Raw genomic sequence first — 288,358 nt, 5'->3', positions numbered from 1 at the left:
GTAGTGGTACGCATCTCTGTTGTAGATGGGCATTACATTATTAAGGCAAGTTGAGGAAAAAGAGAAAAACACCTAGGACAGAATTTTTGGAAAGTCAGTATTCAAAATGATTGACAGAAGAGGAGATGAGACGAAAAGGGCAGACAATAGGAATTGATAGAAAAGAGAATAAAAGTAAAGCCAAGGAAAGAAAAATTTTTTTCTAGACAAACAGAGTAGTAAAAATATCAACAATTGGTAGGAAGAACTCTTCACTGGATCTGACAGGAGGCAATTATGGCCTTTGTAACGGTTTCAGTTCCAGCTCTAAAAGCTCTGACTGCTCTAAGCCATCCATGCTTAAGAGAATTCCTTCCCTCCCTTTTTCCACAGCAACCTGTCACTTGATCCCTCTAAGACTTCTAAAATCAGAACAAGAGGCTATAGGAAAATTAAATCCAAGCGCTAAATAACTATATTTCGATTAAACTTTTAGAATGAAATCCATTCTTCAATTGACTGAGAGCCACCTGATGATACTCACATCGCATCTTCAGATTTAGAGCTAATTTGAATGATGTAAATATGGTGAATACTATTTGGAAATAATAAGGAACAATCAATAACCTTTGTGCAATAAACCTTGTATGCTAGGTAATAGGGAGTTAACAAAGAGTCCTGCTATTGGGAAGCTACAACATAGCTACATGAGACCTGAAAGAAAACATATTTATAAAGAAACTCATACATTGGATAAGTTTGTATAAGGCTTAGATAACATAAAATAATTAAATGAGCATAGGAAAATGTGCTTAATGAGAGACTGGCTTTTACTACTACATAGTGAACTATATTTTGAAGAAAAAAGGACGAGGAATGATGTGTCAGTCAGAGTTAAATCAAGAAAATAGAAACTACTCTAAGTATTTAAAACAGAATTTAATGTAGAGAATTAGTTATGTAGGTGATAGAAGTTGAGAAAGCAAGCCCAAGGAGGGGGCGTCAGGGAGGTAATACAGAGAGTAGCAATAGTAGGAAGCTGCCAAACCCCTCTGTTAGAGAGGCCAAAGAAAGCAGGCAATATTCATAGACTCCTTGAGTCAGGGACCTTCCAGACACCAGAAATGCATTATACCCATCCAGAGACAACTTAAACCATGGAAGAGATGGAGTTGTTGCCAGGACATGACTTGCCCTGAAGCATGGCAGAAGAGAGAGGGGGAAGTACTCTGGCTTCTTCCCTCTTGCTCTTCACTCCAATTCTTACCAGCCCCCAGTCCCCACCCTACTACCTGAACCCAGCCAGAAGCCAGTTGTGTGCAAACCTAAGAATTGCAGCCCACAGGGAACAGCTTTCCTAAGATACAGGAACAGACTGGGAGAAGGGAAGGCAAACAGGTTCAGTATCAACACAGAGCACATGGGAGGAAAAATACAGACATGATGCCTTGTATATCCAGTTCACATTATACGTACTAGAGAAATGGGTCTGAACCCTTTTAGACTCAATGCTTCCTGAATTAGAATAGTCTACTTGCTGTAACAAATAGGCCCCAAATTATGGAATGATTCAAAAACAATGAAAGTGTCACTTTTTCAATGAATAGTCCTGAGCGGGGTGAATAGGTTTACAGTACATTTCTCTTCTGGTCTCCTTACTAAAACTCTGGTCTCCTTACTAAAACTCAGGCTGATGGAAGCTCTACAGTCTTCAACACATGCCTTCCTGTTTGGTTCTGGTGATTGTCTCCAGTCCTGTCAGCCAGAAGGTGTGCACATGGGATAGGAGAGGTCTGGAAACATTGGTCATCAATTTCATCACATCCCATTGTCTAGAATTCTATCACATGGTCACAACTTCCTGCAAGGGAGGCTGGGAAATGTAGTTGATCTGTGTGCATTGGAGGGTAAGGAGGAAACTGGATTTGGGAGAGTAGTGAGCAGCCTCTGCTCACATTTTTTTATAACAAATATTTCATGATGCTCCTGGTAAATAATATAATTCACATGTATAATTTTAAAAATCAATAAAATTCCCTAATTCTATTTACAGAAGTGACATAAAGGGAAGTGAGGATATCTCAATATAGGAATGCTCCCAGAGCCACCCTAGAAGACATGATAAAGTACTCAGACATTTGTGTCTACACATAGTCTGCATGTGCAGGTTCATACAGGGGCATTGTATTAGTGACTCAAATGCAGCAAAGGGCACTGCTACAGGTGCCATAATTTTCTCAAGTAGTGAAAACTGTTGGTCAATCTCCAAACAAAACAAAGCATTGTTTCTTCTATCTATTGAATAGTCACAGTCTGAAAATGTTCATGTTTATTAAAATGGTTCCAAACGTAGTCTGTGTTTATAGGTAAAGTGGTTTGGGTTCTAAGCTTAGATAGATATCAACCTATTTATACAAATGTAATATATAATATAAATATCTTAAATAATTACATCAATTTATATATTTATCTTATTTGAATGTCCAGCGAGACTTTCGAAAGTCATGAGAGCTGAGGGACAATACTTTGTGTAGGACTTTCCTGGCTCCCTCCATTACAAACATCAGCAGCATGTCCCATCTCATCCCTGTGACATAAATATTCCCCCACAAATATTTAAAATTTTCTCTGGTGGGTTGTACTGTCCCCATTGAGATTCACTATGTAGAGGAACTATGTCTAACTTAAATGTCAGCTAATGTTTTCCTGCCTTTTAAGATACACATTAATTAAAGACCCCACAGAAGTCTTTTATACTCCTAAAAGTTGATGAGAAGTTGCAGGGAGCAGGCTTGCTTCCTCAGATTACTGCTTCTGCTGAATTAGTCCAGTTTGCAGATTCTCATTCCATCGATCAGAACCATCTCTGTTCTGTGCCTTATCAACCTGCAAGTGGAATGTTCTTGCCATGTTATTCAATTTCTGGGAGACATCCTCACACCACCCCCCTCCCATCACACATACAGGGAATGCATTTGTTTTTGAGACGGATTTGACTGAAGATTTGGTAAATAACATTGAAAAGACACAAACAACTTTTATTAGGTTGTTGCAAAAGTAATTGCGGTTTTTGCATTTATTTTTAACCTATTAAACCGCAATTACTTTTGCACCAACCTAATATTAGCTATTACAAAAAGAAATAGTCATTTAAAAGTTCAACACCCACCCTGAATTCTTTCTCTTCTTCCTGCTTTCATGACTCCCAAATTACTATTAATTTCCAAAGCAGAATCACATGATGATAGTGTGTGCGTGTGTCTGGGTACTCTTACCTTTACTCCCATGGTGATGACTCATAGGATATTTTCTGGTACTTACTTTTAGGAATAGCTACCTCTCTGATACTCCCATTAACAAAAGAATTATGTTCAATCTATATTTTCATTTGGCTCACTGAACAAAGCTGCCAATTTCTAGAGAAGTTTCCATCAATTGAAATGCTTTAAGGCCAGGTGGGCCAGGCAAGTGTGTTCAGCTGTGTGTCTATGACTCCATAAGGTGTGGCGAACTAAAGTGGAATGCTCTGCATTAACAGCCAGAGATATTAAAGTGAAGTGGATTTAAAAGTCTGTAACTCAACACCAATTGATGTCCCCTCTGCTGTAACTTTTATGTTTTTCCTGCACCCATAAATATAACACTAGAAATGATTCCTGTTAATAGTAAAAGATTATGAAACCGGAGAGAAAGAAGACAATGTTTGACTGAATGATGACCAGAAGAGGAGTCTAGGCCTGACTTAAAATGGTCTTTCAGCTCCGCGTGCACACAGGAAAACCTTTGTGTAGCGATGCGTCCTGGAAGCACTGGGTTAAAGGAATGCGGGCAAAGCCCCTCCAGGCTTACAGAGTCTCAGGGAAATTGACGGAATGTGGGAGTAGCAGTGTGGGAGTAGATCGTGTTATTTTCCAATTCCACTCTAAGGAATAAATTATAATAACAGTTTATATAGAAGCCTATCATCCTAAATGTGTTATAATAATTTTTCAGCTGAAATACCTACTGTGATAATCAGAATTAATTTCAATGAGATACAGGAAGAATGAAGCTGAAAATTTGACCTTCAATTTCTAATTTGGGGATGGTTCCCAAGAGCTCACACCAGGTAATCTTATCATCTCTTGGTAAACGCTAGGTAGCTGTAGCATTTATCATCTAACCAACTACCACAACGAAGATTTCTAGTTGCATTTGGGACCACTCAAAATGTTGTCAACCCAGTTAGCTCATGCTTAGATCCCTCTAATATTTAGCATCAGAATCAAGCCAATAACTCATTTAGGGATATCCTATGTCACCTCTGTTTAGGCCTACGTACTAATAGAAGCCTCAGTAACATCTGCAAGCCATTTACCCTGCGTCCAGGTTTAGACAACCTGAAAGCGCACTGATGTCTAAAGGGTCAGCAGAACACTTTTGCTTTTTGTGGGCATCAGTGCCAGGGGACCCCAGAAACGAACTTTACCTGGACTATACAGGTGGTATGGGGAGATTGTGGTAACTGAGGCTGAAGAACTAGGTCAAGGTCAAAACTTAGAGCACCAAGAATGTCAGATTGAGTCAATGATGAGCTATTGGGAGTCTTTGAACTTGGAGTATTTATGACTTAAGCTGTGTTTTAGGGGGAAAAAAATCATCTAGAATGGATGTTAGTTATAAACTGGTATTTATTTTACATTCATAAAATTCTCAGAATAATTGTTTAGTTTTGCAATCTGATTGTGCAGCTATTATTTAATTGTACTTAATTGTATATACTTGTATTTAACTTTTAAAATTTTTTGAAAATGAGTCAGAGTAAAAATGTGATTGAAAGACTAAGAAAGAATTTTTTCAAATTTTTCTTAAATGAAAATAATCTCACCTATACTCATTGCTCTAGAACATTTAGATATATAAAATTCTTTCATAAACATTGCTGAAGACAATTTTCTTAGCTTGTCTGCTAAAATCTGTGAAATTCTAAACTAACTATTTACCAATTTAAATATACTCTACCTACTACCAAAAATGATGTAAGGTGGCTTCAATTGGAATATGGCTTTAGTAAAACAACAAGTGAAGTATGGTTTGTTCATAAGTATTACTTACATTAAAACTTTCTGAACTATTTGTGAGACACGGGACATATCCACAATGTTCAAATACTAGAATCATAGGGGGGGAAAATCAATCTCTTATTAGCTAGATAAAAAGTAGGTCAAAGAAAATATGCTTCATGTTTTAGTTTCAGCTTAGATTTCAGTTTTTTTTAAAAAAAATAAATAAAAACAGGGAATCAAAACCATGTGTGACATATCTGGGACAATCACATATACACAAACAATGATTTTATTATATTGCATCATTTCCCCAGAAAGAGTCACAGAACATATTACGTATCTTGAAAAGAATGAAGCTATTCAGAATTGATCTCTGTAGACTAATATGGATTGGCATAGTATGTCAGCACAAATGCTATCCTTTTGGGAAATTTCAAGGTGATAAAATAATTTAACTGCTTGCTCTGTAAAATTTAAAATGTCATTTTCCCAATCTTCCAGCATTTCCGTGCCCCTTACAAGTCCTTGTCTCCACCTCTCAATCTTTAGCTCTCACTTTCTCTTACTTTCAATCCATCCCTTTTTTCCTTCCTTCCTTCTTCTTCACATTCGTTTTAGTCTTTTCATCTTTGAAATGAAATTGGAAAGCAGGGGCAGCCAGAAGAAAATACATGGTTCATTTTCTTCTAAATATACTCAAATTTCAATGCAAAATAATAGCTTCCTTCCATAATTGTTTTAGAAGCAGTAAGTTGACTCACAAACCACAGCTAATAACAAAAGCAACTCAATTTAGTCCTTTCTAGTAACTGCCTAAGGCACTGGCTAACGCTGAGAGAAAGCCACAAAGAATGTTCCAAAGGGGGGGAAACAGCTACAAGTAAATAGCTTTTGTTAAACCAATGTTTTAAAAGGCATATACTATAATTATAAGTGGGCCAAAGTTGGCAAGACTTTATAGCTGAAGGAATGGAGAAAGTCATGTGTTTCTTCACACCCTGAACAGAAAGAAATGCTGATTTGAACTGACCAAAACTGAGAAAAATTACTGGGTCATTGCCATTGAGGATAGAGCTTTCAAAGGAGTTAGCTGTCAGCAGTATTTGCTTGTAACTTCATAGACTATCTCTAAGACACACGAGAAACTGGTAACCACACTGAACAGAACTGGGGTTCCTGGGGAGATTTTGATGTACTTTTGAATTTCATAACGTGAATGTATGGCCAATATGGCTTTAAATATAAGCCATACTTACCTCTCCATAAGCGTGGACTAGACTTCATGAGTTGCTTTTATCAATCAAACTATAACAGAAGAATGGGCGGTCACTTGTCATATTTGGTTATAAAAAGCCTGCCGCTCCTGTCCAGCACTCTTTCTTTCTGGAATCACTCACTGTGGAGTAAGCAGGAGTGTGAGCAGGATGATAAGAGGCTCACATGCAGTCACCTGAAGACTCCTTTCTTGACAGCCTCAAAGAGAGCTTGGGAAAAGTTTCTGCGGCCCCTTCAGAAAATAGCAGCCCCAGGTCAATGACTTGACTGCAACTTCAGAAGAAACCCTGAGTGAGGACCATCCAGCTAAGGCCTCTCAGTTCGCTGACCTTGAGAAACCTTGAGAATATCTGAGATAATAAATGTTTGTTGTTTAAGCTGCTAGTCTTGGAGTGATTTGTTATGCAGCAATAGAAGCATAACACAATTACAAGTCTAAAAATATAAACAAATTAGTGAGTGAGTTAATTAATTTAATGGAAAAGGGAAGTCCCAGTGCATGTGTATTCTTTTTGGTCTAATTTGCTTCTCCTGAACTTGAGTGCTAGCAACATGGGAACTATTCCCACAGTATCTGTTTCTTTTTTCTCAGCCCCTTTTTCATTCTCTCCCAACATTTAAAGAAGACGACACTGCTCTGAGTCTGATCTCCCTGGCCTAGGCAACTTATTTATTTATTTGGCTCCCCATGTGTCTTCCATTTGGTTATGCTTACACAAAAGGATGTCTTTCTTGCATCTGAAAAGACCTGATGACACTGTAACGGATTTTTTTCACTCCATAAAATAAACAATATTTTTTTTTTGTTAGTGTTCTTCATCTCTCATCTTTCCCAATGTTTCTCCCTGATATTACACCCAGTTGGAGATGGGACTGGGTTATACGGATCTTTAAGTCAAAGTGGAAGGTATGGCCAACAAAATATGCCACTCATATCTCCTACTGCAGGGGAGCTAATTAATGGATAGCCCCAGCTACTGTGTTCTGAATCTCTCACTGAGAAAGTCTTGTACTCTTACTGAAAAACCAAACGTGGTAGGAAGTTAAGGCAGGACCATTCTAACAAAATAAGGGATCTCGCTGATAGGGGACTCCTCTAACGGATAACCTTGGCTCAAGATCTTGCCATTGACCTGGACAAAATATTCTTTAAACTTGCCAGAGCCTGCCACCTGCCTATCCAACCGTCCTTCCTTCTCTTCCTCCCTCAGAGAGGTAACACATGCAGCTCCCCCTCCTCCTCCAGTATCCTCACCCCTTTTCCCTCACACGTGCTTTTCTCAGCAAATCTCTTTCACATCTAACCTTGGATCTCTTTCTCAGAAGATCCAACTAAGGCATCCTCCTTTCATCCTAAGGCACTCAGGATGACCGAGCCTTAGTAAAGGAGTTCTCCACTGGAATTCTGGATCATGGTTTGGGGGTCAATAACTGAAATAGTGATTGTTTGCCTTACTTTACTCTCTGTACATGTATCTCAATCATGGCTATTGCAGCAAAGATAGTTGACCCAAGATAGGAGGCATGTGGGTGGCTGGGTCCCTACTTACTGTCCAGATCCATTGCTCTGAGTAACAGGCCCATGAAGGCAATGCCATACCCAGACAAAATAAAATTACATTTTTTATGTCTGCCTTGCAGATGTAGTAGTCAATGAGGTACAAGGAGAAATTTATTGGTTAGGGCTTTGAGGAACCCTCTATGGGGCTCCTGAGGCAGCTGAGACACAGCCCTTTCTCCCCTTTCTCTTTCCTGCTGAAATGCGCGAGGCCATCTAGTGAACATAATGTGACTTTGAGAATAGAACTCAACCTTGAAACATGGTGGAGACTTCTCTTGTATGAAAGCAAACAAATTTCTATCTGGCTAAAGATACAATTATTTGAGATCATTCTCATTATCGGTAGAACCCAGTCCTAATTGGTAGACACCCTCCGTGTTTATTATTTTCTGGCCAATTACCGTCTCCGTATGCTAACTCAGTAATTGTATCCCATTGAGCCCAAAGGCTAGTGTAGTCAATAGCACCCCATTTCAAAATGACTTACATTTTACTGCAAAACCAATATTGAAATATCTGACATTGTGAGCACTCTATATGAGAGAGTGGTTAGCCGTCGTAATATAAAAGATTTCATATCCCAAAGGGATTTACTTTAGCATTCTATTAAGTAAAGTCTACTGTATTTCATTTTAGTTCATATATCATTAAATTCATGACAGATACTGTTGTTGGGGAAAAAAGAGGAAGTCTGCCAGAGAAACTTACAACTAAATTTTTTTAAGTTTTTTCCCCACTGAAAGGGAATGTGAAAGGAAGATAAAGCCACCACTAATGATAGGCCTAATACAAGGCTGTTATCACCACAATTTAAGCTCTATCCATTTTTCACACCCATTTGCACTAGTTTGTTAGATATCTGCTGACTATGTTATTCACAGACCTGTGACAGGGTCTTCTAGTTATCTATCAAAACCTGTTTTGTTCTTCTCCCATTTGTCCATAGTAATAGAGTGAAAACACAGAGATGGCAATTCAGATAGAAATTACATTTCCCAGCCTTTCTTGCAGCTGGGGTTGGGCCTGCAATTAATTGATGAGCTTCATTTCCTTAGTAGAAAATAGCTTTTACGAAACTTCAATTCTTTCCTTTTTCTCTAAGCTGAAAGGGGAAGGTGACACCACTCTCAGCATTAACTACGTAGAGAAGGACAAAATGGAGGAGGCTTGGATCTCTAAGTGAGTATCCCGTCTGAGACAAAGGGCACAGTCTAAGCTAAGGGAGCAATGTGCATGAAGAAGAGAAACTGCGAGTTTGAACTTCAAGCAGTTTGTTAGAGGTGAAGCACATTGTGCAAGAGAACATGAGAAGTATGATTACAGAATAATTCTCTTACAAGACATGGTAGGTAGCTCAGGTTACATATGCCCCTCATCATGCTAGCCACTGTACCTACAGTGGTAAGTGCTTACAAAACCCTCCTGAGGTAGATTTATTGTAATTCCTACTTTATGAAAAGGGAAACAGACTCAGAGAGGTCAGGTAACATGTACAAAGAAATGTGGTGGTAAAAATAAAAATAACTACAATTGAAAATTATGTCCTCCTGACTCTAAAATTATAACTCCAAGTAAAGCTGGAGATATGCAGCAGGGGTGCCAAAAAAATGAATACATGCGGACACTTTGGTCAACGTTGCTCAAGCAGTACTTCACCATAATCAGATGTCTGGACGCTGATGATTACCACTTTGAGCACCTCTTGTAATTGCAGAAGTCAAATATGACCTGTATTCATCTTTTGTTATCGGTATATATTGAGTATTACAATTTTAAAAGTTTTCCTTTCTTAAAATGTGTATACATTTTTTTGGCACCCTGTGTATAATATATACGTTTAAGAGTTGGGACTTTTACAAGCAAAGAGAAACCATTCAACAGATGTTGTGAAGGGTAATAGGATCCAATTTGATTTCAAATGGCAGAAGAACAGTGAGACTGGAGACACGGAGGCCAATGAGGATGCTTTGCAGCAATTGGATCAGGAATGCAGACAGCTAGGACTGGAGGGAGAGACCCATGCAACCCATAGGAGTGTGTAACTGATGAGCGTAGGTAATAAAGGAAACAGAGAACAGTCTAGATCAGGGCTGTCCAAACTGTGGCCCCCGGGCCAACTGCGGCCCGCGATCCATTGTTAATTGGCCCGCAGCAAATTCCAAAAATATATTTAGTTTACTTAAATAAACCAGGTGAGGCAATACGTACTTCACCTCAAGTGAGTGGCCCGGTTGTTTGTGTGTTTTACCACGTATGGCCTTTGGTGAAAAGGGTTGACAAAAGTTTGGACACCCCTGCTGTAGATCAATGGCTATCAAAATTTAAGTGAGCACCAGAATCCCCGGGATGGCCCCGATTGCTGTAACTCCCACAGCATCTGGTTCCTGAGGCCTGGGAGGCTGGGGTGCGGCCTGGGAATTTGCTTACTAACAAGTTCCCAGGTGATGCTGATTCGATGAGTGCCAGAACCACATTTAGAGAACACTGCATAGGAAAAAAAAATGTTTTGTATCCGTTAGGAGGCAGAAATAACTAGCAATGAGCTGAATGTATCTCTCTGGGGCTGAGAAGTGTAGCTAGAACTGAAGATGTAGATTTGGGAGTTATCAGAATATAATGAGAGCACAAGGTAAGAATAAAGAAGAATGCCTGGCCTTAAATGGGTGCTCAGTAAACACTTGTTAAGTGAATTAGTAAAAAGGGAGAGGAGAAGAGGGACATGTGAAAGAGGACTTCCATTTGAATGCCTAACGTGGGAGAAGGGCTGGATGATAAAACAGATGAGAAGGAAGAGAGTCAGAGTGTTAGAGGAGACAGAATGTCATATTGTTGAGAAGTCCAAAAAGAAGTGGGTATCAAATGTTTAGAAGAGTTCAGGTAATGTGGAATAAAATATTGTGAATCCGGCAATTAATAGATTACTCATGACTTTTTCAAGTGCAGTGATAGAAGTAAATCGAAGAATTAATTAAAAAGGAGAAAATGAAGAAAATGTTTCTAAACTAAGACTGTCCAATTGAAATATAACGTGATCCACGTATATAATTTAAGATTTTTAGCAGCCACTTTAAAAAAAATTAAAACAAACAGGTGAAATTGATTTTAATAATATATTTTATTTAACCCAATAAACCCCAAAAGTTATTATTTCGATACATATCAATATTAAAAGTTTTTATGAGACCTTTTACATTTTTACGCCAATTATTTGATATCAATGCATAATTTACATGAATAGCAAGTCTCAGTTCTGACTGAAATCTTTCACGAGCTCAGCAGCCACATGTACCCAGTGGTTCCCATATTGCACAGCACAGTAACAGACTATCCTTTGTGGATTTGACCATCAAGAATAAGGAAGAAATCAGACACTAGTTAGGGCAAAACAGAGAGTTAAGGGTCTTTATCTTCCCTCCCTCTCCCCCTCATCTCCTCTTCATTGTCCCCTCTCTTTCCCTCCCTCCCTCCCTCCTTTCCTCCCTCCCTCCTTCCTTCTTTCCCTTCTTTCCTTCCTTGGTCTTCATTCAATTCTGCTATAAATTTATACACATGTAGGTGCCCTAAACACTGTATTTACCACTTCTGGGAATTGTTACATTTTGTTTTCAAAAATTATTCTAAACTGTTGCATACATGAGAAATTATACATAATAAGACTATAACAGCATAACACTAACAACTATGTATCAACCACACAACTTAAGATACAAAATCTTTTGGCATGCTTGTGTATTCCTCTACATGTGCACACCTTCCCTTTCCCCCCAGAGTTAATCATGATCCTAACTTCTGTGTTTACTATTTCTATACTTTTCTCTATACATGACTATACCTTTAGGTATCCCTAAATAAAATATCACTTTAGTGTCATTTTAAACTTTATATATATATATATATATATATATATATATATATATATATATATAATGTATATGTATGTGTATATATATATATATACATATATACATAGTTGAAAAATAATATATATAATCATGCTACATATATTATTTTTCAACTTGCTATCTTTGCTCAACATTATGTTTGTGAAAATGTTGATGCAAGTTACTATTTTAATTTTATAGTATTCCATTTGTAAATATATCACAATATATTTATCAATTTCTGTTTATGAATATCTGAGTTATTAATTATTGCATGCTCTTATAAAAGAATCTTGTCATCAAATGTTTTACACTTATCACTTAGTTAGTGAAGGAAGAAGGAGAGAGAGAAAGAGAGAGAGAGAGAGAGAGAGGTTGATTTCTCTAGGAAATATAACTAAGAGTGAAATCATACATTCTTATCTTTATTAAATCATGTCAAATTATTTCTAAAGTAATTGTATTTATATTTTGTACTCATAATTACTATTGAGCCATATCCCCATCAACACTTGCTATTGTCAGACCATATAATTTTTGCCAGTCTGGTAGATGTGGAATGGCACCTCACTGTTATTTTCATCTTTTCTTTAATTACCAGTAAAGACTTTCATATATTTAATGGTATTTTCTGTTTCCTTCTGTGTGAAATACATGTACTCCTACTATCTTTTGGGTCTGGTAGATGTGGAATGGCACCTCACTGTTATTTTCATCTTTTCTTTAATTACCAGTAAAGACTTTCATATATTTAATGGTATTTTCTGTTTCCTTCTATGTGAAATACATGTACTCCTACTATCTTTTGGGTCTGGTAGATGTGGAATGGCACCTCACTGTTATTTTCATCTTTTCTTTAATTACCAGTAAAGACTTTCATATATTTAATGGTATTTTCTGTTTCCTTCTATGTGAAATACATGTACTCCTATTATCTTTTGGGTTGGATTCTTTTCTCTCTTTTTTGTGTTGTTTTGTTTGTTTGTTTGTTTTGATTTTTGCTTTTTAATTTGTAAAAGTTATCTACATAACCTGAGTATTAATCATTTGTCAGTTTTATGTATTGGCAAATACTTTTTCTCAGGAGCCTTTTATTTTTTTTTGGTGAACTATTTTTAATTACAGAAGAGAATGCCTATAAAAAAGGTAAAGAAATCATAATGCCCACCTTGATGAATGATGATTTTTAAAATTAATATTTCAGTATAGCACCACCCAAATATTATCACACCCCAAACCCTCCCAACTGGCCTAAGTAATTTTTCGATAAAAAAAGGTAACCAATACTTTGATTTCTCTAACAGTAATTGAGTTTTGCCTGGCTACTTTTACATACATGAATGACATAATATGAACTATTTGTATCTGGGTTCTTTAAAAACAAAACAGTGCTTGAATTTATTCATGATGTTGCACGTTTTATTAAGAGTGTTATTTTTCAGTACTGGACAATATTTTATTGTATAATATACTACGGTTTATTTAGCCATTTATCAAAGAGCAATTGAGTTATTTTCTGTTTGGGCCTATTGGAAATACTGCTATGCATGTTCTTATGCATGTTTTTTGATACACACAGTATATATTGCTGTTGAGCATATACTTAGGGAGAAGAATAACTGAATTATTGAGAGTATGTATACCTACAATTTTAGTAGTTATTGCTAAACGTATTTTAAAGTTGTTTAAATTCATTTCTACTCCCACCAGTAACGTATGATAGTTCTTGTTCAATATTCTCAAAAGATAGTGCTATTGAGAGTCTTTAACTTCAGTCATTTTAGTGGATTTATGCTAGTATCACATATTGGTATAATCAGCATTTTCTTGATGACTGCCTGTGGTTGAACACTTTCTCATATTCCGCCATTTCAATATTGACTTTTGTGAAATGATTATTCAATTTTTTTCTATTTTATTTATTAGAGTGTTAGTTATTTCTTATCAATTTGTAGGGGTTTCTTCTGGATAGGAGACCTTTGGTGTACATATGAATTCCAAACATATTTCTCACTCTGTGGTTTGCATTTTCAGTTCCCTAATAGTGTTCTTTTGATAAACAAAAGCTCTTAATTTAATTTTATTCTTCTTTATATTTTTTTAAGTTTATTGGGGTGACAATTGTTAGTAAAATTACATAGATGCCAGTGTACAATTCTGTATTACATCATCTATAAATCCCGTTGTGTGTTCACCACCCAGAGTCAGTTCTCCTTCCATCACCATATATTTGATCCCCCTTACCCTGGTGTCCCATTCCCCTCCCCCTTACCCTCTGGTAACCACTAAACTATTGTCTGTTTTTGTTTCTCATTTGTTTGTCTTGTTCTTTTGTTGTTTTTGGTTTATATACCACATATCAATGAAATCATATGGTTCTCTGCTTTTTCTGTCTGACTTATTTCGCTTAGCATTATACTCTCAAGACATGGAAACAACCAAAATGTCCTTCGATAGATGAATGGATAAAGAAGTTGTGGTATATGTACACAATGGAATACTATTCAGTGGGAAGAAAAGATGAAATAGGACAATTTGTGACAACATGGATGGATCTTGAGAATTCTTAATTTTATTGAAGTAGAATTTTTCAATCTTTTTTTTTTTTATGGGCAAGTGTGTTTTTGTTTAATTCAAGAAAATTTGCGCACCCATGTCATAAACATATATTTTTTGACTTTTATAAGTGTTTATTTGAGCCAAACTGACTACATCTGCTGGGGAGCAGATCTCAAATGCTCCAGAGAATAATAGTTTTGCAACTTCTTTTATGCATTTGAAATTAAGGAGGGAACATAAAGAAGATTATATGCAGGTGGGGAAAAGCAAGGCAGGGATTGGATTACAGGATAATTGATGAAATTATGTGCTTTCTTGAGCGTAGTCATGGCTTATTTCAAAGGTGTGTTCACCTAGATGCACAGAAACAATGGAAAGGGCTTGCTCAAGGCAAAGAGAGCCTTTTAGTAAAGAAGTTATAAGCCGGGGGCATGACTACCCACCCTGACCTGCCCAGTTTAGAATTTATGATGAGATCACCCTGTGATGTTACTTTCCATAGAACCCCCTTTTTTTCAGCTACAGTTCCCGTTTTTAGTCATAATTCAATCCAAAGGATGTATTGATGAGAACCCTTTTTCAATAGTGTGGTTTCAGAACTAGGAAGGTTCGATCCTAGGAAGTCTCAGTATCAATGTGATCATCTTGTTGATCACTGAGGATGGGGCCATACTATAACGATGGGATCTGAGTTGAAACTGATTTTTTCCCAAGAAGGGAAGGGCATTTAAATGGAAAGCAGTCAGGTTCTATGGCCTTCATCGTGGAAAATGGATTATTTCTACTTTATGAACTATCATGATCCAAGTTTTGCCTTCTGTCTCATTTTTCTGTATTTGGTATCTACTATAACATTTACATAAGCCATGAAAAGAGTATTAACATTTTATACATGTTCAGTAATCATACACAGTTGGACTATATAGAAAAAATCCAAGGAACAAGTATAACTATTATTATGACTAATATCACTAGCAGACAGGTAAAGACAATCAAACAAAGTGGATTCTGAGTTCAATATCAATCCATACGTATACAGACTCTATCGATATCTACCTCTGCTGTCAGCAGCTTATCATCTACAGACTTTGATGTGTCTGTAAACAGGAGTAGATGTTCAAGGTGTTTATCAAATTACATTTATTTTTTTTAAATAACTGAGTTGTGATGTGGTTAATTTTCTCCATTTATTACTTTTCTATTTCACATTGATTTCTGTATTGTCTTTACTTCCCTCTTTGGTTTCTTTAGTGTTATTTTTCTATCTTTTTTAGACAATATTTCAATGATTGAATTTTCATCCTGCCTACTCTTCAAACATAGTGCATTTAAAACCACAAATTTCATTCTAATTGCCAGTTCAGTTGCATATTACAAATATGCCATAGCTACTACTATTATTATACAAAAAAAAATTCTGTTATCCACTGAGAATTCTTCTTTGATACTTTGGTCAATTGCTATGTTTAATTTCCCTAATCTCCAACAGTTGGATATTTTTAGGTTAATTTTTTTTTAATTACTTTTAAGATTGATTCTTCTGTAATCAGAAAATGTATTCTCAATGATTTTCATCCTTTGAAAATTTCTGGGAATGGTTATATGTCATCAGTATGCGGTCAATTTTAGTAAAAGGTTCATATGCACATTTATATCTCCCCATCAGCACACTTTTTTATTGTTATCATGCCTTTCTATGTATTTAAGTCTCAAAATACTAATCCTATATATTTTTAGTCAATATTCATTTAGTTTTACCCCCCTATTTACCTTTCCCTTGTTTTTCATTACTTCCTACAGTTTTGTGTTTCTGTCTAGAATAATATTTCTTCTGCATGAAAAGTTCCTTAAATTTTTCCCTTTAATTCAGACTTACTGGCAATCAATTAAATTATGTCAGTGTTTGTCTGAGAATGTCTATATTTTACAGGCACTATTGGAGAATAATTTTCGAGGGTATAAAATTTTAGGTTGTCGTCTAGTTTTCCTGCTTTCTAAAATTGTCATTTTGTTGCCAACTGGCATCTACTGTTTCTATAATAAATTATCTCTGTTTCTTATGTTGCCTTTCTGAGGTAATGTGCTTTGTTCCTCTTTGCCTTCTTTTAACTTTTAAATTTGTCTTTCTTTTTCAGAAATTTTGTTATGATCTTTCCAGGAATATTTTGTGTTTTACCTACTTAGGGTTCATTTTTCTACTTGAATTTCTGAATTGATGTGTTTTGCTCAGTTTGGGAAATATATATATACATACCAGGGGTGCCAAAAAAAATGTATGCAAGTGGACACTTTGGTCAACGTTTCTCAAGCGGTAGTTTGTTGAAATCAGGAGTCTCTGGATGTTGATGGTAGTAACTTTGAGCACCTCTTATAATTGCAGAAGTCAAATGTGACTTGTATTCATCTTCTATTATTGGTATATATTGAGTATTACAATTTTAATATAGTTTTCCTTTCTAAAAATGTGTATACATTTTTTGACACCCTCTGTAGATACAGCCACTATCTTTTCAAATATGGCTTCTGTCATATTTTCTCTTTGCTGATTTTCTGAGATTTCAGTTACGTATATATTAGAATTTTTCACATTTTCAAACAATTTCCAATATGTTTTTATTCGCTTTTACAAACTGTTTATTCTTTTTGATCTTCATATTTGAGTCTGTATATTATCTAATATCCTGTCTTTAAGTTTATAAAACCATTCTTCTTCTGTGTCAAGTGTGTAGTCAAACCCATTTACTGATTTTTAATTTTCATTATTGTGTTTTGTGATTCTATAATATCTATTTGATTATTTTTATGGATTTCAGTTTTCCAGTGAAATATTTCAATCTATCATATATTTTTTTGAACATGATAATTACAGTTATTTTATTAAATGAGAGTTTTTTGTTTGATTGTTTTATGTTTTTTTAAGGAAGTTGCATCTCGCAGTGGCCCATGTGGGGATCGAACCGGCAACCTTGGTGTTATTAGCTCTAACCAACTGAGTTAACCGGCCACCCTTACAGTTATTTTAGTTTGCATTTGATAATTCTAATTATTGGACCATGTGAAAATTTATATCACTCTTTATTTTTCTCTTGACCCTTTCTTCTGCCTATAATTTTGTTTAACTTAATGACATATATTGTTTTTTTCAAAAAAAATAGAGAAGGCTCTGGAAGATAAATGCCTTTTCTGATATGGAGCCTGAGCTGAGTCAGATCACCTTAATCTAATCAAGGAATGAATCAACTGAACTAAAATTTTATGAGTCTCTTTCCACTTTAGGTTCTCCCCTTTTACCAAGATTGACACTTCTGGGTCCTAACTGATTGTCTAGAATCCTTCCTTTTTGGTAAGGTCTGAACTCTAGTTTATATATTATCCACACTATAAAACTACTGAAAATTCAAATCCTTTGCAGTGACTTTTGCTTGGTTTTTTTGCCTGTTATCTGGCACAAGATTAGAATTTGTCAAATATTTCTAGGCAGAAATGAAAGTATCTTGGACTCTTTTCTGCATGTATTGTTTCTCTCCAGGATCTTCCCTTTGTATTGCAGAACCACCATTAAAAAATCAATTGTCAAATATTGATAATGTTTAGGAATGTAGACTATAGTTTAGAAAATAAGGAGACAGCTTTTAATTGCTTAATGTACCAGAAAAATTTGAAAGAGCTTTAGTTTAATTTTTGTTTCTACTATATAGGAGTCTATTTAAATTTTGTCACAAAAAATATTTATAGTTCTCTTTATCAACAGGTATCCATAGTTTAAGTAATAACTAACACTATACTTAATTACACCTAGGATATACATAATAACCATAATTCTTACTCTGACATAAATAGAAACTAAACGATAGGCAATAGCAGAACTCAAAATGAAGAAAAAAACACACTAAGAAAGCATCACTATACTCTGGCATACACAATAGCAAACTGAGATTTTCAAAATGGCTGGTTTTGACTCACTGACAGATAGCATTTTTTAAGTTGGTTGTTTTTATTAGCTGAAGAGTAAAGTTGGCATCCTGTTGAGATGAGTTTCAGTGAGGTTTATGGTTGTTCTTTCCATTTCTGGGCTCTTGTCCTATGAGATATTATCCATTTCAAAAAGTTGTGCTATTTCAGCAATTTCTTGTTCAACATTGACAGTTGCCATTTCACAAATATTAGAGAGATTGAAAAGGCCTATAAGATCATTAAATCCATCCCCCTGGCACTGTAGGCGAAGCAAGTGAAGCAAAACTATTTTTGTGTGTGTGTGTGAGTTATATTTGGTATGGTCGTTTCTAGTAAAAATAATATTGAGTGAAATGGATGAGGGTGCCTAGATAAGTGAAAAGTTTCTGCCGGGAATTTTCATAGTTTCTTTTCTGTCTTATCAGTGTGAATATCATTAATCATTGGGTACTTATATCCCAAATGCATATTGTAAAATAATGTTTGAGGTTTAATTTATACTTTTCATTTAAAGCCCAGGTTTTGGTTAATTTCAGCACTGACCAGATAATCTGGAACTGAGTGAATCCCACAACTAATAGTCTTGGAAATCTATTACCTCATTGTTAAGGTGATGAAAAATATATGGACTGCATTACCTTTAATTTAATGAATAACAATTTCATAGATGTTTGTAGTTTTCTAACTTTTAAAGGTGGCAAAGTGTTCTGGTTAATGCTAAATAACTGAATATTGTTGAATTTAGTCAAATTTACTCTTTCATATTAACATTCCACATGTTAATATACTAAGAAAGCATTCGTGGATAGTTATTCAAATATCAGTGGTGTGTATTCATATCATTTAGTTAAAATTAAAATTGATCAGATTTTATCATTTTACAAATATATCTACTTTATCATATGAATGGACCTATCTCTTGAATACAAAAATATAGCTAAAATATTAAATATCATGATTAAACACAAGAAGGATTCCTTTTTAGTCATATAATCACCAAAATACTTTCTGATCCTGCTCGTTATTAAATGATATTTAATTAAATCACCAAAATTATTGTATAACATTAGTTTTGTAATATGAATCTGGCTACATATAAATGAATAACAATCTCCCTTAGGCAATATCAAACCATCACCTCTTATTAATAGATTATAAGAAGAAATAACAAGAAAACAAAGGAGATGATATGGAAACTATTACACCATTATTAATAGCAGGTAGTTCTTAAAGTTTTGGCTTCTAAACTCTTGAACAAGGAAATAAAACAAAGGTTTTATTTTAGGGGATTATTACATAATGTATTTAATTTTTGGTTACTTTGTTTGGAAAGCACAAAGAATCAAACATTTTATAAAAATCCTTTGGCATTTCCCAAAATGTTACAGAATAAATTATGGATCCCACCATCACCTGCCTGGTGGTAGACATACTCCAAAATGTCAATGAGTTACTGGTACAAAATAATTCAATATTACAGCACCATATACTCAGATTACACTCAGAAAACAGGTATTGTAGACAATCTCAGCTCCCAAGGAGGACTTAAGATAACAGTGTGAAGTTCAAAGTCAGGCATAGATTGTGACTGCTCACATCCCTGTACTAAATAATGAAATGCCACTTAAAAGATTCCACTTCTCTCACCCTGCTTTGAACATATAACCCAGTATGTTATTTGAATAATTGAACAGATCTTCATTAGTAAAAGCAAAGTTCTCCTGCCTAGCATTGAAAGAATATGCGTGAAAAGATTTCCATAGGTACAGAGTACTTCTGTTGTAAGAGTAATTATGTAAATCTGCATGTGATATCATGTTATGTTGATATTAATACTTTGTCTCTAGAAATTTTAATAAGATAAAGATGTTTTAGCAGGAGACAAGGACAGATTAGTAGGTGAGCAAGTCTTAAGGTAAACCACTTGGGTCAAAGGAAGGTACACTTGAAGGATAAATAAAGAAAACCTTTCCTAATTAGGAGTTATACAAACATTCCACCCTTTGTAAGGTACATTGGATTCCACACTTCTTCCTACATCCTGGAAAGCAGGAGATGAGATTAGTCTCAGGAGCATGGATTTTTCTCATCATCTTACTACAGTGCATCTTACTACATCTTAGTAAGCATCTTACTGATGCTTACTGATGCTTACTGAGCATCTTACTACAGTGAGTGTGATTGTACTTTAAATGCCTTAGTACATATTTTCCACGTTATCGTCCCTAACTGCAAGACATCTCTTTTAAGTAATGCTCACCATCCCTTACCCCGTAAAATGTAGCCTGCTTCAGAAGGAGAAACCAGCAATGCTGGATTTCCCAAGAAACTACATGTTGATTTCCAACTTGGTGCTCTCCAAAGAACGTCCAAGTGTATCTTTGATCACACACTGATGTCACCCTCACTTCTACAATTCACTACATCTTTCACCTCCTCACCCTTTGCTTCAGAACCAATCTTACTGTAATTATGTTAGAATCTGAAATCTTTAGGGACTTTGTAGATCATTTAATTCTATTGTCTCATTTAAGGAGAAACAAGACCTAAGAACACTTGATTTGCTCAAGTTGTCTTGGGTTACAGTAAAGCTGTCATGACATACAAAGTAGTTTGACTCGCAAGTCAATGTTGCACCCTATGGCATCTTATGCTTCACTAAGGCCTATGCCTTCTCGAGGACTGGTACATCCCCTCCCAGCATAATAGTCAGGGGTCCCTCTTATCCTAGAGATGACATGCACCGCTTGACCTTCGTGTTGCTATCCAATTGGTTTCTGTACTGTAATGCTTCAAGAAATTCTAGATTCCCTACTTTGAAAGAACATAAAAAATAAGACATAAATTAAACATAGTTTGCAGAAATTCAGGATAATATTGTTTGGTTTATAAATTTGGAGACATTCTGAATGTCAGACTGCTGGATTAAAAATCAAGAATTTAGTTTTGGGCTTGCTTCTAAGTACCTTTGAGGGTTTGGGTAAATTTCTTAATCCCTCTGGTTCTCATTTGCCTTATCTGGAATTTAAGAGGATTGTACCAAATGATTCTTGAGGTTCCTTCCAGCTAGAAATTTCTGTAATTCTTTATCATGCAAAGTGGAGCACTGAGATAACCACATAGTTGTATGAAAGGGTAAACAAGGCTCAATGCTTTGCTTCACTTGTCTGCATATTTCCGATGAAAATTATTTTTGAATCTTAAATCACAAATAAAATTGCTTCTGCTTTTACTTTATTCTATGTGCTGATACGGCCAGAACTCCATGCTTCACTCATACATAATGAGCCTAGAAGATCATGTTAAACAGAACACGAGATTGAGCTATGTGAAATTGACATACACTGTACTTACATTGAAATAGATGTACATTCCCTATGGCAGAATCACAAAGCAATTCACACCAATATAAACAAATGGAAAACTTCATTTTGTTTACATAACTACATTCTAGTAAGCCTATATAAAGATGTTGCAATTAGGAAAACTTTGCTTGTCAAAACTGGACATTTAAAATTTGTTCTCACTTTCATTTCCCTGTGATTTTTTTTTTAGCAGTGATTTTTAATCACCTCCTTCACCAAAAATAAGTTTAAGTGTCTCTTCAATTCATTTGCACTTTTACTTTCCCAGCTTTTCCTGACAGCTTTTTCTTACATGTGGCATTAAATAGTTCTGCTCTGGTTCCCCTGTATTAACCCTGGGGCTGAATTTTGCCTTTATATGCACGTACCAACACATCAGTGGTACAGTAAACTTTTAGTTAGATCCTTTGAAGGAGATTTGAGCCTATAATTAGAATGGTGCATGCTTCTAAACAATCATTTGTCCACTATTTTCTGTATTTAAAAAATTTTCCTACAAAAAGCCAACTTTTAAAACCTCCACTATTAAATCCCTTATTTCCCAATGAGACTAAAATGGAAATAGGTTCCCAATTAAAGGTTTCCCTTAACTGCAACCCCTACCCCTAAGCCTAGTCTCTTTTATTTTCTGTTCAATAGCGGACACTGTATTCAAAGTGGGAATCCAGTGAATGCCTTTCAAAGGTGCAGTATCACTCTGTCTTCTCATCTCCTTCCCCTTTAATGATATAACCTAGTAAACCCGGGTTGCTTTTTGTAATGCAGTGTGCTCTGTGCTGATGGTTTTGCAGATTTTCCCACAATATCCTCCAAATCCCTTTCTGGGTGTATGTTCTGCATAATTGGCTCCTTGATCCTGTACTTATTAGTTTGTATCTTCATACCTGAACTGCATTTGGCACCCTCTGCCTTAATCACCCACAATTCAAATCCTCTTCGATCTGATAATATTGCACCTTATTATTTGCTAAGACTTCAATTTTAGTATCACCAGCAAATTCAACGATCTTCTCTCCTCTGCACACGTCCCCAGATATGTATGCCTTATTCCCAGAGCTCTGGAAAGCATGCTATTTCTAGCCCCCTTCGATGCTGAGCTCACCATCTATGACTGCCTTCTGTCTACTACTCTTAAATTATTTTTTTTTTGCTACAATAGACTATTTTACCTCCCATTCCCTGGGTCTGCTTTAGATATAAATCTTCAATGTGAAACCTTGTCAGATGCTTTTGAAAACATTTTGTTTTTCTAATCTATTGAGACAATTGTGCCGGCCAAGAGCTCTGGACAATTAGAGAAATACAACCTCCCATGGATGAGTCCATCTTGACTATCTCAAAGCAATCTTGTTAGGATTCTCTACTTACATTCAGAGAAATCCAAGCAGTCTCTTGAAATAGACAGACAGATAAAGTAAGCAAAACTATTTCCTATTTTGCTATTTGTTTAGGGACAGAGGACTAGAGCCCAATTTTTTTTCCCCATGCCTTTTCACTATATGTCGGTAATATGTTGTCACATTGGGCTCAGAGTTGGGGCAGAGTACACGCATGTACAGTGTAAGCATTCATGTACCTGCTGGGTCTGGTGTGGCAAGGCAGTCTGGGCAGATTGAAGCTACAATGATGTTGGCAATGACTGTCTAGAATTTATTTAGCATTTACTATATGCCAGCCACTGTTCTAAGCCACTTGCATTCTTTTTACCTAAGTAAATTATTTTGAAATAAACATTGACTTACAGAAAAGTTGTTAAAGTAGTACAGAAATTCCTATATACCTTTCACCCAGCTTCGCCTAGTGTTAGCATTTTGCATAATCATGGGATGGTGATCAAGACTTAGAAATTAACACGGGTATACTGCTGTTAACTAAACTACAGACTGCTAACATTTTTACCGATTTTCCTCTGATCTTTTTCTGCACTAAATTGTTGTGTCTTCTTAGTCTTCAACCTATGGCAGTTTCTTATCTCTCCTTGTCTGGTCTATGATGGTCTTTTCTTATTTCTCATGACTTGACGTATTTGAAGAGTACCGGTCACGTATTTTGTAGAATGTTCTCCAATTAGTTTTATTTTCCTGATATTGTCTAATGATTGCCTTAAGAGTATGCATTTTTTGACAATAATGCCACAGAAATTATGTGCCCTTCTCAGTGAATCAGATCAGGGGATGGTGCTAATCTTGATTATTTAATAAGATGGTGCCTGCCAGGTTTCTTCATAGCGAAGATACTATTTTTCCGTTTGTATTTAATAAACATTTTAGAAGGAATACTTTGAAACTATGCAGATACCATGTTTCTCCTCAAACTTCTGCCCACTAATTTTAGCATCCATCGCTGTAACTTACCTATAACAACTATTAATCTGTTGGTGATTTTCAACTTCCCTCACTTCTCCCACCTTTATGAATTGGAATTCTTCTGGAAGAAAGGGCATTCTTTGCTCCCTAGTTATTTATTTATTCAATTATGTATCTATGTCAGTATCAACTCATGGATATGTATTTCATTTTCAGGATGATGTGTAAAAGGGCCTCCAAAGAATTCATCAATATAAAAATATATTGCTAATGTTGAGTGAAAGCATTGGCAGTGTCCACGCAGTAAAAATAAGTCTAGAAAAATATGCCTAGAGAGGTATGCAGCGTAAATAGTCTTGTCGGATGGATAAAATGGCTCATGAGGACTGCCCCCAGCAACTACCAGATTTGCCTCATTGGATTTAAAATAAAAGAGATCGTTACTCCTGTATCTTACCTCATGAAATGTAAGGTTAGTGAGAGCTAAAACAGAGGCATATAGACTCAGTATTGGAAATGATTAAGTAGTTTCTAATTCTAATAATTCAGAAACAGAGCAGGTAGCAGGGTGTGATAATAGAAAGAAAGAAAGAAAAAAAATTGCCTACAAGCTGTCTATGGAAGAATTCAAGTCTGGGAAGTGGGATGTACTGGCATATAGCAGAGGAAATTGAAACTGATAGGAGGGATGATGAAATAACCCTGCCAAATGCGCCTTGCTCACCCAAGGCTGTTATTAATAAGTTGCTGACACAGTCCCAGAACTTATTCCTGATGCACCAGACCTTGGTAATCAACAAAACTGACTCACAGGAGTGTAGAACGGAGGGTGCTGATATAATTCCTGTCTATGCCAGACCTAGCTCAGAACTGGCATTCCTGGACCTATAGATATGGCTGCCAACGTACCCAGTTGCAGGGATGAGAAGGAGACAGAGGCAGGAGAAATGAAGCGGATAAATAGATGGCCGTGGTGCCTCTGTCAAACAGAAAATCAAAGTTTTATAGCAATAGACAGCATCGATTCAGCCATTATTCTATATATCCCTTTATGTCTTCAATAAATATGTATGGCGTGCATACTGTATTCCAGGCATTGTGCTAAGCTCTGGGAGCTCAAAGGTAAACAGGAGGTCATCCCTGCTCTAAAGAGGTATTTATATTCTTCAATTTTCCTCTAAGCCCCTGTTTGAGAATTGCTGCCTTGAATTTATTCATTCATCAATTTAAAAATATACAAGGAAGCTCTACAGTGATTTCTGCAACATGCGACGTTATGGAGATATACAGATAAAAGTCTCTGTGCTTGTTCTAAAGGAGCTTATAAGTAGACCTGATCAACACAATCACAATATGGCGTGATAAGTGGTGCAAGGGAGATGTGCACAAGGTCTGTTATAACAGGTAGAAGAGGCTCCTAACTTAGACCAGAAGCATCAAAACTTTCTTAACAGCCAAGGCACTGGCCTGAGTCATGAAGGGAACATGACGTTTTTTGAGATAAGTAGGTGTAGAGAGGATGGCAATTCTGGATGCAAGAGGCAGCAAAGGTCGTTCATTATAGAAATGCAAGTCATAGAGTGAGGCTGGGTGATAGAGTTCAAAAAGGAAAGAAGTGAAAGATGAGAATAGAGAAGCAGGCTGGAACTAGATAATGAAGCACCTTGGAAAATATTCTACAGAGTTTAAATTCTATCCTGAAGGCCATAAGAAGCTATTTAAGCAAAAAAGTTAACTCAATCAGTTGAGATTTTGAACGATCAATTTGGAGGCAGTGTAAAGAATAGTTATGAGGGATATAAAACAATAGACAAGATGGCAATTACAAGATGCTATTAAAATAAATCAGGCAAGACTTCTGGGTATATAGCCAAAGAAACTGAAAACAGGATCTCAAAGAGATATCTGCATTCCCATACTCATTGCAGCCTTATTCATCTTAACCAAGATATGGAAATAACATAAGTGTTTGTCAATGGTTGACTAGATTAATAATATTCCCTTATGCACACAATGGAATATTATCAAGCCTTGAGAAGGAAGGAAATCCTACCATTGCTGACAACGTGGATGAACCTTGAGAGCATTATGCTAAGTGAAATAAGACAGAGAGAAAGACAAATACTGAATGGTTTCACTTTTTTGTGGAATCTAAATGAACAGTAAAACTAATAGAAACAGAGAGTAGCAAAGTGGTAGCCAAGGTCTGAGAAATGAGGGCAAATAGGGGGAGGTTATTAAAAGTGTACAAATATTCAGCTATAAGTTGAATAAGGTCTGAGGACCTACTGTATAGCATGGTGACTATAGTTGATAACACCGTAGCATGAAATTGAAATTTGCTAAGAAAGCAAAGAAAGAAATTTGCAGAAAATGCTCAGATAGATGCATGATTCTAGAACACAGGAAAAATAGGAGCCTGCTGTAGAGAGTTTGGAATCATTTATTAAAGTAGCCGTTTGTCTTTTACTACATGTCAAACTAAGTGCTAGAAATGCTGCTGAAAGATACTGACTGTGTCCCTACCCTCGGAAACTTACAGCCATGAAATTTTGAAGATCGCAAAGCCAGAAAAATGTGAAAGACCACTGAAGGGTAGTGAAAGATGTTTTTTCTCAACTTCTTATTTTTTACATACGTCTTTCTAATGCTTCAATGTGCATTCAAAATCACCTGGGGATTTTGTTAAGATGAAGTCTCTGAATCCATACCAGGTCTGGGGTGGGGCCTGAAGTTCTGCATTTCTGATGCTTTCACATAATGAGGAAAAGGCTGCTGGTCTGTGGACCACCCTGTGAAGAGGACAGTGGCTCCTGCAGGTCACAGAAGCTAAGAGTCGTCATCAGAGTGAAATGTGTTGGAGAAGTCAAATAAGAGAGGGTCTGACTGCTGGGAAAGGAAGGAGAATACAGGTGGTGGAGGGGGAAACAATTCTTCCCTGAAGATGGCCTGTGGGTACCGGCCACCCTCACTCAAAAGATGCTTCTCACTAAACTCCCATGAACCTGCTCTCATTCAAGCATGTTGCATAATGACTGTTAATGAATTGAGTGAATTGCAATAATACACTTTTTTGACTGAATTGTTCAAATTGAATATGAGTAGCCTAAGAAAGGTATCCGTGAGAGGCTGCCCTCTATGGTAAAAAATACTGGAAATGGAGTCAGAGCTTCAGTTTGAAACTCTGGTCTCAGTTAAGCCATGTTACTTGGATGGTATTTATTTTCCCTCTCTGGGACCCGGTTTCATGTTCTATCAAAATCTGGACAGTGCTTTCTTCCTTCACAGAATGGAGCTGCAAAGACCACACAGACTAAAGAATGCTAAAATGCCCTGTGTAAGGCCATGGGGGAAGGTGTTTGCTACTTCCCTTGATTTTGTTCTTTCTTTTCTTTCCTGGAGGAAAAGGGTTTTTCCTTGTGAGAAAAATGATTCCCTGACGTCTGGGCAGATGGAAGTCACGTGCTCACCCTCCCTGAAACAGGGAGCTTCTCAGTGTGATTCTTGGACCAGCAACCCTGGTGTCCCTGTGAATGGGCTGGAAATTCGACTTCTGGGGCCCTATGCTGACCGGCTGGATCAGAATCTCTGGGAATAGGGCTCAAAAACATGTGTCACAGCCAGTTCTCCAGGTGATACTCAGACACATTCTGCTCTGTTCTGCACCATCCTGGCTGCATGGCTTCCCTTCCTCCAGGATTTATGGATTACAGGGGCCTTCTCCTCAGCCTCAGGAGGAGGTCGGAGAACCAAAACAGGCCTGTGAAACAGACCTCACAAAGTCCTTTTCAGATCTCATGTCCTGTGACCAAAGGCTGAGATACCAGAACTTCCCTAGATTCTGCGGCCACCCAGGTAAATGTTACTAAATGAAACTTTATTTTCAGGGGATTCGTCAATCACAGTTCACACATTCTTATATAAACAAAGATTCCACTTCCTACTGGTGAGGTTTAATCAATGAGGTCTTGGATAGGAAAAGCAACTCTGCTAAGTTTTCCTGCTACTTAGAAAAAATTTTGACAATAGTTTCCTTCTTTTTTCTGAAAAACATCTCATAAAAAAAAACCATTGCACTTTGTGAACCAGATTACATCTGGTGTTTGTTTTGAGAGCCTACACAATTTGGGCCGTCTTTAGAAAAATCTTTTAGCTTTATAGAAATTATCCTGTACACATTGCCTTTTTCTTCTCAATTAGCAAAGACCTGACATAGCTCAGTCACCAAAAAACAATAGCGGTATAGGTCAGAAAAATGAAAAACTATTGTTCTCCCTTTGCCATTGAAGTACTGTGTAACAAACACAGTGAGAATTCTGCAGAAAGTCCCTCAGAATTCCAGCATAGAGATCAAAACCGTTAGATAGTATTAAAACTATGATACCAGACTTCCTTTAAAATATATATTTGCCCCCACCGTTACGAGTTTTAATGACCAAATCTCTCTCTCTGTTCCTCTCTCTCTCTCTCTTCTCTCTCTCTCTCACACACACACACACACACACACACACACACACATACACACACACACTTTCTCACACACAGACATCACTAAAAGGAAAAACTATCAATTACTTTCTCCTCACAAGACTAAATTTAATTCTAAACAGTTTTAAGGCAATGGAAATGGTGGGAAAACTTCCTCAGAGATTGTGAAAGCTTGCAAGATACCTTGTGATCAATTGAGACACTGATTGCTTTGAGGGCAGACGAATTCTCAATTCTGCAAGTTCATGGGAAGAGGAAACACCTGAGTCTGTTTGGATATCTGGTAAAACTTGCTTTTTTTATGAAAACATGGCATTGATATCTTTCAAGACTTTCTATCAGCCTCAATATCTATCAGTACTCTAGATATTGAGTACTACATGCATGAAATCATATTTACATGGTTATTGGTTTCTAGCAGATACGTGACAATATTTACATGACAAAATGAGAAGTATAACGCTTCCAATTACAAATTTTAACCATGTTTTATTAATCAATTTATGTACAAGCTTGACAATTAAAGAAGCTAACATTTATATAATGTTTCTACTTTAAAAGAATTTTTATATACATATTTCATTTTGAACCTCACAAGTAAGTTACTTTTATTACCACTTTACATATCAGTAAAGTAAAAAGGGATTAGGTGAATTTTCCAAGTTTAGAAAAGAAGCTAGCGCCAGAACCAGGACTATAACCTGGGTTCCCTGGCTCCCATTTTCAACGTCATTATCCAAGCAAACTAGCCAATTAAATAAAGACTTTTAGTACTTATACTGCTCTGATTGTAACTTCGATAGTTCCAGACAATCTTTAATTCCTGCAGTCAATTACATCCTATATGACTAAATCAAAAATAAAATTCAGAAATTCAGACAAGTAAAATACACATGTGTACAAGAAGGGGGAGGAGGAGGGGAGAGGAAGAGGAAGAAAAGGAAGGAGGAGAAGGATCATAAGGACATCCTCCTGAATATGACAGGAGGGTAAGAACTACGACTAAGAAATCACCATCCCAAGTGCCATGTATTCATTTAATTTATCTCAGACTACAAATATATCAGCCTCTGCTAGATACAGACAATAAAATAGTTCCAGACTGCAAAGAGCTCCTAATATGAAATGAATATTAATAGAAATGAAAGTATGCACATACATATTTTAAACAAGCTACAATCAATATTACATAATAAAGATTTGTTTTTTGTGGTACTTATCAGTTCATACTGATAGTTATTAGATTATTAAGTGTTTCTAATACATTGTTAATGATTTTTTTAAAGTTTCAGTTGAAATAGACAAGGTATTGATATAGACACTGCCAAAGAGAAAATTTCGTAGATAAATAAAATAGGTGAATTTAATATAAAAGATGTGAGTCATATAGGAAGTACATGTAAACATCTTCATTCTTTTGGGAATCAAAAGATTAAACAGCCGTGCACCTCATCATGTTTCAGTCAATGATGGACCACATATACAGAGGTGGTCCCATGAGATTACACTGGAGCTGAATTTCCTATAAGGAATGGAGGGATATGTGGCTCAGGAAGAATTTATCTTTCTCTGACGGGAGCAGTGTTGTAGGGCTTGGCGATAGATTCCTCTCACTCAGAGCGCCTCAATTCTGAACTCACAGATTCATCCTAATGAGTCAGCCATAGACCTGTTTCAGCAGAGGAGACTGTCCCCTTAGTGCTACATATTCAGAGGGTGCTACAGCCCTCCCAGAGCTAGCCTGATGGTCTTCAGAGAACAGTGCTGTAAACTCTTTGTTGAGGACCCTTGATCCTATACAAGGTCCACAGGATAGGGGACCCCAACAATTAAAAAATCTCACTGTCACCTTATAAAAGCTTTCTGTGTGATGTGGACCCAGACTGCCCTTTTACTTTGAGAATATTTTCAGGTTGTAATGATGTAAAGCATAGATAAGTTTCTTTTCTCCATCAGTCCAGTGCCAGAGAGAGCCCTTTGTGCCAGATAGGGTCAGCAGAACCAAAAAACAAATTTCCAAAATCAGAGTATTAAGTCCTCAGTTCTACACCCTCTTCATGTTAAACACCCTCTTTTTTTTTGTTGTTAATGAATACCACAAAGTTCCTTAATCTGACCACTGCTCCAACATGCAATAGCCAAAACCACATTGCCATGACAATCCCATGTTCCTTTATCTCTCCATCTTGGTTTCTCATTCCTACTGATGCTCAGGCCACCTTTCCCTTCCTCCTGACAGTCGCTATATTAGTGAGGATGCCTTACTCAGCCGGTTTCTCCTTGATAGTTTCCATCAGTCCAGCCCACATCCCTATTCATGGAGCAGCGTTGACAGCTTTGATGTTTTATTTGTGACCCTCAGAATGAAGCTGGGGGAGGTCTGGTAGGACCGTGTTTATGAAGTCTACAGTAGGGTACATCAGATCCTAGGCTTTGACATTCATTCAGCACTCATTCAACTGACTCACACAGAGCATCTTTCAGTCCTACAAGCTCCATTCATGGTAAGTACCCTATACAGATGTCCCGTTTTTCATCTTTTACACCATATTTTTACTGTATTTTTTGTGTGTTTAGACATACAAATACTTATCATTTCACTGTTAAGTACCTGCAATATTCAGTCCAGTAACATGTTGTACAGGTTTGTGGCCTAGCAGCACTAGGCCACACCACGTAGCCTAGGAGTAAGTGTACTGTATAATGTACACACAATGATGAAACTGCCTAATGCTGCATTTCTCAGAACTTATCCCATCAGCATGTGACACATGACTGTAACTAAAAACCTCAGAAAAAAATAATATGCTTCGCGTGGCATTCTCTCATGCTCAATACTCTGCTGCGCTTTTTATGGGAAATTACAGTGTCAGAGTTAATTTAATTTAACATAATTTAATTGTTGAATTTGTATTTTGTACACATCATTGGAGGCCCGAAACCAATGGTGTGTTTTTCTCTAAATAAATAATTTCTCTCACAGTTTAAAGAAATGATTGGCTTAGAAGACATCCACAGATTGCAGAGAACTACCAAAATATGCAAAGTACTATACAGAAAGATTCCTCTGACACCAATCTACCAGGGAAAGCACTGAAGGAATTAAGTCTACTTCATTCCTTTTACAACAATGCAATTTAGTCCGAAATTCTCACCAAACACAAGTGTTGTGGTTACAGAATTTAGAATAGATGTTTTGTCTCCCTCACAACGACCCTTCCCTCACCCCGCTTTCCCCAGCGTGGACTTCACGCTCCACCATCTCGCTTTAAGGCTATGAATGTAGGTGCACTGGCACTTGTGCAGAAGCACATGTCTCCCATCGAATTTGTTCATTCTATGAATTGTCATTAATGTCAAAAGCATAATGGTCCCTAATTCCCAACAAACAGTTTAATGGACTTACTTAAGGACACTGAAATTTAATGAAAAGCAGAATGAAAAATAAAGAAAAATTACCTTACATCTGACTTGAGTTATGAGCAGTTGGGCGTTTGACTTTTCTAGGTGTCTTTTATTTTCAAGTCACATCTTCTCTCCTCCTGCCTCCCCAGAAGTCCACATTCTAACAAAGCTTCTAGTCTCAGTCTCTAGGGATCCATAGAAAAAAGGGTATGCCTGCCCTTCAACATCCTCAGTCCTCTTCCTTTTTGAAACCAGAAGGATATACTTAAAAGCAAATGGTTCAGTAATAAGATGAAGTTACAGGATATGCTTGTCTCTTTTTAAAATGTATTCAACTTACATACCTTTTAAAATTCTTGCTGTGTTTTAGGAACTATATACTTATTTAATCATCATTACACACTAGTGGAGACAGACAACATCATTATCTGCATTTTACTAATGGAGGAACTAAGACAAGTAAGGGTAATAACTTGCCCAAAGTCACACAGCAAGTAAAGACAGAATTTCTTCCTTGCTTATGATCAGCCCTGAGCTAGTTTATAATGAGCTCTTCAATTGCTGTGTATTCTTTGTGCTTCTCGACCTCTACTTTGGCACTCACTGACACATCCATGACCATTTTTGATTGTCATATAAAAAATCCCTGCTGAATTCTGCCATCATGACTAAAATTGCTTTGGTCTCCTGGTTCTAACAGTCAACCAAATACTTTGCCCTCCTCAGAAACGGAAGGGAAGTGTAGCTTCTGTCCTCCATCTGTGTAGGAGACTTGGTGAAAGTTCCTGAGGCCTGTCTGACACTAATCTACCCACTCATTTTTACCTCTCCCATGTCATTATAGTTATGGGATCAAGTTCTCAGAAACAAGTTTGATTATCCAAGAGTAAAACAGACTTGGTCTATTTTACTTCTAGATATTCAAATTTAGTGGGTGTTCTACTGACAATTTCCTCTTGAAGCTAAATAGTGGAATGAGAGGGTACTGCAGACCTGTTCTCAAAGAACTTCCTCAGTCACTACCACTTGCAATGGTGTCGGGAGCTGGCACATAATTTGTGAGGGCCAATTGTTTGCAAACCATTTATATAATAAAAGGCTAGTATCTAGAATATATGAAGAACTCTCAGAACTCAACAGTAAAAGTAATCCACTTAGAAAATGAAGAAAAGATTTGAAGAGACATCTCACTGAAAACAAGTCCATGAAAACATGATCAACATCATTAGCCAGTAGGGAAATGCAAATTGGAACTACAATGAGATATCACCACACACCTACCAGAATGGTTAAAAATAAAAAATAAAATAAAAAATAAAAAAGTGAAAAAGTAGTGAGAGGGCGGCCGGATGGCTCAGTTGGTTGGAACGTGGGCTCTGGACAGCAGGGTTGCCGGTTTGGTTCCCACAGGGGCTGGTGGCCTGCGCCCTCCACAACTGGACTGATGGCTCAGTTGGTTGGAGCTTGGGCTCTTGACAACAAGGTTGCCAGTTCAAATCCTGCATGGGATGGTGGGCTGTATGTACCTCCTGCAACTAAAGATTGAAAACGACGATTGGACTTGGGGCTGGACTGCACACTTCACAGACAGACTGAAGGACGACCGCTTGGAGCTGATGGGCCCTGGAGAGACACACTGTTCCCCAATATTCCCCAATAAAATTTTTTTTAAAAGATAGTGATAACACCACAAGTGGATGAGGCTGCAAGAAAACTGGATTACTCATTCATCATTGATGGGAAGGTATGATACAGCTCTTCTGGAAAACAGTATGGCTGTTTCTTTATAAATTGAACATGCAACTACTATACAACCTAACAATTGCACCCCTGGGCATTTATCCTACAGAAACCATGACTCAGCTTCACCCAAATACCTGTACGTGAACATTTATAGAAGCTTAATTCATAATAGCTAAAAACTGTAAACAAGTGAGATATCTTTCAATGAGTGAATGATTAAAGAGTCCACGGTCATTTCCTGCCATAGATAAGATTTAGCAATACACAGGAACAAGCTATACGTACAAGGATCTCGACGCAACTCCAGAGAATTATGCTGAGATAAAAGAGCCAACCTCCAAAGGGTACATACTGTAGGAGTCCATTATATAACATAATTAAGATGACAAAATTATAGAAACAGAGAACAGTTTAGTGGTTACTGGGAATAAGGAAAGAGTGGGATCTGGAGGAAATAGGTGTGGCTATAAAATGGCAACCTGAAGACTCTCATGATGATGGAAATATTCTGTGTCTTAACTGGATCAGTGCTGATATTTTGGTTGTGATATTGTGCTATTGGTTTGCAAGCTATCACTAGGGTGACCTAGAGAAAGGATAGGTGAACTCTTTCAGTATTCTTCCATAAAACAGGGTAGATCTACAGTTACCTCAAAATTTCAAAGTTTCAGGTAAAAGAGTCAGACATAATTAAATTATGAGAGCACCTTATGCGACCTGAAGTGCTGCTCTCTGCCCAGGTGTCACCCAGCAAACAGCCATCTACTGCAGCTCTGACACCCTCATAGCACTTGTGGCCGTTAGGCTCACACATTTGGTCATAATGCCTCTCACCCTATATACCCGAGACTTGTCTGGCATCTAGTTTTATGATTTGTCTACCTGTTTATAATTTCAAATCATTTCTTTATATCTGCACTTACCACCTCCCCCTCGTCTCTAACTCCAGTCAGTCACAGATTTCCTTGACAAGTTCTTTCTCCTACTCCCTACATGTGGCTGTTTCTGTCCCTCTCGCTGTGGGGAGAGAAAGGGTCTCCAGTGCTCCATCTAATAGATAGGGCTGGATGTCCTAGGAGACGAGGCATACGACTGAAGCTGAGGTGAATTAGGTGTAAGTCACTAAGACTTAGTAACTGAAAGGGTGACTGAGATATTTTCTCCCTGTTTTCTGTTCATAAATCTACCCAGTTCTGTGGTCACGAGAAGGGTTTTTGAAAAAGACAATGGCTAAGCTCTGTACCAGATCCGGGCTCCTGAACATTTCTTTTTCCTCAAATCATCCATGACCTTTTCCATTTAAAACCAAAGCCAAACAAACAAATAATAAACATAGGGAGAGAACTTTGGAGTCTTTCCGATTTTATCTATTACATGTCCTATTGTAAAGAAGTTAGTTTCTCCTTTTAAAAAATCAACGAAAACCTTTACATTCTCCCTTTCATTAACCTTGAATGCAACATCCAGATACTCACCAAACTGACTCCCTGATCTCCTGCCTCATTGGCTATGGTGCAGAGAGGAGGCGCAAATATCCTCTTTCATTGGCCTTATATAAAACAATAACACAGAGAACAATAGCACGTGTGCTATGATATCAGCTGGTAACAACAAAGATTCTCACTGGAGAGAACTGAACGAATGTTCTTGGCTTCCAGAAGTTTACTTGATGGCCTGTGTTTTCAGAGGGAAGAGCTGAGGAAACTGACGCCTGCCTTTGTTTACCTCCGAAGTAGATAAATAGTTCAACCACACACCTTGGCCCTACCCTGCCCCAGGCACACATTCAGGCTGAGAAAAAATTGAAAATGAGAAGAAAGAGGGTGTGTGTGTTTTAGTTCAATAGTGAAAACAGGGCAGGGGAAGACTAGTGATGCAGCAAACTGGTTCTTTGTCTTTAGACTTTGCATTGTAAAATCTAGGAAGGACAAGACTGCACGTCCTTTGCCTGCTCCCATTTCAGTCACAGGGGAGGACCTCCCTCCCTCAGGCCCTGGGAGCCCTCGAATGGCCCTGGAACAAGACTTCAGGGAGGAGAACGGCTCACAGAGCCCTGAATTGCTAACTAGCCAATCCCAGAGGAAAAGGTGGCTTCGTCTGCTCAGCCCTGCTCCGGCTCCTGCCTCTGTGTCTGGGGCCGCCGGCCATCTCTTGCTGGCATTCACTTCTCCAGCCTATTCTGGAGGTGGATGCTGTTCTGACCTGCTGTCTGGGCATGCTCTATGTCCTAATGTGTTAATAGCAAATGCATCACTGAATTTACTCTTTGGTAGAAAATAATTGTAAACCAGCTCCTGTGGTACCAAGAAAGCATGGGAGAAATGGTGGTCCTTTCGACAGCATGTCTCTGGGCAGAAGAGAACAAGGAGAGAAGAAGAAACACACACCCCAGGGTCAGTGTCCTACGTGGCTGGATTTCTGCTGAAATCAGAGACACATTTAAAAATAAGTCCAATAACTGTCCCGAGCTTCCTTCCACCCCCTCTCCAGGCTTTGTCTCCCTCTGGAATTGCATAGAATTCCATTTTCTAATTTTTTGTGTAAATTGTATAAAAATCTCAAACCATCTTCAGGAATGTTTATATCCTCCCTTTTGAAGTTTCAGAATCTTTGTCTCAAGAGATCATAAAATATTAAACCTTTTCCCCCAATCCAAAAAGGACATGAGATTACACAACATTTCAGAGTTCCAGTTTACCTCTGACCACGTTCCACAGTAGATTACCATGCAGAAATGGATGAAGAAGAATGGTTGCTTTTCAAAAATGTCAGCTAAGCCACAATTTCTATGTTCATTAAAATTAACATAGAGTGCTCTTTTGGAAAAAAAAAATGTTTTTCAAAACATTCACGATCTCCCTGGTTGTTTTGCATCTATGTTTGGAGGCAGCCAAACTTTCAGATACTTCTCACTCCTCTCTCTTACCGTTCCCCCTTATGCCTGCATTGTGTTCTCATTTTATTCCCAGCTCTCTCTTCATACCCAAGAGATGACTCATTTCGGTGGTAAATGAAAAAGAAAATGCCCAAGGTTTGAAAATTTTCAAATCAGAGTGTTAAGTGAATGCAAAAGATTATACTTAAAATACCTGTCACAACTCAGGTGACATCTGTTTCAGGAGCACAAATAATCCAATATTTTGTCGTCTCATCATTCACGGCTCTTTGAGAGAAAACAGAAAGCAGAACTAGCTACAAGTGAAACCAAATAAACAAATTTTGGTTTAGACAACGAGGAGAAACCAGCCTATTTTAAACCCTGAAAATGTAATCACCTTACTTGCTTGTGTGAAGTGCACATATTTTGACAAACTTTTAAAGCCTGCATTTTCTGAATTAAGATGGTTGTCCAAATACCAGTTGACTTAAAGTAAGAATGAAGATGGGATAGCTGTTCTGCTATACATGAGCTCTATGTAAAAAATTACACATTTGTGCATACATCTATACATAAACTTAATAAGTGATCTGGCAGGACTTCTTACTTAGTATGATTAAAACAACCACAGGCTTTGTTTTACAGACCAGTTAATGCCTTTGGAAAATTTTAAATAGATAACAAACCCTAACGAGTACATTTTGTCTCTTTGTATTTCATTTTCTATTTGTACAAACAAAACTAAATAGAAATGTGCATCTTAAAAGTTGCCGTGCTAGTTGCTGAGATGCATGATTCTATATCATTCTATCACTCCCATACTCATATCAATATTTAGAAATTTGCTCTAGAGAGAGATTGATTTACCATATGTGGTGATAACAGCCATTACAAACTCCCAATATTTCACAAACCATGATATAAATTGACTTTACTGCACACTCCTGGATGCCATTAGGCTCCTCCCCTACCAGAGAAATTGTTTCCATGGTAACAGAAAGGGGAAAAAGCACATGGAGGAAAAAAAAGACTCAAAAAGCTAACGCAACGAGGTATCTATGGAATAAACAAAATACGGGCAAGTGTTGGATGTCATAACACTTTTATTGCTTCTAGACACACATACTTCTAGAGCCGCTAAGGCCATACTGTCTCACAGATCAGATGCGAAGGAAAGACCGTGCCTGAGACTGGACTTGTTAAAATGGCTGACAGCCTGCAGGGCTGCCTGCTGTTTCCCAGCGTAGACAACATCTTGTAAATGGAGCCTGCTGAATCTTTCTTTTGCCACCACGTCTGCAGAACCCATGTAGGCATTGCTGGACTAATTCAGCGTACAGCAAATAGATTGGAAGCAGAGCCGTGCACAGGAACACCAAATCCCCCTTCCTAAGGTAGCTACAGTCCTTCCTTCGGCCACACACAGAATTCTCCAGCAGGCGTCCAGCACTAAAATCCATTCAGACCAGATGGGGCACTCCGGAAGTTCTAGAAGGAAACATTAGGGAGCACCCGCTTTTATCTTTTTCTTCATGTTGCTAAAAAAAAAATATGCAGCTAATGTAATTTCATTTTTATTAGATTCTGCATATATGTGGCTTTTAGAAGGAACTCAGGGGAACACACATTACTTATAAACATATACTTTTTAATTAATTTCTTTGTAATTCAAAGTAGATGTCTAATGCATTCATGGAACGATGTGCGCTCCCTTTGGGGGGCAATTTTAATACCTGCAATTCCCTAGCTTGTTAATCAAAGACTTTCTAGCCTTCTAGATAATTTATATCTGCTTAATGTTCAGAAGGTTGAAATTGCAGCTACGTATATAGAAAAAAAGTCTTTACCTCTGACAAAATCAGAAAAGATAAAACCTCATGGAAATTCTACAGAAATGGGAAATGATGGAAATATCCCTTTTTTCCGAACTGCTTTCTGTGAAAATATTTTGTGGCTTTAGGAACAAAACAACAACAAAAAAAGCAGCTTCCCCCCCCCCCCAGAAGACACAATGAAATAGCTTGACTTAAAAATACAGCAATGGTCGGAATTTCCATCTCTGAACATGCTTATTTCTAGCTGTTTTGTATTTTGAGAGAAAATCTTTTCTACTTCCTATGAAAATATTATTGGCAAAAAAGTGACATGAGAGAAATATAGATTTTTGTGGGGGTCCGCTTAGGTTTCAGTCCAGGTTTGCTAGTTCTCAGGCTCCCTTTGTTTCTCTCCTGTTACAGTCACGTGTCACCCTGTCATTAAGCTCAGTTTTCTCCCATAGTCAGACAAGGTGAGAAGAATGATTCCAACTACACCCAGGCCAGTGGCTTTAGACACAGAATGGTGGACAGGAGGTGCCATAAGTCAGAGAGAAAACTGGGATGCAAACACCGTGTTCTCTCTGTTTGTGACCCTTCTCCATGGTGTGGCCCTGCTGCTACATTTGTGTGAGCATTTGCACATACACAAACATATTCACACTTGGACATACACACACTTTTTCTTGTAGATGAATAACTGCATTTTAGCTGAAAGTGGCAGCTCTACAATGAGGGCAAGAAATCATGGACTCATGGAGATGGAAGAAGGTTTGAGAACTCCCCGTGAAATCTCTCTCACCGTGTGGAATCCCCTTATAGCAGTGCTGTGTGGGGATAACTCCACAGAGGCTTAAATGCTCTAGGAAGGCAAACTCTCTATGATGTGAGCCAACCCAGAGCTATTGTGGGATAGCATAAGTTATTACAAAGGTGTCCTTTATACCAATCTTGTATCTGCTTTTTAAAAAAAATTCTGGTATTGTACTCTGGCACCAAATAAAGTAAGATGATATTTTTTTTTTCCTTAGGCTGACAGTCCTCAAATACGTTTAACATAATTGGTTCCCTCCCCTTTTTTCTTGAGCTAATTGGTTCCCTCGCCCTTTTTCCTTTGCCTTGCTTGTTTCTCCCAAGATATGGCTCTGGGAACCCTATTCTCGGTTGACATACTTAAGCCAATTTGGTACCCAAACTGGATACAGTACTCCAGATATGAGTGTCATTTACATAGTTGAGAGTGCCAAGACTCTGTTTTCATTTATTAGCAAGTGTGCTTTCATTGGTTCAGTGGAAGACCAGAGGTGGCCTTATTTTCACAGCCAGGCCACGCTGCCAGCTCTCAGTGAACTTGTAGTTACCTTAACACTCCTAGATCTTTTTACTGCTTGAAGTCTGGCAGCCGACTTTCTGGAGCAAACTTCAGATCATTATGTTTATCACTGTTGCAATTCATCCCACAGGTTTAAGCCTTTCTTTTAGCCTGTCCACATCATTTTCTATGTTAGTTCTATGATTTTAGTACTTGCTGTTCATCTTGGGTTTTGAGTCAGTCACTAAGTTGGACAGGATGTGATCCACGACTCAATCTAAGTCATCAGTAACATTTTACACAGGCCCAAATGAAGACAGGGTGTGTGGGCTGCTATTAGCGACTTCTCGGAGTAACAAGAACATACTTTATCTGATGTTTATTCAACTGAATACACCTAGCTATGCTATCAGATCACATTTCTCAATTTGATCTAGTAGGGGAAACTGTGAAAGAGTTGTATGATTGTTTCTTCAAATTAAGGAGTACTCTGTTTTTCATGCACTGTTTTATGTGTATATGGAAAGAAAGGAAAGATGAGACGGCTGTACCTGTGTTGCTTCCAATATTGTTTCTTTCCATTTACTCCTTAGCTTTACTGGGCATTTCTTCTTACCAGCACTTTTCTGACCCCACTATCTTCCTCCATAGGAATTATGTTAATAATCTTATCTGGGCATTTTTCTACCTCAATTTAGAAGCTTCCTGCTAATGTAAGGCCATCTCTTGCCAGATGCATTCTTCCTGATCATCATACTTCCAGTCTCTCATCAAGAACCCAGGTTTCAGTATCACAACCTATAATCCAGGAAGCCAAGTTCTATCATTTAACACCTCCTCTTTGGCCTGCTTAAAAGTCACAACATTCAATACAAATGAAGTATTGAATGACATCATCTACAACCTCAAGTCCTTCGAAAACTGGTTTTTGTTTTAAATATCTGTATCATTGCTTTACATGCATTTGCAGAAATGGGAAGGGGCTAATGGATTTGCTGACTCTGGATAAGGCCTCTGTCCCTGAGGATGTCTTTTCCAGGAGGTCTCCTGCTTCCAACATGTCAGCATGTCGGCTGCTTGGCTGACTCTTCTCTTTGCAGTAGGAATTCTGCTCTAGTTTGGCAGCAGCTCAAATGGCTGAAGAGAAAAGAGTAGAAGACAAAGCAGGTTGAGATATAAAAAAGGCAGAAGATGATTCTGGGTCCTGACTGAGCTAAGAGCTCACCAACTGCTCCGCAGCCATGCACCAAGGCCATGGGTGATAAACAAAAGACCTCCTGACTCTGCCCCAGAGGCTGTGACAACCCCTTCTGGGTCCATATTGCCCTACCACCTTCTCTTCATTCAGAACCCTTGTTTCTGTTCTGGTATTCCCAATTTTCAACCGAATACCCTATGACTAGTCTTGACCCATTTAACTCACCCCCTCATATGAAGCTTTCCTTGAACTGCTAAGCTTTTCTTGAACTCCTTCAAGCTTTCCTTGAAGTTTAATGTCAGCTTCATGCTAGAAGTTGTTTCTTGGACCTTTGAGATGATATTTTGAGAGGCTATTTTGATGCTGTGGATATTTTGTGGCTCTGGCCATGGGAGATGCAGTAAAGATTAGGTATGGGGCAATTATTACTTGGTAATGATTTGTTTCCATGAGCATTTTCTTTTTAGAATCAGAAAAACACCCAAGGCATTAAAAGTCTATTTCAAAATGGTTATTTCAAAATCTTTCTCCTGAAGCTCTGGTCAGCTTCTGACCTCAGCTCTGCTAAAGTAGGCACCACACTGAATCACTCCACACACCTCACCTCCAGGCCAAGCCCTAGGAACTTGGCCTTGTGTCCTGACTACTACTGTCTACGGAAAGGAGTTTAGGTAATTGTGGGAATCAATATAACTAGCTTGACACAAATCTGACTGTTCCTAATTTCCTTGTTTGTATTACACAGAAGGAAGAAAACCAAATCCTTCCTTATGCTGCTCACCATTCCTTCACCAACTCACACAAGAACAGAATCTGGGACAAGCCGCACACAGTGAAAAAATCTGAGGGGGCAGCAGAGTTCAAATATGGAGTCAGGTGGTACCAATACAGTAGTGGCTGGAGTTTGGAGCATGAGACTATTTCACAGATTTGTACAGTTATTTTTGTATAAAAGCACAATAAGCTTTCAGATGAGTAAAAAAAGATGTAGAACCATCAAAAATTAGCAATGCATCACTGCAAGGGAAAGGATTTTTCCTATGAAGTGTGTTACTGTGAGTTTGGAAGGAAAAGGAAATGGGACAATAAAAGGATATGTGATTCAGTTCTTGGAGGATGTTATAATTTTCTGGTGTCCTGGCCTTTCAGAGTCTTAAAGTTGGGGTTCTCCCAAATTGCACAAGGCAACAAGGTGACTATATTGTCAGGACCCTCAATGACCCACAAACATGACAAACATACATGTCCAGCCCTGGCTTCTCCTCTGAGCCATAAGGTGATAAATCCAACTCCCAAAGTTATTTCAAAGGCATCTACAATTTAACAGGCCCAAACTAAGATGTCTGATTTACCTTCTTTCCCGAGCCTGCTCCCTATATCAGTAAATGGGTATTTCTTATATTTTATATTTCAGTAAATAGCCCCATCATCCACTTACAGAGGAAGTCAAAAACATAGGAATCCTCCTTAATTCCTTTACCACTCACACCCACTTCAACAAGAGGTCCTCATAAATACATCTCAAAGTAGCCCACTTCTATGTCTAAGCCATTGTCATTCTTTAATTGGGCAACTTCAATAGCTTCCTAACAAGTCTCTTTAAATCAGTTTACATTTTCCCCACGTTCAAAACACTTTGATGGCTTTCCATTGTAGTGAAACAAAATAATATGCAATTTCTTTGCCAGGCCTATTCAGTATCACGTGATTTGGTTCCTGTCAACCTCTCCGTCTTCATTTCCTCCTACCTTCCCCCACCCTCCCTGTGTTGTACCTTCCATTGTTCACTCCCACCAAAACTTTTTCCACCTCCGTGGCCTTTGCACTGACCCCTTCTGCTCTTTCCCTTCAGATCTTCACATGGTAAGTTCTTTATTATTCAGGTCTCAGCTTAAATGTTCTTCTTCAAAGGGAGCTTCCAACACCTTATATAACATTTCTGAAAGTCAGCTTTGATCTCATCGCTCTGTGGTATTTTCTTCATTGTACTTACCACCTAAAGTTGTCTGCCTTATTGATCTACTTACTTCTCTACTCATTTTTTATCCATCTCTCCTGTAAGTTCTATGAGAACAGAAACCCAATATGTTTATCTCACCACCACATCTCTTGTGGCTGAAACATAGCTGATGAACGATGTAACATAATGAATATCCAACTGTTCTTTAATTTCTAATTTCTCCTTATTTAAACAAGGGTAGCTATACTTTGTAAACATTCGCAAAAAGCATTAAAAACTTAGCTCACAAGGACAGTATAGAACATTATTGATTCAAATACAAATTATTTAGTGACTGAAACGAATGAGTTAATGATTATTGATTATAACAGGAAAATGTTTCTAACGAACATTTTCACTAGAAACCATTAATATTTTTAATCTTCTATAAGAAATTACAGTGAGGTTGCCACCTGATACGAAGTAAAGTGAGTGACAAGATAGTAGAATTTTTCCTTGGTAGACTTATCTTATTACGAGATATCCCTTGAACAACATAAAAATTTATATAAAAATCGATAAGAAACATTTCTGGGTCATGATTTATAACCTGAGAGACATGATTTAACTGGAAATAATCCCCAAATCCATATCTGAACAGTAGTGTGCACAAGATCAAATTTCTAAAAACTGTTCGTATATCTATTAATATGTAGCTGAGAAAAACTCGGTTTGAAGATATACACCAAATTGGTACATAGGCATATCAGTCAGAAGAAGCTCATTCAGGTAGAATAAACAGTAGAATAAAAAGCCAGAAGGCCTGAATGCTGGCAAGGTAACCGTCAACCAACTTGTCCGGCCTATATGAAGTAATACAATTAAAGCTATAATAGATAGCATTTATTGAACAATTACTATCTGCTACAAATTCTGCTGAACCAGGCATGATTGGCCAAGCCTGTCCGATGCCACTGAACCCTGAAAATTTGTGTTAATTGTCAAAAAGTGTTCCAATTTTGTGGCTATTACATGTTTTTGTGGCAATAAAAAAACTGATACAAATGTTTTGTTCACTGATATATTTCAAGTGGCAGAACAATGCCTGGAATGTTGTAGGTGATCAATAAATATCTCTTAAATGAATAAAAAGTCTAGAATTAAACACATATAAACAAGTGCTTTCCTACAGAGGGTCTCTCAAGATCATTACCCATCTTTCACGAGGATGACCTTCTCAGGCTTAATATGCTTGAATTTCTAAGTGGTTTCCTGAGCTAGCTAGCATCTAACATATGATTCGTTATGGTCTAACGGGTTTACTATTCTTTGAGTTCACATTTCTTCAGAAATATTGCCTGAAACAGAAGAGAAAGAGTGCTAAGCCAGTAAAGGAAATGTGGCAGAGGGGGGGATATTTTTAAGGCCTTCCTGCAGCATCTCAAATTTCATTAGGTACAGGTGACCACTAACCCACCCATACGAGTGGTTGGTCCTATGCTGTCCTCATGACTCTAGCTTAAGGCTGTAAACGGAAGAAAACTGGAGGTGATGAGGGTGTATTTAGAAAAAGAAGACTGAGAATAATATCAGTAAAAATACAGGAAAATAAATAAAAATACAGGAAAAACTACTCTTTGGAGCCTATGTGATGCCAAACATCACTTTCCATTCTGTCCCCTTTGTCTGAACAAATATCCATTCTCCCACTCTGCCTTTATCTAGTTCAGCTTTATTTTTATTTCTAATACAAACATCAGCTCCATTGAATGGTGGATGGGAGGAGGAGGACAACCTTTCCATGCCCCTCCCAGCCTTACCCTCCAGGGCTTCCTATGCTCTCTCATACTACCTTCTGTTTTTCTTTACAATATAACCCACAATGCGTGATTAGAAATGTGTGTGATTAATGTTTAGTCTCCTGAATCAGATTCTGACTCCATGAGAGTAACATGTCTATTTAGCTCAGTATTATATTCTTAGAATCAAGGATAATATACAACACAGATTAGAACACAATAAATAATTGTTGGAAATCATGGCAGTGGCCAAATAGTATCGATTGTGTGTCTTCCCCATTTATTAATAGATGTCATTGAGAGAAAGAAATCTCAGATGAAATAAAATACTGCTGAAATAAAATATCTAAAAAATTGTCTGATGAGTACCAAAGAAGTTTTAAACTTCCTTACTTAAGGAAAGTTTTCAATAAATACAGAGGGTGCCAAAAAAATGTATACACATTTTAAGAAAGGAAAAAACTGTATTGAAATTGTAATACTCAATATACACCGATAACAAAAAATGAATATAAGTCATGTGTATAGAATTTTTGGGGACCCCCGGTATTTTTTCAATTAAATTGACAAATTGCTTCCAAGAAAACATTTAGAAAATTATATTTCTGTTCTGAAACCACAAGTTCTAGATTAATATACTATTAAGATTTTGCAGGATTTTTCTATTGAATAGAATTCCAGTAACAAGTGATTCCCATCATTGATCATTCTTTGCCAATCCTGTCATGCCATCCATAGCACCAAACCACAAAACCAAATCTAGAATAAAAGAATCTGGAAGCAGACTGTATCCACAGATGTTGAAATCATGCTTAGATTCTGAGCTATTTGGGAATAAATACAGGACAAATTATGAAAATGCTGTTTGGTGAACTTCAGGAAGTCTTGTACACAAATTTGGAAGGTTTGCTTCTGCTGGGGAATTCAATGTAGAGAGAGCATTCAGGACAGTCCTGCCACATAAGAGTAACTGAGAGAAAGCGAGTGAAGCTGGACCGCATGGAGCCTGAGATGAGGCGATAGTGGTCCACAGGGGCCAGGTCATGCCTAACTCAGAAGGTCATATTAAAGGTGTTTGTGCTCATCCTAGATACAATGGGAAGCTACTGCATGTTTTCTGAGCAATAATCACTCTGTCATGTGGAAGATGCACAGCAAAGCAGAGAGGGTGAGGCTACTGCAATGATTCAGCAATGCTTGACAGGGCTTGTGGGACGGAGCCTGGCCACAGCTATCTGCTCTTTCTTTTTCACAGGAATAAATAGGAATACGTTCTGAAATTAGCAAAAGCTGATTTTAAAGAGAATAACAGATGACACTTGAGACTTTGGGTTGGGGCTCTAAATATCTGGCAACGAAGCCTTATCGATGAATTGTAATCCCCATTAAGAGAGCTCGTGAACATAAGCAAAACTCTAGTGCCTGCCATGACACCTGGCAATAGCAGTTAATAGATACTTGCTGAATGCATGACTCAGTGAATCAGTAGTTACAAAAAATGAGCAACTCTAAGAAACACATTGGAAGTAGCAAAGAAAACCACTTTCTTTTCTAAACCTCTAGTTTCCAGAACTATTTGTACATAAGAATCCAGTAATATTTATACAGATGCCCAATCTATACGCTGAGCTATCAGTTAAAATAAACTGTACAAAACGCCCACTCTGCAAAGTGGGCCTGCCTCTGGCACATGTTGCATTTCAGTACTGGCATAACCAAAACAGCTAATGTGGTTGTTCAACACCAGGGATAGCAACTTGTTCTCCCTCGATTTCTATATCCCAAAGCAAACAGCTTTGAGATGCTAGAATGAAAATAGCTAAAAAGAAATTGCCATTCTTTTGTTGCCTAATTAAGTCTGGAATATTCTATTTACTCATAGCTTCCTCTAGGAGAAATCAACTATTTGCAGAAAAACACATTCCTGGTATCTGAACGCTGCCTTTCAATGAGGAGCAAAGATCAAAGAGGATGCATTTTGTAATCTTTGAACATTAACAATGTCTCTTGTACCGCAAAATGGAATTACTTAGGGCTGTTGTGGAGGCCCCTGTCGTTTCGAGCATATAAACGGAATCTCTTAATACAGCATATGAAATTAATTGTAACATGTTTAATATCCTTCAAATAAATTGGAAAGAGCAAGGTATTTGGCAGGTGGATATTTATTTTAAACATTTCACCAAGTGCATGAAGCTCTGTAATATGTCTGAAATATTTAACACAGATAAGGTATCTTACCCAAGCTCAGCATTTTTACCCCAATGTTTGTAAATTTTGTTATAAGAAAATTGGACAGTTTTATTGCCAGGTAATATTTCTTAACCCGTTGTCTGGGAAGGGGAAAAAGATAGAAGATTGCCGGATCAGCATGTGGCCGGCCAGCACAATAAAATGACACTCACAGTAAATGATTTTAATCTGTTGTTGGTCAGTGTCCTTTTCAGGATATCAATTTTTTTTTTTTATGAAAATGCAAAGGAAAAGGTTCATCACACACAGGAGTGAGGTATATAACTTCTGTATCATGATTTGTAAAGAGCAGACAGCTCATTGACTGGAGAATTTATTCTCTGTGTTTGACAGACAGCACTTGGTTGCCCAAAGAGAACCTTCTCATTGTTGTAATTGCTCTATCATTCCGAGGGGATTCTGGTGCAGGGCTCATCTTTCCCCTCTTGCTAATGTCCCCCATACTCTGCCTCTTAATCACAGGACACTTTGCTCAACAATGCATTTACAGAAAATTGAGATATACATCCTGTATGAACAAAGGCAACTGTGTCATCTACATTTTCCACAATTCAGCCATGCCCTTTGTTCTTGGACATGATAGGAAATCTGGTTTCACTCTCAATTGGAAAATCAGCATGAGTTGGGCCAGATGGCTGTTGACCTCAGGCAACAGAGAATGAGAGAGATTCCCAACTGTTCTCATTCCTCTGGGCTATGACCTCCTTTGGAGCAACAGCCCTCAAGAAGCTGATACCTAGAAGACTTACTTTCTCCTTGAACATGGATGGGACACTTCACTGATTGTGTGTTGAGAAGTTCTAGATTACCTAATTGTCATGGTGTTGATGCCTTGTGCCAGTGTTTATATATATTACTCTTTATCCATTGAAGTCAAGCTGCTGGTGTCGTAAAGGTCTTGATAAGTAAGATGTTAGAAAAAAATGTCCTATTTTCATATCCCTGTGCATAACACAGGAAATAGATCATAGTAGATACTCAATTTATGTATGTGTGTGTGTTTGATTGAACGATTGAATATAAATGAGTCTTAGTCACCATACCTTACATTATCCATAGGCTATTTTCAGAAAATGTATACATACGGAAACATAATACATTGCAAGCATGATCTTAATTGGTTTCCCAATAGTGCCAGAGAGATCGGTTTTATCATCCTCTTTTGCTAGATGAGGAACTTGATATTATGTCACTATGAAGTATAAGAAATGGGGCTGGATCACGTCTATCTGTCCAACTCAGATGCTCAAATGTTTAACTGTGATGTTCAACTGCTTTCCTTTTGTTACCGTGGGGAAGTGACTAACTAGAATTAAAATTATATCCCCAAAACCTGGGGTAATTTACCTGTAAATTTCCTTTTAGTGCCCACGCCTGCTCATTCTTCATTTATTTATATACTTGAAAGCAATAAATGCTATATGTGAGATATAATATATCAGTATTCTTGCTCCAAAATTGAGAGATGTGATGAATGCTTGACAGAGATTGGGATAAGTGTATTTTTCTCTTCTATTTCTATGAGGTTGCCTTTTACATCGGATCTGATCTGACATCTCCCCCCAGGACACCTGAGTGTGCAGAGTTATCAGTTCTCTGTCTGTTTCCTATTGACTAGCCAAGGAAAAACTGGCATCTTGCTGGGATGGCTCTCTAGCTCTCTGTACTGCATATATTAAATGAATAAAACCAAAAGAATTAGGTCATTGGAGCAAGTGTATCCATTTATTGGGCCACAGATGAAAGGACATCTAAAATGTGCCCTTCATTATGGAATGTATCTGAATCCAGTGTTAGGTCACATACTGGCTGAAATCACAGACAGAACAGTCCTTTTCACCCCACGGTCATACACATACAGCTTCTGATCAAAACTGCTTTCACACTCAAGGTAGCAGTAAGTAAGATTTTTGTCTCTATGTTGATCTGAAAGCAATCCTTTTCTTTATATCTTAGTGCCATAATTCTGTCACCTGGCTCAACACAAGTGACTATCCCTCAGGAGGTACAGCAGAGTGGGAAGAACTTCCATTATGAAGACAGAGAAAATCCATGAGGCCAGGTCTTAGTGGGACTGAGGGACTGAGGGAGTGACCTATGGCTGTCATTCCCCATCACTCAATACTCTTAATGCTGCGCTTTGCTCACTGGGCACATTTGTGCTGGTCTTACAGGAAGGTTGGCCCCCAGTCAGAATGAACAAAAATGTCCACTTTACTCTCTGCCTCATCTTTATCCCTTTCATAGCAGAACTTTGCATAAAGCTAAGAACTCTCCTTCTCATGCTGTGTCTCCTTGGCCCTGGTGTACCTCTATCCATTCAAAGTGGGTTGGTTATCAAGTATACGTACCAGTTGAAAGCAAGGGTTTTATATATACTTACATATATATATATATATATATATATATATATATATATATATATATATATATATATATCTGTCCAACTCCGATGCTCAAATATTTAACTGTGATTTCAACTGCTTTCCTTTTGTTACTGTGGGGAAGTGACTAACATATACATATGTACATATATGTATATATATATATATATTTATATATACATATATAAATATATATATACATATATATTTATACATACATATATAATGTATATGTGTACATTATACACATATGTGTACATATGTGTGTGTATATATATATATACACACACACACACATTATATATCTTTAAGACCTTAGTTTTTTAATTTTAAAGAAAAGTATAATTGGGCAGAAGGTTACTTACTAGGTACTTTTGAAAAGACTAAATAGCTTTTCAGGATATTCTACATGAAGAAACAGCAAAATGTGCATGAAAATGGTATATGACAATGACTTGGAACCTGTGTGTATATATGGTTATAGGACTTGAACACATTTGCCTGTATTCTAGACCCCATTCACAAAATTGTTCTGATCTACTTAGGGATATTTTTACTTGAATTTACATTTATTATTTGGCACAAACCTAGTCATTTCATAATCATCACTTTAAACTAACACAATTGATATGAAACCATGTTAGATTTGAAGGAAATTAAGCAATCAATAATCTGAGATTCCAAAAATATTTGTCTGATCTATTCCTCCTGTTGCATTAAGAATCACTTTACAATTCATCCATCTCACATTCTTATTCCTAAAAAAAGGTTAAAGACAGAGATTTTCCTCTCTGAATTAAAATAGTTGTTTGCAGTGAGGGCTTGCAGGGAAGAAAAATGCCGTCTGCCTTCTTCTGGCTTTAATCCAATCAAAAATAATAGATTTCAAGGGTCAACTGTTAATATTGGTTTTAGCTACTTGGGGTATTGAGAACAATCTTGAGGCTCCATCTAGGCTCAGTGGAAAAAAGTGTCATCAATTAGTGGTGTCTGCCTCGGGAGCACAAGTGAAGAATGAGATCCAATATGCCATATATTTGTCATCTGTGCTTTAAGGCTTTTCTTAAACATAATCAATTTATTGAGTTGAAATATGTATATACATAGATAGATAGATAGATAGATAGATAGATAGATAGATAGATAGATAGATGCACACAATAAGATTAAATTATTTGTGCATATTGAATATTGCATCTTAAAGATATTTAAATTTTGTTGTTGCTATATGGTATACCACACAAGGCATGGTAGAAATCTCATCAGCTTAAAAATGAACACTTTTGTATTGCACTTCCCAGGTTGCAAAGCACTTTTTGTAGACATGATCTCATGTGTGGTCCAACAGGCCTGTGGAGTAGGTATTACATGTTCCTTATTTATATATGTGTGGACTAAGACACAAAGTTTCAATAATTTTTCCAAAAATTATACCTAGGATGAAAACGCCTGGGTCATGAAAGTAGTGAGGTTGTTGAGAATATCCCAAGAATTCTGACAGGGGTATGTATATTCTCTGATCCTGGGGCTTTGGAAATCAGTCTGAGAGGATGCTCTCTAGATCACACAGGGCATTGTCAACACATGACTGTTCTACTAGATGGTCCAGCCAAATCAGACCGCTTACAGTTCCATAGAAAAATACCTGATAATCGTGTACATTTGTTCTTTGGCTCTGAAATGTCTCCTGCCCATTTTTTATCATCTGGCTAGCTCCTACCTGTCTTTCAAGACAACTCAAGCGTTAGCTCCGTTTGAATGCCTTACCTGTCTCTTCCTGGAACTGGAATACGGTACCATTTCCATACGTCACTTAACTAGGGAATATCCTATCACAACCCCACACCAGGAAGCTTTACCTCTGAGTGTTCTTCTGGGAGAAAAATAAGGAGTTAATTATTCTGATTTCCAAGATATTCATTGGACCATATGGGGTTACCATGCTTTAAAACACAGAAAAATGCACTTGATGTGCTTTTTGTCTACCTCCGTGTGGTAACTGGAACCTAGAAGGACTTAGTTCCTGGGGGCCATCCAGGAAACTCTCTCTCCCTCTACATGGAGTGGGATGGGTTTTTAAACACAAAGTCTTTTCTCTTTTTCTCCCTCACTCCTTCTCTGCTTCCAGAGATTGGCTCCAAAAGTCAGAGTAAAGCGATAAGAAATCTTTTTACTAACAATCCCCACTTAGGATCAAGAAATACCCTCTAAGTCAATTTTAATGGAAACTCTTTGTTAAATTATTAGATATATATATATATATATATATATATATATATATATATATATATATATATGAAGCCATGAAAAGCTACTTTGATACTTATTCTGCTGCTGCTTCTTGTGGGGATATTTTCTCTAGAAAGGACTATTGACATGGAAGGAAGTACACATTCTGGATTCCCTGGATATAATGGTATGTAATAGCAGTAAATCTCCACCAATCAATTATTTGATTCAACAATTTCCTACATGTCACCCCTATCAATACAATGCAAAACCATATCAAAGACTTTGAACCCATTCACTGAAATGTATAAACATATTGCTCCTCTCCTGTAGTTTTGAGGCAATAAGATAATAAGCACATGTTTATTGGGAGGGTCATTATAAGAATGATGAACAACTACTATTAGCTACTGTCATACATTTTTTATAGCTGTTATCATGATATGTAGTAAATACATATGTAGATATGTAGTAAAACAGTGATACTCATGTCAGACCAAAGGGCCAAGATATCAAATTAGTCTCATCATTATTTCCTTTCCTTCTATTAAATTTCTTCTGAGTTCCTTTGTCTTTGGTAGATATAGATATAGATATATTAGATATAGATATAAAATTATACACCAGACCAGTTAGGATTCACTATGTTTTTATAATCTGTTTGTTTTCAGGTTATTTTTAAATGACCAGAAAAACAAGGAAGAATAATATTGTGAGGGGTACATCAAGACTGAGAACATTTAAGTGTCTGCTAATACATGGCAAATGTAGTTCACTATAGGTAAATGCAAAATAATAAGCTTTGGAGTAAAGAATATGGAATTGGAAATATCTGCTTAATGGAAAGGTGCTGCAGCATACTGATTAGAAACATGTTTGAGAAGTTGCTGCAAAATTGTATCCATTTAGCCTTTAGCCCAACGTTGAATTACAGAGACACCCAGTTAAATTACTAAAAAAATAAAAAGTATTGCAAATCAAAGATAGAATTACTATAATAAATATTTACTCATAGAAAATACAGAGCACTAGTCACCTTGTTTTTAAATCAAGATATCAAAATAGTTGATATTTTGCACCTGCTAGGTCCAAAATAACTCTGAAGTTCAAAACATGTTCTATGAAACTGAAAGATAAAATTATCTCTAGGAATGGTAAAATAATTACACTAGAAACAAACTAAAAAGTAAAGAGATAGTGTTTCAACATTGGAAAAAGGGAAAAGAATTGTAAAATTTATTTTACACAATTATATAAATGTGGATGTGTTTTAAAATATCTTGAATCAAGATAACTGGTGAAACAAAGATACAATTAAATACTTTCCAAGCGAGGACTACAGAATCCTGAATGAAACAAATCACACCACAGTAGGAAAATCAATGGAAACAAATTAACTATTAGTTTTTCAGTTTTTGAAACGACACTGATACATTTTAAGTTTATAGATGATAGGTCAGCTGGTAAAGGAACTGCATGGTCAGGCAAGTTAAGAAAGTTTTTATTATAAGAGAGAAAAGTATGCAGGACCGAGCAAAGACTGCTACAGTCCGGGCTGCGTGCCTCAAGGAAACTTGCAGCCCCGAAGGAGGGGGTGAGGAGGGTTTTATAAGGGCCTGTGCTGACAGGGTAGCATTGTTTGAACAGAAAATGTTGACTGTCTGCAAACCAGTAGTTGTTTCCGAGAGTTTTCTGTTATTGCAAGTTTGGCTCTGTCTGCAGGTGCAGGCCAGCAGACATTCTGCTGTTTTCTTGCAGTCATGACTCTGTAAGTCAAAGTCTCTGAGACCCAACATTCAGAGACTTAACATTAAGTCAAGGGTCTCTAACATTCAGAGACCTACCATTCCAGCCTTGTTTGTTAATAAAAAAGGAGAGGGGCCATCGTATCTCTCTTCTGTAGCTTCTTCAGGCTGAAGTGGGGCAGTGAGAGGAAGGGGACATTGTGGAAGGGGCTGGTAATGTTGTAGGAGAAGCATTTTACGGACAGCTCCATTTGCGAACACCTGGAATTGGCTCTGCAGGAATTGACTGAAAAGGCGGAGGAGGCAGGGAACGAAGGCTAGGACCAAAAAGGTAATGATTAGAGGCCCTACGAGGGGGAGAAGCCAAGGGTCCCAGCTACCTATAAACTAGGAGCTCTACTGGTTCTTGTGGCGGTCTCTGTTTTTCTGGGCCTGGACGAGGTCCTGTGATAGGGCCTGAAAGTGGTGTAAGGAGACTCCTAGCCCTATTGTCCCTGTTGCTACCCCCGCAGAGATGTTCAGTGACACTAGGAGTAGAATAAGGGAGATGGCCCTTTTTTAACACATGAAAGTGTATGTGGGGACAGGTAGAGATTGATTATTGGGGGTGATCTGAATATCTGGAGAAAGTAAAATGAGGGTGCAGGTGTCTGTCCAGTTGGTGGAGAGGCAGGCGTATGTGGAAAATGATGAATTAGGTTGAGGGTCTGGAGGTGATAAGGGGTAAGTGTTACCATGGGGGTCTTATGTCTCCTTTGAGGTTGAGAAGACAGGTGATAGAATCATCGGAAAAGAGCTCTAAAATGGACCTGTGGAGGTTAAGGGGAAAGGTGGGGATAACCGAGAGGATTTAGAGGGGGAGTGAAGGAGCCAGGAGTGAGTGAGGTTGGGGGTGTTTGGTTCATGCAGCGAGGACAAGGGCAGGGGTAGGGGTCACCTTTCATGAGTCTCCCGGTTTTTCCTCAGGGATCTTGTGAAGTTGAAGCCAGGTGGGGCTCAGGACTGAGCAGCGATATCGTGGAGCTTGGGTGGTCCTGTGCAGTGGCAGAACAGGTGGTTTAGCTGTTTTTTCAGCCTAGAGAAGTGAAACCAGGAGGGGTGACCCAGCAGCTTGGCTGCAGTGGGGATGGTGCGAAGGAGCTGGAAGGGCCCTTTCCCCTATTGTTGTATGTCTGAGGGGTGAGGTCTTTGAGAAGGACCCAGTCTCCTGGGGTTAGGGAATGAGAGAGAAAGAGAAGAAGTGTCTTGGGGTTGGGGAAGAATGCGGTCTGCATGTTCCCTAAGGATCTGCTGAACGAGGCTAAGAGCTGGGAAGCAGTCTCTCATTGGTGAGCTATTAGGAGGGAGGTTGTCTAGTAAGAAGGGTCTGCTAGACATGAACTCAAAAGGACTAAGGAAGGTGGGGGTCTAAAGGGTGGAACGGATTGGGTAGAGGACGAGGGGTAGGACAGTTCATCCAAGGTTGTTGGACCTCTAGAGAGAGTTTGGTGAGGTGAGATTTAATGATGGAGTTGGCTCTTTTATTTTACTCGAGGATTGGGGTCTGTAGGGGATATGGAGTTTCCAGTATATATCGAGGGCTTGTGAGACCTGTTGTGTGATCCAGGAGATGAAGGCTGGCTGTTAGGAGATTGGATGAACATAAGGGGGCCAAATCAAAGACTGATTTGTGTGAGGAGGATGTTAAGGCCCCGGTGAGCACAATGAGTTCTGCATTTTGTAAGTTCGTCCCCAATGAAAGGGGATGTGTCTTGATGGTAATGGCGGGGTGACAATGGCATAGCCAGATATACGGGAACCACCATAAGGGTGGAGCTGTCATCGACAAACCAGGTATGTTACAGATTGGGGAGAGGGTAGGCCTGAAAAGACCGCTAGCCAGGAGTTGCAGGCCCTTTAGGTGAGTGAGAGAGATGGGGTATTGGGGTTGGTTTGGAAATGCAGCTTGATCTTGACAGTGGGGTAGATGTGTCCCAAACAATAGGATCGATGAAGGACAGAGGGGAGAGCATCCGTACTGGAGTGTCGGAGGGGGAGAGCATAAGGAGAAGGATGGGTTCAGGGTAGGGTGGACAAAATTGAAAGGAGACTCTGAATTTGGAGAGTGGGACACTGGAGGAGTGCTACAAATGAGTGGTAAAAACCGAGTTATGAAGGGAGCAAGTGAGGGCTGTGGTAGTTAGAGATTGTGTGATAAGGCCGTCAATCCCAACAATGGAGATATGGGAGGGATGAGTAGGCCCTGAAAATTCAGGGAAGACAGAGTAATGGCCCCCATGTCTATTAAGAAGGAGATTGGCTTACTTGTCACATGAAGAGATACCTTGGGCTCCGCTGTTGTGATGCAGGAGGGAGCCGGGGGCCCTGGGCTCCATCAGTCCTCCGTGGCTAAGCCAAGAAGGCAAGGAAGGTTGAGGTCAGATCCTCCTGAGGAATGGGAGATGGTGGAATGACTAGGCCCCCAAAATTGGGGCAGCCTCGTCTATGGAATGACCTAAGTTAGGGGCGTTAGCTGGAAGTTAAAGTTCTGATCCAAGGGGCTGAATGTGGTTACAGAGTCACTCACAGGTATGGGCCGGAAGCCTTGCACAAGAATCATCTATAGCTTAATAGACTTGATTCTGGAAGAGATAAACTTGACAAGAAGGTTGAAAAAGGCAAAGGAGTATACTTAAATAGGAGTAGCCCAAGGATAAAGAGAAGAGGAACACGTAAAGGGGAGAGAAGGGACTATAACTAGGGTCCCTCAGAGTGAGAAGGGCATCCCAGGGGGGTGTAAGTAAAGAGGAAAACTGGAGCTCATAAGATAAAGGAATTAAGAGCAGCTCCAGGAGTCTGGGGTTAGTTATTAGTGGTTATCAGGCCTGGGAGAGTGACTTGTCTCTCTGTTCCAAGAGGAGCTTAAGGTCTTCAGCTGGCTCACAGGAACAGAAGCAATAGTCTTTTTTCTGGGGTAGTCCTGTGGAGACTTTAATAAATCAGGTTTGATTTGAAGGGAAAGGGGACGCAGCTGCTGTCTCTCTGCAGCCTGATAGTCGTTGGGGCGGTTGGGGGAACCATTAAGAGTCTCTTCCACTTAGGAGTTAACTGGGCTATTAGAGATCCTTCCCCCTCTAGGCTTTTGACAGTACTTGGTTCCCACTGTACAACTTTACGACTTTAAGGGGCTGTAATGTGTAGAGGAGTCAACATGGGGGAGGTGCCAGTCCTTACATTTTGAGTGCCTGCTGTCCTTTTCCCAAGTTAATAATATAGAAAATAACAGAATTGAGGTCAGAATCCAAAGCCATGGGCAGCAGTTAGAGCTAGGGCTTAGCGGTCTCCTGACAAAACTTTTCCTAGAGTCCTTTTAAAGTCTGATTTGTTTATTTTATATTTTTCCTGAGACATAGGCCAATGGTAAGGAATAGGCTGAGTAAAATGAGCCCAAATTTAGGGCTTTTATCTTTACAACCGAGTAGGTTTTAGAGGAAATAAATAGGTCCAGAGTGAGCGGTCAAGAAAGAATAAATGGCTTCTATATTAATCAGGAAATTAACAGGCTTACCTGTCACGTCAAGGCTCACCCACAGTTCCATTTTCCATTCCTGTGATGAGAACAGCTTGGGAGCCGCTGGGAACTTCAGGCCCAACAGTGATCACAGCCATTTGTGGTGAGGGAGTTGGTCCCTGTTCCCTTCAGAACAGGGGGCAAACTCTCCTCCAGTGCCCTTTTAGTTTGTGCAGGGGGCACAGCTGGTTTGGAGGATTAGGACATTCCTTACTCCAGTGGACTGTCGTTTCCTCTTCTGGGGTTTCTGGGGTGCCCTGAGGTGGCTTCAGCCTTAGGTTGTCTGTAACTGCGGCCAAAAATCTGGCCTGTCTCTGGCCTTGGCTCTGGTCTCACTGTTTCTTTATTACTTGTTTTTCCTGCCTTGGTTGTTAAAGATATTGTGGGGACAAAGCCCCAAAAAACAGTTTCCAGGCTCTCGGCCTCACAATAGAAAGGTGCTGGCTCGGGTAGTAAATGGCCATCAACTGTGATCAGATGGCCATCAGCTGTGGCTAGTTGGCCGTCAGCTGTAACCCGTAAGCCATTGGCCACTAATATAACGGCTGTGGCTACGCTAGAAGAAGATTGGGGGCTAGCAAGAGCGGATTGTAGAGAGGCGGATGCCGCCGGTGAGAATATAGTGATATGACTCCCCTACCTATGGCTCCGTGGGTGTTCCTTTTTGGTCTCACCGTGTCCTGCGTTCTTATGTGGGGAGCAGGAGCGGAGACCCTGCACGACAAATGGCGCAGCGAGCAGGGTCCCCTGTGCGACAGATATTTAAACAAATTTCCTGGCCTTTTCTAAATTCTGTGGCTTTTTATTAAGATGTAACAATGGATCAGAATTACTATAATTTGGTGTCAGGTGAAGGAAAATATTCGGCCAAGCTTAATGAATTTACCCTAACTTATCTAGGTTTTTGGTAAAAGCAGTTAAATTATTTTTTTATAGTTGTTTATATCTGACATAAAAAGGGCACATGAACACCAGTAGTTCTAGAATATAGAAATTATGGTGATAACATATATAATCTTGTTTATTAGGTAGAAAACTTTTTTATATTCTAGACCAGTAGTCTAGTAAACTTTGTCTTAATTGTCAGAGAGGTAAAATGAACTTGAATTTTGTATTAGCTTTGCAACCTTAAATTTTAGTGATAACCAAAAGCAAGTAATGAGCACTTTTCCCGGTAAATAGAGGAATATATTTTGTAACCTTCAAAAGCATAGGCTTTTGTAATGCAATATATGATATATTCATTAACAGCTCTTAATTTATCTCTTAATTTTCCTGTGACAAGAAGCCAGAAATAGATAAACTCAGCCCTATCTAATAATTGATATTTCAGGATTTTGTTATTTTGAAATACCTAGATAGTTAATAGCTTTTATCATTTAACACAACTTAGTAAAACCAAGAAACCAGCCTTAGTATCAAATATTTCCTTAGATCACATGATCCTGAGAAGTAGTTGAATTAGTTTTTATTATCTTAATTAATATAACCACCTAATCTCTTATTTTTAGCCAATTAAATATTATAAACTGGCAATACCATCCAGAGGCAAAACTATTATAATTTATATAAAACATAGACAAGTATAGGCCTTAGAGACTACATATATAAACAGAACCACCCACAATTGTAGAGAGGACCTAAGATCTTATAGTTGCCCTTATAACTCCAGAAGACTGTAATAAGGAGTGGGGGGGAGGGGGCGGCTTGTCGCCTGGGTTTAAAAGTGCCTCTTTTTTTGCTCTTCAGTTACCTCAGCCTCAAGCAGAGGCAGCCGCAGCCCTTTGTTCACATTTGAGGTTATCTGTGAGACCTTGAAAGTTACTGAGAGTTAGACAAATCTTTTAAGACTTACTTTTTGTCAAGTTCCTGAATATAGAGTTGGTGTAGCAAACAATTTTAAATATACGACTTAGGGAGCTCACAGAAGATATAGATTCAGAGCTCCCAATTAGCTTGGTGTCTAAGACAAAAATATAAAAGGAAAAGAAATAAACACAGGCCAGAGGCAAATAAAACAAATAACTTACATAAACCAGAACCAAATCCTCCTGAAATGAGGAGCTGGAGTTCAGGGGAGAAGGTTTAGGCTGAGGGGATAGTAGGACGTGGGGTGGAGGAAAAGGGACCCGATCATCAGCTGGGTCAAAGGGAGTTTTATCTGGAAAAGGAGAAGGTTGAGAGTGGGCTAGGAGAATTTGGAAAGTGCTGTAGGTTTGGAAGAGGGAGGGTCGAGCTCGAAGAGTAAAGAAGGCCTTGACATAGGGAATTTCTGACCACTTTCCATTGTGGTCACAGAAGTTATATTGGGGTCAGGCAGTGTTGGGGTCAGGCAGTAAAAGATAAGTTATGTGGGTTGGATCTCCTGTAAGTTGAGCCTGAGGGCTTGTAAGTTGTGGAGGAGACAACCAAGAGGGGTGGATTCGGCAGGGACCGAATATGAGGTCCCCATAGTTCGAATAGATGGAGTGAGAAGGGTGAGGAGAGAGCCTCCTATTAAAGGGAGAAAAAGGGATGAGGCGTCCCAAATCCCGGTGTTCAACTCCCATGAGTACGAGAGATCACTCGCCAACTGGGCACCCCAAGACTGGGAGGATCTGGGCCTCCGAGAGGAACCATCTGGCCGAGTGTGAGGACTTTCGTGGAACCATAGAACAGTGAGAGAGAGTCAGAAGGTCCGAGAGGAGAATAGGAGGTTTCACTCTCCCCGCAAGAATTTGGTCTGATGTTGCCTGGGATGTCAGCAACGGAAGGGAGAAAGGCCCGAGGTGTGTCCTTATGGCAGGTCCGGGAGGGTAGCCAGAGAGCACATCAAGCCAGGGGGAAGACAAAGAGAAGGGGCGATCCTGCATTCTCTGGCCTACACCATCCCAGGTTTCTGCACCAAATGATAGGTCGGCTGGTAAAGGAGCGCGCATGGTCAGGCAATTTAAGAAAGTTTTTATTGTAAGAGATAAAAGTGTATCGGATTGAGCAAAGACTGCAACAGTCCGGGGTGCATGTCTAAAGGAGACTTGCAGTCCCAAAGGAGGGGGTGAGGAGGGTTTTATAAGGGCTGTCCTGACAGGGTAGCATTGTTTGAACAGAAAATGTTTACTGCTTGCAAACCAGTAGCTGTTTTGTGGCGTTTTCTGTTATTGCAAGTTTGGCTCTGTCTGCAGGGGCAGGCCAGCAGACATTCTGCTGTTTTCTTGCAGACATGGCTCTGTCTGTAAGTCAAGGTTTCTGAGACCTAACATTCAGAGACCTAACATTAATTCAAGGTCTCTAACATTCAGACACCTAACAATAGATGAAAAGAGCTGTCTTGCTAACCCCAATCTACCACTTGTATGAATGAGAATTTATTGAGAAAATCCTTAGCCAAAGAGAAAACGCATTGCCTCAAGTATAGAGCCTAAAATATTGTTAATTTTCCTTCATTTGCATCCAAATCATGAAAATAGGGGAGTTCTGTAAGACTTGTGTCTCAAAGAGGCTAGCGGTCCTATAATATGATCAGAAGTATTACTTTTTGATTCGCAAAAAGAGAAGGGAAAGTATAGGTCATAAGAGTCCCATTGTTGTATCCAGATAGTTACTACAGCTTTTATGTACAGAAAAAGGAACAGTGACTAAATCTATTCCAATGTAAAAAAAAAAAAATCAACAACAAAAAAAATCAACAAAAATCAATAATTTTCTAAATTATTTAAAAAAAGAAAAGAAACCTATAAAGCGCTGTGTATGGTGTTATGATTACTAACAATAGCAATAGAAACAACAGTACCACAGCCTTCGTTGGTTTATTTTGTATCCTATGGACTTTGCTCTTCATTTCCTTTTAGCCAAGAGAAGAAACAGATCGTTTTGTATCTTGCCGAGGCACAAAGAATGTTGAGTAATGCTGATTCCAATAAGTGTATGTCATTCTCTGCTGATAATATATTTGAAAGCACCTTTTCTGCACCTGCAAATGCAGATTGGTTTCTGTTTACTGTTGCAAGAGACACCTTTTATTAAGATATAAAAAAAAAAAAATCAACAAATTAGGAACTTATTTATTTTCTAAATTATTTTTGTAATTTCTTGAGATCTCATCAGAATTCTCATTTTACCCATCAGCCTTTATACCTAGATAAAACTATTTCACACATATTGTATCTATGGAAACTTGTCTAACTACTGAGCTGACTGTTACACTTTAGCTTCCCCAAAACACTCTCCAAAACTAATATAGATTTTCTATGTTGTTGGTGCTGTTCTTTAGGTAAATGTGCATTGTTTGCTCTCATTGATTACCACAGTACAACGGTGTGGATATTAACAAGCAGCCTGGAAACACGCCTCTACATGCAGTGTGAGAAAGATCACTGAAAATGTCTGGCTATTTGAGGAAAAACACAGTACTTCAGTTTTATTTAAACGGATTCAGTGGTTATTTTCCAGTGTCTATTTAGTGCAAGATACTTTGATTTTTTTTTTTTTTAATGTGGCCCTAAAAGGCCACAAACTGGATAATCCTAACTCAGATTACCAAAAGTGGGGCAGCTTCGTGTCCTTTGCTGCGGGAGTTATCATGGAATCCGTGGTCCAACAAATGTTTTTTTTTAGAGGAGCGTCTGGGCTTCTTATCTGGCTTATACATCTGTGGGGCCTAGTGAAGTCGGGGCTCAGGAAATGTCATTGGCTGCAATAATCTACAAAAATTGACCATCACAGTATAGATTAGGTCTGAAAATAAAGTCTCTGAGCTTGCCCCCCATTTCTTCCATCTGCCCTTTAGAGTCTGGGCATTCAGAACATGGTCTGTAGATGAAGGATGAGTAAATGGGAAGGAACATTTACAGGACATCTCCCTCTGCTTCTCAGACTGAATCCTGAAGCAGCTGCTCAATGCTCTTTTTTGTTGATTATCTCTCTGAGCTCCTAATCCTCCCAATAGCTCTGTGAGGCAGGCTATACTATTATCCCGTGTACAAATGGCTGAAGTTGGAGAAAATCATCTATCCCTGAAAAGCTGTGCTTATCTCCTCATGGGCTACATCACGGCCACCTGGTATTTGGTTTAATCTCAGGGGTGGCCAGCCAATGCCTTGGGGAGAAAGAAGAAATAAGAAAACTAAATTCATGTTTTGCTGAAAGGAAAGACTGGCAGGAACTTCACTCCAGAGTTAGCTCTGTCCCCAAGTATATGACCTTGATTAACTCTCAAGCCACTCTCCAACCTTAGACAGAGTGTTTCAGTGAGAACTCCCACCGATTTTCCTACTGATACTTTTCTAAATCCTCTCTACAAAGGAAAATTTGTATTCCCTTTCTAAATCTCCAAATAATTAAGTAGGGACTTGATAAACTCAGCGTTGTCAGTATCAACCTCTCCAAAGAAACTTCCTCAATGTCTCTGCTTGGGTAATGCCCATTGCCTTTACTCATTTATTTGGGAAAAGTTTACCCAGAACCTACTGTGTTTTCTATGCTGTGTTTGACATCAGGGATCTACACAGGGGATAAGCTTTCTTCACCTAAGACATTTATTTTCTATTACATGAAATATCTAATAAATATGACACGATAAGCTAAACTGCATGATCAAGATAAGCACATGATTCATGGGAATGTAAGGGAATGAAAGTTACTCGAACAGCAAAAGGTCAGGGAAGGACTTTCAGAAGTTTTGAAGGGTGAGGCAAGGTTGGTAGAGGAGAAGCGGGTGTAAAGGAACAAAGCTGTGGGGAAGATGCGGTATGCTATTACGACTGCAGGAACATTAATAGAACCCAGAGAGAAGATCAAAGTAGAGAGGAAGACAGGAGCCCTGATATGAAATATTAATTTTATCTGGAGAGTAGTGGAGAACCATTGAAGGATTTAAGAGGGGGATATATTTGATAAAGATCACTCTGACAGCAATGTGGAGAATGGGTTGGAAGAAGGGAGACTTCACGTATTAAGGAGTAACTGACACAACTACGATAGAATTAGAAAATTGCAGTCTCTACCATTGCACGTGAAAATTTTTTGTAAGGTGGACAAGAAGTGATTTCTCTCTACATTTGAGGACCATGCGAAACAGCCTTGATAACTGAGTTATGTATTTTAGTCATATCTAATTATATTTCGTGTTGCATCTTTTCTTCAGGTAAAATACTGGTTTAAAGTTAGAATGTGTTCTGGCTTCTGAACCTCCTTGTATCCAATTCTAATAGTATTTATATGTATACCTAGAAAAAAATACATGTTTTCTTTTAAAAAAAAAAAACACATGTAATTAGAGACAAAACCCACCAACTTATACAGACAGAAATCCGAAAAGATCATTACATACTTTGTTCATATTCAACCAGATATTGCACATGTTTATATTATTATTGCACATTTAAAAAATAGCTACTGGTTATAGCATTGCAACACAATTTGATATAAAATAAAATGTGTTTTCATCTGTGAAAAAAAAAAAAAAAAGCCTGGGCACTGTGAAAGGTATCTTGTTCCTTGTTCTCTAGGTTAAATTTAGCATTTATAAATAGAAATAGTCTAGCTATTTCTTCTTATTAAGATGTTAAATCTTATTAAAAGGAGAATGCCAAAAAAAAGCAGTTCAAAGACTTCATAGGTTGTGTCGTGTCTATGACATTGATTCCACACGGGGTCTGATTTTTGAACCCAAGTTTATTAGGGCAATGCCTGACGTCATGTGTTACCTACACTTTGCAAATGAGCAGTTAAGATCCAGAGAGATTAAGTAACTTGCTAAGGGTAGCACAGTAAGGAAATCTGTGTTAAAACAGATTTGACTCTATAGTCCAGGTGCTTTCTGTGACATCAAACACATTATTTACAAAGTGCTTCATATTTTACAAAATGCTTTTATTTACATTTTCTTATTTGATCCTTTTTATATGTGAAAACTGAGTACAGCAACTATGAAGTTGCTGCATCATTTCTAGGTATAAAGTTCAGAAGTGCTAGGCGCACCACTGACACTCCATCTTCAGAATAGAAATTTTACATCCTTCCCCCTATATCTGTTGCTCTGAGATATATTCCATAGAAAATAAAGCTGGGAAATTCCATGATCGTGCACCGAGAGGAAGGAGACAACAGAGAGCTCAAGCATTTTGACTTTTCTCCCCGTGATTCATTCCTGAAATTTGCACTGATACAGAAAATCTTCCTCCTAGATGTGCCCATGATGAGCCTTCTTGTATTAAATGCCACAGAAAAATCAGGGTTGCAATATCAAGTACAGATAGAACATTTTAGAAGTGGCTCTTGGTACTTGTGTTTTATCTAAACAGAATTCTATGTATTTATAAGAACTCACGCACAGACACACAAGTATGTATTGTTATTCCTACCAAAATTCTAAAAGATGAAAAGAACCAAGATTTCTATAAATTCTGTCAGTTAACTATTTATATCCTGTCAAGATAAGCTGTGCAACACTAAGAAATAAGCCTTAGTCTTCTTGTTTTTGTTTTTGTTTTCCCCTAATGACTAAATACATTTAAATATCTATTTGATGGTTTTTAACAACTAAATATTCCAGTGGGCATTAATGGGAAATGCATGCGAAGTTGAAATGATATTGTAAAAGAAAAAAAAAACAAAACGTGGCAACGTTACATGCATTCCCAATAACTTCATCAATTTACAAAGCATCTAAAACATTAGAAATAAAATAGAGCTACATGGGTTCTCGTGCTGCTTGTGTCACTTATTAATTTGTTACCTTAGGCTACTTTTCTCATGTTCCTTATTATTAAAAGTAGATGATAATTTTTTCCCCGTCTACCTCATGAGTTATTTTAGCAAGTGATATGATTTATGTAAAAGGGTTTTGAAAATTATGCAATGCCACAGTATGATACGTTGTTATTATAGCTATCATTTATTTATTTATTTAGACTGGGCTACTCTGCACAATGTGATCTTTTGAAGGGATAAAAGTTTGATTTTTTTAAAAAAGGTAAAAAAAAGCAAACTACTTTTATCAAGTTGATAATGACCGTGAGTCAGTGTAGGTGTATTAATGCAATAGCAGAGATAAGCCAATTTTTTAAAAAAGGAGAAACAACCTCTTGTTTCTGATATTTATATATGGGAATATGTTTCAGTCACACACATAGGGTTCCATGCTTTACAGTTCCTTAATCTTCTCAATTCTAAAGACCTTCAACACTACTCCATTTCAGCAACCTGTCAGTAACAATATTATTGTTACAAATAGATTGGTTTCTGAGATGTTAATTTCCAAACGCTCCTTCATTTACCATAACTTCCCTTCATCAAGTTCTCATTTTCTCTCATCCCTACCCACCTGCTTTCCTAATGTCACTAAGTCCATCAGTTCCTTGACCCTTTTATTTCTAGTCAATCATCTTTTTGCTTCACTCTTATATAATGAGCCCGTGGTCTATATCTAAAATAATTCCCTATTACTCTTATTTTGCTCCTTTTTCTTTCTACATGAATGATCCAGCAAATTCCCAGTGTTGGATGAAAACAGTGATCCAGCCCCATCATTACAGGTAAACAGCACTACACCTATCTAGCTGCTAAGCAACGTATTTATACAGATTGATATCACGAACAAATCATGTCGACCTAATCGTCATGATTTCACAAATCATGTCGACCTAATCATGTCGAGTTGATTGAACCTCATCTTACGCACACTTGAAGCTCATCTTACTCTGGTATACCATTTGTCACACTATGACCCACACCGAGACAGCACTTTTCATACTCCTGCTCTGCTAATACCAAAAGCTTTATTTCAAAGGCAGATACCTCCATGTACCTCAGAGAGCTGCCAGAAGCCCTGCTTCTCAGCATCTTCTTCCAGAACTTCCACCGTCGTCTGGCTTCCCCGTTTTTTTCCCTTTGGCTTGGTACCTCTCTCTCTCTCTCTGCTTGCTCTATTGATTAACCATAGAGAAGCTTCCCCGTTTAAAGACAGTGCCTTGACCCAGTCTCCAAAAGGTGGATATCCCACACCTGACTCAGACTTTCGCAGAGATGGGGACTTCAAGTCTCAGCTTGCCTGGGAGGGATGATTAGGCATTTTATTGTGATTATTTGTTTATGCACCTGTCTCATCTCGTGGACAGTGAGGCACTTAAGACCAAGAGATGCAGCTGAAAGCGCTTAACGTACAGAGTTAAAGGAATTCCCTAAAATAGTGTCTTCCCTGGATAACTTGCAAAAATCACCTGGAACTTTTAAAAAATATCCTTTCCTGGACCCCACCCAATACCCATCATATTGCTCTCCTGGGGATGGGGCAGAAACAATTGTATAATTGTCCCAGGTGATTCTTTCGCACCATTTGAGAAGCACTGCTCTAAAGAGACTTGTGTAACAGGGGTGAGAAATTTAAGTGCTCTAGCAGCTTCATGCGGCTGTAAAAAGTAGAGGTAAGTGTGGGCTCTGTTTCAGGTTTTTAAAAAAACCCTCCTATTATTCGATTCTGGAAGATTGTTGTCCCCTCAACAAGGTGAATCTAGGATTACCAAACTTCTTAATTTTCTGATGCCAGACACCTGGATTTTTATGGGAAATCTACTGATTTTTATACAATGCACATAATTCACAATTTGTTAAAAATTCTTTGTACTACAGAAAACATGTCTACAGCCGGTTTGTAATTTTCATTTTAGAGCAACCAGAATGAGTATAAGTAGAAAACACTTATTTGAGGACCGAGAAACTAGAAAACAAGTCTTTGAGGGTCAAGTGAGGGAAGAGGGACACAATTGAAATAGTTCACAAGGAAAAAGAAGAATGAGGAAGAGGTCAAGAGAAGAGAGGATTACAAATGAGGGCTGGTCAGCAGTGTCATATGGCGTGGACAGGTCAGGTAGGACAAGACTGAGAATAGACAATGGGCAATTAGGAGGTCACTGGTGACTTTGGTGAAAGCATTTTCAGAGTGTTAGGGCAGAAGCCAGATCATCGTGTGCTGAGAGTGAGTAGGATTAAGGGAGAAAGAGAGGGAGGAAGAGACAGAGGCCCGGTTGTGGTGGTGGGGGGGGAGAGAGAGAGAGAGAAGAGAGAGAGAGAGAGAGAGAGAGAGAGAGAGAGAGAGAGAGAGTCAGAGAGAGAGATCAAGAATAGATTACTTTTTGCAGATATTTAGCAGTGAAGTTAAGGAAGGAGATAACATAGTCCATCAAGAGAGAGAGACAATACAAAACGAGCGCTTTTATAACATTTTTACTGAAATATAATACTTACAGAAACATGCACAAAGCATCAGTACATAGCTCAGTGAATTCTCCCAAAGCAGACACCCCTATGACCACCACCAATGCTTAGAGATAGAAAATGAGAACTCACCAGCACCGTAGAATCCTTCCTCCCACACTTGAGCCAGGCCCTGTTCATCGCTATCCTGTCCTCCAACATCACAGATTAGTCTTGTCTTTTGTGAACTCTGTATAAATAGAATCATAGAGTATGTAATCCTAAGTGTTCACTTATTCCCTCAAAAATCATGTTAATAAAATTCATCCATGTTACTGGCTATATCTAGTGTTCATTTATTTTTATTGCTGTATAGTATGGATAAATTACACTGTATTTGGGACAGATGTCCAGTTTGGGACAATTGTGAATAATGCTACTATAAATATTTTGCATATGTTTTTATGCATATATGCAAGTAGATTATATGCTTATGAGTGGAATTACTTCCCTTGGTTCTGATCTCACAGGAAAGACTTTCAACATTTCACCATTAATTATGTTTAGATTATTGATTTTTAATCTCTTTTTTAGAAATTTAAGCCGCATGCCATATATTTTGATATGAAATAATTCAAAATATTTTTAAAACTGCCATTCTCTTTTCTCTTTTAATCCATTAATAATTCAAAATGGATCAAAGACTTAAGCATAAGACCTGACACAATAAACTGCATAGAAGAAAACATAGGTACTAAACTTATGGACCTTGGGTTCAAAGAGCATTTTATGAATTTGACTCCAAAGGCAATGGAAGTAAAAGCTAAAATAAACGAATGGGACTATATGAAACTTAAAAGTTTCTGCACAGCAAAAGAAACCATCGACAAAATAAAGAGGCAACCGACTGAATGGGAGATTTTTGCAAACAGTGCCTCCGATAAGGGGCTAATATCCAAAATATAGAAGGAACTCATGAAGCTCAACAACAAAAAAACAAACAACCCAATAGAAAAATGGGCAGAGGACCTGAAGAGACATTTCTCCAAAGAGGACATACAAATGGCAAATAGACATATGAAAAAATGCTCAACATCACTAATCATCAGAGAATTGCAAATAAAAACCACAATGACATATCACCTCACCCCAGTCAGAATGGCTATCATCAACAAGACAAATAGTAACAAGTGTTGGAGAGGCTGTGGAGAAAAAGGAACCTTCATACACTGTTGGTGGGAATGCAGACTGGTGCAGCCTCTATGGAAGGCAGTGTGGAGGTTCCTCAAAAAATTACAAATAGAATTACCATATGACCCAGCAATCCGTCTCCTGGATATCTACCCCCAAAAGTCTGAAAACATTTATACATAAAGACACATGTGCTCCAATGTTCATTGCAGCTTTGTTTATGGTGGCCAAGGTATGGAAACAACCAAAATGTCCTTCGATAGATGAATGGATAAAGAAGTTGTGGTATATATACACAATGGAATACTATTCGGCGGTAAGAAAAGATGATATAGGAGCATTTGTGACAACATGGATGGATCTTGAGAGTATAATGCTAAGTGAAATAAGTCAGACAGAAAAAGCAGAGAACCCTATGATTACACTGATATGTGGTATATAAACCAAAAACAACAAAAGAACAAGACAAACAAATGAGAAACAAGAACTCATAGACACAGACAATAGTTTAGTGGTTACCAGAGGGTAAGAGGGGGTGATGGCTGGGAGATGAGGGTAAGGGGAATCAAATATATGGTGATGGAAGGAGAACTGACTGGGTGGTGAACACACAATGGGATTTATAGATGATGTAATACAGAATTGTACACCTGAAATCTATGTAATTTCACTAACAATTGTCACCCCAATAAATTTAAAAAATAATCTATAAGGGTTTAAAACTTCCAAAATATAGGGATTTTCTAGTTATTTATTTTTTAATTTCACTGTAATCTGAGAGTATGTTAAGTATCACATCAACTCTGAAATATGTTAAGATTTACATTATGGTGCAGCATATGGTTGATTTTTGTAAAAGCTTTATTATGTACATTGGAAAAAATATGAAATCTTCAGTTGTGGGATACAATATTCTATACATGTCACTTATATCAACTTTGTTTATCGTGTTATTTAAATCTACATACATATTAATATTTTGTCTGATTTTTCTATCAGTTACATAAAGAAGTGTATTAAAATCTCTTGTGATTATAAATATGTCTGTCTATTTCTTTTGGTAATTCTGTTCACTTTTGGTTTATATAACTTGAAACCACATGATTAGTTACATGTTAAGTTTTTGTTGTATATTTCCAATGAATCAAATCTTTTTTTACTACAATAGTTCATAAGACATTATCATTTATACTATTAACATTCATTTATATAACCCAAATAATTATTATTTTTGTCTTTCATTCCATCCTGAAACTCCAAATAGTCATCTTAGATTATTTTCCTTTTGCCTGAAAGATTTTCTTTAGCTTGTATATTCTGGTGAAAAATTATCCTAGTTTTCTTCATCTGAAAAGGTTTTTCTGTCACCTTCATTTCTTTTAAGGACATATGCATTGTGTATAGAATTTGATGCTGACAATCATTGTCTTTCAGTACAATTAGAGTAGCATTACTTTGTCTTTTCTTATTATTTATTTTGAGAAATTGTCTGTCTGATTGTGGCTCCTTTGAAAGTAGTGCATCTTTTTATCTCTGGATTTTTTTTTTTAGCATACTTGTCATTGTATTGGGTTATCAGCAATTGTTCTTATTCTGTACCTAGTTGTGATTTTCTTTGTGTTGATCCAGTTTGAATCAGCAGGGTTCACAGTGCTTCTTCAAATTGTAGCTTGTTTCCTCAGCTTTAGGAAATTCTGTCATTATCTTTTAAATATTGCCTCTATTTTTGAGACTTCAATTATATGAATGTAAGTCATTTTCACTCTACATTTAAGTTTTTTATGTTTTCTTTTCATTTTGTATTTCTTATTCTTTCTCTCTCTGTGTTCTATTGTAGCTATTTTCTTCTGTCCTGACTTCTGATTCACTAATTTCCTTTTCAGCTATATATCTTCTGCTGTTATTCTTAACTATTGAGTCCTTAAGGAATGTTTCAGTTTGAGAATTTCAATGTGTTTTCTATATAATATTTTCAGTTCCATGTAAAATTCTCAACTTGTTTTTGAGAATTTTACATGGTCACATTAGGCATGACTATCTTAAAGTCATTGTCTAATAATTTCATCATTATAATCACCTGTGATTTTTCTGTTATCTGTTTGGTCCATCCGTGTGGTCTTTTTCTGTTATCTTTTTGTTTTTCCTTTTATTTTTCATCAGCTTTTTTTGTTTCTTCACTTGCCTGGTTATTTTGGTTTGAGTGCTGACAGTCATATATTAAAAATAATAGAGACAATTTAAAGCCTAAACTATTTTAGCATCAACCAGAGCAGAGTTACCTTTATTTGTAAGAGGTGGCCAGGGACATTAGCAATCTCAGAGCATCTTAAGAGAGTCAGGTGTGAGATAACTCAAAGCTGGTTTTTGGTCTCTGTAAGAGCTGATCTATTTCTAGCTTAACCTTACTCCTAAGATAATGACCTTGGGTTTTCACATAAAACCTGGATAGTACTGCAAGGGTCCAAGTAAAAAATAATGGTAGTTTGTACATGGATGGTACAGCAAAATTAGTTAATAGTGGTCAGATTTTAAATATATTTTGTAGATTGAGACAAGAGTATTTTCTGGTGGTTTAGATATGGGAAGACGTAAAAAATTGCTCCTAAGTTTGTGACGTGAGCAATTAAATACCACACACTAAGATAAATAAGAATGTTGGAAGAATATTTTGTGGGGATAAATATTAGGTTGGTGCAAAAATAATTGTGGTTTAAAAAGTTAAAAATAATTGTAAAATCCACAATTACATTTGCACCAACCTAATATCAAGAATTTTATTCCACATGGAAGACATAGTTTTTCTTCTTCAAACTACCTCTGGAGCACAAGTCTGGAGCACCACTCAGATGGTGGCTACAGGATTGGCTACTGCCCATAGTCGACAAAAGTTTTAAAGTTTGAAAACTTCCCTGGAAGTCATAGTATTGTCTTCTCCACTTAAAATGTCTGCTAATTCAATTATGTTAACAAATAGAAGAGACATGCCATCATGTGTACCTAGTATGTACCAGATCACAACTCTAAGAAGTTAGCCATGTATTATTTCACTATTATTTGCCATGTATTATTCTCATGATAATATACAATCATCCCATTTTAGAGGATGGACGAACAACTAAGGCACAGAGAGGTAAAATAACTTGTCCAAAGTCACACAGCAAATCAGCGGAGGAGGCAAATTTGCAGCCAAGTCTGTGAGGCTCCAAAACTCATGCTCATTTCCACAATATTCTACATTCTCTAATATTCTACAAACCAAGGAAAATATAAGCTAACGAGCCTGAAAAATTGATGAGGAAGGAATATGGAAAATAGTTTGTATTCAGAAAAATCTAAGACAGCCTACTAAAATACTTCATATTTCTTTCTGTGTTTTTTGGTTAGAGCCATCTTGGAGATATTGGTTAGCTGATCCTAAATTAATGTGTTTCTGTTAACTGGCAGAGGCCCAGGACTCAATGGCCTTTATCTCCTCTGGCTACTTAAAGACCACACTTAGATTTGCTTTAGAACCAAGTAAAGTTCTAGGCACAGGGTGGCACTAAGAGAATATTTGTGGATAAACATTAAAACAAAACAAAAAACCAACAGTCTAATGTGGCTTTGAAGGCCTTCCTCCAGTTTAAATCCATCTTCTTGACCTTCTCAGCCACTTTGCCCCAACCCTTCTCTTACAGAGAAAGATTTAAAAAAATAAAAAAAGATTTTTATTTTGAACATGTCATTTACCATGCAAATACACTGGGACAACAATATGTCTTTATCATCATATTTAGTACAGAGTATATCTCTTCACAATCTAATCATGAGCGAAACATCTTTATCTTGGACTTTTAAGGGTCCTTCTTGCTCTAATAATCACTAAGACCTGTATCATGACACTGCTGGCATGACCTGATATATATATTCCTCTCTGAGAGGACTATTCACTTGTGTCTTCTCAAAGTAACTTCCACTGGATTAGTTAACACTATGGATACTAGAGAAAGGAGAGAAATACCTTCAAGACTGGCAATAAGAAAGAGAAAGATAAGGACATAGACTTTAACGTATAGGTGCCCAAAACATACAATAAGAGGGTGAAGATATGCCAAGCTCGACATCCAAGCACCATCTGCCATGGATTCATTAAGCCCTGGAAATGAATCTGATCTAAAGACACCATCTCAACGAATGTCAAAGGGTAATGAATGGCTGCAAATTGGAATTGACAGAAGTGTGACGTCATTGTGTGTTATTATTATGACAAACACAAATCCACAGGGTCTTGTGTAACATTTCCACTTACAGTAACCTTTAAAATGGTTACATTATCCCATCGTGGAGAATTATCTGAATAGACTTTTACCTGCCTTTTGGGACTGGGAAATACTTTGTCCAAGTTAAATCAAGAGTTCAAGTGTGTATATTACATCTTGAGATACATTTCTCACTTGCAACTAGTTCAGACAACAGAGGGTTCAAAATACAAAGAGTTTACTTTTCCTAAACTTTTGGAATTATTTCAACATTGCCAAGGAAAAAATCCTGCTGAAGTCTCACTTTTAGTACTGATTCAAAATTTAGAGGAAATGTATTTCTTAGCATTTCAATTTATATAGACACCTTTAAGAAAAGAAATGGTTAGAAAGACTCCAGAAAAATAGTACGGAAACTCCTCATTACTATTATGCTCCTGTTTTCAAAAAGTGTGGAGTAGTTTTAAGAGGGTAACTGAGAACGCTAGAAGAATATAGTAACATTGAGACCTAAAAAGGAATAATAAAAAAATACCACAATCTTGACTATGAGTAAACTTGCTTGCAACTTCATTCAAATTATAAAATGGGTCTCTTATAATATATTACTACGTTATGTGTTTTCCATATTGTAATGGGAACCATTAAAATTACATTGGGTAAAAATGTTATAAATTAGAGTATCATGATCTTTGTGACAACATATAACAAACCCACAGAGCTGAAGTTTCTAGTGTAGCCTCTCCCCTGCTCCCTTTTCAGAATAGCAGAACTGAGCTCAGTATTCACTACACAAATGATATGTTTTCTACTTTTTTTTTTTTTTGCTGCATTCTGCTTACTAGTTGTTACTGTTTTGCTTTAAAATTTTGAAGTTATGTATTTTTTGGGTGACTGTATTAAATGCAATTCAATAGGATCATGAAGGAATTGGGTCTTTAGGGGCTGCATAACAAACAAAAATAAATAAATAAATTAGGCCACTGTTCAAATTTGATCAAGGTCGGGAAAATATAAAATCATTAATATTTGATTGCTTATGGGTGACATGAGTTAGATGAGTTAGGATTCTTAATTTAGCATCAGTGGGCATTCATCTATGTCAGAGAATAATCATATTTTTTTCATAAATATTTTATTTCTTCTTGCAAAACAAACTAAACTTTCTACTTTACCAATCTCTCTAATTTAGGGAAGAGTGCAGCAAAGGGTGGAATAGAGATGATAAATATTTTCATAACCAAATTCTATCTGTTCAAATTAAGAAATAAACAAAAACAATAGATGATGGCTCCCTGGGAAATAAATACATTGGAGCAGAAAGCAAATAAATATTTGTACTTGTCACAATAATCTATAATGTTAGGTATAAATGTATAACTAATATTTAAAAGAGATAACTACATTAGGAGTTAAGCTTGGAAACCCTTAACTAACATGACCAATTCAATATAAAATCCGGTAAGGCAAGGACTTTAATGAATGTGGTTTGGGTTATGTTTTATTTAAATCCACTACAATCAAATCTATTATTGAAAATGTTAAGTCTTGGTGGAACATCTCCTGCTAGTTGTATATTTTACAATTGTGCTGTTTCTTATCAACAATACAGAAAATTTACATGTTACACAAAAAGAAAGAAGTATTAACAATTATTTTTTTTTTGTTTTTAAATAAATCAATTGTGAAGATTATACTTACTCCTGTCCTGAAGATCATGTTATAGGAAAATTATAAGGTAGCTTTTAGTTCCTTCTTTCATGAGATTCTATGTGCTAGTGAGAACATATTAAAACAAGAGACAATTTGACATAAGGCAATATTGGCAGTAGAATAAAGTAATGGCTTTTGCCAACGACACCTGGAATGAAACACTAAAGAAATTATATGAGATTAAATGAATTTTACCAATGCTGTAACATTCAATCTGAATCTTTGGATGTTTTGATGAGAAAAGGTAAAAATATAAGATTATTTTAGTATAAAAATTTAATTTAAAGGAGAGAATAAGGACAAGACTAAGCAACAATCATAACTGTATTGTTTGCTCTAGATGTTATATTAATAAATAAAACAACGCTCAGATTTTTAAATGAACAATTTTCTACCTGCAATATGCAATATACTTAGAACAATTAACTCCCTCATTCCACTGATGGAAAGATAGAAGAAAATTTTGTTTCAATAACTTGGGTTTTTTTTCTTCGAAATTATTTTTCTTAGAGATAATTCATGCAAACTTGGGGGACCAAAAACAGTATTTTTCATATAAAGTATTACAAAAAAAGATAGTAGAGTTCATATCTATATACACACACACACACATATGCACACACGCACACACATATTCACACATCCTTTGCTTGATGCAAATATGGCACAGAGCCCTGGTGTTTTCACAGTGGGAACTTCTGGGGCAGCACAGAACTCAAACTTCCATCACAGAAACACAAAACACTCAACTGTTACTCTGTAAAGTTAATTTTATGTTGTGTTTTTACAGTTATTCAGTGCACTTTTAGGATTTTCTTTTAACAATACCTAGAATACCTAAAATAAGTAATAAAGAAAAAATCAAATACAAAAAAAATCAGAACCATTACTTTTCCTGTCAATGTATTAGCCTAGCACTTTTCAATAGAAATATAATGCAAACCACAGATGTAATTTTAAATTTTCCAGTAGTTACATTAAAATAAACTAAAATGGAAAGGAAACAGGTAAAATATAATATATTTTATTCAACCTAAGATAACCAAAGTATTTCTTATTTCAAAACATAGTCAATACAAAAAATCATTAATAACATATTTTACAGGGCTTTTTTTCTTATGAAATCTTCAAAATCCAGTGTGTATATTACCCTTATAGGTAATACAGGTAATTAGCCACTTTGGACCCTCTCCATTTCAAATGCTCAGTAGCCACATGAGATGCAGTTGTATAAAGACTTGATCATTCCCAATTTTTCTCCTAAACTCCTATTTCCAGTTGCAACCTTTCACTTCCAACTATATGTAATATACAATGACTGATAGTAATATTTTTGTTCTCCTCTAATCTTATGGCATCACTGCTTAGATTCCTATTTTGGTCAATAGCTTTACTATCCTCATTCTTATCATTGTTCAAATTAGAAATCTGAAGGGTATGATCTACTTTCCTACTCCTTCATTTATCAATTGAATAGTTCCAAAACATCCTGAGTTTGCACCTTTTTTTGTTTCCACACTGTCTCAGCTTTATTCATAACCTTCAACATCGTGAGCCTGGGTCATCAAGGACTCCTAATTCATCTCTCTACCATCCATCAATCCTATGACTTCAAACCACCCTCAGTACTGAAGGGAAACTGGTCTCTTGAGCACATGTGCTATTAATTAATTTTTTTAAAAAATTAAAATTGAATTACATTACTCTTCTAAATAAAGAAGTCGTACAGATTCTTTCAGTTATATTTTTATCTTTAAAAAAAGTTGTTGCATTGTCTCCTCTATGTACTAATTGTTAGAGATGACGGTGTGGCCAACCAGACAAATTGTCTTCCTTTTTTCAAGGAACTTAGCATGTAGTGCCTATGAGATGCCTACTAGGACAAAAAGAAAGTTTTTAAAAATATGACCCCACATTACATGTCCAGTTTTCCCTGAACAAGTAAACACATGACTTCGGTGAACCATAACCACTAAGTCATCTTTAGTTATCTAAGGCTTTTAAAAATTAGTTTCATAAGAATCATTGGAAGGCTAATCAAGCTTTTTTCCCCTTATGTAACTAATGATCACTCTAGTCTATCACTATATAAAGCTAACATTCCATATATAAACCTTTAAAAGGAAGAGAATGATTCACTTTAAACAAGAATGTTAATACCATTTTCTGATTATATTTTACCAATGAATTATAATAGTTTTGATCTGTAGTCTCTTTTACTTTGTTTATTTTTTTCAATTCCCTCATTTCTGTCTAGTTCCAATCCTCATTCATTGTATTGTTTCTGGCCTGTTTGTATTCCTATAGAAACCTACCAAAAATTACTGTTGGGTGATGAGAAATAAGACATATTTTAGGGGACATATTCCATTCTATAAAATCCACATAACTCATACTACAAACTGGGAATATTGTTAAGACACAGAGCTATGGAGCTTTGAGTTCCTGCATTGGATCCTTTGGATCTGGCTAGAGCACAAGGAAATAAAAGAGTATGGAGCATTGTGCAGAAAGTTTTATGGGCCCGGCCTCGAAAATGGGAGCTTCACTTCTGCCAAGTATAGTGCTCCTGGACTCTGTCCTCCTGTGGGGATAGAGTCTCAGAGAGCAGTTTCTAGGCTCTCAGCCTCACGTGGAAAGGTGCTGGCTCTGGTGGTAGATGGCCATTAGCTGTGACTAGTCGGCCATCGCTGTTACCAGTTAGCCATTGGCCACTGATACAACTGCGTGGTTGAGTTAACAAGCATGGATTGTATTTAACCCGGTGGATTGCAGTTAGCAAGTGCGGTTGGTTGGTTGACAGAGAAGCAGACTGCAGGTTGCGGACCCGTGTGGCTCCTGCTTCCTGTGTCTCCAAGCCAGGTTCCAGCGAGAATATAATGGTATGACTCCCCTAGCTATGGCTCCGTGGGTGTTCCTTTTTTGGCCTCACCATATCCTGCGTTCTTGTGCAGAGAGAGGTAGCTGAGACACCACATGACATCCCACATGACAGATGCCGAGGGAAAAAGAAAAGGTTTTCGCATGTAAAGCACATGACTTCCGTGTGAGGAAGTGAAATTTTTATCCCTAATTTATAAATGAAGATCGGAAGTACTAAGTAGTTTGCCCAAGATCACATAGCCCACCAGAGGGAGAAAGAGAATTCCAACCTACCTAGTCTATCTCTAAAACCATTTATCTTTCTACACATTGTTTTAGGCTGATTATTTCTTTCTTGGATCTTTCCAAAATAATGGGGACACTGTGGTTGCCCTATTTTCACTTCATTGCTTTTGTCATAATTTATTTGATTGATATATTTGAAAGAAGCATCCAAGTATGTTTGACTCAATCCTCCTGATTTATTTAGAGCAGGCTGTCTTCAGAATGTTCTTCATCTTCCTGCTGTATGGGAAGTGCCTTCCTAGTCAGGGACACTTTAGGCAAAAAGTTTGTGCCAAAAGAGGATTGAGGACAAAGGCCTCCTGGGACTTGGTCCAGTTTCATTCTTTAATTTTTGAGAGCAAATATGTTCTTTATTATGAGCAACGTAATACACTCGTAGTGAAGGAAAGTGTCCCAACATACATATATACTAAATAGCAGAGGGTTAATGTTTCACTTCAGTTAATCTATAAAATGAACATAAATCCTTTAATGAGGATCTTAGATTATATTTTCTAATGGAGTTATTTTTTAATGGATATCTTTTTTTCCACTGTGAAAAGCAAATATGTAGGAAGCTCAAGGGACATGATTCACGTCATACTGTAAGTGCAAAGCCAAGCTAAAAAATAAACTAACAGTCTCTCTCTACTACTTATAAGTACAACGTAATAAAATTTATTATAATAGCATTCTAGTTTTGTCATAAAACTATAACAAACCATAGTTACTGCATGAAAAATACAGTAACTAATATTTTGCTTAGTAAAACTATAGTAAATTGGTTCTAGTAACAGCAGCACCATAATAATCATACTGAAAAATAGCTGCAAGTTATGAACTGAATATTTACTGTGCTATGAAAATAATTACAGTCCTACCATAGATTTCTTTTCTAAAAAGCTAAATTTACTCTAGTAATTGCATTCTTTTTTCCTTTTCTGTATAATTAGACAAATTTAAAGGTGTAACTTTTGAAAGTATGAAAGCTTCATTTTTTTTTAGCCTCTATTAAATGATTGGGAATTAGGAAAGATTATTTAAAGAAGAAAAACACAGTTAAAAAAAAAAGTATATCTACCTGTGTAAAATGAGTAAATAGTTGGTAAAATGTAAAAGTCAAAAGGTAAGCTATTATCAAAATTTAAGCATAAAAGAAGTTTTCTTAATATGTAGAACACAGAATAACCCCCAAATAACTGAACTTAACTGAAAAGAAGCTCTTTGACATATTTTATGGCATCCCCAAGAAAACTCCCTCCATCTTTTTCTTGAGTGGTGATGACACGGTCCACTGCACCTGGACTCTGTCTGCTGATCCAGCCCTCAGACAAGGGTAAGGGGTCATCAGGACTTTCTAAGGAAAAATGACCTAATGCCACTCATTGACGTGCATCAGGGAACGCAATACACTGTTGAATGGCTACGAGTCTAGAAAGAAGTCAAAGCAGATTCTAAGCCAGGGCTAATATAAATGATTTGACATGGATATTTATTATGGGTATTCAGGTCAAAAGAAATTCAATAAAAGAAACTCCGTCTTCTATAGAAAGTAAAGTTTCTCCTCCTGTGTCATTTGCTTCTACGAATCCTTAAACTGGAGTGACAAAGACCGGCTAGCTGGTCACCAAATCTGTTTCCATTTCCCGAACACATAGTTAAATTGCATTTCCCAGCCTGTTTTTAATTAGATGGGGTCCATATGACTCTGCTCTGGCCAGGGGAACATTTGCCCCTTCTAGGATCAAGCTTATGAGATCCTCATTGTGTTTCCTTTCCCCTCTTACAATTAGGAAAGATGGTAGAACCACAAGATGAAAAGAACATGAGTTCTGAGTCTCCTGCTTGCAGGAGTGGGCAAGCTGTTCATCTTTATTGTTTTCAATCATTGAGAGTTTGGGATCTTTGTTCTTGTTACAGCACTTATCCTATCCTGACACAAGAAGCTCACGTCCCAGCAGCCTCTCTACCTTCTGCTTTAACACTAGTTGCAGAAGTAGTCACAGAAAACAACTTCATGATAGTTCTATTCTTTATTTCTTAAGGAACCTCCATACTGCTGTCCATAGTGGGTACACCAATTACAATCCCACCAACAGCATACAAATGTCTTCTTCTCCACATCCTCACCAACACTTGTTATGTCTTGTCTTTTTGATGATAGCCATGCTAACAGGTGCGAGATGATATTTCATTGTGGTTTTGATTTGCATTTCCCGATGATTAGTGATGTTGAGCATCTTTTCATGTGCCTGTTGGCCATCTGTAATGTCTTCTTTAGAAAAACATTGTTTCAGATCCTCTGCCCATTTTTTAATTGAATTGCTGATTTTTGTTGTTGTTGAGCTGTATGAGTTCTTTATATACTTTGGATATTAACTCCTTATCAGATATATGTTTTGCAGATATCTTTTTCCATTTGGTAGGTTTCTTTTGCATTTTGTTGATGATTTTTTTTGCTGTGTAGAAACTTTTTCATTTAAGGTGGTCCCATTTTTTTATTTTTTTATTTCCCTTTGTTGGAGTCAAATCCACAAAAACATCGCTAACATAGATGTTAGCAACCTAACACCTATGTTTTCTTCAATGTATTTTATGGTTTCAAATCTTACATTCAAGTCTTTAATCTCTTTTGAATTACTTTTTTTTAAAGATTTTATTGGGGAAGGGGAACAGGACTTTATTGGGGAACAGTGTGTACTTCCAGTCCTTTTTTCCAAGTCAAGTTGTTGTCCTTTCAATCTTAGTTGTGGAGGGTGCCATTCAGCTTCAAGTTGTTGTCCTTTCAGTCTTAGTTGTGGAAGGTGCAGCTCAGTTATTGCCATTTCTAGTTGCAGGGAGCACAGCTCACCATCCCTTGTGAGAGTCGAACCGGCAACCTTGTGGTTGAGAGGACGCACTCCAACCAACTGAGCCATCCGGGAGCAAGAACCCACTAGCCCATGTGGGAATCCAACCTTCATGGGAATCGAACCGTCAGCTTTCGGAGTTAGGAGCATGGAGCTCTAACCTCCTGAGCGACCGGGCTGTCCCTTGAATTACTTTTTGTGTGTGGTGTAAGATAGTACCGTGTTTCCCCGAAAATAAGACCTAACCGGAAAATAAGCCCTAGCATAATTTTTCAGGATAACATCCCCTGACTGAAGCGTCTTTTGGAGCAAAAATTAATATAAGACCCAGTCTTATTTTCAGGGAAACGTGGTAAGTAGTCTGGTTTCATTCTTTTGCATGTGGCTGCCCAATTTTCCCAAAAGCATTTATTGAAGAGACTGTCTTTTCTCCATTGTATGTATGTTCTTGACTCCTTCATCATAAAGTAGTTGTCTATATATGTGTGGGTTTATTTCTTGGTTCTGATTTCTTTCCCATTGGTCTGTATGTCTGTCTTTCTACTAATACTTTCTGTTTTAGTTATTGTAGCTTTGCAATCAGGGAATGTGATACCTCCAGCTTTGAACTCTTTTCTGAGGATTGTTTTGGCTATTCAGGGCCTTTTGTGGTTCCAAATAAATTTTAGGATTTTTTTGTTCAATTTCTATGAAGAATGTGATTGGAATTTTGATGCAGCTATTCCACTTCTGGATATTTATCTGAAGAACACTAAAACACTAATTTGAAAAAATATTTGTTCCCGTATGTTCATAGCAGCATTATTTACAGTAGCCAAGATATGGAAACAACCTTAGAATCCATCCACAGATGAATGGATAAAGAAAATATGATATATACACTACTCAGCCATAGAAAAAGATGAACTCTTGCCATTTGAGACATCACGGATAGACTTTGAAAGTATTATGGTAAGTGACATAAGTCAGATGGAGAAAGACAGCTACTGTATGATTTCATTTGTATGTAAAATATAAAAGCAAACAAACACAAGCTCAGCAAGGTAGACAATAGATTGGTGGTTATCAGAGTGAAAGGGGGTGGGGGAGGGCAAAATGGGTAAAGGGTGTGGTCAATGGTATGATGATTGATGGAAACGAGACTTTTGGTGATAAGCACACACTAGTATATACAGATGTCAAATTATAATGTTGTATATCTGAAACTTATGTAATGTTATAATCCAATGTAACCTCAACTAAAAAAATTAAATGTGAATAAAGTATGAACTTAACAATGAAAAAAAGAAAGAAACTTTAACTACATAATTTTTCCTTTATCTTTCCTCTCTCCCTTCCTCCCTTCCTTTTTTCCTTCCTCCATTTCTTCTTTCCTTCTGTCCTTCCTTCCTTCTTTTCCTTTTTTTTCCCCTCCCCTGCTAATGGAGTAGGATAGGTGGAGGCAGATAGAGTACTATAATTCTCCTTTACCCATTATTTCCTGGTTTTCTTTTTTTTTCACCTCTTAGTGGCATCTCTTTGCTTGTGTTTTGAATTATATTTAGAGTAATATTGTAAACTTAAATGTGTAATGTTTTGACTGTAACCTTCTAAGAACCTCTGCCGAATATCTATACAAATCTAACAACTGAGATTTAAGCAGTAAAAGGTTTATGTAGAAACTGTCTAAATAGCTTAAGGATGTATTGCAACAGTGAATTTCCTGTTATTTATCGTCACTTAAAGTAAGAAAAAAATACCAATGATTTTAATTTTGAGGTCTACAATTCCTAAGGCAAGAAAAGAATTATGTTTCATTGTGTTTACAGTTCTCTTTCATGATCTCCTGCCTACTGTTTGTTTTCAGAACTTGCATTGTATTGTCTCCTTCAACCCAACTGCTGTGCAGTTCTAGATGATGTTTCTCACTTCTTGTAAGAGATTCCACACATCCAGCTGCCCAACCCCAAAATAACTGCCATATTTTATATGAATTATTTCACAATATTCCCCAAGTTGTAATGGATCACCTCACTTTCTTCTCACTGCCTTTATTGTCTTGAATAGATTTCATCTTGCCATATCTCTTGCAGCCTATTACAAGGTATTATGCAGAACACACAAATATCTATCAGGGTTTTTCTGCCTTTAGTAAGTTACTCTCTCAACAGAAAATTTGAGAGAAGAAAAATCAGTAAAGACTCAAGTGCAGTGTATGAGGTCGAACAATTATGTTCACGAACTTGTTGCAATGATGTTGCTAACTTTTTTTGATAGCAGAGGGGTTATTCATTATGAATTTGTACCAAATGGACAAACATTTAACCAAGTTTACTATTTAGAAGTGCTGAAAAGGTTGCATGAAAAAGTTAAACGACCTGAACTTTTCACCAATAATTCATGGCTCTGCATCACAACGCACCAGCTCACACGGCACTGTCTGTGAGGGAGTTTTTAGCCAGTAAACAAATAACTGTACTGGAATACCCTTCCTACTTACCTGATCTGGCCCCAATGACTTCTTTCTTTACCCAAAGATAAAGGAAATATTGAAAGGAAGGCATTTTGATGACATTCAGGACATCAAGGGTAATATGACAGCTCTGATGGCCATTCCAGAAAAAGAGTTCCAAAATTGCTTTGAATGGTAGACTAGGCACTGTCATCAGTGCATAGCTTCCCAAGGGGCGTACTTTGAAGGTGACTGTAGTGATATTCAGCAATGAGTTATGTAGCCCTTTTCTAGCATGAGTTCTCGAACTTAGTTGCCAGATATCATATACAGAGGGTGCCGAAAACGTATACACATTTTAAGAAAGGAAAACTATATTAAAATTGTAATACTCAACATATACTAATAACAAAAAATGAATACAAGTCACATTTGATGACTGCAATTACAAGAGGTGCTCAAAGTGGTTACCATCAGCATCCAAATACTTCTGATTACGACAAACTACTGCTTCAGCAACGTTGACCAAAGTGTCTACTTGTGTACATTAAACTGGGCTTTCTTTTTTTTTTTTAAATTGCCTAAGATAAGAACACTTTTTTTACAGAAATTGTCAAAAGCAAGTTTTGCTCCAAAGGAAATTTTTATACATTGCTAACATGAGATAATCTGGTTGATTTGTTTGTAAGGCAACAAGCTTGGGAGAACTTTGCTGCTGCTGTTCTGTTGGTTTGGGTCAGAGAGGCTGGAATAGTATTGCTGAGATGAAGATGTCTGACTTGAGAACTTCAGTTCTCTCCTCCGCAGCCGATGGCAAGCACGCAGGGTGATCCCAGAAGTGGCTCCAAATAGTGATACCAGAATCTTTAACACATTGTTAAATGCAGTTGGTATCAATTGATTAGAATTAAAACTTAAGTCAAATCCTACTTGCTATCTCTTTATTACAGTATTACTGACCACAGGTTTTAAGATCAGAAAGATACATATTCAAATCTCTGCCACTAATTTGTGAAACAAGAGGACATTTTGGGCACTGGACTTACTGGTGCCAGGGTAACAATTGTCCTCTAGAAGTGAGCCCAGAAAATGGCATGAGACTGGCACCTACTTTTCTCATTGTTTTGCCCAGGCCTTTTTCAGGTAGGAATGTGGCCTCAGAGGGTAGGATCCTGGCTGGATCAGGATCCCGCTATCTCATGGACCCAGGACCCTGATCGTTTCCCTTATCCAAATCTGCCTGGATTTGCTGGCTTCTTTTAAAAACCTGTGATGAAAAAGGGCTTTTGCACTGAAATGCTGACTTTTCCCCACCCTTAGTGGGACTGCCAGCACATCAGTTAAAGAGTGATTACACTTATGCCCGTCCAGGGCACTTATACTAGCCCGTCTTACAATGTCTCTTGCTGTAGCAAAAGCACATACACATGTGTTCCCAACTGCTTGCACGTTCACAACTTCAGCTCCAGGCAGAAGTTGTGCATGTCAATTACCTAAAACAATGTCCTGCATGTGATTCAGTATGACAAACCTGGTAGCTCACTTGTCTTTCTAGGTGTCTCTATTGCTTATTGCTCATTGCTCTCTCTGGGTAATTCTATTCTTTATTGCTCTTCCAACTATTTCATACTTTATCAAAGAACTGAGGGTGGTGGGGCATCCTCCAAACAGAATTCAAATGAACTTCATCTAAGGTGGGGGGTGGAGATGTTAGGTACTCTTCGAGTTAGTAATGGAGATCTCTGACCACTAAGTACAGGCTTATTAGGGAGTTTCTTTTCAATATTTTTTCTTAATTATGTAAATGTAAGAGGTAAAGAGATACCCCTGGTGTCGTGCGAGGTGGCCTGCGGGGTCTCAGCTCCCGCTCCCCACATAAGAACGCAGGACATGGTGAGGCCAAACAGGAACACCCACGGAGCCATAGATAGGGGAGTCTTACCACTATCTTCTCGCTGGTGGCTGGGTTGGAGACACAGGAGGCAGGAGCCACACTATCCACAACTACTTCTCTCTGACAACCAACCTCACTTGCTAGCTGCAATCCACCGTGCTGACTGCAATCCACTCTTGCTAGCTCAGCACTATCTTCTTGCTAGCCCCTATTTTTCTGCTAGCATAGCCACAGCAGTTATAATGGCTCACTGGTTACAGCTGACGGCCAACTAGCCACAGCTGATGGCCATCTAATCACAGTTGATGGCCATTTACTACCTAAGCCAGCACCTTTCCACATGAGGCCGAGAGCATGGAAACTGTACTCCTGGCTCTGTCCCAAACCTGGTATTAAAAGAAAATGAAATAAGAATGTTCAAGAATTTGCTTTTAGAAATACATACAAAAAAAACTTCCTCCCTCCCTTCCCTCCTCCCACCCCCGGTATAGACAGCCAGGGTCTGTGACCAATTTACAAAAGATACTCAGGAGTCTTCAGATATAAGGAGATCCATTGGGGTGAATGCAGATGCTCCACTTAAAGTCCAATGGCAAGAAAGAGCAAGTGTGGGGACAAAGCCCCAGAAAGAAGTTTCCAGGCTCTCGGCCTCACATAGAAAGGTGCTGGCTCGGGTAGTAAATGACGATCAACTGTGATCAGATGGCCATCAGCTGTGGCTAGTTGGCCATCAGCTGTCACCTGTAAACCATTGGCCACTAATATAACTGCCATGGCTACGCTAGCAGAAAGAATGGGGGCTAGCAAGAAGATGGTGGCTGGCAAGCGCAGATTGCAGTTAGGAAGGTGGGTTGCAGATTATGTAGATCCTGCTTCCTGTGTCTCCAGCCCAGCCGCCAGCGAGAATATATTGGTTTGACTCCCCTACCTATGGCACCGTGGGTGTTCCTGTTTGGCCTCACCATGTCCTGCGTTCTTATGTGGGGAGTGGGAGCTGAGACCCAGCCTGCCGCCCCGCAGGACAAATGGCGCAACGAGCAGTGTCCCCTGCATGGCAGCAAGAATGCTCCTAAAACTATCTGGAGAAAAGAAAGAGTCTAAGCTAGTATCCCGCTTTTTCTACGAGGAATTAAATGTTAATTAGAGAGTTTTTGAATGTGTGTCACTGTGTATGCCAGATTCTGGAAACTTCTATTCATCCAGTTGGAGCTTGGGGAAGGATGGCCAAGGTTGTGAGTGTGAAGTAGAAAGAGGTGGAATGTGGCACTCCCGCAGCACTGGCATATCATTTGAGCATCACGGGTAACTTGGCAGAGTAGGCCAGGGTCTCTCAGACACTAATCTACAAAAGTGACCCGTGTGGCTACAATAGGCAATTGTGGTGCTGCAATTCCAGGTTCTCTTGAGCCGAGGTGTTCAGACAAGACTGGTTCTGCTTCAGAAGGAGTGAGCCCACAGGGGTTCCTGAGCCTTTGGTGTGAGGGGATTTCAAGAATTACATCTAGGATTTCATTGCTCACATGTTGATTTCCTTGTTCAAGTGATTCATTTTAAAAACTTAACATAGATGTTTATACACCGAACTGGTGGAGCAAGACATACATTTCCATATACAATGTCATCTATTTTGCTCCTGTTTCCTGCTTTATAACATAGAAAACAAAAGGAGCCATTCTATGCTCCTATAAATAGCATCTTATTTACTATAGTCAGTAACCAACCTGAAGAAACCACTCCAAACTCAAATGTGTAAATGAGAACTCGGAACTATGCACATAGGGACGTCCATAATGCATCACTACAGGTAGTAAGGACTCTATATACACAGTAATGTGGATAATTAGATCCAATCCACAGTTGTTAAGCACTAGTTCCATACAAGGCACTACATTTGAGATTTTAACCTTGAGAGGTGGTACAGAATTTTGAAAAGTGTTGATTCAAGAGCCTGGCTGCTTGGTTTCTATTACTATTCTATTAGCTGTGCGTTTTGCTAGCTTTGTGCCTTAACTTCTCTGGTCCTCGGAGTCCTCAGTAGGAAGTTGGGGTAATAACAGGACCTATCTTATAGATATGATGTAAGAATTGAATGACTATATAATTTAAAGCTCTTAAAACAGTGCCTGGCACGACATAATAATTATCATTATCATCGTCATAGTTATTATTACTAGTAATAATGGCGGTAGTATTGTGTTACTTGACTTGAGCAAGGATAACACTAGACCCTTCCTTCACAGATAAAAGGAATGGTAGACTGAAAGGAATATGAAGAAAGGAAAGTGGAAAAAAATCAAAATGGGACAATAATTAAAAGTACAAAAATACAAATTCAGGGCAATTGGGAGAAGAAAAATTTTCGAGTAGTTTTACACACTTAGTCAGTTTGCAAAACAAATTCTTGGATTAATACATCAGGAAATAACCTTGTAAAGTAGAAATCTAGGATTCATTATGTTTCTCTTAGAGTCCCCTCCCAGTGTAATACTGCCTTTCTTGATGTTCAGATATGAAATAATCACCAAATGAAACACTCTCCATTCTTCTGTAGCCACAGGGTTGGGAGATGCAGGAAGTTAGCTTACAGCCACCAGTTGTTAATTACTGAGCAAGATGATAATTAGCAATAATTACCACACTTCAAAGAAATTAAATATAGTACAGTTTGCTATCCTGATTGTATTAAGTAGGCATGGCCTCTGGTCTGAACACAGGCAAGTATAGTCACAAAAATCAGTTGAAAAGCTGAACGGATAGACACTGTTCTGTGGTATGAAGCAGTAACTTCTTTGGACTTATTCTTCTTTATACAATGACTTCAATCAAAAGTTTCAGTGAAAAAAGGGAATGCAAAAACACGATTTTTGTCATGTCATGTCGTGTAAGGGAACAACAAAGAAGAAAATTACTTTTTTAAATAAGATAAACACATGTTTTTGACGAGAAAGATTATTTTGAAATTTGTGTCTGCATTAGCAATCTACAAGGGTGTTAATTTAGGTTTTGGGTTTTTTTTTTGTAACTATTATCAAGCAACAAATTTGGCAGTTCTTTTTTCTACAGTGCTCTATTTATTCATTTGTCGCTATTATTGTTTATGAGAAAAGGGACTCAAGTGTCAAAAGAATTCCTGGTTCAAAAAAAGGATTCCTCACCTGATTTTCATTTTATTTTTATTTTTTGATACCATATCAAAAAATAGAGTTGCTATGTCTCAATTCAGGAGCAATCAAAAAGTGACTAATGATCTTACCACATTCAGAATACTGGGATTAGTTCGTGAGTCATTCTTCTCTGGCCTGCTCAGATTCTTTAAAATTGGGCCTACTTTTCCTCCTTCATTTTTCATTGGTTCTGTCAGCTAATTTAAAAATTTTACTTTGCGTGTGTTGGCTGGTGGGAGGGGGCAGTTATTGGTTTTTAAATAACCTTTCAATGACAGGAAAGAGAAACTGGAGTTTGCAGTTTGGAAAAGCTAGTCCTTCAAATTAGTAACTGCCTCTAACCTCAGCAGCTGTGATTACAAACTCCTGCCACGATGACCAAGGGGGAAAGGGAAGCAAAAGCACATGCGAAGAAAGCCAATGCCTTCTGCGACAGGAAAGGGGAGTCCTGACGGGGTTGAAAAAAGTGAACTTACTATATCATGACTTTTAAAAATGAGGAATAATATTTATTCATACAAATGCAACTGTGGAAAATTGCTTTATGACCTAATGGTAATAACACATGATTCAATACATGACTGTCACAGGGCCTTCTACTGAGATCTCTTGGGGTAGTGGGTCGCCATATTCTGGGACATATATTGGGACAAACGTCTTCTACTTACTGTTAGAAAATATGCTTTTTTCTTCCTTTTGCTTTTCTGAACAATGTTTTTACCCTGATTATAAAAGTCATGCGTTGGGAAAATCCAGAGTTTACAGAAAAGAATAAAGAAACCAAACACAATCTCACAATGCAGAGATTAACCTTTGTTAATATAATATATTACTTTTTTTCTTGCATGTGTTTGTGTATGCATACCTGATAATATAATGTAGAAAAACATTTTGATTGTTTTAAAAACTGTATTTTAATATAGAAGTAATAGATGCTTATTGTAGGAAATTCAGAAATGTGGGGGAATTTTTTAAAAATTACTCAAAATTCTACTATCCATATATTTGGGGATCTAGGTCCACATTATTATTTTTTTTTAATTTATTGGGTGAAAATTGTTATTAAAATTACATAGATTTCAGGTGTACAATTCTGTATTACATCATCTATAAATCCCATTGCAAGTTCACCACCCAGAGTCAGTTCTCCTTCCATCACCATCACCATATATTTGATCCCCCTTACCCTCATCTCCCTCCCCCCACCCCCCTTACCCTCCCATAACGACTAAACCATTGTCTGTGTCAATAAGTTTTTGTTTCTCATTTGTTTGTCTTGTTCTTTTGCTGTTTTTGGTTTATATACCACATATCAGTGAAATCATATGGTTCTCTGCTTTTTCTGTCTGACTTATTTCACTTAGCATCATTCTCTCAAGATCCATCCATGTTGTCACAAATGTTCCTATATCATCTTTTCTTACAGCCGAATAGCATTCAATTGTGTATATATACCACAACTTCTTTATCCATTCATCTATCGAAGGACATTTTGGTTGTTTCCATGTCTTGACCACCGTAAACAAAGCTGCAATGAACATTGGAGCACATGTGTCTTTATCGATAAATGTTTTCAGATTTTTTTTGTAGATACCCAGGAGAGGGATTGCTGGGTCATATGGTAATTCTATTCATAATTTTTTGAGGAACCTCCACACTACCTTCCATAACGGCTGCACCAGTCTGCATTCCCACCAACAGTGTATGAGGGTTCCTTTTTCTCCACAGAATCTCCAACACTTGTTACTATTTGTCTTGTTGACGATAGCCATTCTGACTGGGGTGAAGTGATATCTCATTGTGGTTTTTATTTGCATTTCTCTGATGATTAGTGATGTTGAGCATTTTTTCATTTGTCTACTTGCCATTTGTATGTCCTCTTTAGAGAAATGTCTCTTCAGGTCCTCTGTCCATTTTTCAATTGGGTTGTTTGTTTTTGTTGTTGTTGAGTTTCATGAGTTCCTTCTATATTTTGGATATTAGCCCCTTATCAGAGGCACTGTTTGCAAAAATCTTCTCCCATGCAGTTGGTTGCCTCTTTATTTTGTTGATGGTTTCTTTTGCTGTGCAGAAGCTTTTAAGTTTTAAATAGTCCCATTCATTTATTTTAGCTTTTATTTCCATTGCCTTTGGAGTCAAATTCATAAAATGCTCTTTGAACCCAAGGTCCTTAAGTTTAGTGCCTATGTGTTCTTCTATACAGTTTATTGTGTCAGGTCTTATGCTTAAGTGTTTGATCCATTTTGAATTAATTTTGGTACATGGTAACAGATAGCAGTCCAGTTTCATTCTTTTGCACGTGGCTATACAATTCTCCCAGCACCATTCATTAAAGAGGCTGTCTTTCCTCCATTGTATGTTTTTAGCTTCTTTGTCAAAAATTATCTGTCCATATTTATGTGGTTTTATTTCTGGGTTCTCAATTCTATTCCATTGGTCTATGTGTCTGTTTTTCTGCCAATACCATGCTGTTTTGATTATTGTAGCCCTGTAGTACAAGCTAAAGTCAGGGAGTGTAATACCTCCAGTACTGTTCTTTTTTCTTAAGATTGCTTTGGCTATTCGGGGTCTTTTGTGGTTCCAAACAAATCTGATGATTTTTTTGTTCTATTTCTTTAAAAAATGCCATTGGGATTTTGATGGGGATTGCATTAAATCTGTATATTGCTTTGGGTAAAATGGCCATCTTAACTATGTTGATTCTTCCAATCCATGAGCACGGAATGTCTTTCCATTTCTTTGTGTTTTCTTCAATTTCTTTCAAAAATGTCTTATAGTTTTCAGCATATAAATCCTTCACATGCTTCGTTAAGTTTATTCCTAGGTATTTTATTCTTTTTGCTGCAATTGCAAAAGGAATTGTTTTTTCTATTTCTTTTTCTGAGATTTCATTGTTAGTATATAGGAATGCAATGGACTTTTATACGTTGATTTGGTAGCCAGCAACTTTACTGTATTCATTGATTGTTTCTAATAGCTTTTTGGTGGAGTCTTTAGGGTTTTCTATATATAGCATCATGTCATCTGCAAAGAGTGATAATTTAACTTCTTCATTCCCAATTTGGATGTCTTATATTTCTTTCTCTTGCCTGATTGCTCTGGCAGGGACTTCCAACACTATGTTGAAAAGCAGAGGTGATAGGGGACAACCCTGTCGTGTTCCTGAACATAGAGCAAAGGTTTTTCATTTTTTCACCATTCACTTTTTCACCATTAATTATGAGATTAGCTGAGGGCTTGTCATATATGGCCTTTATTATATTAAGGTATTTTCCTTCTACACCTATTTTATTAAGTGTTTTAATCATAAATGGATGTTGTATCTTGTCAAATGCCTTTTCGGCATCAATTGATATAATCGTATGATTTTGTCCTTTATTTTGTTTATGTGATGTATCACATTGATAGATTTGCGGATGTTGAACCAGCCTTGTGCCCCGGGATGAACCCCACTTGGTTGTGATGAATAATCTTTTTAATGCCTTGTTGTATTCAATTTGCTAGAATTTTTTTCAGGATTTTTGCATCTGTATTCATCAGAGATATTGGACTGTAGTTTTCTTTTTTGTGTTGTCCTTACCAGGTTTTGGTATCAGGGTAATGTTGGTCTCATAAAATGAGTTAGGGAGTACTGTCTCTTCTTCAGTTTTTTGGAAGTGTTTGAGCAGGATTGGTATTAGATCCTGTTTGAAGGTTTGGTAGAATTCACTAGTGAAGCCATCTGGTCTCGTACTTTTGCTTTTGGGAAGGTTTTGGATGACTGATTCAATTTCGTAACTGGTGATGGGTCTGTTTAGATTTTCCAGTTCTTCATGGTGCAGGTGTGGAAGGCTATATATTTCTAAGAACTTGTCCATTTCTTCTAGGTTATTGAATTTGGTGGCATATAGTCCTTCATAGTATTGTTGCATGATCCTTTGTATTTCCGTGGTGTCCATGATAACTTCCCCTTTTTCATTCTGATTTTGTTAATTAGTGCCTTCTCCCTTCTTATCTTAGTGAGTCTAGCCAAGGGTTTGTCAATTTTGTTAATCTTTTCAAAGACCCAGCTGTTTGTCACATTAATTTTTTCTATTGTCTTTTTGTTCTCTATTTCATTTAGTTCTGCTCTGATTTTTGTTATTTCCTTTCTTCTGGTGACCTTGGTTTCACTTGTTGTTCTTTTTCTAGTTATTTATGGTGTAACATGAGATTATTTATTTGGGATTTTCTTTGTTTCTTGAGATAGGCCTGTAATGATATAAATTTCCCTCTCAAAACTGCTTTCGCTGCATCCCAAAAATTTTGGTAGGATGTATTTTCATTGTCATTTGTTTCTATGTATCTTTTGATCTCTCCTCTAATTTCTTCTTTGACCCGGTCATTCTTTAAAAGTATGTTGTTTAATACATGTATTTGTGTTTTTTTTCTGCTTCCTTTTTGCAGTTGATATCCAATTTCAAAGCCTTGTGATTAGAGAATAAGCTTGGTATGATTTCAATCTTGTTAAGTTTGCTGAGGCTGATTTTATGTCCCAATATATGGTCTATCCTTGAGAATGTTCCGTGTACACTAGAAAAGAATGTATAGTCTGATGTTTTAGGATGAAGTGTTCTATATATGTCAATTATGTCCATTTCATGTAATGTGTCATTTATGCCTGCTATTTCTTATTTATTTTTTATTTGGATAAACTATCCATAGTGTGAATGATGTATTTAAGTCCGCCAGTGTAATTGTGTTTTGGTCAATTTCTCCCTTTAGTTCTGTTAGTAGTTGCTTGGTATATTTCGGTGCTCCCTGATTGGGGGCATAAATATTGATGACTGTTATGTCTTCTTGTTGTATAGTCCCCTTTACCATTATGAAATGTCCATCTTTGTCTCTTGTTATCTTTTTCACCCTGAAGTCTGTTTCATCTGATATTATTATGGCTACACCTGATTTTCTCTGGGCACCATTTGCTTGGAGTGTTAATTTCTACCCTTTCACTTTGAGTCTATGCTTGTCTATGTAGCTGAGATGTGTCTCTTGGAGACAGCATATGGCTGGGTTTAGTGTTTTGATCCGTTCTGCTACTCTGTGCCTTTTTATTGGTGAGTCAGTCCACTTACATTTAGGGTGATTATTGATATATGAGGATTTTCTGTCATTCTATCTGTGGTTTTCTGATAAGGCTGTGTCTCCATTGTTTCTTTGCCATTTTGTTGTTGTCTATTATTTCTGTATGGTTGTATTCTGTGATGTTTCTCTCTGTTTCTTCTTTTATTACAGTATATATTTCAGTTCTGGATGTTTTTTGAGTGATTACCATTAAGTTTATGTAAAAGAAAGTTTGATATTTAGAGTATTCCATTTTCTTCAGCACGCTTATTTCCTCCATTCCCATATTATGTTTCAGGCCTTTACTCTCCACCTTTTCATGTTTTGGTTGCCACAAATTGTCCCTGTTGATGGTGGTCGAATAGCCTCCTTTAGTATTTCTTGCAGTGCAGGTCGTGTATTAGAAAATTCCCTCAGCTTCTGGATGTCTGGAAAGGTCTTTATTCCTCCTTCATATCTAAAGGATATCTTTGCTGGGAATATTATTCTTGGCTCATAATTTCTCTCTTTCAATAGTTTGAATATTTGGTTCCACTTTCTTTTGTCTTGTAGAGTTTCTGCTGAAAAATCTGATAATAATCTAATGGGCTTTCCTTTGTAGGTTTCTATCTTCTTTTCCCTGGCTGCCTTGAGGATTCTTTCTTTGTCGTTGATTTTAGACAGCTCAATACAGTGTGCCTTGGAGAAGGCCTGTTTGGGATTGAAGTAATTAGGTGTTCTATTTGCTTCTTGGATTCAAATTTTTTTCTTTATAAATATATATGCTTTTACTCTAATTCTATTTTAATCTACATTTTTATGTTCTGTCTACAAGTTTGGGAAATTCTCATCAACAATTTTTTTGAATATATTCTCTGTTCCCTTCTCTCTTTCTTCTCCTTCTGGTATGCCCATTATTCTTATATTGCTCTTTCTGATGGAGTCAGAAAGTGCTTGTAGAGTTCTTTCATTTCTCTTAAGTCTCAAGTCTCTTTCTTCTTCCATCTGTGTAATTTCCAGGTTTCTATCTTCGATGTCACTGATTCTTTTCTCCATCTGGTCAGCTCTATTACCCAAGCTGGTTATTTCATTTTTAATTTCTTCTGTTGTGTTCTTCATCTCCAGAAATTCTATTTGGTTCTTTTTTTAAATTTCAATCTCTTTCGTAAAATGCTCATGTTGTTCTCTGATTGTGTTTCTGGGTTCATTAAACTGCCTTTTTTTTTTTTTTTTTTGCATCTCATTGAGTTTTTTCAGAACTGTAATCTGAATTCTCTGTCATTTAAGTCACATATTTTCATATCTTTAAGTTCTTTTTCTGGAGACTTTTCACTTTCTTTCTGAGCTGTCTTGTTGCCTTGGTTATTCATGGCAATTATTGATTTGTTATTTCTCTTCCTAGACATCTACAGGAGTGGCTTCTGCAACAGGTTGATAGGAAGAGGTCTTTCTTTTGTTTTCCAGTACTTGTTTGTAGAATGTTTTATTTTCTCTCCGACTGCAGCCTTTTATTCTCTCTCTCACACAGTAGTGCTATGTTTTCTCTGCACTATTCCAGCTTCTCACACAATGGGGGGATTCCCTGGGAGACAGGCTTCTCCTCTCTTAACAGTTTGCTTGGGTCACAGGCTGCAGTGTCCGTGTGGGTATGAGGAGAGCTTTTGAAGTTCCAAAGCTCTTCCTGCACCAGATTCAGAGCCTGTGTGTTTCAGCAGTTCTGTTTACACCTGCAGAGATCCGCCCAGAATGGTGGGGCCAGGGGTGGGGTAAGTTGTGAGAGGTGGCCCAGAGCAATGGCGGCGACCACCACCACCACCACCACAGCCAGTCCTGATTCCACAGCTCCCTCCCATTTGCCGGAACTAGTTGGGCTGCGAATCTGTGTCTGTGTTCCACAGTTTTCAGAAGAGCAAATATTCTGTTCTTTTGATCTGACACTGCCACTGTTCCCCTTCTAGCACTGGGCAGGTGGGGGCAGGGCGAGCTCTGGGATGGTAGGGAGGGGCGGCTCGTCTCAGTGCCTAAGGCTTCCGTTCTCTGCTCAGCAGTGAGGGCTTAAACCACCGTTTCAGCCTTCTTTCCTCAGTCTTTTCTCTGAGGTCTCTGCCATGAGCGTTGAGTTCAGCCATGTTATATGCTGTCCCCTCAGTCCTGTGGGCCATAAGCGGAGCCCTAGCAGTCCGAGTTCTTACCTCTCCCACAGCTGCGGTAGTTCCAGGATGCAGTGAGCTCAGAGCATGAGCTAGGTCTGCGTCCTGCGCCCGCGCGGCTCCGTCTCCGCACTTCTCCCTTCCCTCCTCCCTTGCTCACGTGATTCTCCACCTTTAGGTGAATTCAGTAGTGGGCTTGTTCGTCTTGCCTGTCTGCTGTGCAGAGAGTCCTTTGTGGAGTTATTGTTGTTCGATTAGTTGTAAATTCCAGGGGAGCTTTACAGAGGCTCACCTCACACCGCCATTTTTATGACGTCCTCCACATTACTTTTTTTTTATAAATATATATGCTCTTACTCTAATTCTATTTTAATCTACATTTTTATGCAACAACACATCATGTACATCTTACCAAGCCATAAACTGCATTTGTATAACATGTCTCTTAATGGCTGAAAAACATCCCACTGAATGGCTGTACCATTGTCTACCCAACACATTATAGGATAGTTGGCCATTTACTACCACTTTTTCAATAATAGTTTTCGCTTTTTTTAAATTGAAGGCTGTGTGTGTGTGAGTGTGTGTGTGTGTGTGTGTGTGTGTGTGTGTGTGTGTGAGATTTGGTGTAGTGTGTGATAGGATAACTAACTAGTCTGCAACTAAAGAACCAAAACATCTATTATGGTGCTCGCATCTGACTTAGCATCAATGATACTAAAGCTGCCTAGCTGCGATTGACTGAATTGTTAACCAAACAATTTTAACCAAAGAAGCCTGATGAAATAGCAGCAGTCTTCAGCCAGAGTAGCCAATCTTGGCCCAAAGAGAAAGGCTTGTATTAGATTCTCTCTCCTATAAAACAATGCTTTTATTTAACAAATTACCAAATAGAATAAGAGAGATACTTGGCATGTTATCATCAAACATCATTTTACAAATGTCCATGTACAGACTCACACTAATCACTAGAATTAATTGCTACTTATAGCAACTGCACAAAATAGCCTTCTGTTTCCAAGTGCTGTAAATGGAAAAAGTAAATAGATATAAGACAGTGTGGCTTTCATAAGAAAACAGGAAATAATAAGCAAAGCAAAGCAGAAATCCTTACTTTCCCCCTTGCTTCCCCATTTAGAGAAGAATTAAAACTAAAAGCAGAAAACTCATACTAAGAATGTTTTCTTGAATAAGACCTCTTCTATTCCTCATGTACAGCTGAAGCTACCCTCTCTTATAGAGGAGTTTAGACTTTTCTAAAGCATCAGATGGTCAGAGCATCAAACTGAACCATCTACTTAATCAAGTCTATCAAAACATTAATTTTAACTGCATCACCAAAGTGGTCATTAGTGATGATTAGATAAACCCAAAAGAAAGAGAATGTGTGCATATTACATTTTATTGCATGTTTTCATTAAACCATTAACTATTTTCAATCAAGTAAACCAAAATTATTACTTAAATCCAGCAGCATTATCACATAGTCATAGTTTGTTGACTCAATGAAGTCCCATTGCTAAGGATTACTTTGTGCAATGTGGACATGTGCTGTACATGTGTAGTATACTTACTTTTTCCATTTTAAAGACACAGATATCTTCATGTTTGGGGGAAAAAATGCTGATCTACCTATAATGTTGCTGCAAACTATCACCTCTTTTTTCCAAAACCTGATGAAGAAATCCCAGGCTCTTCTCCATAGAGAGCTGCTGAACAATGTCGTTAAGACTCTCCCTTCAATGAAACCAACCAGTAACTAAGTTTACAAAAAATCCAAACTCCTCTTCTTTGATCAACATTATTGGTAAATTCAATAATAATAAAAAAATTGAACTAGGATCCTCAAATAGACAGCACTCCAAATGTCTTCATAGGTTTTACAGGACAGAGACAATTTCATTTTAAAGGCAGTGATAGATAAAAAGTGTAAAATAAATATGCAGTGTAAGATAAAAAGTAAAAGTATCCTTGCAAAGTTCTCAGCTACAAGTAAGCAACAGAGAGTTAGTCATGTGAAAGTGTTTCTACCTTCCAAATCCCTAAGGATTTGAGTAAGAAAGCTTAGAATACTACCGTGTTTCCCCTAAAATAAGATCTACCCCCAAAATAAGCCCCAGTTAAGGTCATCAGCCAGATGGATGCATTTAGTACATTATGATGATGTTCCAGAAGAAGATGACATGACTGTATTTGAACAAATGTAGATTGATGTACATGAAAAAATAAGACATCCCCTGAAAATATGCCCTAATGTGTCTTTTGGAGCAAAAATTAATATAAGACCCAGTCTTGTTTTGGGGGAAATACGGTATAAGATCCAATCTTATTTTCAGGGAAATACGGTAGGTGTGTGTGGTACAGTGGGAAAGAGCACTCCTTCAGTAAAACAATGTGTGCTGGGTTAGAATGTGTCCAGTCCAGTTATTATTCCCTTTCTCTCTCAGGAAAACAGAATTCTTGAGCTATAAAAAGAATAAAGAAAACTAGATATAGTTCTGGGTGGTGCTGAAATTGCAAATTATTCTTTGCTTTAATATGTGGAGGCACGGTGCTGCTAACAGAGCATGAGCTTTGAAATGACATGAACTGGGTTTAAATTCCAGCATATCAGCTGTGTGACCTTGGGTTATCAACTGAATGTCACCTTCCTTCCTTATAAAATAGAGATAATAATACCTGCCTACCTCTCAGGGCAGATATAAGCAGTAAACAACTCACTGAGGAGGAAAAAAACAGCCTAAATAGTACCAGCACCTGCTAGATAGTCAACAAATGTTAGTTTTGCTTCTTCCTTTTTAATATAGTCTGCTATAAATATTAACACTTGGGTGTCTGTGTACAATATACTATAGGATTTTGGCATTTCTCAATTTTTAGTTTTATCAGACAAGTTCAAAGTGTTCCCTTTGCTTATCTGTGTTTTCCCTGTTTTATTTTACTTCTTAGCATTCACCATCACTTGATATATATTTTCTTGTTTTCAACTTTCTGCCATTAGAATACCAGCTACAAGAAGGCAGGGATTTTGTTCAAGACAGAATTTCCACCAGCAAGAAATTTTTCTATCACATAGTGGGCACTCTCTCTATATATGTTGAAGTAAAAAATAAATGGCTTATAAATGTGTTTTATTTAAAGCTGCTTCCAGCATTTTTAACTGAAATAGTTAGCAATAACACACCCAAGTCTTTATAAATAAATATGTGCATGAATAGATAGCATCATAATATGTACTTTTACTACTCCATATAAGATTAAGAGTGCCATGAATATAATCAACATGTAATCAATATTTGTTAAATATGTTGATATGAGCTTCTTATTCAACCAATATATATGCATGAGTCTTCCAATGGCAGAAAAACATTGTTTCTTGTTTTTGTACAGAGAAATTAGTACTTTTCGTGGAGATAAAATGCCATATATGGCCTAGTAACATTTATTCATAATTTACTATAACAAGTACCGTAGGTGTCTTGTAAAAACAATAATCTGAGATTGAGTTGTCATGCTAACATGTACAAACCCACAAATATGTCATAAATGTTTAAGTGTGTTATATGTGCACATGTGTATGTGTTTCTTAAGTAGATCCTGTCTATTTGTTGAATAATTCATTAATACATTCACATATGTTTATATAAAACAAACTGTAAAAATGTTCAGACATTGTGGAATGATAACATAAATGCTGGAATAAATTGTATATGCCAAATGTCACTGGATTGAATTGTGAAGGAAGAAGAATGTTGAAGATAAAAGATCAACCACGTGAAATGAACTTAAAAGATAAAAGGCTGTATATGCTGTTTTTGTTCACCATATGTATATATATTACATATATATATATATATATATATGTAATATATATATATATATAGTGAATATATATATATATATATATAGTCATCGATGAGAGTGAGAAATGAGAAAGTTTTCCATGGATTTTAGGAAGACAAAGAATACTAGAAATATAAGTGAACAATTAAGCTTATAGAGAGAACATGGCCGCCCTCCCTCCTCAGCCCTCAACACTTCAACTCCTGCCAGGCAGGAACTAGAATCTTTTGTAGAACACCATTACAGTATTAGAAAGTAACACAATCACAAAGGAGAGCAGAAAGGCTTGATCTACACTGCACGACTCTGAAAGGTCCCCCCGGGAGGAATACTGTGGCAGCACTAGTCAGAAGAAAAAAGCTACCCAGCTAAACTGTCACGTCTAAGAGAAGCTCTGAAGCTGGCTGGGAAAAACATTTCTCCCCCAAAAGGCTTTCATTTATTTTATTTTTTTTTAAAGTTAGGACAAAAGATAATGCAGCACATTTGTGTAATTTCATCCTGAAGCGCGACTCCTGACTAAGGGCTCTCAGATCTCACGCGTACTATTCTCCATTTTCATCCCACTGGCTTCAGGGAAAACTCAGGTTTCTCTTATGAAATGCTCTCAAGAGGTTCTCAGGAGCATTGACAGAGGACAATATTGATAGATAATCTATACCAATGTGTGTGTGAGTGCACACACACACAAACAGAGGGAGGGGAGACTTGGAAGCTTCCCTATTTGCTCCACAATTTAGAATATTTTCATTTAGCTCCGCTCCTACATCACCTTCTCCAGCCCCTTCATCCCCCCAAAAAGAGTCTGGGATCTTGCAAATGTGTGTTATTTTCTCAGTAAGGAAACAGGAAAAAAAAATCCCTAAAATGATATTTACCATCCTGTAACACTGCCTCTCCCATGCCCCCCCCCCACACATACACAATGCATACGCAATTATTTGTCCCATCTTACAACGGAATTCTGGTTGTGCCATGGGCCTTGCTGGTGCTAAGCCCAGTACATTTGAAATCTAGAAGCTGAAAGTAAAATAAAAGCCAGGTATTCAAAAGAGCCAGAAGGAACTGTTGTCTTTTCCTGGATAAGAATTAAGGAGAACATTCACTTATGCGATTTGCTCTTCCCATAACAGGGCTGTGAGAAGTATCCCTAGAATGGGGAGATAGATGAGGGGAAGGAAAAGGTTAAAACGATGGACAACCATAAAAAGAGTTATAATTTACTTTGGAAATAAATCAGCAAAGGGAGGGCCCCATCCGCCATTTGTGCTGAGAGCTCTGGGATCCCTCATTGAAAAACGTGCCACCTCCCATTTTGATCTGCACCAAAATTAACAATCAGTCAGCCACTTTATGAAATATTATCTTTGTTAGCTTCACCACTAACAAAAATACACTTCCAATTTTTCACATCCACACACTACATCTATTAAAGCAATCTGGGAAATTAGTTTGAGATAAACTGTACAGCAATTTTATTCATAGCTTCCCTGTATCTCACACTGTTAATCTGAATCACAGCTCACTAAATAGTGCCTAATGTTTATTGCATTTAACTGAATGTATACGATTCTGAGGGTACGCCAGGGACCGATTATCATAATTATACATGTTTCTATGGAAACCCACAAGTCTATCAGTTTTGATTCATTATATTGTTATACCTTCTAGCACTTTCTAATTATTAGGTGCCCATAAAAAGTCTCAGTCTTGCTGTTACTATAGAAATGAGCTATAGACAGGCCTCAATTGTTAACCCTTAAAGGGCCAAAATATATAGACTCAGGCAGCTGGTAGCTATTCATGTAACTGAAATAGCTAATAATTGCCTCTATTACTTAAATTTATAATTAAATTGTGGTTATTAATTTCTGAAAGTATTTTACTTGGACAACTCCTGAATGATTTCTTAGATTTTGTAAAATTGCCCTGACTTTGAGGTTCCCTACCCCTGACGCGTCCCCTCAGGTGTGATAAAAGATACGCAAACACTAACACAACACTGATTCGAGAGCACAAAGTACAAAATCAAAAGTCTTTCAGGACCGATTTCTTATTTCATAGATAAAGACATATTTGCTGGTGTAAACATAAAATTATATATTAAGTGATAAAATAGATAAATCAGAATATAATAGCGAAAACTCAAATGCACTGAGAGTCTTTAAATCAAGTATCTAGAATTGCTTCTCAGCAATATGGCCATTTAGGTATAATTTAATATTGCTACTTAAATTGCAATTTGTAATTTAATATTTTCATTTTGCTTTTTCTCCTATATTCACTAACAGAACCCTGTGAAAATTGAAAAGGACTGAGCAGTTTCATTGTCTCTCTAACCCTCCTGCTATTATAGTTTTCAATTAGAAGTACCTTTTAATTTAGATCAGGAAAGCTCTCCTAAAGTGACAGCTCGCCCTTCACACTGCATATCTATTTATTTCGAAAGTCAACACACCATTCAATAACCTGAGAACAGCCCTGATTGCTATGCTAATCGTATTCAGAAATATGTCTACACCGATGGAAACAAGTAAACTAAGGCTAATTCATAAAGTGAATAATAAAAGGCAGAGGGAAGCCTTTCATACCTTCTACTACTTCAGCTGGAATCTTAAGCTTACAAATTTAATTTTTTCCCTCCCTTAGGGAAATGAACACTATATGATAACCAAACTGAAATTAGATTTTACCTAATATTACAGCCTTGCCTATTTGACGCAGCTTGTTTTATTATATAAAGCTGCAGTGGGAAGCAGCGGAGACAATGACCGTGTATGTTAATGCCTGTGTGATCCTGGAGATGTTTGCTTCAGCCTCAGCTTCCTTCAGCTCAAAGCTAAGTGCATTTTGCTTTTCCAGGTGGGGGGAGGAGAGGGAAAACCATAAGAATTTTAAATATCTGCCCACATTAAAACACAACAACACATGTTAGGTAACCGTGTTCTTCACAGTACAAGCCCAAACCACCAATGTCCACAGTGGTTCCTGCCAATTAGGACTAAATCAGATTGTATAAGCAGTAAAAGATAGGAACATTTACATGTTGAAGTTCGAACTCTTAAAAAACAGAGAATCGACAAAAGCCTTTTGTTTCCAACTCTTACATTAGCATTAGCATCAGCAAAAAAAAAGTAGATTTACCACTAAATAAAAAATTAAAAGTAGATTAGGAATAAATTAAATCAGATAGTTTAAAAACTCCATCACTTCATGTATATATTCCTGCATATGCGTATGTAGTCTGAAATTGATTATATTTAATTTACATTAAAATTAGCCTTCTCTCTATATCCAAGTATGGGTTATCCAGAATAATTGAACTATGTCTGCATATTTTACTTACTCATAAAATGACAATAACCTTTAATAATAAACATCACATTTTGCATCTTGTTTATACTTTCATTCATATAATTATCAATTAGTTACTCCACCCAATTCACTAGCTCCCTCCAAAAATCTATAGAGCATTTTCATACATTGTAAACTAAGCAAATACATATATGTTGATAAAATTTTACAAAACAGATAACTGAAGATAACATGTTAATATTTCTAAATAAGTCAAAGAACTATAGAAATCAAGCTATACTGAAGTCAAGATTTCATACGCTTGATTAATAACCCTTAAAAGCGACCATAAAAGCTTCTGAAAGCAAGCATAACCTAATGTGTGCTTTTTGAGAATACCTAAAGATCGCTGTTAAGTAAGTGAATCTTGGGGAGGGTGGGTGGGGCGGCGAGATGGGGTCAGACACCGAGGTCACCAGGGTGATTAGGCAAAGAAAGCAGAGAAAGTAAGTCGTTCAAGTAGCAAGCATATTACCACCTGGGATGTCATTTATTTCCTAGAGATAGAGTCTTAGTTAGGTCCCTGCATTGTAAAACCATGAATTAATTATATCCCTCCCCGCCACTCCCAGTGAGCATAAAGTGCTCAAATTTTCTTTTTGGGTGATAAGGGGAAAGATGACTTATCATTCACGGTTGGATGTTAAAATCCCAGAGGAGAAAGCCAATAAAAGCAGCTTCTAGTGACAAAAATCCAGGAGCTGTACCATCACTATCCATCAAACTGAAATGTTTTAGGATTCATATTTATTTGCACCACTTTGCCACTGAGGAAAATGTCTAGTCAACTAGAGAATGTATAAATTCATAGGTTTTGATGCTTAAAAGAAAGGTGAAAAGACATTAGTGCGTTGGGATTTCCTTCAGTGCAGACCGGGTTCCTTTTGAGGAGGCTGGCCAGTGGGACAGACAGGCTTACACCCACACAGGGGGCGTCAGGCATAGTTCCCAGCCCCCTGTGTCAGTTCTTCAGGACAGCACCCACCACACCCTTGACAGAAGGGGCCAGCCGGGCTCCCCTCCTTAGAGGGTCAAGGGTGAAGTAAGAAGATAATGTTGTTTCTCTGGGCTTTTATTCAGTGACCCTTGGGCAGTGGATCTTTTTCCAGTTTAATTACGAGAAATCAGAAAAAGAAATAGATGACTTGCTCCCAGATTAGGAAATAGCAAGTAAGTGTAACAGAGTGGGGCCAGATAAGAGAAAATGGATTCTGATCCAACTGAAAAAAAGATGTTCCAGGGAGAAAAGTGTAGGAAGAGAAAGAAGACAAGGAGAAATTCAGCTAAGTAGCTGCCACAAATGAAAAGTATTCACCTACTCTACTCCTTCTAATACCTTCTTTGCTAATTTTTTTTCCATGTACAATTAACACAGACAAATGTGTGCCTTTTAACTGTCAGTTGCCAGGACTCGATAAGCACTAAGTTTCTGGGCAGGACTGACTACAAAAATAAAGGAACAAAGGAGTCATTCCTGCATTAGATAAAACGTGATCACTACACAAGAGGAGATCAAAGTATTTTAATGTGTTTATTTTTTCTCAAGCTCTATGTGTTATTTCAGTAAAATACTATATCGCTTATGTTTGAGAAACACAAATAATTCAAATACTTCAGTTTATCCAATATAAGCATATAAAAATAGAATATAATTCTTTCTCTTTCTCTCTCTCACTCTCTTTCTTTCTGTAGCTCTCTTTCATACTTTCTTTTACTTTATCAGTGCATCAGCAAAACACTCATTCACTCTGGAAAACAGTCATTTCAAGAGGCTAATCAGCAATGCTTATAATTTGTTTAGTTTCTAACGCTACTTGAAGTTTAAAAATGAAATATCACCAGTACCAACAAATGTTTGTTTGAATCTCACTGTCTGGCTGATAGAAAGAAGTCTTTGGAGACTCCACCTATTGCAAATATGGACACACGTGTTCCCCACTAGCAAGTGGCTTACATTCTTTTCCAGAGACAATGCACTTTTTGTTTTGTTTTTACCTGCTGTGGTCACTGAAGCTCAGGAGGAGCTGTCCAGGCTAGCACTGTGCCAAGATCTATGCTCCCTCACGCGAGCAGTGAGCCAGCATGGTGAGCCAGGCCCAGAGCGCCTTCAGCCAGGCCTTGGGCCAAGCCTTCCACCACAGAGGAAGGGTGGGAAGCTCAGAGGGAACATACAAAGCCATTAAACATACAAGGTGCTTACTGCAAAGCAATGTGTCCACCAGTAAATGCTCCCAGACTCAGGTAAGGCTGGGGGGCTTAGTGAGGGCTGGAATTACCAGGGAGTTGAACTTGGACTACAGGAAGGGTACATTTCACTCATGGAAGAAAGATGCAGAAATATATTTAACAAATCTGAAAATTATGATCGCCTGGATTAGATAGTTTATATAGATGGGGAAAAAAGCAGGGAGACTAGAGGGTGTTGACTGATTGATTGAGTTGGAGTATTATTGTATTGTAATACGTATTAAAAAATACTTCTAAATATAAGATATGGCTTGTGTTTTAAGGAAAAAATAAGCTGAAAATCATGCCTAGAAGACTAATATGAGGAGACTGGCAAAAAAGCCAGTTAGAGACTCTTATACTGCTACACACAGGAGTTTTATACTAGAGTGTTCATAGAGAGAGGAAAAAGAAATGAGCATATGAAAGAGAAATAAGAGGAACACAGTATGTGAGGAGAGGAGAAGAAAAAGGGTGAATCCAAGCAACCAAGTTAAAGTCACAAAGTCACCAATGATGATGCCTCGGTATAGTTTCTTTGGGGGGACAGAGAGTGAGAGAAAAAGCTTGATTGTTGACTTATTGTTGGAGGCTGCAATGAAGACCAGCATGCAGTAGGACTAAAGATCAGCAAATTATCTTAAGATAATTTTAAGGTCATTAATTTTTTCTCATGGTCATGAACATGGTTATTACTTTGTATTTCAAAAGAGCAAGTAGGTGAATAAGCATGAACGAATAAGAAGAATTGAGCTGTACACGTGATATTTGACATATAAGAGTGAATAAAACCTACAAGAAGATGTAGAAAGAGAAAAGTAAATAAACAAGAATTGAATCTTATGATTGTCATCCATCTATAGACAAAGAAGGAAGCAAAATAAGAAAGAAAGGAAATAGGAGTCACAAAAGTGAAAAGAGAACAAGAACAATAGCATGTCAAGAAGAGAGAAAAACAGAGGAATAGCCTAAGGTGAGTATTAAGGCTGAAAGTTTAGTGATGTTGAGTGTGTGTGTGTGTGTGTGTGTGTGTATGTGTGTGTGTGTGTGTGTATAAAATAAGAGAAAACTGAGCACCTCTGAAGTCACAAGAGAAGGCACCAATGAGAAAAAGACAGATTAAATGTTCTACTGTGAGGAGCATTAGTTGATGCTCCCAGAAGTGAAGGTAGAGGAGGGAAAGTTGGGATAATGTCAGGAAAACTTCAGACTTAGAAATGGAGGGCCCTCTTTCTTCTTCTAAAAAGGAAAGGAGAGAAAATAGGTGATAATCCCAGAGCTATTTTGAGGTTTGGACACAATATACCGGGGGTACCCAAAAATGTACATATTTAAAGAGATGTTATCTATGTACTACTTTTTGAAGTTTAATTGAATTACAGTAGCAATGTGTAGTATGACCGTGGGCTCAAAAGATGGCATTCATGAAATGAACGCTAGCATCATTCATTGTATTACAATTTTAGTACAGTTTTTTTTTTCCTTTCTTAAAATGTGTATACATGTTTTGGGCACCCTCTGTGTATACAAAGATATAAGTAGGAAAGAAGGAATACATGCCAGATCGCTTTAAACCAGAAACAAAATCAGTGAGTAAACCAGGCTTTAAAGAACCAACTCAATGAGGCCAAAAAGTAAAATTAATGTTGAAGAGCAAAGGGTCAGGGACCTAGTATTGCTTCTGTGAAAAAAAGTGACCTGGATTTTTACTGCCAAGTAAAGCATTCATCTTGGAGGACTTCAATCTTGGAAGAATACCATGTAGAAACAGTCAGGCAAACAAAACTGTCAGAAAAAAAGAACGTGGGGGCGGGGGGACCATCTTAAAACTGAATTTAATTAAAAATATATTTCTCGAGCATTGATTACATGCCAGGCACTATAGTAGCTATTAGCAGGAAAATTTAATTGAATTCCAGGACATGGAAGCTTGCAAAAAATGGAAATAAAATTTGTGCTAGTTTCTTAAAACTGAAAATGAGCGTCTTCTAATCAGGATGATTCAGATGACGTGCAACTGGCCGCATATTATCCCTCCATTCTTTTCCATGTTAGCTTATTGGAAGAACTCTGTATTTCCAGCACAGGAAAAGAAAAAAAAAATGGAAAATCGAGGATTAGACAAACAAAGATTCTACTGCTAATAATGTTAGTGTGCCACCAAAAACCAGGGAGCAACACTCTGGGCCCCTCATTGGATGTCCTCCCTCTCTCATCAATCCCAATGGCTGTAGGTTTCCTCATGTCCTGTCACAAAGCGTCAACAGGGAGCACAATGAATGTCCTACAATAGTTGACTCATTAAATGGCCACTGGTTTTGGAATGGTATCTACGTCATCTCATTTAATCTTCACATATTTATGAAGCAGGTATCATCCCCACTTTACAGGTGAGGAAACTGAAGTTAAGAAACAGTAAGTAACTGTCCTTGGTGACTAAGTCAGGAAGCAAACAATCACAGATCGAATTTAGTTGCATCTTTTCCCAGTTCTATAATTTTTCCCTATGTTAGTGACACTCAGTCCTGGTTGCATATCAGTATAACGTGGAGGTGTTTCAATGCCTGAGCCTTACACACACCACTTCACTCAGGATGTCTGTGAGTGTGGGACCGGCATCTGTGTGCTGAACTATTCCTGAGTGATTTTAACATGCATTCACCATAGACAACCACTCTTCCACATCAGGCTGCCATAATTCAGTCCCCTTTCAGCCCTGTTTTTTTCCTGACTTCCTCAGAGTCTGTCTACTTTGTATATTAGTGTTTACACTGGCCAATAAGAGCAAAAACTATGCCTCAGTGAGCTTATATTTTCAAATTCCTGGTTTTCTTTTAAGTTGTCCTTTCTAGATGAGAGTTTATGATTCTGTAATTGGTATATATAACATGTCTTTTCTTTTAAATCTAAATTGAGTTACATATATATTATAGACATTCATTATTCTTAGAAAATCATTTATCAAATGTCTATTATTTTTCAAGCAATTTTCTATGGCAAGAAAAAGGTAACACAGGTGAATAAGAGGAGTCAGGATTTGAATCCAACCTTTTAACTCTAGCTTCAGTCCTCTTTTTACTCCCTTATACTCATATAAAATATATTTATGTAGCTGAAATTATTAGGGCAAAAGCTATTGTAATTCTAGGGTTGCCTAGAATTATACTTTATGCAAACACAATGTATGTTACATTATGTATTCTGTATATGACTCCATCTACCCCAAAACATTGTTCTACTATTCTAGCTCTTCAAGTTCTCCTTCCAACATAAAACCTGAAATTCCCACTACTCTTTTGAAATAGACATCAAATATAAAAAAGATGACTCTTCACTAAGGATTATTATTACCTGCCAGTTAATAGGAGCTGCTTACGAGGAGCTTAAGCAAATCAGTTCTTTCCTACCAAGAAATCTGAAGACAGGTGGCTATTAACTTTGGTTCAGTGGTTCACAGACGTCAGAGCCAGTATCTCTGTAATTCTCGTGAGCAGAGTGACAAGATGGCTGCAAGAAGGGTGCTGCAGTGCCGTCGCTCACATCTACATTCAAGGGAGGATAAAAGAAAAAGGGCTGTCCATTCCAGCTGTGTGTGCCCCTTTGATCAAGAAAGCAAAAACATACCCTGTATCCCCTGCTCACATCAGCCTACACCTCCCATAAACCGTGTTACACAGTCATTCTTAGCTGCAAGGGAGAATTGAGAAGTGTGTTCTTAGCTTCTCTTGTCCCTTTAGAGACAACCTCTAGGCTTGTCACACAGTCTTTGGAAGCCATATTTAAAATGTACTGCATGTGGGAGTTGATGTGAACCATAAGGAGTTCTAGCCTTTTCTTGTCTTTCATCCAGATTAGTTTATTAAATAAACTGCATGTTTTCTTTGAAAACACAGCGCTTCACACCAAGGAAACCAGGAGTTTTAAGATAAGAAGAGGTCAAATGCCAATGATAGTTCTATGCATGTGAAAACATCAAAAGGGACTAAGTAGTAGGAGAGGCAACTGCTCCTAAAAGGAGCTCCAAAGAAGTCTGGAAAGGTCCTGGAAACAAGAAGATACAGTTTGGATGAGGCTGGCCCTCTCTCCATGTAAACTGATTCTAATATTGTAAAAATAATTTCATTTTTAACAACTTTATTTTGATGTAATTTAAATACCATATAATTCACACACTTAAAATGTACATTTCAATGGTTTTTAGCATATTCATGGATATGTGTACAGACAATTTTAGAACATTTTTATCATCTCAAAAGAAACTGCATAATATCACCTGTCTATCCTCTATCCCCTCCAGCCCTAAGCAACCAGTAATCTTCTTTGTCTCTCCATAGAATTGCTTATTCTGGACATTTCATTTAAGTGGAAGCATTAAATATATAGCCTTTTATGATTGACTTCTTTCACTTAGCCGTATGTTTTCAAGGTTCATTTATGCTGTAGAATGTATCAGTAACCTATTCCTTTTCATGACTGAATAATATTCCATTGTGTAGATATACTACATTTTGTTTATCCAGTCATTAGTTGATGGACATTTGGATTATTTCTACTTTTTGTTATTCTGAATATGTTGCCATAAATATTTGTGTACATGTTTTGTGTGAACATGTGTTTTTATCTCTCTTAGGAATATATGTGGGAATGGAATTTCTGGGTCACAGGGTAACTCTGTATTAATCATTTAAGGAATCACCACAGTGTTTTCCAAAATGACTGCATCAGTTTTCATTTCCACAAGTATTGTATGAGGGTTCTGATTTTTACACAACCTCTCCAACACTTATCTGACTCCTTTTCATTCTCGTCATACTAGTCAGTGTGAGGTGATATCTCATTGTGATGCTGATTTGCATTTCCCTGGTTTTAAATGCCATTGAGTATCTTTTCATGAGCTTATTGGCCATTTTTATGTCTTCATTGGAGAAATATCTATTCAGGTTTTTTTGCCCAGATTGATTGGGTTATTTGCTTTTTTATTATTGCGTTGTAAGGGTTCTTTACATATTATTGTACATGTCTAATGTTACACATATGATTTATAAATATTTTCTCCTATGTTTTGGGTTGTCTTTTCGTTTTGTTGATAGGGTCCTTTGATGTACTAATGTTTTTAATTTGGATCTTACCCAATTTATCTGTTTTTCTTTTGTTGCTCATGCTTTTTTAGTGTCATATCTAAGAGTTTACTGCCAAATCTGAGATCATGAATATTACTCCTATGTTTTATTCTAAGAGTTTTATAGTTTTAGCTCTTACATTTGAGTGCTTGATCCATTATGAGTTGATTTTTATATATGGTGTGAGGTAAGGGTCCAACTTTATTCTTTTTTATGTGGCTATCCATTTGTTCAAAAAACAATTTTTTTGCGCAGTCAATGGTTTTGGCACCCTTGTTGAAAATCAGTTGATCGTGAGTTGATTTCTGGGCTTTGAATTCTAGTCCATCAATCTACATGGCTATCCTTGTGCCGGTACCAGACGGTCTTGATTACTATTGCTTTGTTGTTAAGTTTTGAAATCTGGAAGTGTGAGTCCTCCAATTTGTTCTTTTTCAAGTTTGTTTTGGTTATTTTGAATCCTTTGCAATTCTACATGAGTTTTATATATAATGAATTTTAAAATCAGTTTGTTGACTTCTGCAAAGATGCCAGATGGAATTCGTATAGGGATTGCACTGTATCTGTAGAACAATATTAAGCTTTCTGATCCATTAACTGTTTCTATTATGGTAAAAAAAAAAATTCTTACCATCCTTTTTTGCCTTTGTTCAGTCCATTTTCATGTTGTTGGTCAAGTGTAATAAAGAAATACATGGGGAAATAGAGAATTAAAATACAGTGGTATGGACATACCATAATTAAGGAACAGAACATGGTTCCTGTTAAGATATCCAGGTAGAACAGTTCCCTGCAAGATCAATCTTTTGTGTTAGAGGGGAAATCCTAAAGGCATTCTGTTCCAGCGCTTCATTTTGGGTGATATCTTTCATCCACAAGCTGCAGCCCCCAGGTTCCCTTCCTTTTTATTGCTGTGGCTGCCATGGCAACAGTTCATATGGGCCTGAAGAGAAAAGATGAGGCCTCTCTGGAGCCATCATTAGTGCTACTCTGGCCATCAGAGAGCCAAGGGGAGCAGCCACTCCCACCTCCTGTTTGTCACTATTCTCTGGCCATCAGAGAGCCAAGGGGAGCAGCCACTCCCACCTCCTGTTTGTCACTATTCACACCCACCCCCACGAAAGCCCAGGATGGGGAACTAACTGAGAGGTGCTGTGCAAACTACTACAAAAGGAGATCATGGACTCTCCAGAGTCCAGAGACCATGGACTCTCCAGAGAGGTTTGGAAGAATCTGTGAGCATTCCGCTAAGAATTCATGTCAGAATACAATTTATGAGTGATTAACTGGATTGGAAAATTGAAACATTTAAATTCTAACTATAAAATATGATCTTTCCAGAAATCAAAGATTATCCTGTTATTTTTATTTACTTATTTTTGCTACACAGATTTAATTTTCACGTTTTCTGCCCTCAGAAGATTCACACGTTAGCCTCTCTTCTCTTGTGCACAGTGCATTGAACTTCCTGGGGAATTAATAAATGTTTATTAAGCTGAATTCAAATGCCCAGTCTCTAGATGCCAAAGCAAATTCTGATTCCATTCAGTGTATAGCAGTGGATCACACACCAATAATTTCCTCTCACCATAGTATGAATTTTAAGAGGACACAAAGTTCTTATTTTACAATTCTATTTCATGTATGCATCAGAATATTTTACTTCACACATATGAGCAGGTACGCACCTAGTAAATTAAAATGTGATGCCAAATACACTTTAAAAGAACTATGGAGAAAAGGTAATGGCGTCCTATCAGCCTCCCAGCATTGTGTAGATACTCATGGATTTGTACTTCTGGATTTATATTACGTGGAATAATTTACACCTCTCTGGCTTGTTAGCTTGAAATCTCCAGATCTTTGATGCCTATGACTGGCAGTTTTTACCTTTGCAATTGTTTTGGTATGCGACCGATGCTACATGATACACATAGTTGACTAAATATTTATCAAATATTCGTACAGTTACTCAGTGGATTAATTATTGAACAAGCTTCCACTAAACTATTCTTCTTTTTGCTACAGCTAATTCTCTGTTGCTTTGTTGACTTATGTTCTGGGGAGTCAGGGAAATAGCCAACTCAGCAAATTTTATTGCTTTCAAGTTTATGCATTTAAGTATGAGAAAGCAAGACACTCGTGAAAGCCCCTATCACTGATTTGGCTTGCTTAAAAGATTATTTAAAGATATAGATGAATCGCCTCATGCTTTGGGTTTATCGTTTGTTTGTTAGTTTTGCTTTTTGAATAAACTTAATTTTTAAAGTGTATCTTTAATAATCTATTAACTGGAAAAAAAGATACCTTCTAATAGCTAAAAATTATTTCCATAGTGACTTATTATACAATATTCTCCTGTGCATTATTTCATTTGATTTTTTTTTTAAGATTGTGTCTGTTCCCATTTAACAGAGCAGGTAAATGAGCTTCTAGGCTACCCATCGATTTCCCCATATTCACACAATTGATAAGTGGCCAAATTGGCATTAGAATTTCTGTTCTGTTTCATCTTATATAGAATAGTTATGAAAGAAAAAAATGGAAATATTTGTTATTTAGATAGTTTTTTTTTTTTAATTTAGCAATGTTTTCATCTTTCTATGTGTTCAGAATTGGAATTACACTATACACAATTTTTCCCTTTTTTTTCATAGGCTATTCCAAAAAGAGTTACTGTCTCCATACACCAGGTAAGAGGAAATGGGGGCTGGGAAGGGAGGTCTTTGGCCTTTCATAGAGCAGCTGTGCTATGGCATTGGGATAGTCAAAAGCAGGATGAGCTGGTCTCCAGTGATCAAGTGATCACATCGTCACCACCAATCAGTCATCAGAACTTGATAACTTTAGTGAGGATGATAGAAATAAAAAGGGGAGTGGGAAAGGAAACCAATGTTTGTCACTATCCAACTGTGGCATAGTTTTAAATAATAGGACCTTTGGCTCTTTATATGGGACTTTTACTCCTCAGAAGAATATCAGTTCCTTTACGGAGTTTGATTTTTTGCTTTCAGTTAGATCTAGGTAATTTATATCTTCTTCATAGACGAACAGATTCCAAGCTACTGTATATCATGCATCTCAGAATTTCTGTTCTTAAATCTAATGCCGGGTTCTTATTTCTACTCTTTTTAATTGGGCCATCAAGTGTTTTGTTTTGTTTTGTTCTGTTTTTCCATTAAACATTCTCAACAAAACATCATAGTTTACGTCTAAATGCTACATCTCTTAATTTTTCCCTAAAAACATTATCATAATCTGCCCATTTGGCAGTCTCCTTAAAATCTTAAAAATAGGAATTTAAACAATATTCTTGGTATCATAGTAAATCAATATATTGAAACAAATCAACTTTTACATGCTTCCAAATTATCCTTTTGTGAAGAAATGTTTAAAAGTAAACCCTGTTTAAAAGTAAACTATGTTTAAAAGTATACATGTGATAAGTAATATTTATTATTCATAGGTCAGGGTTTCAAGGTTGCTGACCAGCCATTAATTGCTAATGTATTGTTTCAAATAAAGAGAAATACAGGTTACACTATTATCAGCAGATGTGTTCATGTTGTGAAACACGGATGTTATATTTAATTAATTGTAAGTAGTACAAATGCTTGGCATAAACTCTTGAGACTTAAGATGTGGTGATGTTTTGTGAAAAGCTTTGAAATCCACTGGCACACGCCATTCTTTCATTCAAGACAAATATGTGGGAGAATCAGCAGGAGTCCATTCTGGCTTCCAGAGAGTGCCCTGGAGCAGTCCACAGGAAGGTGCTGGAAAAGGCAGTCACAGATGGTCCAGGTACACAATGATTTCAGCCTGAAATGCAGCAGAATAATCAGACTCGTGTTAGAGTATTGCTACTGTGTACATGACCCGGAAACTGCTTCATGATGGTTGCAAGGCCACCTTCAAAGTCCTTTGATAATTATAAAGATGTTTTCTCTACGAAATACAGAGAAGATTCAAATAAGACTATGAACCATTTATTTAGTCTCAGAGATATAAATGACATCCCTAAAAGGCACTAGGCTGAACTGCTAAATAAGTGGCATTTTATCCCAGCGTATTTAAGTTCTTTATCAAAGAACGTAAGTTCCGACTTTGTGGATTTTCCTAGTATTTCCAACTCCATATTGGAAAAGCAAACATCATTTTAAAAATCAGCTATTTATCCCCAATAGAACCACCCTCCTAGTCAAACTGGAAGGAAAGAGGACAAAAGGATTTGTAGGTTTAGCAATATACAAGAACTGACGTTCAGATCCATGGTAAAGGTCAGGTGTAATATTCAAAAACAAATTAAAAGACAGACACTCTATTGGACTCAGAAGATTTCAGCAAGCATTGGGTACCCATGGGCATTGGCTCAAAATGTGTTTATTGTGATCACACCCCAGATGAGGCTGCAAGCACTATTAAGGACCCTATTCACTACCATCCTTCTTGCATTATGTATGCAGTTATTGTTTTGCATTATGCACTATCTAAAATGATACAAAAACATTTTGCTGAAAAATAAACCACTGGTTTTATGCTTAACACCAGGATTACAAAATGTGATGTCATGAATTATTCATATGATTCGATTTAATGTAATCATTTTCTCCCCAGCGCTAAGCCTCTGTGAATGGTTGTCCTATGCAGCCACTGTTTTGAAGAACTTAATACTAGGGGGAGAAACACCTGGCATTAACTGACAGTGAATTAGACTCATTGTCACTTTGGAAAAAAATTGCAATTTAATCTTTGATCTTCTGTACATCCTAATTCCAAGGAGCATTTGTCAGCACCACAAAATGAACCAACCTTAGAAATTTATAGAAATATTGACCTCGACATTTAGACAGAGACATATATACAAGTAAACACAAATACATTTGAAATTTGAACTATAGAATGGAATTCATCTTTGTTTCTTTCAAAGCAATAATGGGATATATTTTAAATGTGTTCACGCTAATAGCAAATAGATTTTGATACACATTTATAATTTATTTAGATCAAATCTTTCAAAGAAGTACTGACCTTAAGACAAAGCATGTTGAGAAAGATAAATACATCAATGCAACTTAGCCTACAGATTAAAGTAATTTATCTTCGAGGCAGTCCAAAAAAAAGAAAGAAAGAAAAATCAAAACCAAGAGAAAAGAGTGCTTCTTCTGAATGTTTGAAACTCTATAGAGAAAAGACAAGCATTGGCTTAAGACTCATAGAAACGACTTTTAAAAATCAGAATCCCCTTCTGGTGGCCTATTTTTAACTTTCAATCCATGTTTTAATATGATAAAATTATATCAAAGTGTTCCCGTTACCCTTAAATTAAAGGAGGCTTCATTCTGGGATTGGATATATGATCGTGTTAGTGAGAAAAACAGCAGAGATCCAGTAAACCTGATTTCTACTCTCAGCGCTTTCAATGCCCAGCTCCAGAGCTTCTAAAAGTGAGGATATCATCTACCAACCACCCTCAGGATTGGTGTAGGGAGACCCAAATGGCGTAAAGTGAGGTACAACATCAAAAACTCCACAAATATGAGGAGTTATTATTTAAAACCCAAAATGTCTGTGATCGATACAACTGTAATCTACAGAAGCCTTAGAATGGATAAGTAAAGAGACTTATAGGTCAGACAGGTTAAAAAAGAAAAAGAAGGAATTCACTTCATGTGAAAAAAGAACAGCATAGCAATTTAAGAATTAAATGGTGCCCAAATCTATATGGAAAACTCACCCGTATAATTAGCGAAAGGAAGAAAATGTGGACATAGTGTCGGGAAAGATCACAATTACATTCCAGAACAATTTTTCTCTCTCACAGCACCTAACACAGCGTCTTGCACTCAGTTGGGTCTCAGCCACTGTGCCTGACTGATAAAGAAAACAGTTACATGGTCAACCCGACAATGTTGAACGTTCCTTTTTTTATAAGGTCAATGTAAAATCTGTCAACTGCTCCTCTGTGATAACCAGTGTCTGGAAAACTTGAAACTCTGTCTTTCCCAAATAATAACAAAATGACAATGCTCACCACTTTCCCAAGCAGCAATGGGATATTTTAAGTGGTGGTGATGGTGGGGTAGTAAGGGAAGCAAATTGGTGAATGGAAGCCATTCCTTAAGCTAATGACTTATTCAATTTACTTCTATACCAAACTGTTTTTTCCACTTAATAGCCTAGGTGAAGGAACATTTCTCTTTCCCCTACATAAAAATTATTAGGCAGTCTGTCTATTAATCTTAAAAGCAGACTTCAACTAGTCTCATTAACATTGTGAACTGGGCCAGAAGAAACAGAGTTATGTGATAAGATCTGCCTTCCTTTCATTTCAAGAGCACCTTGACCTTCTCCAACAGTCGCCATGTACTCTTATCATGGTTCTCACTGCTTCCCAGGGTGGCCACCTGATCTCCCAAAAGCCTGTAGGTGCAGGGTGGTCCCCAGAGACAATGGGCTCAGCTCTTCATTTGCTCCCTCACACTCACTCAGTTTCAAAAAATGATCATGTATTCAAATCCAAAAAATGTTGGTGCTTTAAAAATAAATTCTGGAGAACCAAGAACACCAGAGCCGGTGCTTTAAGCCTCTCGGTGAAGCTACAGTCTAATTACTGCCTGCTGCGTGGCGCAGTTAAACACAATCAGTCAGAAAGCCTTAAAGATACAATATCCCTTTTCACAAACTGTCTGCTTGTCAATTCCAAGTCACCCCCCCGCTTTAAATCAACCAACCACAGAGCTGTTATGAACAGCAACTGATTTTCCATGCAGTGCTGCAAAACAAAATCACACCGTATCCTATTTTTAATGGCCACAGTTTTTCAACTGCATAACAAGAGTTAGCTGGCACTGCTGAGCTGAACGGTATCAAAAAAATGGGTTCAAGTGGAAATAGCATGGAACCCTTGAAGTGAACAAGTACAGACCCAATTACAAGTGCATTGTGATGCTCAGTACCAATTACATCCAAATAACAGTGGAACAAATTTCCCCTTAATAGTTGTATTGTAGACATCAACTTCTTTTATTTTTATTCCTCCAGGATACAACTTAATATTTAAAGGGGGAAAAAAGGCTGACTCATAAATATTACTTTATTAACACATAGTCTATTTACGCACAAAGTCTTTTCTATGATGTCAGCTTAGGGACATGATACCTGGGGTCACCACAGAGAGAAGACTTCTGCTTCTTTCCATAGTGTTCATGGGTTGTCAGGCATTTCACTCAGGAAAATCAGATTTTCTTCCTCATATATTAATCATTAGAAACTACATTTCCTCAAACAATAGGCTTTTTAATTATTTGAGCCTTAAGGATATAAACAGGCAGTACCAGGATTTTTTTTTTCTTTCTTAAGGAAACCTGGCCTCATCTCCAAATTAGTGGGTAAGTTAGACATTCCATGACTTCAGAAAGCTGCCACTTGGGCCTGTGAGGGTTGACATATGACAGGTGCCTTAATGGCTAGAAGGAAAAAAAAGATAAAAATGGGAAAATAAATGAGGCAAATAACTGGAAAAGAAAGTGTATATAAAAAATTGATCCCTGAAACCTAGGATCAAAATATGAGAAAAGAAGAGGCGAGGAAGACCAAATTAAACACAGCAAAAATGTAGTTATAGAATATGTGTTGTGTTTTGTTGACTCTCGGAGAATCAGAGAAACAATGGCCCTTCAATGGCATCCTAGCTAACCCTGGACCACTCTCTACCCCAGTGGTCACTCTGCTGAGACATTCTGTCAGACAGCCAGCTTCCATTTGTCCCTTGGTATTAGCTTCACTTTCAATTTCTTCCAGGCCAGTGTGGGCACTATGAGAGTAGGACAGTGCCATATCTTTTCAAGGCTGACCGCTCAAGGCTTGAGGAATATAGCAAGAGGAATTAATGATGTCTCCAGGGCTTTATCACACACTTCAGAGGATGGGACCACAATGTGAGCCAATACATCTTAATCTGCCCCTTTGCTCTGCCTGTTCCTCCTTATCTGGACCCTGAGATGGTGCCTATGGTCCAATAGTTCTAGCCAGCTTCATATCGTTTGCTCTTTCCTCTTCTCCAATGTTGCATGTGCTTCATCGGGAAACAGAATAAAATATCTTATTTGAGGTGCAAGATAAAATTTAAGTTGTTGAAAAGTGTTCATTTGGACTAAAAGATCAAAAGGTCTTTTGCCATTGACTGCAAATAAATGTGAGAAAACCATGAACCCGTGCAAGCCTTTGATTTTAGAGGTGAAGAAACCGAGGCCTCAGGTGAACTTGAATTCTCCGCCAGGTTTCTCGCCAGCAGGCGGCGGCATTACCACCCGCCACAACTGGCCCTGATTCCAAGACTCGTGGTAGCAGTGGGAATGCTATTTATTGTACACAGTGACTCACAAATCTAGGTTATGTGAACTATAAAAAGCCTGACTCAGAACTCTGGAGAGTAAGGAGCTAATACTACTTGAAATATAGGCCATAGATTGCAGTATGAGGATGTTTGTAGATTCTTTTTCAAGGCAGAATCATCCAAGCAGAATTAGATATGGTCGTGCATCCACTAATCAATATCTGTCTGGAACTTTATAACATTAACCAAGATAACCTTTAATGACAATAGCATATATGGTGGTGGTGGGAGGAAGGGAGACTCAGAGGAATGGTTGAGGTGGCTGGAGGGGTGTGAGGTAGAGAGACAGAGTCCTGTAAGGAAAGGAAGATCAACCCTGAAAAGAGTATGGACCTAGGGGAGGCCAGTGAAGGTCGTGGGAGCCCAGCTCCCAGAGCCACCAGCAACCCAGGACCAAGTCTCTGACAATCTCTGCTGACTGTCTCTTTGTCCTTCTGGAAGGTCAGAGAGGTTCTGAACCCTTTCACTGCCCAATTTCACTGACACAACCCCCAAATATTAAATGAAGTCCATCTTCAGGATGTATGGATGATCTCAGTCCATCCTGCCTTGCCTCAGATTTCCCCAACCTTTGTCAACAGCTGACATTCCATTAGACACTGCGAGCTAAAATGACCTAAAATGCAAATGTGTGGATGAGGTAATGGTTAATCAGTGAAATAAAAAATAGAACCAATCCATCAGATGAAAAAGACTGATGTGCAATCTTTTCCAATTTGGACCCAGGAGAGTGTTTGAAAACAGGAGGAGGAATGTACTGCATACCTCAGGAGAAAGAAGTTTTAAAAAAGAGGGAGCTGAAGACACAGAGAAAACTTACAGGACATCACAACTCAGCAGGGGTGTGGAATGAGCCTTAGTATCAAGTGTGTTTTAATCTGCAGCTAGGAAAATGGAGTTTTATCCTCAGATGATTTAGGGAGATGTTTTTTGTGGGTGGGGGAGTGTTTCTAAATGTTATGGGGAGTTTTTGTTTTGTTTTTGTTTGCCGCTTCTGTTGTTTTTAACATCCCCTGCTTCCTGTAAAGAAATCCCCCCCCCCCAGGGAATTCTATCCCTGTAACTATATTGACTTAGTTCTAAAGAACCAGTGCAATTAAGACTGTCCTAATGAATAAGCAACAGAATGGTTGTATGTAAAAGATTTCAGCAGTTTATGCTTGGTGCATGAAACAAATCTGAACAGAGTCACAAAAGGCATCAGGACTCCATTAGAATTTGTCAGCTGAGATGCTGGGAATATTTTCCACACCGTGTAGTCACAATGCTCCCTACATTTAGGATTGGACTGAGAGAGAAAGAAGCTCAGCATATTTTTCTGTACTGGCGGCGGTAAAATGGCTTTTCATTTCAGCTGAGAAATGCCAACCACCAGAGCAAAAAAAAAAAAAAAGAAAAGAAAAAGCATGTTTACTGCATGAATGGTATCCCTGACCCACCATAGAGACACCTGGGAGAATCAGTGTGTTTGATGTTGTAACAGGCAGCTGAGCTGAGTGGGTCAGACTGCCAGGCTTCTAACTTGGGTCTGGCCACGTACAAGACGTGGAACCCTGGGTGGGTAACTTATTCTCTCTGCTTCAATGTCCTCATATGCAGAACAGGACAAAAACAGCCTTTCTTCTAGGACTGTTGTGAAGATTACATAAGTTAATTCACAGAAAACACTTGGGATGTTTTCTTACAGTGCAGTGAGCAGTCAGTGAATTTTGTATTATGATGATTATCTAGGTCCATCATTTCCAATCCATGATGGTGTAAAAAAGCTGCATGACTAAGCATATCCCATATTCTATATGATTATATGCTGTCCCATGGATCTGATCATGCATGGTCAGGGGTGCAGGGTGAGAAAACCTGAACTGACATCTCCCAAAGAAATGAAGCTCCGCCGTGAAATGCTGTACAAACGGTGACAATTCCACATTCTCTTCTGTTAATGCCAATGATTTCTGAGCACTTGAACAAAAAAGATGACCTCTGGTTAGCCACAGAGGTTAAACACAGTTAAGTTTTAAATAAAGGTGTTGTCATTATCTCTTACTTTTAAAAACAACATTCCTGATATTCTGACTCCTGCATGCCACTTGTATGTAATACTAAGAAAAAGGATTGTTTAAAAACTAAAATATTTAACTCCCCACCTACCACAAGCCATCTTAGAAAACTAACAGATGTAGTGGGAGTTTGGCTCTTCGCATGAGTCTAACAGTGAGAAGTTATGAAGGAAGGAAGGAAGGGGGCACCGACGGTCATTTTGTTAGTCTTGTTGGCTGCCCAGCTTCCAAACCCTCTGCCTAGAGAATCCTCCCCTTATTCAGCACTACGTGCCACTCTCACAGCTGTGGCATGGACACGAGACCTAGCACTGCACCACGCTTCAAAGGGAAGGACTGGACAGCTTCTCGGCAGCATCCAGGTAGCGTTGGTGGCTGTGATTCTAGGGGCAGCTCCAGGCTTCAAGTTCTATGGTGTAGGAAGGGAACTTCTGGGTTACAGTGCCCGGTGGCAGTGGTTTCCTTGACCAGGAACATAACTTTGGGATCCATTCCTGATTGCAAAACTTCTCAGCCTGTTCTCTGAGCATTAGTTCTTTGGCCCTGGTGGAAATTTTGTAAGCTACCCAATGTCTTTTAAATAAATTTCTTTTCTTCATACATCAATCACAGATAAGTTTCTGTTGCTCACAGCTAAGAACTCTGATTGACTGATAGAGTGACCACTGTGGGATTTTTAGAACTAGGTAGTCTCATAAATTTTAAAAAGTATGCATTGAAGTAAAATGACCTAAGCAGCATTCCCTGGACTCTTCTGATGGGGGCACACCTGCAAATTGCATTCATTTCTGGCTTTGAAAAAGATATTGTCAAACTAGAATTTGATCCCAGTGGGGCAAAGCTAGGACAACAGTACTGGAAAACCTATGATATAAGGAAGGTACTGGGGTTACCTCTTCAGACTGCTGCTTCCAGGCTGGAATGACCGAGTAACTGCAAGCCTCTTTTTCCTTCAAGAATCCAATATGACCCTGTAAGTGTTATGTTTCCTGGAGTGAAGGTCTTTGGGATTTCAGCATGGAGTAGCATGTTAGATTACATTACATCTAAGATCTCTTCCCTCTATATGATCTATTCATGCTTTGGAAGACACTGCCGAGGCATGTTTAGAGAATCCTCTAGCAATGTCCACTAGCAATGACTGCATCATCAGTGCCACTATCTAATATAAAGGAGAGAGACTATTTGACATTACAGGTGAAATATCATGGGTGTTCCCCATTTTTTCTTTCTTATGTTTTCAAAATTATGGGTGGACTACATTCAACACCTAGCAGAAAATCAATCAATACTGTACTGAATACAATTGAATTACGTCCAGGGCTTGATTCAGCCAAGGACATCTTTTCCAATTTCTCAGCTAATTACCCTCAGTGGTTCCCTGACTACATTCACCTTCTTCCTGACCCTAAGTTCATTGGCATTGCTTTAATCACTCCGTTTTCTTGTTCAATCCCCTGTAGACAAGCTCCTCTCAGCTTCATCCTGACCCTGGATCGCCAGCTTTCTTTGCCAACTTTGTTTTCTTTCCTTCCAATCCATCTAGTCCAACAACCCAGTCATCTCAAACAGATGCCCGAGTACCTTTCTCAGGGTAGAGGCTCAAGAAATATTTGTTGAATAAATGAATAATTCACTATCTCCTAATGACTTTTTAAAAACACTCGTTAGCAAAAAAAAAAAAAAAAGTTTATCATTTTTCTGATGTTTCCTGTATGTTAATGAGCACATATTTTAAACTCTTCCTATAAAAGAAGATTATTAGATTTCAGGGCTTTCAAACATCACTTACATTTGTACTTAATTTTACTCTGGGTCAAAGAACATGCTTAGAGATAAGGCTTAAAAGGCTGTCTGTGGTAAACATTCTATAAACTTTGAAAACGATAACTCATTTTCAACATTATTGCTCACGGCTTATCATATTCCTAAAATTATGTGATATAATAATGATAATTAGCATTGCTGTAAGCAAAGCTCACAAATAAATGCCTCTTTTCAGAACACTAAATAAATGTAGAGGACTGTGCCCTTTATTTAATGAGCCAGGACCACTTTGACCTTATATAAAAAGGTACTGATATTAAGTGATTAAGTATGAGACTCTCCCAATTTGGAGAGTCTTTCACTTTAAACATTTCATCAGAACATTTGGGGAAATAATGCTACTTCCACTTTCCTTCCGACTGCCCAGTTGTTTGTTAAGATACAAAGAGTTGGATTCATCAAAGGAAAGACAATAAGTAGCGCTTAAAAATTTTAACCACTAAAAAAGCATTTCTATTAATTTTTATCTTCCTTCAAATATTAATGAATAGTTCCAGTGATAATTAGCAATTTTCCCTAATTACAGAAAATTGGCACTTCACAAATAACAAACTCTGATATTATCTTTTATTGTGCCAGTTTTCCTATTAATTTGGAAATTCAGCAATTATCACCAGAACTATGTAGGTTAAAGTGTGTCAGATTCTAGATAAACAACTTAAAATACCCAGCAATATGAGGTTCAGTGTCAAGGAAAGTTCAATATCAGCATTCAAAGAAAAAAAATATTAGTGACCACCCATAATGCTACTACAGTAGCAAGTTTGTCATATTTCATTCCAGCCCCTGCAGATGACATCAGATGCAGAATCTGGACAGTTTGCCTCATTGTGAGTTTGAAGTAAACAACAACAAAAACGGAAATTCTCAAATTGGAAAATAGCATATATATAAAGTGGTGTTATAGAGTCTTAAGTGGACGTTAATATTAATTTTCTTCTAAACCCAGCAAAATTGAGGAAGAGAGAATTCTCCAGTATCCTTGTTGGGAGAGAAATCAACAACACATTTATGTACTTATCAATTGCTGTCATGCAAATATTTTTACTGAATGCAAACCAATCTAGATATGAACTGTGTTCTTGAGGTTCACCTTGATGTTAAGAAATCAGGAATTGGAAAAATGCCTTATATCTTCATTCACTTTGGCATAGCTTGTTTAATGCTCATCAATCACAAGCCCATAATTAACTCTGGTTAACACCAGAAATCACAAAATCAACTATTATCTTTGTTTTTAATCTTAATATCAGGATTACTCTCAACACAATGTCACGTAGTTTTATTTGGAACAGATCCTCAGAAGTTCAACAGCTAAAAGCAAATGCTTGACTAGGCCGCCCAGTTTTCAGAAATCTTTCCTGATCTCAGCAATTCTGAGACCAAAATTCAGGCTACATTTGCATGTCACCAAAATAGCTGGTTTTCTGAAATGTATAAAATTCAGTCAACTGAATCAATCCACAGGAAGCCAAGTCAGTTTGACAGCTTTTTTTTTTTTCATTAAATTGATATGTGGTATGTGTGTTACTCAACCCTCCCTCAAAAAGGAAAAATGAGGTCAGGTGACAAGGGCAATCCAATTTCTATTACCATGATAAATAAAACTACAGTTTCTAATAATGCCATTTAGAAATTAAGAACAGATTAAAAACCAAACTCTGACTATATTGAGAAATATTGCAATTGATTTTCCACCTTCATGGAGGAAAGACAAGAGAGGAAATGGCCTTAAATGCCAATAAAAGATACTTAAGTTAAACCAAAACAAAATATTCTAGTCTTTGGAGATTAGGAAACAATGAAATGTATTAGAGAGTGGTAAATAGTAGAAAATGTTTTTTCCTATGATATTGTTTCCAATCCACCAACATTTAGAAGTGAGGGAGATTATTTTCTGTGTCATTTCCCTATGAAGAAAAGAAAATCACAATGGTTCTCCATTTTCCCCTCAGGCCAAGTTCAAATCAAGACCTTCACACCATGTAACCCATTCAAATATGCTTCCCAAAGTTCTCAGCACTCCATCCACTCTTCTTTCCCCTCCATATACTCCACAGCTATTTCTATTCATTGCACCTTCAACCAAGATGACCTCTCTCTACTAAATCCTGCCACATTTTCAGTCTACCTGCTAAAGTTATATAAAATATATAACCCAATTCTTCATTCAGTTGGACAGCCCAGCTGAACATATCTGAATACTATCAGCATTTATTGTTCCATTTCAAATCCCACCTTTCTTGAAATTTTTTATAATAACTGCAAGTAATAATGACCTCTCCTCTCTGACAATTTCATATCGCATACATTGTACCATAAGTTTCACACATGAATTTTGTGTTAGACTTTTATTATTTCACTAACTAGTACCATTTTCTAATCATTTTAGCACATGAGACATGAATTCCTAATATGATTACAATGTCACTGAGAACAAGAATGAATCTCACACTTCATCTGTGTCAACCACAGAGACTAGCAAGCACTTGACAAAAGAGGGTAATGATTTAGAGCAAGGTCCTGAAATTGGACCAGAGGTGATTCTAGTACTTTATCCCTGACCATCTAGGTTAGGTTGTACATGTTGCGAAGTATATACTAAGTATCATCAGTAAAAGGGACATAATTTCTACCTCAGTTATTTGTTAAGACAATTGAATAAAACAATCTCTAGAAATTCCTAAATGTAATAGAATATAGTGTATAATAGAAAGCTATTATTATTTCATCATGTTCTATGTCTTACATTATAATTTGTATTTCTACTATAAATATTTGTGGTCTTACCTAAAAGCAGAGGACTCAACCTGAAGTGTATTTTTTTAAATAAAAACCTAGAAACTCTATTTTATTGTATTTTTTTAAATAAACACTTATCTCTGGTTTTTCCCTGTAAACCACTTTGTTCTTCCATTCAACCTCTGTTTTCCCTTCACTTAGTATGTGTAATTACCCTGGTTTGTCTGGAGTAGTGGAAAATGCCAACATAATTAATCAACTTTATCTAACTGTACTCAACAATAGAGAATTCACATTTTTTTCAAGGAAACCTAACAAATTTACAAAAATTCATTATCATTAAGTTTATAAAGTAATAGTCAAAAACTTCAAAGAATTAATACTCCAATCATATATCCTGATCACAATTCTATTAAGTCAATAACAAAAAATAAATAAATTTTGAAACAACATATATTTGGAAATTTCAAAGCAATCCTGAGAAAAAAAGAACAAAGCCAGAGGTATTACACTTCTGACTTCAAATTATACTATAAATTGACAATAATCAAAACAGCATGGTATTGGCAGAAAAACAGACACACAGACCAATGGAACCGAACTGAGAGCCTAGAAATAAACCCACATATATATGGGCAAATAATTTTTGACAAAGGAGCTAAAAACACACAACAGAGAAAAGAAAGCCTTTAAATACATAGTCCTAGGAAAATTGGAAAGCCACATGCAAATGAATGAAACTAGACTGCTAGTTGTTACCATCCACAAAAGTTAACTCAAAATATAAGACCCGAAACAATAAAATACATGTAAGAAAACATAGGTACTAAACTTATGGACCTCGGTCTTAGAGAGAATTTTATGAATTTGACTCAAAGGCAAGGGAAATAAAAGCAAAACTAAATGAATGGGACTATATCAAACCAAAGAGTTTCTGCACAGCAAAAGAAACCATCAACAAAACAAAGAGGCAACCGACTGAATGGAAGAAGATATTTGCAAACAACACCTAAAGGGGCTAATGTACAAAATATAGAAAGAACCCATACAACTCAAAAATAAACAAACAAAAACCAAATAATCCAATTTAAAAAAATGGGCAGAGGACCTGAACAGACACTTCTCCCAAGCAGACATACAAACAGCCAATAGATGCATGAAAAGATGCTCAATTCACTATCTTTTAGGAAAATGAAAATCAAAAGCACAATGAGATACCTCTTCAAAACTGTTAGCATGGCTATTGTCAACAAGACAAGGAATAACAAGCGTGGAGAGGTTGTGGAGATAAAAGTACCCAAATACACTGCTGGAGGGAAAACAGTATGGAGTTTCCTCAAAAAATTAAGAATAGACTTACCATATGACCCAGCAATCCCTCTTCTGGGTATCTACCAGAAAATTTTGAAAACATTTATTCGTAAAGATATATAACCCCTATGTTCATTGGAATGTTATTCACAGTGGCCAAGATGTGGAAACAACCGAAATGACTTTGATAGATGATTGGATAAAGTAGATGTGTCACATATATACAATGGAACACTATTTGGCCATAAGAAAAGATGAAATACTATTTGCAACAATATAGATGGGTATGGGATATAAAACTGAAAGCAACAAACAAATAAATGAGACAAACAAACAAACAAAAACTCATAGACACAGACAATAATATGGTGGCTACCGGAGGGAAAGGGGGTGGAGGAGAGCTAGAAAAGAGTAAACAGGGTCAAATATATGATGATGGAAGGAGATTTGGCTTTAGGTGGTGAACACAAAATGCAATATACAGATGATGTATTATTATAGAATTGTACACTTGAAATCTATATAATTTTATTAACCAATGTCACCCCAATAATTTTTTAAAATGTTTAAATATAAAAAAACTATTAAATAACTCATGAGTCAAAGAAGAAATGATGATGGAAATACATGAAATTATCATAATTAAACTGTAATTAGATTTTACAACTGAAAGATAATAATGTATATAGTAAGAACAGTGTCTACAGGAAAATTTAGAGTTTTTAAATTAGCATATTACAAAAGAGAAAATAATGAAAACTAATAAGCATGCAATTTTTAAATCTTTAAAGTATAACAAAATATAAGATAATTTTTTAAAAAAGAAAAATAAAGTTAAAAGTATGAATCAGTGAATATAAGAAAAGGAAGATTCAATAGAGATCAACCAAATCACATTTTTAATAAATACCAATAAAGTAGAAAAATCTTGATCTAGGTTGTTCAAGGGAAAAAGAGAAAAAAATAATGGTAAACTGAATTAGAGTTGAAATCGTATAGATATAACACAAATTACAAAGATACTAATGCTTAGGAGAAAATTATGAGGTTTTTTTGCCAGTAAATTTGAAACTATTGGTGAAATGAAAAAAGTCCAAAACACATATAATGTACAACTGATTTAGGAAGAATGAGAAAGCCTGAAGAGTCCTGTAACTATTAAAGAAGTTGACATATATATTTAAAATCTTCATGCAAAAAAGTACAGTTATATAAATTAATTCCACCAAAGTTTAAAGATGAATGAATACCTTTTATGTCATGTTTGCTCTCTGAGAATATAAAAAAAGGGGGAATGCTTCCCAACCCATTTGTGAGGTTAGTGTAACCTTAATATCAGTATAAAAATGCAAATTACCTGCCAATATCATTTACTGTGTAGATAATCTGTGTGAGTTAAATTTTCATCTTGCATAGTGCAATATCATAGGATAGTGTAGTACTTAAAAATCAAGAGTAAGAGTATAACAATATTATCTAAGATTATGGACATACAACCAATAAAGCTAACAGACACGAAAAGGTCACCTATGGGGAGTAAGAGTTAAGTTGGTGGGTGGGAGAACTTCTTCATAAGCACTTTTGAAATACTTGACCTATAACCAAAAGATAAATTAAAATGTGTATTTTACCAAAAATAAAAGAATAAAATCTGTGGTTAAGAAGCAAAGATAGCAAATGGAATATAACATTTTCAAGAAGAGGAATGGGTATACCAGGCTGCTTTCTTCACCGTTGGCTGTGACAGGGGTGACCATGGAACCGGGGCCGGACAATTAAGTTTGCAAGTTAATCCTAGAAAAAGTGCTACACACCTTATTGCTGAATATCACTACAATCACCTTCAAAGTACTCCCCTTGGGAAGCTATGCACTGATGCCAGCACCTAGTCTACCATTCAAAGCATTTTGGAACTCTTTTTCTGGAATGGCCATCAGAGCTGTCGTCATATTACCCTTGAGGTCCTGAATGTCACCAAAATGTCTTCCTTTCAATATGGCCTTTATCTTCAGGTAAAGAAAGAAGTCATTGGGGGCCAGATCAGGTGAGTAGGGAGGGTGTTCCCATACAGTTAGTTGTTTACTGGCTAAAAACTCCCTCACAGACAGTGCCGTGTGAGCTGGTGCATTGTCGTGATGCAAGAGCCGTGAACTGTTGGCGAAAAGTTAAGGATGTCTAACTTTTTTAAGGATGTCTAGCCTTTTCAGCATTTCCAAATGGTAAACTTGGTTAACTGTTCACTTGGCACAAATTCATAATGAATAACCCCTCTGATATCAATAAAAGGTTAGCAACATTGTTGCAACAAGTTCACGAACTTAATTGTCACACTTCGTATGGTCAGAGTTCATATCTGTCATTTTTTTCAAAATAGCTTTCAAGGTTTTGTCACAAATTATCTCCTTTCCCCATTTTGTTTTATGGTTTTTGAATTACTGGGATTAATTCATACAGTTCCCTCATTTGCATGTAAGTGATAAATATGAATAACCTGATATATGTAAAGTACCTAGAACATGGTAGCTTGGGCTTCCGAACCCACTCACTACTTCTCACTGGAAGATTTCAAGAATAAAATATAACCAAATTGAATTTTGTAGACTGTAATGAAGAACTGCCATTTAAAAAAATAAACAAACAAACAAATTTGCTGGAGCCCATAACTGATATTTGCTATTCCAGAATTTTTATTAATACATAATAAGTATTCCATTTTGTTTGCATATCCTCAGAGCACTAGCATGTTAGAATTATTTTAGTATATAAGATTCTGGAAAGCACATTGAGTTTCTGAGGAGTATTTAAGTGAATATCAAATTTGAGAAGCAACCAAATAATTACCATCTATTAAGTATTGAAGACACCATCATTATATTAGGACATTTGAGAAAACAAGGGGTAGGAATTCAGAGTTCTTAATACCTTTGTTGAGATGCTAATCTTACAGTATGCAGTGAAAAAGAAATTTTATTATTCGAACATTAATAAAACATTCTAAATAGCTCTCAGTGTCTTCAATTATGTGTATTTCTGAAAATATTGTTATTGTAGCTATTTTCTGAGCTATAGAGAGCTTTCTTTTTCTTTTTTTCTTTTTAGCTACCAAAGCTTTTTTGCAGGGGATTAGGTGAATCCAATGGGTTCTGGGCAGAAATGATCCCTGCAAATATTTTCTAACATAAAAAAGATACCACTCTTGCCCATTTATCCTTGTGGTAACAAAGTGATCTTAGTTTCCTTTAGTTTGTTTGAAAAATATTTTAAAAACACCCAAGTTGAGGCTCAGTAGAGGAATAAACAACATTATATCCTCAAATGTAATACTACAGTTGAAAATAAAACAGCAAATTTTGAAGCCAATACCCATTAGGTCAGATGAATAAAGGCAGAAGATCAAAACTGATGGTCTCCTTTCTTGCTAAAATTTGGCTATTGCAGAAGGTTTGGAGGTAAGATATTAAATTCTTTGTTGTAGTTTATGACTGCTGCATAGCGTTTCAGAGACTCATGTGAAGAAAGCTCATGATAATAAAATATGCACACAATGTAATATACAGATGATGTATTATAGAATTGTACACATGAAACATACAATTTTATTAATGAATGACACCCCAATAAATTTACTAAATAATAAAATAAAATAAAATAAAAAGGAGACAAATGTGGAAATGTTGAAACAATTCATCTGTGTTTGTTTAAACTACTGGCCAGAGAAGAGATCACACATCTAGAGTTTATTGCAACCTTACAATTCAATGAATAAAGACATTAATGCATATGCCTTTGGTTACGAAAGTACTAATAACAGGTGAACAAGACACCAGGATACTTGGCTGAATTTTTCTCATTTCTTCAGGATTCCTGGAATCATGCAGATGTTGAAATAACCCCTTTGAATCAAGTTTATTCTACTCTCTGATAAGTGATGAGTTAGCATCTCCTTAAGAAGTTTACTTGAAAGAAATTTGATGAAAGATGTGACGTCTTGATCATCTCCTATATCTTTCAGACTATACACATTTGGCAATGGATGGTAAAGCACGGTCTTCACAGAGCATGAATCAAGCATCTGTACTATTTTTCACACCCACCTAAAATCGGAGCCCTTTGAAACATATTAAACTAATTTGATAAAAGAGCTGATCTCAGTGGATCATAATCTAAAATATATTGTGCTGTAGGGAAATAATAATAACTCTGAGAAATAAAAAGAAAGAAAACACACTCCCCAAGGCATTAGCATTATACTTGGTTTCCTTCAGTGTCATAGTTTATAAAGTGGGATATCTCTGCTTACACAGAGGTATTTCAATAAAGTTGTTGAAATTCAGATTGTGACCCTCGCTAGTCACTACCTTATGGAATTTTTTATTTATGTGTTCTGCTACAAAGGAGCTTTATTTGTGGAAAAGTGAGTGTGGGGACAGAACCAGGAGTGCAGTTTCCAGGCTCTCGGCCTCACGTGGAAAGGTGCTGGCTCAGGTGGTAAATGGCCATCAATTGTGATTGGATGGCCATCAGCTGTGGCTAGTTGGCCGTCAGCTGTAACCAGTGAGCTATTGGCCACTAATATAATTGCTGTGGCTCCGCTTGCAGCAAAATGGGGGCTAGCAAGAAGATGGCTGACCTAGCAAGAGCGGTTGCAGCTAGCAAGTGAGGTCGGTTGTAGGGAGAAAAGCAGACATCAGGTCACACGACGTGTGAATCCAGCCTCCAGTGAGACTATAGTGGTATGACTTCCCTATCTATGGCTCCGTGGGTGTTCCTTTTTGGCCTAGCCACGTCCTGCGTTCTTATGTGGGGAATGGGAGCTGAGACCCCGCAGGCCGCCCCACGCAACAGTGACTGCTGCCTATTTGTAAGTTCCCAAGTGGATTTTCTTGTGCCAAAGTCTATTATGCTACCATTACAATTCCATGTCTCTGAGTCCTGAAAACTTTCTGTATTCAGAAGTTCCCTATTATACTTGTATGCACAGCTCCTCAAGCTTGTGTTTCTAAAATTGCGGTAGATGTACCACCTGGCACAAGCAGAACTGTGTCAAGGGAATGAGAATACATAATAAATATGACAACTCCTCCTGGAAAATAAATTTTACTTGAAAAGTTTGAAGAAGACAGTTAATTTAAATGAAAATTTAAACATGTTTTACATATATATGTATGTAAAACGTTTAAATTTTCATTTAAATTAACTGTTTTCTTCAAACTTTTCAAATAAAATATATATTGTATATATATTTTATATATATAGAATGCTAAGTGTGAATTTTTATGCTAAATCCAAAAATTTCAGATAATTTCAAGGATGTAGAATTTGTGTTAGTGAATCAGTGAGGATTTTTGTTTGTTTCAAATGGCAGAAAGTACCCAAATGGCTTAAACACAAAAGGAATGTATTTGCTTGTACCTGTATAAGTGAAAAAAGTCCACGGATGGGACTGGCCCTGGGTGTAGCTTGTCCAGAGGCTCAAAAGATATTTCCGGTACATTGTTTTTCTTCATCCCATCTCACAATCTTCTCTCCACCATATTGACTTCATTATTATAACCAAAAGATGAGTGCCAAGCTTCAGGTTTTATATCTTCTCTGTTTTAAATCACAGCGGAAAAAGCAAGAGCCTCTTTTGTAGAAATCCCAAGGGTCAAAAAAAAAAAAGTCTTCATAGGCTTTAGTTGTGTCGCTGAACAAATCACTGTGGCCAATAATAGAACATTCTGATTGGCCGAACTTCACACCCACCTGGAACTTCAAGAGAAATCAGTACATTGAGAATGGGAACATCCCCTCCCCACTAGGTAAATCATGTTAATAGTATGTTAGGTAAATTGTAGTATGTTAATTCCAGAATAAAAATGAATAAGGCCAGGTGACATGCTTCACACACACACACACACACACACAACTACCCTATGCACACACAACACTTCCTAGGTTTAGTTCCATGTATCAGGGATACACTGATGGAAAAAATCTGAGAAAAATTCCAGTACAACTTTATTCAGGATTGTAAGTTTGTAGCACCTAGCACCGCTCACTGGTAACAAGGCTAGAAGTACCCAGGTGAAAGGCTTTAGGGTTGGGCAGCAGGCATACTAGAGGTTCCTGATTTCAATAAGTACCTGCCTCACCTAATGAGTTACTGACTGGAGGTAAACCTAGCTGACTTAGCGTAGGCAGAGCTGGACAAGTGTTCGCAGTATGAGAGGCTGTTTTTGAACCTGTTCAATGTTGGCCAAGATAGTTGCAAACAGTATAATGAACCATAATAATGACACTGCAGAAACCTACAAAATGCAAGATGATCAGTGCTGAGATCAGAAAGCATCTGATCCTCTGGGCAAACCACACAGCTGGGAAATTCCTTGCCAATGAACTTTGTTTCTCTTACAACTTCAGTAGTAGCAGGATTTATCACATGGTATAGATGTATCATAGTCTCCCACACCCCCTTTTCCCACAGAGCAGAAATCCTGCTCTGCCTCAAGAACTTATATTGAGAATATATGTATGTAATTCATTGGCTGCTATCTCCTTGTTACGTGTAAGCCAGGTAGTGGATATTGCTAGTTGTCTATCTGTTATCCATTCTCCTCTTTTCCTTTCAGGAAAGAATCCAGATTTTGTTTAGGGTACTAGTATGCCCAGAAAAATAAGCCCTCAATAGTCCAACCTCAATCATATATAAGGGTGGCCTTGGGGCACACTTCTGGCCAGTGAGATGTAAGCAGAAGGTGTCTGTGGATTTCTGAAAATATTTTGATAATGCGACCCTTTCATTTTTCCCATTTCTATGACTGCCTGACACACAGATATGAAGGTTGAGCAGAAGCAGCCGTCTGTGACCATGCAGTGACAAGCGTGAGGGTGAACACACACTAAGAATGGTACAGGGGAGGAAAGAGCCTGGAACAATAAAAGAATATGCTGGACCCCTCTGGGTCCCGGCTTAATTGTTATATGAAAACAGTAACATATACAGAGGATGCCAAGAAAATGAATACACATTTTAAGAAAGGAAAAAAATGTATTAATATATATCATTAACAAAAGATGAATACAAGTCCCATTTGACTTCCGCATTTATAAGAGGTGCTCAAAGTTGTTACCATCAACATCAGATACTTCTTATTACGGCAAACAACTGCTTGAGCAATGTTGACCAAAGTGTTAACATCTCTTAAAATGTGTATACAATTTTTGGCACCCCCGGTATTGTGGTAAGCTACTGTTAATACATTTGAGTTCCCTTCTATTGCAAGCAGCCAAACATGTTCCTAACTAATAAAGACCACTTTTCAAAATTCTGCAAAGTCTATTGATTTCTCATAACAATAGCAGAATATTTGCCCCAAATAATTCCACTGGAAGTTCACCCTGTGAAAATTCTACCTACTTCTTCAAGGCCAGGTTAATAGTGGCATCTTGGACAAGTTTTTAACCTTTCTAAAACTCACTTTCTCCACCTCTAAAGTGGGATGAAAATATCACCTACTTCATAAGGTTGCTATGAGGATTAACTGAGATAATTTGTAAACATTTCTTGGCAAAAAATAGGCACTAAAACAATGAATCCATTGTTTTTTGAACTGTATAATCTTGACTGGAAAGGAACATATCAAAAGGCACATTGTAAAGTACTAATAGACATTAAATAATGAATAGCTAACAGTGATTCTTTAGTTGCTGGGATTAAGTTTTCCTCTTCTGAATTTTATAAATTTTTTTGAATAAACACATTGATTATTTTATAATGAAAAATCAATTTTATAAAAAAAAGAAACCTAAATGAGAGCTAGTGCTATATATTAAATATAAGAAAACTGTTTTTTTCATTTTATTTTTAATTAAATTTATTAGAATGACATTTGTTAGTAAAATTATACAGGTCTCAAGTGTATATTTCTATAATACATCATCTATATATTGTATTGTGAAAACCCTTATCATTAAAACCCAAACCTTATAATGTACATCTTCCTAGGTACCTCCTGACAATTGTATATTGCTTACTTGTTTACAAGTACTATTATAAGCACTTCACATATTAACTTATTTAACTCACCCAATGCCCTTAGGACATGGGTACTATTAAAACCTCTTTTTGTATAGTTAACGATACTGAGGCACTATGAAGTAAGACAACCTGTCATGGCTTCAGTTGCTGGCCTGGGATCCAACCCTGACAATCTCCTCCGGGTTCCAGAATTTTAGCCCTTATTCTCTACTACCATATGAGGACTCATATATGACTATGGTCCAAGATGGTTCATAATAAGCAAACTTTTTTCGAACAAATTATCTACAACAAATGTTGATCTGTTCCTTTCCCTTATAACAATTCTACAATAAAAGCACCTATGTATTTTTTGACACTGCAAGTAGGATTAGTGGCATGGAGCTTCTTTTCATATATCTATTAGCCATTTGTATGTCTTTTTTTGAAAAATTTCTATTCAGGTATAAAATCAAAATGGATAAAAGACTTAAGTAAGACCAAAAACCATAAAACTCCTAGAGGAAAACATAGGCAGTAAACTTTCTGACATTGCTGTTAGTAATATATTTTTCTGAAGTTATCTCCTTGGGCAAGGAAAACAAAAAATAAGCATTCATTTTAAAAGTTAGTTGAACTGTGATTTTAAAAATTTATTGTAGTTCAGCTTACTTATTCAAACAAGTTTAGATTTTGTAAAAGAAAAAAAAATCAAAGTCAGTAATAATTTGGATTATGATGTTCACTCCTCCTTTCAACCCCAAATCCCTATTAATCAATATATTTATATTATATTATATTGTATTATATTATAATATACTTATTGTATTTACTGTATTATAACATATAATACAATAAACATATTACATAATAACATACTTTTAAAGTATAAATTTATAAATGATCTGGGGCTCTATTTAAAAGACTGAGAATGTTAGAATGAGTGGGAAAATGTAATGATGCCCACGTGAATACAAACACATGCATATATACATACACACAAACAAATTTTAACAATAAGCTATTTGAAAAAGGCATACCTAAGCCACAGCCAAAAGTTTAAAAATAAACATGTACTCTACAAATAAAGTAAGTGTAAAAATAATATTATCTGACATAAAATTCAAGGTGACAAGTATTACACAGGACAAAGATGAATATCTCATATTGCCAACATTGTATCATCCATTATAAAGAAATGACAGTTTTGAACTTTTATGAACCTCACAGCATAGCTTTGAAATATATGAATATAATGGAAAATATTGTATAAAAAAGTAATGGAAAAATATACATAAAGATTTATTACACCTTTTTCAGAAATCAAGTAATCAAGGAGAAATCAAAAGATATCTCAAGACAAATGAAAATGAAAACATGACAACCCAAAATCTATGGGATGCTGCGAAAGCAGTCCTAAGAGGGAAATTCATAGCATTGCAGGCCTACCTAAAGAAACAAGAAAAATCACTAATCAACAGTTTATCTTCACACTTAAGGGATCTGGAAAAAGAACAGCAAAATAAGCCCAAAGGGAGTACAAAGAAGGAGATAATAAAAATCAGAGAAGAAGTAAATGAAATAGAAACCAGAAAAACAATACAAAAGATCAATGAATCTAAGTGTTGGTTTTTAGAGAAGATAAACAAAATCGACAAACCTTTAGCCAGACTCATTTAAAAAAAGAAAGAGAGGACGCAAATTAATAAAATCAGAAATGAAAGAGAAGTGATAACAGATACCACAGAAATACAAAAAAAATTAAGTAATTACTATGAGTAACTATATGCAAACAAATTTGACAATCTGGAAGAAATGGACAATTTTCTAGAGGCGCACAACCTTCCAAGGCTAACTCAAGAAGAAACAGAAAACCTGAATACACTGATTACCACCAGGGAAATTGAATCAGTAATCAACAATCTCCCAACAAACAAAAGCCCTGGACCAGATGGCTTTACAGGTGAATTTTACAAAACATTCATAAAAGAATTATCATCTATTCTCCTCAAGGTCTTCCAAAAAATCCAGAAGGAGGGAAGGCTCCCAAACACTTTTTACAAGGCCACTATCACCGTGATCCCAAAATCAGACAAAGACACCACAAAAAAAGAAAATTACAGGCCTAAATCTCTAGTGAACGTAGATGCAAAAATCCTCAACAAAATATTAGTGAACAGATTCAACAATATATTAAAAAGATCATACACCATGATCAAGTGGGATTCATCCCTGATATGCAAGGGTGATTCAACATCCTCAAATTAATTAATGTGATACACACACATTAATGAAATGAAAAACAAAAATCACATGATCATATCAATAGATGCAGACACGCATTTGACAAAATCCAGCAGCCATTTCTGAGAGAAACCCTTAAGAAAGTGGGAATAGAGGGATCACATCTCAAAATAATAAAGGCCACATATGATAAACCCACAACTAACATCATACTCAATGGGGAAAAGCTAAAACCATTCCCCTTAAGATCAGTAACAAGGCAAGGTTGCCCACTTTCTCCACTTCTATTCAGCATAGTGCTGGAAGTTCTAGCCACAGCAATCAGACAAAAAAAAGAAATAAAAGGCATCCAAATTGGTAAGGAGGAGGTAAATTGGCATTATATGCAGATGACATGATACTATATGTATAGAACCATGAAGACTCCACCAAGAAACTATTAGAGCTGATAGATGACTTTAGTAAAGTAGCAGGATACAAAATTAATATTCAGAAATTAGTTGCATGTGTACATATTAATAACAAAACATCAGAAGGAGAAATTAAAAAAACAATCCCATTTACAATTGCTTCAAAGACTATAAAATACCTGGGAATAAATTTAACCAAAGAAGTAAAAGATCTGTACTCAGAAAATTATAAGACACTAAAGAGAGAAATGAAAGAAGATACAAATAGATGGAAATACATACCAGGTACATGGATAGGAAGAATTAATATAGTTAAAATGTCCATACTGCCTAAGACAATATACATATTCAATGCAATTCCTATCAAACTACCAATGACGTTTTTCACAGAAATAGAACATATAATCCTAAAATTCATATGGAACCATAAAAGACCCCGGATAGCCTCAGCAATCTTGAGAAATAAGAACAAAGTGGGAGATATAATGATACCTGACATCAAATTATACTACAAGGCTACAGTCAAAATAGCATAATACTGGCATAAAAACAGACACATAGATCAATGGGACAGAATAGAGAGTCCAGAAATAAATTCATGCCTGTATGGCCATTTAATCTATGACAATGGAAGCAAGAATTTATGGTGGGGTAAAGATAGTCTAGTCAATAAGTGGTGCTGGGAAACCTGGAGAGACACATGCAAAAAATGAAGCTGGACCACCTCCTTACATATACAAAAATAAATTCAAAATGGCTTAAAGACCTAAATGTAAGATCTGAAACCATAAAAATTTCTAGAAGAAAATATAGGGAGAAACTTTACAGACATTACCTGGAGTAAGATTTTTCTCATATATCCCCTCGTGCAAGGGAAGTAAGAGAAAAAATAAACATGTGGGATTACATCAAACTAAAAAGTTTTTTCAACAGCAAAGGAAACCATCAATAAAACAAAAAGGGATCCTACTGAATGGGAAAAGATATTTGCCAATGATATATCTGATAAGGGGTTAATATCACAAATTTTTAAAAAACTCATTCAACTCAACTCCAAAAAAAACAAACAATCCAATTAAAAAATGGGCAGAGGACATGAAGAAACATTTTTCTAAAGAGGACATACAGATGGCAAACAGACATATGAAGAAATGCTCAACCTCGCTAACCATCAGAGAAATGCAAATAAAAACTACAATGAGATACCACCTCACCCTAGTCAAAATGGCTATCATTAATAAATCAACAAACAACAAGTGCTGGCGCGGATGTGGAGAAAAGGGAACGCTTGTGCACTGTTGGAGGGATTGCAGATTGGTGCAGCCACTATGGAAAACAGTATGGAGGTATCTCAAAAATCTGAAAATGGAACTACCTTGTGATCCAGCAATTCCACTCCTAGGTATCTATCCAGAGAAATCCAAAACTCCAATTCGAAAAAATGTATGCACTCCTATGTTTATTGCAGCACTATACACAATAGCCAAGACATGGAAACAACCGAAATGCCCATCGGTAGATGACTTGATTAAGAAACTGTGGTAAAATTTATACAATGGAGTATTATGCAGCCATAAAGAAGAATGAAATCTTACCATTTGCAACAACATGGATGGACCTAGAGAACATTATGTTAAGTGACATAAGTCAAACAGAGAAAGACAAATACCATATGATCTCACTTATATGTGGAATCTAAAAAAACGTGTAAGTGGATGAACTAATCAGAAACAGTTTTAGAGACAAAGAGGAAAAACTGAAGGTTGCTAGATGGGTGGGGGGGTGGAGATAAGGGGGAAGGTGAGGGGATTAGAAAACAGTCAGTAACCACAAGATGGCCACGGGGTTACAAAATTTAATTTGAGGAATGTAATCAATAATATTGTAAAGATTTTGTACGGTATCCGATAGACAATTGTCTCATTAGGGAGACCTCCTCAGGGATGATGTAGATGCCTGACCACTGCACTGTACACCTGAAGCTGAAGCTAAACAACAATGAATGTCAACTACAAGTTGACATATATAAATTTACAAGAAGCAGAGCACAGCATTAGGAATAGAGACAGTGGAAATGTAATGGCTCTGTGCGATGTCAGAGGGATAGTGGATGGGGGATGGGGTGGACACAGTGTGAGGGATATAAATTATAAACCTCTAAGTATTACTTTGTTTTGTGCACCTGAAACTAATAAAAAAAAAAAAAACCAGGAGAAATATTCTAATAAAAAAAATCAACTAATCAATTAAGGAGCCAAAGAACTTTAATTACATAATAATAACATGGTCCATTTTTATATAGTAAAATATAGCAAGTGTGTAATTATGTTGCTGTGTTAGGAATTAAAAATTTTAATGTATGAAAAGAACGTATAAAAATGATATGAAACAGCAAAGCTTATAACATTAAATTTAAATTGGGAACAGTACTATATCATGAACCCTTTTAAAAAAAAAAGGATGTATTTCCTAGTTCTGTCCACCAAAAGGATCTAAAAGAAATGACTACCCAGTACAGTAGCACTAGTGCTCCTATACACAGGTTGTGCTCCATAAATACCCAGCTTCTTTGGAGATGTGGCTGATTACAAGTCTGAAACATAAAATACAGATATTTCTAGATACCTTTTCCAGAACTCAAAGGTGTCTTTCCAGACACCTTTTCCACAAACTAATGGAGTTATGAGCAAATGATATAAGAATCAACATGAAGGAAGAAGGGACACATGTCTAGTGAAGAGAACAAAATCGACATCTTATTCAAATCCATTGAATAGAAAAACCCATGAGTATAAAAAAAGAAGAAAAAAAAAACAACAGAAATTTATAATGATATTTAATAGACAGCTAAAATAAAACAAATTCAAATCTTGAACATCACTGCAAATAACTGTTACAACAAAAGACATATAGCTAATAAATGTGGAAGAGAAAATAGAATTTACAAAAAATAAGTGGACTTCCAGTTTCTGCTTCTATAGGTAAGGAGCTTGGAAGTCACCACACCATCTGGACAAGTGAAAAGCTGAACAGACTGGAAAAGCAACAATTCTTCATGGATCCATCAGAAAGGTGAGGACACAGGACAAACCCCAGCCCAGATATTGGTGAGACAGACAGGCGAATCCTGGGAGTCACAGCTACTGGAACAGAGTCAAGAGCAGAAACTGCCACAGGAACAAGTGCCAGGGTAGGAAAACCTAAACTATAACAAATTGCTGGAAGTTCAGTGTAGACAAACATGAGAGTTAAAAATTCCAGGTGGGTCTAATCACAGAGGGATTCCCCCGCCACACACACACACACACACACACACACACACACACACACCCAGGAGGTCAACCATATTCTCACAGTAAATATCAGAGAAAAATCCCCCTATGCTTCCAGCTTGGGACAGGGAAAAAGAACCAGCTGGAAATAAACCATGGCACTCTGTTCTACTTAACAAAGCCTGCCCTAAAGAGAAACTACTTAACCAGAGCTAATCCTACTGAGGTCTTCCCAGAGCCTAACTGACTTGAGAGAGGAAAATAATCAACTCCAGTCAGTTACAGACTTTCACATGGAAGAAGGGAAATATCCATCTCTAGCCCATTCTAGTCATCATGTTCCATCTAAGGGAAGAGAAAAAACTGAGAAACTCTTGTGAAGTGCACAGTCCGGAGGCAAGGGCTCACTTAAAGACTGAGACCTAATCATTGCATTGTAGAATAATTCCCTTTCCCCCACCCTTACCACCACTTTCCTAAACATCTATTTACAGAAGTTCCTTTTACCAGTTCATTATGACTGGCTATCAAGAAAAAATTACAAGGCATACTAGAAGGAAAAAAAAAAGAAAAGAAAAAAAAGAAAGAAAATGTACAGAAAGAGCCTACACTGCCATATATAGAGGGTGCCAAAAATAAAAATGTATACACATTTTAAGAAAGGAAAACTGTATTAAAATTGTAATACTCAATATATACCAATAGCAAAAGGTGAATACAAGTCACATTTGACTTCGGCAATGACAAGAGGTGCTCAAAGTGGTTACCATCAGCATCCAGACACTTCTGATTGCGGCGCACTAGTGCTTGAGCAACGTTGACCAAAGAGTCCACTTGTATACATTGTTTGGCACCCCCGGTGTGCTAATGTCCTTAACAAAGTTATTTTAAAATTACAACCAGCAATATAAATATATAAAGGATAAATATTCTGATCTATTTGGATTTAGCCAAGGAATGCAAAGATGGTTTTACATCCAAAAATCAATCAACATAACTCACTATATTAATATACAAAACCAAAACAAACCATATAATCATCTCAGTATATGTTTAAAAAGCATTAGACAAAATGCAGCAGCTGTTCATGGTAAAAGCCAGGAATAGAAGAGAAATTCCTAAAACTGACAAAGGGTATTTATGAAAAACCTACTACCAACAATTAATTTGATGGAGAAAAATTGAAATCTTTCTCTCTAAAATTGGGAGCAAGACTGTTCGTTCTCACTATCTGTATATTAATTTGGGACTGGAGGTTCTAGGCAGTGTAATAAAGCCAAACAAGTATATGAAAGGCATAGAGATTAAATGAAAGAAGTATAATGTCTTTATTTGCATATGACATGGCCATCTGTGCAGGAAATCCTAAGGAATCTACAAAAAAAGTTAATAGAACAAATAGTTGAGTTTAGAAAGTGAATAAAGGTCAATATACAAAAAACGTTTCTATTTCTATGTGCTAGCACAAACAGCTAAAAATTGAAATAAAAACACCATTTATTATAGCACTCAAAGACATGAAATACTTAGGGGCAAATTTAACAAAGAATGTCAAAGACTGATACTAAAAACTACGAATTGTTGCTGAGAAAAATTGAAGGCCAAATAAATGGGGAGAAGTGGCATAAACATGCATTGAAAAATTCAATGTTGTTAAAACTCCCATATTTATAATGTGATTCAAGAAAACTTCAATAGAAATGACAGAAGATTCTTGGAATAGAAACTGATAACGTGATTCCAAAATTTATGGAATGGCACAGGACCCAGACTATTAAGGAGAATTTTGAAGAAGAACAAGGTTGAATAACTTATATTACCTGACTTCAAAATTTAGAATAAAGCTAGTGTAATTAAGATAGGGTGATATTGGCAAAAAGATAGACATATGGATCAATAAAATAGAATAGAGAATTTAGAATTGAACCCACACATAATCAATTGATTTTTTTTTGCAATGCACCAAGGTTACTCAAGGTAATCCAATGGGGCTAAAATAACCATTTAAATAAATGACGTTAAAACAATTTTATATACACATGGGAAAAATTTAACCTTGACTATTACTTACCATCAAATCCAGAAATTAACTCAAATATGTTATAAACCAAAATATAAAAAGACATAGAAGAAATCTTGTGAGTTTGGGGCACAAAGCACAAAAAGCAGAAACCATTAAAAATTGATGAATTTTATCAAAATTTAAAAATGTTTGCTCTTCAAAATAAATGTTAAAAAATTAAAAGGCAAGCCACAGACTGCAAAACAAAAAAATATTTCAGAAACATATATCTGAAAAAGAAATTACAAACCAGAATACATAAAAATATATGAAAATACATAATTAATATTTAAGGAGACAAATCAATTGTAAAAAATGAGCAAAATAGTCAAACAGATTCTTCACTAAATAGCATATATGAATCGCTAATAAGGACATGACAAAGATGTTTAACCTTATTAGTAATTAGTAATTAGGGAATTGAGAACTAAAGCCATAACAAGATTCTATTGCACACTTGCTACAATAGCTAAAATGTAAAAGTGATGGAAAGGATGAGGAATGTGTTAGAGGTCTCCTGAGAAACAGAACCAATAGGAAGGGATATATCATGAGGGATTGGCTCTCGAGATTTTGGAGGATAAATCCCACAGTCTTTCACCTGTAAACTGGAGGCTCAGGAAAGTTGGTGGTGTAATTCTAGTCCAAGTCTAAAGGCCTAAAAACCAGGGACACCAATGTCCTCGGACAGGAGAAGATGGGTGTCTCACCTCAAACATAGAGCAAATTTGCCCTGCCTCTGCCTTTTTGTTCTATTTAGTCCCTGAATGAATTAGATAATGCTCACTTTCCTTGGTGGGAGTAATCTTCTTTACTCAGCCTATTGATTCAAATGTTACAGAAACACCCTCACAAACATATCCAGAAATACCAGCTACATATCTGGGAATCCCTTAACTTAGTCAAGTTGGCACATCAAATTAACTGTCACATGGAACAACTAGAATTCTCATACATTGCTGGTGGTAATGAAAAATGCTATAGCCACTTTAGAAATATGTTTGGGAATTTTTTTATAGTTAAAAGTACACTTAGCATTCAACCCAGAAACTCCACTGCTAGATATTTAAAGACAAAAAATGAAAACATACATCCACCTAAAGACTTGCCAAATGTCCATCAACTAGTGAACGTATATACAATTTTGCTATATCTATGCAATGAAATAGTCCCCAGCTATAAAAAGAAAAGAACTAGTAATACATAAAATATTATGGATGAATGTCTGTCGCGTCCCGCGAGACAAGGGTTGTGGGTAACAAGGAGGGCGGCGCAGGGTTAAGAAAGACAGTAGACGAGAATAGTGTGCAAGCCGGGCCAAGGGATTCCAGCCTCAAGGACTGAGCCCTGGATCAGGCCTACGCATAGCTTTTATTAGTTAGGTGGGAAGGTAAAGGAGATAAAGCTTGTCAATCTCAAGATCTGTGAATCCCATACTTCATAATAGGAAACTGATTCAAGCCAATCACCCTTGCCTGCAGGCAGCAGAAGTCTCAGAATGTATGTACTTCCCTAAGAGACAAAACCTTTGTGCATATGAATAGATGGAGAGCACATCATTGAGTCACTTCCCCTGAGGAAGGTGGGGGGCTGTGCCCACCTCTATCAACCCCATGGATTTTCTTGTTGGTCCCCACTCGGCTATGCCTGGCTTGAGTTGTCCACCCCCCCCACCCCGCCCCGCGTGGGGAGTCTTACTCATCATTGGCTGACCAGCCATCTTTCTGGGCCTAACAGGGAGATATAAGGTGCAAGCACAAAGGTGAAGCAATGTCCCTGAAAGGATCCGTCTCACAGACTCTCTTTGCTTTAGGGGCAGGTAGGAGGAGACAGACGGGTAGGCTGCTGCGTGACAAAAAATGTCAAAAGCATTATTCTAAGTGAAAATTCAGACACAGAAGAATACACATTTTATGATACCCTTTATGTGACATTCGAAAAGTCACATTTGTTCCCCAAACATGTTTCCATGTCTCTATATGAAATACACTTTTCCACTTCACCTGGAAAATTCTACTTATTATTCATTGTACAACCATCCACCAAAATACATCAATCATTTGTTTCTCCTGCAACTTTTTGGAAGCTTCAGTTACAGAAATTACTTTGTTTTAGACGTGTTTGTTCCCTGCTGTTCTCCCTGGTAAATGTGAATTCCTCAAGAATAAGGACCCTGTCTGCGTTGTATCTCTAGTGTGTGACATCACTTATACATGATAGGACCTACATACATATTGAACAACAGTTTAGTTTTCTGTGTTCCAAATCCCCTTCTAGCCAGCATTTCTATAATTCAAAACAATTCAACTACAGTGACTAGGTTGTTTCCATTTTAATTTATTGGTATTGCCTAATTATATACAGTATTCAAAGAACTAGAGATTATCTTATTTTAAGGACATACACTAGAGTTTTATTATAACCAAATGTTATTTTTCACATGAAAATATAGCTTTTAGTAGATTTTCTCTTCGTCATTTGATAGCAAAAACTAACAGACTTTTCTCCATCCTTCCTTGCTTCCTTCCTCCCTTTCTTCCTTCCTTTCCTTTCTTGTCAGTATTTCCAGCTAAGGAAATATAAAAATGAGGTCATATTTAAATAGAGACAAGAGAGGTATAAAAATCTATTTAGCGGAGACTGAGGAGGTTCTGAGAGTTACTGTATGATAAGCCTGGTGATAATTACATTTTCACAGATACCACTGATATTTAAGCAAACTACATTGACAGGAAATGCTTATAAAAACACGGCATTTCATTTTCATTTTCAAGTAAATGACAAATTCCAAAAACTTCTTCAGAAAGGACCAACATGAATTCTCATTCATTTGTTAGGTTTGATTGCTCCTGAGAAAATGGTTAAAAGTTTTCTGTTTTTTAAGGTATAAACATGTGCCTATCTATATAGACATAATTAAGAAAAGAGTGCATAGTTAAGTGACTTTGATAGCTTAATAAAAGATACTTTTATTTAAGAGCCTTAAGGTAGAATTACTATAAAATACAGAGCTAATGACAACATTTCAAATAACCAGGAGCAACAAAAAGAACATAAAAAACTAAGATCAAACAAATATGAAAGCAATAATATACACACACACGTTTTTTGGGGAAATCTATTTTAAAGGAGAATTTTAATACTGCATAGCACACATATAACGAAACAAAATTTTCACTGTGGAAATAAGAAAGGACATCCTAAAATATGGACTTCCACAAAGTTTGCTTTCTTAAAACTGGGCTTCACACAATTCGTGTGCAACCAGCCTTGGATTACAGTCTCATGGTAAGAGAGGTGAGGCCATTGTGGGGAGGAGAAGGAGACCGAGTAAGACCTAACACACATGGTCCACAGCAACCAGCAATCCCTTTCCCTTCTGCCACCTGCCCACAATTATCATGTAAAACCCTCTCATGGGCTCGTTCTGCCTGCCTCCCATGACATCTGGGAACCTTTCCTGGCAGTGCCTCCAGAATTCACCAACTCCACCTTTTTGAGTTAACAATGCCATCCCTTTTCCTGGGCTCTCCCTGCTTTCAGGAACCTATAGCTTCAGACTGTTCCTTTCTTCCTGCCCCATGCACACCTAAAATACCATTGCATTTGTGCTCTATGCTCTATAAGGATCCGGTTTAACCCATTTCCTACAACTCAGCTCACATTCCTGGAATCCCAGAGTGGGACAACGCTGAAAGGCAGGAAAGTCAGACATAAAAAGCCTGAGTTACTTCACTTAAGCAAGAATAAGACTTTACACTCCTCCAAGAAATAGGAAGGGCCTGTCACTGGTTTTATTCTCCCTCAGTGAAAACTCCTAGGAAACATCAAGAACCCACACTATGTGAATGCTAAGGATGGTAAAACAAATGCCAAACATAACTGACGGAAAAAATCCAAAGGCTGTAGAAATACTGGCAAAGACAGTCACAGATATCCCTGTACCTCTTAGAACATTCTCTTTCTCCACCCTACCTTCCTGCAAAATAAAATATCTGTAGATATGAACAAATTTCAAAGTAGCCTGGAGGGGCCCTTGAAATGTTAGGTCCTTGAGAGATTTGAACTCCAAGGGCTGTGGAAGGAATTCCAACATCTGAGGTCCCTGGGTTTCCTGAGACCATTGGTTAGGGGAGATGGGGTGGGGGTAGGTAAAGGTTTTTCTATGTCACGAGTTTCAAGGAACATAGTACATCCCAGAAAAAGGACAAGCTTGGGTTAACTGCTTCAGATTTAGGATTTACTCTACTAAAGGCATAGGAGATGTTTGAGTTCCTTTTTATGCTGCTTCTGCTTATCGGGAGGCAGAATTTCAAGGCAAAAGTCCCGTCTGTAAATTAAGAAGATGCTTTTGGGGGCAGCATTTACCACGTTGCATCTCTTGGGGTCTAACCCTGTGAAAGAGACACTGTTCAGGTGCAGTAGGCACTTTAATAGTTTCCATGAAAATTCTTGAGAGAAAGTTTCTAGGGGGAAATTACCTCCACCACAAATAATGAAAATGCATCCTTTCAAGGCCCAGGGAAGACACAGAGTGTGACAAACTTACAATTCATCAAGTCCCCTCAAAATATCATGAAAGGTGGATATAAATAAGTTTATAGTATAAACAAAGTCACCTCAATAAAAATATAATACAGAATATTAATTAGTGGCCATTAATCTGGTAATTCTTTCAACTCTCAAACAAACCACCTTCCCAAATGTATTGCTCTGTCTGGAAAATATAACACTTGGAGTTAGAATCCTCATCAAGAGGATGGTGAAGACCTGCAAATGTCCTTCTAAATTTTAAATGAGATAATGCAGTGACTGGATAAAGAAAATGTTAAATAGATGATTTTTGTTTTTCTATAAATATCTATTCCCCCTCACCTTGACTTTTCCTTTTTGCCCATGCTGCCTCAAAGGCCTCCAAATTCCGGATCCCATCACAAACCCATGTCAGATAGACCTATCACTGGATCATTAGAGAATAGTGACTTCTATGCTGCCCTTAACATGGTGGATGTGAGCTATGGATCAGCTGTAGTTACACTTGAATAGAAATGGAGATTTAGAGCACAGATTTAGCAAGTCAAGGAATATCTACCAGAGCAGCTTGTTCATTACATGTACAAAGCACTATAATAACATAGCATCTATCCATCCAGGAAACGTTCCTTTACTTGCTGTTTGAAAGCAATGATTTTCATAGTTGCCTTGTGTACAATTATTTCTTCAGTGACTGAATGTCTGCTTAAAGTAGTTCAAGAGCTCAGAAAATTCCCTCTGGTGTGACTATAAGGCAGGCATAGTATTTAGGATATTATAAAATTACCTTTAGAATTCAGATTAACAAACATTTAACAAGTGTCCCATAAAGTGTCACACACTAGTGGGTGCCAGGAAAATAAAGACGAATAAGATAGGGTAGAGTATGCCTTTAAGGAGCTCAGAGAGATAAAGAAGCAGCTGATTTCAACATCATGTGAAACCAAGTGTTATGATAGAGAACGGGTCCCAGATCTAGCCATCATGGGAGAGAGAGGCTGGAGAGGTGACGGCTTGGAAGAGGTGATGTAAGAGTGTCTTGGACAGTGAATGACACAAGCCAAGAAAAACAGTTTGGAACAGAATAAAGTGTCTGAGGTGGGAGCTGGGCAGAGAGTGGAAATCAGGGTGGGTCAGAGGTTGCAAGTATCAGAGCGTGGAGAATCTTGCTGATATACTATATGAAAGAACTTAGAACTCAAACTAGGATGAACAGGGAGCTGCTCAGAAGCTTATTCAGAGGAATGTCATGGTTAAAACTGTCCTCTAGAGAGATGACTCTAGTAATCTGTCTAAACAGATTGGGTGCTGCAGTTCAGAGGTTATTGCCGTGGCCCAAACAAAGGATAGTAAGGCCAAATGTCAGATAGGAGATGAAGGTGTGGATGAGAGAAGAAAGGGTGAAAACACATATGCAGTACAAAACATGATACTGGATCATTCACCATACCTATATGGAAGGTAAGGTAGAGAATGAGTCCCCGTTTCTTCACTTGAGTGAGCAGTCATACAAACAACATGGCAGGAATACAAGATAATTCTCTTAACCGATAAGCTGCCACATAAGGCCATGAGCACAGCAGCACATGAACTTTTGAGCCAGAGCTCTTGGGTTCAAACTCCATCCCCCGTGTTCAGAAGCTAGGTTAACAGAAGAGCATGTCAATCTTTGTATGGACATTTCATCACCCATAGAAAGGAGATGATAATGGTAGTACTTATTTCACAGGGTTATTACGAGGAATATATAAGTAAATATATTTAATATTCTTAGAATAGTTTCTGGGACACAGCAAGCAATAAACAACCATATATGTGTGTGTATATATATATATATATATATATATATGTATATATATATATATATATACACACACACACACACACACACACACACACATACACATATATATGTGTATGTATATATGTATATATATATGAAAAACACTCAGGTGAGAAGATGAATGGTACAAAACCCAAACTGCAGGAAACCCAAAGTTCAAAAACAGAGAGAGTAAGTGAAACATGAGGTAGATAAAGAAGGAGAGAAGGAGTACAGCTTCAAAGAAGAGTAGTGAGAAATTGTCAGATGCAGCAGAGAAATCCAGCAAAATAAAGATAATAAAGGATTTTAAAGGTAGCAGGTGAGTATACAATGAAATATAACTTCTCATATCTTTCAGATGGAGCTCTAGTGTGTTTTTCTTTTCTGTTGTGTTTTGAAAGCAAAAAGAGAGACTACTTCTCTCTCAGATGTTTTCAGTTCTATTTCACCAAACCAATAAAAGATATAAGAACAAATGTGATTTGAGACAACTGGCTAACTATTTAGGAAAAATAAAACACAACCAAACTGGATCTGTACATCATTCCTTACATCAAAATAAACCGTAAGTGTGTCAAAGATGATAAGTAAATTATGAGATCAAAATATATGAGAATAAAATCATGAATATTTTGTAATTTAGGGGCAAAAGAATACTATTTTTAAACATGAAAAAAATATGCAGACACACTAAAGAAAGTGATTTACAACTTCTTTGTAGAAAAAAAATACCAGAAAGAAACTAAAAACCTACAAAATATAAGTATCTAAAAAACTTATTTGAGCAATCATATGGTCAAGATCTCCATATGATTGCTCAATAAGTTGAAAAACTGTAAAAAGTTCATAAGAAAAGTGCAATACTCCAGTAAAAAAGTGGTCAAAGGACATGAGTCATTCACAAGAAATAAAAAAACAAATGAATAACAAATCTTTGAAAATATTCTTAATGTAAATGTAAATCAAATCCATAAAGCAATTTTATTTATAACCATTCAGACAGGCAAAGATTAACAACAGATATATATTTTTTTTAACATCAAGATTATTAGAAAAAAACAGTCACTAATGTTCACTAGTATTTGGAGTTTAGATTATTAAAATATTTTGGAGGTCATTTGGCAATAACTATTAAATTTTAAGTGCAAATGTCAGTCAATTCATCCTACAAAATACCTGTCCAGTATACTTTAGAACCATCAAGGTGATGGGAAGCAATCAAGATATAGTCACAGACCAGAAGAAACAGGAAAATGATGACTAAGTGCAATTCGTATCCTGGATTGGATTCTGGAACACCAAAATACATTGGTGGAAACATCCTACTGAAATCTGGAGTTTAGTAAGTAGCAGTAATGTACCAATGTTGGCTTCTTACTTTTGACAACTAAACAGTTATTACATTACTGTGGTAACATAAGATGTTAATTTGAGAGGAAACTTGGTAAGGGGTATATTATCTTAGCAGCTTTTCTGTAAATCTAAAATAATTTCAAGATTAAAAGTTTGTTATAAATTCATTTAACCAGCAATTCCATGTCTAAGAATTGTATCCTATAAAAATATAGCAACAAGTATGAAAAAATTTGTATATAAGGATATTCATTGCACATTAATTATAATTAAAAAAAACAACTGTTGTAGAAAAAGAGATCAAATAATTGGATGAGGCTATAACCATAAAATGTACTATGTATCCATTGGAAAGGATATGTTTTAGACTTATAACTACTGGCAAAAAGTTGTCTATGTTATATTGTATAAAAAAATAAAATTGCTATATACAGATAATAAAGAGGTAGAGTGATAGAAATAAATATTTATGGTTAAAACATACATGTGTGTATATAATATACCTAGAAGAAATCTGGAAAAAATGCATATAATTGGTTTCTGAGAGATAGGAAAGTAGATTTTCACTTTCCAACTTTTTTTGAATTTTTTCCCCTTGAACACTGTTATTTTAGTTATTGGAATTGTACAATTGACATGCTTCTTTTCAAATATTGTATTGTAACAGAAAGAATGACAGACAGTTAAGAATCAGAAAATTTAGAGAAAAGTTGTAGCTTTGCCATTGGCTATATGATCTTGTGCGTGTGACTTAATTTAATTGGCCCCAACTTTTTTCCGGATAACTGGAGAAAGTGGGATTTGATTCCCGCTAAACATCTTTCTCAGACCGAAAATTCTATTAGTCTATTGTCTTGAAGACCGGGTAATCGTTCCACTCTAACATCTGTAGAAATTTATGTATTTGATCTCACAATGTCTCTGTTAAGAGGTAATAAATATTATCTTTTAGCTGATGGAGGAGGAGGTGTGGGGTAAAAATGAGATATTAACTCATTCACTAAAGGAGGGTTATGAAGCCAATTTGGGACTCTTGTGTCTGATTCATAATGAACACAGCTGGCTTGTTGGAAACATATTCAGTTACTTGACACATTCATCTTTTAGAAAATGCTTTTGACCCAATAGCTGGACAACATCACCCAGAGAGACAATATACTCTCAGAGGTGAGCTGACATTTCTAAGTCACCAGGGTTCACACTGTCTCTAACCACTTTGTGTACTTTAATGAGTTGCTCCTAGTCAACCTTGGGCACACACATTACTAAGAAGAATTCAAACACATTCTTTCCATTCCTAACAATTACATATTTTTCTAAAATCTATTCAGTTATTGTAGACAGTGTAGGTTTATCAATTACCTCTCCAAGCTGTCCATTATCTATTTTGAGAGTATAATTTGTTTCCCGCATAGAGTATGTGTTAACAGCATGATACATTTTACATTTGTAATTAATTTTGAACTGACAAAGAAGGTAGGAAAACTTCTCCCATAAATAAAAGTAATGAATGCAAGTATTTAAACAAAAGGTCCTAGTAATTTCCAGCAACTTAAAAAAAGAAAAAACTCAATCTGCTCTCTCTTTTAAAGTAGAAACACCAAGATATCTTTTGTTCCTTCTCCATGACACTGTAGAGATTTTGAAATTCTGATACAAGAAAGGATAATAAATGACTGGTAGGCATACTACATTGAATCTGCAAATGAGAAATTGTTTATTTCTCGATAAAATTAATAATACCAGTTTTGCTGTACATGACTAATTGGCTAGCTCACACAAAGTTTTATCAAAAAGTCATTTTTTGTAGACATAAATTCCAAACCATGATGAAACTAAATATTTTGCTACTCGTAGCACTTTTAAAATGATAGAGAGCTTGAAATTGAATTACGCTAAATGCCTTTATATTTATTTGGCATTAAACCTTATTTTCCTTACTGTCATTCTGCCAGCGTGATATCATCGGTGTTCAAGAGAGATGCTAATGCTATTTATATTACACTGCACTGTCCTCTAATTGACCTTGTTTGTGCAATGGAATGGCTGCTTTTCTCAAGCTGCCAGCCCTTTATTGCAGCGTTTTGACCATGCACTAGTGGCTCTTTGTGCTGCTGCTGAGTTCAAGAATCAATACTGCATTCCCCACAGCCAATAAAGGCAGCTGACAGCATGAATTAACTGAGTGTGGCCAGTTGCATGGAGGGCCATTGTCTTTAAGGAAAATCTGGACGTGATTACCAACTTCCATCTCTGAGTGAAGGTTTTAATGCAAAGTGCGAGGTTGCTGTAATTTAATTTTGGCCTGCTGCTCTGACACACTCCCCTTTGCCACTGCTTCATGGAATCCAAGCTATTAATGGCTGCAAACCAAAACACACACGGAGACAAAGGCAAATACTCACAGTCATACAATAGCAATGACTTGGCCATTCTTTTCCAATACTATTCCTATAACAGTTTCTATTTCTTTAAGCCAATCTTCCTGCCATAGTAATATGTCAAAAATTAAAATTGTTATGACCTCTATTCCTAAATAAAGTTTTCATATATGGTAGGGCTGAAAATATCTGCATGTATAACGCATGGCTTTCTATTAGATTGTCAAAATCATGGGGGAGGAAAAATTAGTCTGTACTTCCTCATCTCCCACCCCCAGCAGGATAATTTTCATCCACTCTGTTCCACTGAACTTATTTTTCCTTGAAACAAAATCAAATTGATTCTTTGCTATCCTTATCTTCTCAGCAGTATTTCATACTGAACTCTTCCTCCCTCGTAAAACAGTCTCATCTCTTGGATTCTGGTTCCTTATCCTGTGTCCTCAGTGTTGGAGTTCCTTTCTTCTTATCCTAGGTCACTTGTCTTCTCACTTTAATATGGCCCTTCCATGTAGGACCTCATCCTTTTTCATACCTGTAATTACTTTTGTCTTCCAGATATTGACTTCCAAATCTTTATCTCCACCCGCCCAACCCCAGGCCTCTTAATAAATTTGGTTGTCCCAGCAATATTTTGAACTCCATATAACTCACATTTAAATGCATCATCTCCTGTTGGATTTTCCAGTTCTGTAAATGATCCCACATCTGTTACACATGCAAGAACCAGGATCTTATCTTTTGATCTTTTCTTTCCTTCACCTTCCACACCCAATCAGTTATGGAGTTCTTCTAATCTACTTCTTAATCTTTCAATCCATCCGTCCCCTTGGATCTCTACTGGATCTTTCCAAACCACTCTCCCTGACTCCAAGCTTGTTCCTGCCCCCACAATTGAAAATCTATTCTACAACAAATCTTATCTCTCTGTTCACATCACTTTTGTTTAAAACATTTCAAAGTCTTCACACTCAGACATTATTTACCTCTTTAGCTTCGAGTTTTACAGGGTTTTGTTTCTTGGCCTTCCCCAATGGCATACATGTTGCTCCACAGCTACTAACTCAAGGATTTAAGTATTAAAACGACTCCCCCAAAGGATGATGGGTTCCGCCCCCTGCAACTAACAACAGCAACTGGACCTGGAGCTGAGCTGCGCCCTCCACAACTAAGATTGAAAGGACAACAAATTGACTTGGAAAAGTCCTGGAAGTACACACTGTTCCCCAACAAAGTCCTGTTCCCCGTCCCCAATAAAATCTTTAAAAAAAAAAAAAAAAAAAAAGGAAAGTAGACCATGACAGAGACTCGTAGTTTGTAACCAGAACAGAGGAAGATACCTATTAGACACTTGACTGCAATCATTAGCCTCCATGCCTGCAGTTATTGCCTACGCTTCTGCAAGTATGTTAGACACAGAGAAAATCCACAGAATAACAAAGTGGGATTTATATAAGCCTTTAAAAGAGGAAATGACATGTCATTTCTTGCTTTATCAAAAGACCTATATTTCTCAGAGAATTGGGGGATTGAAAACATCAGTTCTGTTTATAATAAGCAATGCTTTTGGTTGAAATTAATTCAAGCAGAGTTATTCAAGGGACAGTGTATTATATACAAACCATTTAACTTGAGCTTTAAAATGATTTTTCATGTCTGAGATTTATCAAGAAGATACCAGTCTTGATCAACACTTTCCATAAACTGGAATAAAACCTGTGGCTTTAAAGGCTTTTATTTTAAATGCAAACATTTGTAAGATTAAAGGCACAGTATCTGATCTAGTCCTACTTAAAAATTTTGTTATTACTCGTTTTCAGGAGAGTTTTATTTTACCTCTATTGTCCCCAAATATCCTACCCTTTAAAAAAGAAAACTAATGTGCATAATTCTTACATTCCTACTTCCAGAAAAGCTGAAATGAAGATGATAATGCTATAGCTATCTCAGCTGCCTCATTCTCCCCAGAATAAATAGCCATAAGCTAAGAAATAGGTGTATTCAACTGAAGTCAGCAGGTGATGCTCCTCCCAGGGTATCTGAAGAAAAGATGTTTGTTGTTCCCCTACTTTTCCTCCCACCAGCTCTTCCGTCTTCCAGGTGATGCACTTCCCTGGTCTGAGAAACATCAGGGCTTTATGGCTTGGCAACTCAACTCCATCTGAGTGTTCTGCAGAGAGTACAAGAGGCAGATAAAAGGAAAGCATGCACAACTCTCCATCCTTCTCCCTATCTCTCAAGGTTATAGCATGGAAGGAGACTCAGGCTACCTCCAAAGAGACTAGTTTGCTGGTCTTTTAATATGTGGTGAGATATGGAGCAGGATGGGAGGGGCATTTCGCAATACATAGATACATTCACTCTCATTAGGAGAAGCGGAAACTTAGTTCAAGGAGCCCGAGGAAGAATCAGCGAGTGCATATCTCTAGCTCACACTCCCTTCTTCTATCAGGAGCCTCCTGGCATGGAAGCATGGCTATTAGCTTTCTTGAAAACAAAGTGGACATGAAGAAGGAAAGAATGTCTCACTCCCACTATTCTTGGGAAAGTAGAGGTGTGTACTTGCTCCCAAGACTTCAAAGTGACTAATTAAACCCATTAAATATCTTTGCTCTTGATTTATTTTATCTAAAATGATTCTTCGGAGTAACAGGTGATTTTTACCAAGTTCCTTTAATCAATTCTCCAGATTCAGCCTGTCTTAAAGTATATTTCACAGGGTTTAGTGTACTTTACACCTTCCTGAAATACCCCTAAGTTTTTAATGACAGTTGTGGTTCTCTGGCCTCTTGACCTGACTGAAGAACGCTAGCGGTCCAGCTCCCTGACACGGTGCAAGTCTGGATGGGAGGTGGGAGGTGACGAGCCACTCATCAAAGTCCTCACTATGGACATATCCACAAGAATCACTGGACGTCAAAGCCTAAAAATATATAGGCTTTTTCTCTCTCTTTGGTAATGTGCAAAACCATGCTTATTTCTTCATCTGTTCTCCAGCCTCCATCCAAAAAGTGATGTCTCTACAAATAAGAAAATTTGGCTGCTTTTTGTTTTTCATGCCAAGCCATAGGGTGAATTATCTGGCCAAAGCAAAAGGCCAGGGAGCCTTCTGGATGCTTGTGATGATATACGAGAAAGCTGGATGGCATCAGCTGGGAGAACTGCAGCCAACATTGGAATAATCAAAAGTGACCTACATGCAATAATAGCCTGTGTGACAGTGAAGGGGGGACACCAGGAAGCAGGTGGTCTAGATGACAGGGGATCAATACTCCCGGAGAGGGGATAAAATAGATTCCAAATGGAAAATAAACTCGTAGAGAATACATACAAGAAGGCAAGGGAAGGGGAGGGGAGGTAGGGCAAACCTGCAGGAAACAGCACAACAAAGAGAATGTGAGGGTGTGTGTGGGACCCACAGCTGACGTGATGATGAAAATTGACTGTTCAAGAGTGTGGGAGAACACAGTGAATATGAAATTGCCTCCACCGCAAAGAAAGGGGGCAACACAAGCACGCAGAAGCTTGAGCTACCCACATCGGCCAGAATCGTCTCTATTCTAATTTAACATGCTTTTAAAAATGTCATCATTTGTAAGAAGTGTTGACAGCCTCAAAACCTTGGTTTTGTTTAGTGAGGCCTCGTTTTTAGTCAGAAAACAAGGACAACACATATTTCATTGCTTTTGAAAATATATTTCAATGAAAAGGGAGATGGAGAGAGGTAAACCTAATTTGCATGATTTAGTTCAAAAGAAATGTTGCTTTGACGCAACCGTGTATATCTGCCGTGCTTCCTGGCTCTCTTGGGAGTTGGTGCGTGTTAACATTCCATTCCTCTTTTTCATTACTGCTATCACATATATTAAAACAGGCGCGCACGCACGTACACACACCATAACAGCCACCTCCAATATGAGAACTTGCCCCAGAATTCAATGCCAAACAGAAATAAAACTAAATTTTCGGACAAAATGTTAATAAGATTTCATTACATTAAAGACAAAACAAACAAACAACGAAAAAAGACAGCTTTGGAATCTCATGACTCTGCATTCCTTTCGTGGGCTGTGGGAATCTGCAGTCAGGGAGTCACACCCTTCTGTAGTCAGGCCCGGAGAATATTTCATATCTCACCCAAGCATTGGAACATTGCATTATCTACAGCATCATCTCGATTTCTTCCTTTGATTGTTTATAATGGAAACTTGCAATGGGTTGTTGCTCCTAAGCCAGGGGAGTTGCAGGGCATCTTATGTCCCCCTGCTTGCTCAGGCACAAGGAGAATTTTCTCCCAACCACTGAAAGCCTATGTGGAAATCAAAAGTCCAGGACTGTGCTTTTCCTAAAGAAACAGCTTTGAAAATCTCTAGCTATTCCTGCAATGCAGCAGATGTGAGGATTGCTGCCAAGCTCCGGCTAGCTCTCAAAAATGCTGACACAAAGGCTGAGACTCCGTGAGGAACCAAAGTCGTGTTTGCACAGAGCTGTCGGGTCCATGACATGCTCTCCTAGGCATGCCCTTCAGGCACACCTTTTCATTCCGGCAACTCGGTGCTGCTGAGAAAGGTCTTGCTTTCCATGTCTGTCTGCTTACTCCACCTCAAGATGTTTGTACCATGAGGGCAAGTCTGTGTAGCCCTTTCACAGCGAGCACAGAGCCTGGCACATGGTAGGAATTCTACAATTCCTTGCTGGATGGATAAATGGAATGAATGTCTCGAAGAAGGTCCGCTAAAAACCGAATCACTTCCTGAATCCGGCAGGTAACCCTTTGTACCTAAAGGAAGATATGTAATTAATTGAGAATCGCACACTTCCCTTCTGCCTAGAACAGAAGAAAAGCCAAATGGGCCCTTGCGGCTGAGGGCGTGCTCCTTTCCTGTTCTGTGATCTGCTTGGGGCACTCGGCCTGTGTTTCTCAGAACAGCCCTCACTGACATGCTGCCCTGTGCTGCTCTTCCTTTTCTGACTGGAATTCTTTTGTCCTAAAGATGGATTTCAGCGGGGGTCTGAGCCGCTGATGTGTCTCTAACTCAGCCAGGAATGTGATACTGTTTACCACATTAAAATCAGGCCACTTTGTCCACTTGGCCCTATTATTTGAATTTGGGGAGAGTAATAAAAAGCAGACGTGATACCTGGATTATTAGAGCTCCCCCTCAACTCCAGCTCTAGCTCCAAGTTTAGTGCAGGGCTAACCTCCATGCGTGACACAGAAGGCCTGGAGAGACCGTGGCTTCTCCTGCTACTGCCTGCTTCCTGCTTGTCCAGCCCTGCTGGCCAAGCTGCCCTGCGGAAAGGTGGCAAGGCGTGATTCATGGCTGTGTGTGTTTGAGCGAGCAGGGCTTGCGCTGTAGTCTGTACATTTGCTATATCCTTAGAAAAGCCCACGTTTTATCACGTCTTTTCCTTAGGAAGATCACAAACCACTTTATGCACAATCATCTCTTCATCTGGCCCCATCTCTTGGGAAGCGAAGACTACAGGGAGCCTGAGATAAAGAGGCTGTAATAACTCTAACTAAAATTTGGCTGGTATGTTGAGGGTTACTCCATCCTCCCACAGAACGTGCCATATGTTCTCCTGGAAGCACAAGTGACTGAATCCTTGAATTTATTCTTTATCTGAAAGATAGTTAAAATGAGTTGTCAAACACTTTCAGTTCAGTACCATATTCAAGGCTCTATTTTTTTTTCTCAAATGGCTCTTTTGGTAATTAGGCCATTCTTAAATATACAAAAAAGACCTTTAGTCTGTTCACCTATTCAATAATTTTCAAATTTAACTGTCAGAGCCGATCAAGGTAGATATGTAATATAGAAATGCCTTCTATATTATGAAACAATGTGTTTAATCTCAAGCAAATAAATCTGGGGCAGGTGTACAATGATAGCATCCCTCCCACAATGCACAAACATACACACACACACACACACACACACATGTACACATATGCATGCACACACACACTTTTATCTTTCTGAGAATTGCTACAATCTATTTTTATGCTACAGCCTACAGGATATATAAAAGTGAGAATTAAAGTCCTTTGTGGTTTAATAATGAGTTAAAGGAAAGAGTCAGAGTTTCCCTACTTGCTCAAACCCCCGCCTCCATTTGTTCATCCTCTCTGGGCTTTAAACGACCTCACTTCGCAAAGACTTAATTATGTAACGTCATGCTCTGTGAACCACCTGTGAGGACCTCGCTGTGGCGACGCGAAGACTTTGTGAGAAGTGTCAAATGTGTTTTAAAGGAAAACTAGTTTTTACCTTTTGAGGCCATCAGAGATAGAAAGGAGCACTTTTCTGTGTCATTCTAAGATATGAAACTCGGGATAATCCAATCAGCCAAATAGGGGAGTTCGTCCGACTTGATTTCTGTGCATGCTTATGCTCACTTGAACCCATCCCCCTGCTGCCATATACAAATGGTAACTTGGGAAATGTTTTTCTGTTCATTAGTTTGTCAAATCCCAACTTGATTCCTGAAAAAATAAATATTCTAAGGAAAATTTTTGGAAAATGTCTGTGTATTTCTCCTTTTTGAATAGAGAACAACAAAAGACTTACCATGAACAAGGGACTTGTACAATGAAATTGTGGTTTAATAAGGAGTTATTCACAATTGAATAACAAAATTCATCTCCGGTGAAATCTATCCTTTAGAAAGGTGGATGATTTCATTGATTCTCCAAACTCAAATGATGTGAAGATAGTCAGGTCTAGCCTTTGTCTATCCTTAGCTTTTGGATTCTGTTAAATTTATTTTTCTTCACTCCTAAAATATCATTTCTTTTTCTCATTTATATCTTTAAATGAAAAAAGAAACAAACAAAAATAAAAATTACTAAAGAGGGAACATGTCATTCCCTAAACAGTACCAGTGTGGAAAGCAGCCTTTCCCATCTACTAACTTTTTTCCTCTGAATGAAAAACAAAACAAGTTGAAAATATTTTCCCTTCCCTTGATAGCTGCAAAACAATTTGTATTCTCAGAATTACCAAAATGATTTTGTGTTCTCAAAAGTATCAAACAATTCATAGGAAAAAGTAGAACTATTAGCTTATTATTAATGACATATTAAAAAGTGAAGTAAAGGAAACTGAGGAGAGACGTTTTCTAAAAATGTCAGGGCAAGAGAAGCAGAAGACTCAAAATGATCTGTCAATCTTAGAGTGAAATTTTTGAAATAATAATTTAGCAACCCTGATCTCTAGAGTTTTGCCTTCTTATGTTAAATGTATTGTCTCTATTTTCATTTAATCTTCCTTTTTCATAAGATTTAAAATAAATTTTCTGATGTAACTATTGAATTAGACAAATGACATTTGTTTGATTAATGTCTCTCAAAAGCAAGGACTCTATGACCTCTGCCATGTTTCTGTCATGTGTCATTTAGGCTACATTCAAATTTGGGCTATAAGCAAGGAGAGATTGGATAAAGGCCTGATTTCACTGTGGTGACTTTCCTAGTTGCAGATAATTAGCGTGAAATAATTTTTCATATATGTGGGATGCCACAATAAAAAGAAGGGAGAAGGAACAGTATCAACTCAGAGTATATTTTATTTCAAAAATAAAATAAGTTTGAAATAAGACTTGCAAACAGCTTTCACTCACCTATTTTGCATCTATTTACTTGCATTTAATTACCATATTTTTATTACTATGTGACCCGTAGTAAACCAATTTAGATTGTTGTTGGGGAGGTTTGAGCTGATAATATAGATGGCCACAAACATTATTTCCCTAATGCAATATGGTTGACCTCTGGTATCCCTGGATTTTGTATCCACAGATTCAACTAACCACAGATTAAAAACAGTATTTTCTCTCTGTGGTTGGGACTCTGCAGATGTGGAGGACTGACTGTATGTGTTGTTCTACACCATTTTATACAAGGGATTTGTGTATCACAGATTTCAGTATCCACTAGAGGTCCTGGAACCAATACCCCGCAAAGACTGAGGAGGTGACTGCAGTTTATGGGGAGTCAAAAATTCTACGTGGATTTTCAACTGTGTAGGGTGTTAGTGTCCCTAACCCCCCCACATGGTTCAGGGGTCAACTGTATTTTTTTAATAGTAGCTAATTTAAATCATTATAGTTAAGGTTGTAGTTATAACCTCTCCTTTACCTATTAGGAATGCATTTATATAACTACAAGTAACGAAGAACTAAACTATAATATCTTAACAAAATAGGTGTTAGCTACCCCCTCACTCCCCCCAACTCCACCCCGTCTACACTACACACACACACAAGTCAGAAGGCAGCCTGTCTCTGGTGTGTGTTCAACAGCTCTTTGATGTCAGGCCAGGCATTTCTGGCTTTTCTCTTATATTCACAAGATGGCTGCACAACTCCAGGTACTACATCTGCATTCAAAACAGGAAAGAGGTGACAAGTGGTGCAAACCATGTCTGTTCTTTTTCACAAGAAGGGAAAATCTAGAAACAATCTTAACAAAATTATCCTTAGATTCCTTTGGCAGAACTGAGTCTCCTGACCACCCCTTGTGCTTTGGAGACTGGGAAAGCACGGAAAATGAGTGTTGTGATTGGCTTTGACTAATTACAATCTGTATCAGATCCAGGGTGGTGAAATACCTTGCCATTCAGAACAAATACATTGCCATTCTGTTAGAAAGGAAGAAAGGAGAATGCATGGCATTCTCATTATCTGTCCTACATCCAGAAATATAGATCAAGGGTGCTCTTACTGATTTGCCAAAATATGCAACCTGGTATGTGGGCTTCCAGCTTCAAATCCAGAGTGCTTGTCACACTAACAAGAGTCAAGCACATCATCTTGGTATGGAAAGAAGCATACTTCCTACTGATTTCCCCTGGGTTCTTAGCACCTATCATCAGAACTGATGTTACGTGAGAGCAGAACTTAACTGAAGTACAAATATAATGTTTTTATTTTTCCCTTGAAAAAGTTCTCATCTGGGTCTATCTATGTTTTCAGGTTCCAGCTTCTTCACATTTGCTCTCAAAGACAATACAGAGCAGGTTGTTTGGTTTGATGCAAGTATCCCCCAATGGTTATTAATTGACTTGACAGAGCTTAATGGAAAGTTCGCATTTTGGCATAAAACAGACCTGGGTTTTCATCCAAGTTTCTTCTCTTACTTGCTGCCTGATCTCTGGTAAGTTTACCTTTTGTCTATGACTTTCTCCTCATCTGCACATGAGCATTAAATGACCATCCCTAATTCACAAGCAGCCATGAAGGTGGAATAAGTTATGCAGACAAACCTTCAGGGCACATGTCGCTCTCTCCCCCCTAAAAGTGTAGCCTATCATGGCATGCAACCCAGTATGAAGGAGAGCCACTCTCCCACTTAGGATTTCAGTGTTGGTTTTAAATCTGTGCTTAAGTGTGCAGACAAAACCTTTCATTTCCTATGTACATTACAAAAGCTCTTTTATTTTACTGAGAAAAAGAATTGATTCACATCCTTCCAAGTTCATATCCACAGTCCTAGAAAGTAGAAAATAGACTTGACAGTTCATGGAATTTAGAGTTTGGAGACCTATGGAAACAGATCTCCAAGTTGCTGGGATGAGGGAGAGGAACTGAGTTATTCTAAGGGAGAAGGCGAGCAGGTTCTGAAGTGGGAGTCGTCTTTCAAGACTTGCTTAAGAACTCTTTCCTGATGTCTTCAGCCCCCATTAAAATAGTTGAGCTTTCTTTTTTATAACCTCTTTCTTCCTCTAAGTTTATTTCATATTGAATCTAACTTATCTGTTGTATAATTACTTCTTATATGTTGTCTGCTTTCTCAACTGTAAATATAGAAAAATAATAATATTTTTCAGTGAAATTATGTGGGGATTAAATGAGATAATGTAAGTGAAAGCCCCTTGCGGAATACTTGACTCATTTTCTTTCCTTCAAATATATACATCCTGTGTGTGTGAATGTGTGTGTGTGTGTGTGTGTGTATTTTCTGACTACCTACTCATCAGAACTTTACAAAGTAATTTTCATCATTGTTTGAATAATTTGACAATTTTTATAAATTTCCATCTTCCTCCATCTTATTCATGATAGTCTTTCAGAAATCTTCCCAAGGGATATAAGGTACTAACATATGCTCTGCCTACACTGAATAAACATTTCCAAACCATTACATTTATATTAAAAATCTTTTTTCATCTATCACTAAAATTTTTCTACAGCAAAGACTGCTAGAGATGAAATCAATGGGGAATAGACTTGATGTGACTTTTGTCTAGAAATGTTCCCTAAAAATAGCAAAAGTCACTTTCGTAAAAGTAAGTTTTGGTGAAAAGACTTACAGGGTGGAACTAATGCTCATATTAAAATACTAACACCCTGCATGTATAATACCATAAGTCCTTCCCAAACATTCATTTTATGATGGGTAAACACAGTCTTAATGGCAGGTTAAAACTGTATTTCAGAGATTGTTTTTGAAAATTGGAGACCCATTAGGTATGAATCTCATTTACGTAGAACTAGACAGAGCAGTTATGCTACTGACATAGCATTAGAACAAAATCCTTATCAGAAACAAAATAAAAAGTCAGACATAGTGTTTTAGAGCTAAATTGATTATACTGATTTGGGTACCTTTTCTTCCCTCTTCCAAAAACTATTTAAGTAATAAAGTTTTAATTGCTCTATGTACCAATTAAGAGTCCTTGGCATAATGTTGGCAAGGAAATAATACATGATTCAAACCCATAAATAAAATGAAAACATGCTAAAGTAGGAATGATGGACTGCACATACAAATGAGCACACTGGGACCCTCCCAGCAGAAGAAAGGAAAAACCTACTCCTTTTAGTATTGTCATTTTTTTTCTGTAGCAAGGGAAAAGGCAGCGTTAGCAAACAAAAATTGCTTTTCACTTTGCCAACAAGATAAATGGAATGAAATTTCAGTGAAAATGACTGGAAGATGTACATGATTGATGCTAAATTTACAAAAATTTCAAAGATATGGGTACAGTTTGTCATAAAAATGATGTCAAAACCTTTTTGTTTTGTCAGAAAAATTATGCAAAGAAAAAATTGCCAATGTTCCTCCTCCAGCTCTTGTCCTTGCCTGTTCTAGAATCTGTTTGCTTTTTGAATAAAAGAGACAGGAATATTCTTACTTTTAAATATTTTATTTTGTTATCACTAAGAGTATGTGGCAGCCATGTTTTTCTGGGAGCTTTCAGGATGACAATGGGGCTACATTTATCCTTTACAGCATCAGAGGTGGACCAAAGGGGGAGCCATACATGAAAGCCCTTTGTAAACTTCAAAATGCCCCCCAAACATTTATTTTCCTTATTAGCTAAATGCTAAGTTAGATACATTTAAACACTGTGGGGAATCCAATGAGATTCTAAACTCTGACTCAAAGGGCAATTAGATATCCTTAAAAGTGGGGATGGGAGATAAGAAAAACAAAATGTGCTATTACGAAGATTTATAGACCAGGCCTCCACAGTCCTTATCTTTTATAAGTAACATTGTTTTCCACAGATCAGAAGAGCACAGACTGCTTTCTGTCTGAATCTTCTCCAAATGCCCAGCCCTTAAAACGTAGAAGATATAAACACACAGCCAACGAATGAATGAATATTCACTAATGAACCAAGTACGGGGCTGAAATTTTTGTTTGTTTGTTTCTTATTTGCAAAGAAAAAATTGCCAATGTTCTTGCAATAGCTTATTTAACCCTTGCATTAAACATATGAGATAGGCTTGATATTCAATTTTGATAAGAAAACTAAAACCTGGAAATGTACTTGCTATGTGCTAGGTACTGTCATGAGCATCTCACATAATCATATAATTTAATCGTCACTGCAATCCTATTGACTGAGCTCTATTATCCCCATTTAAAGATAAGAAAACTGACACAGAACGAAGTAAAATTATTTGCCCAACAAAGGGTCCCTCTATGCAGGATCCTAACCCTGCCAGTCTGACCCCAGAGAACTTGCTCCTAATATTAACATTATTCTGCTTTCCATGCTGAGAGAACATAGTAAGAATGTGGTACAGACAAGATGTTGTATCCAACTTTGCTTGGCCCCAAAGCATGATCTCTTTCCATTGCTTTTCCAGAAAAGTGTTTCAAAAAGTTGCCAAAACAGAAGGGTGAAGCATAAAAGAGTTGTAGGATTGAGACAGTCTTGGAAAAACTGAAATTGATAAACCCTGCTTTGGGATCAATTCTGCCAAATGTAATAAAGAGCCAAAGAAGACTCATTGACTTGAAGGAAGTTTACCAGACCCAGGAGGCAGTCTAAAGTTTATCACTCATGAGTGGATGACATTGAACTCTAACACAATTGATCTAGGACTCAGTTCCTTAAATGAGAGAATCAAGTTAAAGAGTGAAACAAATGCTATCCAACTCAAGTTTTATACCAATGTAAGCTAGATGTATGAAGTTAGACAATACTATTAGAAAGGGGCAGTATGGTTTGATTCTTTCATAGGAATTCTTGGCAGTATTTGGAAAGTAAATAGATCATGTTTGGTTTGGTGGGAAGGATCATTTGATGTTTAATCCCATTTTATTTAAAGGTTGTTCTGCAAATCAACTATAATCTTCAACTGGGCCATAGTGTCAGCTTCTTTTATTTTTTACATAAATACAGACTGCTCGAAAGATCATTAAAAATTCAATCATTTCATCTTCAAATCAGATATAAGATCCTTGTTAAAGAACCAAAGAATCATGACAATGAAAGAGACTTCAGAAACACATTAAATCCAAACCTGTGTCTTTAAGCCCTGTTTCCTCTCAATGTCTTTGAACTGGTTCAAGCATGAACCCCTTCAACCAACTACAGCCTACTGAATCCTCATTGTGTAAAAATAACGTTTATTAAACAATGCTGTGTGTCACGTGCAGTGCTAAGCTTAACTTGGATTATCACATTTAATCCACAAAATAACCCTTAGGAAGGATGCTCTTATTATTATCATTTTACAGATGAACTCACTGGAGCATAAAGAGGTTAAGGGACTATCAAAGAGTGCAGAGATCATAAGTAGTCAGGCCAAGATTGGAACTCAGTGTGTGTAACTCCAGAGCTCACAAGGCGAATCCCCAAGCCACAGAGAAACTGTACCTGGTGCTATGTTAATTTGTAAGATTTTGTTATTTGGAAACAATATTAAATTTATAAAAGAGTTAAAAGAATAAAAATAGTAAAAGTAAGAATAGTACAAAGAACACCCTTATATCCTTTACATGATTAACCTATTAGAATTTTACCCAATTGCTTTGTCACAGAATAAACAGGTAAGTGGGTAAGTAAAGAGAGGTAAGTAAGTAAATGGATAGATGGGGGAGGAAGAATGGATGGATATAAATTTATAGATGTAGATACAGATATATATTATTTTTTTAATAAATCCCTAGAGAGTGACCAGCATATGTTAGCACCCATTATCCATATGTACTTTACTGTCTTCTAATTCTTAAGAATAGGGCATTTTCTAACATAAACTACAGTGCAGTTATCAAGCTCAGTAAAACATTGATATGTGATATGATACTTTCTTCTAATCACTGCCTGCTCTATGATTTTGTCAACTGCCCCACTAATGTCCTTCATGGCATTGGTTTTCCCTCCAGTACAAGATCCAGTCTAGAGTCAGATAATGCATTTTATCATTTGATCTCTTTAGCTTACTTTAATCTAAAATAATTCCAAAAGTTTTTCTTTGTCTTTTATGACATTGACAGGTTTGAAGAAAACAGTCCTTTTTGGTTTTTTCTCATTGGGATATTCTTCTTTTGGGATTTGTCTGATATTTCCTCCTGATTAAACTCAGCTTATGAATTTCAGACAGGGATAATACATAAGTGATGTCACAATTCCTCAAGTTATGACATCTGGAGGCATACCTCGTCAAGGTTTGTCTGGTTTCACCACTATATGGTTAATACTTATAGTTACTATTATATAGAAACAAAATTATATATAAATATATATATACATATATATCATATTTAATATAGCTATAATATCGTTGCTGTTACACTGGTATTGCTTTTTCCTTTACGACTATAAACAATGTGTGGGGAAAGACATTAACACAATGCAAACATCTTACTCTTCATCAAAATTTCCCTCTGAATCAATGATTTTTGGCTGATCCAATCTTTAGCATGATGGTTGCAAATGCTGATTTTCTGACTTCACCACTTCCTTTATATTTACCCACTTGGGATTTTACTGTAAGTAAGAGCCCTCGGTTTTACCCCCATTTATTGTTTTCTCAGTATTTTTGACATGAATTTATATTTTTAAGAGTTTATTACTGTACTTATTTTGGTGCTCAGACTGTCTTAGATGTGGCCAGTAGAGGTTTCTTAGAGTTGTTTCTGTGTCCATTATTATAACCCATCATTTTTTCTTTTCTTTTCTCTTTTTCTTTTTTTTTTTTTTGAGCATTTTCTAACTTTGTGGAATAATAAAATAGTCACAATTCATCTTGTATTTCCTCTGCCTCAACACTGAAATCAGCCACTTCTTCAAGGAATTCTAATTCTTTTTTCATAGGAAATAGAATTAGAGACCAAGATGATAGTATGTTAGCTTTCTTTTTCATCTTTGATTATTCCTTAATGTAAAATTTCTAAAAAACCTTTAGAGCCATCAGGAGTCTTATTAAACCATATATTCTTTTTCATGTGTATGTGATTTTGCTGGGGTCTTGAAGGAGTCATGGGGGGATAAGGGAAGGGGAAGTATGGAAATGAGAAAGTAATGAAGAGTTTTCTGGATCCCGTTCACTTACATTTTATTTTAGTTCAGAACTTGTTCTTCCCTCACCTCTATCCTTATTCAGTGAATTGTTTTTAAATTAATTTTATCCTGGAACCACAATAATTACTCCCCTTCATCCTTAAAGAATAGTGCCCAGCAGAAAAAGAAAGCAAAACATAACCAGTGAGTGTTGAAAGTTCATTTAACCACTGGGAGCAATGGAGTTTGAAGTGATGGGGGTGGCCTCCACCTCCATCTAGTCCATAGACTAAGCTGAATACAGTATGCAGAGCAATTTGTTCTTCGCTTCATAGTCGTGTCATATACTCTTCTAGGTGCTAGTTTCAGCAGTGAATACGACAGCAAGATCCCTTCTCCCATGCAGCTAATACTCTAGTGCATGAAGACAAATGCAAAAGAAGTGAGACAATAAATAAAAAAGAAAATTCCCCAGAGCCCTAAGCATTTGAAGAAAACAAAACAATATAATCAGATAGAACGTTAAGCAAGCGAGGCTCAGACTTCAAGGATGAGAAGCAGCCAAACTAATGACAATTTGGGGGCTGAGAAGCTGAGAAAGAACCAGCAAAGTCCAAGGCCTTGAGGCAGAAAGCAGCTCGGAGGGCTGAACACCAGAAGTGGCTGGTGACAACAAGCAGAGACATCATATGACATTCTATTGCTGCAGAATGAAACTATTCTCGGCCACATCTTGTGAGGGAGGAGTGGGAGGAAAGAGTAAATGATAAAGAAAGGTCTGAGAGCTGGAACAGTAATAAATAAAGGAGGCAAGTTTTTAAAGTTAAACGATTGATGATAATATACAGAATCTGAGTGAGCAACACGGTGAGAAAATTGTGTCATTACCTTGGCAGCTTATAACTTAAGTCTCCTTGCTTCCTCTTGTTTTGTTTCTTTGTCTTCTGCTATCACTGTCTTATCTTCTGTTTGCCCCTGCCCCCCAGCCTGAGATAAGGAGGGGTCAGTGCCTCCAAGAAAAATCAATAACTGCCAGCAGGAGACAGAAAACTAGTGAACCAGAATATGGAACAAACCAGCCAGAATCGGCCAAAACCAAGATGGTGGTGAGATTCACTTCCAAGTAAACTCCAGCCTTATTAAAGGGTTTTTGTAGTACATTTCCATGTTAAACGACAAGTCCATCCCCCACCCCCTCTACCTCTCACCCCAGCAGCCCCTCCCCACCCACCATGACACTTCGGAGAACGACAAGTCCATCCCCCACCCCCTCTACCTCTCACCCCAGCACCCCCTCCCCACCCACCATGACACTTCCGAGAAAGACCATATAAAGACAAAACGGGGGTGTATCCCAAATTATCTCCTCCCCCTTATTTCCATATTAAAAAGCTTGACTAATAAAAACCACTGCTGTAAAGCAGGATCAGGGTTGACTCTAGTCCTAGGGCAGCCTCCACTCTGGCTGTGGTGTAGACTACCTCTCAATAAACTGCCTTGGCTTTATTGATTGGCTCATGCTTGAATTCTTTCCTGCATGAAGCCACAAACCGTCCTCCTGCAACAAGTCCACCAACTCTCTCTCTTCTTTTCTATGTTTGCTCTCTATCTTCTACATTCACCTTTGCTTATTCTTCCTGTGTCATAGCTTCCCCTTCAGCTTATTTTTCTCACTCATATTCGTTTATTTGATAAAACCTCACCAAATCACATCTATAGACAATCACTCTTCTGAGTACCTGAAGATTATACTAAGATGAATTGGCTTTAGTGCTCCCTTCCCTCAAGGAACTTGTGGAAGACAAATGAACACATTATTACAATGCAGCCTGTGCTGTATAAAGGTATATATACATAGATGGTCCTTCATGGCCATACCCTTTCCTCTCTCTGCCTTAAGCAATTTCAATATAGCAAGAGTCTCCTGACATTCTGCTTTTAGCTCTCTGCCCTAAAAATCTATTTCACATGCTGCCTTAAAATTAATCTCCCTGAAACACTGTTCTGGTGTATTTTAGAGTAAGACAGAAATGGGTTCAAAGTATGTCACCCAAAATAAAAACTAAATGCAATGTAGGACCCTGGATAAGTTCCTGGAACAGAAAATGGACATCAGTGAAGAAACTGATGAAAGTCAAAGAAGTCCACAGATTAGTTAATAATATTGTACCAGTGTTAACTTCCTACTTGATGGTTGCACTGAGTAATGTAAGATGTCAACATTAGAAGAAGCAAAATAAGAGGTCTACAGAAACTGTCTGTATGATTTTTGCAACTTCCTGTGAGTCTAATATTCATTTAAAATATTAGTTAATATCAGTTACTACTAGTTAATATTAGTTGTTTTTTTATTTAAGAAAGAATACACATCATTGAAAATGTTCAGGGACAGGAAAAAAATACAGTATTTCTAGTGGTATTGTTCTTAATAGCAAAAAAGCATAAAACAACCCAAGTGGCGAACAAAAAAATGTCAACCAAAAAAATATTCATACAATAGAATTCAGTATGGCAGTGAAAACTAATGGACTAGAATGATACTCATCAGATAGATGGATCTTCTAGACATATATCGAGCAAAAGAAGCAAACCACAGTGGAAAGCATGTGGTATGAGTCCATTTATCTCAAGTCTGAGAGCCCACGAAATTAAGTAAAATACATGCATGGGTGGCAGGGAGATGCCAATCACAAAAGTCAGAGTGGGTTACCTCTGGTGAAGAAACAAGGAAACAAGATCAGGGAGGAGTCATGCCTTTCTCCTGGTGGTGCACAACCATGTATTTGTTTCCATTAGAATTCTTAAATTGTACACATGCACTCTGTTATCCTTCTGAATGAGTATTGTGCCTAACGAGGTCAAGGAAATGCATAAATTATGTATTATTCAAAAATAAATGTATACTCCTACACTAGCAAGCTGTGTGACTCTGGGCAAGTTACTTTTCTTGCTTCTTTGTTGCTTGATTGGTTGTCATGAAAATTAAATGAAATTATGTGTAAAACACTAAACATGAGTTTGGCCAATAGCAAACTCTCTCTCTCTCTCTCTCTCTCTCTCTCTCTCTATATATATATATATATATATATATATATATACACATATATATACACACATATATATACATATATATATGTATATATGTGTGTATACACACATATACATATATACATACATGTACATATATGTATGTATATATACACATACATATATGTATATATATATGCATACATATATATAAAACACAAAATAGTAAGAAAAAATAATAATAAAGAGGAGAATGGTCTTCTCAAAACAGAAGTAAACCACTTTATTATCATTATTATTACTACTATTGTTATTATGATTTTAAAGTAATAATAACTAACATTTATTGACCTAATACTATGTTTCAGAAGCTGTGCTAATTCTGAAGAGGCCCAGAAATCTGGATGTTTAATTTTTTTAGGTGATTCCATCACAGGTGATCGCTGGACTACATTTGGAGAAATAGAGTTTCTAGCAGCCCTGTCCCATAGAAATATGGTACAAGTGTTTTAAAATGTAGGTTTTGTTATTATGCAAGTATGGCAAAGCCAACAGATTAGGGAATGACTGCTATTGAAAAGATAGTTTGTTATATATACAGATCCCAAGAGGAGAGAACACACCATTCCATGGGGTGGGGGAACACATGGGGATGTACCAAGATCAGTTAGGAGGCGGGAGGGAGATGTGGTGGTGGGGACAAGTGGGCAAGAGCCTTTATTGTGGTTTCCATAGGAAGTAATGGGCGAGGCAGCGTAAGTAGGCTTAAAATTGGCTAGCATAAATAAGTTCAGCAGACTCTGGGGAATAGGGTTTGTCCCTAGTTGTCTGGTACCTGGCCTTGGGATGATTAGGGCAGGTGGATAGTGGCCAGGACTACAAGAACCCTCTAAGGGAGGTAGTTGGGGATATGGGCTCTGGATTGGTTTTTGGATATGGAAGTGTCTCTCATATGCAAGTCCTTTGCTGTCTCTAGAAATTGGTTAGCCCTGGGAGAGGTAGTCCCTTCAAGGTCAGCAAGGTTCCAAGATATCACAGCATCAAATATAGAAACTAGAAAATGTGGTTATTAAAACAAACCACAGGTGTAATTTTACATTTTCTAGTGGCCATCTTTTAAAGAGTAAACAAGAAATATATAAAATGAATTCTAATGAAATAAATATTATTAATTTCAACATGTAATTGATATAAACATGATTGAGATGTTTTATGTTTCCTAATCCCTTTTATTACTAAATCTTTAAAAATTGAGCATGTATTTTACACTTAAAGTGTGTGTCCATTTCAACTAGCCACGTTTCAAGTGCTCAGTAGCCACACGTGGCTCTTGACAACTTTGTGGGACAGTGCAGAACCAGAGAGCCATAGAAAAATTCACTGGGGTTGATGAAGATTTAAGAGAAATCTCTGAGCCGCCATGTGGCTCATTAGAGTAATCTCTATCCTCTCACCCCCACCCAGTCTCAGCGTATTATCAGCACTGCTCTTGTCTTTTGCTAGCCCAGGCCTCCTGGTTGCTCCCTCATTACCTTGTGCCCATCATTGCTGTCATCTTCTCCTTCCCTGTCTCTCCCTATTAGTGGTCTCTCCTGGGTTACGCAAAGGAAAGATGCTGCTACTGTGGCTTTTCTCGGCTTACTCTCATAGAAATCACTGCTCCTGGAAGAGGCTGGGAGTGATCTTGGTAGAGGGAAAGATGCCAGAAGAACTTCGTCCACAGGATTAGGACCCCAAAAAATGAAAATAAGAAAGATAATTATGGGCCCCATATTAACTGCTATGAGCACAAACAACAGCTACCTAACAGTAAAATTTCTTTCTTGGTGGTTTGGATATAAAGAAATAAAACATATTTTTTGGTGTTTTTGTTATTGCAATCTATGTGTCAGCTAAAGGATCACAACAGAAAAACTGGAAAAAAATTGTATTATATTATAAAGGGTAAACATTTTTTAAAACAAGCAAACAAGTAGCTTGCTAGTCTAAAAATAACTTCAAATATGTCTGCTTTTTATTTTGATGAGATACTTTTGCCTCTGATCATTTTGAAGTATTACCAGTTTTCTTGGTGAAATTTAATATAATTCCAGCAGTTTTAATGCCCAAATCAGCAAGGTCCATGTAGCACTTTCCAACCTAGACACCACTTGACAAGCTAAGTTCCCCCAGAGAGTTTTCCCTTGGTTCCAAGCTCACTCATCCTTGATCTCTATTTTTAAGGTGTTAATCTGGCACCCAGGAAAGTGAGAAATATGTAGCTTTGACCTGAGCCAGGAATCCTGTGAATATATCTCAGGCAAGATAAATCCACAGAGCTCAGCACACACCCTGTGACCTGATAGAGGCTCCTGTCGCTGTGTTTCCTATAAATAGTGGTTGACTGCTGAACTACACAGAAAATGTCAGCTCCAGCGACATTTGCCGGGGCTAAAAAGTTAGGTATTCCGTAATATCTTCTTGAAGTTTCAAAAACGATTAATACAAAACATCGCTATGTATGGTAAGGAACAGTATAATGTTGGCGAGCATATTGAAACAAATTCTTATTTACATTGTTATTTTCAATTAAGTTACTCCTCAGAACACCTCTGGTAAAAATGCCGTAAGTACATGGAATGATCTTGAACTTTAAATGGTCCTGGAAAATATGCATTGCTTTTTTTCTTATAAAGTATTACTTCAAACACACACTGGTTATACGACAATGCAAAGCGACAATTACGGCTTAGTTCTCACAATTACTCAAGTGATACAGAACAGGATACTTGAGAAGATTTCTCAGAAGTGTGCCACATCCATGATTTCAAGTGAAGTCACTAGTTTGTCTTCAAAACACTAGTTTGCACTGGTGGAATATCTGTCTGATAAAAGGCCATGACCCAGCGCAAGGTAATCATTAGAGAGACATTATTATTATTTTGTTAATTAGTCAAAAATCATTGGATTTCCTGTGGCTTCTTCCTGCTGAGCAATCATTTGATCTTGCTTATGTTGACAAACACACACGTCACTAACTCTGCCTCATTTATCATTTGACAGGGACAGTGTTTGCTTCTTCATGTGTGAAGAAAGGAAAACTAGTTATAAGCAAACAGGCAAGAGGAACCAGGCAAGTACTCACACTCATGTTCTTGCTTAAAAACAAACAAACAAATACATAAAATCATGCAATGCCTTGTTTTCTAAAAAATTGGCTTTTGTGTGCTCTGGCAAGTGCTAACGGAGATTGCACATCCCTTAAGAATAAACCAAATCAGAAAGTGAGGAAAACGGGTGTTAATATTGAGAGAAGGAGCAACCGATAACCTAACAAAAGACTGAGGAGAAAAAGATCTTAAATAGTCAAAGATGTGAGATGTTCTTTTTCTCTGTTTGATTTAATAATAGAGAGCATACGTTTGGGTAGAAAAAAATAAGGACCTTCTCCTTGCCTCTACTTAGTTAAAACATAAGAAAAATGTTATATTCTGTGTAAGACAGACTTTCAAATTCAGTTTGACAATCATTTGAAATTTCAATCAGCCTGCTTAGATTTTATTGCTAAAAAACAGGTAAATAAATAAAGTTTCTAATAACTACTACTTTGGGAAGAATGCAGTTGCTTCTATAGGAGAATGCATCAGATACAGTTTAGCAAAATTCCGTGGTTTGGGCAGCCCTGGATAGTTAATAGGATCAAATGGTTGGTTGACTCATTATTTATGCAGAAATCATCATGATGATAAGAAAAAAGAAGTCGATTCAAGGATTTCAAGAAAGAGGGCATCTGTATGTGGCTAAAAGGGCAGGCAAGACAAGAGTGAGAAGAAAAGGGAGCTCTATTGATTCCAGGTTAGAATAAAATGGGGAGATTATCCAAATTTTTGAAGTGAAGACCTGGGTTGGGAGCCTAATGTGCCTAAACAGTGCTTCAGTTCTATGTTGCCTGTAATCTCAGGTGGATTAAACATTCCTTTCTTCATCAGCAAAATCAAATAGAATTGCCATTTCACCCAGATATTGAGATTTAGCTTTAGGCTGACCCCAAAATTCTTTAAAATGCCAATGCAGTAGCCCCTGTAAAAATCTTCTATAAAAGATTAAGAAGGTTCTGAGATGTGAAAAACACAAGCCAAGGAAAATTCCCTTTATTTTCCTGTATTTGTTTTTAAAGTATATGTTCAGTAATATGGATGCACTAAATCTCTTAAAGTCCCTGATATCTTTATTAGCCATTAAAACTTCACTTATGTTAATTCTTTCTATTTTTTTCTAAATTTTGCTCATGATTTTCGTTTGTGATATAATTTATATTAGGGAAACAGTACCAAATTGCATTTTAAAACACCTTCTCTACTATTTAAAATTAACATTTTACAGCTTATCCTATATTCATTAACAGGCTTTCAGAAGTCAATAGCGTAACCCCTTTCTTGACTGGCATCCCAATCAATATTAAATTTTTCATCAAATAAGAAAAAAATTATAGAAGAAAAAATATTAGTTCACAGATAATTTGCTTAGCAACTTCCAAGAGGTTAAATACACTACTGCCTTTTTTATGTAGGAATTTTAAAAGGTGAGATAATTTTCTAATTCATGTGATATTGACATCAACTGATTCAAGGTGGTCTGGACAGCCTGCTTTAAGTTAGAGAACAGTTATTAGCTTAAAAGAAAAAAAAAGTTAAATGTGGCACTGTATAAATTTCATTTAAAGTGCTTTTCTAAGCCATTTTAATAAACCAAAGAAAATTTACCACAATAAAAGATTAAGCAAAAACAAAAACATCTTTCTTTTATTCAGACAGTGATTACTCCAGAAGACACTAAATATAAATTGTTCAGTGCTATCTCAAATGGTTTTTTATTTTTAGTAAATGATGGAAGTTTACTTATCACACAATTTGTGTATGTATTTACTGCCACCCAAAAATTTTGCAAGAAAAACAAAGTGCCAGGACCCTCACCTCCCTAGATGATTCTCTGGGAAATATATATGTATTTTTTAATCCATATTTTTAGGGTTAAGATTAACCCATTAAGAATAAGACGCTGTCTTCAGAATGTTTGACAACTTTACAAAAATAGAAAAATCTGTATTTTATTCACTATTTGCAAATACAATATTATAATAAAATGCTTGTTCTCATTTTAAATGGATGCAGGATATTAGCAAACAGAATATGCAAGGCTTAACTCAAATGATTAAAAACTGTAGCTGTCTCATTAATATAGGATTTTAAGGTAATGGCACAACGGCTCATTGGTTCTTTGTGTGAATAATATGATCAAATGAAGGGGGGAGGGGAGAGAGGCTAAAACACTATGAAATCGTAAGAGCTTATTTCCATTGCCCATGAGGCAAACATATAGAATAGTATACCCAACCCCTTTTCTCTCCTGACAATGATTTTGAAATGTCGAAGTACCCCTTTTTGGCTATTGTTTGTCAACACTGATGACTGAAATGTACCTGAAGGGAAAAAATGAACAGTGTGCTTATTAAGTTGGATTGTTAACAATTGGCTGCCTAAATTTGTTTTCCACTTGAAATTGTAAGGGTTACATTTTGATTATAAGTGTTGTATGAGTCTCCAGGTAAAATGACAAAAGGACACACACACACACACACACACACACAATACACACGTGACCTAGTGCCTTTAGTTTATCTGTTATCAACATATCTCACGTTTGCCCATTTTGAATAGCATCTTTGTTCCAGACCTATGAAATTATTTCATAAACTATATCAATTAAATCCCATCACAATTGTTCTTTTATTAGAAAATATCCTATTTTCCAGATCGACAAGTGAAAAATGAGTAATTCAAACAAGAACTGAAAGTGATTTTAAAAATCTAACTCCTTACTCATTATTTTTTCTCAAGTTTTGAGACCATTTCTTATCTCTTTCAAGAATGCTGAAAATCTACACATATGCAATAGAGCCTTTAAACTATGTTATATGAACACTGAATCTACTATGTAAAAAAATACCCCATTCATTTATAGTAATAACTTCACACTTTGTCGGCATGCCATCTATTATCAAAATTGAGGACAAATATCCAGATTAATTTGTTCAGCAATATGGTATTACTGCATTATAATACAAAGCTTTTCTTTTCTTTTCTTTGTATTCCAAATCCTATAAAATGGAGCAAAAATAGACCCCCAAAATGCACATGATATGTATACACAGTGTACAATCTATGTATTTAAAGAGGCAGAGTTTGTCACATAAAGGTAGCCAGTGGTTTACTAGAAAAACTGACTCAAAGAAAACCCATATCAATTTTCAGGAGACAATGGAACGATGAAAACGAGTCATGAATGTGTCCCTCGCATTGCAGCTTGGGATGTCTTTTTAGGGTTAAGTGGGAAGCAGTGGAGCCTCCTGGAATCTGTGCGTTCTGGAAAGCAGTTGGCTCCAGGGCTCTTCTTCGCCAGGCTTGGGCTCTGCCACTGCTTTGCCCTGCCTCCCTGTGTCCAATGTCAAAATCACACACAGGCAATAAATAGAAAGAGAGCCCTCTGCTTCAGCAGTCATTGTGAGTTATGGCTGCACACCAGGACGATGGCGAAAGTGCCGGAGAGCGGGCTACCTCCAGTCACTGGCAATTATCCGAGAGGCCCCTGCATTCCGCCCTCAGTCCCAGGCCCTGGGAGGGAGCTGCTGTGGGGGAACAGAAGCATTCTCAGGAAACCATTTCATCTGAAGATTTCTATACCATGCATTTTTAGCCTCTATTTCCTGAGGACTAGAAAAATACCATCTCACATTTGTTCCCTGTGAATGTCACAAATCTGTTCTCAGACTAAAGGATATCCTTTTCAAGAAAGGATGCTAAAATCCCAAAGCCGACAGTTAATATTTTTGTTCCATTTTAATTAAATGCCTAAGACCCTAAAGGCATCCACCGTGTTCATTCTAAGAGTTATTTGTCTAGATAAACTGTGTATTAGTGTAGGTGAGAGATGATCATTTTATCACATTTTATAAATTACACATGGCTACATGCCTACATACTACAGTCTCCGCTTCCAGCAGATACCAAATTTGTTCAAAAATCGAAGATGGCGTTTTATTTTTTCATACCGTGGCTCTCAGAAATATGCACTATCGCATATTATTTACAATCTATGTAGCTTATGTACTTAATTCTGCCGTGTAGAGGTATTGTTGGATAACAGTGTGCTATCTAATCCATCCAAAAAGGCTTAAAATTGCAAAAAGATGGACTTGTGCTTAAAATTCTTGAAAACGACCTAAATTACATTTTTGCAGCCTGCACACATTCCTAAAAGCAGAGAGTGCTGTGGCCTCCTCTGTCTGCAATGCAGCAGGTGTTGTGGGATCTGCATTGGACGCCGCAGTATGCCGAAGTGCTTGAATCATTTCCAGAAGTAGGGAGCATTCGTGATTGGTCCAATTGATCATTGCAGTCACTTGATATTACATAAAAGGTTGGTGTTGAAGCATATGGATTGGATAATAATCAGAGTTGTTCTGACATGGTCTATTTAATAATTCAAAAAGGAAAATTTGAAAATGAGTCTGCACAAAGCTGCAGCACCCGGTTGACACTTTATTTATATCACATGCTCTTTGTGTCGTGTGTGAGCTGTGCGGATTGCCTGTTCGATGTAGTTCTTTTTCTAAAGCATCAATATTCCAAATCACCATCAGCAAACAATCAGGCACATCACATGTCACTATGGAAGGGTTGAAACATTCAGCTTCTCTATACATTGATGTAGGGAAAAGCAATCCATAGAAAAATCACCATTTAGGAGTATATCCAAAATGCAACATAGGGCAGTGTTAGAGGCTCTGGGGATGTGGTTTACCAACCTGGAAAAAAAATACTTATTGATAACATTCAGATGTGGTCAGAGTGTTTCTATTTAATATACCCTTTATGTTGATGCACTCGACAAAGACAGGTGGGAAATAGGGCTGAATTAGTGATGCTCACCTCCTCTCAGGTAAGCATAGAGTGGAGCTGTTTTATAGCTTGGAAATAAGAGCCAGATGTTCATGATTTCATAGGCTAAGCCCAACCTTATAAAATCTCTGAGCACGATGGGAGAGGGGCAGGCAGATTTCCACACTCCCAACTGGTAGCTCTTCCCGCTATGTTTGAGACGCCACCCCATTGGTGGGTGCCCTCACTGGTCACCTTTTTGGCCCCCATAGCACGTCTGCTCTCTCACCATCTGTGCACCACATTTCCCACACCTGTGATATGAAAATAGCACTGCCATATATCACAGGCTTTCTTTCTGACTAACCAAAGAGGTAATTCAGATGGCCCTGTGAAATTTTTTAAATACATTTTGTAAATACTAAATGGTAACAATTTAAGTTATCAAAAGCAAAGCCAATCCTTACTGCGACATAGGAAATATATTCTTGTCTTACATCATACTTGTATACTTATATTTTTAGTCTCTAAAATTAATTGCAACATATAACCCCTTCACATATATGCAAATTCACAATACATAAGAGCAACCCTGGCAAATAAGGTTTTGACACCATAAACAAGTGCAGGTCACATGTTGCAATAGTCATATGCTGTTTTAAATGCTTAATTTGCCTCCTAATGTTTTTCTCATTAAAAAAAAATCTCGAAGATTTTAATCTTAGAGAAAAGCTGCAATCCTTAGTATGTCTTCCAATCTTTTGTATTTCATCCTAATAAGTATTGATGCATGAAATGCTGACATATATCCAGCCTCAGAATGAATTAATTTAAATAGACATGGCCCATACTTCTTAGCAGCAACATCAAAATGTACTCATCGGACACCTGGTTGTCAAAGGTCATGTTTCTTAAGGTACAAAATAATTTAGGAACATTTCCTCTTTCCTGTAAATGAATCTGAAAAAGACAGATGACAGTCAACATGCAAGGGACTTCTAACCTGAAAATAAGACAAATTAGCTAATACCAAAAAAGACAGTAAATTAAGATCAGAAACACTCAAAAAGATCCATCTGTCTTGGCCTAAATGTCCTTGATTCTAATCACTTAACCAGCACTATTGTTATCTGCTACGATCAATATTTGAGATGAGGCCATCTGAGGTGGGAAACTATTTAACATTTCCCAATGTTATTGTCATTGGAAATGAGGAATACATATATCTGGTTTACATATAACATGAGTAGCTTCAAAGCATCCCAGAGAGCTCCCAGGGAGAGGAGGTGAAATCTGCTTCTGAATAAAAACATCCACAATTTTCTTGTAAGTATTTCCTACCATGATGAAGCAGTTCCATGACTCCCCATCACCTCACATACAAAGTTGCACTCACGGACTTTGATTTTCTGAAGTACATTCACGGCGAATTTAATGAACAAGAAGGGTAGGGACACATGGCATTAAAATAAGTTAAGAAAACCTGGGGCCTGAAATCATTGATTCTACCTTTCATTTCTGATCAAAACGTTTAACTTCTGCAAAAGGAGGTGTAATCAAGTGGCAACAGGATAGTACGCAGACGAGGAAAAAGCCATGGCATCTGTGTGCAGGTGATTTTCATCCTAGAATCTGAGTCTAAATATCTAGATGCTAATAAGAGAAGATGATAATATTCTTTCTGGGTCCACCCGATGCATACTGTTCCCTGGCCATGGACAGCACCCCTAATTTGGTCTGTTTATCTCACAGATGAATAAAAGAAAGAGACAAAAAGCTCTGCATTAGTTTATTTCATATTTGAAATTTAATTTCATCCTAAAAAGTATTTTGTAAGTTAGGTATCAGTAACCCCATTTTATTGATGATGAGCCTAAAGCCTAGAAAGGTTAAATAACTTACCTGCGATCAGACCTCAGAGAAAGTCGTGAAGCTGGGCTTTAAACCTTGAGCTTGAGAATCCAAGTTCAGTGACTTCTTCCCTAACTAAACTACAGATAATAAACAATAATAAATGAGCAATGAAGGTGTGGAAACCTTGGCTAACCATCATATTCTACTTATACAAAGGACAGTCCACTCGATTATCTGTTATCTAATAATTGATTTAAATAATGATGAGTAAGTACAATCATGCTGTTGATGTGAGTCATAGAACTGAGCTTGTACTGTGAAATATTAAACCCAGGAATATTATGGAAAAGACGGGATTAGTCAAAGGCTTTCTAAATCACATTCCCCCAAGACAAAAGTCAACACCATGAAGATTACGAAGGACACCATCTATTTCTCTGTAGGAGCTTATCTCAGGGACAGGGCTGTTATCACTGGCCTTCGCCTCCCAGTGTTGCTGCTATTTTTAGCCTGGCTTCTAAATGTAGGAATCTAGAGGACCTCCAACTCCCAATAAAGATCCCATCCTATCTCTTGCTGCTTCCAGGCCAATGAAAAGTATATGGGGCAGCCCATTTGAAAACCCTTTTAATCCTCTACAGGACACAAGTACAGAGTCTCTAGAAGTAAATTTGAATGTATTCAGTACATACAGTTCTAGAAATTTAAATGAAACATGCTTTTTAAAAAAAATTGAGCACTCTTTTATATTTATTGAAGCAGATGACTATTTAAAGAAAAACCACTGCTGAATGCTTTTACAACTTCAAATACCGTGTTACAAAGTGAATGGAAAGAGCAGTGTTTATAAGGAGAAGATGTCAATTCAAGTTCTGCTTTGCCACTTAGTACCGACTAGCTGTTATCAAGTCACTGAATGTCAATCGTCTTGTCCTTAGTTTTTCATAGGATTACTTTAAAGGTTTATTAAAATAACTTTTATTAAACTATAATATAAACTTTAAATTTATTATACAATCTAAATTATGATCAATATTTCCTAATTTAAAATTTTTGTAAGCTCAAATAGTTTTGCAATTATTTTCTCATTGAGAAAATAAGAGCTCCAACTCTTCTTTTAAAGCGAAATCAAGTGTCCTCTAGATCTGAAAAACCAAGAGGTCGCAACCCCAATCTACACTAGAACCCTTAATACTCTCTGCAATTTATCTTCACAGCACTTATTGAAGATTCTTTTTCAAACAAAAAAAAAGAAAAAAGAAAGGAAATTATGAACTATTGGCTTGAACCTCCAAGTTCCTAGACTGTAGGAATCCAGAGTATTGCAATACTTTCTGCTAAACCCAGAGCATTTAACAAACCATAGCCCCTCTGTCTCCCTGTGCCACCTTGATTTAATCTCTCATCGAACTGTGCATATGGGACCGCTCTTTTACAGTTTTTCCATAGATGATCCACTATCAAGGTTTTCATGAGTCTGAAGGATTGCAAAACACCTCATAGCTTTCTTCCTCTGTTTTGGTTCTAACTCCAGTAAATCTCTTCTCCCTCCCCCTACATAGGACAACTGGTACCCCCCCCACCTCCACTTGGTATCCAAACAATGGTCCCACCTCCCACCCCCCATCAAGCCATTTTCAGTATTTTTCCAAATAACTACACTTTCATTCACAGAATAATTTCTACTATCTGCTGCTAACATAAACTTTTTCCTCCTTTTTATATTTATTTGTAGAATCATTTGTTTGTTGTCTCCCGATTTGGATTGTCAGTTCCATGAGGGACCATATCTGTTTTCTTCATCACTGACTTCCCAGAACCTATACATATAGTCTCAATAAATATTTATTGATTGAAATTAATAAATGAGAATGATTAGGATCTAAAGGTAAAATAGGAAAGCAGAATACAATGCAGGTAACCATAGATTTACATTGATTTATGGTGAAGTGCTCTTTGGGTGTCTATGTTTCAGAAGGGGTTTCCTCCCCATTTTCCACCCTGATTAAAGGAGGAGGGAGGAGAGGAGCAGAAAGAGGAGGGAGAGGGAAAGAAAAACAAAATAATGTAATGGTCAATATTTAGATTGCTTTGGATTTTTTAATGAAAGAGCTACTATTTTCCTCAGAGAATTCTTAAGTGGTATTTCTATTTAGTATATGTAGGTAGATAAGCAATGAATAGGCTCCAATGGGTGTACATTGGTAAGAAATGTACACTGGGGGGAAAAAAAACTAAAATAATTTTTTAAAGTGCTATAATTTCTGAAAATATATTCAGATACTTTTATCATTTTGTGTTAAGCTTTAACAAATAGAAATGCTCTTTACTGGCCAGAATGTGGAAATCCATAAAATCCTTTTTGATCCCTGTTATGTTTTGAAGAATTTCCCAATTTCTGGTTGAAACGAAATCAAAATCTGGATAGGATGGTGTATGCTCTTTTTCTATATATGATAAGGAAACCTACCGAATGGCACAATAGATTTTAATATTATGGGGAAACGCATCTGCCATTTGGTCTACTTTCATTCTGATGAAATGGCTGGGGGTCAGCGCACAGTTGCAGCTCTTCAATGCAAATCACTGCGTGATCCTAGCGCCTGGAATTACATCAGCGCTTTTGATGAGAAGACAGAATCAATACAGAGGTCAAAAGTGCACAACTGGGAGGAGAGCCGCAATCAGGCCCAGGGATTCCCCAAGATTACAATTCCCCTAACAAGGCAGTGCAGTGGCGAGAGCATTCTTAATGCAGGGGGCTACCTACGGACCATGCAAAGGACTGGCTCGTGAGGATTTATCTGCACGTCCACTCATCTCTGAAATGACTTGATTGGATTATGTGGCCAAGTTTGCCAACAAAATGCTGACATGTAAGACCAAACTTTCAGAAAATCAATACCAAATAATTGCCCCGGCCACGCTGGAAGATAAACTGATCCTGTACATTATGTACCTTCAGTTCTAGAGTGTGGGAAGCTACAGGGCCGAGGGAACTAAACTGTTCTTATTGTGCATAATATACCTTTATATATCAGCAGGCAGCACAAATCATTTCCTTTCCCGCTGCTCAATACCTGGTGATTCCATCTCCTCTATATTCATTTTTTTGTAGCAGACTGGTGCCCTTAAACGCTATGCTGCTGTCATTTCTTGAATATCCCTTACCTGGCAGCCAAAGGGAGTGCTTAGGAATGAATCTCTTGTCCCCACAGCAAATGTCTCCCGGTGGTGATATAGTTTGATAAGTTTAAGAAATAGACCACAAAATCAACGGCACTGTGTTTTCCATAAAATTCTGCCCTTACAGAATGCTCTTCTCAATTTATTTTTATACTGGCTGGGTAAGTGATGAGCTGAAACAGATACCAAAGGCCCTTTGTTATTGCCATCTTTCAGTAAAATGATTTTGGTACCAAACAGTAATGAAAGTCAAGATATCAAACCAATTATAAATAGAGCATATATGTTTGTTTATACTTCAGTGGCCAGAGCTGTTCCGTTACAGAAATTAGAGCAAGAACCATATAATCCTTCACAGTTCTATACTTAATTTCCCCTCCCCCATTAAAAAAAAAAAAGATTTATCTCTTGGGTCATAGCTGTGTGTCTCCTATATTATTGGCTCCAAAATGTGATTTCAAGCTTAGACAACAAAGCAATGACCTAGGAAAAAGCAGTTTAGTTGCCAAATGCATGAATTCGTAATTCCTACTCCATACACTGTCTTTTAAATTATAGTGTTAAGAAAAATAGATAGCTGAAAATATTTCAATAAAAATAACAGACATGTCTGTTCAAAACTTTTCATATGCTATGGATACTAAATTCCTGCCAACCTTGTTCATCTCAAAGATATCATATTCCCATTTATAGAAAAATATACCACATAATATAATTTGGAGATGCAGGCATAGAACAGAGGGGCAAGCCAGGAATAAAAAGAAACTATGTCAAGGTATTTTAGCATGAAATTGGCTTGAACGAGAGAAAAAAAGAAGAGGGAGTTCATAATAACTGACGCTGGAATGCATATTCATCTTTTTAGAAATATATTAATTTTACATGATTGTTCCTTTGCACTTTATGACAGAAAGAAAGACCCTGTTAACATTAGTCGAGCTTCATCTTTAATCATATTAATTCAGTAACATGTTGTAATTGGAAGATGAAAGACTCGTGCTCTATTTACATAAATATAAACGATAAATGAGCAATTCCTGAATTGAACCAAATCAATACACACTGCATTGTCATGTTGACCTCACTAGTATTGGGGTCAATAAATGTGCGAATCCTGAGAATAATATCCCATCAAAACCAGAGGCAAATCTCTGAATCTCCAGGGATGTTTCCATCACTCCTTTATCCACTAGTTTGAGGCTAGCTGATGAATATGTGACAATGTTAGATAGATGGAATGCAATATTTGGAAGGAAGAAAAAAGACCAGCCTTGGTGATGCACTGGCTGACACGTGGCATGTATTGTTGGCTGCAGCTAGTAAGGATTAGTTAGCATGCTCTTACTCACCAAATTAGTGAACCACTGAGGGAGCGCTTACACCGACGTTTCAGTTTGGCATTCTGACCTGAAGAACAAGAATGTAATTTATTAACAATTGGAAATCTGGCAGAAAGATGCCACGCTTACGGAAACCCACTACAATTTTCTGTTTTTCCACTAAATTGTGCCTTTCTGCCAGGATATTACAAACTTGTGATGATTATGTTTCTTATCCTTATTAACAAGTCATGATGAAATCAATTACTTAACATTATCTAGGACTGCCTTAAGAAATTGGACCAGCCCAAGGTGAGAGAGGGAGAGAGAGAGAAAGAGAGAAAGAGAGAGACCAAAACTACAGCTTATTGAAAAATAGGCAAGATTACTCTTATGTAACTAAATCAAGATTATTCCTATACAACAACTCAAATTACTATCAAACTCCCTAATATCCAAACACCAGAATAAAATAAAATTAACAAATACTTATTGACTATCTACAAATTCAGACAATTCATTAGACAGAGTTTCAGGATTATGCACTCTTTGAAAGCAATTTATCATCTGATGGCAGATTAACAAAATGAGAAGACTGAGAGGGATAAAAAAAAATCATGGGAAAACACACCAAAAAAAAAAAAAATGCTGTATAACAATGTTTGGCAATTTTATCCCTGAGACAACTTAAAAAGGAGTTCACTTTTGAAAGCTAAAAAATTTTCCAAGTTAAGAAAAAAAAATAGCCACTATTTCTAACTACATGGAACTTAAGAATTAAAAGTTCATTTAAAAAAAGATGGGATGTGGAAAAGTATTTTAGATTTTAAAAAATTTAAATACACATTTTTAAAACACTATGTGTTTAAATATTAAGGAATTATTAATATTAAGTGTTATTATGGTTGGTTTTATGTTTTCAGAGTATGCATTCAAATTACAAGAAATAATATATCTGGAATTTGCTTTACAACAATCCAAACAAAGAGAGAAGTGAGGGATTCTGTTCATGAAACAAGATTAACCATGAATTGATAACTGTTAAAGGTGGTTGATAGACCCATGAGGGAGAGTAATTATACTCTTCTGTCTACTTTTGTATATGCTTGATATTTTCTATAGTACTTATATGTGTATAAATAAATATATCTATACATGTTTTAAATATGTATAAATGATAAATAGATATGTGTATACATATATGTTTGCATGTATATCTATAAATTTATGTATATAATACACATTCACATTAGTAAGACCGTGAAGTAAGTTTATCTATACCCTACACTGAACATTGATTCTCCAGCTGTTTTTTGATGAAAGTCTTGATGTCTGTCATTCTTGCTGAAATGTTCACAAGTTCATTCTATTGAGGGTGCCAAAGAATGTATACACGTGACTTGTATTCATCTTTTGTTATCGGTGTATATTGAGTATTAAATTTTAATACAATCTTTTTCCTTTCTTAAAATACACGTACTTTTTTTGTGGGGGGGGAGCACCCTCTGTATAGTCACTATATGTCCGTCCGGCCTGTGGTACTTTTTGAAGATACAGTGATCACTTTCAAGGTTTCTGCTTTCATGAAGCTTACATTGTCGAGGAGGAGACAGGCATTTACCAAGTACACAAATGAAAAAGCAAGAAAACTATGAAATTGGGCAGGAAGAGAGTGTGCCATCCATTCCCAAGGTTTGTTCTAGATTCTTCTCCGGGACATGCCCAGAGAAACTTGCCTTTGTTCACCATGGATGAAGCAGTCCTACTAAACACTTAAAAGCAGGGTACACACTGATTTTTAAAACAAAATGTAGCATTTTGTGAGGACCAAACCGACTTAATGTTTGTCATTTGACACAAAGTTAATTGAACTCCTCACGCATGGACTAAGGATTTAATTATGTATTTACACCGCCAGCACTCTCAATAGACTGTGAGTTCCTCAATGCCGGGGCTGTATTTTATTGATTCTTCTTTCCCCAGCACTCTGAAAGGGTCTGGCACAATGGGTTACTAGAAATATTTGTTGAATAGGTGATTAAAAAATAAATGGATGAGTAAATTTCATGGTACAAATTATTTATAGTATTTATAGGATATAAAGATTATTATTCAAATTTGCAACTTTAGATTAAACTAATATATGTAAAAACTGACTGACTACTTCTGTCGCCGTGAGCACGTGATTCATTGACATAGAGAGGCTCCCCAATTGTCTTTACTTTAAACCATTTAAATGCACAAACCTATGCTTACCTTTTTTGTGACTCTAAATTTCTCTGTAAAAATATAAATCATTGTACAAAACTACCAACTTTACTATCTCTGCCTTATTACTTCAATAATTTACTTTGAAATCCAAAAACATTTCCTCAAATATCATTTGCCATAAACCATTTGACCTTTTGAACATTAAATAATTCTGATTTCTTATTTTTAAGTTAAAGTTTTTTTTTTTAAATAAATTAGGTAGGAGCATTTCTCGATTACTATTTTTGTCTCAAAACTTCAGGTCATATGCAAAATGAGAATGAAAAAAAATAATCCCACTTTGCTTTTGGAATTATTTGTATATACGAACATTCTAATATTCCATCTTTTCTTAGGTAAAATTTTCTGTTTTGTTCAAAGGGATGACTTCTGCACTGCAGAAAGGTTTTGTTTGGTTTGGTAGGTCCCTGATTTTTCTTTTATATGCAGGAACTTAATCTCTTATAAATTTACAGCAAGATATTAATCTCCTCCGCTACCCAATAAGTGACCCCCACTCCCACCACATAAGTCACTGCTTAGAGTAGAGTGTGATATTTCCTTCTCCCAGGAATGTTTGTTCTCAACCCAGATCTGTATTTCCCACTGTGAAAGTTGCCTTGGTTTGCTATTCAAAGTCAGAGCATTTCTCAGCAACCCCCCTTTAAAAATCACCAGTGCAATATGGGCCATCTCATTTTTAATTCACGTTTCCAAAATTTCATAGCCCAAAGAGGAAGAATGCGTAGACTCTTTGTAGTTGCAGGAGCAAATTTATTACGTTTGTAAATGTGGCTAACATTTGAAGTTTGGCCTTCTATCTTTTCCATATTTAGCACAAGATAATAGGTTTACAGTTCAGTTATACCCCCATCACCGGGAATGTTCACAACTCTAAATGCTGCTGTATGGTCTGAGTCAAATCCTATCAGCCTCGATGGTCCAGCTCACCATGAAGGCTTCTTTGACTCTGAAGGAGAGGTCAGTCACTGGTCCCCTATGCTGTGGAGGTGCACATGTGTCAGTTTGGCCATCTTGCTATCCCTGCTTCTTTCTCATGATGACTGCATCCTGGGTGAACATTCTCCTCCTACTTTCTAGTCCAGGTGCTTCTTCTGGAACCCCTCATATCCCTGCAGCAGTTCATGACACAGGGCGACGTCCTCAGTGTATTCCATTCCCAGGGCCTCAGTGATTGGTTCAGAAAGGGGCGCAAAATCTACACCAGGCCAACAGGTATCATTTCAGGAACTTTTATTGGAACTAGCGGGAAAGATGTGCATTTTCAATGGAATTGCTGAATTGAAGAGGATAACATCCTCACGCTGCTGGGGGTTTTGTTACAAAGAATGCCAGCTGGATAAAGAAGCCAAGATAAAGGAGAGAGAGAGAGAAAGAGAGAGAGAGAGAGAGAGAGAGAGAGAGAGAGAGAGAGAGAGAGAGAGAGGCTGACTTGCTTAGTAGCCCTGATACTGTTACACTTATCTGCTGTGTTAGTGTTATTTGTTAGCAGGACATCTATATACTGCACTGTGTGCTCCTTCAGAGGAAGTCAGGATTTTAAATTTGGTTTTCTTTTCATACTTTTCTCAACCAGGGTTACTTATATAAACCACAAAACACACATAAAAAAAAATGATTTCATGACTATTTTTTCAATTCACCAAAGGATGCTGTGATGGTTAACTTTATAGCTTAACTTGACTAGATCATGGGATGCCCAGATATTTGGCTAAATATTATTTCTGGATGTATCTGTAAGGAGGTTTCTGAATAAAATTAGCATTTGAATTGGTGGACTCAGTAGAGCAGTTTTCCCTCCCCATGTGATGGGCATCACCCAATCCCCTGAGAACCTGAGTAGAACAAAAAGGCAGAAGAAAGAAGAGTTTATCCTTTCCTGCCTGATTGCTTCAGTTGGGACATCCATCTTCTCCTGCCCTTGACACTCCTGGTGCTCAGGTCTTCGGACTCAGACTAAATTACACCGCTGACTTTCCTGGGTCTCCAGCTTGCAGACGGCAGATGGTGGGACTTCTCTGCCTCCATAGTCATGTGGGTCAATTCCCTATAATAAATCTCTTCGTGTGTGTGTGTGTGTGTGTGTGTGTGTGTGTGTGTGTGTGTGTACTATTGGTTCTGCTTCTCTGGAGAACCCTGACTAATACAGGTTTTATATAACTAATACCATTCTAGATGCAGAGGAATGAACTTAATTCAATACATGCAATGGATACTTGAGGGCATTCAGAATTAATTTCCTCATAGACCCTCTCCCCTTGAAAAGGTCTGAGTTTTTTTACTGTGGTTTCCAATGATTTCTATATTTTCAAAGATAAAAACTTTTCATTTCTCTCTATAACATCCAGATCTTGTTTCTATACTCCAGACCCTAGTAAACACACCTAATTGTTCTTTCAAACACCATATGTGCAGATGGGGAGTCATCATAGATCTCCCCAAAAGTGCTCCTCTCCCTGGATTACCCTTCCGTCAATGTCACCAGAAAATGGCAGTCATTCTAGACTATTTCCTCATCCCTTAAAACTTAACAGTATTTATTTCTATAGATTCTAACTGTCAAACATTTCTTAAATCTATAGTCCCAAGTCAATCTTGATTGTCATTGCTTGAGTCAGATTAATTATTTCATATCGACTGTTTCAAAATCTCCTAAAAATGTTCCTTTCTTCCAGCCTCATTCCTTCACACCCATCCCTCATAGCCTCCAAGAGCATATTTCTAAAATACAACTCTCAATATGTGTTTTGATCTCCCCACACTCTGTCAGAGCTAGAGTTAAAACTCAAACCAGGTTTGTCTGTTCCAAAGCCTATCTTCCTCTATATGTCATACTACACTTTCTGAGTTCATCTAGAAAAATATTTTTCAAATATTTTTTAAGCTGTGGAGCACTTGATTAAAAAAAATAAATCATGGGCAAGTCAAAAATAGAAAACAAAAATTGGAGGTATTCTGGTTAAAGCAGGAAAAAAATACCATACTTCTCCGCCTTTTCATGGCAACTTCCCATCTCCACACAACTTAATTTTGCAAATCACTGATCCATTTTACAGATGAACAAACTAAGGCCTCTCAAGTTTCAATATCCTACTCTGTTACCATCTTTCCTACCTGTGATTCAGCTCTCTTCCTATTTTATCAATCTGCTTTCTTGAAAGATAATGTATAAACTATTATTTTGAAGAACTCGTGTCTTATGTTTATGAATAAGGGGAACTCATTTTTTTAAATTGAAACTACTGATGACCTTTTCATAAGGCATAGAATTCTTTGGTAATGCCAAATATTCACCTTTTGATTCATCTGTTTTGGAAGTTCGGTTGGCAATTATCAAATTTTCTCATGGCCTAGATTCCATTGCCACTTAATCTACATAGAGTTTGCCCCTACATTACACCCCTATGTGACAGCCTGCTTACTTGCTGTTTTGTTTTGTTTTGTTTTTATTAAAGTTTATTAGGGTGACAGTGGTTAGTAAAGTTACATAGGTTTCAATTCTGTATTACATCATCCATATATCACATTGTGTATTCACTACCCAGAGTCAGTTCTCCTTCCATCACCATGTATTTGATCCCATTTACCCTCATCTACCATCTCCCTCTCTCCTTACCTTCTGGTAACCACTAAATTATTGTCTATGTCTATGAGTTTTTGTTTCTTTATTTGTAACAGCCTGCTGTTTGTGATGAGCTTATTTGGCCTCTGTCTGTATTATTTATTATGCATAAGTATCCTGGAAAAAGCAGAATTTGTTCATGGCCTTTACCTCTAAATCTCCTTTGGATAACTGTGATTTGTTTTTATTGAGGTGCAATTGACATATAACATTATATTAGTTTTAGGTGTATAACATAAAGAATATATATATATATTCTTTTATATATATAAATAAAGAATATTTATATATAAAGATTATATATATATAAAGATTATATATATATATAAAGATTATATATATATATATATATATATATATATATATATAAATGATCACCACACTAAGTATATAATTGCAATTGTTTTCATGGCTTTCCAGTCCGTTTTCTAAATTCAACTAATTCTGCCTAACAGGTTGTATTCCACTGCATGAATCTTTAAGAAGTCTGAATCAACTATAGTTGCCCATAAGGACTGTGTGTTTATAGAGAGATAGATAGTTCCCCCACCTTGTCTCTTCCACTCCCCAAATCCAGTTCATAAGCAGAGATTTTCTGTATTTAAAATGACCCTTGTGTAGTTAAGGATGATGATGTACCTTGAGATATAAAACATAAATGCCAGACAGTTGTGGTTTGTGTGGAGAACTGAGGAACAGAAGACAAGCTCCCAGAAACACAGGACCCAAGGACAAGAAAAGGGAAATGAGGACTGTAGATAAGGACAATTAGGGACACACTGTTCAGGAGGCAAGGGATGGTGCAAAGGAATCACCAATCCAAGATGAGAGAGCAAATGAGAAAGAATCCCCAGTGCGGAGCTTGTAGATTAGGTTAAAGCAGAGAAAGACCTTGGCAATGATGATGTCATTGAGACCTGTCTCTGATGTGTATGTAGCACTCCATGTATTGCCAGTTTGGGCCAGTATAAATGGCTATGCTTTTGTGTCCTCTCCTTCCTTACTCCTCCAGCTCCATCCTACTAAAACTGTGGGCTGGGTCACATAGGACCACTCACTCAGACTGGGATACAACTTCAAAGTCACAACATTCTTAGGTGAAATGATTACATTTCTAGATGTGACTCTAAAGCAATCTTTCATTAAAATGATGTTTCATTCCAATCTTGGGTTCTGAAGAAATTTTGCAGAGTTCTTTTGCTCACAAAAAGAAAAATTTGGCAACTATTTTTCTGTTCCCACTTAAAAAGCTACATATTGCAGTATCATTTTTTTTTTCAAAATTGACTATCGTAAAGATATCTATCTTGTTATACAATGACGTAGAAAACCGCTGTAACACATTTTCCACATCACCAACATTAGTCATGATACCCCTGGAGTTAAACATATAGGAAGGAGGTGTTGCAACAAACAATTCCAACACTTTCTTTAGTTCTGTGCCTTTGATGTCAAGTAAGTACCAAGCCACAATCACTGAGAAATAGCCTGTCATGGCACCTGTTTCAAACTTCACGGGGGTGGGGAGGATTGATATAGGATGGGGATTTATAATAACTCTTGATAATATACTGTCCTAAATTTTCTATACAATGCCTTTATACCCAGAATTTAACTAAAAACCCGTTGAAGGAAAGACAACCCTTCAATGTGTGCATAGCATAGGAAATCAATACATATTTCTTGATACAAAATTTAAATTAATTCACATTTTTTTCAAGACCTACTAAAATCAAATGAGAGAGAAATCCAAGCAACAATTTAATCCCAGAGTAAATCTTCAACTTTTTTTAAACCAACAAAAAGAGCATTTGAGAAGAGGCTTGTTACTAATTATATTTTGCTGACATATGCCAATTATATTCAGCAATATTGTTCTCCCAGCCTGTTGGGTCACGTAACAGCCTGAGAGAACAATGATGCTGAATTAACAATTGCAATGAAAGCTTTCAAGAATCTCTTACTCAATTAGATGCTGACAAATTTACCTGTAAGTCATAAAAATTTTATGAAATTGAAATAGTTTCATAAAGTGCATGTACTTCACACAGCGCAATTGCTCTGAGATATGGAGTCCATTTTTATATATTTATAATGTCCCTTTCTTATATTTAAGTGACTTAGTAATTGTGCATTTTTTTAGCCATTTTATCGCATAATGTATGTATTAAGTTGTCACTGCCAGTCATTTGAAAGTAATATAGAAAATGTAATTCAACGATTCAATAGCCTTCCAGTGATGTCCAGTTGTTTTATGATGCTGGACAAATCATTTAACCTTCAGAGGTCCAGTGGTGGTAGGTGCTGAGGAAAGACTAACCACAAATATCAAAATTAAGCCCTAAAAGAATGTTTTTAAGCACTCATGATTCCTAGAAACATAAACAGTCCTATTGAGGTACGGCGATTGAGCACCACCATATGCATTGCTGTCTCATAAGGAATGCAGTGTTTAAATTTATAAAACAATTGCTTTTTATTAAATTATTATTTTAGAAACTTGGAAAATGTTTCTGTAGCCATTGTATAGACAGAAAAGTAGAGGTATAGAGCTAGGATTGCCTGACCCAAGTATCATATAAACGGTCATGCCCAGACTGAAATGAGCTCCAAGAGTTTCTCTGGACTCCATATTGATCTCCCTGCTTCTGTGGGGACATCAAAGATTATTCAAACCTTGAGAATGTGCAGTGACAAAACTCTTCAGGAATACAAGATCACAATCTTATATATCTATTTCTTATTCCTTTGATTGGTTGATTGATTGATTGATCGACTTAATAATCTATCTGTAAGTAGTTCTATACATATAGATATATAAATGACAAACTCCTTGAAAACAAGAATGATGCAGCCCCTCACTGAAAGTCCTCAGTAAAAGTCATTGATATGTTCTTGGAAACTGCAACTTTAAGCAAAACAGCATATAACGAAACCAATTTTACCACAGGCTAATTGATATAAACAAGAGTTAAATTTCTATGGCATATTTATGGTCACAAAAACATCACCATAAAGACCCAAAACACTTCTAATATTAAACATTGAAATAAATGTGAGCTCTACATGCATTTAAGAAAGATGAATAAAAACAAGTAAGGTAATTTTTGTCCAACCCACTTATTTCAGTTCAGAGTCATGGGTGGCTGGAGCCTCTCCTGGGAGCTCAGGGCCCAAGACAGGACCCACCCTGGACAGGACGCCCTTCTGTCGCAGGTCACACACACATACTCACTCAGACAGGCGTGCTGTAGACAAGCCTGTCACCTCACGTGCACATCTTTGGGATGTGAGAGAAAACCAGAGCACCCAGAGAAATCCTACACAGATACAGGCAGGATGTGCAGACTCCACACAGATATGGCCCTGCCTAGGAATCTATTTTTTTTCTTATCAACATTATAATGAAATGACGTGGAACAAAATATCATTAATTGAGGATCTGCTGTATTTACTTGCTTATATTACAGACAGCTTATATTACAAAAAAAATATTCTTTTTACCTGAAGCAAACGTGACGAATTCCATGTGAAAATGATGATGGCGGACTTTTGGTACCTCACCTATAAGCTAACTTGATTTAGCATAAACACCATGTTGAGCAAGACAGATTTTTGACCGTCCTTAATATTTTATCTTTTCATTATTTTTAATGTTATCAGAATTAGCCACCTTTCAAATAACTTTCATGTATTATAAGACGTGTGTTTCAAACAAGAATTATTAGGGCAACATTATATATAAAGTGTTCAGAATAGTATGGAATTCCTTCCTAAAGCACTCCTGGGCTGTGCCAGGAGAAACTGAATAATTTAACAGGAAGTTAAAAAAAAAAAGGGAAATCCAAGATAATGATGTTGTTTCCCTTTAAAATAAGCATATTAAAATATTCCCCAGTCTTATAAGCCCTTGTAAGTTTGTAAGTTTCCCTTGATACTTTCTATTTAGAAAAAAATATGTCAAAATCAACTGAGATTTCCTTTCTATAACCATTTCTCAAAACATGGATTCTGGCTACTGGTTCAGAAGTCAATTAGAACATTTATGTGGGTTGTGGGTACCCTACACTTAGTCTCATTTACATGATCTCTTTACACTCTGGTAGCTAGAAATAGCTTATGGAGCCTTTACTTGGTTTTGTATCTTGACCTTGACCACTGGGATTTTTCTAAATGCTTCTTGCTTGTGCAAGGCAGCCATTGTTCTAGCAGTTCTTCCTTTCGGCTCGGGAAGACTTAAGGTCATGAGATATGGCCCCTTCTCTGACCCAGTTATCTTTGTTTGGCTTTTTCTCTTGAAATTATCTTGTGCTGACTTCCATATTTGCACTATCATTCATTCTTTCCCCTCTCTCATCCCCTCCCTCTTCCCCTTACTTGCACATACACACACATGCATGCATACGCACACAGAGGAAAATCTATATGTGTCAGACATTCAGCAAGGGAAAGACAAAGGCACTGAGTTAATTACCCATCATTTACTGCTGCTGAGAAGAGCAGATGGCAGCAGACGATATGTAAATGGCAAGGGGCAGTGAATTATTCGATTTTTTTAGATTAATTGTCGATGACAAAGGAAGTGATTACAGGGTGTGACATTTATACAAATGTATACAGTACATCACACTAAAAAATAGAGCTTAATATTATTATGAGGATGTCAGGCATATGAACACTATTGTCACAATACAAAGCAACAAATTTTACAATAACCCAAGAAGAATATGATCTCCCTTTACCTTAAAACTTTAGGGACTCCAGACTCTGAAACATAAGATGAACTCTAGTCTGAATTAGCCCTCCCAAACCTAAGCAAATTAAATAAGATGCAAAATACAGAGAATGCACGATGCAGTAAAGTAGTGTTTACTGGAACGTGAAACAAAACCGTATTATTTGCTCACAACAGATCTGATGCCATATCGGTGAGTAGACTGTAAAACAGAAAAGGTGCTAATAAAATACAGGCTAGAAATAGAAATTAAAATTAAAGGTGCTGTTTGGCTGTGAGGCCTCTTTAGGTGGTGTAGAGGAAGAACAAATTAAAAGAGAAAAGAAAAAGGACTGTTTCTATTACATCGACATACTACCCTAACAGAAACACACACAGAAAATCTCCCAGTAATTTTCAAGGTCAAAATGAAGAAATTCCTGGCCAAGTTTTCCTTGTAGGTGATATACACATATGTATAAACATGAGCCCAAGAGTACAGACAACGGGCCACACAACACACACACACACACACACACACACACACACACACACACACTCACACTGCTGCTTCTTTGCAGGAGGGAAGCACAGTAGCCTGTATTTTCTGTTGCTTCAATAATTAATTGGTACATGAACAAATCAGATGCTTTCCTTTGCAGATCAGAGAAACTGCCTCATCACTGAAATGTTTTCAATCACCCCCTTATTAAATCTATATGGTGTAATATTATTGAAAAAAGAGGGAGCCATTGAGCCATATTTGTTACCTTAAAGCATTCCAGTCACTGTGATTTTGCCCCTGTGGATGAGAGTTTAGCTCCAAATATCAGCATATAGAAAGAGGGGAGCATTTAGGGCACATTTATTTATACTCTTCGGGAATACTTTCAAAACATGCAAGGCAAAACATCTCCAAAATTACTGCTGAGTACTTCAGCATTATGCATTCTTTGTTGACAATAGGATCACTGGTGCCTGTGAGTGTGAGTGTGTGTGTGTGTGTGTGTGTGTGTGTGTGAGAGAGAGAGAGAGAGAGAGAGAGAGAGAGAGAGAGAGAGAGAGAGAGAGAGAGATCCTGAGTATGAAGAGGGTGGGAGCTGAGTGGGGGAGGGGCATTATTAGTCAGCAGCGCTAGATAGAGCCTTTAAGTCTGCCAATCCATTTTGAATGAACGTGGGTTCAGGAATAAAGTGCAGGCAGAACCAATCTGCCCTGAAGAAAAGAAAGCATAAAATGTTGCACAAAGAATGGAGAATTTCGAGGGTGGCTTTAATAGGAACCCAAACTGGCAGGTGCACAAAGCAGACCATTAGCTTTCTGTGCTAGTTTTAGAAAATATTATTGGTTTTTGTTATTTTTTTCGTGTATCCATACAAAGCAATACTCACAGATGCAAATAATGCTGATCTCCTCCTTGTTGTAAACATGACGCGGAACACTGTTCCATGACTTCCTTTTGAAATTTTACCTAGCTATACATGTTGCTGACATTATATAAAAGTATGCTTAGATAGAGGTGGTTGTTACCTTTAGTCAAAATGGAGCCTAAAATGTAGCCACATTATCCTTACTCAGCATTATCATATGTTTTTCAATGTCATCATCTTTTAAATAAAAAGATTGAAATATTAGTGAAGGTTAACCAGTACCTGGAAAAGTTATGTAAATACCTGGATCCCATGACAAAAATGGGACACTTACTTTAGCAAAGATTACTGTGGAGATGTACTCCCTGTGTACTGTGTCCTGCACTTCAGAGTATAGTGCCTATGACTTTCAGTTCATAGTTGACAAGTAAAACAAAGCCAAACAAAGTCATTTTTCGTGTATGTGAAAGGGGAGGTATTCTAGAAGAATTTACACGTAAAAAAAGAATTCTGGGAATACAGGTAAAATCCTAAAATAGTAAAATAGCAGCCTATAAGTAATTTGGATTTTATTAGAAGTCTCTCTTCCCTAATTTATAGGAAAAAAAAACAAAAGACAAGGGGAAATATAACTGTTAATCAAACTCTACATGAACACCCAAATTGTAATTGTGTTTAAAGTGCTCTGTTCTAGCAAAACGTTTTGTAAATTAAAAAAAATTGAAAATGCTTTTATAGATAATCACACCTAATTTTATTTACTTGGTAACAAATTATGGTAAGAACCTATGTTATACACATACTATTCAAAATAAACAACCATTTGTTTATTAATGTTGTCAGATCAAAGTATCATACATAGAAAAATGTTAGCATGTCAAAGCCGTTATAGTAAAAATAACTACATGCCTTTTGAAGAAATATAGATTATAAATATAGAATATATTAATATATATTACACAAAAACACATACATAAAATGAATTCATTTTGCATAGTTTATATACTAATGGTTTACCCAGAATGTTAAATTATAATCTGTATTTGTATTCAAGAAGATCTGGAAGGAAACATTTTTTCTTAGTGAATATAGGTGTTTATGAAGATGCCAATATTTCTCAACAACATTTAGAGAATATGTTAAAAGGATAATTTTGGAATTTTAGGTAAATATATCTTAGAAAATATATCCAAACTTCAAAATTATTTATTTAAATTGAATATGTTATGCCATCAAAGCACCTCTACATCAAATGAAATAAACATTTTCAACTAGACATAATAAAGGGGGGGGTTAAAATTTTTAAAAGCTCTGTGCTCATAGATATAATGAGTCCATGCATTTCAAAGAACACTGAAAGAGATCAGATAAATCATTCCTTAACATCAGAAGACTAAGATCTATAGTCCAAAAATAACTTATTCTTTTAGTTTATTTTTTGCTTATTTTAATGCATATGTTATAAGCTTCTCTGATCTGAAAATAGAATAAATGACTAGGCCTAACATGAAAAAGTATGCTGCATAGCATGCATAGGTACAAAAATAAATTTTTACTGGAGCTTATTCTTATGCTTTTGTATAATACTTCACCTTTTTAAACAGTAGCACTTATTTTTGTAAAATATTTTAGTAACATTTTGCATTATGCATGCATACAAACATATATTTTGTGTATTAAATATTCACAATGCATTTTATGTACATAATACATCTCTTTACACCAACACTAAGTTATTTGCCAACAACAAAGATAAAATATCTCTAAAGAGAGAATGAATGCAGTAGCTCCTTTTTTAGGTCCCTTTTTTCTTATAAAATGTAACCGAATGAGGTAATATTAATAGCACTTCAATGCATGGAATATCTCTAATTTGCCTACTTTCTTATTTTGAGATGGTGAGATGTATTTTGTCTTTTGAAAAGAACATTAATTCAAAGAATTATGAAATTCTGTCTTGTAAGAGTAGACCTTCCATTTAATCTTTGGATGATTCTCCCAGTTCAATTCAACTGACTCCATTTTTATCAGTTCTATTTTTAAGGATAATACAGAATTTACTATAGCAACCTAAACCCAAGTAGTTTTCTCTCATTTTGTTTCTTGCTCTAACTCAAACCCATAGAGCCCTCTATTGGAAGGATTTCACATTGCATTGCATTGCAACTATTTGGAGCACCGAAAATGTTTGGAATGCTAAGCTTTTTTAAATTTTCTGCTAACAATTTTTATTTTAGAAGGCATCGGTCTCCAGGTCACATGTAGCTTCCCAAGACAACAGAAAACCTTTGGTGCCAAAATAATTAAATACATAAGCACATGATACCTTTGTTCCAGAAACTCCAATCTATGCTGCATTAGTTCAGGGAAGGATGTTAAACTAGCAGATTCTACTGCACTACATTCTTCAGTCAGTAAAACACTTGGATGCTATTTTCACAGAAGGGAATTAATACAGGCATCCTTTGGTTTAGCCCATAAGAGTGATCTAGAGACAAGCGGTACACTCATCCGACAGTAATCATTTAAATTGGTTCTAGGAGCTTTTAAAGTTAAAATATTTATAGATTCATTTGCAACAACAATATTTTCCTACATTTAAAAAGATGTAATCCTAAAGAAAGATTCCTGAACTCTTAAGGGTTATTCAATATATATATATATATATATATATATATATATATATATATATATATATGAGGCTTTTTGTTTAGCACATTTTTAATATCAAATTGAGGAGAAAGACTGTTGACATACCAGGGTGCCAACGCTCTTGGACAGCTTGGGGCTCCCATATGCCGCAAACAACCCTCTGGGTCTCCTGTAGGTTTCCTCAACTTATCCAGACTCCTATCTGGTTTTAACAGTGGCAGGTTTCTTATCACTTCCCACCATCCTTATGGCTGCTACCCTGAGCTTCAGCCCCATCTTCTCACAGAACCATCCTCGCGGATCCAACACAACCCTGCTTCCTCTCACATGAACATGACACATTTAACTTCATCTTTTATAAAAAGCATTGTCGCTCTGCATGCTAACTGAATGACTTTTATAGATAATGTGGCTGACTTCTTGGCTGGATGAAGAAGCACCTTAGTTGGCATTGAATACATAATTTTTAATGCATTGTCTTCATGGAAGTTCCCTCTCAGCGCATGTGGCAGACTGTTAGATCTGGAAAACCGTAAAAGGTTACCCAACAACTTAGAGAATTCTCAATCATATGAAAATGCCTATTTCAATCACATTTTTGGCAAATATTGATGGGTCGTCTACCCGTCCCCCCCCAAAAAAAAAAATAGCATGTACATATCAGCTTGTCTTCTCCCAAGGACCCTTAACTTATATGATATAATTTTTTTAAAAAAGTCAAACTAATTCACCTCAAAAAAGGCACATGTGCGTGCATTAGCCCCAGGCAAAGGGCACTAGGTCTATTTTTTAAAAGATTCAATTATCCCACATTATTTAAGAAGTTGTCAGAAATTAGGCCTCAGAAACCTTCTCTACATGAAAGGAAATGCTGATCTTCTTACCCCCAAGCCAAACTACAGCTTTTCTTTTTCTCTTTTTGACACAAAGAATCTCTTTTATCCAGAATCACCAATGTTTTACATTTTGGCACATTTGTTGTCTCTCTGATTCTTCTGAACCATTTGAGGGTAGGCTTCATATATCATACCCTTTTATCCTTAATACTTTAGTGTATGTTTTCCAAGAACAAGGCTATTAAAGCTTTTATTTAGAACTTCTCTGAGCACAATCTCCAATAAAACTAGTTGAAAGTTTATATAACACATTATCTATCTATCTATCTATCTATCTATCTATCTATCTATCTATCTATCTATCTATCTATAGATAGATATCTATCACATTGTCTATCATCTATCTATCTATCTATCTATCTATCTATCTATCTATCTATCTATCTATCTATCTATATTTTCCTGAGGGAATGAAAGAATAAACATAAGACAGGGGAACAAAACTAAGGTAGTCATGAAAATAAGCAATGGCCCGTAAATCAAAATTTGGGAAGGAAATTTGGGAATAAGCTCGCAAATAATCAAGAGGACTGCTCTGCTTCACCTTCTTGCTTTAGCTTTCAGGGGAATCTGTACTGGAATCACTCTCAAGTTCACTTGCTACAGGCATTTATGTCTATTATCTCATTCAGTAAAGAGAAGGAGAGAAGGTAGTGGAAATGACTGGTGCTGGAAGATTTGACATTGGTAAATATAGGCAAAACCAATCCAAGGCGTTGAGACAATGAAATTGGAGTGAAAAGGTCAAAAGAGTGAATGGCATTTAAAAAGTAATTCCAAGACTAATCTATAGAATTACAAATGAGATTTGAAGGGAAGGCAGCTTTCTTAACCTTGAATTCATTTGCATAATCCTCAAGAATTTTCTCCAGTAACTGTAAGGTAAGGAAGGATTTCAGTTATACAGAGAATGGTACTCAAAATTCCAACCGAAGGACAGAGCAAAAGCTTCAACCAAAATTAAATTCAAGGGTTTGGTATATATCTACCAACTGATCCTGGCCACTTGGTCTCAAGTTCCTGAGCTCAAACCACAGAAACTGAGAAAGGTATATCTCCCTGGTGAGGGGATTCACCCCTGCTGTCTCGCAGGTGATGAGAGAGTCAGGTCTCTGGCCAGCATTCAGCACAGGAAAAGTCACTACAGCAAGTGACTTACATCAGCATTTTGACAGACTTGGATGCCCTCTGGTATTTGGATCTCACGTTCTGAATTGGTGGACCTTCTGGATTCGTCCTCTAGCATGAGTCTCTGCATGTCCTGCATGGAATTTTTTACTTGTTAGCTTTCCTGGGTTGATGTCTTTCTATCATTCGCATTTTTGCACCTGAATGTCCTTATTTCAAGAAACAACATCACCTTTGGAAGATAAACTAGTTAAAGAATAATGACTCTTTCGGGACAACACACTAAGTATTTACATGTGAGAAAGCATGGCATGCTAAAAATAATTTGCTTAGCACCTCCCCAAAGTTCTGATACTGGAAAGCAAAGACTGCTGTCAATGATTAAAATAAGAGTCGCCAGTGTTTCTAAAGAAAGTGGTTGCCAGGTGTATATGCACCTAGTGTCTTCATTAAAATGTTTGGAGATAAGATCTCAACTGACCATAGTATCAGAGTATCTGATATTATTAGGTTGGTGCAAAAGTAATTGCAGTTTTTACAATTATTTTTAAGCTTTTAAACCACAATTACTTTTGCACGAACCTAATAATTTCTACCTGTCCTTGTACCAGGTGACAAAAGTGAGCACTTGGGTTGTCTATATTGTTAATAGGATTTTACAAATACATATTTTAAGTTATTATTTAATTAATGAAAAAAGAAAAAATATTTTCATACACATACATATATTCAGCACATTCTGAAATCAATTTCAGGATTGGAAGAGTTGCCTGGGCCTTTTCTTTCAGTGAAGATATTTAGTAAAATCACTTGAGGAAATAATCAAACCCTCAACAAGACGTATAATACTATTAGTTTTCAACAGGCTGAATTTCAGCACATTAGATCAAATTTGATAAATTTGATAAAATTAGATAAAGAGAAATATTCATTTTGAAAATTGTCTTAAAATCATAACCTTAAATTTTCTTTATCCAGAAAAAAACAAAAAGAAAACCTAAAGATTTGTTTTCTTCTACCAAGAAGATAAATAGTCATTCAACATGGAACCCTGATTTTAAATGGCAACCAGATAAATCTCTAAAAGTGAATTAAAGATATATCCTAGTGTTTTCTAAGTTTTTCTAAAGAAATATACAAGGAGAACATTCCTATTTAAACTTCTTCCTTGCCTTTGTAGACTCTAAATCAAAGAAAGTAATAGTGTTCCAGGAAACATGTTCATCACTAAGATTCACTTACAGTATTCTGGAAACAGCTGGGGGTGGTCCCCCTCCACTGATGATATATGGTATGATACAGTCTTTGGAGCTTAGATTAATGTTAATTAGAAACACCTTCCTGTTAGTCACTACGCTTTCATCCAGCATCCTCATATTCCATAATTTTCTAAATTGTGGAAAAAGCAAATGTATCTTTGGCTCTAAGCTGTTAGGAGACATATATATATATATATATATATATATATATATATATATATATATATATATATATATATATGCATACACACACACACACACACACACACACACACACACACACGGGAACAAGTTTTTAAACTGGGAAAGAACATGCAAGGGCCAATCATCCTCTAAGTTCGTTCTCTCTCTTTCTCTCTCTCTCCCCAAACCATTCTGGAATTTCAAGTTGATCTCTGTTAAAATGCTTTATTCATCAATTCACTCCTCTTTTTAAAACCCTCCTTGGTGATATGAAGTAAAGGGCAGAATCTCTGGCTTGGCGATTAAGGTCAGATTGCCAGACAAAATGCAAGATGCCTAGCTAGACAAAGCTGAATTTTTTTTAGTATAAGTATGCAGTACTCGGAACATACTTAGATTGAAAAATTACCCGTTGCTTATCTAAAATTCACATTTGACGGGACATCCTAAATTTTTACTTGCTAAATCGTGCAAAGAGCCAGTGTCCCAACACATTTTATCAGGTAATTTTCCCATCGTTGCAGAACCTGTCAAAATAGGGCTGCCATGTTCCTCACACACCTGCCCCTTCCGAACTTCATACATTTGTTGAGTGATGCTTCTGTCTACCACGCCCACTTTTATCTACTCTCTGTCTATTAAAATGCAACTCATCTGAAACATGCAGTTCAAATTGCATCGTTTCCATAAAATCTTTCCTGATTATTCCAGAATGAAATTCTGTAACACATTGTTTCCCATTAATTCATCAATTATCCCTGACCTGTGGTTTATCGCCCATTGTTCATTTTTCGAATTTTGTTTAAAACCAAGATGAGGTCTTAACTTTTCTTCCACTTGGGCTCACACCCTCAAATACTTTGCAAGCCCCATGAGGTCAGATTGCTGTTTCTCTTGTACATGTGTATACTAACCCCAGAACTTTACCTTGACCACAGAGTACTTTCTGGAAGGGAAGCACAGGTGAAAACTGATGTGAGAGAGGCCTACTGTGTACTGGAAGTTTTACATGTTATTTTATTTCATCCTTACAAAAGACTGACGTTATCTTCTCTTTACAATTGAAAAAACAGGTACTCGGAAGGGTTAATCCCCTTGCCTACGATAAAAGCAACAAAAGCTGTATGTGAGCCCAGGTCCGGCTCCTCAGCCAACGCCATGCCACCGCCTCCATTAGTGCTGTTGTCACTTGCTGCTGCTGCTGCTGCTACCACTCGATTTTCAGCGTGAGTTGGGAAGGCTCAGGAAATGAAAAGTCTAAGCAGTGCAGCTGAGGTCAAGTAGGCAACAGGAACTTGGTAGGAAGCACAGATTGCAGCTGGGGCGGACTCTGCCATCCTGGGAAAAGCAAGAACAGCTGGGGCAGCAGAAGAGAAAGCCCCACTGCATGGGGTGAAGAAAATTAAGTGGAACAGGAGCAGAGCTGACTCCACATTTCCTGGTAACTGAATGTTTGCAAGCAAACAGCAGTATGGAGCCAGCCGGGGCCCAGAGGCGAGCCTCACGCTTTCCCTATGGGCTGAAGCAGTTGGGGTCTTGCTGCTGAACATGGTTGCTTGGAGAAAGGAAGAAGGAGAGAGGCAGCAGGCAAAAGCCCAAAGTTGAATTCCCAGCAGAAGCTAGGCATTTATGTGCAGTAATTGCCTGTAGGTCAGTAGATTCTTAAGCAGCATGAAAGCTCCCGAAAGGTCAGTGAACATTTTTTTAAAATTTCAGTGCACATTTGTGCACCACTGCATGCTTTTTTTTTTTTTTTTTCCCAGCTCCAGGCTCAGCAAGGGAGAAATGTGGTGATTCTAGGGTCTGGGAGCCTCCCCCTGCCCTATGGAAAATACCATTTACCAGAAAAGACGCTTTCTTTCACCAGCCTAGTCTTTTGGAAGGCTTATCTAGTGATAAATTTCACTTATGCCTCCCTACTGTTCAGAGACCTCTGCAGTCAGCATGAGTGAGATAAGAACAGAGGAGTTGGATTTCATCCCTCTTGCTTTTGTGGGTTTGTGATGCGGAGGCCTATCATCTTACCATATTTTGTGTAATGAAATAGGAAACATTTGGAAGAACATTCCAGAGAACTTTCACCTGCCCATTTAGTAGCCTCCGTAGCAAAGACTAAAAGGTTGTCAGGATAAGCAATGAATCCCCCACAATGCCAAAGACATTATTATAAACTCAGATCAATAGGCATTACAAAGCAGTGTTGCTTTTATTTTCAGTTTTAACCTTTGAGAGAATCAGGGCTTCGGACTATCGAATGGGATCAGTGCATCAGCAACTGCAGACACAGCTACAATTAGGGCATCTGGGTGCAGCCAGACAACTATCACTCTTCTTGGTGAAGTGCTTTAATGTCCTATGCTGTGTGGATAGCCATACCAATAAAGCATCTCCCTGCACAGAGCTGCTTTTGTCTTGCCATACATCCAAGCGCATTTCCAGTTCACAACTATGGAATAGTCCAGTTTACATATGGAAAAAACCAAAGTCAAATAGTTCATAAACCCTAAATGTTGATTAACTTGTCAATGGTGTAGCCAAGATGAGAAACAAAAACTGAATTAAACGCATGAGGCATTATTAATGCCAAAAGGTGTGTAGACTGTAAAAATCTCAACCAGCTAAATCATCCTCTGTAATTGACAAAAGCCTGGTGAGCCAGATCCTGTTCAGGCCACTCCATTTCTGAGCCCCCCAAGATCTGGGATACTTCCCCACTAATGCTGATTTTCTGCCCATTTGTCATGATTCCCAATGACCCAAAGGTTCAGACTTGGGGCATGGACATGGGATATTTTGGAAGTAGGACAGAAATGAATAGCAGTGATAAGAAGCTGAGCTCCTTGCATAAAGCTCCAGCTTGCTATCTATTTTGGAAACAAATCCTTCAGACATTGCCAGGGCACACAGATAGCCTGAAATATGGAAACTTGCTAATAAATGGCAGCAGCCGGCTAACCATACTTGCTGGCAAACAGCCACCAGAGGTGAAGGGATTCTCTTGGAGCTGAACTGTGAGTCAAGCATGCCCTCTCTCTGTCTCCCTCTCTTCGATTGTACACACACATACACACGCACACACTCACACACACTTTTAGTGTGCATATACCACTGAGGTCAGGTCTATGACAGAATCTAAGATCCAGAGAAATTCATTCTTTGCCTTTTCTAAGTAAAGATATACTCGTGGATTATAAATATAAAAATATCATGTCTGCAGGGTGCAAGAGGCTTAGAGAAGACCTTCTTTACTTCGTATGCCATCTTCATATACATGAAGAAGGTAAAAGAAGGACCTTTAAGAGAAGATGAAAGGCAGCAGTATTGTTTATCCTAAAGAGGAGCAGGTTAGAAGGTGATCTGATTACTAGTCTCAAGTACACAAAGGGCATTTGATGAAGATGATGGTGATTGATTGCTCTCCATATTGGCAGAGGACCTGACAAGAAGAAATGGGCCCAAAGACACAGTTCAGTTAAATGTAAAGAAAAATGAATTCAACTTCAGGCGGATCAAACACAGAAATGGCTGGCAGGGAATGTAGAGAGTTCATTTCTGGAACTCTTCAGAATAAAATAAGTGATTATCTTCTGGCTATCTAAAATTATGCCTGCCTGAAAGAATTTGCCTAATGACCACTTATTACTTATTCTAGGTTAACGGGTAGGAAATAAGAATGAAATGTGGAAACTCAATATTATGGGGAAATTATATTACAATGCCTACAGTATTTACAATATATTTGGTATTCATTTAACACCAAAACACATCCTGTGAGTTACCATTGAGCTCCATGATGTCATTTGCCCAATCAGCTGCATTTGACACAGCCTTTCACTCCCTCCTTCTTGAAATTTAGCCTTCATTTGGCCACTGGAGCACCATTTTGGCGGTTCTCCACCTTACTGGTTCCTCCTTATCACCCCAGCTTCCAAATGTGGACTTACAAAGGCTCAGTCCTCAGATTGAGCAGTCCTCTTGTCTTCTCTGATTATACTCATCTCATGGATGATCTCATCCAGTCTTGTGGTTTTAAAATACCATTTACGTTTTGAACACTCCTAAATTTATATCTCCAACCTGGACTTCTCCTGAACTCCAAACTCATATATTCAATTGCCTACCCTACACCTCCCCTTGGATCTCTAATAGAGATCTAATAAAATCAAGCTCTCAATGTCCCTCCTCCTTTGTCATCAAATATGTCCCTTCTACCATCTTCACCATCTGTCTAAATGGCAACTGTATTCTTCTGTTTCCTCAGGCCCAAGATTGTGGAGTCATTCTTATGTCCCGCCTTTCTCTCTACCTCACATCCAATCCATAGCAAATTCTGTCAGTTAAGCTCTCAAAACCTCTGCATAATTTAACCCTGTCTACTACTACCACCCTTCTCCCAGCCACCATCATCGCTTCCCTCAATTCTTGCAACAGTGTCTTAATTCATCTGTCTGCTTCCACCTGCCATCTTACGTAGTACAGGGTGATCCCTTAAAAATTTGTTATTTCATATCACTCCTCTGCTCAAATTTTTCACTGGCTTCCAGTTCATTCAGAGTAAAGCCAAAATGCTTATTGACCATATTTACTGTGGCACAGGACACAGGTGATGGGACTTCTCTGACCTCATTTCCTATTGTTCTTTATCTCATTCACTCACCTCCAGCCATGCCAACCTCCTTACCAGTTTTTGATCATGCCAAGCATGCTGTCACTCAGGTCTCTGCACTTGCCTGGGAATTTCTTTTCTCAGACATACACCTGCCTCCCTTCCTCCCTTCAGATCCCCGCTCAAAGGACACTTGAATGGTGACATCTTTCCTGACTAACCATTATAAATTGGTAATCCCTACCCCAGACCTGTACCAGCATTCCTTCTCCCCCTTGCTCGATTATTCTCTGTATCTGTGTAACCAGAAAATTTACCAGCCAAAGAGACATTTATGCAACTGACAGGAGGCACTATTAGCGACTGCTACAGTGACACACAAACCAGGGCTCTTCCAAGCAAACGGCATATGCTTCATAGTTCCTATCGTCACCAACATACTATTTACTCATTTGCTTGTTCGTTGTTTGACTTTCTCCAGTGGGATGCAGCTTCCAAGAAGTTAGAAACTTATGTTCATGATTATATCCCAACGCCTAGAAGGTCACTGGCCAAAGTGGGTGCTGAATAATTTAATTGAATAGATGGCTGGATGAGTATGCATTTCCCGTACTAAATTTAATCCATCCCAACCTATAGATACACCAAGAATAACAAAACTACTAGCTAAAATTTTGGAATGCTTACTACATATGTGCCAGACATGATGATGACTCCTTTATATACATTGTCATTTAAAACTCACACCCATTCTTAAGTCCCATGTTCCAGGCTGAAGAATGACACCAAAACGTCAGTGATCTGCCCACACTAGTAATTTCTAGAGCTGCAGTTTCAACTCAAGTCTCTCAGACTCTCAAATGTTTTCAAAGGTCACCCCCATGACCTATTGACCTGTCACTCTGCCTATAATTTATGTCAAATCCACACGTCCCTGTCCTCAGAGATCTCTTCCTAACACACACCCTCCTACTGAAGTTTCCATACCTTTCTTCCCACTGCATCCCAAACAAAACTCCAACTCTTCCACCAGGCATTCAAGGCCCCTTGAGGAAGAATGTGCCTATCCTGCCTTTCACACCTCACCTGACACTATTCTCTAGCATCTCCCCCCACCCCACCTGAGACTCTCAAGTCCCTATAGAAGCTGCTGCTCTTGTTTCTCTCCCTGTTCCTCAGACAGAGCTAGTTTTTCAGCCTCCTTTTTATGCTAAAGTTCCCCCACCCATTTTCCTCCCTCTCTTCACCAAATCTGTCAAAGTCTGACCCTCGCCCATCCTTCTTTTCCAGTGATAATTCTCACCCATCCCCCAGAATAAAACTCAAGTTCTCTCTCTCCCAAATGCAAGAATGCTTAGTTGAACTCCTTCATTGTTTATTATAATATGCCTTATTAAACTATTGATCTGTGATTATTAGAGATTCGTGAAGACAGGAGCCATGCCCAATTCCTCATTGTAACCTAACCGGGCCCGGCAAAGGGCTTGGCTCATAGGAGGAGCTAAAATGGTATTGATTTTGCTGGATGCGTTATGCATGGAACATTTCAGAAGCAATTGGAGAGGCAGAGTTGAAGCCGAGATAGAAATTGTAAAACATTCACATAAAAGTGAAAAATACATGTGTAAGTGAACATGAGAATTTTAAGAAAACAAGTGACGAGTGAAAAAGCCTTAAGAAATGCTACATTTAAGGTGGAAGTATAAGAAGTGCGAGTAATTTTTAAGAACAATTTGCTATTCATAATGTAACCTGTAAACATAATGTAACATCCTATGTAACATGTAAATATATGCAATATTCCATGGAATTGAATGAATAAATTGCATAATGATAAAAATACCTTCTCTTTTCCTGGCATACCTGGGACTTATATCTTCATCTTGATCATTTAGTCTCCCCATAGAATCAGATTTCAGAGCAGACGCACTCAGAATCCACATGTAAGAAATATGTGTGCTATGATATGTACCTCTGTACCAGCAATTTTAGGGGGGGAAATTAGACACTTGATAAGTGAAATCATTCTTTTAAGCTACTATACAAATTTATTTGTTCCACAGACCTATTTTGGGGGGTGGAGGGGAAGGCTGGGCCTAAAAAAAATTAAAAATAAAAGTTTAAATAAAATGTTAAATTGCAGCCCCACACAAAATAAATTAATTTCTTTGGTATTATAGTGGTCATTGACACAACATGTAACCATAGATATAGATTTGAGATAAATTGTAAAAATCTTGCAAGTGCATATATTTGATTTGCAGCTTATTTGCACATCAAACATGAGAAAAATTTCAAACTTTTGAAAACAGACCACACAAATCTCCATTATGCCAGGACACTAGGCAAACTTTCCAAGGACGACGAACCACTTTAGCCTGACTTGCACCAATGCCTAAGCTATAAATTACTTCACAGGCAATTATATCACGGAGTTAGCCTGTCCTTTCGCAAGGTGACTGCTAAAGCATTGTCCCACTGAGCAAGCAAAGGTGTACAGTGGGAAATGTGTGTGTTAGACCAGGTTGTTAAAAGGCATGTTCAGGTATGAGCAGCCTTCTCAGTATTATCATCACAAGCACAGCCAGTGCTTCTCTGGTGTTTCTGTGCAGACCCCGACTCCTGCCTTTTGTTCTATGCTCCGCTTTCATTAGGGAGCCAATGGCAGCATTTCCCAGGTGTGTTAATGTACAAAGGGCATTCATTCTACTGGTGCCCAGGCATTAAAGATAAAGGACCCAAATTACAGTCGGAGCTGTGTTTGTGGATAAATGAGGCAGGGAGAAGATGGTTTTACTGTGCTTCCTGGGTAATCCTTCCATTCATTCCTGAAATATAGAAGTTTTGGCCGAGAGAGAAATAAATCGTTTGTTTCTTTGCCTTGAGAGACAATGGGCAGCTCCATGAATGTTCTGCTTTCTTCTGTAGGTAGGCAAGCCCTTTAAAATGCTGACGACCCAAGCCAACACAGCAGTGATGCTATTTAGAAACATACCTATGTGGTAGATGTTATGGATCAGAATCACTTATACTTTCCCACCCTGGATTATTACAATAGTCTCCCACCAGAGTCTTGGGAGTGAGTAAGAGGTAAACTAATACAAAAAGCCAGCCTGGGATAAAGGCTTATGATGGTCCGTGAACCATCCCAAACCCTCTGTATTTATTAACTCATTTAACCATAATTCAGCTATTATCTCCAATTTTATAGATGAGGAAACTGACACACATCAAGATGTAAGTGACTCAATGTAAGTGACTCAGGATTATATAGAGAATGATGGAGCTGAGAGTTAAAATGGGGGTAGTGGAATTCTAGAACCAATCTCCTAGAAAATATACTCTGAAGATATGGTTTCTCCCTACTAAATCAACAAAGTTTCAGTTAAAACCCAGTATGTGTTTTTTTTCTGACGATTAGTTTTTATTTTATTTTTTTATTATTTTCAGGTGTACAAAACACAAAATAATTAGACATTTACACCTCTCACAAAGTGATAACCCCCCCAAGTCTACTACCAGTCTGACATTGTATATACTATTTTTCCCCAAAAATAAGACCTAGCGGACCATCAGTTCTAATCTGTCTTTTGGAGCAAAAATTAATATAAGACCCGGTATTACATTATTATATTATATTACATTACATTACATTATATTATATGACCCAGTCTTATGTTACATTAAAATAAGACCGGGTCTTATATTAATTTTTGCTCCAAAAGATGCATTAGAGCTGATGGCCTGGCTAGGTCTTATTTTTAGGGAAACATGGTAGCTATTACAATACTATTGATTATATTCCCTATGCTGTATTTCACAACCCATGACTAAATAAATATATATTTAATTATAGTTGACATTCAATATTATTTTATATTAGTTTCAGGTGTACAGCGCAGTGGTTTGGTATTTATATAATCTATGAAGTGATCCCCTCAATAAGTCCAGTACCCATCTGACACCCTACATAATCTCTACAACATTATTGACTATATTCCCCATACTGTATTTCATATTCTCATGACTATTTTGTGACTAATTTGTACTTTCTAATCCCTTCATCTTCTCACTCATTCTCCCAACACCTTCCCATCTAGCAACCATCAGTTTTTTTTCTCTGAGTTTATGTCTGTTTAGTTTGCTGGTTTATTCTGTTTTTTAGATTCCACATGTAAGTGAGATCATATGATATTTGTCCTTCTCAAAAACAACCCAGTATGTTGATCTATAATAATAGTTGTTATTTCCTCCTTTAATAAACCATTTTACTCCTCTTACTTTATGGGTTATTTGAATTCTCATCTGACTGTCCTGAGGCAGCCTGACTCCATTAAAACATTTTTTACTTTTAAAGAGGGCTGAAGGACACAAAACTTGTTAGCAGCTGCCCAGACTGCAACACAATGGGTGAAAGAGGTGAGGGAAGAACAGGAGAATTTAAAAGGTGCTAATATTTATTGAGTGACTGTACAAATTTAAGTAAAATGTCCAAAGACAGGTTAATTTCCTAGGACTGCCATAACAGAGTACCACAAACTGGGTGGCTTAAACAATGAAAATGTATGGTCTCAAAGTTCAGGAGGTGAAAAACCCAAAATCAAGGTGTTGGTTGCATTGACTTCTTCTGAGGGCTGAGAAAGAATCTGTTCCTAGACTCTCCCCTTGCCTTGGAGATGGTTGTTTTCTCCTGTGTCTCTTCACATCATCTCTCCTCTATGTGTGAATGCTCTGTTCAAATTTCTCCTTTGTATCGGAACACCAGTCATATTATGTTAGCCCCCACCCCCAGGACCTCGTTTTAACTTTCTTATCTCTATAAAGACCCCGTCTCCAAATAAGTTCACATTCTGAGGCACTGGGGGTTAGACTTCAACATGTGAATTTGGAGGGACACAATTCAACCCATAACAAAGGTCACAGAGCTACTAAGAGGTATGGCGGAGATTCTAATTCAGATTCTCCTGATGCCAGGAGTTGTTCTGTCTATTATCATGCTGCTTTGCACTGAAAGATCCATCAGTAACTTCCAACACCAATTTCTGGTTCCCCCAATAATCAACATGAGGCTCTAAACTGGTAAAAATAGCCAAAAGATTTTTTTTCTGAAAGCAGACATCTTTAATCTTTGTCTCTCTAGTATGCCTTTCCTCTCACGGGAAATAGCACCCCATAGTCCCTTCCACTGGGGAACTGACCCCTTCACACACTAGGTGTTCTAGTTAGCTGCAAATCTCAGCATCTCCTCCCACACCCATAAACTCTCAGCCAGCACCTCTTTCCTTTGGGTCTGAGGGTTGTAAAGATGTGATCCAAGATTCTCCGAAGGTAATGTCCCCACCACATGGAGAAGCCTGAAATCTGAGTCTCTGGGAAAAGCACTGTATAGAAAAGCCAAGTGAAGAGGTTGACATGAAAAAACAGATAGAATAAACCAACAGATAGAGACGACGAGGTCAGAGGTGACTTCAGGGACTGGTTTTATCTACCCTGAGCCTAGATCTACCCTAGCCTTTGCATGTGTTGGTTATATGAGTCAATAAATGATCCTTTTCTTTTTTTCTCAAAATAGTTTAAAGGATATTTTACTCACTTGCCACCAATGGTGGCTGAAAGTAAATAAATCCTGAATCTCGTTTTTATATGTGTAATTACACCTCAGAATTTATAATGTATGAAGTACCATGTTACAAAGAAACATTTCAGAAGTAGAATTCATATAGTTCTATTTCAGAAACTAGTTTAAGTATTTGGAAAGGCCATAACTCTATGTTTTCCATTTACACCATAACCATTTTGACTCATAAAATCACACAGTAACCCCTAGAGCAAACTATCAAGATGGTTAATCCATTTTAAGATGAAAAAGTGAAAATTAATAAAAGTAAATATGTGGCCTATTATCAAACTTCTGTTACTAATGGGTATATTTTTTTAGCTCATTATAAATCATTTTTTAGACCAGAGACTCAAACTACTCTATGTAACATTTTAAATAAAACTATATTGCATTCTCTGGAATAAAAAAAAAATTCAGAACATGTTGCCAAAGACAATAAAACAACTGTTCATTACATAAGCACCTTTATTACCTGGTCATATTTTTCTACATTAATCTTAAGCTTATTTCCCAGACTCATGCTTTAAAAATTAGTTTTATAATCTGTATGTTAGCAAATAAAATCAACAATAATGTCTACAGGAATAGCATCTTTCTCAACAATGAAAACCAATGTCTAGAAGCACCAACTTTAAAAAACTGAAAAGTTAAGATTTCTGGTAACAAATTTTATATCTCCAATATAAGAACACTTTATATTATGTAAAGTGTCACATATCTTCTCCCAGGAGTAGTCTTCCTGCCAATGTCATAAAAGAAAAAAATTAGAGGAGAAAAAAAAAAGTTAAATAATATGTGCATACTATATGTGAAATGTTATAGAAATATTTCACCTGCTTTGAAGTAGCATGTATTCTGATGGTTGAAAAAAGAGTAAGATGTACATAGGAGAAGGACTGTTTGAATTTGGTTTTTTATAGTTCTAGAACTGGGTATACTGTTAGTATTCCATATTTATCTACTGGCTACATTTACACAGAGGGTGCCAAAAAAATGTATGCACATTTTAAGAAAAGAAAACTGTATTAAAATGATAATACTCAATATATACCGATAACAAAAGATGAATGCAAGTCACATTTGACTTCTGCAATGACAAGAGGTGCTCAAAGTGGTTCCCATCCGCGTCCAGACACTTCTGATGACGGCGAACTACTGCTTGAGCCACGTTGACCATCGTGTCTGCTTGTATACATTTTTTGGGCATCCCTGGTATAATTGATCATCTTTAACAGAAATATGTTCCCAAGTGCTATCGAACAAACAACTGTTATACACACCTAGATGAAGATACAGATATAGACACAGACAAAAGCTTAGAGACAGACATGAACACTGGGATACATACATGTGCAGACGCAGACATCGGTACAGGCATAGATACAGACCTCCTTACAGGTATGTGGATCCACTTCTAAGTTAGACTTAAAGATAAGGACATAGACATATAATATACAAGGGATTTCTAGTTTTCTGCCTGGAGTAGACATCTGTTAATTCTATCTCTCCATCATCCTTTTCCTCCCACTGGAAATTGCACCTCTTTATCTTCCATTGGGGAAATGACCCTCTTGACACTGCATTTCTAGTCAACTTCATATCACAGCACCTCCTCCCACAGCCAGAAACAGGGTGGACTCATGAACTCTCACCCAGCACCTCTTTCCCTTGGGTTTAAGCAGAGTAAATCTGTGATCCCAGATTTCCCACAGGTAATGTCTCCTTCACAAACAGAAGCCTAAAGCTTCAGATTTTGAGCACCACATACAAAAGCCACATGACAAGACTGAGTGATGGACGGAGAGACTGACAGACAGACGATGTGATCGAGCTCAATGCATTCATCTGTTACACTTCCCACATTGTAGCAAAAGATAGGAAAAGCAAGGGAAAGGTGATGTCTGCTATTGCCAAAAGGGAGTGTGAGTCTTGTGAGAGGAAAGATGTTTTTCCTAAAGTTTGGATTCAAGAGTTTTCTGCAAAGCACAAGGGGTATTACACATTGAAATGGGAGACCATGGAATTTTTTACCAGGAAGTCTTTAAATAAAAATACACTCTCTTTTGTCCAAGTGATTTACATCTCAATTTTCTCAAAATGTATCTATCTCAATCAGATTTTAGATTAAATAAGGAACAAGTTTGGAAAAGAGAACTTAGAACCATAAAGATGAGATGGTTGGGCCAAGGCGAGGATATACAGACGTGCCATCCTTCACTATCCTCTCTAGAGGATTCCACATCCATACCTGTCACTCATTTATGCTATCTCCCAAAGAACATTAAGATACATATACAATTAATTTTAAAGTAAGATGAATGAACATGTGGATATCAACCTTGCAAACACAGGAAGCAGAACTGGTTTTCAAAACAAAGAATCTTTAGCATTCGATGTTGGTTTGCTAGATAGAAATAAGGAATTAGAAAGAGACCTTGATAATTCATATAAACTCCCTGGAATAACCCATTCAGGAAAAAACTTTCTTCTGGGAAAATCCTCCCAGATGCTCTCTGGGCCTCTCAAAATAGCACTCTAATCGAGGCTATGAGCCTTCATTTTGAGATTTAAAGGGAATTCAATAATATGCGTGTGTGTGCCTTTTCTGTCAAATGGAGCAACTTGAAAAAAATTGTTCAGATTTAAATCATTTAACACAAGCTCATTCTCACCCCCAACTCTCTTATGCTAAGTAAATTGTCCATATGGATAATCAGCATCATATATATCAATAATGCTGTGGTTTGCTATTGCCTAAATGAGTTAGACGTATTAAAGAAACCTTGAAATATGTATATATTATATATATATATATATATATATATATAATATATACATATACCGTGATTCCCTGAAAGTAAGACATAGCTAGACAATCAGCTCTAATGCATCTTTTGGAGCACAAATTAATATAAGACCTGGTCTTATTTTACTATAATATAAGACCGGGTCTTATATAATATAGTTAATATAATATAATATAATATAATATAATATAATATAATATAATATAATAATAGATTATAATATAACATAATACCAGATCTTATATTAATTTTTGCTCCAAAAGACGCATTAGAGCTGGTTGTTCGGCTAGGTCTTATTTTCGGGAAAACATGTTATACACAAACACACACACACACACACACACACACACACAGAGGGTGTCAAAAAATGTATACACATTTTAAGAAAGGAAAAAACTACATTAAAATTGTAATACTCAATGTATACTGATAACAAAAGATGAACACAAGTCACGTTTGACTTCTGCAATTACAACACGTGCTCAAAGTGGTTACCATCAGCATAATTTTAATACAGTTTTTTTTCCTTTCTTAAAATGTGTGTACATTTTTTGGCAACCTCTGTATATATGCATGTTTGTGTACATATATATTATATATTATATATATATATATGATGTTTAATTATAATGAGTTATAATTATCATTGCTTAATAATTAGTATTTTAAAGAATAATGTGTGTGTTTGCTACATGATTGTGAAAGGGAGCCATTAACTAAGTCCCTCTTCTGCCACATCAATTGATTTATTTCCAGTTCAGTAGAGAAGAGATCTTTAAACTGATTCAGATGACTTCGAGGGGCAACGACCCCTTAACACACTCCCCACTCTTCCTTCCAATCACAAAACAAAAATTATCGGAAAGAATAGATTTATTTTGAGGGAGACACAAAAAATATACACAGTCCTGACTTATGATGGCTAGACTTAGGATTTTTCAGTTTTATGATAGTGCAAAAGCAATATGCTTTCAGTAGAAACCATACTTCAAATTTCAAATTTTGATTTTTTTCCTGGCCTAGCGACATGCGACATTATGTTCTCTCACGATGCTGGGCAGTGGCCACAGATCACAGCTCCCAGTCAGCCATGTGATCACAAGGATAAACAACCGATACCCTACAGTCTGTTCATTGTTAGATGATTGTGCACAGCTGTAGGCTAATGGAAGTGTTCCGAGCACTTTTACGTTAGTCTCATCAAGCGATGACGTTCAGTAAGTTAGGTGTATTAAATGCATTTTCGACAGGATATTTTCAACTTACAATGGGGTTATCATGGCATAACCCCATCGTGAATCAAGGAGCATTTGTATTAGTGTTTATAAAATATTCATTTATACCAGAAATCAATAACACTATTTTCACATGATAAAAAGTTACACTATCAAAAATTGAAACATTCTCAGTGACCAAGAAGATTACTTAGGTTAGAATTTCAAGAATCTTATGTTTATATGAGAAACACACACATAAATTCAGAATAAATCGTTACCCTTCAAATTATAGAGGCCATGTAAGTATCATTTTTAACATTACATATATTTTATAGGTTGATAAAACACAGCACAGTCCTATTCCCACTATTATTTTTCAGACATTTTTTGATTACTTCCCTCACTATGTTCTTCAAGATAAAAATACATAGAAAGATAAAGCAAAACAAAACTAATCTATTAGATTTAAAGAGGTAGTACAAAATATTCCCATCAAAGAAAGAACTAAAGTGCCTTAAGTAATTGTCATAAAATTGTTCTACCATTTTAATAAGCTTTCTTTCTAAACAATTTTGAAGTCTTCTAAAATGAATGCCATCTAAATCACTTTCAAATCCCCACCAAATTTTAATAATGTTCTTAAATGTTTAAAAACACTTGAATGTGTTCAGGTAATTACCATATTTTGCTGTGTATAATACACTACTGTGTATAATGCACACCCATGTTTTTGACCCAAACTTTCAGCGGAGAAAATCTTTCATTTCAATTTTTTAATTCAAATTTTTGTTCACAATTAGGTACCTGTTTTTTGTATTATAAAGAAATTTTAGCATTTATTTTTTAACATATTATGGTACAAGAAATTTTATGTACCAGTAATCAGTAACAAATTTATGCTAGTTACACACCATAGAAGGCCAAGAACTCTTCATCATTGCAAGTTAGTCATAAATTCAACAAAACTGATTATCGTATTCCAGTGTATTATTTTGAATACAGATATCATTATTGATTTCTAAAGTTACACTTTTAACTTATAAGCATAAATAAAAAAATTAAAAACATTTATATAGATATGGAATTAGTACTATGCATGTATAATGCACCTCCTTATTTTTCCCTCCCAAATCTGAGCAAAAATGTGTGCATTATAAACGGCAAAATATGGTATTAGGATATGAGGAAAGGTTCATCTTTGCTCAAACAAAGACATATGTAAGCTCAAAATTTGTATATCAAGTGTTGATGGCTAGAGATCTGTAAGTAATTTCTCTTTTAAAACAACCTCATTGTTCCTGCTAGAGATGTCAGAAGTGACGCTACCATTAATGGAAGCTGACATACCTGGTCTGCCAGTACACAATATACCCTAGGAGAGCAATTGATAACACCTACCACTTCTGAAACCACACACTGAAACTCCAGGCATCATACAAGGGTAGGAGTCCCAACCACCCATAATCATCCCCAAAACTTCTACAGGGACAAATCACTTCATACCACAGCTCTGAACATCCACCTATGAAAGTCTAATTAAATCCAGTCTAGCTTATATAATATTAGAAAATATAGCTTAACAAGGCTTAAACAAGACAAAAGCCTATTACTTTCTTAGGCAAACAAAGTCCAGGGGCGGGCAGTTTAAGGCTGGTAGGTGGGTTTCTCTGCTATCTTCAATGTCTGCTATTTATTTTCAGTATATGACTTCACCTTGCCACCCGAAAGAGCTGCTCAAGAGCCAGCCCTCCTATCTTCTAACCAGGAAGAAGGAAGAGAGTTAAAAATGAAGTTTGACTCTTACCCCAAGGATACTTTACAGATGTTATATATGACACTTCTGCTTACGTTTTATGGGCCCAAACATAGTCTTTTGGCCACACCTATCAAGGAAGCCTTGGAAATGTAGTCTTTATCTAAGGTAGCCAACCAAGACTCAGGGGATTCTGTTGCTAAATAAAAATAAAAGAACTACTATTGAGGGATTAACAGTCTTTCTTTCCTCTCTTTTAAAACCCTTTAGAATTAGAACAGTTAAAGTGTGCTATTACACAAGCAGATATCAATAGCCAACTTAGAAAAGATAAGGATGGAGAAAGATCATAACTACAGTAATATCTCATTTGGTCATCACTCCCCACTGTAAAATCACCTTTAAATACACAAAATGTAAAAATATGTCATGGCAGATACTTTAAAAAACAAAGAATTACTCATGAATAAAATGCTACTGGGTCTATGTGAGTAGGATAGATTTCTAAAAATTATGTATCTAGAAAATTATAAATTATATCCCATTAGAAAAGACTCAGCCACAACTAATCCTATAACTGCAAACAAGGAATATTTCCAAGTTCTTTCTTGAACTATTGCTTAATTTTATATATTGCATTTCTGTGAAAATAAGTATATTTGAATTTTATTTGTTTGGAGATCAACTTAAGATCTGAGGCAGAGAGCAACACTATGTTTAAAGAGTGACCAAAAACTGCAATTTTTCCAGCCTTACAGTTTGGCTTTCATTAAGAAAAAAAAAAAGTGTCTTCAGAAGTGAACCACTTGAGCATATTATGATGTACAGGAAATGGAACACAATGTTGATGGTTTACGAGAAAATTAATTTTGCCAATCTATGTATGTTCTAAAATTCAGAGTTTAAGAGACAAAGATCAAAAGACACATGACCCAAAGCAAATAAATATTATAATATTACTATGGCTGAAATGGTAATACCATCTAAACTTAGGATCTCTCAAGATAAAAATTTCCACTGATTTACTAACTTGATTTACTTCTGGTAGATGTCCCACAGATATGGTAGATATGTCCTCTCCTACCCTCCCTTCTGCATCCCTAAACTTTAATCCAACAAACAAATGTACTTAGAAATAAAAATAAGTCATGGAGGAATTAATCTGGAAATTTTAATCAAAAAGAAATATCGTGTGTGTGTGTGTGTGTGTGTGCGGTGACTTTTAATTTCTACACATCAGGAAGAAAAAACAAAATCCACGGAACCATGGTAGATCAGAATCAGAGCAGGTCAAGTTCCTAAAAAACAAAAAACAAAAAAACCTCGAAATAGGAGCTAGCAATAAGAATCAGGAGTCACAATAACCAATCTTTGAGCCATTATAAACGAAAGAAGAAAATGCGTAGGGATTCTGTTACTGATATCAGCTCTTCAACAGCTAAAAGAATTGTGTTGTAGAGACTTGAATAACTGACTTCCCAGCAAAGGCAATATGTTTTGTGTATACGTTCCTATTAGTCAAGAAACACTTCTGGCTGACTGCTGCTCAAGCTGATTCACTCACACATTTATTCCTCTAACAAATACTTACAATTTGAACATTTATAATTCTAGTGTCCAGGGAAAGAACATGAATGAAACACACCATTTTGCCTCTATGGAAATCACAGTGTGTGTGTGTGTGTGTGTGTGTGTGTGTCCACACGTGTGTGTATGTGTGCACACGCACCACAGAATCTTAGAGAGGAAATTGACGTATTAGAAATAATACCATATAAAGGAAAAACATGGAAGCTATCTACTCCCCCAAGGGGCACTTACATCTTCTTGGTGGTGGTAGTGGGAGAGGACAGGGGGATAGGAAAGACTTCTTAAAGTAAGTGACATATAAACCAAGACCAGAAAGGTGACTAGGAATAACTAAAGGAAAAGAGAAGATTGTTTCTTTCAACCTGAGTACAGAGAAGGAGTTTGAAATGGATTTATGGTCTGATGCTCCAAGTGGTCAATAAGATTATTTTCCCCAGTTACAGATAATTAAACATTGGAGGCATTATTTTTATTTGCTCAGCAGATAGTTTCCTGAACTCTCATTTGTACCGGGCAGTGTCCTGGACAGTGGGTGTGCATAGAAGGGACAGGAGGAGATGGGATCTGAGAAGTAGTGGATTCTGTCTCTAAAACATTTTTGTTGATTTTGAAAGGCTTAAATTAAAAACATTAAATATTTATATAAGGATGAAAGCATTCCATTACTATTCATTAAAGTCACTGCCTCACATCAGCACCATATCCCCCAAGAGACAATCTACTATGTTGGTTATGAATTTGGACTTGGGAGCCAGATTGCCTCAGTTCAAATCTTCACTCTGTCATGCATCAGTTATATGAGCAGAACCAGTATAATTAACCTCTTTGGAATTCAGTTTTCCCATCTGAAAATAAGGGTAACAATAATCGTTCCTACTTCACGCAGTGGTTTGAGGATTAAATGAGTTAATACATGTAAAGCACTTAGAACAGTGTCTGTTCCATTGTAAGCAGTCAGTAAGGGTTGCATATTATTAGAGCGACAATTCCAGTATAATCATCCTGGCGTTCAATTCACTCTATGTTACTCTGAATAAATAGCATTCTGTCAGTCTTGGTGCTTTCATATAACCTTAGACAAGTCACTTAAACATCATTAGCCTGAGTTTCTCCTCTGCAAAGTGGGGGCAATAGTACCAGCCTCACAAGATTGTCTTGAGGGTTAAATGAAATGGCAGCTTGAAGGGCCTGTAGGCTGCAAATTGCTATGCAATTGTTGCTTGTTGTTATTATCTTGCTCTTTTTAACCCTCATCCCCAAATTGGTAAGTGCTTCTCTCCTTAGGAGGAAGACAAAAATGAACACACACACATGATTTTGACATAATGTTTCCTGCTCTCCAGATAGTATAAAGTGGATAAATTGAGACTGGAAATGAACTTGACATCAATTTGCAAATTCAAAAGCTGATATAGCTTTAATGATGAAACACACCGGAAGCAATACCTTTTGTTTCTGCTATTGGCAAATGCTGTATTCTGTCTTATATGAACTGACTTATGCATTGTTCTTTCTTCAAGCAGCATTTAGACAACTGAGAAATCAATGCATTAGCAGCCCCTTACCTCCAGGCTTCGTGTGCCTCTCACCTTGAACCCTATCTGAGTTCCTTCCCTGTGTTGGTATTCTGCAGGGCAGCCACATCTGCCTTTCCTTTGGCAACTCATTCCAGAGAGAGATGCTTGTAGGAGAGGAGAGGTTGGCCTGATGGGCCCAGAAATTGATTTGGATTCATTTCATTGAACACTATGTGTCTGGCAACATATTAGTCTCTATGGAGTTTGCAAAAATGCAGTTGATAAAACTGCAAGCCTCAAGGGAATCACAGATTCTAATGGGAGAGATGGACAAACAAACTACACAAGTCAGAATGTGGAAACAGTGCTAAAAATAAAAGTGTAAATGAGGAAATATAGAGGCTCAGACATAGTGGCAATATAATCCACCTGGATCAGTGAAAATGAGGCATTCAAACATGCTTCTGGCTTCCCAGAAGAGACGATATCTCGGTAGAAACGTGAAGACTGAGTAGGTTTCTCAGGTGGAGAAAGGGATAGGGAAGAATGCCAGGTTAAGGACCAAGACATGTGGAAAAGCAGCTCATGTCCCTAAAACAGGGAGCAGAACAATGGGACTGAGACATGGGATCTGTGATGGGTGCAAGAACAAAAAAGGAAATTAAGGTGAGGAAAGGTTGGGCCCAAAATAGAGAGTCATAGAGAGAGCCATATGAAGATATTGTTACATGGGTTTCTGGAGAGTTGAATAAATAACACACACATGGGTCTGCATTTTAAAAGCTAAATTCCTCTATTCTGGACATGAAGCACCAGGCATTCATTCCGTATAGAGCAGAACCACCAACAGAAAACAGGACACTGTAAGTTTACTAGCTTGTCCAATACCTGCACACAGGGTGTGCCCAAAAGCTGCAGTAAAGACACTGCAGAACTGATTGTTATGAATCATCCAAGATGGCAGAGTAGTAAATACTGTGATTGCCTCATCACATGAACACATCAAAAATACAACTAAATTATACAATAATCAACCTGGAGAACCACCCAAAGTCTAGCTGAACATAAGTCTTATACCGAAAGATAATAAAGAAGTCACGTTGAGACTGGTAGGAGGGGCAGAGACTCAAAATGGGCTGGACCCAAATCTCCATGTGGTGCATGAAAATTGCAAAAAAAATCTCAGCCACAGAGGACCCCAGCTCCACACCAGGTGCTCCAGTCCAGAGTACTGGTGCCAGGAAGATGAGCCCCCATAATATCTGGCTGTGAATAACAGTGGGGATTCAGACCATTTGGGTGGGCCAGAAGGCTGTGGGAAAGTCAGGCATCCTCCTAAATGGCCCGTGCACAGACTCACTCGCTCACAGGCACTCACGTTGGGCTCTGGTGGAGGGATAGTAACGTAGAAGGCATCTAAGGCATACAGGGTGACAAACTAATTTGTGTGTGGTTTCAGGTGAGAGCTGAAAGTCAGTTGCCATTTTCCCTAAGTGGGAATCATCCTCCCTTACAGACAGCAGGCAAGCACCATCTTTCCCGTTTTAATCCCTCCCCCTATGCTTATGACTAAATCTGAATCAGATTGGTCTAGTGAGCTCCACTTGCTCCACCCTGGTTATTCACTGGTACCCTGCGACACCCAACTCCATATCACACAAGGCTTTATCAGTGGCAGAACCTTATCAGAGCTGGCAATTGGCAGCAGGTCTCCGTGTGCCCTGGCTTTTTGCAGAGCTACCCCAGATCTGGTACTGTTGGCAGACATCCTCAGTTCACAACATGGCCTCTCCCACGTACTTCCAGGTCCAGCACAAGCAGTGCAGTGACTAACCATGGATCGCTTTGTAGCTTTACCAGGTAGTCCCCAGATGGTCACACACAGTAGGTGACATGGACCTGCACCAGATCCCCTCCCAAGAGGCCCCAGAACCAACATACTTGGAGTTTGGCTTCAGACCACAGCATAGCACCACCCAATTAGCTTCACAAGTGGCACACCCTTTGGGTGGTCTCAACAGGCACCAGAGCCCCCTGGGGTGAATCCTGCTCCATATAGTAAGGCCCCTGTACAGCAATCCATAAACTGTGGATGTGGATAACCCTACAGCTCATCAGCCTGAGGTTCAATCCCACCTATTGATGTGCCAATAGCAATCAAAGCTCAAATATAACAGGAGGGCACACACAACCCACACCAACAACACTCCTGGAGCACCCAGTGCAGGTGACCAGAGAGACTGTGCCACTGGGTCCCACAGGGCACCTAACTACATAAGGCCACCTGGCAAGACTGGGAGACATAGCAGATCTACCTAATATATAGAAACAAACACAGAGTGGCAGCCAAAATGAGTAAACAAAGAAATATATCCCAAGTGAAAGAACAGCAGAAAACTCTAGAAAAAGAACTAAATGAAATGGAGGCAAGCAACCTACCAGAGACAGAGTTTAAAACACTGCTTAAAAGGATGCTTAAAGAACTTAATGCGAACGTCAACAAAGAGATAGCAAACATAAAAAAAAGGCATAGAAACCATAAAAAAGAACCAATCATAAGTAAAGAATACAATAACTGAAATGAAGAATGCACTAGAAAGAATCACCAGCAGACTACATGAAGCAGGGATCATATAAGCAACTTGGAAGACAAGGTAGCTTAAAACACCCAGTCAACAACAAAAGAAAAAAAGAACTAAAAAAAAAAAAAAAAAAGAAATTGAGGATAGTTTAAGAGACCTCCTGGACAACATCAACCATAACAACATTCATATCATAGGAGTACCAGAGGGAGAAGAGAGAAAGCAAGGGATTGAGAACCTATTTGAAGAAATAATGACTGAAAGCTTTCCTAACCTGGTGAAGGAAAAAGACATACAAGCCCAGGTAGCATAGAGAGTCCCAAACAAGATGAACACAAACAGGCCCACACCAAGACATAATATATTAAAATGTCAAAGGTTAAAGACAAACAGAGAATCCTAAAACCCACAAGAGAAAAGGCAACTAGTACCTTATAAAGGAGCTCCCATAAGATTGTCAGCTGATGTCTCAACAGAAACTTTGCAGGCCAGAAAGGATTGGCAGGAAATATTCAAAGCAAGGATCTACAGCCAAGATTACTCAGCAAACCTATTATTTAAAATCAAAGGACAGATAAAGAGCTTTCCAGAGACAACAAAAGCTAAAGGAGTTCATCACCACCAAACCAGTATTTCCAGAAATTTTTGAGGGACTTCTTTAAGGCAAAAAGAAAAAAGGATCAAAAATATGAATAATAAAATGACAATAACTGCATATCTATCAACAATTACTTTCAATATAAATGAATTAAATGCTCCAATCAAAAACATAGGGTGGCTGAATGGATAAGAAAACAAAACCTTTATATATACTGCCTATAAAAGACTCATTTTAGATTGAAAACACACCCAGACAGAAAATAAAGGGATGAAAATGGAAATGGAAAAAAGAAAAGCAGGGGTATCAATACTTATGCCAGACAAAATAGACTTTAAAATAGAGGCTATAACAAGAGATGAAGAAGATCCCAGTAATCCCACTTCTGGGTATTTATCTGAAGAAACCCAAAATGCCACTTCAAGGGAAGGTGCGCATCCGTATGTTCATTGCAGCATTGTTTACAGTGGCCAAGATGTGAAGGCAGCCTGGGTATCCATCGATGGATAAAGAGGTGGTACATATATTCAATGGAATACTGCTTGGCCATTGTAGAGAATGGGTTCTCGCCATCTGCAGCAGCACCGATGGACCTGGAGGGTGTTGTGCTGAGTGAGGTATGTCAGACACAGAAAGACAGATGCAATGGGATTCCACTTATATGAGGAAACTAAAGTACAAAATTAACAAAGAAAACAGAAACACATTTATAGATACGAAGAACATTTTGATGGTTGCCAGATGGAAAGGAGGCTGAAGGGGTGGGTAAAAACTGGGAAAGGATTAAGAAGTATAAATTGAATTGGCTGTTACAAAGTAGTCATGGGAATGTTAGGTATAACACAAGGAATATATTCAACAATATTGTAATAACTATGTATAGTGTTAGATGGTTACTAGACTTATTAGGATGATAGATAAGAAGGTGATTGGGGGACAGGGAGAAAAAGGTGAAGGGATTAAGAAGTATAAATTGGTAGTTACAAAATAGTCAATGGGATATAAAATAAAGCCTAGGGAATATAGTCAATGATATGGTAATAACTATGTATAGTACCATGTGGGTACTAGACTAGTCGGGGGATCACATCTTAAATTATATAAATGTGTAACCATATGCTATACACACAAAATTAATATAAAATAATATTGAATGTTAACTGTAATTGAAAAAATTTTTAAAGGGGGTAAAGGGCAGAGGTTCCAATTTCCAGGTACAAAGCAAAGAAATCATGAGTTGTAACGTACAACATAGGGAATATAGTCAATAATTTTGTGATAGGGTGGTACATTCTCAGATGGTTGCTGGATTTATCATGGTGAGCACTTCTTTAGTTGAGCAATGATGGTGTACATCTGAAATTGATATAATGCTGTATGTTAGCTATATTTTTTAATAAAAATCTTTGGGGAAAAAAACACTGCAGGACTTGGGAGTTGGGGCAAACACAAAATTCCTACTGCTTGCTCACAAGGGACAGTGCTATGAAAAAACTGCTGGCATGACGACACCTGACCATTTGATTAAGTACTACCTACCACTGCTTGATTTCTCTCAGTGCGTGTGTGTGTGTATGTGTGTGTGTGTGTGTGTGTGTGTGTCCATGTTCATATTTATAAGGAGGCCTGTGGTTGCATTAGAGCATTTGATTCCTTTCATTTCAGGTGAGGTATTTGTATAAAATGGAAACAATTTATTTCAAATGCCTCAGTCCTGAGGAGGAAGGCCAGCTTCCTCTCATCAGCCCGACGGGACTAGCTATCCCCACTGTCGCCTTTTATAGTTTATATTGTGCTTTCCCTGCCTGTCCCCACCCCCAAGAAGTTCTAGAATTGGCCTGTGATTTCCTGCCATCTATTTCCCAGATTCCTTTGAGGAACACACAGATAGTGGGGCAGGACGATAGACAAGAAACAGATTGCTGAACTGGCTCATTCCACAGCTGTCCTATTTTTTTTTTTAAGTAGTTTATACAAGGGGTGGGGAAAGGCAGTTACAAACTAAACCACCACGCAGCTTTTTATAATCCTCTGTCACACTCTCTTCAAAAGCAGGAAAAATTAAGATCCCAGTGATTTGAGTTGAGCCCATTACATTGGCAGATGTTGCCTAATCAATGGTGTTTTGAGGATTCTGCTTTGAATTTAGAGCCTCAGAACAAGGGTGGCCTCTCCCAATAATCGATGTTCTTTTCAAGTTTATCTTATTCCTTTTTGAAATTTGGAATGTAGGAATTAATTTCAAGCCTGTTTTACAGACCAAAACATCGTGGTCCTGGAAGATGCAGCCAGTCAGTGGAATAACAGTGATTGACAGTTGGTCTTCCTCACACTCTTTCTATTTTGTCTAAGAAATTGGCACAAACCCAGAGAAGTGAGAACATCTGCCTGGTCAAGATCCACTAAACGATCAGTCAGTATGTATTGAGCAGCTACTATTAGGGATTCAGAAAGACACAAACCACTGTTTGAAAAAGGCCACTGTATCTCAAGGACTTTTTATTCTAGATTAAGAAATAAAACATAAATTTATGAAAACTTCAGAGCTAAATAACAACGTGTAACAACAATAACAAAAAAATGTCTTTAGGGCCTTCGTTTTGGTTTTGCTAATCCCTCCCATAGGATATTCTGTCTCCACAGTGCTCCCTCTGCTATCAGTTACCTCACGGCAGCAGCCCTCCACGCTGAAACCAAGAGATAGTCCCATCAACAAGCTGACCAGGTTTTAAAATATCTGCTGTTCCCCACTTCCTGCAGCATGGGGGTCACACCACTAAGCTTTGCGACAGGGCTCTTCACTCTGATTCCAGCTTACATCCTTACCTTCATTTCTTTCCTACTCCTGCTGTAACAAATTACCACAAACTTAGTGGCTTGAGACAACACAAATTTATGACCTTGCTATTCATTCTGGAGGCCAGAAGTCTGAATTGGTTTCACTGGCAAACAATCAAGGTGTCCACAGGGCTGCGTTCCTTCCTAGAGGCTCTGGGCGAGAGTTTATTTTCTTGCCTTTTCCATCTTCTAGAAGTTGCCTGCATTCAGTGGCTTGTGGCTCCCTTCCATTTGCAAAGCCAACAGCAATGTTGAGTCTTTCTCACATCACGTCACTCAGATACTGACTCTTCTGCCTCCTTCTTCCACATTCAAGGGCTGTTGAGATTACATTAGGTTCACCTAAAAAGACCAGGATGACCTCTGCATTTCAAGGTCGACTAACAAGGAGGAAGATGTAAGACTCAATTACATCTGCAACCCGAATTCTCCCTTATTTAAACTAGCATATACACAGGCTCCGAGGATTAGAACATGGACATCTTTGGGGGGCCATGATTCTGCCTACCACAGCCCGACACCCTTCCCCTTGAGGCCCATACATGTTTAGTGCAGAAAATAGACCTTTACACTGACACACCAGCTTTTTTATAACTCCACAATATGTTATGATAGTCTATCTGAAATGCCATTTCCTTCTTTCTCGTAGTTCCCCTAAACAACCTGATAGTTCCCCTTCCACAGATAATTCCACAGTGAAAATTCCCCCCAATTTTCTCAGGCAAAGCTCCCTATGAATAGTAATTCATTCCTACTGCTTTCCATTCAGTCAACAAATACTTATTGTGCTCCTGCTATGTGGCAATAACACTATTACATGTTGCGTCAACAGTGATGAACAAAAAGGACAAGATTTCTTCTTTCATGGAGTCAAGAAGTTAAATGACAAATTGCACAAGTAAATCTAGATTATAAGTTGTGGTGATGCTGTGAGGACAGAAAGAACTCTGTGCTTTAAGAAAAGCTGAGAGGAAAACAGTTTGGAATGGAGGGTTCAGGAAAAGTGACATTTAACCTGAGACAGAAAGGGAGTTGGCCAGGGGAAGGGAAAGTAGCAAGTGTGTCAGCCAAAGAGGACAGAGGTTGGTGTGACCAAGGAACTGACATGAGGCAGGGGTGGATCTGGCCAGAGAGAGGCTGAGAAGAGAAAAACACAGCTGGACATGGAGGCTGGAGCCAGGCCATGGGAAGGAGTTTGCACTTTGTTCCAGCCCAGCAGGACATCACTGTAGCGGTTTCAGCAGGGGACAAGTGTAAGCCATTTTGCAGTTTTAAAACCTTGGACTGGATGCTGTGAACAAGAATGGGTCCAGACAGGGAGCAGAAATACTGGGAAAGAAATGTTTGGGGAAGAAGATGGAGACACAATTGAAGACAGCAGAAGAGATATAAGTGGTCTTTTAGGGCAGGCTTACTAGAGAAACAGACATTTCAGGGCCATGTGAAGTACTCATTTGACATGGTATTGACACATTTGAAAGAAAACCTGGATGCCCAGTTTATAATTCTCACCAGCAACAATCAACTGCTCAGATGTAGCCACAGGGGAGACAGATGGTTGAGTTTATCCCGGTTTGGGATTTTGCCAAGAAATATTGTGGATGGAAAATATGGTGGATGAAAAGAGAAGCAAGACAATTGAGGGCTTTTGCAAGGAAGTGAGTATAATAATTTACCACTGAATCCTCCTGATAAGAAGGCAAGTAGAGCCAGGAGAAAAGGGGAGGAAAATAGATGGTAGAAATCTATGGAATGAGGTTTCCAGGGTACATTTCAACAAGTCAATTAGGGAAAAAACGGGCCGTTTTGTTTTGTTATTTTAAACGTAGTATAGTGTCTGATTGTGGAAACATCTAGAATGTGACTATGGGAGAGGATGGCTGATATGGAAAGCAAGAGTCACTAAAGACAAGTGGTCGAGGAACTGAGAGGTCATTTCCGTGGCGGTCTGTGTGATTCAGACTCATAATAAACAGGGCATTAGTTACCAAGAGAATACTGGCAGACCACACAATGAGGAGAGAGAGACAGGTGGTTTTACCACAGAATATAAGATTCAAAGGAGTAGGATGGAGTTAGATATTTTTTTTTAGGTGAAGAAATAATGACCACAACTGGATTAAGGATTGAGGAGGGTACTGACTCCCAACCTCAGCCCTGAGTAATTGTGATTTGAGACAATGAACAATGAACCTGTCTTAAGAAAACCAAGTCCTTATGGACAAGTTGGGTGTCAACTAAGGATTCAGGAAGTGCAGAGAGCATTGTCACATGGCAGATGGCAAGATGTGGCGATCAGAAGGGAGACAGGATTGCATCAGATAAGAGGATGTATTGAGTAGAAAGAGGATACGTTTGAATGATAAGGTTCCTCTGTTTATATACTTCCTCTACAACCAAGAGAGAATAAGTATTTACAGACCAAGAATTTTGTCTAACGAGGTCTGACAATTAAGTTTGCAAACTCAGCCTAGAAAAAGTGCTACCTACCTCATTGTTGAATATCATTATGGTCACCTTTGAAGTACTCCCCGTGGGAAGCTGTGCACCTACACCAGCACCTAGTCCACCCTTCCAAGCAATTTTGGAACACTTTTTCTGGAATGGCCATCAGACCTGTCATCGTATTACCCTTGATGTCCTAAATGTCAAAAATGTCTTCTTTTCAATATTTCCTTTATCTTTGGGTAAAGAAAGAAGTCACGGGGCCAGACCAGGTGAGTAGGGAGGGTGTTCCAATACAGTTATTTATTTACTGGCTAAAAACTCCCTCACAGACAGTGCGGTGTGAGCTGGTGCATTGTCATGATGCAAGAGCCATAAATTGTTGGTGAAAATTTCAGGTCGTCTAACTTTTTCATGCAGCCTTTTCAGCACTTCCAAATAATAAAGTTGGTTAACTGTTTGTTCAGTTGGTACAAATCCATAATGAATAATCTCTCTGATATCAAATAAAGGTTAGCAACATTGTTGAAAACAAGTTCGCTAACTTAATTGTCACCTCTTTGTATTTCTTTCTATATTTTAGAATAATACTTGAAATATAGGTGCTTGGTAAATGTTGAGAGAGTAAGGGATGATTGCTAAACAACAACTACAGAGTACAACTTAGATGATATTCAAAGGAAACCATCCTATGGATTAGGAAGACTGTGGAGAAATGCATTGTACTGTGTGATTTTTGAGCAAGAAGGCAACTCCATGAAACAATATGAGAAAAACTTTTGAGGGAGGAGTATCTGGATCTGGAACCAAAGAGAACAGAAGTATTCTATGGTCACTTAGATTTGTTTTTAAGAAGCAAAGTTATTCAACACTTATGCTGAAATTTCCACATATTTGATGAAATTAAAAAAATACACTCAGCAAATTCTAAATCTAAAATCACTTGAAATAGTATCTTCCTCCCGGGAGACTGGGTTAGAAAGGCCTGAGGATTTGTTTTGCTTCCTTTTCCACCCTAGAAAGGCTGGATACAACTCCCTCTGGTTTATTTCAGCATCACTTCTCAGATCACTGGAGGGTTTGTGTAGAAGTGGGTTGTCCCCACCCCCGATGGAGTACAACACAGTCAATGCCTCCGCATCAGGCTGGAGGCTTTTCTGCCCTGTAAGACCTAACACGACATTTTGCTCAGGAGGCTCGCTTCACAGGGACTCTCTAACCTCAGGGATGGTCACGCAAAAGATAAAAAAGGAAAGGTCACTTGCTAGATTAGTACCAAGAAATGAGTGCCAGCAGATAATTTGGCAAAGTGTTAAAAGTCATGGAGATTACAAAAGGGATTGGTGTCAACACTGAGACCTGTAGCCATATACCCTGCTGACCACTGAACCGTGTGGGGTCTGTGAGCACCTACAAAGAAGGATGGGCCACATCTCTTCTCAAGGAGTTTGCACTTCATGTGGGAGAGAACAAATGATAATAAGTTCTTATACGAAGGTCACACAATTAAGTTTGAGAACTTTCTGCCATGCGCTTACATCGTGGAAAGTTCTGAAACTTAATTGCCCCACCCCATATAGTGAAATAACAGGAGTGGACTATCTGCTATGGGGGGGGGGGACAAAACAGAATCAAAAGATCTAGGTGCTGCCCTTGTACCATTTAGCTCTTTCAACTTGGTCTTGACCAATGCAGATTTGACTATTTCATCTTCCAAATGAAGTGGTTGCATAGAATGATATATACGTTCTCTTATAATTCTAATTTTTTTCAGTGTGTGTTAACCAGGAAAGCAATTGCTTAGTTATTAGGAATATTTAAAGATGCCGGGGTTACTAGAGCTATGTGGGGTTAGTGGGGGGTCTTCAAGTAATATTTTTTGAAGAATAGGAGCTCGTCAGAGAGAGCATCAGAGAGTTTCATAGGGGAGGTCAGGCATGAGCAAAGACCTGAAACCAAGAAAACTCATGCATGGAAAGGAGAGATTTGTGTCTGAAGAGGTATGTCCAGCCTGAAAAATTGTGAGACAAGATTAGTAAAGGGAAAAGAGTGGCTTGCCTAGTCACTAATTCTGCAGACATGATTTAGATTTTAGGTTGATTTTTGAAGCAATGGGGAGCCACTGTTCATTTTTGCGAAAGGAAGTGACATCATCTAAAAGCTACTGAGGGTGAGAACAGGAAGGCCCTGCTGGAGAAGCGCTGGGGCAGGACAGAGACTCCTTCCTATATCTGTCCTCAAGTCCATCTCACTCCTGCATCCGGGCGACCTTCCTGGAGGAGTACACAGAAAAGAGGAGCACTTTGCACAAGGTTACAAGCTAGAATTCCAGTTTCCTGCCACCTGGACTGTAGCTCTTTCCCAATAAATCCTGCCCCCCTGCCACTTTCCTCACTGAAGCTGTTTCCCCTTTGTTTTCATGTCTCCAAGAATAGAATGTCTAAATTTCATGGGTGCTGCATCCTAAATGATCCAAATAAAGGGTTGGAAAACGGGTGCATATCACAGCTGAAAAGTGTTGTGTGTCACGGGAAATAATAGAAGGGGAAAGGCAAGAAAGGTCCTATCTCCCCTTTCCCCCATCCGCAGCCCAACAGAAAACTAACAGGGATTTGGGGGAGGAGAAAGGAAAGGAGGGTGAAGTCTGCAGTCGTCTTGCTGTGCCCAATTTGTATTCTAGCCACACACTGTCCCATCAGGGGAAAATGCTTCCCGCACACACACGTGTTCAGGGTATCAGTGTGATGGATCTGAGAGAGGGCCTCTCCAAACACGGTGGCCATCTGCTAGGCAAAACATAGGGGTCTGACAAGCAGAAGCCATTCAGACCAGTTGTTGGGCCACATTATTACATATTTGACAAGGGTAATGAGGGGCTGTCATTAACCTTACATGACAGTTGCTACAATGACACACTAAAGCAAGGACAAAGAGCCGAACTCAGTAAAAAGGCACCTACCTCTCATTTAACCCTGGAATTATGTGACGCCATTATTCCTGATGGAGGCTGGCAGGCCTGGGGTTAATTTCCATTTCTGTGTCTGCTTGTTCTCTTTTTAAAATGTCCCCCTCGTATGGTACTGCATTATTTATCACAGCACACTGAGTTAGATGCAAGAACAGAAAGGGTCTCCTAGAGAAATGAACAAACAGATTTCACAAGCTCCAGCAATAGCCTGAGATAAGGCTTCTGAACTATGTCTGTGATATTCAAGGTAACTATTACCTATGTATGACATTGCTTGGAATTTTCTTCTAGACTTTCATCATATGTAAAAAAAATAAGATTGTTTGGGAATATGGATACATACTCTACCTTTATTAGGCCATGGGCAAACCCAAGGGGGAAACAGTTAAGACAATAGTTTTGACAATTCAACATTTAATTTTGGAATCTAATGTCGTGGGTCTTATTGTTGGAAACATCCTAGAGAGCTCCCCGTGCTTTCATTTTATTTTACAGAAGAGACAACCAAAATCATGAAATGGTTTAACCAACACCTACAGTTAAAGAGGTGACAGTCACACATTCCTCTGCCCCCCACAAGCTGACCTACTTTCCAGAGCCATGCTTTCTCCCAACTTCCTCTTTGATTATTCAACTTTCATTATAAAAATTAGAGGGTTTTTTTTTTCCATTTAAGTGTTTAAACTAGGACTCCTCTGAAAAACATACCTGCACAAGTATAGTTTGTAATGATTGCTGCATTCTGTCTGCCTGCGATAACAGCCAATTGGGATGTTTGGTTTCAAGTTAAGAAACTGCAATCAAGATGGCCCAAGCCATGAAGAAGAAAACACTTAGAAGAAAAATAGAGAAATCTGGTTTGGGTAAAAGTTCTCATAGCCTACATCTATTTATACTTGGGTATCACCTGCCTAAATGACACCAACCTATGATAGTCTCAGAGGCTGTGACCACCCGTCCAAATACCTAACTATTATGGTCTAGAATTCATTCTCTACCTTCTGTCACATGTACAAAATAAAAAGATCAATCATTTAGTTTTTATTCAAGGCACCTGGCTTTTATCTGGCTCAAACCTCAGGCAATGCAGTTGGGCAGACCTGTGGCTGTGACCAAGGAGTCTGGGGCCTTGTTCTGTCACTCAAATAACATATAATGGTGACAAGTAAGTTTCATGAACTTTGTTGCAACGATGTTGCCAACCTTTTTAGATATTAGAGGGATTATTCATTATGAATTTGTACCAACTAGACAAACAATTAACCAAGTTTGCTATTTGGAAGTGCTGAAAGGCTGCGTGAAAAAGTTAGATGACCTGAACTTTTCACCAACAATTCATGGCTCTTGCATCACGACAATGCACCAGCTCACACATCACTGTCTGTGAGGGAGTTTTTAGCCAATAAACAAATTGGAACACCCTCCCTACTCACCTGATCTTGCCTCCAGTAACTTCTTTCTTTATCCAAAGATAAAAGAATATTGAAAGGAAGACATTTTGATCACATTCAGGACATCAACAGTAATACGATGACAGCTCTGATGACCATTCCAGAAAAAGAGTTCCAAAATTACTTTGAATGGTGGACTAGGCGCTGACATTGGTGCATAGCTTCTCAAGGGGAGTGCTTTAGTGACCATAGTAATATTCACCAATGAGGTAGGTAGCATTTTTTCTAGGATGAGTTCGTGAACTTAATTGTCCATAGAATACCAGAAAAGTGCTAAACTTCTTTTGGCCTAATTTCCTCAGCTGTGGAGAGAGGAGATTATCTCCAATACTGTCAGAGGTCACTAGTTCTGTTTTGGCCAAAAATGTCCAAGTGTACAAGTAGAAGAAAAGGTTTTCCTGATTTTTTCCAGAAAATGCTCTTTCTGACTATAATCAGCTCAAGACATAAATGAGTTTAGGTGATTTCAGACCTAGGAACAAAAGAAAATGAAAAGAATATTCATTTAGATGTGCCCTTAAGAGCACATCTCACATAAGAGCACAAATCTCCAGATAATTCCTAAGCAGGCCAAGTCAGTCAAATGCATGGGCAATGGGAGTAGAACTGGCACATTCTGACTGAGCTAGGACTGGAAGAGAGACAAGAAAAAGAAATCGGTGCAGTACCCATGTAGAGGGTATTCCTGTGTACAGCCCCCTCACATTCTTCATAGTCTGCTGCATAGAGCTCAATAAATGAGTGAATGCATGTATGGAAATTTTAGTTTGTGTTATTATAAAACACAGACCTTCTATTTTTCTAGATATGAAACTTAATGATAGCAGAGCATCATGTCTTCCTCAACAACTACCAGTTGAAAGTAGAAAGATATTTGAAAAATAGGCAAGAAAAAAGAAAAATCCCGAATGGGCCAATCTTTACATCAAGAAAAGAAAATATTGAGATTTGACCTTGAATGTCTGCTACTATACTAATATCCCCTGAAGCTGGAATGGTGGTGTGTTTTGTTAAGAACTTTGGCTTACTAAGTGTGGGGACAGAGCCAGGAGTGTAGTTTCCAGGCTCTCGGCCTCAGGTGGAAAGGTGCTCACTCAGGTAGTGAATGGCCATCAATTGTGGCTAGTTGGCCGTCAGCTGTAACCAGTGAGCCACTGGCCACTAATATAACTGCTGTGGCTACGCTAGCAGAAAATGGGGGCTAGCAAGGAGATGGTGGCTGAGCTAGCAAGTGCGGATTGCAGTTAGCACAGTGGATTGCAGCTAGCAAGTGGGGTTGGTTGGCAGAAAAAAGTGGATGGCAGGTTGGGGACGGTGTAGCTCCTGCTTCCTGTGTTTCCAACCCAGCCGCCAATGAGACTATAGTGGTATGACTCCCCTATCTATGGCTCCGTGAGTGTTCCTTTTTGGCTTCACCACGTCCTGAGTTCTTATGTGGGGAGCGGGACCAGAGACCCCGCCTGACACCCTGCATGACACCAAGTTAATTATCATGGTTATTGACTTATCATAATTTCCCCATGTGGAATCCTGACACACAACTGCAATTTAAAAATCAAAAGGAAATAATTTGAAAACGCTGGGAATTGAAAATCAGGACACTTCTAAGATGTCCTGGTTACAGTTAAAAGGGTTCTTTTTTTAGTATTAGGTTGGGGCAAAAGTAATTGCAGTTTAAAAGGTTAAAAATAATTGTGAAAACCGCAATAACTTTTGCACCAACCTAATAGAAGGACACTTGGTTTTTACTCAATTCATAATTTCAGAGTCAAAGTGGCAACTTTAGAATCAACTAGGTTCAAATCTCATATAGAAAACCAAACCAGCTGAACACAACGTTTTATCCTCCATACAGGTGTTTAAGTGTCCACAATTTAGTGTTTCCTGAACTAAACTGCCAATTTAAAAGTGTTACCTGACAGCCCTCAAAACAGGGTAATAACAGCTCTTCAAATAACATATTTATAAAGAACAATTATAATACCCTAGCACAAAATTATAATGAAGTTCAGTTCACACACTTAAACATGTATACACATATACTACACAGTTAGACTCACATATCCCACTTATATGTGTAATACATATGCTATGTACACAATTCACACATTAATTCTCTTTCCACCCTGCTCCATATGTTAAATGGGACAAATGTTATTCCCATACTTTGCAAGTGTCTAATAAAAGAATAAAAGCAAATCGGGACTCAGGTAAGGAGAGACTATTTGAGAGTCTGTTGCAGTGGGTGTGGGGGAGGTTAAGGGGATTCCTGCAACAGGGAGAATCATGCTCCAAATTTACGATCTACAACCTTCTCAAAGGTCAGGAAGAAAGGGTTTTTCTTTTATAAGGAGGAGTAAACACAGCTAGAAAGAACTGGAAGTAGGGAAGCGTAATAAGCAAGTGGCATGATTAAGAGTTGAGCAGGAAACGTCTTTCTTTGTGGTCAGCCCATTTTCAGGAGGGGTCACTCATGAAGGACTGTCCCACATTTCTATGCTCGATGCTTATTTAAGCTCAAGGGTGGGGCAGGGTCCTGAGGCCTGTGGAAAGGGGAGAAGCCTGACCAAAGTTTAGTCAGGTTGACCGGTATTTTGTTTGAACTAATCAGGAGGGACAAAGACTTTGGCTAATCATTTATGAGGCAAAGAATGGGAATTTGGAAGATCTGTGTCTGGCCTTGTCACAGATGAATAAGGGGCGATCATCCCTTAGCTTAATTACCTAATTTAGATAGGAAGGAATGCAAACGGATGTGGCATTACTTTCTTAATTTTTAAAAATGTTTTCATGGTGGTAAAATATAGTAACATATAGTTTACCTTCTTATACTTTCACTTATAAGTAATAGGGATGTAATATACAGGAAAGTTGTTAAGAGAGTAGATCCTAAGAGTTCTCGTCACAAAAAATATTTTTTTCCTTTTCTTTTTATTGTATTTATATGAGATGATGAATGTTAACTAAACCTATTATAGTAATCATTTCACAATATAAATCAAGCCATCATGCTGCACTTCTTCAACTGATACAGTGATGCATGTCAATTGTTTCTCAAAAGAACTGGAAATACTTTTTCATTGTGGTAAAATCTACAAAACATTATATTTACCATCTTAACCATTTTTATGTGTTTAGTGCGCATTATTATGCAAGTAATCTCCAGAACTCTTTCCCCCTGGCAAAACTGAAACTTTATTAAACTACTCCAAATACCCCTATACCCCCAGCCCCTGGCAACCATCATTCTACTTTCTGTCTCTATGAATTTGACTACTCTAGGTACTTTATGTAAGTGAAATCATACATTCTTCTTTTTTTGTAACTAGCTTGTTTCACTTAGCGTAATGTCTTCAAGTTTCATCTATGTTGTTCCATGTGTCGGAATTTCCTCACTATTTAAATCTGAATAGTATTCTGTTGTATGTAGATACCACATTTTGCTTATACATTCATCCACTGATGGACACCTGGGTTGACTCCACCTTTTTGATAGTGTGACTAATAACTGCTATGAACGTGGTTATACAAATATCTCTTTCAGAGCCTGCATTCAATTATTTTGGATATATACCCAGAAGTGAAATTTCTGAATCATATGGTAATTCTATTTTTTGAGGAACTTCCATAGTGTTTTCCACACCATTTTACATTCCCACCAACAGTACACAACAGTTCTTTCTGTTAAAGAAAATCAGAGAGTGATAAAATATAGCTTTTGTTTGGGAACAGTTGCAATAGGGGAAAAGAGACTTCAGTATAAAATGGGGTTCAATTCCAAATACAGCATGGACAGTGGGGATTTGTAGCCAAAAAGCAAGGTGGGCATGAGTGGATGAAAAGTCACTAAAGGAAATATCAGGGGAAAGGGAGACTCTGGCTACACTGACTTGACAGGATTCTTGCTGAAAGAGGCCAGGGTGATCAGATATCACGTGGGGGAACATGGTGATGAGGAATTTAGTCAGATATTGAGGGTGGTCTGATATGGAGGGTGCAGGATTCTAGCTAAACTGATTTTGTAACGGAGTGAATTGCTTGGCCTCTCTGACTCTGTCTTGTTCAAGCCTGCGTTGTTCCCATGACCTTCAGACTAATAGCTTCTGCTTGGTCTTGCACACAGACATGATAATCATTAGAGTGGCTTGTGGCTTGAGTTTGACAAAATCAGACCCTTACCAGAAGGTGCCTCTCCTGAGGAGATCAGGGAAGTATATACAAAAATAATAATTGTTTATCAAAGATATGCGTACATAGGAACCTCATGACTGGACTCATATCAACTAGAGTCAACAGACTGAGAACAAAGTAGTTTCCCAATCTTCCTCATTTCCCTCTGGCACTCAGATGTTTATGGCTGTCAATCACCTCTTGCCCCTTCTACTTCCCCTTTCTCTTGACATAAAACAAGCCTGAATTCTGTGCTTTCTTTAGATAATTCTTTAGGATGTTAGTTCACCATTTTTTTGGTTTGCAGGCTTTCTAAAGATAGTTGCTTTTCTTGCCCCAACACATTGTCACACGACTTACTGGCTGTTGTGTGGCAAGTAGTTCAGTTACAATTTAATAGAATTTTTATTTAAAACTAGGCAATGCAAATACAAACATGGAAGCTCAAAGGTCAGGGGCCTAGCTGAATAGAGGATTCAGGTGATCCTGACTAAAGTTTAGTCCAGTAGAGACTTTTTATCAGTTACAATTTCTCCACATCCTCACCAACACTTGCCATTTTCTGTTGTTGTTGTTTTGTTTTTTATAATAGCCACCATAATGGATGTGAGGTTGTATCTCATCGTGGTTTTAATCTCCACTTTTCCAATGATGACTGATATTGAGCATCTTTTCATGTGCTTGTTGACATTTACATATCTTCTTTGGAGAAATGTCTACTCAAGGCCTTAGTTTACTCTTTAATGGTGTTATTTGGTTATTTGTTGTTGAATTTTTCTTAACATATTCTGGTTATTAACTCTATATCAGATATATGAATTACAAATATTTTTCTCTCATTCCATAGGTTGCCTTTTCACTTTCTGGGCTGTGTCCTTTAATATACAGAAGTTTTAAATTTTTATAGTGTAATTTATCTATATTTACTTTTGTTGTGTGTGCTTTTGATGCATAAGTGATGGGGGGACGGGGTTTGGGGTTCTTAACTATCACTGCTTTCTAGGAACAAGGGGCTAAGGTAAAGTTCATCACTGTCAAGAATAATGCTCATTCTTAACTGTTATCATCGATTATCATGGGAAAAGATATAGCAGAGAATCTGCAACCACTACTGTAATCTTAATATTGGACGTGCAGGGTGACATGGTCCATTGCAGTCCAACATGAAGAATCCAGGAGAGCATGCAGGACAGTTCTTCTGGTATCCAGGACAAGTCCTTAATGTAATCCAGGAATCGAGAGCATCCATGGGGGTGGAGGGAAGAATGAGCAACTCACACTGAATCTTCCATCTGCTGGCTCCTCCTGAGGGAAGGTAACCTTTCTCTCTCAACTATATATTGTCCATGGGTCAACCTTGACTTCTTCAGGAAGCCTCTCCTCTCCACGGAGTCTTTGTCCTGACTTCTTCCTCCCATCTTCCACCCCCAGACTACACTCCTGTTCTCTACTCCTTTGCAGGCTTTTAATCATTCTTTTCCACATTCCCCTGTCCTATCCATATCCATGGAGCTCTACTGTCTTTTTTGTCCTTACAGCAAAGTGCAGAGGGAATGAAAAAAAGCTACCTAACCAGTTTGTCCTGAGGTCCAGGAAGACAATCAGACACATTCTGAAGACTGACTCCCTCCCCCTCCGCTTTCACAAGTCCCTTCTATGCCAAGCTAAAAGTCTCCTTCTTTTCCTGCTTTGGCTTTCTTTACAAAAAGCTTTCCTTTATTATTCATTTCCATCTGTGCTCAATCCTAGGAGGAATACAAATGCCCAGTAAGAAGATGAGGGACCTGTGAGAACGAGAGCCAAAGAGAGCAGAAAAGAAAGCACTAGCAAACATTTCACTGTAAATCCACTCAAGAGAAAGAAAACACGTGGTCAAGAACCAGACAAGTAGTCAGAAGTCTAGGAAAGCATGGGATTTGTATGCCTCAGCAACAATCCAAGAAAGAACCAGGTGGGCAAGGAAAGCAACTGGAAACAAGAAGTCACGAGAGCGGCAAGATGTAGACAGAAAGCCAGGAAATCACAAAAAATGGAGAATAAAGGAAGGTAGATAATGCAGGACATTGTCCAAGGACAGAGACAGATGAGTAGATAAAGAAGAAGTTCCCAAATCTCAGGCAGTTGATGGTTGAAGCAGAGACCCAGAGAATCTCAGAGCGGTGTATAACCAACCCATCAAGTCGTGTCTCGAGTCCCATCAACACACAGATGCCTACATCCTTTCCCTTCCTGTTTTTTAATTATCTTTCAAAATATTTTAGTTTTCATCTAGAAATTTTAGTAATACATAAACATGACTTTTTAAAAGGTTAAGAAGTACTAAAGATACTATGAAAATTAAATCACTATCCCATCTCCAATCCAATTTCTGCTTCTGTATGCTCAATCTGGTAATAGATTCTTGCGCATCTTTTCAGAAAAATTTGAATGCATATATCGGTATTTACATTAAGGTAACATTTTATGTATTATTTTGCATCTTGTTTATTTCTTGGATAATTTTTCTTTATCAGAATATTTGAATCTACCTCATTCCTTTAACAGCTTCATGGTATTCCAGTCATCTATTGATCAACAATTACATTGTACCCATTCTTTTGTTATTACTGTCCAGGACCAAGGTAGGTGACCCAAAATATTCCACAATGTCATACTGATTGTTTTGAATTTGAGTTGCTTGAAAAGGAGCCTTTTCAAGAAGGGTACATGGTCCGTCCTTTGTTTCCTTGAACATAGGAAATAAATCTCCCGTGTGAAAAGGAACTTCCTTGCTCTATATGGGGGCTGAGAGAGATTCCTTGGTCTCTAGAGTGAAGGAATCCAGAGCCAAGAAGTCTGTACTTTTTACTAATTTATGTCCCAATTCTTCTCTCTTTTTCTATTCTTCACTAATGAGTACCCAAACCTAAGTTTTCTTGTTCTGTCTATTCTTCACAAATAGTTTCTTTGTCTAAAAAGTATAAAAAAGCTAGCTGGTTTGATCATTTCTTGCGTATCCTTTACGATTTCCTATGTGTACATGTTAAATTGGTTTTTCTCCTGTAAATCCATTCTTTTGTCAATTTTATTATTAGTCCAACCATAAGAACTCAAGAAGGTGGGGTGAGCAGAACTGTCCTTCACGCTAATATTACAAAGCCACTGCCAGCTTATACATATAGTTTTAGGAACACATGAAAATGTCTGTGTAATAAATCCTTAGAAATGGAATTTTCTTGTTAATAACAGACACATTTATAATTTCCTTCAAAAACCATCAGTTTGTAGTTTCCTTAAAAGTGTATGAGAGTGGTTATTGTCCATCTTTGTTGACAGAGTGTAGTGCCAAAATTTTTGATCCTTGCAAACCAGATGGAAAAATCATCTCCTAAAATACCTTAACATAATAAAGGCCATCTATGACAAGCCCTCAGCTAATCTCATAATTAATGGTTAAAAACTGAAGCCCCAAACAACTAAAGAACAAGACAAACAAATGAGAAACAAAAACTCATAGACACAGACAGTAATTTAGTGGTTACCAGAGGGGTGGGGGGTGGGAGATGAGGGTAAGGGGGATCAAATATATGGTGATGGAAGAAGAACTGACTCTGGGTGGTGAACACACAATGAGATTTATAGATGTAATACAGAATTGTACACCTGAAATCCATGTAAATTTACTAACAATTTTCACCCCAATAAATTTAATTAAAAAAAAAAAAACTGAAGCCCTTTGCTCTATGTTCAAGAACACGACAGGGCTGTCCCCTATCACCTCTGCTTTTCAACATGTTGGAAGTCCTTGCCAGAGCCATCAGGCAAGAGAAAGAAATAAAAGGCATTCAAATTGGGAATGAAGAAGTTAAACTATCACTCTTTGCAGATGACACGATGCTATATATAGAAAACCCTAAAGACTCCACCAAAAAGCTGTTAGAAACAATCAATGAATACAGTAAAGTTGCTGGCTACAAAATCAACGTACAAAAGTCCATTGCATTCCTATATACTAACAATGAAATTTCAGAAAAAGAAATACAAAAAACAATTCCCTTTGCAATTGCAGCAAAAATAGTAAAATACCTAGGAATAAACTTAACGAAGGACGTGAAGGATTTATATGCTAAAAACTATAAGACATTTTTGAAAGAAATTGAAGAAGACACAAAAAAATGGAAAGACATTCCATGCTCATGGATTGGAAGAATCAACATAGTTAAAATGGCCATATGACCCAGAGCAATATACAGATTTAATGCAATCCCCATCAAAATCCCAATGGCATTTTTTAAAGAAATAGAACAGAAAATCACCAGATTTGTTTGGAAACACAAAAGACCCCGAATAGCCAAAGCAATCTTAAGAAAAAAGAACAATGCTGGAGGTATCACACTGCCTGACTTTAGCTTGTACTACAGGGCTACAATAATCAAAACAGCATGGCATTGGCAGAAAAACAGACACATAGACCAATGGAATAGAATTGAGAACCCAGAAATAAAACCACATAAATATGGACAGATAATTTTTGACAAAGAAGCTAAAAACATACAATGGAGGAAAGACAGCCCCATCAATAAATGGTGCTGGGAGAATTGGATAGCCACGTGCAAAAGAATGAAACTGGACTGCTATCTGTCACCATGTACCAAAATTAATTCAAAATGGATCAAAGACTTAAGCATAAGACCTGACACAATAAACTGCACAGAAGAAAACAGGTACTAAACTTATGGACCTTGGGTTCCATAAGCATTTTATAAATTTGACTGCAAAGGCAATTGAAGTAAAAGTTAAAATAAACAAATGGGACTATATGAAACTTAAAAGTTTCTGCACAGCAAAAGAAACCATCGACAAAATAAAGAGGCAACTGGCTGAATGGGAGAAGATTTTTGCAAACAGTGCCTCCGATAAGGGTCTAATATCCAAAATATACAAGGAACTCATGAAACTCAACAACAAAAAAACAAACAACCCCATTGAAAAATGGGCAGAGGACCTGAAGAGACATTTCTCCAAAGAGGACATACAAATGGCAAATAGACATATTAAAAAATGCTCAACATCGCTAATCATCACAGAAATGCAAATAAAAACCACAATGAGATATCGCCTCACCCCAGTCAGAATGGCTATAATCAACAAGACAAATAGCAACGAGTGTTGGAGAGGCTGTGGAGAAAAAGGAACCCTCATACACTGTTGGTGGGAATGCAGACTGGTGCAGCCGCTATTGAAGGCAGTGTGGAGGTTCCTCAAGAAATTACGAATAGAATTACCATACGACCCAGCAATCGCTCTCCTGGGTATCTACCCAAAAAATTTGAAAGCATTTCTCTATAGAGACACGTGTACTCCAATGTTCATTGCAGCTTTGTTTACGGTGGCCAAGACATGGAAACAACCAAAATGTCCTTTGATAGATGAACGGATAAAGAAGTTGTGGTATATATACACAATGGAATACTATTCGGTGGTAAGAAAAGATGATATAAGAACATTTGTGACAACATGGATGGATCTTGAGAGTATAATGCTAAGTGAAATAAGTCAGACAGAAAAAGCAGAGAACCCTATGATTTCACTGATATGTGGTATATAAACCAAAAACAACAAAAGAACAAGACAAACAAATGAGAAACAAAAACTCATAGACGCAGACAATAGTTTAGTGGTTACCAGAGGGTAAGAGGAGTGGGGAGAGGGAGATGAGGGTAAGGGGGATCAAATATATGGTGATGAAAGGAGAACTGACTCTGGGTGGTGAACACACAATGGGATTTATAGATGATGTAATACAGAATTGTACACCTGAAATTATGTAATTTCATTAGCAATTGTCACCCCAATAAATTAAAAAAAAAAATTTTAGAAAGTAGTGAAACACATTCAATCAAAATGTTCTCCTCCCTCAAAATATTAATACTATTTTAGCAAGAGCAAAACTGTGTTTCAGCTTCATCTTGTTCTTTGAAAACTTCTATTTTTGTGAATGTTTTGTGATCTATATATTAGCCCAATCATCCATGTACATAATTTATAAATTAACACCTCTATATTGGGAACTACGTGCTAACGCTGTTTGCGGAGGTAGGTACATAATCAAAAAAGCATGGTGAAACAGTTTTGGAGACAGAAAGGGTTGCTAGATGGGCGGGGGTTGGGGTGGGAATAAGGCAGAAGGTGAGGGGATTAGAAAACAGTTGGTAACCACAAGATGGCCACGGAGTTTTGAAAATTAATTTGGGGAATCTAATCAATAATGTTGTAAAGATTTTGTAGGGTATTCGATGGACACATCTCCCACTTGGGAGACCACCTCAGGGATGATGTAGATGCCTGATCACTGCACTGTACACCTGAAGCTGAACAATAATGAATGCCAACTATAATTTTATATATATGCATGTATATATATATGTATGTATATACTTACAAGAAATGGAGTACAGCATTGGGAGTGGAGACAGTGGAAACGTAATGGCTGTGTGCTATGTCGGAGGGATAGTGGATGGGGGAAGAGGGATTCACACAGTATGAGGGATATAAATGATAAACGTCTCAGTATTACTTTGTCTTGTCTACCTGAAACTAATAAAAAAATAAATAAATAAATTTTAAAAAATCATCTCCTAGTTTTATTTTTATTATGAGTGAGGCTGTGCCTCTTTCATATGTTTATAAGATACCCATTCTAGCCTCTGTGAACTGTTTTCTGCCCTTAAAATTAGATGTTTTATTACTGTATGCAGGAATTATTAATATCACATATTAAGGAAGGTAAGCTTAAAGGTCCTATCTCATACATATCACAAATGTTATTTCCTAGTCTGACTTTGTTCAAAAGATTTGTAGAACAATTTTTGTTTTAATTTTATGTAATTGTTATTTTCTTTGTTTAAACAAATGGCTTTTAATTTTTTTTATCTTGCTTAGAAGGAAAAAACTTTCCCATTTTATTATTATTATATAAACATTTTTACATTTTCTTTCTGTATTTTTACATGATTGTAAAATTTTAGAGGATACAACGTGAAAAATAGGTTTAATTTTAACATTTGAATTGTGACAAATCTGAAATTCATTGTAAGAATGAGAATGAACTAAACATTCAGATATTTTTCCCCTCGATGGCAACTCACCAAAATTCCAATTGTATCAGATTCTAAATTATCTTGTATATTTTTATCTATTCTGGACCTCAATATTGTTCCATGGGTCTGACTATTCTGTATGCCAGTACAAAAAAATATTGTATTAATATATTCTTATATTTGGCAGTTTTAGTGCAACCCATTACTTTTTATTTTCCATTTTAAAATTTTATTTCCTTTTTGTTTCTTTATTGGATTTTAGAATTAGCTGAATTAGTTCTAAAAATAATTCAAAATTAATCCATTTATTAATATGATTCTACTAAATTTATAAATTAATTTATGGAAAATTTCCTTTTTATAATTCTGAGCCTTCTCAAGGAAAAATTACAGCTTTTTGTTTATTCAAATTTTCATTTGTATAAGTAGAATTTTCAAAAAATTACATAGGCTCTGCATATATCTTGTTAAGCTTATGACTAGGTATTTATTTTTGTGAATGATATTATAAGTGCATTGTTTTCTTCATATTGTCTCACTTGGTGGTGGGCTCTGGAAAGCTACTGATTTTTATGTTAAAGAAGTAGCTAGTCACGTTAATAATTTCCCTCATTGTTTCTAATTGAATTTTAGATGATTAATTCAGGCTGTTCAAAAATACAATAAAGTCATCTACAGATAATTATAATATCTCCTCTTTATTTGCAATTTTGTACTTCTGATTCTTTCACCTCTTCAAGTTGTGTTGGTTGGTGCCTCACAAAAAATTTTAAATGAAAGCAGTGATAGCAGGTATTCGACTCTCAATATGTTGCTGGGTTGTATTTGCCAATATTTTATATTAGAGTTTTACATCAATATTTATAAGTAAGAATGGTATATTTTCTTTTATTTCTCTATTTCTGCCAGATTACTGCCAAAGTAGATCACTTTCTTTATGGTGTCTTTTAATGAACAGTCTTGTATTTCAGTGTGAAAAATGCATCAATTATTTTCTTTTGAGGTTAGTAATAGTTGTGATTGCTTCTGAAGTAGTTCTCTGCCCCAAAGCCATAAATATAGTCTCCAATATTTTCTCCTAAAAGCTTTAAAGCTTTACGTTTCATATTAAATTTTTAATCCACCTAGAATTGATTTTAGTGTATAGTATTAGGCAGCAATCCCAGTTCTTTTTATTCCAAATGGATAACTGATTATCTCACAGCATTTATTAAAGGACCCATCTTTTCCCTATTTATACTTTAGCCCCATGTCCTTGTGACATAGGATCCATGTACGTACCTAGCACTGGCTAGTCCTTCTAATACAGTGTTGAAAAGAATCAGTAATAGTGGGCATAGTCTTTGCCTTCTTCCTGATTTTAAAGGGTATGTTTTTAATATTGTACCATCAAAAATGATGTCTGCCAACAGAATTAAGAAGTGGTAAGGAAAAAAAAAAAAAACAAGTGTTCAGAAGATTTGAAGAAAATTTAACCAAAGAAGATACATGAATGACAAATAAGCACAAGAATTTTATCGACACCCCAAGTTTTCAAGTATATACAAATTAATACAAAATGATATACCTCTAGAATGCACCCTCTAGAATGGCAAATAACTATCTTACAAATTTCTTACATGGCTATGTGGAACATTTAGCTCCTGTTATTATTGTTATTAATGTAGACTTATTCTAAAGACAAAAGAGATCTAATAGAGGTTTTGGCTGACATGCAACATGACCATAGCTGTCTTTTAAAAGGATAACACTGGCAGCAACATGAAGGAGGTAATTTTAGGGGTGCAGAGGCCCCAGAGAAGGAAGCTCTAAGACACACTCCAAAGGACAGAATGGAAAGCTTGATCAACAGCAATGAGAAGTTGGGAGCAGATTAAAAAGTCACTACTGAGAGAGAAATTGATAGAGTTTGGCATATAATCATACGTAACTTGTCAAGATTCCAGAATCAAACTATTGATAGCACTATCCTAAAATATCAGATCTTGAAATATACGTTTTAAAATAGAAAAATTGTATGAATCACATTACTCTAACAGTAGGGGGCAATATTAATAAGATTTAGTTCCAAGTAATTTGGAAAATCCCTAAAGGTTAATCGAAGGTTTTTTAATTTTGTTCTGTAGTATCAAATGTTAGGATAAACATAATTAAATCTATCAATGTTGTTTTTCATTTGTAGTATATACCACATGTAATATGGACATAATACACTTACACCTAAATTTGATGCATTGGCTTGGAATAAAATACAGGAAGAAAAAGAAATTAGAAGAAATAATTTTTCTGTCCAAACAGCTATATCAGCTGTGTGCAGATACCTTAAAAATGGAAAAGAAATTTCATACATTTTGAGAAGGAGAACTAAGTTTATTTAATGTGTTTAGAATATCTTGACTAGTTGAAATATGCATATATATATAAACCATTTCTCCTTAAATTTAGTCTGAAAGACTAAGCATGTGTTTTCATGACAAGTAGCAAGGAATCGTTTTCTCCTTGATCTTGGCCTTCATCTTTGGTTCAAAATGTTTGCTTCTGCCATATTCAGAAGGATCTTCTAAACTGAAAAAAACCTTCCTGAACCATTGTTTTTTTGCCTTTTTAAAATATCTTCTTTGGTTCTGTGTAGTCAAATATAACTGAGGAAAGAAGTTAAGGCTAATAATATACTTGTAATTCGGTGCATTTTATAAATGTTTGCTTGTACATCCCAACTTGAAATATCTCGGCCCCAATTTATATTAAAAGGGAAAAGAATATGGAATGCAGCTAGGGCTGCTCATCCAACTGCGCATTAAATAAGCTTACTTCAACAGTAGCTCCCCCAATGCCATCATCTAGAAATCATCAGCAAACGTATCCCCAGTTTGTGTTTCTATTACTGGATAGCACCTGAGTCCTTGGAACCACTGAGCTTCTTTCATCAGATTTAAAAAATCATGGAACACATAAGATCCTAGTTCAGCCTTCTGGAAACCACAGACTTCCATCTTCCTGGAGAAGGAGTCAAACTGAGAACCAAATTCCCATGAAGATACTTTCTAAGTGAGGATGTCTCCATGAAGGCCCAAAGTCAGCTATTACAGTGAGGGTGTCATACCTTTGGCTCTCCCTTTGACCCACTTCTTACTATTTGATGCATACTTAATGTTGTGGTGAAAGTTGTCACATTCTCATCCTTCCTGTTTTGCAGCTCTTGGCTTTCCCAGTAGCAATTTAGAAGTGGTAACACCAGCTTGAAGTGGTAACACCTAACTTGGAGGAAAGGGGAGATTTCTGTATCTAAAGAAAATAGGCCTAGAGAGATAAGAGCTGAATTTGCCATACAAAGACCTGAATTTCAGCTGATTCTGAATTTGGATCTGAAATTTCTTTTCTGAGTTTATGTTTCCTCTTATAAATAAGAATGATAGAACCCCTCTCCAGCACACACACACACACACACACACACACACAGGATTTTTGTGAAAAACAAACAAGTTAAAATTTGTGAAAGTATTTTGAAGAGAGTAAAGCATTTGTAAAAGTAAGAAATGACATATAAAACAGTTCTCCAAAAATAATGGCAACGCAGTGGTGGCTGGTTAGCTCAGTTGGTCAGGGCATGGTGCTAATAACATCACGGTTGCCTGTTCAGTCTCCGCATGGGTCACTGTGAGCTGTGCCCTCCTTAAAAACATTAAAGTTAATTAATTAATTTATTTATTTAAAAAATAATAACAAAAATAATGGCACCTCTATATGCATTTCCAGACTTCAGACTAGATACTAGACCAGCTATTGGCATTTGATTTGAATAGATCTCCTCCTTTTAAAAGGAGAAACTATCAAGCGTGTTTCAATCGTATTTCCTGAGAACTTTTTCTTTTTCATCCTGCAAAACCATGTGATAGGACAGGAAAACTTGACAACTACCAAGTTGACCATGTATTGTATATGCATGCATGCCTTTAAATATGAGTTAAATTCTCACACACAATGATCATATTTCAATGAGAAAAGTCACTATTGAGAAAATTTAGTCTAGATCATTTCCTTAGAGTATTCTTTCTGGAAATTCAAAGGGGTGTGTGTGAGTGTGTGTGTGTGTGTGTGTGTGTGTAATGTTCTCACAAACTGATGCTGTTGACCACTGTCTCTAGTTGAACATTAATTTCTTCTGCAAAACGTTCAGGTAAAATTTTATGTTGTATTGTCCTATAGGTACTGCCCAATATGAAGCCCACACCAGGTGAATGGAGTCATCGATCCAAGTGTTTTGACATCCAAAGAAAGTACTGTCCAGCTATTGATTTTATTTTCTAAGGGATTAAGTTTGTCCATTTGGAAATTGCCATTATGAAATTGCTCACTTTGGAATTTGGCCAGAATAACAGTTTTCACAATTCATCATCCTGCTCTTATAAAATCGGCCACCTATTTTGTTAATAAATAAAATAGGTCAGAACCTGGACATTAGCTCAAATTCCAATGCCAGAACTTCCAGTAACTCAGCCTATTCTTTATATAATTGGTCAGGATTTTGCTTCTAGAATTTCAGCACCCAGTGTCAGGACATGAGAATATCTATCAAATCCGCACACATCACTTTAAGTACAATAATTTAGAAAATACAATCTACAGGCATCACAGTCTTATGCTAAGCCAATAAAGCCTGTGGAAGAAATAATATCAAGGTGCCCAGAAAAACAAGGTGGATTAATTGCACTAAGATTTGAGTCCTAGTCTTAGTTAGACAACTTAATTACTGAGTGGCCATTGAAAACCCACTGAAACCCCCATCTCAGGATTTGTAAAATGGAGACATCTTCCCCGGCTGCTTCACAGAATGAGGAATGTGTCAAAAGGCCCCTTCTTAAATAGTAAAACCCTATCTATCCAGAATTAAAATGTTGTTAGTGGAAGATCATAGTAAGAGGTGTTTTGTGCCTGCTGGCATCTAGATGCAATTGTTACTGTATTATTGCTTTTGAAAAGGCACATTAGGAAGTGTTTTTTGTCTTCAAGTGGCTAGATGTGATCATTGATCCACATCCCCATTCTCCACACTCTGTTTGAACATTGCTCACTGTTTCCTCACATGCTTTGCAAGACCAACTTTCAGCTAAAAATGTGAAACAAAGTATAGGCATGGGAGATGGAACATTATCCTGATTAAGCTTGCTAGGTTACAGCAGTATTCTTGTTGGGTTTCTCAAACAACCAAAAGCATAACCACTAGCCTACATGTTCCATGTTTTATTCACTGCCATGTCTCCAGCATCTAGAATAGTGCCTGACACAGAGAAGGCAATAAAACTTTCCCAAATCAATTAATTAACTAGTTTAACTAGTGCCATTGGCACATCCCACAATAAAGGTCAAATGTTTTTTGCAAACACCATTATATGGCTCTTCTCAAGGGTGTTGGACATGTACCATCTCAAGTCTGCTGAAATTCAGGGTTTCCAAAGCAAGAGTATAATCATCAATCTGTTTGATAAAATGTTATATATATATGTGTGTGTGTGTGTGTGTGTGTGTATGTATATATATATATATATATATATATATATATATATATATATATATATATCTTTTCTATATAGTCACACATACATGATACGATTTGGTACTAGTGGCACTTAGAAATAAAAAAGCTTCTATGAACTGAAATGCTCATGGCATAGAACATCACACTAGAAGGTTTTCTTCATTATTAAACGAGAATTGTTAATTTCAAGCTGTATTGAGAGCTTCCTGATTTGAATTCAATTTCATTTTCACATCTCTTTAATTAATTATGCTATTGATATAATGAAATCTTTTGTGTAGGGATATCTTACAGTGGCTTAATACTGTCATCTTGAATATTGGCTTTTGTTGTGCAGCAAAATAAATGAAGATTAGGGCTGGTTTTGTTTTGATTCCAGAATGCACACCACACTTGCTTTTAAAAATAAACCCCTTTTACCAGCTTGACTTACGGTATTTTGCCTCTTGTTTTAATACTGAAACTGTAGAGTACAGGAAAAAAAAGAAAAACAACTTTTCCTTCTTATGGAGACTTTACTGAAATCATTTTGATAAGTACACGTTCTGCTCAGTGCATTTTTATAGCTCTATAACAAACAATTTTTGTTTTCTCTGTACTCCATTTCTTCCAATTACAAACTGTAGGACAAAAAGATAAACCTCAAATCTCCCATTCTTGTGTCACCACCTATCTGTTTAAAAGCTCCAGGATTCTCTTATAAATTAGTATCTTTGCAGTATGTTCACTACACTGGGACAATCAGCATTCTTTTTAAACATCCAAAAAAAGGCAACATGGTTTAGCAACAGAGTAAAAATTTAGACTCTTAGCTGAGGTATTGCTGTTATTCAACTATGACATGGTACCAATGGCAGGAATTATTTGTGTCAACTCTGCCAGATTAGGATAACATATCCCTTTTTTAAGACTGGGATCTGGGTGGTGATATGCCATCATTTTTATCTTAAAATTCAGATGAAAGTGTTGTATTACAGTCTCTCTGGGATTGACATCAAATTTATACTTGTTTGAATATGTGTAGCCCACCTAACTCAAAATAATTTATTTAATTTCCCCCCCAGGTGGCCTGGAAATCCAGCTCCATGTCTCATCTGTGACTTCCTGACCAATATGGTCAAGCCTGAGTAACTAGGGAATTGGCAGTCTATCTTTGTAAACAAATGAGTAATTCCTTCTCATGTTCAGAAATCAAATGAGAAACAAAATTCACATTTGGTCTGGTGACCATGATAAGTAGATCAAATTTTTATGAATTAAAAGTAACACAGGGGCAGGCGGTTAGCTCAGTTGGTTAGAGTGCGGTGCTGTTAACAACAAGATTGACGGTTCGATCCCCACATGAGCCACTGTGAGCTGCGCCCTCCACAACTAAATTGAAACAACTACTTGGCTTGGAGCTGATGGGTCCTGGAAAAACACACTTTAAAAAAAAAACAAAAGAGTAATACAAACCTTTTCTTCCTTCTCATTACAACCTCTCTTTATCATGCCCGGTCTAGAGAACTCTCTCTCTGGGGTCTTAGAGTTCTCACGTCTATGCTCTAGATCATTTATTCTGCCAACACTTATGCAGTCTCTAATGAGTGTGAGGGACCTTAGACACAAAGGTCATAAGTCATTGCCTGTTATAGGGTGCAGAGAAAGGAATTATGAACACAAATATTTTGTGAACTGGATCTTGAAGAGAGAGAAAGTGAGAAGCGAATTTCAGGGGAAGGGTACAAAATGAGCTAAAGAATTCAAGTAGGAAAGATGGGCCATTGTTGGCAACAGTGTCGCCATGCGTCTAACACCATTTACCAGTGACAGGTAAACATGGCTTCCATCTGAGAACAACAAGCTTTAGCACAGTCTTTGATGTACAGCCACATGAGAACAGGAAAATCTTACAGAAAAAGAACCCAGAGTACTTGTTCAGCGCTGTGATCTGAGTGCTCAGAACCACTTGAAATACTGTGTGATGTTGGTTATTTAATAAAATAAAGCTGGGATTACACAGCTGGGAGGTGGCAAATGGCTGCCACCCTCTCTGTGATACATCTATTTGGACACTTCGGGAAATTAATTTACTGGGGAAAAGAAAGCAGCTCTGCATTGGGCCCTCCAGCTTGGCTGTCATTCTGGTTCTCTTCAATCATCTTGCACCCGTAAAATAAATCCCACTTTGCAGAGACTTTGGAATTGTGTTAATGACTTTGTGACAAACAGTGAGTTGACAGATTGACTGTATTTCTTCCCACCCACCTTCTATGCAAGCAAAATTAATAGCTATCTCCCTTCTCTTTTCCTAACAGTTTAACCACTGGTTTAATGCTTAACAACCAGGATTGGTAGTTTGTTCATGAATCTCTTGCTCCATAATAAAATGTGAATGCCTCCAGGCCAGGAGCCATGTCCCTTCATCCCTTTATCCCCCGAGAATAGCACAGAGCCCATACTACACAACACCTTATTAAATGTAACTAGTGTGTGGAGCCCATCCTGGGAGCTGTGGGTAAGAGCGTAGGTGGTTGGACTCCACCAGAAGTCAGGACCCAACAGGCTCTGCTAAAGCATTTGTGGACTCAAAGAAGGTCATCTCAACTGTTTCTGATATACATTACCTTATTTAATGTTTCAGTAATGCCTTAAGGGAGGTAGCATTATTATCTCTTTGTTATGGATAGGGAAGCTGAATCTTATCAAAATTTAGTAACTTGCCCAAGGTTTCTTTTCAAGTAGATGGAGTCAAGAGTGGAATGCAGCATTGTGAGACACCAAGTCTGTGCCCTTAATTATTACTTCATACTTCTACTCCAAGAATTTTAATTCTCATCATGATGGCAAGCAGATGAGTTAACTCTCCTCATACGTCAACAGGGACCTCATCTACATGGATTCCACCAAGAATCAGAATTAATGTCTCCAGTTATAAATCAGTAAGTCTTAGTTGCACTATTGTTTCCAACTGGAGTCTGAGATTAAGGTCATTAGGCAGATTCCAAATGCCTCTTTCGATAAATTGGTCCAGGGCAGCAGAAGAATCTCAATTTGTTCCTCTCCTTGTACATTTCCTATTGAAAACGGCACCTCTGAAAACTCCCAGAGATTTCATTATATGAGGTCAGACAATTAAGTTCGTGAACTCATCCCTAGAAAAAGTGCACATACCTCATTGCTGAATATCACTACGGTCACCTTCGAAGTACTCTCCTTGGGAAGCTATTCACTGACACCAGTCCCTAGTCCATCCTTCAAAGCAATTTTGGAACTCTTTCTGGAATAGCCATCAGAACTATCATCGTATTACCCTTGATGTCCTGAATGTCATCAAAATATCTTCCTTTCAATATTTCCTTTATCTTCGGGTAAAGAAAGAGGTCATTGGGGGCCAGATCAGGTAAGTAGGGAGGATGTTCCAATACAGTTATTTGTTTACTGGCTAAAAACTCCCTCACAGACAGTGCTGTGTGAGTTGGTGCATTGTTGTGATGCAAGAACCATGAATTTTTGGTGAAAAGTTCAGGTCATCTAACCTTTCATGCAGCCTTTTCAACACTTCCAAATAGTAAACTTGGTGAACTATTTGTCCAGTTGGTACAAATTCATAATGAATAATCCCTCTGCTATCAAAAAAGGTCAGCAACATTGCTGCAACAAGTTTGCAAACTTAATTGTCAGAGCTCATACATCTATATAGAACTAGAGCATCTTGTCTGACAGAATCAAAGATTTTTGAAGATTCTGTCTGTGCTGCTGTGCTGGTGAGTGGAATGGGTTGGAAGAAGGGAGAACAAAAACTGAGAGGAACTTGACTGACTAAACAAGAAAGAGCATGACGAAAGAGGAGAGGGAGGCAGGAGGAGGGATGTATAGGAAGTAAGCAAAGTTCTGAGAGGGGGGTGGAGAAGAGAGATTTGGGGAGAACAACTACCACACTGAGGGTGATTTTAGAGACATCTAAAGAGGATTTAATAAGAAAACACTGCTATTGTGTTGAGAAGTGTTAACTCATAACCCTCTCAAGGAAAAATTGACCATATTCTTCAATATTTTGAGGGTAGAGTGTGTGTCCTTTGTATGTGTCACCACAATAAGATGAGACTAAAGACAGGTGCAAGAATCCAGTTTCCCTGAACTTCACTTGTAGCTGGCAGGACCTGAAGAATCTCTCATGTTCTACATTTAAGGAAATAGGTGTGGAAAGGTGAAAAATATTAGTCCAAGTCACACGTATGGTCTGCCTTATTACTTAGATGTGAATGTATATATAAACAACCTCATTTCAAAAGGAAATTAAGGTAACTCACAAAATAATATGTAAGTCACAACATAAAATACAAGTAAATTTCCATTTCATCATGGTGAATTAAGATGCCCTACAATCTCCCCCTCCCCAGACAGATCCTTAAAAGTGGCAGAAAACATTTTTACAACAAAATTTGAAAATAGAAATACATTATATATATATATATATATATATATATATATATATATATATATGTATATATATATATATATAATGTATATACATGCATATATACACACATATATATATTGTTAATTTTGTAAAACAAAATTTAAATATATATTCATTTATATGTCTAAGTTATATATAAGCTAAATATGTTATATATAAGCTAAATATAAGCTAAGTATGTGTGGAAAAAAAAATGGGACCTTGCAATTCGTCTGAAACAGAAAAATTCCTGAAAAACAGGAAGAAGATAGAGAGCTATAAGGAAAAGACACAACTGTGTCTCTAGAAAAGTTGCCATCCAGGACATAAAAAAAAAATAATAATAATCCACTGCAAAAGGCACAGGAGCAACCCCAAGGGTATTCTGCATTCAGGAGAGATAGAAGCTCAAAGCAGGAAGGGTAGCACATGGAGGATTGGTTGGATTACTCTAGAGAAAGCAGTCATGTGAATCAACTTCAGGACAGATACCACAACAGGCCTGAAAGTAGAAACTGGGTGTGTTGTAGCTTGGGTTCAAAAGTCAGGGCAGAGTCTGGATGGCCTGGCCACATAGGGGAAAAACAGGGGGACACATGACGAGATCACAGGCCTGGGGGCACAGCTCATGCCTCTCCCTGGGCCCTGGGAAGAGTGCAAGAGCTCCATCCAGCCCATCATTCCAAGCGAGCTGTACAACCACAATAGTAGGAGCCAACAGGGAATGGTGAGTGCAGTATGGAACCCAACAAGGATAAGAGATGGAAAGAAGGAAAAAGCAAAGAAGAAAAGGAAAAAGTAGATGAAGTCAGAAGTAAGGTTACATACAAAAGGAATATGAGATCCTCCACATTTGTTAGATGTGGTTCATGAATGTAGCTTGCAACCACCAATACAAAATGTATTAATTTAGTAAGGCTGCCCTAACAAAGTACCATAGACTGGGTGGCTGAAACAACAGAAATGTATGTTCTCATCATTCTGGAGGCTAAGAGTCCAAGATCAAGATGTCAGCAGGACTGGTTTCTTCTGAGGCCTCTTTGTCTGGCTGGTAGGTGGCTATCTCAGTGTCTTCCCTCTGTCCACATCTGTGTCCTAATTTCCTTTTCTTATAAGGACGCCAGTCATATTGGATTAGGGACCATGCTGATGAACTCAATTTAATAATATCTTTAATGACCCTATCTCCAAATACAGTCACATTCGGAGGTACTGGGGGTTAAGATTTCAACATATGAACTGGGGGTTGGGAGGCGAAGAGGACACAGCTGAACCCAAAACACAAAGGCAAAACCCTGATTAATTCTGTGGTTCTCTAGATCCACAAGACAAAAAATAAATCAACTGCTCAGGAAAAGCATGCTATTCCTGCCTGAAAAAGCACCTCAGGTTCTCAGAAAGAGGTCACTAAGTAAAAGGATGAGAAATTTCTTTAACAATATCCTTAGAGGAAATACAGCTCATTTCATAGCACTGTTTTTTGTAACGTTCTCCAATGTAGGTCAACGGCATAATGCTAAAATGCATCTTAGTAAAAGTACATCTACAAAGATGCAAATTCACATGTTTGGCTTATTCCCAGAATAGATTTTAGAGTATCTGAAAGAATGGATAAATGGCTTTCTTTGTGAAAAACCTCCATAAATGTTTTTCTCATCCAACCTTTTAGAAGTCTTGAGAGAGGAGCTTTAAAGTTTTACTTTCCAAAAAGAACCTATGGTCTGTGTTGTTATTTCCATGTAGACCCAAATACAGTCAGGTCGGCAGAGCTGGGGTGACTTATCCTAAGAGACAGTTTCTCTTAGTGGTAAGATCAGTGGTAACTCAGGTGTCAGCTCCCTGAGTACAAATCTCTGATCCGCTTCCTACTACAACTGTAACCTACAGCAGATACCCTCCCTGATCCATTGCGATAGTTCCTCAACTGTAAAATGAGGACCCCAGCAAATGAAAGCTAAATGAGTCACTGTATGTAAAACTCTTACAACAGTATCTGCCCCAGAGCAACACCCATCAAGTACGAGTTTTCCTCACTGGGAAAGTTAAGAGACTTCCCACGATAGGCAGCTACCCAAAAACCAGGCTCAAAGCAACTTCTGTGCCTTTCTGAATTTAATCTATGTCAAAGCATAGATGAGAAGTCACTATTCCCTGACTACACTGGGCTGGACTGGTTCGCAAATGTGTTGGCAGTTTCCCTCGGGGGAGAGTGTTAAACTCACCTTGCAGGGTCCCTCCCCAGAGGTTCTGGGACAAGAGGTCTGGAATGAAACCTCAAATGTTACGTTTTAAAAGTTCCCATACTTCACTGGTGTCATGGTTCCTAATCCACCCCCACATACCAGCTGTTGGCCCTGAGAAAGTTATGTCACTTCCTTCGGTCTTGTTTCCTTGTCTGGGAAATGGGGATGAAGAGAGTTGTACCTAACAGTGTCCTGGGAGGACAGAAGAGCGTAGGGCCTGGCATGGCCATTTCCAGTCCTTTCAGTGCTCTCTCTAGTGCACCAAGCTGCTGACTTCAGTTTTTGTGCCTAACGATATTGATAGGATGTTCTTTCTCTCTCAGCTTTGATTCAAGTCTCAAACACTGAGAACAGAATGATAGAAGCCAAGGATTCTCCCCTTCTTTACAAAGTGAGGTTCTAGATGAACTACTTGAAACTTGTAAAAGAGATGACCAAGCACTCCTTCTAAGGTGATTCTATACAACAACCCCCTTAAGGGTGTTAAAAGCCTTGAACTGAAAGACCGAGAAGTGACCTCTGGCTGTGGGGCTGTTTCTGAGTTGTCCACAAAGTAGTGTATGCGAGAAGGCACAGAGCACCCACACATTCCCCTGTTCAGTGTTGACCAAGCTGAGAGGACATCAACTCCAGACCACAGCAGTGCAAGTCAAGGAAGGCCTTTTGGGAGCCTTATGTTGCCTGCTTCCTCTGGCTCCAGCCCTGGAAGAACCAGAGGCAGTTCCAAGAGAGGCTGGTTACTATGGAGAACAGGAGTGTCAGACCAAGAATTGGAGAAGACGCCAGCCCAGCCCGACTCCCACACCTTCACTGCAGCTTCCCATTTTCAGCACCTCGAACTGGAGGAGGAAACAGCTTCAACCTCCAATATAGTTATGAATTGTCATTATGACAATAGACTGCGTAATTTTGCTATTAAAATAAGACCTCTTTTATAATTAGAAGCACCAGAAGACTTGTTATTATTATTCAGAATGCAGAAAACTAATGCACCTTCACTGAATTTTAGCCAGGGTCAGTGGACACACAACCACACAAAAAAGTAGTTCACAGAGCAGGTGGGCGATGGTAGTGAAAATCAAGCTGCCCCTAAAATTTTGGTCTCTCAATGTACCACGTAGATGCGTTCATCTGTACATCCCACATCACCCACGCAGATTTCTTTGTTCTGAGATTTTTGCTTCCTCTCAACATACACCAGCTAAGGGAATATCTTTATTTTAATGCCACTTACAAGGGAACGAGATATGATCATTTGGAGCAGCTCTCAGAAGCCCAAATATAGCATCTTAAAAACAGATATTCTTCTGTGGCTATTTGAAATATTATGCAGACATGAGGAAATAAGCAAAATACGTTCTTTTTATAGTTAATACATATAAAAGGCACCTTTTGAAAAAGCTCTAAGAAACTCAGCAGAGTCCAGATCAATCAACTACTGTTTTCAAGAAAAATGCTTGGTTGCTATTGGCTTGTTTCCTAACCCAAATCACTACTTGTTTTTATTCTCAATCCTAAAAGATGCTTAGCTACCAGAAAACATCTGAACTTTTCAACATACGGAGCAAGATTTATATTCCCCTCATGCTTCTAAATCACTTTTCATGGCTGAGTGTGACTACTGTAGGTGTGTCACGAAGGCTTCAGCTGACACTCGGGCATACTCTGCACGTTTTGCCAGGAACCTGGTCTTGGGACCCGATCACTCCCACATTATTTCCTATTTGAGAGTATTCTGAATTGCATTGTTTCATTACTTTCTCCTACAACTTTGTTTAAAAATCAAATGATATTTATTGTTTTTAACAAAGAGAATTCATTGTAGCTCTAACTCACCTCCAAACTAAGACACATTTGTACAAAACATGTTTGTCTCGCTTTGTAGTTGAAATGACTGCTTTTCCAATGAAAAGCAGTTCATTGGATTTCCAAAAGTCAGATGACATTGACGAACAAACAAACAGTGATTCCCAAACTCAATGTGTCACTTTAGCAAATAGATTTAAGAAATACCTTATCATCTTATGGGGCCCATCCCAACTCTACATCAGGACATATCTGTCCATGAAAAAATTCAAGAAATTCCTACTGCCTTAAAATAAGTAAGAACTATTTCTTTAAAGAGGTGATCCATCCTCATCCTCTCTCCTTAATTTGTGCCTAATATAACATTCTACGTCAACTTCATCGTTGAAGCCTAATAAATATGACAGCCTCTTATGTTACAAAGAACTAGAGTAAGGATTACAGAGTAGAGATAAAAGTAATAGAAGTAAAACTAGAATTCTAGTCACTGATAATGAATTTCGCCTCCAGAAATTTACTTCCATAATTATTGTATAAATATTCCACAGCTCTATCTAAATTTTGATTGTAACATTGTACGAGAAGGTGATATGTCAGGCAATTTGGGTCTAATCCTGACACCGCTATCATGCGCTATGACTCCTAGGATCGTGGTTTATTTCTGCTGAGCTTTAGAATGAATAATACCTTACCTACTGAGCAAAGCTCTTGAAAGAATCCAGACAGTTAATAAAGTGAAGGTGACTTGAAAACAAAACAAAATAAAATCTGCCCATGAAACCAGTCAGGTTGAGTTGGAAACCAGGCTGTGCCACTTCCAGGTCAAGACCTTGGGCCAATCATTTGACCTCCCTGTGTCTTTATCTCCTCATCTAAAATATGGAGCTGGTAGTAATTTAAACCTTACAGGGTTCTTAAAGGGATTAAATGTCACAATCGATGTTAAAGATATAGTACGTAATAGTTGCTCGATTGATTATTCATCTATGTGAAAATGTTTGGGGAATATGAAGGGATTTGCATATGCAAATCATTAATACCATGCAATATACTCCTGTAACTAGGCAAAGAAAGATTTCACTCAGGATAACGGCACTGCTACATGTGCTGCTACTCTTAACTCTTATCCTTTCTCATAAACTCTTTCCAAAACGTCCACTTCTTACATCTTTTAAAAAGCCATGATTCCACTTAGTGTTGACCACTAAAACAATAACACCTGCCGCTAGTTTAATGCCTCCTTTTACAAACGAAGGTGACTATTAATTTAATCCAGTCTGTCATTATAAGCACACATTTCCTTTCTTTAGCTGCTTCCCTCACAGGTTTCCAGTTCAGGGAAACCCCATTTCCAAGCCACAGTATTGCTCATACTGAACTTTATCTACTTCTATATTGTGGTTAACATAATTTTATAATCAAAGGTTTATTTTTAAAATGAATCACATAGACTTCTAACGTCCAAACCAGTACTACGTAAGAGCATGAATGATAAATAATTACTCCCCCAAAACTTGTAAGAACCATATGCTGCAAGTGATGCAGGAGTTGGAAAACACGACTCAAGCCAGCCCCCTTCTCTATCTCTTCTACGACAGTACAAAGCATTTGTAGGTTTCCCTGTGCCAGTAAAACATTGGAAGGAGGCAGCTTTTGTAATAAGATCATTGGCTAAAATGAAATGAGTCAATCTGATCAATAGAAATTGCACATGCAGCAAAGAGCTCTTAATGGATCTTAATCTCCATTAGACTGAATTGGAGGAAGTTGCAGGGGAAGCTGCATCACATTTCAGCCATTTATAGTAGCATCGTGGTCCACGAGCAGCTTTCAGAGGATGGGAGAATTCATCCTGGGGTGCTCTGGGACAACCATCAATGGGATGGGAAACTCTTGCATTATCGGTGTCCAGGAAATGCTCTGGGGGATACTCTGGAGAATTGTCTCCAAGGCTTATGAAAATTTTAGCAGGCATTCATGGGGGCTCAACCAGAAGAACATTAGCACATGAAGCTTTTCTGTCATGTGTAATTAAATGTGGTTTAGAATCCCTTAGACATGATTTATAAAACCAAAAGAAACAGTTCCAAGTTTGTTACCAGAAGCCCTGTAAATTGTGTGCGATGAGGAGAATGACGGTGTCAGGTTTTCCAAAAGTACACATACTTTGCACGTGACACACAGAAATATCAAAACCTCATGTTTGGATGCGCACAATGTGAAAATAACTGCCTGTCAATTTAATATATAATAGGAAAAGCTCCATGTAGAAATTCGAAAGAAAAGGAAAATTGCACACAATTTAGAAGACTGCCCATTGTATATGCACTTGGAAATTACAGCACAATATCTCCTAATTAATGCTGATGGAGTACTTTGATTTCAAAAACTGAAAAGCATAAGACATGGACACTACATTACACATTCACACACTCTCCCCACAAAGCTTTGATGTCAGAGACCAAAATAGAGAAGCCAAGAGCAGGTTACTTCATTGTTTTTTTCTTACTTACCCTAAATAAAACTTTATGATTATAAATTTTAAAGTCCAGAATTTAAAAAAAAATTGCCTTGTATTACAGCACAAATAACTTATCCCAAATGTTTGGGCTTCTTAATTGGAAATGTGAGGGTTTTTTTTTTTCTGTAACATATCAATAATTTCAAAAGTAGATGCTTTCTTCCTCTATGATTTTGTAACATGTCACTATTCTATTATCATAACACTTCATCGCTACATATCATGGTTGTTCATTTTCATGTCTGCCTCTCAACTTGATTGTACATAGATGAATTGTGAATACCTTCAAAACCAAAAGGTGTTTCTTCATCATTTTATACTGTATGCCTAAGACGATGCTGATATAAAACGAACACACAATACATTTTTATTGAATGAGTGCAGAAACAAGTTATTTTCTATACCATAATCTTTCCATGAGGCATTTATTTTTTAAAGGCCTGAGAAACGTTTGAAAAGATCACAAAAAACTAAAATAGGAAAAGAAAACCCAGATTTGTATATTTATCTGGGTAGTTCCACAATAGAGAATATAATAACATCTATGAACTTTTCAGGTATACTACTTTATTGTCTTCAGTTATAAATTTAAAAAACTGAGTCACAAAGTTTTAATGTCTTGGATTTTTCCACTAGTAAATATGCTGAGAAGAATGAAAAAAAAACTAAGTAGCCAAATCTGTTTTATTCTCTCTCGTTTGTGTGTGTGTGTTTGTGTGTGTGTGATTGAATACAGACAGGAAAGAAAGTGCATTATGTAAATCAATTATTGATGTCAGAAGGGCTATCTAATAATTTACGTTTTTAATTATCTTATCATTGTTATGTATTAATTGCTTCTACCCATGGCACTTTTGAAACAATCTTATATGAAGTGCCTAGCACACACAATAGGAACTCAATATATATTGTTGAAATAATCTTGTTCCAAGAAAATAAAGGAAGGAGGCTGCCAGCTTTTTTATGGTACCATACCATATTCTCTGCTTTCCAACCCTTGAGACAGCCTTTCTTTCCGTTTCAAAATTATCACTCTGAACCCTTTGGACTATCAGAATACTTTTACCTGCCTCCAACAACTTGCAAACATGTTTGATTATCTGAGAGTTGAGAGCAGATAGGAGAGAAAGTGCTTTTGGTAATGAAAATATTGATGACATAATACATTTCAAATAATTTTCATTTTAAATCATCTTATTATTTATTACAAAAATATGAAAGCTAAGTCAAGTGAGAATTTTCCAACTCTTTAATTAATCTTCTCTACTTGATTTGATAGTACTTAACTCATCCTGTCTTTTGGGGAAAGTTTCTTTTTTATATATAATCTTGATCATAGATAGGCTTAAATCGGCTTTATCATACCATTACCTGGAACTAGGGAAAAAGAATTTGCCAATACATATCTTGCTTTAATAAATACGGGTTGTCTACAATCTAGCAAATGTAGATTTTTTTGATATCACCAAAAGATCCTATAACCAATCATTTCTTCTAGTTAAAAAACATCCTACAGTGCAATAATTACAATAGACCCCAGTGGGAGGTTTTGGGCTCAGCTGTAAGGAGCAATTAGCAGCAGGTTCTGAGACATTGCGTGACTTTTGTGAAAGGGATGTGGAAACGCTTGTCTCTATTGATGACTGGACAAGTCACTTCACTTAGCCATCATGGTCTCTGTGTTTTGTAGGTTCCAGGAACTGGCCCAACTGGGAGCCTAGAACTCTATGCACTCTAAAATCTCTGATCAATCACTTACTGTTAGAAAAGAATGACCCCAGGAGAAGGTCTCTTACCAAGGAGTCTCTTAAGAATTTATCTTAAGTAAACCCAATTTTTTAAACTTGTGTATTCTAGTTAGCTCTAATAATCCCCTTAGGAAGAATATGAGATAGTTTTCTTTGTCTTCCAAAAGAAAAGTGCTTTATCTATTCAAAACAATAAGCCTATTAGACTACTAGAGATTTTTGTTTCAAATGACATGGCAGATTAATTCTAAACAAATTGTAGGACCACAATTTTTATCCAAAAGAAGTAACTTTATGGGAAGTAAGAGGATATTAGGCATAATTTTCTCACTGTGATCAGTTTTATAGAGTGCTTTATCTCCATGAAATGTCATATCAAAGCAATTTCAGGCCATTTATGAAATTCACCAATCTATGACAGCAGCAGTATTATCTAGTGGTATGAGCAAAGACTTGGGAGTCATATTGCCCTGGTTTGAATCCAGGATTCTCCAGTTACTAGCTATGTTAGTATCTCTGTTCCTCAGTTTCCCATCTGTAAAATGAGGACAATAATTAAGACATATACCTTCTAGCTTTAAGGTATATAGGTCAAATGAGTTTATATGCATAAAGCTCTTAACTCAGTGCCTGACAAATTATAGGTATTATTCAGAGTTAATTGTTAGTATTATTGTGAACAATGATGTCAATGAATACAAAATAAGGGACAGTCATGATATTAGAGGTTACTATATCTTGATATTTACAGTGAAAATCAGAAGCAACAAAAATATTTTCATCATATAGTTAATATAAATGATGTTAACCATGGTTAGGGCCTAATTCCTTCCCTGTCTTCTTAATTTAAATCAAACAATTTGGTACAGCCAACAGATACAGAGAATACATGACTTACAATCCCCCCACCCCACTCCCACCTCCACACACACACATACACACACGCTACAGGAGGATATACTTCTTTTTTAAAATTTTTGGTGATATGTTTTAATTATCATATAAAATCAATTCACTTCCTAGTTATTTTCAGGAAATGCAAATCACTATGAAACATGTAGCATAAACGCAAACTCATTGAATTAAAAGGCATTTCCCAACATTAATTACGTTTCAATTAACTCCATCAATTTAAATAACTCCACACAATGCATCAATTCTTTCAATTATAAGGAAATGTGTTTTACAGTTAATTTTATTCTGGCTTGCTCATCGGGATGTAGTTCCTTCTTAGATAAGATGGTCTGTTGGTAACAAATGCCTTTAAAATTGTTTCATGCTAAAATGAATTCATTCATGCTGTATGGTACAGAATTCTAGGATCTCTGCCAAGTGTTATGCAAGGGCTTAAGAAGATGGAAAGCTCTTCTTTGGGAAAACCACCACCTTTACTGCAGGTACTGCCCGTGTTCAAGTGAAAATAAGAATTAGGTTCGTAAGGAACCAAATGAGAATCTCTACTTTGCTGCTTATGCATTTAGTACATAACATATGTGGTCCTAGGTTAACCAAAGAAGCACAGAACACTTGCTTTATATTTTAAAAAATTCAAAATGATCTAACTGTACATTTGACCTCACAATGGCTTACCCAAGTCATCTGGTATTAAAGAGAATGTTCAGGTGGACATGCCAGCTCTCTGCTTAACATTCCCTAAATTCTATCCCTATGTCAACATAGATTATCCAAAAGAAAAAAAGAAAATTCCTCAGCCCTTGGTGATGAGTTCAATATTCTGCTAAGTTACATTTTATGTTGCCACCTAGGCTTTTACAGGTCAAAACAAGAAGCACTGTTTTGAAAAATGTTTGTGGCTTTTGCAAAATCATAATTGAAAACAAGTGTTCTGCATGTGATCCAAAGTGCTTCAGAAAAAGGACACACCCGAAACAGCCCCTTTAATTTAGTTCAAAAAAAGTCGACCTCTATAAATCAATGTAAATATCTTCTTTGATCAGACAATGAGACCTGTGTGCCTCAAGTGTTTCCCTATGCACTTTCAGTGTTAGGAAACAGAGACATAATTCATGAAAAGTGCCAGTGCTGGGCATATGAAGCACTCCATTACATCTAGTTCCTATTATTGACAATTATTAATAATTATAATTTTATTTTAAGTGCAGGTGACCTTCCCTTCATCTGTTGCTATAAAGTGGTCTCTGTTCTCATATCACACTAAATTATCTTGTTTTGTATTATTTCATTGTATGAGCCACCTCAAAATGGGCAAACTGTAAGTTCAAATTAAAATTTTGAAAACAAAGAGGAACTCAACATGGCAACTGTGTTCCTAATAATGGCAGAGGGGTTTATTTTAAACTTACAAATTAGAGGTTATGATGAAAAGTACGAGTCAGACTGTGATTAAGAAATACGTTAATTTTACTAACCATTGTCACCCCAACAAATTTAATTTTTTTAAAAAAGTACGCTAACTTCCTACCACTATGAGAATGTTTGCCCCAAGTCAGTGAATAACTACACTTTTTGATGTAGTTAGGCATAGGAAAGCCTCAGTGGGTCAAATTCATGGGGAGTCGTGGACAAAGACTAATGTAATTAATGAAAAGTTTAAACAATAGAACATATAACTAATGCACTCGTGTTATTTTTAAAAACGGGACATCAGAAGCCAAGCAAGTCTGAGGTGATCACAGACTGAACGCAGATCATGGAGAGAAGTGGGAGGGAAGAGTTTTAAGAAACCTTGCAGTGTGCCTCGTGCGTTTCCTCGCTTGGAACTCTAGGGGGCGACTTCAGGGAGAACTGGAAGCACAGACTGTTTGGAACAGAGAGGGAGGCATTTCCAGATTTCCAGGGTGGGCACAGTCTCTGGCCAAGAGGGAAATGCAACTTTTCGAAGACATCAGATGAATTCTTTATCAATTTTCTCCCATTTCAGTCGCTATAAATAGTTCTGGAATCATGGGCTATTGAAGCAGGAAGGAACCCCATGGACCGTTCAGCCAGAACTTTCATTTTGCAGCTGAGAGAACTGCTTTTGGGAAAGGGTTACCCAGGGCCACACAGCTGGTCAGTTGAAGAGCCAATGCTTAATACCAGGGTTTCTAATTCTCAGTTCAGTGCTCTATGCCCTGCTGTCCTCCTATGACAGCATGATCAAAAGTCCCTCTTTGTCTGGGATTATGCTGGTTTTAAAGTTGAAAATCTCATGTCCTGGGAAACCCCTCAGTCCCAGGCAAACCAGGATCATTGCTCACCCTAACAGAGATATGAATTATTATTCATATTCCCATAATCTTCAAAAGAGTAGTTTTCGTGGCTCATCATGGTAAAAATTCACCAAGAAATAGGTTGGCCAAAACAACCCCTGAATAAAGAGTAGCCTTAACATTAAAAAGTTGTGCCATCATAGAAGGGAGGAGTAAGACACTCTTCATTTTCCAATTGCACTTGTGACTAGAATACCTGCCATTAGTCCCAGATTATGCTATTAAGCCCCCCCACACACACCCCCAATTATATTAGGGTTACTAGATCACTAATAAAATTTGCAGAGGGTCTCCTTTTCCCAATACTGGAGTTATACACCGGATAAATATTCCAAAAGTAGACAGAGTGGGGTTCAATACCAGCCAATTTTGCTTCCCACTTTTACTCCAGAAAAATGTGCATTGGCCTAAAGAGCATCAAGCAAACAGTCACACAAACTTTAGAGAAGTTAATCTATCTACTTCCCTCCAAAGTCATCGGGAAGCAAAAAGTAAGCCCTCTTGAGCATTCTAGTTGGAGTAAAAGGGAAGTAAACTGCAAGGTCATTTGGCTTTCTTTGAGGAAAACAGCACAGACAATATCTAGGAGAGAAGGCTTATGTCACCCAGCAGCAAGAGGCCCTCAAGCAAAGGACTGTGATTTCTACCGAAAGGTCCTCCTGGTCGCTCAGCTTGGGTCTCACCCTGCCCATCCTCATGAGTCATGCTAGCGGGCATATACCCTGGCAAGCCAGCCTCCTCTTCCTCAAAGTCACTCCATCCATCTGACCCCAGCCCTGAGAGCCACATCACAGGCAACCCCGAAGATCTGAGCATCCACTTCCAACCCTTATGTGGAAGGTGTCAGGGATTTAAATTTCAGATTAAGGTGCCCTGACTTTGTAAAAAAGAAATGCTTACTGAGAAAAGAGACAGTGAAGGGCGTAGCACGCTGTCCTTGGCTCTGGACTCACCATCTGATATGAAAACCCTTCTCCTCTGGGGAAACAGACAGGTTTTTCTTCCTTTGCCCTTTCTTTCCCTTTGATTTTGTTCTGAAGGAGCTTGTGGAAAAAAAGGATATTTATTGAATAAATTCCATTCACATTAAAGAAATCACAATATCTTACTTTTTACTTTACTTTTCACTTTTTTTCCCCAGACTTAGTTTACATGAAGCTAATGCGCATGAATCAAATCTTTTCCTAGGAAATTCGGTAGTTCCTGGCAGTGGGTCAGTAAAGGTGCAGCTTCCTTTACATGTCCTTTTCTGAACGTCAGTGGGAACCAGCAAAACACCAAAACGTGTTGATGAGCCTGGCTCAAAATAACATAAATTATAGCTAATGCATTTGCTGTGGATTGGAAAGATGAAATTATAATTTCAATGGAAGCAGCCTCTGGCTCATAGTATCATAGTAAATCTCCGGTTTGAACATTCGCACCTCTGAGGCTTCTTGATTGAATCAGGGCCCAAGAGGCTCCTCCCTGCCCTGCTTCTGCAGACTGACTTTCCCACTCAGCACACGCTGTTAGATGCCACCATATTCTCACCCCTATTGATTTAATTTTGTGTTGTTGTTGTTGTTGGGTTTTTATGTTTTGTTTTGTCTTCGGAAGTTTCTCTGGAAAGAATGATGGACTTAAAATTTTAAGGCTTGTATTTGAACCCCAGTTCTACCTCTAATTGCCTTGAACTTGAGCAATTTTCCGAGTCTGTCTTCATGTCAGTTTCCTATCTAGAAAATGGTAATAATGACACAATTACACAGGTTTGTGGAAGAACTAGCACAGCACAGCACAGAAAGTGCTGACACACAGTAGGTGCTCAGCTATTTATACAATGTCGCCGAGGAACGATTAAATATCACTTATTTTTTGTGCCTATCATAATAGGTCAATAGAGCAGGGCTCAAAAACAAAACGTTGACATCAAATTGGCTGCAACCTCATAATAGCTACCATCTATCAAGCATCTATTATGTGCCACATGCCATGCTAAGTATTTTGAAATACAATGTCTTACTTCTCATAACAACACTATGAGACAAATATTATAGCTATTTTGCAGATGAGGAAAATGAAGCTTAGGGAAAGTTAAACAGATTTCCCACAGTAACACAACTAGTAAGTGTCAGAACTGGGTCTAGAATCGTCCTGTGTTTATCTGTTTCACACCACCCTCCAATAAAAACTGTGAAAGCCTTAAGCGCATGCACATACACACAGACCTAATCATATTCTACAGTGTTCCCCACTCTCATTCAGGACTCAGAGGGTTAAAGAGAAGATGACAAAATAGCATAAACAGCTGGCTCCAAGGTGCTAGTTGCTCTTCTGTGATACCATTTTGTTTGTGTCCTGCAGCTGTACCAGAAAGTTTTTGTTCTCCAAAGAAAATACTGAACTGAAAAGATAATTGGTATTCAAGACACACATGTTTCCTCCCAGCAAATAAGAAGAAAGTGCAAGAGTATTCTTAAAGGTTGCTGATTTTTTTGTGTGTTTTGCAATTCTGCATTTTCCAAAATGACATCTATTTCATGTGTGACTAAAAACTGTAGAGAAGGAATTTGTAAAAGGAAACAAAATTGTGTTTCTGAGCATTTTACTCCTTACTGGCTGCCTTCAAATGATATTTGTTTAGTTGGCCCATTTTCCCCCAAACATTGTCAAGGCAGAAATTTTTCTATTTCCTGCTCACATTTCTGACAGGTTTGAAATGATATTCCAGTGGCAAGTATTTTAAAAGTTTCTTTTAGCGCTTTTTCCCCATGTATCAAATCATCCTTTCTTTAGAGCACTCAAAAAAAAAATGTGCCTTCTAGGAGCATAAATGAATATAATGCATCTCATTTATATCACGTCTAGGAGGAACTCAAAAGTATTTTACTGTCTTCACTTTGCCAGGCTGTTTTATTTTTTGCCATTGCATCAACAAATACAAAAGTTTAAGGGAGCGATTTCTTAGTCATTTCATCTCTTTGATTTATCACTTCCTGTTCCATAAATTTCCAGTCTCCACTTTGCACAAATAAAAAGATGCAGTAACTCATGCAGTTTGTCAGCCAAATCCCAGTTTTAGAAAAGAATGAATATTAACTAAGGTCATGTGAGGGAGTTCTCACGGCAAACAGTACAGTGTTGGGTTGAACCCCCACCTTCCCAAATCTGGACATGGCCCTTTTGCCAGAATTGCCTTCCTAATCCAAAAAATATACGACAGGTTATAACATGTAACTGGCAGAATCAGCACCCTTCACAGTGGCCAGGAACTCCTGGACTGCAGGTAGAGTTTCTCTACTCCTGCCTTTGCCCTAAATGTATGGCACCATACATCACAGAGGAATGAAATATGAATGAGTCTTTGGGAACTTGCATGAGGCAGAAATCTTCCAAGTTGTCTTGAAAATTTACTTCTCATTTATCTAGTCCCATAATTCATACATCGTAAACCCTGTTTGTTCAATGCTTCCTTTTCAAAGTTTATAGAGGTCATTTTTGTTGTGATATCTTAGTCATACACACTTCAGCTTTCTTTGAATTTTAGGCATTTACTATCCAGGCACACCTGCTTCCATGTTTTCTTCCCTATCTAAAATAATCCTTCTGGCCCTTTGGTATCTACTGACTTCATGTCTCCTTTTTGGAAGTACTTTGCTAAGTACTGCTTCACTAAGGTCCAGACTGCTTCATGTATAGGATAGCTCTGTCATTATGAGCCTGGAAATACCAAAACCGCCAATGATCTGCCTAGGAAAAAATAATGTACCTCATTCTTGGAGTCCAAATTCTCATCAGCAATGGCCAAACAGAAGATTATTAACCAAACGCTGCTCACAGATATGGAAATGTATGCACAAGTAATAAAAAGAGTATATTTGTCAGGAAACTTATAAGCAGAATAATTAGGCCATGCCTGATGATCTGTGATCAGGACCTACCTTAGGGATCGTTCTCTACCGTTTGAACAACTCCTGATGTCACCAGTGAGTCCGTTCACATTACAAGACAGAGTCCACCAGCTACCCATCACAGAGACATGCTTCCTTACCCCCAGAGACTGGAAGCCCTGGTGTAACCTGGAGGATAGGCCCCACATGTCCTACGTGGGGTGGGGTTGTGGGTTGCTGATCCAGTGTTAAGTCACAAAGCATGGAAAAATGGGCACAGTGGCCTTGTCTACTGTGTACATGGGTTGCATCATACATTGCTTCTTTCTTTACACAAGATGCCCTGGGGCCATTTAGACAAATTCAGATTTTGAATATTTTCATTTACTCTTTCTGTTTCCCACTGTTGACATCTTATTTTTTCCATTTTGTACAGTCATTTTCTCAGATGTCACCAGGGGTTTCATTTATTTTCCTCCAAGAATTGTCTATTTATTCTTCCAGACTTGTACATTGCCACTCTTTTCGATTTACTGATCTTCACTTATTGTGAACTTGGACTCTTTCCTAAACATTCCTAATTGAACACTGATTACGAGTAGCACAGTCTCTCCTCACATTCCCAAATTTTATTGGACCCTCAAGGTCCATTTCAAATCCCAAATCCTTCACCTAGTTGTCTGAGGTATTACTAAGCGATGCTGACATCTTCACTTGGGAAATGTCCACAGCATCATGGTATGAACCATAACATACTAGTTTCAACCAGATGAGTTACGTTGTCCCATATAGAAACCTAAGACCTTTCACTAAGAGTAAGCACAGAATTAAACACAAAGTAAACATTTGTCAGATAAACACAAGTGGCCAGAGAAGAGTTAGAAATGTGGACACACTTAAGAAACTTTCATTTATTCAAGTGTTTATCCAACAATGTTTATCAGGCACCTAAACTCCTGTGGTTAGCATAGGAGAAACCAAGACACATATGCCATAATCACTGTCCTGTAAAAAGCTAGTGGGAAGAATACAAATATATACAGAAAAGTGCATGAATGTGCCACTACAGTCTGTGTAGAAATAATTAAAGGGAACAGTAGGAGCACAACAGGGAGGGTGGTCAATTACCCTGACTGAGGATTAATATCCTTAAGGAAGCAATGATTCAACTGGGTTTTGGGGAATAAAGAAAAAGAAAAAGTAAGATGAAGTAGAGAAAGGGAGAATGTTCTGGACAAAGGAAGCATATGAGCAAAATCAGGATGAAACATTAATAATCTGCAAAGATACTAATTCAATAAGTATGAGGTAGAGTCTGTGGATTAACCTCCTTAACAAGCATCCCCTAGATAATTCAAATGCAGGTGGACCCAGAACCATACTCTGAGAAACATATCTCCACATCTTAGTTCTTGAGAGACTTGCTCAGAAACACTTGATAGTGAGCAAAATATCTCATTTGAAGTGGTGGGAGACAAAAGCCACACTCATGTGAAAAGTCCACAACCCTGAGAGTGAACCCTCCAATTTATGAACCTAGTCATGTTACCTCTCAGTTTACAACCTTTCAGTGATGTCTCAGTACCCAGAGAAGAATGTCCAAGACTTTAGGGGAGAAGCCCTGGCCTCCCATGAATTGCCCTTCCTCCCTGGCCTTGCCTCTGCTCTCATTGCTGAAACTGTACCTTACAATTATATTAAACTCCATGCCTGCGGCCGCTGCTTACAAGTGTTACAAAGTTATTAAAATTTAAACATAGAAAAACAGCTTTCCACTGAGTATACCCAATTAAATAATGTTATTGTTCTTACAGAAGAGTAAGATCAATTTAAGTGTTCAGAGCAAAATACCAGAGCACTTTCCTTTTGTCTGCGGAATGTTAAATTGTTCTGTAAATATAGTTAAATCAAAACATTTCAAAATTCTGAGAGAATGTTAGAACATGCTTCGTGAAATGATAAGAACACAGAAGAAAAAGCAGCCTAATCTCGCACCCCTAATAAAAACATGTACACACACACATATATGCCCCCCTGACACACAGGCATGCACACACACACACACACACACACACACACACACACATGTCTCGTACCACTGGAGGGCATCCTGGAATCTGTGAATCACCAACATATTCAGTGATAAAGACATTTTCTTCCTGGCACATTTAAGAGAGAAACTGAGACCAGACAGCTAGGAAGATAAGACACACTCTCCCTTCAGGAGCACATGCCTCTTTGGCAAACACAAATATCACTCACTCACACACACATGTACGCAAGCCTGTGCATAATTCTCTTGACAACTCCAACTTATAACATTAGCATATGAATGCCAAGGCTTACAGTGATACTCGCCCACCAAATGGAGTTTATAATATAAATGCAATGAAAAGTAACTGAAAGATTCCTCTTTGCTCTGAATTGAGTCTGTCAGAGCCTATATGTAAAAAATATGTAATATCTGTATAGTACCCAGTGAAAATATATTCTTTCTGCATGAAGAAAAGCCAAAAATGGCTAGTACAGTACTAAATTCATACCTTCTTCCCAAATAATGCATAAAATACATGGCTCCAATTTCCCAGCTTTATACATGCATATCTTTCGATGTTTCCAATATTTCACATATATTAGGCCAAATGTGATTTGTTTTCAGGGTCTCTATCTTCATTTGTTTTTAATTTTTGTTAGCTGTTCTTCTCTAGCTGCCAAGAATTATTCACAAGTCCAGGAGAAAGATTTTACAGTTGTATCCATAATCGACTCAAAGGAGACTCAAATGACATGTCTTTTCCAGTAGATTACAAACACATTAAAGGAAAAGACATTGACTTCTCCATCTTAAAAAATATGATATCCTTTAAGTCATGTGCCTAAAAAAGCAACAGTTTATTATCTCACATGATTCTCAGGTGGGCTGGGTGGTTTCTCTCATGACTTCACCTGAGCTCATGCGTGTGGTTGCATTTATCAAGAAAAGCTGGCCCATCTAGAAGATTCATGGCTTCACACACAGGTCTGGCAGGAGGTGCTAACTGTCAGCTGGGCTTCCTTGGCCCTCCTCCATGTGGTATCTCATCCTCCAGTTGGCTAGACAGGCTTCCTTCCATGCTGTTTCAGGGTAAATCTGCAAGGCCTCTTACCTTTTCTCGGAGGTCACATAGCATCATTTTCACCAAGTTTTATTAGTCAAAGCGAGTCAGAGGGCTAGCCCACATACAGATGAGGGGAAATAGACACTACCTTGTGGTGGAAGGACTGGCAAAGTCCACTGGCAAATTTTTACTGAAGCAAATGTAAGCTACAGGAGCCAGAAAGCCCTGCTAGCTTTCAATGTGGGAGACCCAAGGTCTGGCTAAGAACAGAACGCAAACTCAGAAGGGAATTAAAAAAAAATTACAAGTACAAGTAGAAGTAAAAGTACAAGTCACAGAAGGAAAGCATTACCTAGGCCTGAGGCAGCAAAAAGAACAAATGTTTTTTACCAAAACCAGTGGAGAGCTGGAGCTATGGAAGACAGCACTCTTGCAAGAGACATGGTTTTAGAGGAAGCTACCGCCAGGAGAGCAATTCCAAAATCCAGAAGTAGTAGCAGGGTAACGACCCTCTCCCTCCTCCTACACTTTTATCTCCTGCCTGTTTTTCATTGGTCAAATACAACCGGAAGCCAGGGGATGTGGAGTCCTCCACTCCCACCACACCCAATATATCATGGGTTGGCCATGATACCACTAAACAAAATGGTATACTGTATATGGAAGGAGCAGGAATCTGAGAGTTATGGAAAGAATGAATTTACTATTGAATTTGTGAGCTTGAGATGCCTGCAGCCCACCTGATCATGGATCTCCAGCAGGTAGCTGAAAATCTGAACTTGGAGTTCAGGACTACAAAATGCACCGAAGATAAAGTTTTGAAAATAATCAGCTTAAAATAGTTGTTAACACTATATGAATGTGTAAGATGGCCCACATAAAGTATGTAGAGAAACCAAAGAACAAAGTTAAAATGCCAACTATGGCAGAGTAGAGACGTAATGATAGAGGGAGGATGGTAATAGAGAAAGGCAATGACAGAAATTAGACTAGGGCCAGAAAAGAGTGAAATCTGGAAATTCAAGGGAAAAACAGTGTTTTAAGAAGTTAATTACTATCAAATGTGATAGATCAACTAGAAAAGAAATTACTGAATTTGGTAACTAGAAGGCCATTGGTAATCTTCATAGGTACAAAATGTTGTCCTCTAAGACTCCTACAACTGGTATTATTGGACTAAATGAAATTTAGAATATGTTCATTATATATGTAGATGTCTCCATGTTAAATAGAATTACTAATAATTTAAAAGATAATTTATAAGGTCAAAGTAAACAGTAAGTTCAAAAATACATACATACATACATACATACATACATACATACATTCATACATACCAGAAAGGCACGAGGCATACACATAGCTACCAAACATAAATGTGTAACTATGGGAAATAATTAAATGAGCATAAACAAGGAAGAAAAATATTGGGGAAATATATCATTTTCACATCAATAGTTATCATAGCTATTGCCCTCATGTTCTATACTATATATAAGGATTTACTAGGATATCAACCTATGACTTCTAAAAATAATTATTTTACTATATATTGATCAATGCATAGTACATATAAGAAAAAAAATGGTTTAGGATCAGTTAACTGCTGTTATTGACTCTGTTGACAGATTATTGTACCATGTCCCACGTAATACAGAGGACACTGCAGACATTCCCTCCCTCCATTTGTCTATAATCCATTTTTTTTCAAATTTTCCAAAAATTTCAAGTTTAATTTCTCTGACTTCTTTGAATTTTTCTCAAAATAACTTGTTCTTTACAAACTTTAAAAGCCTGGAGTTTATTTGTTTGTTTGTTTGTTTGTTCCTACATTTTGAAGACTGGCAGGGAAGGTGAAGAGATAGGAGAAATGGGGAAGGAAAAGGGAATGGCACATAAATGTAATAGACATGCCAAGAGTCCCTTGCCCTTTGGAGACCAAGGTTTACTTGGTCTGGGCCGATCCCATTCTTCAGCTACTGAAAGTCTGATGATTGTCCCCCAATTCATGATAATCTCCAGAGATTATAGGAGAAGGTCTACTTGCCTCTCTAGAAAGCAGTTAAGGTAAAGGTAACATGTTCCTCACATGTAGCCTTTCACCATTACATTACACCAGAGTTCTCCAGAGCAGTCACTCAGCTCACTCCAGGTCAAATTCTGCCCCCTAAAATGTACCAAACCCCCAGAGTAAAAATCTGGCAAAAAAGAAGTTAGTCTGAATAAAAAGTATTAGATATATTCCCTACCTGTGTCTTATTTAGACACTGCAATGCAATTTCTCCAGGAAAGTATACCTAAGCTACCAGAAAGTGTTGGAAATCTAGAAAGGGACATTAAAAGGCCATGTGCTTCTTAAACTTATTTTCTGAATAAATTTGCCTAAAGTCTGAAAATGAGGCAAGAAGTGAAAAACAGCAGGTCAGGTTTGCGCTTGTTCTATTGAAATGTTATCACATTTAACATACTAGAAAAGGGACATCCTGTGACGAGCTAATGACTTCTAACTGGGAAATGTGTGGGTTTCTAGACTTTGGGAAAAGCTTATTAAGCCTTGAAATTAAAAATAAAAAAAATTCATTTTGGTCTCTCATGTAAACTAGGCCCTTCCTCTTATTTTCTCCTGCAAGCCAAGTTTTATAATAGCTTCCTTGCTGTGTTTTTCTGTTTGTTTGGTTTGGTTTTTCACCTTTGTCTTTGAAAGAGAAAGAACTGATCATCACAGTCACTTTAATTCCTTATACTCTAACACTCTACCAATTAGAATTTTAATGGTTTGGGGAAACATAATATATGATTTTGTAAAGGCTTCTATTAGGGTAGAAATTGCTGACTCGGCCACATTTTTTTTAAACCTATTATCATGAGAAAGTGTGATATTATAGATAGCTAACAAGTAAATATTCGGGCAAAGGCCTATGCTGTTTTTAAAGCCCTAATTGCTTAGCTTTCCAGAAATGAGAAGTGCTTTTTTCTAATCTTTCATTATATCCTTAGTAGGATCCTCTTCTTCTTCATAAACATTGGTGTTCCTAGGCTTGCAACCTTGAACAAGTAGGTTTCTCACTCTATTCTCTATCCATCTGTAATCTTATCTAAAAGTGTGTGTGTGAATGTGTGTGAGTGTGTGTGATAAAGTCTGAAGAGTAAAGGGTTTGAGAAACAGATTTGAGAAGCATCACTTTAAAGAATTAGAGTATGTTTCCTCTAACAACAGAAGAATTATACTAGAAATTGGTAACAAAATATAACTAGAAATTTCTCAAAAATTTTCAAAAATTAATACACTTTTAGATAACCATGAGTCAAAAAAAAAAAAAAAAAAAACCAGACAATTTCCCTGAAAACAACTTACTAAAATTGTCAGCATAAAGAAGAGGGGATGGGGAAATCTGAATAGAAACTGTTGTTATTTTAAAAATTAAATCTGTAATTTAAAACCTTTCTACAAAGAAAACTCCAAGCCTAGATGGATTAACTGGTGCACTCTTCAACGTTAAGGGGGAAAAAAGAAGCAATCGTACACTGATCCAGAAAATGAAAAAATGAGGAAACACTATCAACTACATTTTACAAGGTCAGCATAAATTTGATACCATAATCTACAATGGGAAAATGTTCGAACAAACTTTTTCAGGACTATGGTGATTAGGAAAAAAAAAAAGTAAGTTTTGTTGTATTTTAACTTTCCTATCTCCATATTCCCTGCTCTGCTCTGTGATACTCTTGAAAATCTATAGCTCACAACCATGGTAAACATTAGCAGCCTGGCAGCCCCTAGAGGAAGCAGAAGTTTGGAAGTCCTATAAAATTCCATGCCCAGATAACTGTCATTATTTAACATCTTTCGTAGTTTGCTGGAAGACTCCACTTAAAATCTATCTTTATTTTACCTGATTTAAACTGCCTAACCAAAAGGTTAAAGGGGAAATCTCAAACATGAGATGTTCATGAGGAACTCTGATAAAGTCCAACATATCCCTGGTAATCTAGAAGGTTGTATGAATGCATAGAGCTGTGCACTTGCTCAGAACTGCATGCATACTCAAGAAAGACCTGACAGAGTCCTAAACTATTACCTCTGGCTAACTGTGTGCCTTTGAATAAGCAAGAAGGCTTAGGAAACGTTGCAAACTTCCTGGCTGAGTGTTGAAGGCATATCTCAACATGCACACACACAGACACACACACACACACACACACACACACACACACACACACACAGTCCCTTGGCAAAGACTGGGAGACATACTTGTTCCAGGCAATTAAGGAAACCTCTAAATCTCTGTCCAACCATTAGCTGACCACTAGACTAATTTAGCAGAAACTTCAGTGGACACACATAACAAAGAACACAAACTTTACAGTGTACCAGTGCAAATAAGTCACTTAATAACAAATACTAACAATAGTAACAAGAACAGCAAACAGTCACAACAATGAACCCTGGAGAGGAGAAAGAACATGATTTCCAGAGTTGCCACACTATATATTTTAAACATTCTGTTTTATAGAAATAATTATAAGATATGCATAGAAACAAACAAAAAATTGGTCCACATGTAGGAAAAAGTACTCAATAGAAACTTTCTCTGAAAAGACAGGACGCTGGACTCATTAGAGAAAAACTTTAAATCATCTGTTTTAAATATTGTCAAACAACTAATGGAAACCCTGTCTAAACAACAAAAGGAAAGTATAAGAATGATATATCTCCAAATGGAAAGTATCAATAAAGGGCTAGAAATATATATATATTTTATAACCAAATAGAAATTCTGGAGTTGAACAATGCAGTAACCAAAATGAAAAATTCACAAGAGGGGCTCAACAATAGATTTAAGCAGGCAAAAGGAAAAATCAGTGAACTTGAAGATAGTTCAATTAAGATTACCCAATCTGAGGAACAGAAAGTAAAAAGAAAATAAACAGTCTCAGACGTACCATTAACCATACCAATATATGCCTAATGAGAGTCACAGAAGGAGAGAAGAGAGGAAGAAAGAACAGAAAAAATATTTGAAGAACCAATGGCCTTAAACTTTCCAAATCTGATGAAAAATACAAAGGATATGAAAGAGCTCCCACAGGCCAAATCTGGGACAATTTAAACATCAAAATAATTAAGCAATCAATTATAGACCATTGCAAAAACAGGAATTCATGAGTCCATATTGATAACAGATAACTAAGCGACTAATAGATGGATGATAGCTAGATGAAGATGATGATGATAGACACACAGACAGATAGATAAATGAGAAAAGAGAGTTCTTGCTTACAGTCCAATTTCAAGAGCCAACAGGTCTATATTTGAAACAAAATTTGTTTAATTTTAATAAAATTTTTAAAAATAACCAACATGTAAATGTGGTGGAAAAGGTGGAATTAGAAAATCACCATTTAGCGCCGTTGGTGAAAATCTATATAAGTTCATTCAAGTAATATATAGTTAAAAATAAATAAAACTTTAAAAAAATTTTTGTATGGCAGAAAACTGGAAGGGATATATAATATGACAAATGAAAGACTCGTTCATTATTATCCTAATATTCTGTAATCCTCAAACAAAATCCTTTAAGATGAAATTTAACATTGACAAATATAAAATCTTGTATTTTAGTCAAAGAAGTCAGTTGCGTGTTTAACATAGGGAAAACAAGCTTAAAATTAACCCTCATGGAAAACAAAGAAATCTTAATTGCCTACAAACTAATGGGGCTAATGGTCAAACACACAATACCCATAGCTGTCAGAAAATGAGATGATAGAGTCTTAGACAGCATTTATAAAGTATAGTATAGAGAAATAAAAATTTCCACTTTGACACACCACAGCTGTTGATTTCTGGGAGCCACGTTTTAAGAAAGGCAATGAAAAACATTGGAATAGCCACAGGATAGGAGACATCTAGAGCCCATTCTCCTCCCTCCCCCACCCCCACCCCCACCCCCAAATACTAAATATTGATCACATGATCAACATTTTTCTAGGAAGATTCAAGTGAACACATAGTCCCTGTCTTCAAGGAACCACACTGCCCCCCTGAGGATTCTTCCCATTCAGGCCCACTTGCAGGCTCAGGCTCTCTCGGAACCCAAGGCATCCAACATCAAGTTGGCCCACCTGGTTGGAATTAGGTTCCATCTAGGTATAATGATTAATTGCCTGTTACGCACTTTAAGGCTGATGTCTAGCCTTGCATACTTTTGTCTTTTGGGAGATTGACTCCTATCTCTAAATTTTAACTCTTCTCCTGGAGCCTTCTTGAGCAGTGTTTAAAAAATCATCTTGACAATGACCATCTGCTTGGCTTACTGCTTATTGTCAGTTCAGAGAGTCAGTGTCCCTGTGACCCACCTACCCATTGGGACACCTTCTAGACCTCTTTGACACTGGCAGCCTCTAGATCATTGCCTACCTGAAACTATGCTCAGTATGTCCCTGGGAACCCAGCTGGGTGCATTACCCTCCAGGTCCCAGTGCCCTCCATGTAAGACCTTTTCTTCTAAGATGACTTTCATTTTTCCAATAAGGAAGACAGGAATTAATACAAATAATGCAGGATACTCAGAGAGAAAGAGAACCAGGCACATTTTGATAATGGTTTTGAGGAGTAAAAAGAAAGCAATGTACAATTCTAATTAGTTCTTACCTGATTAGGGATTCAGATCTTGATTTTGACTGATAGTTTTTACCAACAGTTTTGTTGCAGGCAAGGATGGATCCAGATTTTGTGGGGCAGATACCTATAGAAATGAGAGAGGGAGGGACTCTTAACAGAATGCAAAGTTACAACACAAAATTATTTGCTATCCACTAAAAAATAATGATTATTCATTAACTAACCATTTAATAAGAATGGAAAAAGAAATCACAGTAGATAAACTTTAAAACACTGATAAATATCACAACAATCAGAAAAATAACATAAAGTTTATATTAATTTACTACCTGACATACCTGTTTAATACAATTTTTCTACAGGTTCTTTTGGCTACATACTCTCTAATCACTTCTTCATATGACACTAATTTTGTAATATTTTTCTCTAGAAAATAGAAGGATATTTCAATCTTTCATTGACTTGGTTGATCAAAATTTGTTTTTCATTATTTATAGTGTACAAGGTTTCTTTGATTTCATGACTCATTGCATTTAATGCCACAAATGTTTTAGTGTTATTGTCAATTTGGGGAAATATTTGTCAAGTTATTTTCTTATATAAGACCTTCTCACTACAGTACTGCTACAAGTTTTATCCTAGAAACACAGGAAGTCTAATAAATTCAATTTTGTGTAAGTCCAAAAAAGCAAAAATGCATATTTGTTGTGTTGATTTTATACCATACTATCAAGTATATATCTGCCAAGAGAGAGCTTCTGTTTTAACTGTGTCTGTAAGAACGAAATCATTTACTATAATTGATCATGGATGATTGAAAAAAACTTTCCACATACTAGCTTCTGGGACTAGGATCTACAGGACATTAGTTATATTGATGTACAACCTCTGACCCTACCATTGTGTTTTAATACTGGTGAGTAGACCCAGAGGAAAGGAGAAGAATTTCTAAAACACATTCCTATACTGGATCAACTTGAAATAACTATACATAAACATGTCCAGTTGTAATAACTATACATGAAATGACTACAAACCACATATTTAGCCCACTGAATCAAAATTAAATATATTCCCACCTCGGCTCCTCCTTAGCTCAATTCAAAAAATGTCCACAGCCATTCCAAGTCAGGGTGATAAGAGACAGTAAAATATCTTACTTTTGTGAAATTTAAAAAATTGTATTATTGTACATGAATGTCCGTCTCGGGTCCTCCCATGGCCTTGTAGGGACCACACAAAAGATGGCCTTGACACTAAGATTTTATTAGCTTCACAGTAAATACACCCCTGGCTTCAAGGCATTTTCAGGCAGGAAAGAAAAAATAAATAGGCAGATTCATCCTGAATCCTCTAATTGAGTCTACTGTCCCAACTAGTAAACTGCCAGCTTTATCTAATAGCTTATTGCATTAAAAGAGACATAAATTCAGAACAAGGAGGGGTTACAACCCCATTATACTCTAAGACCAATTCTAAGAATCAAGCTTTAGAAGGCCATTTGTTAAAATTGGAAGATGTCCAAAGGACAGTGACCAGGAAGGTGTGAAGACTCAAAAGAAGAATAGTTATTAGAATTTGGGTATTTAGCATGTCAAAGAGATGACTTAGTGAGGAAATGAGACCTTTGCCAAAATGTAAAAGGGATTGTCATATGGATGAGGAATGAGACTTGCTCTCCATTCGTTGAGACAGTAAAAGGACCAGGATGTGGTTTGAAGACTTAGTGTAAAAAATATGTCAAATATGTCATTAATAATACTTATATTAATTACATGTTCAAATGATAATATTTTAGATAGTTGGAGTTAAATAACATGCATTAATTTCATCTGTTTCTTCTTAGGGTTTTAACTTGACCACTAAAACTTTTAAAAGTATGGAAGTAGCTTGTATTTGTGGCACACATTGTATTACTATTGGACAGCACTGATCTAAGGTTTCAGCCCCATTGAGATAATCCTTAAGCCCTCAAAGCCATTGCAATTTTCCCAAGAGCTAAGTCACCAAAACCATTTTATATTTAGGAAGGTTTTACTTGAACTTCTCTGTTCTTGAATTTAATGCATGTACTGTACCTGTTTCTTTGGAGTCACTTGGCTTTTTCTTAAATAAGGAAAATGAGCTCCTACAGTTTTCAAAGAATAGTCCAATAAAGAGAGTTTTACTGTCCTTTTCCGTAACAGGAGTATATGGGTCATAATAGTATGTCTGACACTAGCAGGTTTTATACTGTAACTTTTTTTCTTATCAGCTACTTAACGAAATGAATTTCTATCATAACATCTTTGAAATAGTAATACTCTTACAGCTGTCTTCAAAGACCTATTTTGAACTAAATATGTTATCAATCAAAATACTCATTAAAATTCGATGCAAGCTTATGTGAAGAGAGAGATTAAATCATTGAAGCATTTGGGCCTCTTATTCTACTCATGTGACGTCATTGTATCGTAATTTGTTATCACAGAACTTTAATTTTCACATTTCCTAGGTTTTCATTTACCCTAACTGCAAACTTTTTGATCATTTATTGGTTGGGCCCTTGGATATTTCTAAGATTTGTATTTCTGGCAAACTACAGTGTGTCACCTGAAAAAGCAGTACTTACTCCCTGGCACTGGAGAGAGATGATTGTTACAACTTCTAAAGGAACTGGGAGACAGTGTTGTCTCGGATGAGATGGGGAAATATTTTGTATTGCCATTTCTCCTTAGCCACGTATTAATATACGTGGATCCTGACTTTGTCACTTTTACACCCTCCACTTTCTCCACCTTCACACTCACTTAACGGGATCCCCCTTCCACGGATGTGTGATGGAATCAGAAACACAGAGAGGACTACTTAGAATGCTGAGCAGTTTCTCTACCTACCTCAGAAAGTTGTGAGGACCACAGAAGGTAATATGCAAAGCCCCAGTACAGTGCCTAGCCAAACTAAATACCAAATAAATTCTAGTTCCCTTTCTTTTTCCGCTCACCCGACCACCACCCTAACTTAGTCATTCAACCAAATATGTTACATAGCTTTCTCCTACCACTAAAGTAAAACCCAAGAAAACCAAATGGAGAGATAGAGCATTCTGAGTGTCAAGAATGAAGACTATGGCATTTAAAAATTTAATACATTTCCCACATGAAAAAAATCACCAAAATATTTTAACTTAGAAGTAAACTTCGAATTGCCTCTGAAAATCTTGCCACCTTAAATTCACACACCTATGTCAAGACTTATCTCAATTACAACTAAACGGTCATTTTTCTCATCTCTGATATTCTTTCTCTCTGCTAACTTCTCTTTTAAAACAAGTCACCAATCCATGGGGGCTTAGTTGACATGGCTGAGGATAAATTCTGACCAGATCCCAGAACCCAAAGACGCACAAGTGGTCCCATTTAGATTGCAGTGGCTATTGATTAAGTGGCTTTGTTCTTAGTGATCACAGAGGAAGACTCAGAAAGAAGGACATGAGTGACCCAGCATCATATCAACAGCCTCCTAGCCTCAAGATATTATAACACTTCTCCTTCATGGCAGATGTGAGTTGTCAGGAACTAGGTATTTCATTATATAACTCTCCTATGAGGTCTGCTGTCTCTCCTACTGTCTTCCTCTTGCACCCCATGCCAGCTGCACTGGTCTCCTTTTCATGCTTCCACAGACAGCCACCTCCCACCGTAAGGCCTCTGCGCATTCTGTTCCAGGAGTTTAAAATGTTCTTCCCCAACATGCCTACACAGTTCACTCCCTCATGTTCTTTAAGACTTTGCTCAACTCTCAGCTTTTCAGTAAGCCTTTCCTGATGACCCAGTAGTAAACTGAAACTTTCCCTGCTCAGCTCCCACATCCACTCTCCTGTTCGATCTTCTTCTGGCACCTATCACCATTTCACACACTCCGTGCTTCACATGTTTGTCCATTATTGTCACTCTCCCCGGCTCAAACATGAGCTCCATAATGGAGGGATTTTAGGCGGCTTTCTTGTTGTCATGTCTCAAGTGCCTACGAGAGTGTCTGGTACAAAGGATAATGAGTTAGTGAATGAAAAGAGCATATATTAATGTATTTTGTCATTTTGTTGGACTACTTCAAATAAAAGTTAGTCGTACAAAGAACATTATTTTAAAATCCATGCAGTGAAAAATTTTGGTGACTTGATTTATATGTGCATGTCTATTTGTAAATATGAATACACTGCAGTCTAAATTGTTGGGGCTATTTTTGTGCACATTCTTTAGTCCCTTGAAAAACAAATGGCTCTGAATTCACATTACCTTCGGCATGACTCTGAATATCAGATGACAGACTACTTTCCCATTGTTTTTTATGAAAAAAATGAAAGAGAAATATGCAAGAGAAAAGGCCCTTTTAGAGTGAAAAGAAATGCCTGAGTTACTCAGCACAACCACTGTTCACTGCAGCAGGACCCCAGAAAAACAGAACTTTAGATCGCTGTGTAACAAATAGCTTCAAGTCCCTCCCAAGCAATGCCTGGCTCTGTCCCCCAAAAAACTTCAGTTTTTAGAGATTCCACAACCCACAGAGGAGAGAAACTGTGGTTTCAACACTACCTGAAGAAAATTAAATCTCTCAAAGCAAAATCATAATGTTTCTTCTCAAAACACTTTGGTTTGTCCTCTATTATTATTTGAGATCAAGTCTCAGTGGAAAAAAAAATAGACAATTCTTTGCAGATAGCTTGCAGTTCAATAACCTGATAATTATTCATTTCAGCTTAAAGCATGCTTGTAAATATCATTTCAAATGAAGCACTGACTTGATTTTTAATCAATGAAAACTGACATTTGTTGAAAAGGCTTTCTGAATAATTACCTTGCATTCTTATTACTAAAGCAGATTTAATGGAAAATCAAAACAAATGATATTAATTACAGCGTAGCCTCATTATATATTAATAGGTTCAGAAACCAAACATTAAGTGTCTTATAGAGCTGGGTGTAATATTTATATGAAGCTTTATGATGGAAGTCAGCTTAATTCTAATACATTCATTTTAGTGCTCTGACCTTTGGATCTCTGGAAACACAAGTTTGGTCTTCGCTGGGAGCACAGATATCTGGCACCAACATTTTGGGCTCACGCCTGAGAATCCAAAGTGTCACTGTGTGTTGCCTTTTTCATGCCAAAGGACATGAGCTGGCTGATTGATCAGGCACCACCTACCCCTAACTTAGAGTAATTATTGAAACACTTCCCTTTTGGTTGATGAATTTAGAACATCTCAGGCAAGGAATTTACGTGAATAGGCATTGAGGTCTGCTATTATCTGTGTGTCCAGCAAGCAAGTAGGCAGGTATAACCAGGAGCCGGAAAATGAGGAGAAAGGATTTGCTTAGATCATTATCTCTGGACTGACCCCTGGACTATCAAGTCTTTACAGGCATGTTCAGCCTTGGTTCTAGATCCGTGGTTGTAATTAGAAAACAGCAGGTGGTTTCCTAGCTGTGGAACCTTTTTAAGTTGCATGACAGCTCCGAGCATCAGTTTTCTCATCTGTAAATTAGAAATAAAAATAATAGTTGGTTGTTGTAAAGATTTAAAAAAAGATTTATTGTGAAGATTAAATGAATAATCCATGCAATGTGCTAAACAGAGTCCCTCATATGTACTAGGCTTTCAATATTAATTTTTGGAATCATTATTATAAAGTCCCCTTCCGTCCTGACATTATACGACTATTCCAATGCAATATGTATGGAAGCCCCACTGGGAAAGTCTAATCAGACCTCTCACCTCTTCAACCTCTCACTCTGGCTTATAATATCCTCCTGGCCTCTAGGCTGCTGCAAAACACCAGCATAAAAATGGACAAGTAGAGAGAACTGATTCAAGTTTGAACATAGAAGCATTTCTGCTGGGATATAAACCACACACAAAGCACTGAGATTTCACCAAAGCAGGTAGAGTCCAGAGAATGCTGTCATCTTTGAAGATGACATTTGCTAAATCTGATTCATTCATTCAACAAAAATTGAATGTGCCATGAACTGTCCTAGGCACTGAAGACACAACCGCCAACAAACAAACAGAAAAACAAGTCCCTCTTGGGGAGCTTATGTTCTAGTTGGGAAAGAAAAACAGGCGGAGTAGAAGGGAGTGGGGAGGTGATGCAGTGCCCTCCGTTCTTCAGACAGCCTCCTTGGAGTCTTCCCTGACTTCCCCACGATGCCATTGTGAGTCTCCGTCAGTATCTAACTGCCATTGCTTTGATTTCCTCATAGAAGTCCTCACTCGCCTCTCCTGTCCAATCCCACTGATACTTTCCTCGGCCAGTTTTTACACTCTCTTGCCTTGGTTACTAGATTAGCCCTTCAGCAGATCCAACTACCAGCAGTCTCCACAACCACTGAGTGCCCTCTTCTACTTTTTTTTTTTAATCTGAAAGAAATTCTACTCAGCCTTCAAGCCCCAACCCAAATATCCCTCCTCCATGGAGTCTTGCTCAGAAACCTCCTCAGCACACATTCCAATCCAGGCAGTGTTGCTCTGTAATTTCTTCATTTGGTCAAGCTTCTGCTATAATGGTCAAGCACTGCTATGTTGTACCAGCATTCATTCATTCATTTGATAAATATTTAGTAAAATATGGACCCTATATATGGCACTGTTGTAGGCAGTAGAGACAAAACAGTAAATGAGATAAAGCAGGCCTCCATCTCAGAGACCTAGTCATTCTACCTTCCTATCCTTAAAGTTAGAGGTCATGTCTCATTACCTGAGTGCCCTTGGCACATGGCCTGTGTTCAAGGTTTATCAAATGTCAGCTACATTGCCATAATTTGATTCAGAGAGAACAGGAAACAAAATATTAGCCAGGTCCAGCTCAGAGGATTCTATGCCAGACTGACTCAAATTCCCTACATCACCCAGTGTAGGGGAAGGTCCCTCCTTCCTTTCTCTAAATTAGAGAGGAAACAATTATACATCCCAAAACAGTTCTGAGTGCTTGCCCTTTCATCACACTACGTTTAATTATATGAGGAGAAAAACATCCAGCTCTCTTCATAGCAAACCAAAATTCTTTTAATCTCTATTTTAAGGAAAAATTGGTCTTTTTCTGTCATCCACAAGTATTTTCTTTAAACATTATGCCAAAAAATAATAACTTAGTCATTCAAGTAAAATAATCCCTAAATTTTCCCGTCAGAAGGCTTATTATCATCACGTCAGATAATATAAGCATACATATGTGGCAGAATGAAAGATGAAGCCAAGATCACAAGGCTCTGTAAGGTTTAAATTTTTTATTCATTCAACCTAATGGCTTCTGTATAACCAGCATCATAGTGAGATACTAAAAAGAATGGGTACTGGTGAGGGAGGAGCTATTTCAGGGAACTTATTATTAATGAGATAATTATTTTTACTAATAGAAGATATGTGAGTGTTGTCTTAGTTAGCTCGGGCTGCCATAACAGAATACCGTAGAGTGGGTGGCTTAAACAATAGACATTTCTTTTTCATGATTCTGAAAGGTGAAATTCCAAAACTAAGACCCTGGCAGACCTGGTGTCTGGTGAGGACTCTCTTCCTGGTTTGCAGACAATTCTCTTCTCATTTTATCCTCATATGGTGGAGAAAGAGAAAAATCATTTCTCCTGTCTCTTTTTATACGTGTGCTAATGCCATTCATGAGGGCTCTACCCTCATGATATAATTACATCCTAAAGGCTTCACTTTCAAATACCATCACATTGGGGATTTAGGCTTCCACATATGAACTTGGGGGGGGACAAACATTAAGTCTATACTGAGCATTATTGGTTACTTAATAAAATAAGTTACTAATAATGTTGCTTAATAAAAGAACCATACAAACTAAGAGAGTCAGCCCTGAGCAATTTATTATTTAATATTATTTTTTAAAATATTTTAATTAATATTAATTATATGAATAATTAATATTATTGATCATTAATAGTCTAATAATTTAGTATTATTGGAAATAGTAGAATAATAATGTCTTAGATTTCAAATATATCAGCTTCAGCCAGACTACAGTTAAGTGAGTACCTGAACTGTTACGTGCCTCACTTTAATTGCGCTTTGACATTATTCTGTGAAAAAATGTTGAGATAAAGTATGAGAACTAGGCCTTTGACTCTGGCTCTTCTATTTTTTTAGGATTAACTCATTCATTCCGTGCATTTATTCAACATTGTTGACATGATTATGTGCTAGATATTGTATCCAAGGCAT

The sequence above is a fragment of the Rhinolophus hipposideros genome (assembly GCF_964194185.1).
Source record: "Rhinolophus hipposideros genome assembly, chromosome: 13".
Classification (NCBI taxonomy): domain Eukaryota; kingdom Metazoa; phylum Chordata; class Mammalia; order Chiroptera; family Rhinolophidae; genus Rhinolophus; species Rhinolophus hipposideros.
Note: the sequence above shows the minus strand (reverse complement) of the source record.